A 204,016-nucleotide genomic window follows, 5' to 3' on the forward strand; every position below is an offset into this window, starting at 1 on the left:
CTGAAGTTTTCAAGCTTCCTCTTTTGCTGATGTGAGATGATGTACCATCACATTAGAAAAATGGGCTTACCTGTAGAAAGCTAATAAATGAGGCAGCTGTCGTGGAAAAAGTACCATTTCCAAGCACTGTTCAGGTGAAATCACTTAATCAGGTTTATTCATATAGTGTGCACAATACAGAGCTTGTAGGACAATCAGTAATGAAGCAGGTCTGGATGAAACGCTCTGCCAGGCAGAGACAACACATGAGTTTTGTACAAAGGGATAAGGGATCCAAAGCACGGGAAACAGACTGGTTCCCATGCAGCTGGGAAAATCAACATCCAACCTTGTGCATGTAACCCAAATAGCTTTAACTTGGTGGGAATATACTGGAACTTAGAATAAACATATAGCAATACAACCAACAGGTGTGACCTTATTGTAATTTGAATTGTAAACTACTGTAACTTCAATAAACATCAAAATTAGCAAATAAATAACCAAATTAAAGCGCTACAATAACAGGAAAATGTGGAAATATGAACCTAAAATTCAGAGCTAAGCATTTGTTCTGCTAATATGATCAAAAGGAAACAAACTGATCTAATAAAGAGGAATTGTAAGTGTAAGTGTAAAGTATTAGTGTTCTTTATTGATAACCTAGTCTTAAACAGTCGGTTAACCTTGATGTGTTCTGCGTTGTGTTCAGTTGAAGAAGGGAGAAAGAAAGTTTCCTACCTCTTCTCAGGCAGCCTAGCCCCAACTGAGGGTAGTACAGTACTGATGTCATAAGATGCTCTCTTAAAGTAACAGTACAGATACTAGTGTTTATCAAAATAAGTAAAATAATAAAACTCTTAAAATATAACAAAAAAATAGGATTCTTCAGTGTTAATCAGGATTTGGTTAAATTTCAAACATTATAATAAAAAATAAAAGCACATTTTCTAAAGTTGTTACATAAGCTCACTCACTAAACACACTGAGTGAGCTATAACTTACTTAGAGGTAGATGAGACGATTAGTAAATGAAACCAGACATTTGGGAGAAGCAGTAGACTTGAGTAAATGAAACAAGGGAACAAACAAGAGAATGAAGGCAGAAACATGACCCAAGCTGTAAATATTGATTAAAACAAACAAAACCGGAGGATGACATAATGATCAGCAAAAGTCTTAACTGCATCTTACATAAAACTAAGTGGAACTCATTAAGGATAAATGGCCCCCCGTCAGACATATGTGTACACAAGTTTTACATACATAGAAAATACTCCTGCAAGTATTTTCTGTGTATAGAAAATACGTTTCCCAAAATCCACATTTCCAATCCAGATTACAATACTGGCAAAACATTACAGCAATTTCACTCTGTGATTTTGCAATGTTGAATTTAAATGTACGAAACAAGTTACAGGTGCATGAATAATTCAAATTACTAAAATAAGCCTGCATTATTTATATACTGCTTTGGCATAAATAAAAAAATGTTTTAAAAAAATCACTGTTAAAAGAAAAGCAAATACCACAGCACAAAATGTGTCTCAATGTCTTTCCCGTTTGTACGTAGTAGTTTGTTTCTGATGACGGGAAGAATGATAAGGGAAGTAGTGGGCTACTTTGAGCTTGTAACTTGACTCATTTTCTCTCAAGTGACACATTATGCTACACTTGCAAAACTGTGCCTCGCTTGTGACGCATACTAATGCTTGTCATTTTATACAGCAGTGAACAGTGCTTTGTGTGAAGTCGTCTCGGAGGACAATCATGAATGAAAATTATGCGCCGAGAAAAAAAAACCCCAGAAAACCTCCATCTTCACTGTAGTGAATTCCAGTTAATAATGAAATAAAAACATGTTAAATGGGTCTATAAACAGTTTGAATTATTAAAGCTGCATAACATCTAATGTGCTCCGATCACCAAACTGATAACAGAATACAAAGCAGACCATCATTTAATGATTAAGCACGAGACTAACTAAATGCTAAAATGTGCCAGAAAGAAAATGTCTGCAAATGTATCCAAATATTTCTTCATAAGAAAGAAAAATAATGAGACAATATTTCACCAGTCAGTAGTAGCTTTTTAATAATGCATTTGAACTGTGTTTTTTTGTAGCTGATGAATGACGTAACTACTATTATTTGGTAACAAAAATGAAGTGTCAGTTTAAATTGTTGCAGATTTTATCAAACCTACTTAGGAGAAAAAAATTGACAAATGATATATTGGACGGTCAATCCACAAGCCTAATGTTAGCCTAGTTTATCCTTTACAAAACTAGTTGTGATATTCGTCTTGCGATAACTTTTCTTTTGAATTTGACCACATTTAGCAAACTGGTTAAGACAATGAGGCGTAGTCTAAGAACCATTAAGGAACACTGCAAATTTGTAAATTCACTTTTACATACGTGTATGCATATGTGATATGGTTTTGTATCATTTTGATCTGGTTTTTAAATTCTGTAAAGTATCTCCTATGATCAACCCACCTTGAAAAAGAAATGGTTGAAATGCAGAAGTAAAAAGGAATTCATTCACATAATGAGTTAAGAAGAAATTCTAGCTCAAATCATAATTCACTCTTTCCTCAGTGGCATTGGTGTTCAAATATGTCACTGTAACAAGGTAAACAGTATAAATCAACCTTAAATTTGTCTCATTTTAATGCAGCTTTTAAGGTTATCATTAAATATCTAGTTCATGGCATTGGTTGTAGTACAGCAAGAGGGGCTTGCACAACTGCATGCATATTTATATTTCAAACTAACAAAATTAGGCATAGTGATTAATCTAAATGCATTTTTTAAACAATTGACACCTCAGATAGAGATACCTGTCTATCTAGATAGACATATCTATCTATGTATACATAGATATACATAGACTTTGACATATCTACATAGATAGATAAACTCACCCTTTAAACTCACCCTAGGATGTGAATTTATTCTTTAATTGCCTCATCGAGGGACTTTCTTGGTAAATGAGGACATGAAATCACTTAATATAATTGTCTGGTTTAGCTATGAACCTTTCAAAGTTTCACTGTAATCACTGCTTTTATGTTGGCAGGGCATGTCAGTGGTAAATGTTGCTCTGAAAAGAGGAAAAAGGAAGAAGCATACACTTAAGATTAATTTTGCCTCTCCAGCAACCATTCATCTAAACACCCTAACGTACAAGAAAAAGGGAAATTATAAGAAATACAGATGTCAAAGCTTTCTATTTTATTCCACGAAACTCCTACGTGCGGCATTGAGGGTGTTTTTGAGAGAATGCACAGCATTGTAATGACAAAATTAAACAAATAAGACGCACAATTTAAACTCAAGGCAAGATTTTAGAAATTAAGAGGTTCTTTGGGATCAGGTTTGAAGGTCATTAAAAAAGGTCACAGTATTTTTTCTCTGACAAAAGAAAATTGAGATTATTGGAAGAATCAAAAGCTCAGTCAGATAAATCTGGACTTTGACTCTGAACATATGCACAAAGTACTTAATTTTCCTTCTATTTTATGTAGTGATTTATCACATAAAATCCGAGTAAAGAACATTGAAGGTGGTGGTTGTATGTGAATTATGTGTGCCTAAAGTCTGACTATATTTGGAATTTTCCTTTAACCGTGGTTGAAAACTTTAATTTGTTACTACCACAAGCATTTCTGAGTCTGAATCAAATAGTCATATATTTGATAGAGTTGCAGTAACTGAAATGTATGAGTAAAGCTAACAGGAGAGGAACAACAGTGAAAATTGGATCTGCTAGTATACAAGCTTCTCTTTGTAGATGGTCTCTGGCCACCAAGCTCCTTGTAAGATATGGATGGACAGGTGCATGCTGGGAGACTCTACAGCTTTCCATTGTGAAGAATGCTGTGAGCTTTGTCCCTGTGCTGGGACTCATACTGTTTGCCCTTGATACAAGAAGATCAGTTTGAGACTGCTGTGATTATTGTTTGAGAAAATAAGAAATACAAGAAAAAGTCTATTACCGACTCCCTTTACCTCAACCTTTAACATTGCCTCTGCTTTGATAAATCTGGACAAAATAGAGAAATACAAGCACAGAAAAACAGGATGAGAAACTGCAACTTTATATGGGCTGTTTTAAGTGAAACAGCTCAGTAATTTTTGATGTATTAAACTAAATGGTACTTCACATAAAAATGTAATCAAATCTAGATCGTGATTAATGTGGCTTTAAATGGTACTGGATTCGATGTTTGCTGCAATATTTTGTGAGAGTAAGGCTTTTGTAGAGCCACCTTAGTTTGTAACACTATTTCAGGATTTGAATTTTGCATTCCCAACATTTAATATGTTCCCTAAACGTTTTTTTTTTTTTTTTTCAGTTAACGAGCATCAAATTATATCAATCTTGTTGAAGACTCTGGTGTCTCTGATATACTGTGTTTTTTTGTTTTTTGGGGGGCGTTGGGGGGATTTGAATAAAAATGCCAAAGAAACTGCAAAGTTGAACACTGAATGGTTTAGATACAAAAACAAATAAAAAGAATGAGTGGTGTGGTAAAATTCCTACTGCTTTTGTTCTTTAAGTTAGGTAATTTATCAAGAACAAAAACGATGCTGTTTTGAGATGTTTCTTAACCCAAAAAGAAAAACAGAGGGGTAACTTCTGAGTAAAAAGAGAGAAGAACATGAGATAATGTCCCCCTTCTCAAGGTTTTAAATTGGTAATTAACAGAACACTGTTTAGCTTTAAATTTTATGTTTTTAGAAACTGCAGCACTTTTTTAAACATGCTCGGTCACAGCATTTCAGGCATGATTGCCTACATGTCAGGGTGTTTTGCTCTCCAAAAATGATATTTCAAGCAATCGCGCTTTACCTATGCTGCAAATTATTTTTTACCAAACTTTAGGGAAGAAATTACCTCTCAAAAAATAAAAACTATTATTAACCTATGGGATGGAGTGTTAGAAACTTTTCTTTGTGCTTTTGTGAGGCCCAAGTCTCCATTGACTTTGGGATCTCTTTTGTGGTGAGTAACTTCCATTAAAGTCTGTTCTTCTGTGGCTTGCCATCAACTTAAACGTATCCTCATACATCTGGGCCTAAAGAGGATGAAATTAAACTCAGTTCCATGCCAACTACGCTCCCAAATGAAGCTTCAAAACCTGGAACACTCCCCCATTCTTTTAGCATGACAATGCTGCAGTCAAATCTCTCAACACAAGAAAAAAGCTGCCACTAACAAAACCAGGGTTTCATGAGACCTCCAGTTCACTGATTCAGGTTTCAGTAACATTAGGTTCAGTCTCAAGTCTCACAATGCCAGCCCTAAAGCCCCAAACTCATCACATGCAGACAAGCAAGGTATTTACAATGAATTTCCAGACCCGAGTTGTCAGTATTTCAGCATTTTGACCCCTGGGTATTTTTAGACCAAGACAAATGACAGCAAACCAATACTGTCATAGACTTAGTTTAGTCCCTAAACATCTGCAGAAATAAAAATGCATAAACACACCTACTTTTAATTGATTTCAGCTCCTCGTTTATGTTTCTGTTGGATAAATTAATAGTGAACCTAGTAACCCTCTTTTAGATGTAACACTTCAACATGCCACACAAAATTAAGTGAGTTGTGCATTAGTAAATATCCCAGGAACTTTTTAAATTATACAGCCAAATGATAAATTATTCAGGTGCAATGAAATCACAACTCTTTACCAGTCTGCAACTAAACGTGTAAAACTGTTATGTGAACAATGTAATGTAATGCGGACAAATCTAAACAAATAATGATTTATCCAAGGTCTGTGTGTCAATCACAGTCTATTGGCCGTCTACAATATATCCAGCAATCAGGTTTACTTAGATATACAGTATCTAAAAACAAATACCAATAACTTTTTCTTAAGTTATTCAGGGTTGACATTTTTTACACTTTCAAAAATCTTTGCTCTAATACATCATTGAAGTTTGTCTTCTACTTTTAGACAAAGTGTACTTGCAAGTATAGATAATATCTAATATGGGTGATGCTATTCAGGCAAATGGAAATGGATGCCATTACCTACAACAACAAATCTAAACATCCCACTGAAGCATTCCCTTACATATTTCTTTTGCTTCTTCGTCACAGGTAAATTATTCAGATCGAAGAATAGACATTTATTAAGGAAGTCAGTCACCTTTGAGAGTTTCCATGCTTAAAAAAGCTGTTTAAGGGCATGTTGGATCATCTCACATAGATTTAAGTCTAGACCTTGAATGAGTCTCTCAAAAGCTTAAATTTAGTTACTTTAAATCCTTTAGTGGCAGACCTCCTGGTGTGCTTTGGATTGTTGTCAGGACACAGGCCTTCCAAAAAGTTTCACTTTGTCTCAGCAGTTTACAAAATATATTCCCCAATGTCTTATGAATCATAAAGATACTTTGCAATGACTTGACAGGTAAGAGCCTTTGACTGAAATGTTTGACACACCAATTCTAAACCTAACCAGACATAAAAAATATATATGTTCAGCTTTATTTAAATAATATTTTAGATTTGACAGGACATGAGGTCAGTTCTTATATGAGAAACATTCTTAACGAAGAAAAAAAAGCAAAATTATACAAAAGGAAATCTGAAAAAAATACTTTCAGTTGAGCAAAGAAGGTTGGTTATTTCACTTTTATGCTGAAACTTTTTTTTTACTTTTCAGAAATGCAAATGACTACTCCACTAAAAACATGAGTGTTTTTAACTTTATAATCACTCCTTACTCTTGAAACATTAGTGATGACCTTAAAGCTTCGCCTTGCTTTTCCCTGGAATCCATTAGGTAATTAACATAAATTCTGAGGCACATTTTAGGAAAAGGTTGTAATTTATTTCCAAATGTCTCTCTAATGTTAGATTTTTTTTTCCTTGTGTTTGGTCTCCCGAGAGTTTATAAGCAAATATATTCTTTGAATATATCAGAAAGGAGGACAATAACAAACCACAGAGAGATTCAGGCTGAATATATTACATTAAGCTTTATCAGTTGGAAACACAACAAATTGGAAAAATACACAAAAAATATATAAGCCTGAGATCAGTGATGTTGAAGTCAAAATCCACTCTGATGCATTCAATTTAAAATACAGAAGGGTTTTAGTCTGTTAATTAAAAGCTATCTGTACGGCTGTTAATGCTCTGGAATGCAGCCAAAGGTGGCTTACCTTTCTGGTATCATGGATGTTGTAATTTGCTTCTCCTTTTTAGAGTTTTCAAAAGCCACTTGAAAGTTCGTGCAAAATACAAATTACCGTGTATATATATATATATATTTTTTTTTTTTCTTTGAATTTTCATAAATGAACAGTCATTTTCAGGCTGCCTGGGCAAAACTTTGTCACAACTGAATTGCTAAGTTTGTCTTCAAACAGATGCTATCTGTAGGTACAAAGCATTCATGCTTTGAATGACTGAAGTCCAGCAGTTGGAAACTTACTTTATAAAAGAGTGTGACAGAAGGATGAATAACTAGAACTTTAGTCTTCAAACTGAACATTTTAGCACAAGTCAGGATGGATACATGTGTCATGTTTGCATATTTTGTACCTCTGAGGTTTGGTCAGATAATCATCTTCATTTTTTGTTTATACCAGCCTATTAGAGTGAGGTGGTTTTCTCATACTGATGCATTTGCTGTAACAACTTGCATTCTGGCAGGAGGAAAAACACAACCATTGAGAGGAGACCTCAATCTTTTCTGATGGATTCATTTTCTGTCTGAATTTGATTGTCAGCTCTCTACAACGTTTGAGTCAACTGATGATTCACACTTCTGAAAATTTTACAGAACTTTTATCAGGCTGTCACTGTTAAAGGCCATAATTAGAATTTGAGCCTGAAAACCTTAAAATCTTATAAATAAATAAATACATACATTTTAAAGTCTTTTTATTGTTCTTTTTAGCAGATGAGTGGTTAGATTTTTTTTCACTCAGAAAGAAACTCTGCGCCTTACTATTGTGAAAGAATTATGGGCAACTCAAAACTGAAGAGCATAAACACACAATATATGACACAGAAATGACAGATAATGTCCTCTATCAGAACAAGATGTTTGATTTTGTCCACAAATCACCAAAATACATAAACTTAGTCTGAAAACGCCTTCTTTAGCCAAATTAGCTTTCTGCATCTGTCCACAAAAAATGTAAAATGCTGGTCAGAACAGGAGCAGAAATAATGTCTACCTTTCAAAATCGCTGGTTTGTGAATTACAATTGTCACTATCTGTCTTTCATTGGTATCATGAACTGCAGTCAGACTGGGCTCAGCGCAAAATGTCATCAGGACTGTTAGGTCTCAAAGTTACTGTCTGTCAGACAACATTTCTCCTGAATTCCTATACCTCATTGGAAAAACTGCCAGAAAGATTATCACTTTATGAACTTAGGTTTGAACTGGAGGCTTTGGCATCACCACTTTTGTCTCCCGTGGTAACTTTGTTATGCATGGATACCAGAATTCGATGTAGCATACATTAACGTCATTCCCCGGGTGATGCCAATTTGTTCTGTACTGAAACATTGAACTCTTTCAGCACATCTCCCTCAGAGGAGTTGGCCCTTGAGCTCCCAAATGGCTCTTCATTTAATCTTTACTTAATTTTAAATTTTAATCTTTTTTCAAGTTTTGCAAAAATGCAAAATTTGGCAGTGTCTTGGTAGATGACAGGGTCAAGTTTGTTGTTGATCCTGCTATGACTGGTATCTTCATTTAACAAAGACTACACATGGCTTTGTAGCCAGCAATATCATAGAAAAACAATCGGAAGCTGCTTATTTTTGGTTTTTTGCTCATTACTTAACTTTCTCCCCCCCAGTGCTCCCAAACCTCACTCCTCATTTCTGTCGCTCTGTGTACTTCGCCTGTACCAGGCCTCGCTGTCCCAAATCGGTACCATCCTGAACTTCCAGCTAAGTTATAGGGTGCTTGCTTTTTTCTATATTGGTATAAATCTCCATTTCAGATATGAAAAATAATCTACGACAAACTGCAACAGAGAATACAAGTGCAAAGGAAAAGTTTTGTTATAATATACTATGACCTTTAGAAGACCTGACAGTGAAAAGTACCCGAGTCCACGCAGCTTAAAATGTTAGGTATGTCTCCTGTAATGCAAGGCAATTTAAAAAAGGTATATTACATTTTCTATTTCGGCAACTATAGTACTATGTCATCTACCCCATGCAGGATCCAAAGTGAGTAGATTCACTTTAATATCATCTCATCATGCTCTATATGTACATAAGTGTTTTTGCAACACTTGCTGCGACTGCAGAACATTCTCCCACCTTCTTCATGGTGAGTGTAGAGTAAGCGCATTTCATCTTGCAGTGGCACTGGGTCACCTTGCAGATGCAGCTGAGGTATTAAGAGATTAGGGACAGCAGCTAACCCTGTTGACGGTTCTGGTCCACAGTGTGCAGCTGCCTGCCCGGACTTTAATTGGCTCTGGTGGCAGCAAGTGCCCTGCCGTTACCGAGCCGATTGCTGGTTTCGGGTCAGCCCCAAACTGCTTCTTCTTGTCATCCTTCCTGTCAGCTTGAAGGTCAGCGTAGCAGGAAGACTGGGTCTCACCTGCTTACTACAGGGCATGAACAGGTGTACCACAGTGACATGTGGATGAGAGGGGAGCTTTCAAAGTAGAGGGGAGGACATAAAAAGAACATGTAAAAGTTTGGATGCGTAACACACATTTTTCTCATCCAAGAGTTTAGATCTGTTGGGGAGATCAATATATTTTAGGACTAGCAAAGTGTTTCCTCCAAGTTGCATAGATCATAAAGTTAAGAGACATAGTTACTGGTGAAATGAGCTGTAGCACACATCGTCAGAAATAAAACCACAAGACTTACCAATTAAAATATAAAAAAAGTTACTTTAAATCCATGTTAGAGTTTGAGCCTGAGGCAATGACAGAAGAAGGAAATGTGGGGGGGAAAAAAGAACATTTCAGATGATTCACACTTTTATAGGCAAGAGAATCTGTGAGATAATAGAGAAAAGGAAAGGGGAAGGACAAAACAGAGAGAGAGAGTGAGTAAGGGAGAGAACCATAGCAAAACGATTTAAGGGAACTTTTTTTTTTATTGCCGCTGAATAAAACTGTGCATCTTGTAAAGAAAAATAATTAAATTTTCCTTCAAGACATCTCTCGTCACTTACTGAACCTATCCAACTGTTCCTCTTGCCAGACATAGATAGGCAGTGAAGCTGGAGGGGTTTCGCCTAAATAAGATACAGTCTTTATTCTTCTAAGTCGAGGCCATTTCAAGCTGTGCTGATTAAAATGTTGTAGCATTATGCTGTGCTTGCATTCCCTGCTTTTACAGCTACTCTGATTTGAAAGCAAGGACAAACATGGTTCTTACAAATTAGCTCCCCCCCCCTATGTCTTGCCAACACTGAATATGCAATTGGTCCTTTTATTTCTGTTTTGATCTGTTCTAAAGCCGCACATATCGCTTGAATAATATGAATGAATAGCTTTGGAATATATTTTGGATTTGCCGCCATTCTTAAAAGATGCATTGTGTATGATGTTAACAGTTAAAATCGCTTGACTCCTTTGAAGGAATAGTTGTGTCTTGAAGCAAAGTCAAAATATGATATTAAAAAAATTAAAACTACACTTTGGAGAGAAAGTTGAGAATAATTTCTATTGAAGTTTGTTTGGTTTTTAAATAAACTAGTCACTCCATCACTCAATTTTGTTTATTTTACTTGGATTCTTTATTAACGACAAATGCAAAGGAAGAGATAATTGTTCAGTGAATGTACAATGTGTTGTGTGAACTTGTGTTCAGCCCCTTTGAGTAAATACATTTCAGAACCACCTTTAGCCATCGTTACAAAGTCTTTTGGGGACTGAAAGTTTTGCCCATTTTTCTATGTAAAATAGCAAAAGTTCCCTCAGACAGGATTAAAAATGTGAACAAACATAAACTCTAGTCTCATCTCTTTTACTTCATCCAAGTTTTTCTCCAGCTTAAGAACTCTGACCAGCTCCCATTCCCTGCTTGTCATTGCTGTTGAGAGTGAGACTCTTGTGTAGGCAACAACTACGGACACCAAGTCAAAACTGCAGTAATAATTAGAGATGCAACGTGACCAAGTAAATAGCTCGTGACTGGAATTAGTTGATGTCCTGTAAATTGCCAGTCAGAAACTAAAAATTTTTTTTACTTTATTAAATTGAAAACTCATCTTTTTTACATATCAAGATGTGTTTAAAAAAAAAAAGAATTAAGGAGATGCAAAAAGCTATTTAAAATGTTGTGGTATGTCTGGAATTTCTGTGTTAAAGTAATAATCTACAAGTAAGTTCAGAAAAAGATATAAACGCAGACCTCCATTATAGTAATTTTAGTTCAACTAATTGTGCTAATTGATTACATCAGTTGGTGAAAATTCTTCAAACTGTCAAAGATGTCATTATTTTCTGTGTTTTCAATTAACCGTAAAACTATTTTTCAGCAACTCTCACACAAAAGTACTGGTAATAATAAAAACACTGAATCCTCACTTCAGGAAGGACAAGGATGTAATTGCTGCTTCTTTGTCTTCTGAAACAGAGAAATCAAAATTGGCTAAAAAATTCTTTTTGTAATGTCAAGCTTAATAAAACAATCTAAAAAATAATCTAAAACTAATAAAAACCAATACGAGAGGTCATTACAACTGTTGCATTAAATAATTATTTACGTTGGGTTCTTTCCTTTTTCTGTGTAACTTTATATTCTCGTTAGTAGTTTAGAGATCACTGAAAGACTTCACATTTACAGAACAGTACATCTGTGAGAGGCCATGAATATGAGCCTGATAGTTGCTCCTCTTCTGATTTTTTAAAGTGCAGAAGATGTTTTTGATTGTGATGTGCTAAAACTTCAAACTGCTGACAACGTCTTTTTTTTAAGTATCTTTTGCTCTTTATCTTAACTGCATAACAATTGGTTTCTCTCTGTTAGGTTGAACATTATTCCAGTATTTCACATTTTAGTGTGCAACCTGAACAGGTAGCCAATATCATTAAAAACACTATTAAAAGAATTTTAACTAGATACTATTTCAATATAAAAAATGGACCTAAAAGAGGCGCTCCTTCATAGGCATCACAGTTTGTGAAATAATGTAGATTTGTCAGTTCTCTGCTTCTAACAAGCTTTGCAAGGCAGAGTAAAAGTATACAGGGGACGTTTTGAAGTTTGACACTCAGCCATCATCATATCACCCATCAACAGTTTAGGAAATGAATTAAACATTAACATGTTGAAACTGTCAATTTTTTGACACATTATTAAATTATTGAAATGAAAACTGACATTCCATGAGTATCTTAAGCAGTTTCAACGTAAACAACCTGTTCTACTTTAGATGTCCCTGAGCCCATTAAATTTCTCTTTCATTGCTGGGTACCTTTCATGAAAATAAATAAGCTCACTGCTGTCTACTGCATTTACTGAGTCAAGATAAATGTCTGATTTTACCCAGGAAGTGTCTTCATTACTAAAAATATCTCATCCTAAGCAGTGAGCATTAAAACCACTAATAAAAATATGATAATATGGCACATGCAACATCTGTACAACATGAAAAGTTTTAGACCAAGAGATTGCTATGTTACATTGAAGAAACTCACTTTTTTGATAAATATTTATTCTTCTTTGCGTATATTACATATGTGTACCACAGTTTAAACAAAGATTTCTTTTTGGTTAGCATAAAATATGAGCAAAATAACTTTTAATTAGTTAAATGATCCGAGTCTGACTGCAGGACATTAAGTCAGCTCCATGAATAGCAAGAGCCTTCCTCCTCGGTTTTTTTCCTCATTACTTACCCATCACAACAAGCTGTGCTTCACTTATCTTGTCCTATAGTGACAAGTTTTCTGATATTATGTTCTTTGCTTTCATGAGCAGCGCGCTTCAATCAGTGTTTTAAAAATCAGAAAATATTAAAACTTAACCCTCTAATCCGCTTACTAAAAGGTTTCCCAGTTTTGAGATATTACATCAGTTCCCCTAAGAGTTGTGAATGTATCTGATTTCCACATAAGCTGTCCACCACTGATTTAAGTTATAATTAGCCCTCTTTACTGTCTTTCCCCTTTTAATGTGAAGTTTTCTTCTTTGTAGATCAATTTGTCCTCTATATGACATAATTATCCCTACCTTCCCACAACAGTACAGGGGTTTCAGAAAACTGCTTTGGAAATCTGTTCACCCAGATTAAAATGCATATCTCCAAGCCACAATCCCTTACCAACAAATCCACACACCAGGACCCACCTACATATTCTGTTAATGTCAATAGAGGTGAGAGCTGTTTGAATGGTAAAATGGTGGCCTACTTGAAATAAAGGGGTCATATATGCTCATCAACAAAAAAGGTTAGGTAAGCAGTTAAACTCAGCGGACAGTCTCTAGGATTTCTCTGCTATAGTGGGGTAAGTGCACTCTAGAGGGATTATCAGTCAATGTCACACCTTCATTGCTCCAGCTACATATGCATTTTTCTACCAATTATAACCAAAATGGGAAGAAATTATTGGATTTAATTTGTCCTTTGCACATTTAACATAAATATCTTTTTTTGTTTGTTTTACAAAAAATTTACAGGAAATTTTTAGAAAACCCTATTCCGACGCCCTTTCCCAGCATGGATATGTTTGCCTTATTTAGAAGGACTCGGCGCATCTCATAAGAGCTGATGATCTTAGTATGAACAAAATTGCTTTAATATTCCAAGTAAGTGAAATCTAATGGCCAATGAAGTTTGAGCCGGGTTTTTTTTTTCGTCTTTTATCCACTCACCTGGATGCAACATGTTTGGGTCATTAATGCGTCTCCCTTTCACTAATGTTAGCTTGGTAGCATAAGTTATTTTATCCCGCTGTGGTAAACAATTGTACTATGCTGACAACTTGGTGACTAATTTTAAAACGGCAAGATAAATGCAGGTAACCATGGCAAACGGTGACAGTTTAAAGGCCAACCGGCTCTCTCTGCAGTCAAGTTGTGTTTACAAATTATCCCTCTATACAGCAGATTGTCCTGCATTTGCCAAGCATTTTTCTAAACTTGTGAACCTGCTTGTTGTCATTTAGTGAAGTAAGTTACCTAGATCAGCATACTCATAATAATGAAGACAACTTTACAACTCTCAAACAACCTGAACTTTATTAAAAAGGAGTTGAATGGTCTGCAATGTTTACTTTAGGCTTGCTGAAATTGGCATCCTGTTTTTTGCCTTCATCAATTCTGTATGTAAATTAGTCTTTATCCATCTATATATATAGACACGTATATGTTCTTCACCAAAATTAATGTTTAGTAACCTTTGATGAAGGTTTTCAAGTAAGTGATATTTCCTCATTTGCACCCCATACTAAGCCTTACCTCAGGCATAAATGACCTCGAGGTGTTCTTCTTGCCTCTAACATCACCTCATCATAGCCAGAAGTAAGAGATGTTACATGCTTCAAAGAGATTGCAATATCACCTGGCTGACTACCCCAGTCTTAAGTTGAACACATTAGCAAAGGAATCAATACATCCCTCTACAGATTTTCAAATTAAAGTCTGTAACTCTTGGGCTTGTTTTTCATTCGATAATTTGTAAATACAACCAGAATAATAATTAACTAAATCCAATTACATTTCATAACTTGGGTATGAATTAATTTAACTGATTTTAGGGATGCACAGTCAGAGGATGTGGAGCAATTGAATGGCTTTTTTTCCAACCCCAACTTCACTAAGTGGAATTATCCTCCCTCTGGCAAAAAATGAATAAAAAACACCTCCATGGATACCCAACCTGTACCAGTTTGATTGGATTTACCAGTCTTTCAGGAATTACCAATGAGTTTTCATGCAACTTTCTCTACTTGGATTTCACTGATGAACTTTTTTATACTCAAAAAGAAGAATTTAGACCATTTTTTTTCTACTTTTCAAGTAATACCTTTGCTTTCTAGATATTACTGTCTGAATGAAAACAGTATTTAAGTGATAATATAAAGTATTCTAAATTAAATCACTGACATTGCAGAAGTTATCAGTACTTTGTCTTTCGAATAGGTTCCAACTTATGTATACAAGCCTTGAAAACATTACTTTATCCAAGTAATGATGTTGTTTGCACTGCTAAAATCCACAAATAGCAATTACCTGAATGTAAAGGTTGAATTACTTTCATGGCATATCAGCAAGTTTTGTAATAGTCCTAATCATTAACCATTCGTTTGATTCAGGTGTTGGAGCAGGGATTCTTCCAAAAGTTGCAGAATAGTGGCACTCGAGGCCTGGGGTTGCATGTTAACTTTTCTCTCTGCCTTCAGTTCAATATGATTCATTTGGTGCAGTGATGCAGTGAAGAATCCTAAAGCAGAGATAAATGGCTTAGTTGGGCTTTAATATGTTGCTTATTTGTAGATGAAAGGACACAGAAATAGTAAAACTACAGCATACTCAGGGATATTAAATATTGGATCAATATGCGGTATTTATTATTCAGTTAAATTGTAGCTAATGATTAACTAATGAAATGTCATGTGAACGACTTAATATGAATGTCACAAGTGCACAAGAGATATACGCCCAGTATGTCAATAATAAACGGCCTTAGTAATTTTTAGGAATCAGTCATTACTTCCAGATCAAAAACATATTTTAGCAACATTCTTAATACTGATTTATCATGCAGAACAATATGTGTTCCTTCATTTTGAAATACTTTAGGAACAATAAGGTGCTACTATAAGACTGCACAGTGTTTGTTGGGTCATGTGTTTGGCTGGAGATGCAGTAATGGTTTTTCATTGTGGTTCATCTCTTTTAAAGAGGGTGTTCAGCTGCTTGGGGAATACCACCAGGGGTAGTTCCTGGCTCTGGCAGTGGCAAAGCCTCTCCTTTGCATATTTTTTTAGCTTATATTTAAATATTTTACTTTTAAATATATGTCGTTATTGATTTTTTGTTTGCCACCATTATTTTTATTATCTTTCATATTTACCTCACTCCTCCATCTTTGTAATGTTTGTTCAGCATCTACTTTGTGGGTCATTGTGGCATTTACTCAGTGAAGTCAATAATGCAACAAAAGAAATATACTACACTGTTGCCTTGGCTACCAGGACAGGAGACCATCTGTTAGACCTAACTTAATTTTTTTTTTTTTCACCGTCAGCAGACATGCAAGACGTTTTAATTATTGATTCTAAACTGACCATAGTTCAGTTTAGTTTAGAATCATAGAATCATAGATTAGAATCAATTCTTTCAACCATTATTATGGTTGAAAGACAACCATGATAAAGGTTGTCTTTCAGCGTTAGCTCCATGTTGGACTGATGATACGTCTTGTCAAGAAAACTGGCATGGGGTTGTGAGATCATTCCAGGTGCACGCAGAAAAGGTGCATGAAGGCCTGAGAAAAATACAGCAATCTTGTGATTTGATTATAATAATAATTAATTGTATATGTAGGATATAAGTAATCACTGAATAACATTCTGAAATGTATGTCTGAGTAATGATCTGTAACGACAACAATTTATATCTGATGATTTATAATAAGTGAAAGATGTGATTTATTGTTAATGAATATCAAAAGCTGTGATGATTTGAAATCAATTTCATAGTAATACAGGTTGAATGTGCCTAATGAATAGTAACAGATAATATAGTGAGTTAGAGAAAGAAGAGGAATTTAGGGGTGAGGTCCTGATAACAGGAAATGTCGCAAGCGGTTCTGACCAGATGGCCAGAGCACACAGGAAGGGTGGTACGGTGAAGTTGGCTAAGATCGACAAGGGTTGGGAAAGAACGGGACTTTCCACACTAGTCAGCAGACAGGAGGGGCCATTGGGGCTTTGCAGCAGATGTTCAGGAAGTCACGGAGACCGAACACTCCCCATACACACACATGGTGGAGAAGTGTATAAAAACGGGCTGAAAAGAGGAACCAACCGTTCCTAGTCCGGCGGCGTTGAAGGAGAGACAACACGAAGGAGCAGATTGAGCTACGGACCGCACTTCAGAACCACGGGGGAGCTCGGACTTCACACCGCTAAGAAAGGACTGGATCCCACCGCCTCAGCTCTGGTTCTCTATTCGATCGACGGTTTCGTCTCAACCCAACAATTTCAAACTCTGCAACAAGACTTGGAGGAAGGACAAAGATCCCTAAGGGACAAGGAACTGGGGTTTGCAAAAGGATTCGGACCCGTTCTGCTTTGTTTCCTTTCTAAGGAGGATTTTTCCACACAAGGCAAAGGCCTCGACCAAGGATGTTAGAAACTCCTGTTGTCAGAAGATCCACCATCGTCCGGGTATGAGTTGAATCTGCTTCCCAAAATGCCATCTTAGAACGTGCAACATGAGATAGGGAAAGGAGACAGGGTAGTATGATTGTACATGTAAATTTTATTACACTGTTTTGAATTATATACAATTGATTATTGATTTGTATGTCGCATATCCCTGCTTAAGCGTGCTTAATAAATTCATACTATAAAATTCTAATGAGGTTGGTGGACATTGGAATTAATTGAGTCATTTGACTATTTTTCAGTTCTTTTAATTAAGGTAAAACTAATGTACATGATTCCAGAAAGTAGGAGGCTTCATAATTTCCTTTGGTGAGAGTAAATAATGACCCTGGGACTTATATCCAAGTCACTAAATCTAATCTAGCCGGTTCCAAGAGCGAGTTATAATTTAGAAAGTGAGCTACCGTTAACAGAAGTGGTTATTGGAATTATGCAGCTGCAAAGGCTACTCAGCTGATTGTTTCTTAACTGCAAAGGGTCGTAACTTCTGGATTGGAGGTAGTCAGAGCTAGACGAATCGCTTTCGCCACCAGTTTAAACAGATTATCTCTCATAGAGCACTTTTAGGGTAATACCCGGGTCTCAGAGATTTTCCGGACCTGTTAGACAGAGAGCTGGTCAGTAGTCAGCCCAGGAGAGTTGTGAGGAAAGGGCGGGGCTGGCTATTGCGCAATAACAGACAGTCTATTTTATTTGTTTCTTAACAAATGCCAACTGGGACAAGCTACATCCTCAATCATCATTTTGCAAAATGAAACCATCATTGCTAATAGAAAAGATAGCCTATAAAAGTGACCACTGAGCACTTTGTTTTGTCCTTGTGGGACTTGGCTGCTCACACCAAGAAGGAGTTTTCAGAGATTTTAATTTGTTCAAAATGCTGTTAGGGTCTAAGTGATCAGGTAGTTGAAATTTGTCTTTTATGTCAAGGCTGTGCATTAGACAAAATACCTCTTATTCGCTACAACCATTTGCAAAACTAATTAAAGTTTATTGAGTCTCTCCCAAAGCTTACTGCGTGTTTCAGTGGAAAGTAGTCAATTCTGGCTGCATAAAGGTTGTATCGCAAATTAATAGTTTTGGTTTAACTGGGGCCACAGTAGCTTAGCTACATTAAGTTGATTAAACAACATGGCCTTCATTCCTCACAAACTTAGATGTTTGGCATGGTTACTTCTTGTCTGTGCTGCTTGAGTAATTACAGAAAAGAGAAGCATTCAGTGAAGAGAGGGAGGAACATTCTTTTCTGTAGTGTTGTTTCCAGTCTGCATCCTTCATTCGGAGGACTCTTCCATTTATGAGTGCTACACACATGTTCACTTTAAAACTTTTAATATAATTTTGTTAATCTGCAAATCTATGGTTCATGCATGAATAAGCAATTCATATACATGCATAAATAAGAGATCTAAGTTTGATTTTGTCACCATCATAATATTATATTGATGAATGCTATTAGTACTCCATTTTAAATCTGTGCTAGACAGAAAGAAGTTAATGTCAAAAACTAAACATGTTTCCATGACATTATGAACTTCAATTTCACATTCAACCTCGCAACAGCTGCCTAAGAAGAGGATGCTTCCACCCCGCTATCCCACCACCCTCCCCTTTGGAGTTTCATTTCAAGATTATGTTTAGGGTGCATAATTATGACACTCATTAAAAGCCTCTAGGCTGAAACAGCGTCAAATGGGGGAAAATATTCTTGGCTACAGTTCAAGTCATTAGAGTCTCTGATGGCGCTTTATGGGATCAGCATTTTTATTAGCAATTACTATTTACTATCCGGCAAAATGGAAATATTACTGTAATAACTTATAATTATGTGTGAGTCTAACTGTTAATTTGAGTTGGTAAAGGAAAGGCAGATTAAAAAGAGTTGTTTGCTGTGCCAATAGCTGCAGAGGTGAATGGGAAGGGTGGCAACTCCTCTGTGTCATCAACACAGTGCCCTGTCATTTTGGCTGAAAAAAAAAAAAATCAAAGAGCTGACTTTGAATGAACCAGTACAAAAAGCTCAAAGTTTGGCTAAAAACACAGCAAAGTAGACTTTCACATCTTCAGACTTGAGAGCTTTTGTGAGGCCATAGATAAGATTGTAGGTTAAAACTATAGTTTTAAAAAAGCAAATAGTATGTAACCCAGTGTTTAAAAACACAAGAAAAAATAATAGATGTTGATTCAATGTCTTATTCTACCAAAATAGCTAAAAGGTAATTACGTAAATCTTCAAAAAAATGTGAAATATGCTTTTAGTGTTAGCTTCTATTGACAGATTAGGCAGCCAATGGCTGGCGCGGTCTGGTTTCGTGTCGGCCAATGGGGTTGATCGTCCCGCCCCTTTTTAACAGCTGGCGGTTGTTTCTTCGGAGCGCGGCAGACAGGCTTGAAAGCTAACAGCTGATGGTTGCTTCGCTCAGAACGCTTGAGAACAGCTGACGGTTGCTTCGCTCAGAACGCTTGAGAACAGCTGACGGTTGTTTCGCTGCGAACGCTTGAGAGCTAACAGCTGACGGTCGTTTCCGTAAAGAGGTAGAAAGAAATTGACGAATCTGGAAATTGGTAAGGAAAACAATATTAATATAAATTCACTAAATATATAATTCAAAATACTACATTCGGTTTTATTAGATCTCGGAGGGTTTCCCCCGTGAACAGCTGAAGCCCGAAAAATAGCCGTTGACAGCTTGGAGCATCGGTGAGTCGTCGCACGCGCTCGGCAGTTGTTTAAGTAAATTTGGTGAAAATTGGCTAAAATACCTATTAAATTATAAAATTTAATATAAAATAAAATTGATTGTAAGATTTTGTATTGTTATTGTTGTGTATGTTGTATTTGTTTTATGTAGTTGCATTTATTTTAAGATTGAATGTATATTATATTCTTTTTTTTACCACATATAAGCTAATCTATTTAGTTTTACTAATATGTTGGAAAAATTGTGTTCTGTTAACGTGTTGTTATACAACATGAAAGAAAAAAATAAGAAGAACTTGAGAAATGATTAAATAGCATCTTATGTGCTAAAATGTTTTACTTTGGCCTTGTTATAGGTCAGGTTTTTTTTTGGAGTTTGTACAGTACACTTTTGGCTTGGAGGGCCAAAGATTCCAAGACCCTCTTCACCTGAAACTGGATGGCGAGCCCCAGCCCAGAGGACCAGGCGCACGGGTAGATAGTAACCCGACTGGTCACCAGCTGAGAGACTTTGAGACTGAAGAATGAATTCATTGGAGACTGAAGTATTCAATTTATTTATTTATTTTTTTTTTTTAAAAGCGCGCAGTATTTGTTTGTCTGTTTTAAATGTGGATCCACAATTGTTTATTATATTAAATATTTGCTCTTTTCTTGTAGACACTGTGTGTTCTGTTGTTGCTCACACCTGGGTTCCCTAGAATTTAATATCTTCTGATTAGGCCCAACTTCCTATATATATAGTATAAATTAATTAACCTGTTTTTGTGAGTTGCAGGTTACAAGTAGGACTTAAAATTTGGTTTTGGCATCACATGTTCTTTGTGACTGGGTTTGCGACACTGAATTACTAAACATGCTTAATGACTATGGGGGGGAGTGTTCCTGCGAACCACTGTATGATGCTCTGGGTTATACTGCAGCAATTGATGTCAAAAGAAATGCATTGCCATGTCTGATACACTTTCTACTGGTATCTGACATTGAGCTGCAAACTATATAACTCCTACAGCATAGGTAAGTAAAACAAGTTAAAATGTTTTATACATGAGATATTTTTTTAAATGCCAAAATGTACTGCTCTGTGGTAAACAGCACCGACTTGATAGAGCGCAGTCATGTTTTTATTACATCTCATTTTGTGAACATATTCATTACCTCTGAATAAACTCATTAACTTCTTGGAGTCTGTAATCTGATTACCAGGGATGGAACTGCAAAAGATACTAGCCTTGTCTGGGTTGAAGGGACTTAAAATCTCTAAATGCAGACATTAAGAATCAGTGCTACTTGGAATGGCACCGCTGTGGTTAACCCTTTTTAGTTGAGCTTTCAGTTGTCTCCATATAAAATAAAAATACATGTGAGATTTCAATGTAAAAGAAATCCATTAAACATGAAGGCATTTCCAGTTGTTCAAGAGGCCAAACCATATGAAAATTAATCTGGTTTCTCTCATGATCTTTCATTAAATATCAAAGGGACACTCAGTATCTGGGTGATGGGAAAACAATGTGAAATTCCAGAGGATTTCTTAAAATCCTTGAAGCTAGTCAGTCTACAGTAGCCTAACCCACTGGACTGGAAATAAAGTCCATCTACTATAATTTTTGCAATTGCTTAGTAGTCTGGACCATACAATCAATGTAAAACATTTACTGCATTAGACCTGTCCTTAAAAGTGTCAAACCATCATTTGCAATGAACCCCTTTGGAGTGAAACAGTCTTGTATTTCCTAGACTGAACAAAATGTTATTAGTTACAACAAACCTAATTCAACACACTCTTCAAATTAGCCCCAGGTGGTTTTTAGCAGTGTTTTGACATTTTCAATTATCTCAGTGGAGTCAAGCAGAAGTAGCCTGCTGTGGATATCCTTCATAATTCACCTCAAGTTTCAAAACTCTTGTATTTCAATAAATATAAAAAATATATAGTCTTTAAAAATGTATCAATCATCCAGAACTTTCCTTTAATGAGTGCTAGGAATACCAAATCCTCAATAGGGTATTTTAACATTACCACTCTTGAGTTAGGAGTTGCCCATTTTTGTCATGCTTCTTTAAAGCAAGAGAAACTGAAGGTCGCTATCCACATAAGTACCATTTAATCTTGCCAGACAAAAAAGAGAGTCTTTGTCTAGATAATGTGCAGTTGCCCCCAGGCCTGAGCTATTGTACCATCGTGATTATAGACCCAAAGCTTAGATGTTCTCTTTCCCTGTGGTGCTGAATTAAATCCACCACAGGTGAACTCTGTCTCACTCCTAATTAAGAGTGTGAGTCCATGTGTGATATTTCTTCTCATTTCTTACTTAGATTTACTCATAGTTGCTGAAAAGGAGATTGAAATTAACCTTCAAATCAAATTAAAAATCTTACTGTTATATTCAATTCAAATTTAGGTTTCCTAGCTTGCATTAAACATTTTACAAAGAGTGCATTTTAGTACCTGAAGGTTAATTTCTCTATCAGCTCAATGCAGAGACTTTAATGCACACTGTTATCACTTGCAGAATAGATTACTTCAATCCCCTGCTTTGTCAATGTGCTAAAAAGAATAGCACCTTTACAGTTACACCAAAACTCAGCAGCATGAATGATGAGGAAGATAAGAAAGACAGAAGTCTACATTGGTTACCTTTATAGGACTTAGAACAGGTGTAGAAAAGATTAAATGCTTTAAATTAGTTTTCAAATTATTAAAAAAGGTCAGTCTTCTTAGATATCCTTTTAACATAATATATCAATTACATCCCTCGGGTCTGGAAAATTTATTTTAATTTTTATGTTATGACCCTCACCCTTAAAATAGTTTTTTTTGATGTTCTGCTAGTAGTAAAGACTTGATTTCTTTAAAAGCCACCCAGGTATTTATCTTCTTGGTTTGGCTTAGCTGACATTTGATAATTAGGATTATTCCCAATTTATCTTTTATTAATAATATATGAAATATTATTGCATTTCTAGTTTGAGTTTAATTGAATTCACTGTGTATAGATGTGCAAAGGTGTACCTTTATATATAGTAGGACTGTTGTAAATTAATATTTTAGTAATCGAGTAATCTATCGGTTATTCTTATGATTAAGCAGATTAAAAAAAAAGATAAATAAAATAAAACATTGGTAAATCTAACAGCAGTATTACTATCACATATCAGCATCAGTCCAATTTTTCACATTTGAGCTGCCCTAACAATAACTTTTCTGTAGTTTAGAAAATTAACCTGTTACAATAATAGCTCACTTTCTAAGTTAACCTGAAGAAAAGTTATACAAAAATCTTAAATTATGTTCAAGTTAATGATAAAGAGGCAGGCTCACAAATACGCTTATAAAAAATGTCTATACTCCAACTTTTCAATTATGTATTCTTCTCCAGTCAATTTAATAGATGAACTCTCACCTTGCCTAGACATTTATAGCTTTTGTGTCCATGTTAGCGACGGGATTTGACACCTTTGTTCATCACACACAGAAAAATCTACCAGCTACGTGCCGCCACGATGCACTCCAAAACCTATTTGTTGAGACCGGGATGATATGAAATAAATTTTCCGGTTTGTCGATAAAGCTACACGTACGTTAATCATCTAATGCGCAGCCGCCCACCGTGTTCAGTCTATCCGCTCACCTGTATAAATGCACCTTCAGCGGTCTTCCCCGCCGTTCGCTCTGAACCGGCCACCAGGCAGCATCTCCGGGAGGAGAAAAGCTGCCGTACTCCAGGCATCGTGCCAGTCATTTTAAGGATGCTTATTGGGCCCCCGAAAAATGACAAAGACCCAGACATTATCACCAATCAATAAAATCCTCCCAGGCCGAACTCAAAAACTGGACGTTATGCTGCTAACACTAAAATTTTGTCAACAACTCAGGCGGAAGTGAGAGCACTGCGCAACGCAAGAAATAACCCGGCTGGAAAACGGTGCGCTAAATAAAATATAATTTAACGAAACTTTAAGCAGATACATTTTCCTTGAGGAATTTTAATAATCAAGGTACTCAAATCACTCGAGGAATCGTTTCAGCCCTAATATATAGTAAAACCTTTACAACGAACCCTGTATTGTATTTTGCCTTTTCTTGTATTTTTTAGATAAGTTGGTATTTCAACTCTCTAAATGTGTATTAAACATGCTCTCCAAATGAAGACAGATTGATTGATTCAAGTGTTTTATTTAGACTTTCAATTTGGGCAATTTCTTATATTTCAAAGTACTGTTTTCTGTTTTACTGCGTTGTACAGATTTTTTGTGCCCTCTTTAATAAACATTTTCAATCTTTAATTATAGTACTGTTAAATGGGAACAGCTTGTCTTCGTTGGTATCAATGTGCTGTTTTTCAAGCAATTATATTTTCTTCCACGACTGCTTAGAGGTCAAAACATAACGGTCTTGGATGTTCAGTCTTGTGTCCCACAGAGCCAGGAAAAGCAGAATCTGTTCATATTTTTAAGCACCAAGTAAGTAAGGCTGCTTTAAGTAAGGCTTTGCAGTATGCAAATTGTGTTAGTGATTGTTAAAAACACAAAACTCAAAAGCATTTGTTATGTTGTTTGTCTTTTCTATTATCGTCAGTGCTCGGCGGTTATGTTATTTCATTGGATTTTCTTTGGCAACAGATAAAAATTGTTTCACCATCAATTGTTTCTGGAGCAGGCACAAACTATTTCCATCAGTTAGATGCACTAACAACATATTGTCTCCTGGGTGATGTGATTTTCAGAGTTGGGTGTTAGAGATGGGGATTGGCAGCACCTCAAGACGGCTTTGAGGCTTTTCCATGCTTTATGTTTAAGCAGCCAGCAAATTGGGAAAGTGGCTTTATCTAATTAGAAAAAACATTCCTTTAGCAGCTGTCCCCTAGGCAGAACCATCATTATTTAAGCTGGCTGGCCTTGAGGAAAGCAGCAAGCAGCATTCAGATACATATCTAATACTCACCATGGAAATGACTCGCTGCACAAATCTGCTTGTGCTATAATCACAATTTTGTTTTTTCCTCTTTTTGTGGCCTCTCATCCTATGAATATAATACTCTAACAAAAAGCATGTTTCACATTAACAGAGTGAACAATAATAATACCTTATTTGACAATGCCCATGCTGTATATAAAGCCCTTCTGTAAATTGTCTCAGTATGTTGTCATGTTTATGCTACATGATTGGATCAATATGTGATGCAATTTTCTCTGCTACAAATAACCAGAGAGAGTTTCTCTGAAACCATTTAGAGTACAGCTAAGTAAACCAATAGGACCGATGTATTATTTTGAGCTACAATTAGCCGATATTTTCTGCAGCACATCAGTATCAAATTGTGAGTAGTCAGCAATGTGTGAATGTGGACAACAACGAAAGCACAAGGGGATTAAAATAAAATCTAATGAACAGAGTCAAGCTCCCACTGAGGTGTGCTCCATTGTCATAATGAGCTTTGACTACCTATATATAATGGACTTGCAGGGACTTTGCAATTGCATTTTTTTAATGCCCATGTACCTTTTTGTGTATAGTCAGTGCATGCATGTCATTGCAATGCTCATTTTGAAGCTGTTGTTTGTACAGTGACCACACTCTCAATATCTTAAGTTGTGTGGTCCTACGCACCAGCACTATTAATGAGGCCTCAGGGAATGGACGTGGAGTTGTGTGTCAACGCTCAGTCTTTAAAGTCTCACAAGTTTGCCTGTGTTAAAAAATAAAATAAAATACGGAGAGGACAATTTAACTGTCCCTTCTGAACATGATAATCAGTTTTCACATCTGCAGGTTTTTTTTTTGTTGTTTTTTTTTAAGTTTTGCTAACATACACATTTCCTTTTTCTGCTTCTTTCTTTGTTTCTTTGTTACTTCATTAAGGTAAATTCAACCATCAAGTGGAGCAGAAAATCATTTTGGAAGCTAAGAGATTAAATCAAAGATAAAATGCAAACTGACTTTACACACAGAGTCTGAAACTAACTTTAGATTAAATTGGGTTACATTTAAGAGTAAAAAGGGGACAAACTTATAAACTTAACATTATTTTGCATTTATGATGTCACTAAATTGAATTTAATTAAGTTTAAATAACTAAAATTAGCTGTGTTGGGCAAGCTTAATCATTCATTCAATAAAGTTCAAGCTCACTTGGAAAAAGGGCTGAAAATTATTCTAGATCAATAAAAGTCATATACAGTCCTATAAGGTAGTTAAAACACCACAATGTTCGTTTGAATAAACTATTGATACTTATTAAGCACAGTACACAGAGATGCAGTTATAGAAATAAAAGACATCTGTGCTCTCATTTCAGCTGCACTTATCAACTTCCTCTGCTCGTCTTTGCTGGATCTTGTCATGTTTGAGATTTAGTTTTGTGATTCCCTTCTAATCATGTCTGGGTTGTTTACTGTTGCTTATGGCTTTCCTTGTTCAGTTCATTCCTCTGTGTTGATCTTTATTGTGGTTAGTGTGTTTCCATAAAGTTCATTTCTATTAGTTTCTTGTTTTTTTCTTGTAATCTTTCCAAAATGAATTTTGGTTTATTCTCATTTGTTAGTTTCAGGGGTTTTGTTTTTTCCTTTTTTCTTTCTTGATTCTTTTGTGTTGTTTTTTGGTTCAGCTTTCTGTGTATTAAATAGTCTCCCTCCCTCAGTTTCCTTGCCCTTAGTCTGCCGCAGCTGTTTCACATCCCCTCCGATTATCTCACCTGGTTCTATTGTTATCGCCCATCTCTGCCTCAATATATAAAATTAATGTCATTTAAGGCTGCGGAGGGACAGCAAGCTACCGGCTTGTTTAGGGTTTAAATCTGAGTCTATTTTTTCCTTTGTGGAGATTACATGTTCTCTCTGTACATTCATGGGTTCTTTCTGGGTACTCTGTCTTACTTCTATGATCCAAAAACTTGCATGTTAGCCCAACTTGATGTGTGTCTGCATTGTCTGTTGTCATCTAGGCTGCAAGAATAAAATAATCTAGGTAATTTTTACCCTAATATTACTTGTTTGGGTTAATAACCTAGGTCTGTTGTGCTAAATTAAGCAGGGCTGCACCTGGTTATTCTAAAATCTATACAAATTTTTCATTAATGCGTAAATATCTAAGCAGATTTTTATAACAACTATACCTCTAAATCCCTGCATTTAAATCATCTCCATAAACAACTGATGAAGCCTCAGATTACCACATTTTACACCCTTTCCAAGGCATACATTGTGCTCTTTTTATGCATTTCTAGACTAGGTGCCCATAACTGAAGTGGAAGTACAATATTTAAAAAAAAGCTCTGAGGCAGCAATTGTGAAATGCCTATATATAACTACATTTACAGTAATACTTAAATTGCTATTAGAGAAAATTCTTTTGCAGTCACAAGCAAAATAAAATGATTTCCGATTAGGAATTCCATCATGGCATAATTATCTAAAGTAAAATAGCTTATGTACAATGAGCTATGGTGTCACTAAAATTACTTTTTGACTGCTGGCTGTCTAGATGATTCACCGTTCTCAAATCTAGATTTTCATAAAATAATTGATTAAAATCATTCTTGTCTGCCCATAATAGAATTAACATGCAAGCGAAATTAATTATGCATAGCAATGATTGAGTTTTTGCTTTCAATCACAACAATTTCAGGCTTGACGAAGCTCAGATTGCCCAATTTAAGACGAGGTTAATGGGTTCCATTGTGGTTAGATTTCTCATTGTACACTTAGTGTGTCTGAGCAACAATAAGGGCCTGAGTGGCCATCTATCTGATACAAAAGCACATTACATTACATTCCAGTAAAAACAAAAGTTGTAAATTATTTAAGACTGTAGGAGATAATTGAGAACATTTGAAGATAAACGTGCTGCCAATTTAAGCATACTGCCGGTACGATATAATGCACAATGTTCTCTCACAGAATAAAAATAAACAGTGATTTTTATTTGCATGGAAAATGAATTCAGAGATTTTGTGGTATAATAGTTTCATAAAAACAACAACGACACACAGCATGAACAAAACAAAACTATTCAGGGAACTTATGTAAAAAATAAATATTAGTAAGCTTCTCAGCAACAAATTTTAACACTCATCAAAAAGGAAGACAAACTGAAGGATAAATAATCAAGTGATCTGTGTGCCATTAAAAATACTTTTGAATTGGACTAGAATCATTATCCATACATACAAAACTTTCAACTGGATTAAAAAAAGGAAAAGAAAAAAACACTCAAAGTGGATTTATATTTCATAATTAACTATTTCATAAGTAAAATAACTAGTCTGTCAAGCAGTGACGGATACCTGCCAACATATAATATATTGCTCTTAAATGATCTTCAGGATTTTTTTTGTAGTCTTCAACCCATTTACATTTTCTTACATTTCAACAACAAACCCAGTTGTGTTTTTATTGAGGGTTTTATGTGGTAGACTAACACAACCTGTTAAGTGGTAAAAATAGGACATACACATTCACATAAAGTGACATGTTAGGCAAAGAGAGCATTAATCTGATTAGCAGCCAGTAGGGCTGTGAGCTCAGGTGTGAGAATCCAAGTACAAGACAAAGAAAAAAAAAAAACATGTACAACTTTTATTCCACATCACATTTATGAACTACATTTTGTTGGTCTGACTATAAGGCACTGTAAGAACCTCTGTTGTGTTTGCCTTATCTGTCAGTACTGAACATCTGCTATAAGCTGTGGTGTTTCACTTCATGCACTATCGCAGTGGTCTAAAATTCAAGCCTCCAGGGCATCCTGCAACTTTTAGATGTGTCCCTTGTCCAACACTCCTAATCTAAAAGGGTGAATTACCTTCCCAGTGCGCAGTCAAGTTCTGCAGAGTCCTGCTAATGACCTCGTTATTTGACTCAAGTCTGTTGAAGCAGATACACATCTAAAAAGTGCAGGAAACTGTCCCTTGGATTTGAAGACGCCTTCTCTATCATTTAGTCACCTCAACAAAGAGACATACATATTTTTAATGGACTTCAAAGTGTTTACTGTGTCAAGCTTGTTTAGCCAAACACACATTTAGCATAGCGTAATGTGAGTATGATGCATTTCATTAGCACAATTATGGGGGAGGGGGGGTCAAGTATAGTGTTTTCAAAACTTGTTGCTGTGAGCTTCACAACCCACACATCAAAACATCTACCCACATGAGGTGAAATGCTTCCTTTTAATAAATGGTAATTATTCCACTATAGTTATCAGCTTCTCAGAATTATTTTTTGAAACAATAAAAGAAATGCATAATCTCCCATAAAATAATGCAAGTCAGAACTTATAACTTTAAAATAACATTTCTGCAGTTTAAGTCTTTTGCTTAAACTGCAAATGAGCCAATGTGGCAGACATTGTTAGACATAAACTGATCTACTGAGCAAGAAAAATGATGTTGATGTTGTCAGCATAGATTTCTGCATAGAATAGGTTTATTCACATGAAGAACAAGTTTTGAACTACATGACCAGAGCACAAAAGACACAGGTAAAGAACTCTATTTCTAAGAATGCATATCATTAACCCAGTGGAATGATGTGCTTCTTGGAAGGAGGAATTTCCACACTGATAGATTCCTTGTAACATTAAAAAACTATAAAAATCTTGTGCTATGCAAATAAACTTGACTTAAATGCTAAGAGATTGTTGGTTTATTGAAAGAGGGCTCTGTGGCAAAGCAGGCTCACCAAATGCAAAGCTTACAATATTCAGCACAATCGTCCCCGGTTTGATTCCTGGCCCTGGGCCATTTGCTGTATGTCTTGCCCTCTCTGCCATTCTCCCTGACCTTCTCCCTGCCACTGCCCTTCTAACATTTGCTGAGCTGGTATCAGAGATTATCTAAACTATTTCCATTGCTGAAATTTGTTACCTCTTTCTCCAACTCTTCGGATTGAATCATCAATCCTGTTTGCTGCCTCTTTCTTCCCTCTTGTCTCCCATATCACTTCTCCGTCTCTGCTACATCTTAATCCATAAAAACTTCTGCAATAAAGTCACCAGGTTGAGTTTCCTTCCACAGTTTTTGCACTCGTTCTTCTTATATTGTATTTTTTGGGAGCAAGTTCCCCTTCAGCTGATGTAAAATTATATTTACATTTTAAACACCGGCCTACGCGTTGAGGACCTTACAGTTATCCAAAGCATTTACTCTGACAACTGCTGGTCGCTAGCAAGAGAGATACTACGATAGCAGAGGTAGAGTGTACCTTAAAGAGAGAAAGGGAGAGCGCACCAAATGTGTTGCGGTTTATGGCTCTAATGCAAATATCCATCATATCATACATCGCTGTAATTGTATAGAGGAGTTTTCTATAAGAGCTACATTTACAGAAATCAGTTGCAGAATATGCGACACTTGCAGTCCCACAGTGAATCTAATATGTTTCTGTGTTTTGGAGAGAAGCAGTTTGTGTTTATTTTGTGTAGCTTTGCTGTTTGTGAATGCCAGCAGTGTATCTATTGTTCTATCATACCACACCTCATTAGGCATGTGTTTATAATACAGTGGATGTCAGTTACCTTGGGGGTCCCTGTGCATTGAGGCTCACAGGCCCCCCTCTCAACAACACCCTTCAAAGGAGGATATGAAGTTATTGACAACCAACAAACTCTAAGCCCTTAGGACGTTTGCCAGACAGACTTCACACACAGATGATGAGGTCCACCTTAATTACCTCAGTTATCTGAATAACTGAGGTAACTGATGGCCAAAAGTTGAATGACTAGTCCAGCTGAAAATAACCCTTTCCAGTATGAGAAACCAAGTACTGCCATCTCACACACAAACGACATGACATCAATACAATGCACCAAGTCACCCCAAGCCAGGACATGACTCAAATTATGGCAATAAGGTGTTCACTGATAACCACCCAAGCAGAAAGCACACTAGTATAGCTCAAGATATAATCATGCAATTACACAACACAGCTGGATGCAGGTTGCATTAGAACAGTAACCAATGTGTGTGTGCAGTGTGAAACTTCACACAATGCAAAAGACACTTATTGCTTTTATGCTCTGTTCCAGTTGTACTTTGAACAAGAAAATTCCAACTTCCAGATCAAAAAAAAAAAGAACTGGAACACCAGCTGGGAAACTGGGAGCAACTGCAACTTCCCCCAGTTGCAGTTGCAACTTGTAGCTGGGGGAAGTTACAAGTTCCCCAGTTACAGACTTTGCGTTTCAATATGGCTGCTCCTCTCATCAACAGTGGTAAGATGTGTTGTAAAAATGTCTAATTTAAACACAAGTAAGGGTCAATGCTACCTGTAGCACAACTGAACCAATTTAAAGTTTGCTTATGGAAAGTAAAGTTTAAAATAATGTTTGAAATGTATTTCAAACAACGTTTATGGTCATGTTGAAATTCCGACTTCTTAACAAGGGCGCTCTGACGTCAAACCCTAGCTCTGAATTCCCACTTCCCAGGGAACTGGAACGCAGCATTAAGCTAACTCTCAGCACCGCACCATAATTATGCAGGATACATGTTATGCAAACAGCACATCAACTAAGCAAAATATATTCATTATCTGGTCGCACAATCACAACAGTTCAAATTAGTCTACTAAATTCACAGAAAGCGCAATGGCTCTTACCTTTAGAAGATGTCCTGTTTTTATCCTTGTAAAGTTAGCATATCAAGTCCTCAAAGTCCTGCTGCCTCACCAGCAAGAACTCGATGGCCATCAAGGACAATGCAAAAAGCCTCTTTTTCCGATTCATAGTTGTCCTGAGTTCATTTCATATTCGTTTCACTTCTGAAAAAGACATCTCTCCCTCACTTTTCTTAAAGGGTGAAATCATTTTGAGCAAAAAATGCAGGGTCTTCATGACGCTAATGAGCTCGAGGTGACGTCATTTCCTTGCTCTGTTTGCTAACCGGCGTCATATGTAGCTTTCTCGGATGTGTCGCTGAAGTTAGCCACTGTTAGCTCAGGCTAAGCTAACAAACGCCTCCAAAACGTTGGTAAGCTACTTATTGGTGGAACTTTTTTTTTTTTTTTTTTTTTTTTGAGAATGCTTCTTTCTCTTCCTTCTTTCTCTTGACAGATCCGTTAGGCTTTCAGTCTATTTTCTGCCAACACAATCATGATAGGTTTTTCCCACAGTAGGCTACCTCTCACAAACACAACCTGTCTTACCATGGATCAGTTACAAATTCATGCCACTGTTTCAATTTCAACTTGTTCTTAGAATAGCTGATCTTGGGTCAGTGATAACCACCTGCTCTATGCCTGCCCACCATTGATTTCTCCCAATCATTACCTGTCAAGTCAACAAACTTACATATAAAAGACAATAAAGCTAGTTCATTTCTTTTAACTTTTATTTTATTGTGACTGGAGGATCATGAAAATTTATGTTGCATTATCATTTAATTTATTCAATTCTTATTTTTATTTATTTATTTTTCCTCTTATTGAAGTCAGGCCGAACAAATATTACAAGGACACAGTACATTGTTAAATATATGCAGCTGAATCCTTGGTGCTTCTTCCTCTTTCATGTTTTTGTTTATTCTTTTCCCTTTATTTCCAGTTTTTTGAGCCTGACACCTCTTTCATTTTTCTCATGATCCTTTAGTCACAATTAAAGCACACACTACCGAATGTGTGATGAAGTTTTAGGCTTAAGTCAAGTTTTTTGATTCTTTTTTTTTCTTATGAAGACAAACAAGTACAATTAATTATAATTAACTGGATAGAAAATAAGAAAAGAAAAGTTTGCTAAAAACGAAAGAAAAACAATAATTCACATGAAAGATTGTACTTCAGTCTTGCATCTTATGAGAAGATTTAGCAATATTTAATTTTTCAATATTTTTTTTTTAAATGCACACATTTGGGCGTGGTGATGGCACAGGGGTAGACCGTGGGTCCCCTATTTTTGGAGGCCCTAGTGCTCCACTTGGTTGTCACTGGTTCAATTCCCGGCCTGCTCATCTTTGCTGCATGTCTTCCTCCTCTCTCACAACCACTGTGAGAGAGATCACTGTCAGATCACTGTCAATTAAAGACCACTGGAATTGAAAAAAATCTTTAAAAGAAAACAATGCAAACATTTCTCTTTTTGTTTCCCCAATGCTATTTTGCAGTGTAATGCTTTATCGATTGGCATTTTTTTTACTCTGTTTGTACTGATTTTTTCAAAAATGACAGGATCTTTTCAGAACAATGCAATAAGTCAAGCTGGTTAAACAAGCTGTTTAACTAAGCACCTGCTGATAGCCTGTGCTTCATACAGGGCTTTTACATGAATTCTTTTTAGAATAAAAAAAAAAACATATTCAAGCTATCAAAACAAGCCATAATCAAATACTTTTAGGTGACAAAGGATCCGCAGATGTTTGAATGCAGGACCTTAAGTCGTAAACCAGTGTTTTACACTGCACTCCTAACAGGAGAAGTCACAGAAACTTTGTCCTTATATTAAAAAAAAAACCTACTCACTGTAGCTCAGCGATCTCAGCTTCTGTCACATGAACATAGAGAATTATTGAATGAATGAATAAATTAATTTATTCATTCATTCAATAAATTATGACTTCCTTAGGTCTGTCTAACATCTTCATACATCTATTGCTGCATGGCATTATGAGGCTGTGTTGAACTCTAGATTTCCCTCTGGTTGATAAAATGGCACCGCTGTTTGAAATGGATCAAAAATTTCCTTCTTAGAAAATCTGGGGAAGTGAATGTAACTTAATTGCTGACAAGTTGTTTTAAAATTAGGAATTTATTTTTGTGTACTTTAGGAAATGCAAGAGACAAGGAGGTGTTAGCTACAAAGAAAGCAAGACTTGCAAAACTGTGGGGGCCTTCAGATGTCTGATTTTTGTTACACATACATTTTAATGTATCGTTTACTTTCATAACAAACTTAATAGGTTGGGAGGCTTTTCCTTGCCTCCCAACCTGGCAAGGAAAAGCAGGTATAGATAATGGTTCATTAATATGAACACCATCCATATATCGAATGTATGGTGGTGGCAGAATTATGATGCGTGAATGTTTTATATAGTTTTCAATTAATTGTTGTTGCTTGCTTTGAATAGGAAACTGCTTGCAGTGAAAAGAAAACAAAATACATTAAATAATTAGTTTTGCATGTTTATTTCAGTAATTAAAGTTCAGCAGGTTTATTTAAAACATTTAAAGCTGTATGTGTAGTTTCATTCAATTGTGAATCTGTGCTGTGGCTTGCTGTATATTATTCAAATTATTTGTTCATTTCACCCGTTTGGTCTGCTGTCTGCTCTCATAGGAATCTGGAAAGGCCTATGCTCTCTAAGTGGTGCAATTAAGGACTTTATTTTTAAAAGAAATAGTTGCTTTTGGAAAAAAGCATTCCCATTTAAAGCTATAAAAGCGTGTAACAACCTCCCTGCAGAGTTAAAAACATTCACAAATTATGTTTCTTTCCAGAGAAGCAAGAATATGGATCTTAAGTTGGCAAGTCAGTCAGAATGAAACACATAGATTTCACAAATGTCTTATTTATAACCTCGTACTCTCTAATATTATATGATTGATTTTTCTGCCTGACAGTTCATGTATGTAATTATTTCTTTAAATTTCTCATTTATTGTATTCTTTGTAGATTTTTCTTGTACCTGCCACTAAGACCTTAGATGAAAATCAGCTGGAACAACTATAATGTTGTACAGTACTGTACATCTATCTCTAGTGTTATTTGTACATGCTGCCATATAAAATGGAAAAATTAAATTTAAAAAACTGTATTGATTTTCTTTTTAATCTGTAAAATAAACCTACTAAACTTTACTTACATTTGCAGTCTTTGTTCAGTGGTGTGTGGCTTTTCTCTTTTTAGCCACAAATAAAGCAGATGCAGAAGCAATGCAAGATGGGGCAGGAATCATGTCACCATGGCATTTCTAAATCAGTACTTGATGCTGCAGATTATAAAAGACAGGAATGTTTAATTGCTAAGAATATCTTTGAAAAGCAAACAATTGAGATTAAAAATGTTTGAGATTATAGCATTGTTACATGTGGTCTATGCTTCTGTAACTTAATTACGTCAGTATAAAAAGAGACTTGGTGTGTGATTACATCCCTTTTAATTTAATGTAAGAAAAGACAAAATGGTGACTGGTTGAACTCTAATTTTTAGAACTCAATCAGACCATCACCCCACGCTCAGCGCAATTTGTTGATGGAGCTCTGTCTGTGAAAAAAAATGTTTGGTTCCAAAATTGCTTGGCTTGTATTTTATAGTTAAAAAGAAACTTTTTTGATAATTTATTTCATTTGAAAAATTACTCCCAAAACTAGCAGAAAGATTTCACTGGAAGAGAACAGGAAGTCTATCTTCCTTGGATTGTTTTTTTTTCTTGTAAAGTCTGAAGAACAAATTGTTGCTTTTTAATCATTTTCTTCTGTTGAATCATGATTACAACCAGTTTTCAGCAGATTGTATTTTTTCTAGGTACGTACATGTCATTGCAAAGAGCCGGGGTCTTTGAAACTGACAAGCTTATATATAAATATATGTAATTATAGGCAGATCTTCCAGGGAAAACATGCATGAATACATAATCAAAATATCAGGAAACTACATCAACACAGAAGCTTTTTGCTCTATGCCACTATTTTAGAAACACATTTGCTTTTATTTCTAGTTTCAGACTGCAGAGTATATGCCAGCTTTACTCACATTTACCACCTTTAAATAACTTCATTCATTTGTACATCAGTCTTGAGCAGTTATTTATGATAGCTCACTTTCCACAAGCCTACTATAATGGGATGCACACACTCCACTTATTACTTGAAATTACTTGTTAATCTTGGATTTAATCTTCACCCATCTAGGCTTGTGACAGCTTTTGTTGCAATCTCAGACCTGGCAGTGAGTAAATATATTAAATCAAAGTTTTAAGATTTCTCATAATGTAAAAATATTTTACACCTACTGCTCATTACTGCCCTAATATAACTCCCACCTCTGGTTGCTCAATGTTGTTTAACATTTATATTTTGTCATTGAAACGTAGAAGTCGGAGCGATAGAGGAGTCCTTGCCAAATGCAACTTAGAGTTTCTACTTCATACTTGATTTTTAAAGTGTAGGCTCAGCGTAAGGGCAGGTGTGACATGGTGGAAAGCTTTGGAAATGGAACTGTGCAGCATCCAGTAAGTAAATGTAAGTTCTTCACAGGGAGCATAATTTAAAGATCATCAATGTTTTTGCCCTCTTTTTTTAAAATAACCCTATAAGCTTGGCTCTTCATCAGCATGTATGAAGTCCAGTCTGTCTAACAGTGCTAAAGCCAAATTAGCTGATATGTTCTGGATGTAAATTAACTCAACATATTAGTTGTAGTGTTAACATTGAAAGGTAAAGGCTGCAGGAAGTAATATTATACCAACTGCAATTGAAACTTTTCAGGTAGCATAATCAGGTAATCATATGATGTGTATTATCAAGCATGATCAAAGCTTTCTTACACATAGGAGTAAATTATATTTTTAAAAAGTATCCAAGCCCCTGAATATTTTCACATTTGCACTGGATTTTATTTAGGAAGGTCTGGACACAGCGTTAGGTCACTATGAACAATTAATCACAACTTAATATTTTTATTATTCCATCACACAGCTACAATTAATTTGTTGGAATCTTTCATGAAAATGTATTTCAGTAAGTGAACACTCATTTTATTATTTTTTTGTTGATTTGTTTATTTTACAAACCGGATTTTTCTCATTGCAAGAAGAAAGTATGACTTACAAAGGAGTGTGAAGAGCTAAAGAGAAAACATTTATGGTTTCATTTTAAACTTTCTCATTAGAGAGAGCTAAAAGATATGGTTATGTCTTTATACTCTGAGACAGGGAGAGGTAGGATAGCAGCTATAAGCCTAATTTAAGGTTCATTATTGTTCAGACATGAACACAGCAGCACTTTAAAACTTGTAGGTGCAGTCATGGTCTAATTGGCAGTGAAGTGTTTTGTTTTCATTTGTTTATCTATTTATTTCCTGGCTTAGACTTTCAGGGCCAATGGAGCACAAAATTGCTGTGCAAATATATATTATTCGCTACATGGCAGATTCATTGTCTCCATAGAAACTCATCTCCAATTAGTATTGGGTCAAGAGAGAACGGTGGGTGAAAAAGAAAGTGGCACCAGTTGAGGACACAGAAGAAAAATAAAAAACAGGGTAGACAAAAATTATGTTCATAGATGAGAGAAGGTTTGTGGCAAATTTTAAATTTTTGTTTTTTGTAAAGATTTGAGCAGCTAGAACAGATTTGGATGATTTAATGATACAGGGCTAGCTTTAAAAAAATGTAGCCCTTCTGTTATGAACGTTTAATAATTATTTATACTAGGAACAGAGCTGACATTAAAGATCCAGTAGGTAACTTTTATGAAAAAAAATATATATATATGTATATATACAGTGTGTTTTTATCTACCCATATGTAATATATATACTTTTTATTATTGCCATCAGTTGTAGGATTTACATATGGTGCATTCATAGGTCAGAAAAAATTAATCAGCTGAAAATCGTCTGATTCTGGGAAACTGCATTTTTCTATTTAGGAGATAAACAATGGTGTATTTACTGCTAATTTCATATGAAGTTTCAAGTGCATGACAAGAGAAAACAGAAACCAATACTTGGCTTGGAGTTATTTTTCTGGCAATCACTACTTTTCTAAAACATGCTGTGGTTTCAAAGTAAAAGTCTCTGTATTTGTCACCTTTGGACAGAGTGGTTACACCACACCGACACACCCCACTGTTCTACAATATCACACAGATAATAAATGCATAAACAGATCAATAATATCATGTAATTAATTAATTCCACATTGGAAACCATGCAACACACAATTCTCCAATTACTATATACAAATTCAAGAAATGAACTGATTAATGAGGAATTAGCTGCCAAGCTTTGTATTCTTCTGGACATGTTCATCAATGTGTGTACAGTTAAAACCATCATCAACATATTTTTACACAATTTTAAATCAGTTTTTTCCACTATATTTAATAAACTTCATTACTTTACAAGCAAATGCTCTTACAACACTTACTATGCACAAGTGAACAGGAAGAAGGAAGAATAAAAATATTGTATATAAATAAGAAAATCCATTTTCAGGGCCATATATATTACATAAACATTCTCCTCATTGTTAACTCAAAAGTGTATGAGACTCAACCATTTTTTTCTTATAAATTGTTTAACTGATTCATAGTACAATGTACTGTATATTTTGAAGATTTTTTAATTGAATTAAAAATGTTATTAAATTAAAAACAAGCTAAAGCAACAAAGCACAAATGAAAATAATAAAATATTTTACTTTACAGTACAACTCACACACTAGGTTAGGGAATGACTTTTTATAAACTCTTTAAACCCAGCCTTTTGTCTTGGGGAGTACAAGCCATAAAATATGGATGAATGCAGAGCACAAGAAAAAGTGACAGGCAGGCAGTGAAGAAAACAGATGGACCAAGAAATAAAATAGTGAATGAGGACTGATGACAAAGACTGGTCAGGGAAATGTATCTGCGCACGAGCCATTCGCTTCCCAATCCTCCATCCTTCACATCTGCTCAATCTCCTTCCATTACAGACCAGCTGTATCCTCCTGTGTGTGCAGCGTTGGTGTCATTTCCATCCACTGCTTTGCTCTTATCTCTGGTGCCACTGGAAAATGACAAAACTGGAACCACGGCAGAACTTTCTGTTCCATGCTCCGCAGGAAGAAAATTGCCCTCTTTTCACTCTTTTTGGTCTATTTCGTGCAGCTGTAGTAGAGGCTCCATATTCATTTAGCGGGATCCATGCCACACATTGTCAGTTTTTTCCTGCACATATAAATAATTGTGCAATTTACCTTGACTATATAAAAGACGCAGGAATAATGACATCTCAAAGATGCATTTAAAATTCAGTAAGTAAATCAGCTTCTCTGTATCTGACTGGCATCTAAGAAGACTCTCTTTATTGAATCAGAATGATTTGTGGTAAAGGGAATGTGAAATACATTCCTGACTCTGCTTAAATTATCTCTAATCCCACTTAATTCAGTACCATCTTCACTACTCTCTGCTATACTTGTGTTGTTTATTTGGGTCTAGTTTTTCTCCAGATAAAGCTCCTGCCATCCCATAACACCCCCATGCATACGTAAACCCAGAAACCACACTCAGAACTACTTTCACCTGCTCCCTCTTTCATGCAAGAGATACTATTTATGGGTTTTGTCTTTCTGACTTTCAGATATCTGTGTGTGTATATTGTGTATACGAGCATTATTCTATTCTTGTGTGGAGTGAATCTATATATAAGCCATCATGTGTGACAATGAAATGAGAAAGGATTATTACTTGCATCTTTTCTTGCGAAAAATATTGCGACCTCTGAAAACTTTACAGGAGAGTCATTTACCATTCAGTCTGCTACGATGCTTAAAAAGGCTCATATTTAGATGAAATGTAGTCGCTATTAAAGTCACATGAATAATTTTATGTTCTTTCAGCGTAAAGAAAAAGACATTTTAGTTTGATCGTATTTCACTTAAAATGCTGAAGATGTTCTGTCTGGGGAACATTTGTCTAAGATCTGAATTTTCTGAAACATCATGTAGTGCAAGTGTATGCACACAGAATCAGACTTCAAATGTACATTTTCATTAACTGCATGATGCTCCCTGTATGTGGGTGTAGATTCTTTCTCAAAGTAATGACAATCCTAGACACTTAAATAGAAAATGACTACTTTTCCTATTTTGAATGGATGTTTCACCTTTTATTCAAAACAGTTCTGCATATCTGAACATGGGTTTGGAAAATAAGTCGAGATATCAGAATGAATTTCTGTTTTTGTTTAATTATTCTAAAGTATCTGATTTATAAGGTGAACTCTATAAATGTGAATTTTGCAGTGAAGGAAATCTTTCCTATTGGTCAAACCAAGTTTATGTTGCGATAGGATTATGTGAGACAAATGGGAAGTAAAGTTTTATCTGCTTTTTCAGTGTTTGAGAATTGTGAGGCTCTCTTTGGAGAGTGGAGTTGGTGCAGCTCCCAAAAAGGAGCCGACTGTTTTGGCTTCCAAACTGCTCTTATCTGTAGCCTCATTTTAGGTTAACTAGACAAATCTGAATGTTTTGTGTCTTAATAAATCCTCGTGTATTTAGTGTTTTTATGAGGATCCTTGTACTTACTTAATTTTATGTATTTGTTCTGTTATGTGCTACTGTGACAGCTCAGCTTTACTGTCTGGTAAGTAGTTGAATTTGTTGGTATTAGGCAATTCTCCAATCCTCTGTTGACACAGGCAGTACAGCAGCTTATTTTTGTGGTTACTGCTCCTCTTGCTCTTGCTCTTTTGGTTTTTTGTTTTCAGAAACATTCTTTTGTTGATTTGTAGCTCGGGGTCATCTTCTAGATGAACTGCAGGATGTTTGTTCTTTTCATGCTTAATTGTGTTTTTCACAAATATGAATCAGAAGTTCAACGATCCCCATTCCCGCTCCTTCCCAAGAGAAGGACTAAAGTGACATTTACACCAAAGGTATCTTCATTTGGTGCTGCACTTTGATTTATTAATCTAAATGCTATGTGATGCATATCAGTGAATTTGCACTAAAATAAGTCTTGAGCCTTATATCGGCTTGCTGTAAAATTAAATTTTGTTGAACTTTTACTGTGATGTACTGTGACACAGTCCCCCAAAAGACAGAGTTTCCAGTAAACTCCCACAAAGAGAGCAGAAAGTCTGCAGGTCAATGTGCAAACATCGCGCCTCAAGCCCCTCACTGCTTACTCTCACTGAATTTTCTCTCCCTTGTTTCTGTCCATCTGGGCCTAACCAATTAAGTTTCCATCCTTATTCTGCTTGTCTTAATTTGTTTATTTGGTGTACAGTTTTCTGTGTTTTCGTAATTCTGATTCTCATTTGATCAAGGTCTGCTCTTTGATTGGGCCATTATAACATGGACGTCTCATAAATATAATTTCATCTAAACCACATCACTGTAGCGCTCATTGTAAGTTTTTGGCCGTAAGGCTGAAAGGTGAATTTCGACTAAAGTCCTTAATATTACAGCTTTCCTTACAGTATTGCCTTATGTTTAGTTTTATATATGTTCTTTATCAACTTTCCCTGCTGAAGAACAATATCCCCCACTGCTGGAAACAACATGTTGCAAACTTTTGTGTTAGGGGAGGTTTCTTGGTTCACCACACATATTTTACATGTAGGATTCAGAATTCAGTTTAGTCTCATCTGACCTAAACACATTCTTTCTAGTATTTGTTGTGTTCGCCACATAGTTTGTGACGAGCTGCAACCAGAACGCCATCTGGGTTTCTTTTACCAACAACTTTTTTCTTGCTACATGGCTGACAGGATTCCCATCAGTAGATTTTCCCACCTGAGGTCAGGATGTTTGCAGTTCCTTCAAAATTAAAAGGGCCTCTTGGCTCCTTTCCTCATAAAGTTAGTTTTGGTAGACAGTAGACTTGCTGTTTGTGTAATGCTCTTTCTAATTAAAGTTGAATAGTGTTGAATGAGATATTCAATTTGTTGTCTAACCAAACTTTCCTTTAAACTTGTCCACAACCATATCCCTGATTTGTCTGCTGTGTTGCTGGGTTATCATGAAGCTGTTTATGCACCAACACTTTTGAGGCCTTCACTGAACTGTCAGGATTTAATACTGAGATTAAATTATTCATAGTTTGTTTTCCCAAAATAGGTACTTCTAAAGGGAATTAGCTGCACTGACTTTTTATTGAAGTCATAAGAGTAATGGTTGCTAAAATATATGCAGAATTTAAAAAACAAATTGTATGATTTTTCTTCATTGACTTAATTCCATTTTCATGATAGACCCATAATAAAGGTAACTTGGGAGAAAATTGGTTTATCAAATCAAACCTTATTCAAATTTGTTTTTGTAAGATGAAGAAATGTGGAAAGGTTCAAGGGGTAATAATACTTCTGCAAGGCACAGTGTATAAAATCTGTCTTCAAGTCAATCCTGAGTCTCACAAGCAATATGACCGCTGCACTATCTGAGGAGTCAGCAAAGCAGGTCCAGGCCAATCATTCCCTCCAGATATGAATGTTGTTATTTCTAGTTGAATCCTCCAGAATACCCAGATTACCACCACTGCAAACAAATAAACACAAGCAGCATATTTCTCAAAGTCCTCCTTCAAAATCCAGGCCTTATATCAACCCCAGGACAGAATTCAAACTTGCTGTCCTCATTTTTCAGTGTGTGCACAAAGAGGGGGGGAAAAAACATCATATCCCAGGGTATCTCTGCTCCCTCTAACACTTCATCTATACCCTCAAGTCAAACAAAATCCTGCTGCTCTGGGTCCTTGGGACAACCGATACAGACCACACTGGGGGATTTCCTTTTGTTTAGCTCAGCTTCCACTACAGAGCAAAATACCTGACCACCAGAGGACTTTTGAAAAACTAATCTTAATTAACAACTCTCATTTGAGCACTTTTTTTTTTAAATCTGGTATACATTTTTGAAAAAAGTATTATTTGTAATAAGTTATTATAAATAAATTATTTACTTTGGTGGCTCTCTGCAGCCCTAAAATTGCAATTTCAGTTGTTGATCTGTACATCAATTCCCATTTCTTTATGTGGTGTGAAAAAAGTTTGCAAATCAAATAAGATAGTAAATTATTTGGCTATCATCTAATATGCAAAGAATTTACTATTTAAAAACAAAACCATACACATAAAACCACCCTGAGAAAAACAAAAAAATGATTATCTAACCGAAACGTCATCTTCATTTCAAGCATTAAAATAAAGTATAAACTCAATGGTGATATTGAAAGAAACAACCAGATCTGTAAAAACAAGCTCAAAACAAGATCCTAAATAAAGATGGTGTGAATGTAAATGTCAACACTGACATTACAGACTGTTACCTGTTAGAAATAACCATCAGGTGGAAGAAGGATTCAGATTCATAAGGGATAAATTAATGTAAGTACAATGTGTGTTTTCTTAGTTTTCGTCTAAGCAATAAAATTCTTCACAGTCACAACACAATGAAAATAGTCATTAATTCTAAGCCTATTCATAAATATCTTCAAGGCATCATCACCAACAGGAGCAGAATGCATAGCTTTATTTACATTGGTTTACAAAATACTAATAAAAGACATAACCATCCATCAATCTTGAAGAGTGGTAGGGGTTTCTTATCTTATGTATCATTTTACTTCCACTTTGTCTTGTAAAATCCTAATAAAAACACACTAAAGTTACTGGTTATAAAGGGGGAAAAAATGTGATGCAATATATCAAATAGTTTTCCTGGACTCTCTATGGTGATATTTGCAAGCACCTTCTTTATGAAAAGGGAAAAAAGACCCTTACAATAAGACATTTTGCAGTGACCTTTAGACTGTTCATACATTTTTTGCTGACTAAACGCCACAAGCCAAGGGATAACAAATTAAAAGACAGATTATTTTACACTTTTTTAATGTCAGCAAAGAGCTTTAACAAGGAAATTTGGTTTAAAAACAAATTTTAATCAATCCATGAATCAGGACCTAAGAGCCTGAATGGCTTACAAGTAATGAACCGTTCATGTAAATATTTTCAGGAAACTCTAAATCCAATTTGGAACTACACTGCTCAAAAAAATAAAGGGAACACTTAAACAGGTGTTTAACACTTAAAGTGTTCCCTTTATTTTTTTGAGCAGTATATATATAAACTATGGCATACTATGCTGATGCAAAGCTATTTTTAACCAAAGAGTTGCCACCCTCTGATGATGTTCTTGTTGTTGGCGAACTCACCTGGAGCTACAGGGAGTTATCTCCCCCTGCTCCAATTTAAGCCTGCAGAAGTGAGAGTGGCTCAGAAAAGCGTGCAGTTTTTCGTTACGGCTAGGTCGGTAAAGGAAACTCAGCCTTCGGCTTGTACTGGATGCATGAGTTTTCTCATCAGACTGGAAAGCATGGTAAGATAGTTAATTCAGACAAACCTGGAGGGGCTGTGGTGAATGTTGGGTAATCAGAGAGATGGTGCTGGTGCTGAGGTCAGTTAAGGTTTCAGACAGAGATGTGAGCAGGGAGAATAAATGTTTTGCTGCAATGCTGAGTCTTCAGTGCAAGATGGAAACTAAGGCTGCTCCTCAGAGCCACACCCAGGAATTGTGCAACGGAGGCAACCGACAGACACCAAATGGGTCTAAATAAGTTTACATTTGGTTATGCTATTTAAAAAAAAAAAAAAGTAAAACTAGGTTTATGCCATAAAATGTAAAGAAGCCCTATCTTTTTCAGGAAGGAATGACACTTGTATACAGTCTATATATACAGTATATATATATATAGCGCTATAGACGTATTTTAGTGCTGTTTTAAACACACATTTATATTTTTTAAAAAGTTACAAAAGTACATTTATAGCCAATGACAGCAGTTTAGGATAAAATTCAGCAAAACTTGACTTTGTCACTTACAATAGATGCAGCAGTAATCTGTAATAATACTTGCTCTCAACTATTCCTGTTTAGTAAAAACTCCTCCTGACTCCATTTTTTGGTAAATGATTAGGAACCTTAAAGTCTTTTGAGTCAACACTCCACCATTGTGAACAATAACAAAAATAGTTTTGTGAATAAAAACTGTTGAAGTCTAAAGGAGTAAAAGAAAAGGCCACTCAGACACTGCTCTCAGTGCACACCGCAGATAATAAGAGGTCATTACATGGATTTTTCCTCCATCTATTTATTTTCTTCTTTCTTCATGTGAAGAAAATAGTAGCATTGCCAGGTGAAGTTCTCATGTCGAATGCTGTTATTTTTTGTCGCCGTTCTTTTTTTTTTTCCTTTTCAGCTCAGTTGTCTCCATGTGTAAGGATTTTCCAATTTCCTGTCTGAAGAATGCTCTTTTCTGAATTGTTTCGTGTGACATGCAGCTTGAATGAATATCACTCTTCCAAAATTAAATTCTTTCAAACAGAAGATGTGCCAAACAATTGTCTAGTTTCTATCAAAGCACAAGTAATGTGCACTAAACAACCAAATAACACATGATACTGTGAACACCAGTACTGCTTCATGTTTTAGATGAACCCCATTCCTGTTTGTATATATATCTATATTAATGCCCCAGTTTTATTATCAGTATTGTTTTTTTGAAGTTTTTATCATTGTCAGGTTTTTTTCTAGTTCAATCAACAGCTCTCAGCCTAATGTGGCAAAAAGACAGTTTGAGTGATCTGAGAGGGGCTTTTCGAGAAAAACGACTGCTGCCTTACCAAGTGTATCAGCCAGCCAAGCGTTGATAGCCTTATCAGAACACTCCACAGAGAGCTCACAGCCAAACTTTTCACATCGCTGTGCTTCTCCTTTCGTTTCTCTGTGCAGTCGAGAGACGTGTGCGTGTCTGAGCGAGCGAGAGGGGGAGACGGACAGGCAAAGATAGATACTATGTAATGAGTTTCCATAAAGCGCTCGCCGTGTGTGCCATCATTGTTGTAGTTTTATGAATTCATCATAAAAGGCTGAGTTTAATGTATGTCTCAGAATGTGGTGCCACGGAGGGGGGGCTGCAGTGAAAATGAAAGGCTAAAAGAATAAGGTGGCAAAAAAATAAGAAGGATATTGTAATGTCTCCTGTGATGATTCAGCTGATAACAAAAAGGTAGGGCTGGTGTTGAGTTCATGTGAACTGTCTTTACTCGGGGATTCAAAGAGTTGGGCAGGGGGGAGGGCGTCACTGAGAGCTGGCCATGTCTTTAAATAAAACACGACATTGATTTATGACTGTGAGCCCGCCACAATTTCACACACACACGCACACCCACCACACACACAGTCGCTGTGCAGTTAAACCACTGAAAACACTCTTGCACTGTAGATCTCAGCAAATCCACTTTACTTCTTCTAAAGGGACATAGCTCCGAGCAAAACCTTTTTTTTTGTCTTTTTTACTTTGACTATTTATTCCACAGCTGCTTTCCTCTCAACTTCCAATATGCTCTTTGGCCTGCATCATCACAGAGAAAAGTACTTCAAAGAAGAAAGATTATTCAATTATTGAAAACCAATCACTGTGTGAGAGAGTTTGGACATGAAAGAAACTCATCTGGTTGTATATAAAAAAATACATATATTTTAATGTTTCTGCCCCGCCACACTTTGTTTCAGCTCCATGAACTTTGACATTGCTGCTTTCTCATTCACAACAATATTCTTCTCCGAGTGACTGTTTTATGAGTTGTTGGTGCTTTATGAGGATGACTGTTAATGTTATGATTTCGATCAAAAAATTTTATTGGCAGAGTTATAGTTATAAAGAAAACTACCACACAAAGTAAGCAATGAACAGAGAGATAGAGACGCACTTAATTGATCAAAATGAATAGAAAGAAAAATGTATTTTAGAGCAGAGAGAACAGTGATTTAGTCAGGAAATAGAGATAAAATGAAAATGCACATATAAAATGTCTAATAAATATTTATAAAAAATAAAAAACCTAAAACGCAAAATCAAAGCACCAACTCTGTGGTATTTGTCTTACAATCAGAAGGTTGTAAGTTCGACTCCAGCTTTCTACACATGTTGATGTGCCTCTGAGGAAGGCATTTAACCACAAGTCCCCAACCGGCCTGCATATCTGTTTCTACATGTGTGGATTTGTGCTTTTAAGTAGCCAAGATTAACTGAAAAAGCTTTATTTAAATTCAGTCCATTTACCATTTAAAAATTAACAGTAAGCTAGTAAGGATAAGAATATTAAACTTAGATCTAAAATACTGGCATCTCACAGCATTGCAAGTTGATGATACTTAATAAAATATAGCTAACATTGAAATAAAATAGATCAGAACTGAAGAATTCAAAATTGTTACTGACTAAAATTGTAATAAAAAAAATGTAATACATGGAGATGGGTGTTCAAATTTTTGTCATTTAAAATTTGCACATGAAAACCATTTGAGCTGCCAAAGGTATATATATATATACAGTATATCTATATATATATATATATAATTTTTGTTTATTTATTTATTTCTTTATATGAATTAATTCAAACTGACAGTTGAATTAAAATGACAGTTCACTGTTATAATAAAACGTTAATTTCCTTTATCATATAACTTAAGTCATTACTGAGGGTTCAATAAAGAGTTAATATTCAACTAGCATGTTTATTATTGACAGCTAGTTGGTGATTGTAGCACAAAAAAAATATATACATTTTACATTTGACTTGTTTTATAATTTTAGTATCCCATGTAAAAGCAAAGTTCATTTTAAGGTGGAAAGTACAAGGTTAGAGAAATTAAACATAAATGGATGATCCAGTATTTTTAGTAGTAGCATTCCCATTCTGTGTGCTTTGTGTTTCCTAAATGCTGCACTGGATTTAAAAAAAATACTGCACTGTAAGGTAGTTGATGAGTTACTGAGAATATGGCAGAAAGCTGAGTGAAGTCAGTCTGTACAGTGTTTTGTTTGATGCTGTGTTGTGATGACACTCATTTAAGTTTCTTTAAACTTCAGGCTGCTCAAATGTCATCCTGGTGCAAAACTAACTCAAGATAAAGCAAACTTCTTGTGTGAAATATTTTTAGATTAATGATGTCAGATTAGTCTCAGTAATTTTCGTACCCAGCAGTCCTTTGAACATCTCTCTCTGCGATCCATTAAATTAACCAAAGACCTTTAAATGAGGCAAATCAAAGAGCGGGCTAACAATTAATACGGCTCTGAGAATAGCTCAGCTGAGCTGTCACAATGTCCAAACTGCAGTAAAGATTTGTGGTCCACAACAAAACAAAAAGTTTTTGGAAACAGAAAACTTTGGGGTTGTTTACTGCTGAGTGATGAATGAAATTTACCCTTGCAAGTTGTCGGCTGGGATTAAATCGATGTGAAGTGTGCTTTTATCACACAATTATTCTCCATGACAATTCTTTCTGTGCTTTGATTTCCGACCTGTTTGATTGAGGCTCAGGTCTCTCTTCACACAAATCAACAACACATAAAAGTTGTTTCTTGTCTCAGCGCTGCTGCATGTGAAGCTTTTCTTTTTAACATCCTTTTATCACCTACAACTAAGCAATCATGAGTCAGAGTTGTTTTAAACTTCTGATTAAAGTTAAAGTCTTCAGTTTAAAGAGAAAAAGTGCCTAAAGTGGATCCATGGTAAGAACGAAACAGCAGCAAAGTATAGAGCAGCAGTACGGGGGGCAAGGCAAGGTCTGTGCTTTTCTAGTTTAGGAAACTGAAACTGGTTTTGTACCTTCATTTCTCAGAATATCCAACACAAACAATATTTTTTTTTTCCTTTTCAGTTTCTGCATGCATGTGGTGCGAGGTTTGTTTAAATGAGTTTTATCTCTTCATGCGAGGCTTATCAGAACTTATTTCAACTTAACTGCAGCCACTCTTATAAAATGGCATCTAATAATATGTGATATTTACAAACAGGATCCAACAAAGGCTGTTATTATCCTGACAGTCTTTTCTTTTTGAAGCAGAAGAACATTGCAGGATTCACAAGGGAAAAAAAAAACACAATGGGATGCTGGACTGAAAGGTCTGCACAGCTGCAGACGCACAAAATGAATAGGTTGGAAAAAGTCACCAGCATCACCTTTGTACCTGAGCGCCCACCGCTAAACTATTCTGTTCCATTATACTCGATATACAAAGTATTTAGTTTTTACTAATTCCAGACAAATAAAACTCATAAAACTTTAATTTACTTACTTACTTCAAGCTGTGCTCCTTTTAGTTGGAACTTAAAAATATCTTATTCTGTTAAAAATATTTTGGATATCTTGTAGTTTGAAGTACTAAGAATCAACTTTATTAGCAGATCAAAATGTTTCAGCTTTTAGCTTTTGTGAGTATAATTATGGTGATTTATAATTACCCTGATGAAAGTTACAAGCTGAAACATGTTGCTTTGTTAATAAAGTTGAGTTTTCACCTCACCAGATCTTTAAACCTTCAGAATTGTTGAAGTTGTAACTCAAATTCAAAGTGAAATTGTGTGTGTGTTTGTTTCGGAGGGGTTTTGCGGAGAACTGGAAAAGTTTTCTATATATTTGTAATGTTACTGACCTTTTTAGTAACAAACAGTCCAGATGGCCAAATAAGGTTTGAATTATGTTAAAATGTCCCTCATGCTCACTGTTAGGTCTGGTGAAGAGTCCATGGTGCTGCGGGTCAGTTTTGGTTTTTTAAAGGCTCTAGGAACCTTGTTATGGTACATGATGTCTATGACTTCTGGGTAAAGAGATGGATGGATGAATTCCTAACACAGAAGCTAATGGTGATTTCCACAAGAAACTGAGATAGACAATAATGCATCTCCAATGACCATCTTGTTTAAAACCCACAGTTATCTACTGCAGTAAAGATATTAACTCATAATCTTTTAAACCTTACTTTAAAAGTCCTGAACCATCTCTTTAAATTTCAGGTAAATAGTAAAATGGAAGACACTCCTGGTGTAAAATCAGGTGTCTCAGTTTTTGACTGTCACTCTTCTTTTGTGGTAAAATACTGAATATTCCTAACATGTCAGAATCATCAACTTCATCCTGTAAACATAATCTCCTGGTTGCCCCACTGAACACAATATACCACTTAGAGACAATTTCAGCAGGCTCAGCGCAAACGGAGTCGGCCTACAACCAAATCATTCATTTGTAAAGGATTCTTATTCACACTTCTCTGCAGCCAACATTGCTCAGTCATGCACGCACTTCCAAACTTGCAGCCGAAAAAATATTAGATTAAAATGAACACAATAGAGAGAGTAGACCATGCAGATTTTTTTTTTTAGATGAAGAAAAAAAAACTACAAAAAAATATTGCAACGTTGAAGCTGAGTTGTAAACAATAAACTTGCATGATTTGACAGACCTTTAGTAAGATGAGAAGCTCAAGGTTATTTCTTCAATAGGTGCTTTTTGAAATGCCATCTATTGTCTCCATTGCACAAACTGGAAAAGTTTTATTATGTTCCTGGAGTATTTCATGAATGCATCTCCTGCCACCACCTCCTTGTACATCCCCTTGTCTTTTATGCACCTACCACTCAGTGAACACAGAGCACTGAGGGTCTACTGAAGCTTGCATCTAATAGACACAGTGATGCATACACAGCTCCACTTGACTGTAGAAATGTGGGATTTGAAATCAGATGAACTTGCATCTTAAAAAAAAAAAGAAAGAAAGAAAGATAAGGGGGAATGGTGTGCCAGGCAACGAACTACAGAAAGATAAACCAACCAACAAAGGGTTGCTTGGTAAGAGGAGAAAGATGCAACCTGCCAGAGTGAGAGGGTTGGCTGAGAAACTTTTCACCCTTTCAGCTCCAGCAACTTCCCATTTATATTGTAATGCAAATTCAAGGCCTGTTCCAGATGGTGCTTTTCCGGCATCGTGGGTGCATAAAAGTATGATTATTTATCCGAAGCACTTTACAAGTCCTTACTGCAGCCTCCATAGTCTGCTTCAACCCCCTTCTTCCATGTGTGGCAATTAAAAGTCAATGTGAGGAGTTCATTCTTAAAAGTCAACAATAGAAGAACAGATTAAACTAAAGTTTTGTCCATTGATGAGAAAAATATTACTGAATATCATGGAAAAGTGCAACAAACACAGATTCATAATTAGAGAGAAGTGGGAAAAACTGAGGTGGATCTTTTTCAGGCTTATCTGTAACACTTTGAGCCAAAAGCAGTAATTCTCCTGACTCAAACGTGTGTTTTAATCACCTCTGTGAGCAAAATATTCTCCACAAGCTCATCTTGAGTCTCTGCCTGGCTGTCACATCCAGGCAGCTTTTTTTTGTTGTCGTTGTTGCAGCACAAACTAAGCAGCTGAAAAAAATTTCAGATTTTATGATGCATCAACAAATAAGGAATCTATGATGCAGCTTCTGGATTTCAGAGGATTGAAATTTAATTAGAAGCTGGACAGGTAGCAGATGAGGATGTTTTAAACATGGATATAAGAAACAGAAACTCAGACACCCTGCTTGTGCACAGATGGGAGATAAAATCTTGCCGCTTTTAAAAATTGTTCCCATCCAACATAAACTCATCGAAACCTGCGTTTTCTGGCTGCTTTTTAATGTGGCAGCACTTTGTAGTCATTTTGAGGAGATCACCTGGGTGAAGTTGCGCACTATAGAGTAAACAGCATCGCTGTAGATTTCCGTGGGAGCCTTGCATATACAGAAGGGCGACATACACCGTAATCAAATCTGTGCTATAAGCCGCTCGATTATACTGTCAGCATTCCCACGCTTTCATCACGACACCTTCACTGGATTTTCTAACTGCCTCAGAAGTATTAAAGTAGCACTTGACATGTCGTGTGTGGAATAATTAAATCGCAATCTGGTGTCAAATCAAGTCTTTTAACCTTCACTGAAAAAAAAACAACCTGAGTGAAGCGCACAAAAGAGGCCTCTAAATTCAGAGGATTACTTTAAAAGGTGTTTAACGAAAACAGGGTGAAGATGCAGCAAAGATATTCGCTGACTGACTTGAATTGAAGGAAGAAGGAAATGATCTTGTTTTGTTGCCATTTTGCGCTGAAAGCCCAATGATTTGGTTATGCCCAGTTAGTCTGGTTTGTATCAAAATCTGTAACATGATTGATCTAATCGTTTTAAACAAAAACAAAAAAACACTTTAGAATGTGCATTTATGATTTTAGAAATGGTTATAGAAAGAACCAATAAATACTGTAAAAAAGATAAGAGGAAGCATAAGTGAATCATAGAATGTCAAAAGTATTCATAATAAATGTTTCCCCATTTTGTCATGCTAAACCCACAAACCTCAATGTATTTTATTGAGATTTTATCTGATGGACCAAAACAAAGTGGGGAATTAATGGAAGCAAAACCAGATATCTGAATCCAAGTAAAACTGCATTCATCTTCACCCCCCTTTACGCCAATACCCTGAAATAAAATCCAGTGTCTCCAAAGCGAGATATCCTGTGTCTACAGTAATTTAATCTCAGCTGTTCTGTGAAAGTTTCTGTGGTTTGTTAGAAACGATTAGTGAACAAATAATATCATGAAGATCGAGGAGAACAGCAGACAAATAGAAGTTGATAATAGCTGAGTTAAAAAGACAGCAGCTACACTGCAAAACGTAATTAGCTCTTACTTAAAAATAAATGCAAACTAGTCTCCATTTTTACAATTTTCATTCAATTAACTTGTGCAATTTTAGTGAGCAGAACTTCAGATAAAGTTATAAATCTGAGTATGTTGTAATTATTTAAATTGGAGCCAACATTTTTTTTGTATCTAAGTAAACTCCAAAGATTTTTGAAGGTACGTTTTTTACTTGAAACTCCTTTAAAAAAAACAAAAGTACTCGATTGCAACAGGAAAAAAGAAGATTGCTGAAAAAAGACTTATGAAAAGTATTGTTTTTAAATAAATAGTAAGTAAAATACTGTTTGTGGAGAAAACCTGTATATTACCCTGAACTTACTATTCTTGTGGTAAAACATGGCGGTGGCAGCAGCATGCTGTAGGAATGCTTTTCCTCTGCAGGAACTTGGACAAAAACAAATTGTCATAATTTTATTTGTAGTAATAAAAAAAAAAAAAGAAACCACATCCCAATTATACATGGTTGTCTTGGTCTGGTGTACAAAATTACAATAAAAGCAATAAGCATTGCCACAGTTTGTTATTAATGTGGCAAAATGTGAAAAGGTTTTTGGAAGCTCTGCAGCTGATAGCTCAATTAAATTTACAGCACATCTGAAGAAAAACCTTTCACAGCCTCGCAGTCTTCATGGTGTAACAAGAACATTTTGTGTTGTTGAGAAGGATTGATTTTTCATATGTTGATGTGAGACCAGGTAAGCCTTTGGGTGTAGCGCAAAGCTAACTATCCGCTTCTGTTTACGCCACAAAAATACCTGTATAATGTATTCTGATTATAGTTGAAGTAGGTTACATAACTAAATAATTTAACTGCGCGGTGATGAAAGGAAAAGCTCTCCTGGGTCTTTGAGATGCACTTTTGAGACACTTTTGATTTCATCAGTTTCCAGTCGACCGTCAACATAGTCTTGTGTCGGGAGGTAAACAGCACCTGCACAGCATTGGACGAGCTTTCTTACACTGCACAACAAACTAGGTAGAACTAATCCCTCCATATTAAACAAAGACCCCATCAGTGATTTAGACCATCTTTTGGATTCTTCTGTATTTTGCTGTTTTAGGGCTCATTTAAAAATTTTAAACCATGCTTCTTTTATATGACTACATAATGGCCTAATTTACATTTTTTTTGTATGCTTGGCACTGAGGTTTCTGATGTCAAACTTTGGTTTATTTGAACGAGAGTCATGTACAATAACATTTATAAAATAGAATTAATTAATTATCTGGTTTTATCAATTCCACGTGTTAAATCATCTGAGTTAAACCAAAATATATTCTCTTGGCTTCATACTGTGTTATTACTTAAAGTCAAGCGAATACTAAGCTCATATTTTCAATATTCCATTCAAATACCCAAAGTTAGTTATGCATCATTATTTTTCCTACATTTTCATTATGCATCTTGGCTTGGAAGAGGCATTGGATTCAAAAAAATAGCTCTATGTAACCTTTGCTGAAACTGCAGCTACTATGAAACCCAAGCAGGGTTTAGACACACTTAAATATATCCCAGTGTTTCCAAAGAGGCAGGAAATGAAGGCAAGCTGACGGTCACAATAACCCAAGCAGTCGACATGTGTGGCGAGCTATTTCATCATTTCACAATCAAATCCATTTCAGCCCCTTTTCACGTCTCTGTCTACAATGCAAATTGAGGAATAAAACACGGCAGAGTGCGCCAGCTCAAATCACCATCTCTCCAGCCTATTAGTTCTTCTTTGACTTTTTTAAATAATTGCTTGTTTTCAGCAGGAGGCAGGACAATAACAAACACCTAAATTCAATGATGCAGCCATAAGGAAATGATTGTGGCAATTATATCTTTTCTCTTGTCGTCCCCCATCACTCTGCTATTGGCTTACCTGTTCTCACAGAAAGCAGAACCTGGTCACAAGCCTGGATGGTCCCCAGAGTCTCATGATGCTCACCATCTGTGCCCAAGGCAAAAGCCCTCCGCAGTCGCTGCACTGTGGGGCCAATGAAAGAAATGAGCCTTGGGGTGACTGCGAGGTTAATGCAACCCCACTTTGCACTGAATAATCAGAAGGGATGATAAAAAATTAGTTTAGTGAAAAGGACTGTTGTACTGTATTTGTGCAGGCTGCGATGCAAAGCAGACATGTCCTTGTTTTCATGTCCTTTTGAATTACTTGAAATTGCACTGACAATTTTTAATTAAAATTTGGTTCACAGTTTTAGAAATAAATTAGCAAAATTTATCATAATAATCCTGACCGAAGCAGACTTCATCAGGCTGAGCTAACAAGAATGGGTAAAAATGTCTTTTGGAGCTTTTCGAGTACAAAACTCAGTTTACAATGAGAATCAGGATAAACAAACTAAAAGCCTGGTCTAAGACGTCGTTCAGATAAACAGCATCATGTGATACCATGATGACTTGCACCAAGAAGAACTGCCACGTCAATTAGAGTTAGCAGACATTTTGCTATGTAAATCAGATAGGTGAGAAGTTTTATGCATGCTGGCGCAGTAAAATAATCTTCCATCTTTATTTTTAAAACTAAAATCCTCTACAGTTCAACAACAAAACAGCACTCTTAAACTTTTACTTTGTTGAAGCATCTTTCAATTTAAAATTTACCATTATTTACCTCGACAAATCTTTACACCTCTTGACAGTTTCGTGCAAGCACAAGGAAGCATCATGGTTTGCAGAGAAGTTACAAAAGAATCTCAGTACAAAGATAACAGAGAGAAGACGTAACATGGGACAACTGGACGTACTTCACAGAAAACTGCTAAAAAAGAAAAAATGGTCAGGGGTGCTGCCAAGAAGCTGATCACAATCCTGCAGGAAGCTGTGATGATGTTCTACATGTGACAAGCTCTCCTGTATGACTAGTGAGCAGGGTAGCTCAGAAGCATTTTTTGCTAAATTAAACGTCCAGACCTTCCTAAAATCTCCCAAAACTTTGGGGGAACAACATGTTACCTTCTGATGAACAAACCAACATGAGCCTTTGGGCCAAAATTCAGAGGAGTAAATTTGGAACAAAAGCAGAATTTTACCAAAAGAATGTTTTAAACACTATAAAATAAAAATATGGTGGTGGAAGCAGAAATCTGTGGGGTCAGATTTAACTGTGTTTTGGTGAAGGTGGCTAAAATCCAAAAAACAATCACTTTTAACCAAACACCTGCAAGAAAACAAACACGAAGATGAAAAATTTCTGCTTTGCAGCGAGTCCAAAAATACATGAAAATAAACAAAATATGTCCTTACCAGAAAAAAAAAAAAAGATTTGGAATATGATAATCAGAGCGCAGAGCTAAAGGCAACAGAAAAACGAGGGGCTCAGCTGAGAAAGAGAAACATTCTCGTAATCTAATCACATAACTTTCACAAATTTGAGTGGACCAGTAGTCTGAGTACTGGTCCACTCAAATTTAAGTGGACCAAATTTAGTAGTCTCATGCTTCTTAAAGGAGAATCTGCTTTTATTATATCTGAATGTACCTCAACAAAGTATTAATTTAAGAGTCTGCACACTCAGATCAGGGTTTTGCAACTTTTTCATTTAACAAATTGTGTCCACCAATACGTTTGCTTATTTTTCAGTACATTTTTAATCAGATGAAAGTCACAATATAGGTGGACATAGTTAAAATTACACTTATTTTTATGTTTTGCATGTGCATACAAAACCCTTTATAGCTGCAGCTAAAGTCTTTACTTCTGCTGAAGGCATGGACAAAATCCATGTAGTTTTGTCAGAGAGCTTCAGAGTGACTAAATCGGACAACAAAATGTTGGACTTTATGAATATCTTATTAAGTATTGTCTTGAGCTTTATTGGACAATAAAATTGTATTAGGAGTTAAGAAAGTCCGGGTATTTCTTCAGCTCCAACTTATCTTATATGTTTTTCTTGTTGTTTGGGCTCACTGTAAATCACAGACCTGCCATGGGGTTTGTTGAACTGAAGCAGATGACAATCACTGCTCAGGGTCGGGTTAGTTTAAATAAGAGATATGTGGAGAGAAATGAAATCCCAGCATTACACCCTGCGACAGTTAGATATATAAGGAATGAGAGCAGGGATAAAAAATTGAGAGGTAGTGTGATGTTTTAGACAGCTGTGGAAACACACACCAAGATAGCATATTAATCCCCAAACACAACAAAACAAATCTTAATCCATATGAGGTGGACACTGGTGGGTTTTGCTCAGAGTTGCCTTTTTATTTAAGGAGGGATCATCACCTAAAGCTGTATCACACTGGATTCACTCGTCCAAACGGTGCAGCATCGCCATCTATAGGCCAAAGGTGCAACAACAGCTCTTTGTCGCGACAGCTGCCTTTTACACAGTGCACGCCTGCCTACCCTGTAGACACACATTGTGCCCGCAAATGCTGCTTTCAGAATCAATTACTCACACACCACAGGTCACAGAACAGTTCATTACTGTTCAATTACTTGTTAATGTTCAATAGCGAGCCCATTACTGGGAAAAAGTTTCTACCTCACTGCCAAGACAACAGGGAGACGAGTATGACATCCCAATGATACTATTATAGATAAGCAAGAGATTAGAGCAAACAAAGAAATTAGAGCAGAATATAATGAGCTGTGTGAAATGCAATCAAAAACAGAGTGGAAGCAAGTTTTTGACATCGGTTTTACTAATGAATGATTTATTTACGTAGCTGACTTCTAATTATTATCGATCAGCTGTATCCCATTTCCCTGAATTGCAATTAATCTCAGGAAGATCATTAATATTTTCATGATCGGTCTTAATGCTGCCTTTCAGGCACCGTGTTTTTAAACCACAGAACAAATGAAAAAGCTGCATGTTTTTCCTCTATCGACACACACAAGAGGTGTAGTTCTCCGATCCATTCGCCTGCAATTTGCTTAAGAGACAGTATGCAATGTTAAAAGTCTCTGCTCTAACTAATTAGGTCACTCTTGACACACAGTTTTTCTTTCTCCGGGCCAATTATTCTAACAGAACACACTCGTGGTAAAAGGAAGATTAACTCTTCAACTTCTACTCAGTGTGAAATTTATGGTTTCTTTTATATGATCTACCAAGACTTTTCTGCTCTTACTGATTTTCCAATTTCTTAGCTCCCAGTTTACCTGTTCTGTTCAATACAAACAAGAAAAAATTAAAATAATGCTGATGTCATTGATGAAAAATATATACAAAATAATCAACCAACTACAACAAAAAGTATCGAGACGTGAACTTTACTGGCTTCTTATAGCTCTGTAGAGGCTTTCCAAAAGGTAACGTAAATCCAATGAACAAAACCATTAGTGAGGTCAGACACTGATGTTGGATGAGATAGTTTGCTTTGTGAGCTTGAAATTAGAGGTCTGTGCAAGCAAGTCAAGTTCTTCAACACCAACTTTGTTCATCTATGCCTAGAAGAACCTAGTGTTGCCAAACTGTCCCCACAAAATTGTCCAAAATGTCAAGTAAAGGGGTGTTAAACTTGAACCCAAACCAAAATCCTTAACTGTCAGTGCATACCGTCAAGTATTATTCTCTAGACAACCGAAAAATAAAGATTCATCCAATGGTTTAACTGAGAAGCTTTGGACAAAAACTGTTTTGGAAAGTTTTATAGAAGTTGGACTTTTTGCCTTGCGAGTTTGACTGATGTTCTCCATTGTGTGACCAGGTTGTTTGAGATAATCTGAAGACAAGAATAAGTCTGGAGACCTTTGCTCACTATGCGCCTCATCATTCACTGGCCCTGGATTGTAGAAGCAGTTTGAATGCCTGTATAGTTTGAATTGGACATCTATGGCCATTAAAGTAATTGAAATGCCTGAATTTGATCACTTAAAAAGATATTTCAATACGTGTGGCATTTTAGAGTAATTACGAACATTAAACAGACATTGAAGTCCAAAAAGCAAGATCTACTTTCTTTGATTGTACCAGCACCGTTGGCAAAGGTAATTCCCACGTCTTTTATTACTACATTAAGGGAAAAAAACTACCTTGATAGCTTAGAGAAACATCTGGTGCCTTTAAGACGACAGCTTTTCCACAGAGCTCCATTCTTTTTGTCTAACAAGGCAATGCTGATCTGCATTCTGCACACGTCGCAAAGGTTTGGCTGAAGGAAAAAAAAAAGGTACATCATGGTTTGATTTTTAATTTCTAGTCTTTTTTTGATTTGGACAAATGGTTTTTAACTAATCAAATTATGTAAATAACGCCAAACAGAAAACATTCTGGTTCTACAGTTTAATTAATTTAGCAATTAATTATTCCCCTCTGCCCCCCAAACATTTCCTACGCTTTTCTGCTTTGGGGTGTCTCATTAGTCATACCTTTGTTTTGCTGAAAATTGAGCTCTGTTCAGAAAAGAAAGTACTGAATAAATTGGTTTGCAGCCACTAATAGCCCGCAACAAGTTTACATCTGCTAATCTGCCGGATAGCAAATTGGTAATTGATTTTAATGCCTAATTTCTGCTTCCATCTTTAACCGACACTTTCATGTGCATCAATAATACAGTGAGTGTAGGATGGAATCTATAAGCTTAAGCTCACAACACACCCAAAAACTGCCTGTAGGTGCTCCCAACTGCGACTAACTATGGGCATTTATTTATGCCAAGTTGTATGAGAAATTTAATAAAAAGGGAGATCCATGACTTTTAGACTTCAGTAAACAAAAGAAAAGGTTAATTTGTAGAGTCCCGTCATCTTTTAATGTTGGTCCTCAAGTTTTAATCTATATTTCAAGCATTGTGGAAATACTGATTTCATTTTCCTACAGGACTTGGCACCTTCCCCTGGTGCCAAAAGTTAGTTTAATGCTTGATTTGCCAGCAAACTCACCTCACTTACCACTTAGATTGAGAATCTAAGTGGCACCGTCAAGAGGAAAATGAGAAATAGACGCAACAATGCAGACAAGCTGAAATATGCAATTAAATCCATGTAAACTTTCTTAAAGGGGAGGTGTTATGCAATATTCCCATTTTGCACATCTTTGTTCTTCCATTTGAGTTTCTACTGCTTCCAGTCCAGGCGCTTAGAAATTTACCCAACCACTTTTTGCTGTTTTTTGGTGTCTGGAAAATTAATTGTTTCTAAAACCTTCCAAATATAACTTGTTAAATCAGCAGAGAGTGCTACTCACCTAGCAACCCCAGAGAAGCTCAGCCTGTTACCTAGCAACCCAGCTGGTTTAACCGCTGTATGAACTGCACAATGGCTGTTGGAAAAGACAACTGTTTTGTTGACTTACCATTCAGAAACCACTCTCTGCATTTTTGTTAATAATTTAGGAGGCTTCACTTCAGCTTTTCAAAGATGTATGATTGTATAATTACGCATCAGTTTGCCACCGTTTTCACGTATAAGTGTAAATGATGAGTTAGGGAGCGAGGCCAGCAGCAGGTAATTTGGATTTAAAGTGACAAGAGGCCCTAAGACAGCTCATTCTGAAAGGAGTTCAAAATAGACAGAACCGAGTAGACTAATATCATTATCTCAGAAGGATTTTGTGCAAAAAATTTAATTAATACATTTTGTACAGCTCATAGATCTATCCTAATCTGTTCATAGGTACCATGCCAATACTTCATGGAGCTCAGACCAAGTTTTGAGTTAATGTACTTTACAGATGTTGATATAATTTACACAGATTGATTTTCTGCTGTTTTTGTGGGAGAAATGTCCTGTAACTAAGGGGTGATGGAACAGCAAACTTTTTTTTCTGGACAGTTTTGTTTTCAGCCCCAAACACAAAAACAGTAACTTTCAGAAAGTTTGGCAGGAAGGCCAGGAGAAAACACCAGAGGGAAAGCAGAGCTCAAAATCCATAAAAACAAGGAACAGGAAGTCTCAAAACAATACAATAAGGATGGAGAGAGAGACCTAGTATGAACAGAGTATATACTGCAGGGTTACTTAGCTGAGAGAGGAATATACAAAAATTGAAAGTCTCAGAAGAAACCAAACATCATCTGAGAGGAACTGCAGATTCAGTGCCCAAATAAATTAAAAGCCTGATGGTAAATCCACAAGCAGCATCCAGAATGCGAAAAAAAAGCACAATTCTTTGTTCAGTATTAATATGAATATTTAATTCTTCTAACAAATCTTAATATTACATTGCACAGTAAAGCAAATTTCAAGAGCAGTAGCTTAACAGTTAACCTTTCATCAGTCTGATTAATGCAGTTATGATGTAAAAGAAAGGTCATGAATTTTATGTATTCAAAAAACCTTTTTAGACAGACATTTTGCATCAAAGATTTAAATCATATGTCCAAAACAAACTGCCACATGAATATAATATAAGGCGGAAAGTCATAAATCAAGCAGGAGACCAATTAAAGTGTCAAAAAGCTGAGTTACACTGCTTGTCTGATTACCTCTTTGAATCAACTCTTTGAATCCTCCATAAAAACCACTTTCCCCCCCCTCTTTCTTCAAATGCTCCCTGCAGAGAGCAGTCTCACTCTGAAAAATAAGAGAGGAAGAGCAACAAGAAAAAGTTGGCTGGCGAACACTGACTCCCTCGGCATCTCTTTCAGCACACAGCCAAAATGGCCATATTGTGTCTCTAAACAAATCGAATGCTTGGCACTGTGACAAGTCAGCCTCTGTGTGTTCCGATTCACAGAGTCAGCACGACTCTGTCCCAGGTCACTGCATGCAGCAGCTCGCAGGGAGCCTCAGTCGCATTTACTCTGCTGCTGGAAGGCAACTGTGTCATTAGCCTTTTGGCTGCAAGCTGAAGAAAGTAAAACAAGAAGCGCTGATTAGTTTTTTGGTAAGTTTAAAAACTAAGTGCGGTCCATATTTGTCTCTTTCCATTTCATCAAGACATATTGTGAGTGAAGATGGATTTGAGATTGAACTTTATTTACAGCTTAAAGAATAGTTTTACACATTTCATCCCCAACAGAACAAGTAGGTTCCTAAAAAAAGCTTTGGATAGTTAAAATAAATTTTAGAAAAATTAAAACCTCAACATATTTGCTTCCATTAATGACAAAACGTATTTGCCCCCTTGTGGAGTTCTTCTGTTTTTATTTCTGATTGTCATTTTAGGATGTCAAAGGTTAATCTGAGTAAATACAGAAATGAGAATAAAAATAATGACAACCTTTATTAATAAAAAAAACCCCAATCCAAACCAACCTGATCCTCACTATGAAAAACTATTTGGACTGGTTGTCCCACTCTGACAACCCCCCCCAAATCTCAGTAATCAAATTTATAGAGACTTTTACTAGGCCACTCAAACTTGCATTTTGTTTGAGCCTTTCAGAGTTTGATTTCCTGGTTTTCTTTTGATCACAAACTATTCTTTATTCTTCTAAACAATATTTTTAATTCATAATTTCTTCAGTTGTGTCAAGTCATCTAGTTCCTAAAGAAACAGAGATCCAAACCATCACAATACTACCACCATGTCTGACTTCAAGCATGACGCTCTTTCTCTTCAAGTTGCAGAGTTAGCTTTACACCAAAAAAGACAAGCATCTTCTTAAGAAATTCCAGGTTTGTCCAGCGTACATTTCTCTAAAGGTCTTTAGGATCAAGATGATTTTTGGCAAATGTGAGACAGGCTTTAATACCATTTTTGAAATTAGTCTGATACCATTTTTGTGCAGTCTTTGCTTAAAGTCATGAATACCAACCTTAAGCAAAGCATACAAGCAGTACTTTAGATATTCTAGGTTCTTACAAACTAAAGACTGTTGTTATACATGTCTAAGTATTTCAAATTCACTGAGAAAAAGTTTTAAATTTGATAGGTTTTGATAGATTGGTCACCATAAGCAGAAGACGAGAGTTAAACAGTATATTCATGAAAGCAGCACAGTATCATAAGTGAACATTTTGATGCTCATGCAGGCAAAAATTACAGACAAAAGGGAATGAGATAAGTTCATTGAACAGAGATGATTGTCTGCAGGGGGAGAAACACAAATTCAGGTCTGGCTGCAGTACACTGAACCATTTTGTTTTTTGGGGGGTTTTTTGCAGAGGAAGAAGACTAGGGTATCTTTACCGTTTGTGAAGATGATGATCCAGAACCAGTGTTGAAGTTGTGTAATTGCTGGTGGCAAAGGTTTGCTGTTGATTGTGTTTGTTTCCTTTACTGGTGGAAATCGAAAGTCGGAGGGAGGGCATGCGGGTGAACGGGAGCCACAAAGAATCAGCATGAAAGTGAAAGGCAGAGGACCAAGAACAATCCTTCAGAGAGGAACAGTCTCCAAAGAGGAAGAGACACAAGAGGTAAGAGTAGCAGAAGAGCTTCATCATACGACTACTAAGAACTCCGCAGTTACCACGAGTAGTAATTCAACCATCTGGCGTTTGTGTCAGAAAATCCACTCCTCTAAATACTGCTCCTTGATGAGGGCTGATGAGCACCAGCTGGAAGCTGCACCCATCGATCACACCCTGGAGAGGAGGAAGGCGGGAGAACAAAAAACAACACGGCACACAGGTCTGTGGCTCCAACACGCAGACTTTTAATGTCCATTTGTTTATGGAAATGCATTATTTCTATAAAATTCTCAACATCAGGGAAGAATTGATAAAGGTGACCAGAATTGTATCCACAATCGATCAGCTTTACTTACAAAGGTCTGATTACACTTTAGTGCGGCAATAGGTGAAGATCTAGAGACATTTCTTAAACAATGATCTTATCTGCTGGAGACAGCTTTCTTTAATATATTTAATAAAATAGATATACTCATTATTTAGCGTACAGTGTATTTAAATATATAAGGATAAAACAAAATTATGAACTATCATTGAGAATGCATCAAGCCAAACAAAAAAAACAAGACGTCCGTTTAGACATGAGAAAATTATGTGAGTGGAGGCTGCTTGTCTATTTTTTTGGCCATCAAGGTCAAATCTGACTCTGGACCTCCCTTCTACTAAATTTTCTTTAAGTGTTGTTGTCACTGACAGTCGAGTCCTACACAATGTCAACATGTGCACTGTTTTGGTTCCATATGTCAAGGTGTGAAACTGAGTGAAGGTTGCACTGAAGATGTTAGGCCACCTCCTCTGTTCAAGGTTGTTCTTTTATGTTTCAAATAAAAAATATCTCTCAAACAATCTGACTTCTCTGTGGACAAAAATGTGAACATTACTGTCCTTGTTTTCTTGAGATGTAGATGAATTCTGCTATTCTGCTATTCTGTGTTGCAACATCCTCTACGGTAGCTGCTGTTTTGCTCCTCCAATGTAGAGATATGAACATTCCTTGCTAAGGTGAACTGCACATACTACACCACAAAGTGTTTTGTCCTTGGGGTGAACTAGCTTTTGTCTGACAGTGTTTCCAGATTTAAAAAGGAATATTGTGTTCAGAAACCATCTTTCTTAGTTGCTCTGAAACTCCAGCCACATACGGGATGAGAATGAGCTTCCGCCTCCTCTCCTCTCCAGAGTAGGAGATATTTCCAGAAGACCTAAGGGAGCATAACAGACCAGCCTGTACTCAAATAGGATTCATGAGGAAATTTGTCTACAACTACAACAAACTACTGGAGGTTGTTATTCAAAATGGGTACATGATTAACCGTCAGGGGTGATTATAATTTTGACCCTTGATTGATTTAATTCCTGGTTAAAGGGGCAGTATTATTTATTATCCAGGTACATAATGTCATTATATAGCACAATCAAGCAATTATGCTATTTTTTTCAGTTGTTCTAAAGCTGCTGTATAAATTAAACATCCCTTAATAGAAATTTTACTTTGTGACTATTATTTTTTTGTAAGTTTTATTGGGTCTAGTAGCTTTTATGTGAGAGTGGTCAGGCAGGAAAGTGGGTTGTGCGCCCACTGACTTTGTAATTTAAAACCTTGAAAGTGGGCCTCTGTCTCTTTAAAAACTCCTACTCTTTCTGACACTCTGCCTTCAGGAAGTCACCTCAACATTGCTTCTCTATTAACCTTCAACATCATTTTTACCACCATTTCTCTGAGAAGCAGATGTGCTGTTCCACCAGGTGTTTGCTAATTGCTGCTGGCTAGTCTTAAGGAGCTGCATGCAGAAGCTTGGAAACTGCAGCTCCAAGGAGGAGCTTCGTCCTTGAAGGCGGGGCTAGGTCCGACCAGGCGTTTTTCACAGCTGAATGGTTGCCATGGAGATTTAAGGATTTCTCAAACATGCATGAAAGAATTAAGTCAACACTCCAGGTATGTTTTTGATGAGGGAATAACATTAAAACATGATTTAAAACTCAAAAAAGTCGATTTTACATAATACTGCCCTGTTAAAAAGTGAACAAGTGTCTAGAAATTTATAAGTCATTAAAAAGTTAAGAATTTTTATTTTGCTGTTTTCAGCATCTCTTAGAAAACAGTTTTGAACAAGAAATTTTTCACACAAAGCAATCACCTACTGAGGTTGTAAATCAGTGACGGCTCCTTTTTTTCTTTTTTTTAAATAAATCTCCTGAAGAAATGGCGCTGCTGCAATACAACATGTTCTCATGCAGAGGAACACACAGTCCTTCACACACACTCACGAGCAAAGGTCTGACAGCACGAGACGTGCACATCCATTTCTGAGTTCTCAACAACAGCCTTCTACAGGCAAATAAAGGGTATTAGTGTAAAAGCTGTCACACCTCCAGTTAAATGTGTCAGATAGTCAAGCTCTGATAAGGGAAAAAAAGAAACAAAATGTCCAATGGGGGATAGAAGAATCGATACAAGAAAAGGGGGGAAGTGAGAAGAGAGTGGGATTAGCCAAGTGTGTGCTTTCTACTGACTGGGATGCAAGCAGGCTAATTGCTCTGGGACCAACATGAGACACTGGGATGAGGAGATGAGGAATGCCAGCAGGTCAGATCGATTGTTTGGAGCTCTGGTGATATGCGCATGTGATTTACCCAAATGATCAGACGGCAAGCCAAAAATTCACAGAGGTGACCTTTTTGTGACGCTCCAAGCAAAAGAACAAAATTACAACGGAAATTGAGGCTCTTTGCTTAAAATCTTCAATTATTTGTTTGTTTAACTTGATATAAGATTGTATTAATTCAAATCTCTGGCTGATAAATAAATCACACCTGTAATATAAAACAGATCTCCTTATTAAAAGGGATTTATCACTACAGTCAATGGAACTTGTTTAGGTTTCTGGCTTATCTGCTGTCATTAGTTTTGGCTCCTTCCTTTAATTATCACCAGAGCTGCAACTGGAATTTAATTCTGCTTTAAAATCGTCTGTGTGATGCTACTGAGCAACAAACAACAGATGAACCCAGATCTGTAATCCCTGAACAGTAAATTGGCGCTTAGAAGCAGCCGCCAGAGGATTTACATTTGACAGGTGGTGAGAAAAATGAGTCATAGCCTGGCTCCGTACATGGAAAAGTTATTCTCTATATTAACATGTTTTAGCTAGTCTACCTTTTACTAACAGTGGACAGTTTTTAAAATTTCAGGGTTGGATTTGCAGCATCTTTAAATTGGGTCAAGCTGGTCCATGGGAATCAACATGCAGCTAGATTCATAAAAAATATCCATCTATGTCGCCCTGAACTGCAAGCTACTTGTACGTTTTTGATGTGACATTTATCAGATTAGGATTAGCTCTGCTTGGTTTAAAGTGGTGAAAGTCGCTAAAATCGTTTTGAAGACAAACATTTCATCTAGTGATTATTTGATTGCCATGCCGATTTGATGAGGAGCAAACAATTTACTGATGATGCCAGTTAATGTAGATTTCTATACAGTACATTTACACCATTATAAAATAATTTTTTAACAATTCCTACGTTTTTTGGGGTTTTTTTTTTTTTTTTTTGCTTTCTTTTGACCTATTTCTTTGCAAAACTCAGAAAGCCTTGGCATTGCTTGTCTTTGTAGCTCTATTTCTAGTCTTAGCTTTTACTCTTGAGCTTAGACTCGTTTCTGATCAGGTCTTTTTTGCTCAACTATTAATTTTTTCTTTGCAGTTTGCTCTGTGAGCTAGATGTCAAAAATAATTATAGGGAAAAGGTTTAACCAAAAAAAAAGTGTAATTTTTATTCATCAGTAAAAGAAATGGAAATGTTTTGAGTATAAAATTTCTGACTGAATGGTTAAGCACTGCTTCCATCAGAATTATTACAGCTAATTTAAAATGTTGGTTAGGCTCCGGTCCATTATTACCTATAAGATGTGAAAACAACAGTGTCTTTTGTGAAGCATTTTTTCTTTCAATGGTCTGGATTTAGAGGATGTCAAACAAGAAAAAATAACTTCTCCAAGCCGAAAGTAAAGTTTGGAGAAGCAAATCCAAATACTTTCTGGAGAAAACCTTTGTGATGGCTAAAGAAAAGATTGATGTGCTTGCCCCAATGACAAGACAAATATACTCAAACCTAAGAACATTGAGCAAAACGTTCATGGTAGAATCATGTTTTTCTGCCATTTACACTGATCCCTTATGCAAACTATGAAACTGAAGTATACTACCTCCAAATGCTTTCACTTTAGCTCAAACTAACAAATAAACTGTTAATGTTATAGTTCCAAAGCTGGATAAATCAGTGGTTTTCCAATGAAAAACCTTTAAATGATCTCTAGATTGCATGGTTGAGCCTGCATGTGTGAGCTGCACCCTGAGCAGGTTCAAGAAGATCAACAAAAATTTACACCTAAAACTAAGACCATTTGAATCATCACTGAAGTTGTTTGGTGTATACAACTTGACTTAATTAATTATTAAAACCACAAAATAAAAATAAAATTCATTCTGATGTTGAGTCCATTCTGAATGCCATTGTTACTGTTTGAACTGCGTAACACTAAATTGTGTCAAAGTCTTGAGATAAAAAGAAAACATTTCGCATAGAATAAAAAACTTTATGTTTCATAGACTTTCTCTGCATTCAGGGTTGATTTTTACAGTATTTAACAGTAAGTAAATATGTAATTTTTCCTAAGAAATGTGGAACAAATTAAAGCTTGCATAGAGCCACTCTTCAGATACATTCATACACCGGCATGCAGTGCGCTGACCTCCCCACTGGGAGCTTCTTGGACTTCAGTTTCTTGCTCAAGGACACTTTGAACGAAGGAGGTGTTGTCGTTTCCTTGAGGGCTCCGGCTCTGTGATTAATAGGTGACCTCCCGAGTCACAGCCAAGCAGTATTATGATGGAGTACGTGAGTAAATGTACTAAGTTACTCTCTGTAGCGGCTCCTTTTCAGACGGAAGCGAAGATTAAAAGATCATTTATCAGCCGCCGTATAGATAATGACTGATCATGCGTTTGTGAGAAGTTAAATATGGGCCATCACTTTGATTTGTTAAACATTCAGCAGTAGACAAAAAAACATCATTTACTACGCCACAATGAGCAATGAGTTTTGCCTGTAAAATATTCCACTTGTCATCCTCCTCCACTTAATTCCATTTCACACACAGATCCGTTGTATCACAGGCAGCTCGTCCTCATTTAAATCCATTAATGGCTTTCCTGCAGGGAATTTAGCAGAATGGATGTGCACACTTTGTCCGTCTTGCACGTGTGTTTGCACGCCGGTGACCAATTCAATCGCTCATGCATCAGTTTGAAAGGCTAGTATTAAATTAGGTTTAAGGACTCTTTTGCTATGCTCTCTGTTAGTATTTGCCCCTAAATAAATGGTGACAGGTGTGCTAGTAAATATCTGTTAATATGTTTGGCTTCTTCTTTTATAACCAGAGTATCATTTATAATTGCTCGACTCCCTCTCATACTTGGATAAGTGGGGGTTGTAAAAAATAAAAAAAAGAAGGTGAAGCAGGTTATTGTGAGAGCAACAGCTGTTAAAGTTTAGTGGCAGTGCAGCCTGCATAATTTTTCCCACTGCCCCTCATCAGAAGCTGTGAAAGCTGCATGCCCAAGAAACCCAGCACAAACCTTGTGTGCCTGAGAAAAGGCCACATAATCTTCTAACCTTTAAAATTCAAACGGAGAAACAATTCTGCACTTTTCTACTCTGCTTTGTAGTTCAGGGTCCTGATAACTAAATACTGAAAGGACAGCAGGAAAGATTATTGCTTCACTGACTGGTCTTTCAGGACGCAGTTCTGAAAAACTCTTTACTTAACCAACAAAACCTGAATCAAAGATAAACATTTTAGTGACAAGTATTTTGAAGGGTAATTCACATCCCTACTAAATTATTCATATTACATTGCTAGAAGCCTTATGCATTGACTTGCAGTATTGGAAGCTGAACATATTACCCTTCTTAGAAAAATAAATCAGCTTTTATGACTGTTTTCAGTCTGGTTTCCCTAAAATATAGCAGATTCTCATGTCCCTTCAGGGCTCTGTCTGGGATTTCTCCCATTGGGTTTGATTTCTCCAGTTGAATTTCAATGAGAGGACAAAAAGAGAAGTTTTGTATGTTTCTCGCGAATGTTTTAGAGGTGCATAGTTTGGCAGTGGCAGTGAATGGAGTCACTGCCAACCTACATCATTACATTGTTGTAATGTTAAACACATTAAACACTTAAACACTGAAATTCCACTGCAAAGGTTATGAATCTCTACTCCAGAATAATTCATATAGTTTTTGCTGCTCCTCATATCAGTCAGTTTTAGCATTTATTTAAAAATCTGGGTCCTAACCTTCAGGTTTCTGCTTCTGTTGCTGACTTGACTCAGTCATACACCTCATCATCTTTCGTCATTTAATAACCTGAAATGGTTTTGAAAATTCTTTCCACTAGGTGTGCTTGTGTCGCCTCTCTTCAGAAGCTGCAGGTTTACTAGTTGCGCTGCAGTCACGCTATCAACTCATCTACTTCTAAGCTCTTTAACCAACATTCAGAGCCTGACGGTCAACCACCATTAGGCAGGTCACTTAGCTCAGCATCCACCGAGCTAAGTGGATGCCCTTATCCACTGAACTAGTCCAGAATGATTCTTCCTTCAATCCTGACTCTCAGCTTCCCTAAGCTCCTCTGGAATCTTCATCTGCCTCCATCATCATCAGAAGCATTTCCATTCTCAGTCTGCACCTCATCTCCAAGCTGAACTAAACCTTTTCTCCTCAGAGCAACCTTCACCTACAAAGAAAATATCCAACCTACCTGCCTCTATCATTTATAAACCTCTCAAAATAAGCCCGATCTCTGAGTTTTCTCTGCATGCGGGTCAGAAACCTAAACATGGCTCAGTAGACACATTGACAGTTTTTACATCAATTGAGTCTTTTCTTATAGAGTTTCTATCTTTCCGATTCAGAATGCCTTCATATTTCTTCAGTTTGAACTCTGTGGATAATTTTACAAAACAGCTGAAGATGTTATCATTTCAGAAGCTTTTAGCAAAACATGACCTTAATTGCAGGGTTTTTTTCTGTTTCGTGCATTGTAACTTGTTGTACGCTCTATTGGGTTTGATTTTTTTGAGAACCACTTTGAGAGATTTGTTTATGCCACATAAACAGATTTTTATGCACTGACTTCTTTGCAAGCATCTATCCAAGGACTACCTTTGAAACAAATTTTGTAAATTTACAAAAGTTCTTAAAAATGTGCATCATACCTTTTAATAAGCTAAACTAAACAGAAAGCAATCTTCTCTTCTCTTCTCTTCTCTTCTCTTCTCTTCTCTTCTCTTCTCTTCTCTTCTCTTCTCTTCTCTTCTCTTCTCTTCTCTTCTCTTTCTTCTTGTCCATGTCCTTGTCTCTGATCATGTACCCAACCTTTTTTGTTTCTCCTGACCTCTCTGAGCCTCTGGTTCTGAAACCCACTTATGTCCTGGGATTCTGATTTCCATATGTCAGTCAGTGAAGCTGCTCAGAGCGTTTGAGGCCGCTTAACATGTTTCTGATTAATTTCCTGTCATCACTCCCAGCTCCCTTCATATAGAGTCTCTATATCTTTACAGTCCTGTGGGCGAAACAATCCCCAGTAAACAGAAAACCCTATCTTCTCTGTTCTCTTAGCAAAATCTCCTATACGTTTCCAAAGCTGATGTATTTTAAGTCTGTTGGCTCTAGCAACCCAACTCAACAGGGTGAAACCTTACTTCCTGTTTCAACATTATTATCCATCCATTTATTGTCAATAAACACCCTTTACTTCCTGTGTTGTGAACTGTTCTTTGGGTCAGAATTGACAAGAATCAGTTCAAACATCTTATCCTGGTCATCAGTGTCATATCTCATGCTCAATAACTAGGCAGGAGTATGCAGAATAATCGCCCATAAGGGTTTGATTTAAAGATTCTGATATGTAATAACATGCACTCCTCAGCATGTAAATGTGATGGACGTTTTAAATCTGACCCATAATCTTTATCACTAAAGATGACATTTAAAGAGAGTACAAGCTTCATCTTGAGACTCATTTTCTAAAATATAACATGGCAAAGACATCCCCCGCACCGGAGGATGATCACTGTGTTCCTGTTCTCTACCGGGAGAAGACAGACTGAAGGTGACTAAAAGGATGCATCGTGTTACTTTGCAACACACTACAATTTTAAATTTAAATCAATTTGCAGAAACCCTCAGAGGAGCTCAATTATCTCTCAACATGCTACAAGCACCATCTTACATTTTGTTTGATGAGTCTCTATTTGATTATCCCTTTCAAGATCATTCACTTTAGCCGTAGATGCTCAGTCGCACCTTACTTTGATCCGTGTCCTCAGGCACAGAGAGTCTAGCACAACCTGAAATTGTTTGGGCGGATCATAAAATAGCTGCAAAAGATGAAGGGAGTTTGGGGTCACTGAGGTAATTTTCCTGGGTTTATCTTATTCGCATGTTACAGGTTTGAGTGATAATTTTAAATCGCTTTCACTTGGCTTTAGTCAAGGTTACGTTTATTGTTTGAAAAAGAAGAAAATAAATAAATAAGTGAAGTAAATATGGGTTTAGAAAATTAATCAGCAGAGAGATCAGTAATATTAAAATTCATCCTACTTAACCTGGATCTCTTAACCAAGGACATCCAAATGAGATTAACATGTGAAGTGGCCACTCTATGTCTATGTTATTTTGAGACTGTTTTAGCTCTTATGTTCGAAAAGTTTGCTGGTATTTATCATCATAAAATAAATCATGTTCTGAATATCATGACAGTGCTTCTTTTTATATGATTTAGGCAGTTTGATCCTGATAATGTGATGCTTGGATCAATGTATTTAGTATAAACACTGGCGCCTAATTTTTATTAGAAATTATGTTTGCAAATGTTGATTTGACAGGTATTGATCCTCTAATCAAATTACAGCAACATGCCAGTAAATGAGAAATGCATTTTTCAGTAATTTTATCAGACAATCCATCAGTTCAGTGAGGCTAAATATGGACTTTCAATCACAGCTATGTAGTAGTTATTATAAAGGTGCTGTCAAACTGTTTTCGTGCTTTGGTTGCTCCAAAACACACGGTTGCTATTATTTGCGCTTTTCTTTTTTTTTTTAGCATCCTTTGTGTTGTTGTAACCTTGTGACCACTGTCAGCTCCCTCTGCTGAATAAACTTTAAAAGCGATCCACAGACGGTGGCTATGGGTTTTATTTTCGTGAACAGTGCGCTGCTGTGTGACGTCAACGGTTTGCTACTGCGCATGCGGATCTCTTTGGGGACATAAACCGTTCACATAGAAGTCTCATTACATTCGGGTTTAATTAGTTGTATGAACGACTTAAAAAAAAAGACTGAAATTAGACTGAAATTTAAATGCTTTATATGTAATCTATAAATAACCACAAGAGATCAAAGTATCATAAATAAACTTGGTTCATCAGAAAATACATTCGACTGTCCAGGTAGACAAGCCAGAAAAAACCTTTAGCATGCAGTCATGAAGCGTTGTGTAAGTAGCAGCATTTCCTTGTCCTTCCTAATTCTTTTTCCAAGTATTTGCATACATGTTTACGTATTGGGCTTTATGTGTAGAATGCCATAAGAAGTGAGGATTATGCAAAAGAATTTTTAAACATGTTGAAAAATATCTGTGGCCAACCAATCTTAGATGGAGCTCAAATTGTGTATGCAACAGTATCAGATGCAAAGAAGCCATGCTGGAATGTTATTCATTTAAAGCTGTATATATTTGAGCACCATGGAAACACAGTGTAACAGGGGTATTAGGATAACAGGCCTGAATTCTGTTTACCACCCAAAGTATCAGGTCTACCAAAGAGGCATTTTGAGTATTGATAAAAATGTCAGTTGTTAACATACCTCTGCATAACACTGAGCATAAAGCATTCCAGTCCTATTGAGATGGCTCCTGATGAATCCCATTACCATTGTGTATTTGTTGTGAAAGGATAACATTTGTACCTCTAATAGTAAAAAGGATTGTTGGACGTGAGCGGTAATGACTGAAAGCTTATTGAAAAAGTTGTCTATTCCTCTCATGAAAGCTTCGTGTTTTTTTCTTTTAATGTTTTTATAGGTCAGATATTTGCACTGACATCAGTCATGTTAGCACTTGTGATGCTTACCTCTAATGGGTTTCTCTTTTCTAACACTAGGTTTTTTCTTCTTCTTCAGGCTGCAGTGTTATTACCTTGTCTGTGTGAAAGATGTGTTTGTACAGTGTGACTTCGGTTTTCATCTTGCAAGCAAAGTGACCAATGCTGAGGCCTCATATGTTTAGCAGGGCATGACGGGGGTTTTTTTCTTCTTTTTTAAAAAAATCTCTATGAGACCCACATCGTTTGTGTTCAGTATCAGCATCTGAATTTCAGCATTTTGCTAATTTTTTACTCAAAGCTCTCAGCATCTGCTTGTGTGGAACAAAGGCTTACTCCTATGTTGCTCCACTGAAGGTGTCCATGATAAAAGAACATTTTTTAAAATTAAGAAATAAAGTTATATTGTTCACATTTTTACACGCCATTAATTTCTTAACTATCTTTTCTATCAGGATATGTTAGAAAAACATATTTTTCCTGTGTGTGTTTCAGCAAGCTGTTGCATGGCCGCAGTCTGCCCTCTAGAGGCCAAACCATTATTTGGTTTTAAAATTGGTTTTAGGAAAAAAGCATTTTTATCACCTACAGAGGGCCCTCTTGTCTAAGTTATTGAACTTTTCTTTTCCCTATAATGATAAAAAAAAAAGATTATAATCCCGTGTGCCTTGTAGTGAGAACAGGACAAAATGTAGCTCCATCTCACTTGAAGTTAAGGAAGATACACTAATGTGGCGAAGAGAGAGCGGAGTGAATTTCACCATGTGCACCCACATGCAGCCTCAGCAGATGGTATTTAATATCCAATCACCATTGCTGACGCTATTACCCAGTCATTTTTACATTTGTGTAAAGTAGATGGCTTTTCAAGCAAACCAGCAGATGGTTTGAAATGGATGCTTAGAGACAGTTGTGTAACCATTTTATTGCCATTTTTCCTTTCAAATTGCAACCAGCTATTAAAAGTAGCAAATGGAAGAAAGTAAATGTTACATTATGTTCTTCTGATTTAATACTTTATACAAAGGAATATACAAGATAGAATGATCTAGTCAAAGTACAGATCTCAATCTAGTTGAGAATGTGTGGCAAGACTTGAGAAAAAATGTTTAGAGTCTCTTTATCCAATCTGACTGACTTATTTTGCAAAAACAAAGGGTTACATTTTTTACACATAAACCTAAATACTTCCAGCTGTATTTGTGGCTAAGCGTGATTTTACAACATGCTTACTCAGATTAATCAGTCTGAGTAAGTTGAGATATAACTTAATTGTGCCAAAAGGCATAATCCTATTAATAAATAATAATAAACATCTTTTTTCTTTAGTTTAAGTATCATCTTGATATCAAATCTTGATACAAAAAGTACATTTAATGTATTAAAATGTTGTTATTCTGATGGTTTCTATTCTCCAGGGTCAATGAGCCAGAAACTGCACCATGTGAATAAACAGATACACACAGGACAAATGACCATGAAGACACACACACTCCTTAACTTAACTTTCATGTTGCTAGGTAACCAAAGAGTGAGTGAGTTAGTTGATTCCACCAACCTAGCTAGTTGGCTATGAGAGGTTGAATAGCTAAAGTCTTTTCTCTGCCTACATCCCCCAGGATGCTCAGTAATTTCAATAGTGAAATTATTGAATATTTTGTCACACTTATTTTAATATTGATATCGACCACATATCTATTGCAATATATATTGCTATTGATTTAATGTCCAGTCCTATTTCACCATCACCGGTAGATAAATTATTTTCTTGACAAATTTGCAGCACATCCAGGAGGTAATTTTTCATCTTCAGCTCTTAATGTCTAAACCAACTCATCCTTAACAATAACAGTCCAGATCAGCACTGATTGTACTCCTTCATAAGGCGTGAGTGATGCATCGCTTCAAAAAGAAATCTATTTTATCTGTCCATTTATCTTTCCAGAAACATCTTGGCTCAGTGTTGTCCTGTCAGTTTCTAAAACTTGTTCAGGCTAATGTCTGGAATAGTGTGTGCAATGTTTTCTGCCTTTGTCTCAGAGAATATTGTCCCTCATTGTGGTTCTTTTTTCTGTTCCACATCCTTTGTGTAATTGTTGCCTAGTTCAGAAAGCGCCCTATTGTATAATGGTCACGCATCAATAATTCAGCTAAGTGTGACATTTTTCAAAGTGTCATAATACAAATGTCGATTAGATCCCTTTATTGGCTTGTTTGTTTGCCTTAATAAAATTGTCTGTAACTTCCAATAGAGGCAATAATACTCAATCACAATTCAGAGTCTATAAAAACTATTTGCTCCCTCTGACATTTTACCCTTTCGTTGCTTTTACAACTCAATCAGGATCAACAAAATTTGACATTTTTCACCCAAAAGTTCTTTGATGTCAAAGTAAAAGCTGTGGCCTGCATAATTTTGAGTTTCAAATACCTGGATCAATTTAAGGCGATGTTTGGGGTGAAAAAAAAGAATGAACTCTAAGTGGGTCACATTTACTCCACCAGCTCTGGTCAACTTGAACCGAAAAAGGGCTTGGAAACCATATTTGGACCTCTGCACTTCCAGTTACTACACTCTGATGCTGTCAGAGGGGAACATCTTGAGACACAGCTGCTGTTTGACCAGAAAGGTCATCTTCAGACTGTCAGATGGTCTCCAAATGTTTTGGTCGGTTCTCAGTTGGACTTAATACTAAATTGTTAAAAGTTCTACAAACTATCTTGCAGAAAAAGTTGGATTCTGGTCTCTACCTCAGGTGCATGAAGGCGGAACAAACAAAGCTGCTAAAATTTAAAAATTAAATGGAGAATAAAACAAAAAAGTTAAGATAAATAAAACTTTGCGACTATTTTAACTCTAATTGATCCAGAACTTGTTAAATTACCAGACTGTTGTGTGTTTCTCTCGTGTATGTCCATCATTTTCTCACTGCTTCCTGCAGCATACATAAATCACTCCAAGACAAATACTAAACTGGGGAGTTTAGTATTTGTAGCGCATGTATCATTATCAAAGTTGAACATTACTAATTGTTCTTTCGACATTGATGCTTAGATTTTAGGAGAAAAGAAACTAGATTAAAAAATTACAGTGAAGGTTACACATATGAACTAGGATCATTTACTTTAACGAGTATTTCTTGACATCCATCCAAACAAAGGGTTTCTTATAGCTGCAATAAATCTTTTATTTTGTGACCCTCCCTGCTATTTTAGTTTAATTTAATGTCTTTTTGTCGATCTGGGTCATATTGGGGTATGTGTATCAGGTTTCTGACCATCTAAAACAAAGTATAACACAAAAGAACATTAAATACTTTTAAGAAATTGAAGTCAGTTCAACTGATGGTCAGACTAATGGTTACAAGGTTTTATTCTCTGAAAGTAAAAACACACATTTGAAGGGAAGACAAATGAATACAGAATCTTCAAAAAAAAATAAAAATAAAAATCATATAACAACGTACAATAAGAAAGAGGCTAAATAACAAACCACATTCAACGGTACGCTCATTTGGTTTAGTCAAACAATACTGGAAGAGAATAACTTCAGTCAGGACTACAATAACACCTTCAGTCGTGGGAAGATAAAAACTTCTGCAGACCTTAATAACCTGCTACATATATGTTACAAGCTACATCCATTTTAGTTCAACTACTAACATGAAGTTTTTTATTCATCGGAGTGTTCACCGCCTCACTCCAATGTCAGGTAATAAAATATTGTATTATTCTCATCGTGTAAAATAGTCACTTATCTGATGTGCTTGGTCAAACTTCTTTAAGGCTTTTTAAATATAAAACTAGAATTATGACATCATCTTTTTATGGCAGGAAAATTTAAGACTTTTCTTTAAGCAAGAGCCCTCTGGGGGGTTTGTAAGTCTCTTCATTGGTAAGCAAAATACCCATTCCTTTTATTAAACCTTTTACTAAAAAGATGTCCACAAGTCATTTTTTCCAAGTTCAAGTCAAGTCATGAGTTTCTAAGTACTCTGAACATTCTCACACTGGATGCATGGCGGAAACCACAGAGTTACTGTTATGGATATAACTCATTATTATGAGCCTTAATTGTGAGACACAAAATGTCTCCCCAATTAAAATATGAAATTGTTCAATGAAATATAGATTGCAACTAGTTTTTGATTCAATCAGTAAGGAAGTGTTTTCAATAAGAACAGGACAGTGCAAATCTTTTCAATAGAGGTGGGAATTTATCGTATCATTTATCATTCTCCTGATGAATTTCTTTTCATGATAAGGATTTTGATTTATCGCTGTCATGATAAATTAGAATTATTGATGCTTAAAAACCCAAACTGTCCTTATTGTCCAGATCAATAAACAATAATCAAATTGAAAATATGGTTAAACCAGTTACTGTGACCTTTATGTGACCAGCGTTCTTCAAGAGCAGTATTTGTGTTTGTGGAGCTACAATTGCTCTGTCATGCAGTCACAGCTATTAAGTTAAACTGAAGTAATAGTTCTTATTGTCATTTTTATTGATAAAAAAAATCACAATTGTGCAAAATATTGTGATAAAACTGCCCACCCCTACTTTTTATTTTAATGCTGTTACCAATCTAAAAAGACGTTGGAGTTAAATTGAGTGTGTCCTCAAATAACCCAGAGTCACAGTTGAAAATGAGAGACATCCATATAGTCATTATTATGATGCTACATTAGATATGAACCGGTAGCTCTGAGCCATTAATGGTCTGTGGTCCGCAAGCATCCCTGATTAATTAATCGAACGCAACCCTGTTGCATCAGAGCTCTGCTATCGTCTTACTTACTGAACTAAATGGTGATCAGTTTTAGCATGAAACCAAAACAGACTAACTTGAAACTTTACTAGGTAGCCTTATTGGTTATCTACTAAAATGAGCTACAGGTGAACTGTTCACCTGCATTACATGAGACTCGAGTCTCAAACTTAGAGTGTAAGTCGAGTCTGAAGTCATCGTTACATATTCTGCATAAACCAAGAAATTTGTTCTTGCTTCTGGAGCTGTGAGGAAAGGATGGCATGGTTGAGTTTTTGCAGCTTGTTCTCAACACATTGTGTGGAAATAATTAAATTTTTTTATCAGAAATTTGAGCTGGTTGTCATTAGTCACAACCAGGAAAAAGTGGAAATGTTGTGTTTTGTCAACATTTCATTTAAGAACAAAGTTCTGCTCTTGACTTTGCTGTGAAGTTTGAAATGTTCTGATTTGGTCTAAATTTGTTCTTTGAATAAACCAACAGATTCCTCAGTTATTGCAAAGAATGTAAAGTCTTTAAGTCAAAGATTTGAGTCTTCATCTCTGTGTTAAACGTGGCACAAAAAAAACTTTAAATGTAGCTCTCCTGCATTCACATAGAGTGCTTTACATTCTCCTTAGCATGCATTGCTACATGCAAGCAAAACAGCAGAACCCACAACATATATATATTTATACAGTAACAAGGAGCAAAGACATTCTTGCTTTATGGATAAAATCAGCTTCAGTAGCTACAAGAGACAGTTTATTCAACAAACAGAATTCTGTCATGCGCAAAAAAATTCTAACAAATAAATACAGCTAAATACAGCTTACTGTCGTTGCAAACTTTCCCCCCTTACAATAATGCCCTTTACACCGACTTCCTCCTTAAACTACTGAACTCCTGGAAGCTGTGCTCAGGCGACAGTGTGCTTCCAGGGGAGGAGAGTCCAGTATTGTCCTTGGATCTCGACGAGCAGCCCTCGATCCTATAGGAGACTGAGTTGTAGTAAACTGAGTTAACGTGGCCTCCGTGGTGTTTGCTGCGGTTCACCACAGGGTCGTCACAAACCTCTGAGCGGTAACACACGCAGGAGGAGCAGAGGGAGCTGACGCTCGTCTCCTCCCTCCGTCTTCCTGGCTTGATCCGAAAATGCAGCCTGTGCCTGCAGGGACGTTCCTGCCTCTCTGTGTCCTCAGCTGGGGAAGGGATGAGGTTGGTGCGACTGGTTCCCTCCTGCATGGGGAGGAAGAGTGTGCTGTGGCTGCGGCCGTGCACCATGCTGTCCCTGCTGGTCCTCTCCCTCTGTTCACCTACAACGCGGAGGCCGGTGGACCCCTCTAAAAGACCCTTGTCCCTCTTCAGCGAAGCTCTCTCCTGAGCATCCCGTCTTTCATCCTCGGTGTTCATGGTGAGGAAACGCAGGACCACCAAATTGAGAAAAGCTCCGATTACCGTCAGCCCCACCAGAATGTACATGAAGCTGAAGGCGACATAAGGCGTTTTCTCCTGGAGGTCCTCCTTCTTCTGCAGGGCCACAAAGTCCCCAAAGCCAATAGTGGTGAGAGTAATGAAGCAGTAGTAGTATGCATGGAAAAAGCTCCATCCCTCAAAGTGGGAAAAGGCTGCGGCTCCCACACACAGTGTTCCAATGCAGGACAGGAAGCCCACCAGGACCATGTTCTCCATGGACACCTCGGTGCGTCTGAAACCCAGACACTGCTTCATTTTGTGGAGGAGGTAGCGGACGAACGTGTTCATTCTCTCTCCGAGGCTCTGGAACATCACAAGAGTGAGAGGAATGCCGAGAACAGCGTAGAACATGCAGAAGACTTTTCCTGCATCTGTTCCTGGTGCAGCGTGTCCATACCCTTAATGCAGAGAGGTAAACAGAAGAAAGGGCAATATTGAAGCAACCCTTAGGAGGTACAACATGAGGTAAATATTTCTTTGAAATGCAGCTGAATGAAAGTAAAACATTCTTACTTCCAAAGAAAGGAGAAAAAAGCTGCGCCTCAACTTACCTATGGTCGTGATGACCGTAATGGCAAAATAAAAGGAGCCAGCAAATTTCCACTGCCTCCCGGCGCGGTGGGGCTCCGCTTGCAGCACCACTCGCTCGATTTCGCGGTAATCGTCCTCAGAGAAGCGGTACTTCCTCTTCATCTCACTGCGCTTCTGCTCCAAGATGCGCCTGCGGGAGTTCTCCGACTCGGACTCCAGCGCGTCAAACACCGCGGCGCCGACCAGCAGGTAGGAGAACATGCAGAGGATGAGCGAGAGGGTCCGGACGTTCTGCTTCTTCATCCTCGGTGTCGGCATGGGGAGTCCGGAGGATGAAGGAGAGGTGGGGAGGCTGCAGTTACATGTGGTGCGGCTTTTCAGCGTACAGACATCACATCGGTGCTGCAGCCTGTTGCGTTCAACAAAAGCAGCGGAGGCGGGCAGGCAGGCAGGAAAATAAAGCCTGCAAGTGCGGTTTGAGCTGTTTTCAGTGTATGTATAAAAATGCGTATGCAGCCTACCTGCTCTTGATGTGGCCATCTGTTTAAACAAGTGGCCCCGCATTACTTCATCGCATGCGCAAAGCAACCTCCAGTGAAAGGCTGTCTTTAATGTAGGTGTGTGTTTGGAGAGGCTTCAGCACCACGGACAGCAACCTGCGGATTTCAGTCAGTTGTAGACTTTGAAATATACAGTGCCACAATGTCCCACTAATTATAATAACAATGATAGTAAACATTTTATTTTTTCAGATAAATACGACAAGATTGTTGGCGAAACAAACCAGACGCAATGCTTTACATTAACTTAAACTGAAAACAATGGAAGCAAAGCATTAAAAACCGGAACAACCGTTTAATGATGCCTCCTGTTTTCTTCTTAATATTACAGTGAGTTGAGATTTCAGTGGCTCTATTTGAGTAACACATAAAGGTAGGTAAAATAGTAGCGGTGCAAAGTTTTGCATGTGTAAATTGTTTAATCAAGCATAATAAACTGTTTCTAACATCTCTAAAGAGACAACAGGAGCTTTCTAATAAATAATTTCTTTATTGTCAATGTGAGGTAAGACAGTGGCTGAAGCGGGGCGTTTTGTCATGCTAAATGAAAAATATGACATATTTGCATTACAGAAACTAATTAAGATGTTTTCTAAATTACTCACACTGGGGGTTTTCTGAGCTTGTATGTTCTCCTTGTGCATGTCATGGGATCTGTACTGGTACTCTGACTTCCTCCTTTAATCCAAACACATGACTTTTAGATTCATTGGTAACTCTGGATTGTCCTCAGGAGAGAGAGTTTGTGTCTGTGTGTGTGTCCACTCTGTACCCTGCCTCTCGTGGCCCAATGGCCGCTGGAGATAGCCACCCTATGGGTAGGTGAAGGGCACATTTAAATAGAACTTTATTATTACTTAATTTTTATTTAATTTTGTTACTTTTGGACTTCCATACAGATGTATGTAAAACCAAAATGCTAAGCCAGTTAAAGTTAAATCGAAAGCTAATATTTGGAGCCAATTATTTTAAAGCTTCAAAATAATACGCTTTTGACTTGTGACAAATAAAATTAAATTAAATGGTATTGCTGCTAGTTTTAATTATCAAATGACTAAATTAAAGCATTTTATACAAACAGATTTTAAATGAAAAATGGAAAAATAGCCAATAAAATTAATTCTTCACTGCAGTATACTAACAGTTTAACTATACTGATTTAAAAAAAGAAGTGATAAAACCTTTATTTAAAAATAGCATCACGTTCTTAAAAAACCGTCAGATCAGAGAAACATGCTGATGTTTTTTTTTCTCAATATTAAAATGCTGGCACAACATGTACAACGTGAGTGAAGAAAACAGGTTGGCTAGATGCTTCCTTACTGTAGGTGATGCCGGTTGCCATGGTGACTGCACTTGTATCCGAGGCACAGACTTTGGCCATCAGTTAGGATGAAGCTAATAGAAACGTAATGATCATGGCTCTTGGCTGGTAAATGATATCATCAGTGCATCACAGCTTTTGTCTTAGTCGAATGTGAGGAAGAAGAAGAAAGAAAAAGCAAAGAGAGAAAGACAGAAAGAAACAAAAATGAAGGAAGAAAGAAACAAAGAGACGAAGAAAAGAAGCTGCATCTGAATAATGCAGGTGGATTTTCACGTGTTCTTTTGTTCTCACAGAGCATCCTGCTCTATGTGCTCCTGTTTTTGTCTTAAGTGGTTAAATCAGCACACTTATGTCCTTGTTTGGATTCAACCAGCTCTCCATAAATCAATTATATCTCAGCTGATAAGAGAGAAACCTGATGCTCCAACAGTCACCAATCAATCCAGACGGCTTTGAGTCACATCCTTTTCTCTGCCGACAGACGTGGGACAAAGTGAGGGAGGCTACACTGACTCAAAGAGATAGATGCTTCACTTAATGAACTCTGCTATCTCTGTTCTCGCAAAGGTACATTGCATTAGGACACACACACACACACACCCGCACACACTGTATATTATCATCTAATACTGAAAGTTCACATGCATGCCTCACTGGTTTGAAATTTATGTTTATTTTTAGCTGTTGCTGCAACAACAACCTACAATTACTGTGTTTGGTGCAAAAGTTTTTGTCAATTTTATCTAATCCACATAAAGGAAAAGTATATCCACAGGGTTAAAGACATATATTCACTCCTCACTAATTTTAGCATGACTTTATTTTAGGAACTTGCAGAGAAACCACAAAATTTTTGGCTGACCATTCGTCTTTTCGCAATGAATTTAAATTAGTTGATGTCCTGTGACAAAACTGACTTATTGTCTATTTCTATTAAGGTTGAAAGTGAGATTTTCCAGAAGCCTGATGCTTGACTGCTCCATCCGTTCCCAAACCATCTTTAAGGAAATTTTATGATCACTGTCTCGTCAGAAAATCTTCTCTTAAGAAGATAGTTTGGGTGAGAGGGTAAAAACCTGTGAAAATAAAGTGTCTCCCATTAGGACACAAAAAAACTGACAATTATTTGATTTTCTTTGCCATGCTAAGAAGTAGGTAAAAAATATTCCTTGCAGAAATCTATTAAATATTAGCTGATACATCCATTTCGGCTATACTTTCTGAATGTCCACAGATTTTCTAAGACATTTTAAAGATACAAGAGACATTCAGTGTACAGCAGGTATTTTCTGTGTTGAAGAAATGAAATTTGTAATAAAATTTTAAAAAAAAAAACCTCTAACATTACATCTGGTGTAGAAGTAAATCTGACAGAGCGGATTTATAAATGAAGAAACCGCTTGTCGGTTTCTTCATTCTTCATGGTGAAAAGCCTGGTGTTGGCTTTTCACCAGGAGGCCCATGCAGAGATACTGATCTGCTAGTCGCCTCTGATTAAAGAGTGGACAGATTATGAATACCCGATAAGACTTTTTGGAGTAGAAATCTCATTATAAACTTCTCAAGAACTAATTTGGTTTCACTGACGAATTCATTTGCCTGGGAAGCTTAGCGGTGATTGGGAGGGAAGATGCTAAGAATCTGTTGTGGCGCTTCCCTTTGCCTTTTTCAGTTTCTAATTTCTGCCGTGTTCAATTAAATATGGAAATCTGTAAAATGGACAAATATAACACACACAACATGTCTTATTTATAAAAACTGGATGGAACGGGCTACTAATATACATGGTTTTCAGTTCTTATCAATAAAAAATAAAACAGATGAGCACTCACACAATCACTCCTATGTGAAATATAAATCTACATCATACTTTTTAGAGTTTGTTTTGCAAAACTATGTTTTCTTCCACCTCAGAAGTTTGCATTACAATCATGAAAAATATGTTGTTGTTTTTCTCTTAAAGCAGAAACTTTTTTAAGTGAAATGGTCATTCATATTTCAGAAAAGTGTTGTGGCATGTTAATTTAATTTTGATTATATTATTTTAACATTAATCTGAAGCAACTAAAACCTGCCTTTGGAAGATTGGTTGCTACAGTCAAGTTAAGCTGCGTTAATCAAATGATACACAAATAAAAGTTTTCCATTCCGCCTTACAATAAAGACATTTGTTGAAGTATTAAGTGGGTTGTTTATTTTTATATAGCATATTTTCGGTTCAAATGATTGTTACTTTACCAAAGTGTGGCCTTGATTTGGACTCTAAAATATCAGTAACACTCAACTCTTAGGAACGACGAACCTAAGAAAAGTAACTGTATTGCTTAAAATCTTTACTGAACTATTTAACCTTCAGTAAAATACACATTCAACACAAAATAGAAAGGCACTGCTGCCTGATCTGCTATTATAACATGTATTTTAGTGCCACTCAGTAATATTTCTCTTAAAAAGCAGCAAAGCATGGACCAGGTAAAAAATACACATAACCATAGGATAAATTTATTTGTTTGTGAGTTTCACAGCTCATATTTAGGGAAGCACCGGTTTCTAACACAGTGGAGTCTGACTGTGTTAGGAAGGATCCCTGCTGAAGAGCGTTCTCACTGATTATAGTCTCACTTGGTGGCGAGAAAATTGAGTTGCCGCAGAGTAACAAATCACCTCCTAAGTTTGCTGCAACTCAATTACAACTTTGCTTGGCACCTTTTTACCACATGCTCTACATAGACTAGTAGGAATAAAAATCTAACCTGCATTAAAATTGAGCAGCTAGGTGTAATATTATAATTTTGGCTTTTTGGGTATTTTTTTTACAGCTTACTGAATATATTTTCTGCAAGATGCTCCCATTAGTAGCTCATTTAGTTTTCACTGGAAATTGTCATCTATAATAATTGATTTTTTGATCTTTTTACTGTCAGCCTCATTATTATACTGCATTTGTGTATAAAGTTTTCTGCTCAGCAACATTAAACGGAAAAGGGAACATTTGTATTTCGGTGACTGAGACATTTTACATGTAACGTGAATCTGGGCGAATCGGAACCACTCACGTTTGCTGATCTCACACAGAGAAAGGTGACAGGGGTTTTATGAAGCAGAGGTACAAAATAACAACAGCAAACACTTGGATGCCTGCAGAGCCCCGCGGTTACCACAGTAACTGCGAGCAAAAATAGTAACCCACACCAGCATCTTTTCAACACCGAACCCCCAGTGATAACACAGGATTCTATTTATACCCTCTAATGGTGAAATAGGCCGGTGTATAAATGTATCAGTCCAATTACAGTCAAAAGATGAAGAACGTGGAACGATTACATGTTGCCACCTCTGATATCCCTGTTTCTGCTGCCGGCTCTTACAGCACAGCCTCTCATGGTGAATAGTAAGGTCAGATTTCAGACTAGAAATGTGTGTGTTATGTACAAATCATGTTTATGTTGAGGACATTGGATCAATGTCAGGAAAAACTACTCACATTCAATGATTTTACAGTGTGGACTTATACTGACACTGCAAAATATAGAAACAGAGCTATGTTACCATCCTTTATTAAGTACTTATTTGGATTGTATGCACAAGTATACACAGATATTTCTACAAATCAGGAATTATCCACCCTTAGGCATCTTCAACTTAATTTTAACACTTGCCCATAATTTCTTTAAAAAAATACATTAAAAAAAACATTTAAAAAAACACAAAGCTACAACATGTTAGTCATGCATGTCATACATCAGGCTGTGTGAGAGCTTTTGGCATTAACAAGTACTTTCAAATGTGACAATCAGGTGTGAACAAACACTCAACTGTAGTAAAGGAAAAAATGATCTATCATAATTTGACCTTCACAAACACACACACTATTTGATTAAGTATCCAAGTAAATAAAAGGAGGTACCTGAAGGATGACAAGAGAAAGAGGAACTGATATTGATCAGGTAAAAAAGAAAGAGATGGAAAATCATCTCCACCGAATTACATTCTGGTAAACAATATGTGAATACAGAGTATTTTCAGTCCCAGAAGAGGTTGACAAATGTATGGGGGAATTTTTCTGCCATAATCCAGGAGCACACATTTTCAGTCTGAAAAGCAAGATTCCATGTCTTTTGTTATCAAAACTTTTAATACTTTTGCTTACATTTTTATTTTAAAAAAAAATAATGAGTCACCCAGCCCCAGACTCTCAAACCTGTCTACCTTTGTGTGTGTAGCGTTCTCAACCAGTCCAGTCCGTTCTGTGACTGATGCAGATCTCTTCTCTTGCAGCTGGAATATTTCAATTGTTATCTCTTCAAATCTGAATTCCTTCCTGACTTTCTAGGTCAGAGCAGCTTAGTGCATTTGACACAGTGGATTTTCTGTGGAGAAAAACATGTCCAAATAACATAATTATTAACAAATAACATGGTTATTATTCTTACTCTCTCCCAGTCTCTTTCTAAATGCCCGCCTTAGTTGAGTTTAGTAATCTCTGCAATGCTTCAGATGTTGTTCTGTTTTTATGTGACCTCTTGGAAGAATCAGCCGAGTGCTGTTGATGTAATTTGGGCAGCCTGGGAAGGTCTACCCCTGTTTTATTTTTTCTCCATTTGCAGGTTCTCTGGGTTACTTTGAAAATGACTTTGTAACCTTTCCAAGAACATAAAAATTGGTTTCCGGAGAAACGGAAGAAAGTTGTGTGGTCTGATAGTTTAGATTTATCTTGTTCCAGAGAAAAGGGCACAACAGGGTACAAACCGAGCTGCATAAAGTGATAATTTACAATTTGTAAATTATGTGTATTCTACTATCGTTTGCACTGCAGCATCATGTACAGATTTTGATATTTGGACTGCTGCCTCTGCTGTTTACTAGTGTTTGTTCAAGTGATTACTGCAATAAGATACATTATTTATGATCTTCATAACAATATTCTACCTTGTCTGTCCTTATTAACAAACAGTTTTTTCCTCAAAGTCAAGGATTTAAAATCTCAACATAATTGAACCTCATTTTTGAGTTTCAGAGATAAAACAACAGAGATAGAATATTTAGAGTTAGAACTTTAACAATTAATCATACTATGAATATCTATTATCACTTCCATTTGGAGTTCCTCGTTAATCAGTTAGATTTTATGTTATTTGCTTATGTTGCATTTTGTAATTTACTATTAAATAAAATAAATTAGTTATTACTAATTGGTTTATTTGTATTATTTTTTCATTATTGCATTTTGTAATTAGATGTGTGAGAAGAAATATACATCTTAATCTTGTAATTAGATCATACTGATTGAGAGAAAGTATTTAGTCTTCTGCTTCAAATTTGATAGAGACCAATAAAAAAAAATTGCAACATTATTAATGAGACTGAGAAGACTTTTGATATGACTTGTTGACTTATAAATGAAAGTAATACACTTATTCAAATTTGAATTGAGACAGATATTATGAAAGTTGTGATTTTGTGTTCTGGCTTACAAATAGCCTGTACTAATATTTTTACGTTTTAATTAAAACATTCCTAAATTTATTTATAAAACAGATTACACATATTTTATTTATATAGACTTATTATGCACTTGACCTGCATGTTTTTGCTCTGCCGTTACATAACTGTCAGATGAAAAAATAGTTTTTTCTGTACTTAAAATAAGCTGTCTGACTCAGCTGATTTGCACTTTAACACTTAAAGCCAACGCAGAAATTATATTGCCTTCAAGTAGAATCGTAAATATAAAATGATTAATCCTTGGAAAACCACTATTAAAGTGCCAAATAGAATCACGTTGAAGTAAATTCCCTCTTTAATCATATGACAAGAAGAAGTGACTTACTCAAATAAATTGTTTTTGAAGGTAAACTTGAGGTGAATTTAGCTGTGTTGATTATTATTGTCAGTATCTCCAATTGTAGTTGCCTGACAATCATCAGAAAAGCGAGTTCGCATTGGAGACTCACTTTGTAAGAGTAGAGGTTTCTTTACGCTAATATAAAAAGTACCTAATATTTACGCACCCCTTTTTCTTAGTAAAGTTTTTTTGTTAATTGTCACATTTCCTACTCAGCGCAAGCACCTGAACGCAGCGTCATCACTGCAGCCTTTATACGACGGAAGGCAACAGAGACGGATGGTGAGGGCCGTCCCCGTCTCTTACCGGAACATGAAAGTAGAACTGATTAAAACCCGGTTATAGTACCGAACCAGGCTACCTTTTATATACTCTTAATTTTTTTTCAATTACAAAAAAAAAAAAAAAAAAAAATGGAAGACGACTATGTGTGTGAATACGACTCGACATGGGACACAGAGAGCGATGGAGACGACCCGGCCGGAGAGAGCCAGAGCCGTCGGTCAAATCAAGACAAAAACAAGTCTTCCTGGGCTATTGTAAGTGCTTTCATTGCAGGCCAGCTCAGTTTTAATGCGCAAAAACCCTGTCTTGCTATCATTCACTTCCGTTTAGGCACGTACTCTAGTGGAAAAGCTAATGTTAGCTAATGTTTCCTCACTGCTGCAACCTCGCTAACTAGCTTAGCTAGCCATTGTAACTTCCTTTTTTTTAAATATTTGGCTTACGGTTTTTTTTAATCTAAGCCTCCGTTTTATTATTTATTAAAGAGTTTTTCAGCTTCATTGTCTTACAGATCACATAACCAGAAGTAACGATATGTATCCTGCTTTTATTTGACTTGTATAGTCTTGATGCGCTAATTGGCTGCAATATTCGATTTTTTTATTTATTGCAGTGGCATCACACACCCAGAAATATGAGGGCAGCAAAAGACATGCAGAATTACAGAAGAGGATATCCTGTAAGTAATACGTGGCAATTAAAAAATAATTTCCGTTTAGAGCAAGTAATGAGCTTTTTTAATATTCACAGAATCTAACAGATGATGATTGCTCAGAAGACAAAATGAACAACCTACAGTTCTATCTAAACAAGTTTCCATCTGCTCCTGATGGTAACACAGTTATGTTTTTTTTAAAGATTGGTATTTATATTTTTAAAATGTTTTTGTTTTGTTCTAATTGTATTTTTTTTTAATTTTTGGTACAGATATCTATATTGAGTCCTTTCTTAAAGAATGGAAAAACGACTACAAAAAATTGGAGAGGGTTCACTCTTACATCCAGTGGTATGTATTATACGAGTGTTTAACATTATTCAAGTATACTGAAGATACACAATACTGGTTTCTATTTAATATTGCAATTGCAAAAGACTGTTTGGATGGAATGTTTCATAGGCTGCAGGATACAGTTTCAATACAACATAAAACAGAACTGGAAACAAAGCAGCTGCACGATTTTGTCACATTTGCCGTGTATCAGAGTTTCCCAATGCTGGTTCTTCGGCCACACTGCCCTGCAGGTTTTAGCTGTTTTCATGCTTTGCCACACCTTTTTAAATTTGAAGGGAAATGAAGCTTAAGCTTAAGATAAATTGACTTTCTCCAGATGTGTTGGAGCATTTAAGAGATGCTGCCTGAACGACAACGGCTGACCAATGCCGCTCAAGGTTTTTTGGGGTTGAACAATTTTAATTCTGATGACACCATGTCAAGAAGTAAAGCGTTTCCTGTGCGTGTAATGTCAGATCGTCCTCAATTATTAAGCTAAATCTGTAGATAAAAAGACAAAAACATATGTTTTTAAATAGATTTAAAGCTGTATGTTCACTATATATGTTTGGATTTGACATTTGCTGCATTGTTGTTTGCTTTCTGGGATAAAGAAATACTTAATTTTATTGCGTTTACAAAGATCAGCTTGTAGCATATCTGTAGAGCAGTTTCAATCATTACTGTTTTTTCTCTCTTCAATCATCTACAAGGTTGTTTCCACTGCGAGAACCAGGGGTTAATTATATGGCTTCAGAGCTCACCAAGAAGGAAATTGAGGTAAGTTACTACTACTGAACTATGACTTTAAACAGGTTTGTTGCTCTTTAAAATTTAGGACTGCCAAATTTTTTAAATAACCTAATTGTCTTTTACTTCCTGTATTTAAATATTTACTAAAAATCAGCCAATATATAAGCATTTACTTTTTCAGCATAAAATTTAGTCTATAACTTTAAAATTCTGTAACTGTTCATTTTCAACGTTGAGACATGACATTGGTGTTATTTCAAAGTTTTATTTTAAGCTGTTTCACAGAAAAGGGTTTATTTTAGTATTAAAATGTTGACAAAATTGCTAATATGAATAAATTCCCTACCAAATAGTTCATAATATATTGATATCTATTTGCAACCTCTTTTTTTTTTTTTTTGCACAACTTAATTCAACTACTAACTGACATCTGTGTAAAAAAAAAAAAAAAAGCAGCTGCTATCAACTGGGCTTTTTGGACTGCAGCGTAAAACAAGAGATGGTACAAAGTGAGGAAAAGATAGATCAAGAGTGTGTTAAGCTGGAGTGGAGGCGTTGGGAGGCTGCAGCCTGCTCTCTCAACAGTCCTGTAATAGCAAAACCACATCTATGCACATGGTGAAAGTGTTCACATTGACAATATTTTCTGTTTGTAAATATTGTGTGCTTGGAGTGCTAATTTATTGTTTGTAATAAAAGTGTTCTTATGGGTACTATATAAACTGTTTTCATGCAGTGCTTTCTACATTGCATGCTGGATATTATTTCATGCAATTGTTAAATTATTCAGTCATGTTACTCACCTATCCAACTACCTCTATTAGGTATTTTAATTTTTGTCTTGATGTACTTATTTCTGTGAATCTAAACTATTTGCTTATTGCTGAATCCTTCTTCTAGTTGTCATATTTCTAAAGCACAACATCATGTCATAAAGGGGGAAAAAAAAAAACGTGTAAATGATTTAGCTTTTACTGTGTGCTTAGTGAAGAATTAAACCACTAAAGAGGAAATACAAAAAATAGACTGAAATATTAAACAATCATTTGGCTCATTTTTACATTTGGTTCCCAAAATAAAGCAAGTGTGTCTTCAACCATCTGTGTTTTATTATTAGCAGCTATTGTGGCATTAGTTTGGTGCGGAGTGCTTTAGATAATAGGTTGCGGTTCATGTATTATTTTTTTTTGCCCTGGCACTTTACAAATAGCTATAATAATACATGAGTGAATCCTCTTCTGAATGAGAATGGAAATTCCCGCTGGTGTTGTTTATGTGGCTTATTTGACACAAACTGGTTGCAAAGTTTGCAGATGCGAACAAACAAATTAAGGCCTCAGTGTGAAACACTAAGTCAGTTGAAAATGTTCAAATTCACATTATGAAGCAGGTGAAAAACTAAGTGCCTCTGTCCTACATGGCGGTCTTGATGAAAAATCAACTAACTAATCACGCTCTGCCATTGTAACCTGTTATCTTATCTCCCTTCACTAAACTGTTGAACATGATTAAATCAAGTTAGGGAAGTAAACTAAATGTAGAAGACTTTTTATTTATTTAAAAATGTCAACTATTTTCTATTTTTTTACATTTGCTTTCCATTTTTCTAATATTTTAATTGTGAATTTATGTTTTTGAATTAAGTCTCTTATCTACCTACTTACCTCAACATTTGGATACATTTTTTCTTATCGGCACCAAGAAGCCAAATGTACGACCCAGAAAAGCCACAACACCTTACACATCAAAAGAGCAATGGGACACTAAAACAAAACAGCAGCGCTTCTATAATCCTTGTCTCTTTAAACCTTTTGAATTTATGCGCATTTTAAACTTATTCTATTTGCCCAAAAGGCTTTCAAGAAGAATGAGGATGCCAAAAGGAGGCTGGTGGAGGCATATGAACTCATGTTGGGTTTCTACGGCATACGTCTTGTCAACAAAGAGACGGGGGAAGTGAAGCGTGCAGAAAATTGGAAGGAACGTTTTGGAAACCTGGAGAGGTAAACACCAATTTCAGTAAATTCTCAGATCTTGATGGTTTTGTCAGTAATTCCAGCTTCATCTGTCTGTTGTGTTGCAGAAATATGCACAACAACCTCCGAATAACTCGCATCCTGAAAAGCCTCGGGGAGCTTGGCTTCAAGCACTACCAGGCTCCGCTTGTGCGCTTCTTCCTGGAAGAGACTCTGGTCAAGAAGACGCTGAGTAACGTTAAGCGCAGTGTGTTGGACTACTTCCTGTTCGCCGTGCTGGAAAAGCAGGAACGCCAGGATCTTGTGCGCTTCGCTTACCATCACTACGAGCCAAAGGACAAGTTTGTGTGGTGTCCCAGAAAGATCCAGAAACAATTGAGGAAGGGCTCCAGAAATTCTGACGTCGGGAATGGAGACGATGTCTTGCACAGTAAAAAAGACGGGGATGCAGCAGTGCAGCAGAAAGAAGATGGGATGAATAATGTTACTAAGACTCCGGAAGGAAGTGATAAAATTAAAGACAAGAGCAAACAGGCGGAGGAGTCTGATGAGCCACCAGCAGAAACAGAGACTGTCGGGAACGGAAACGTGGAAACGGGGTCTAATATTGAAAATATGAGCAATGGAAATGAATTTCCAAATGATGATGACGACGACATCGATGAAATGGATCAGTCCCCCAGTCTAGACTGCGACATCAGAAAGAATGAGGCCACTGCAGACAGTGAAGAGAAATCTACCAGCAACGCCAAGGATGGTCAAGATCTGGACGTCATGCTAACCGGTGCGGATGGAGAGCCCGAAAAACCTCCAAAAAAGAAAAGGGAAGACGACGAGGTTCCGCCTAACAACGATCCTGCAACTGCTGCCGCTGGCCTGGTGCAGGACAAGGTTGCTCCTAACAAATCTACAGGTCAAACAAGCTCTTCAGTTCACACTCCTCTTAAGAGCTCAAAACACTCACCCTCTCTGTCTTCTGAAAGGGAGGAAAAGATCCCAAGGACGGATTTTATTCAACCGTCAGATCAAAAAGAAGACGAGATGGAAAATAGTTCAGCTTCAAATGGAATGCAGAGCAGCAAAGACATAGAAGGACAGAGCAACGGGACGGAGTCAGAGGACGTTCCCATGGATTCAACCCCCTCAAGCTCCAATCACAATGAGGGAGCCTCATGAATAAGTAGTGACAGAAGGAAATTCATATAAACTTAGATTTTATGTATTATAAGGACCGAATATGACTGGACATTTTCTAGGCCTTATTTCTACTATATTTGATGTTAAGATATTATTCATTCTTTTCACTTTAAATGAATTATGGTATTCTACATTTGGGTTTCTTAAAACTTTCAAGACAAAAACTGAAAAGACCAAAAGCAGCAATATGTTAATCAGATGCCATAGTTTAAGATTTAATCACATGAAGTGGTTTCAAAACAGGAAAAAAGTTATCTGATGCTGAGATTTGCAGCTGTAATGAAAAGAAGTGATTTAATTGTTGTTTTATGTATATTTGTATCAGCTGAATAAGGCCTTGGTTTAACTAAAATAGATTTTTTTTCTTTGACAATGTAAACATCAGACAGATAATTTCTCTACATACAGGTGCATCTCAACAAATTTGAACATCATGGAGGAGTTTAATTTATTTCAGTAATTCAGTTCAGAGTTAAAAACATACCCTAGTTTCATATATTTCAATATTCTTATTTGGTTTTAATTTTGATGGTTTACATCTAATAAAAATCAAAAGTTCCGTTTCTTAGAAAATTAGAATAAAAAAATGATTTCAAACAGAAAACTAATCATACTAAAATGTAATGTATTCAGTTTTTTGTTTGAGTAAGGGTGAGAAATTTTGGCTATTACATAAGACCAAATAAAGCCTTTTTATGTACAGAAATGTTATTTTATGGTCTACAAAACCACAGGGAAGACTACTGACTTGATATTGATACATCCACAAAGAGGGTCAAAATGTATCCAAGCATATTAATTGAAAGTTTAGTGGAAGAAAAAAAATTAGATTATATAAAGCAGATCCGGTATCAATGTTAGCCCCAATTAGAGCAACCTGGGCTTCCTTAAAACATCAGCACAGGCTGATTATCTTCACTGATGCAGTAATTCATGTAAAAATATTCCTGACCAAGGATTGGAACGTATATATATATATATATATATACAATATATATATATGGATAGAATTTATTAAAAATACTTTTTTATTATTGGTTTTATGTAATCCCTATTTTTAAGCTGAATTTTGCATTTTTATTATCTGTAAGCCACAATATTTAAAATGTATATGTAATGAATCTAAATAATGTTTCAATTTCGAATTCAATTATTCAAATAAATTAACTTTGAAGTTTAAATTTATTTAGATGCACCTCTTTTATGTTTGGGGTAGAAATTAACTGCAGCAGAAATGTAATATCTCTGCATACAGTTTTAAATGTGGGTTGAAAGAGGTTTTTATTTTATTTTAGCCACATTTCTTGCACTGAGATTTAATTGATTTCTATGAACTTTTTTCTCTCTTTGGGCTGTTTTTGTGTTTGTAAAACTGTTTTTTTTTTTTTTTAAATCCTGCTGTTCAAATGAAGTTGAAGTTGTATTTCAGAAAATGCTGCATACTGTATGCTGTCATGCTGATTTGGGAAGTCGATTGCAGCTGAAAGCCTTGCCAAAAAAAAAAAAACAAATGTGATGAGACTGGTTGATTGTACAATGTGTTTGTCTTGAATGAAACGAGAAATGCTTTGGCTGCAATTTAAACTCTGTATGTTCCTTTGAAATCGATGCAGTCCTTGAAAATGGCAGATCCGGTGTGATCAGGCATCCTTTTATATTTGCACTGATTTCTGCTATGACTTGTTGAAGTTACTGTATAATTTTACCTGAATAGACCTTTATAATAATTTCCCAGTTACACACCTGGCTGTTATGAGATCTGAATAAAGTCATCCTATTTTCTGAAAATGATCTGTTTGAATTTAAGATTTGTTGAAGTCCAAAGAACCTTTAATGTTTAATTTGCTGCTTTATATTATATTTAGACTTATCTTGTTATTTGAATACAGGCTCTCTTGGGTAACAGCAGCCAGAAGGTCTTCAAGTTAAATACCTAAAATGACTGGAGTTTGATGCAAAAGTCCAAACATATCAGTTATAGTTATCTTGCTCAAGTTAAGTTTAATACTGTTCTTCTTTGTCTTCAGTTTATACAGGAAATTCATATTAATCAAACTGCAGAAATCATGAGAATACTCTTAAGTTAGTCATGTGGTTATTATATTGTGTTATGCCAACCTTACTGTAAATTTGCATTTATATTACTGAATTTTGTTTGCAATATAATCTCCTTTTCTCCATAAATACGATATGAAAATCTGAAGAGATTTGTGCTTGTGAATCATAATCAGGTATGAAGTTTAGCTAAAGGAAGAAACCAGAGTGAGAATAGTATAAAGGGTCACCCTCTGGATAGGTCAACAATCTATCACAGGACAAACAACAATGCACATTTACTCTTAAGTAAGGACAGTTTGGAGAGAAAATTAACCAAACAATCATGATCTTGGCCTGACAGGAAGCTGGAGTACCCAGAGAGAACCCACTCATGAACATGCAGACCCCATTCATAGAGACTCCAGCCAACTCTGCATCCCTCCTACGGCTCAAAACATAATGGTTTTTCACTCAAACCAGTTTATTTTTTTCCAATCCCTTCAGGATCTTTTACAAAATTAAAGTCTGACTTGTGCAGCTCTTCAAAGACATTCTTTTCCATCAGGAGGTCAGGACAGTGAATACCTAAGAGAAATTTATAAGAAAGCCAGATTTATTCAGAGATTTAGAGTTTTTAAAGGTGAACAGTCTTAATCTTGATCAGGTCAGGAACAACCTGACCTGAACTTTTTGCTTAATCTCTTTCCATTTTGATGTTCACCAACTTAAGCATGCATACTCTACTTTTTTACTCGACTTCTAAACGGCATGTTCTACTGTGGGTATCAGATTGTTGTTTGTAAATAATTTAAAATAAATTATTTTCCTTCATGTCATGAATTACATCTTGTTGCTCTATCACTCAGAAATCCAAACAAAGTAGCTTGAAGTTTGTGGTTGAAAGCTGACAAAATGAAATTTCCTTATTCCGTTTGTTTTTGGCCACTTTCGGATTGGTCAGTTGATGTTTTTAACATTTTTAGCTCAGCCCACTCCAAGCTGGGCGCCCCCCTCCTCTGCTTCCCTCACCCCTGTGTGCGGACGGCCGGAACTGGAGGCTCGGGTTTATCTGGGAGCAAAGAGAAAGCCATTCAGGAGTTGCGCGCCGTCAGGTGAAGGAAGGCTCCGCTGCTGGGGGGGGAAGGAGAGTCCGGAGGATTTGACCTCTTTTCCATTAAACTCTGGCTTGTGAGGACGGGCGCGGACGATGACGGTGTTCTCAGCTCTTTGGGTGCTCTTCCTGTGCCAGCTGCTGTCTTCCTCCTCAGCCCAGGTAAAGATCCTCAAGCAGATGCTGCAAGCACCTGCTGCATATCTTAGTGTGATGATGGTTTCCTCATGTTGTGAGGATGATTACTCAAAGGCCTTATATTTACATTTCTGCTTTCTTGTAACGATTATGTATTTTCCTGCACTTTCTGCATTCAATTAAATTCAAATCTCAATGAAAGTACAGTTACTATTCTGTTCGGTGTTCCGTGTATGAGCATTTTTGCAGTTTTAAACCATGTACCTGTTCATTTAATGAGTAAATGTGAACTGGTTGCTCGGTAGCTGCTGCAGTCAGAGGTAAATGTTTCCCCTGAACCTGTGGAATGTGCAGACTGGAGATCAGTGCACACAATGCAGCCTCTGTTCTTTCAGCAGCTCAGTTCTGCAAAGTCTTCAAAGAGGTCCATTTATTCAATAATCTGAGCAAAAGAAACACTGATATTTTATTGTAAAATACTATTAACGCAGGAGGTTTAAAGCATGATTTATTTGTATTCTCTGAATAATTTTCTCTGTGTTTTGTTGCTTTGCATTGGGATTTATTTGATTCTATATTCCTGGATTTGAATAAAACCTGTCTTGTTGAGAGCTTTGAAATGATAACATTTGCCTATCATATCTAGACTTTATTTTATTTTTTGTGGTTCTTAAAGTATTTCAGGCACAAGCGTCCAGCTATATTGTGTTTTATCTTGCAGAGGACTGGCCCCAGAGGAACCCAAGGGCCACAAGGACCGCCAGGACAACCAGGAAGGGACGGCACTGATGTGAGTTGACCAGATACTAGATGTGCTTTTGGAGTTTGTCTGGAACCTGGACTGTAAACCAGTACTGATCAGACTAACTGGCTCTCATTAAACTCTTATTAAACTATTGGAAAAACAGGAACAAACTTCTGCCTCAGAAAGACTCTGCAGTTCTTACATTACTTGTGATTCGGTGGCACAAGCAAAGGTATATTTGCTGTTCTCTCTATGACTCAAACTGGCTAACCACTCTCACACTTATAATTTTTTTGATAAACCTCAATGACCAATGTTTAGTTATTTATTTTGTATGCTGTATAACGACTGCAGGAGTTTGGATTTAGTGTGAAGCCCCCTCTTCGTTATCAGTGGCCTCCATCTACCTACAAATTAAAACATTTTCTCAGGGTGCATTTTTAATTTTAGATCCAAGTTGCTTGTGAAAGAAAAAGGAGTAAATGGAGTAAAATGTCTAAAAAATGAAACATTTCATCAGTCTGACTACTCCGCCTGTGTTTATTAAACGATTACCTGTTGGATTTAGGTAGGCAGGGCTTAAAGGTGTGTCTGCATTTATATGTGATTTTGCTTCCATTGTGTTTTTAACTATAAATTTTCAGTTTTGTTTAACACAGAAAAACCGTTTGCTTTTTAAATGTCACCTACATCAGAACATTTCATCCCATTTTAGCTCTGAATATTTTTATGTCTCCGGTAAACTTTGGGCACACAGAGGACCCATTCATACATTCCCCAGCCCTGTGAGAGCATCTAGGGTTTCAGCTCGCACCTCCTCCCTGCACCGTCTTCAAACCGCACTGAGGGTCTGAACATGTGACCAGCCCGCATCGATCCTGCTTGGAGCCGTTTGTTCTCCGCTGGTAGAGAAGTTAAACACTAAACAGTGCAGCAGTTGATGCTCCTAGCTTGGGTTATGGATGATTAAGAGGCAGCCAACCGCTGGAAAGCTGTACACCTGAGAGGAAGTCAACACTGAAAATGCTGTAAAAGAAATCTAACTTTCTTACCTTTTTTTTTCTTGTTGTCAGGGGAAACCAGGACCTCCTGGGTTGCCAGGGAAAGCTGTAAGTAATCCAGTCATTACGACAAACTGGAAGGACACAAAAGGTTTTATTTAGAGATGTAACATTTCCATGTTCCTTTGCAATAAGTTAAAATCATTTTTAAAAACTTTTTTCTTTTTTTTTTATCGCCCCGCAAGGGGTCTTTTTTGTGGGCTCTAGTGTCCCTTTTTCAAAGTAGGCTGACAGGAAAGGGGGAAGGAGAGGGGGGAAGACATGCGGTAAACGTCGTCGGGTCCGGGAGTCGAACCCGCGACAGCTGTGTCGAGGCCACGTTGCCTCTGAATGTGGGTCGCGCTAACCCCTCCGCCACCACGGCACGCCCCTTTAAAAACTATTTAAAGGCTTTTATTCAGATTTTCCTGAAATCTGAGCATTTTTACAGTTTTACACCATGAATCCTATTAATGCAGCCCTAATGTAAATATAAAAAAGTTATTGATTTTAAGGGTGTGTAGAGATTAGTCTTAATACAAAGAAAAGTTGCCATTTCTCCAAGAGATTATGTTAAGAAGGGCCAATTATATTATTATTTATTATTACTGGGAACAAATTTATCATGTGATTTATTGCACTAACAATAAACTTGAAGGTGAGGTGACAGAGTAAGTCAAAAAACTACTTAATATATTTTGCTAAAGTAAAAAGTTATCGAAACATGCAAGAGTAAAAAACATATTTGGTAAAAAGGTTGCAGAAGTACTGAGTGTTTGCTAATAGCATCTGATGCTACAATAATCAGGTATAATACAAACTAAAATAAAGAATAAATTATTACAAATGAACAAATTCAGGTCAAAGAAACGCACATTTTCTAATCTCACTTATCCACAACATAAAGCATCTGAAACCAATCATTACGATGTCGGTACGTCAGAATAATGCAAAGTACTACCAGTGACAATATACACCATTTACCTGATCTCCAAGTAGCAGAGGCTTATTAAATAGGAAATCAAATTAGAACAGTAAAGTTTGTGTAGAAACAAGAAACCCCACTTTGACATGAAATGGTGCATTTTTGGTTAAAGCCTCTTTGTCATTGAGTGAAGTTACTAGAGGTGAAGGACCAGTTGGAAACAGTACCTGAGTCGCAGACAGTACTTAAAGATATTATTAGACAAGGAGAAGTTAAAAGTACAGTGTAGTACAATTACTCTGACAGACTGATGGCATTTGTAAAACTCAAAAAAACGGACTGACGTCGCTGTTTGAAACTGTTTCTACCACAAATGGTTCAAGCATTTGCAAATATCATCCATTGTCTAGATCCGCTTGTTGTTGTAAGGTCACAAGGGGCTGGTGCCAGTTTTCAGCAGTAATTAGGACAGGCGGGTCCAACCTGGACAGTTCAAAGTTCATCGCAGGGCAGAACATGCAAACTCCATGCAGAAAGATCAAGAACCTTCCTGCTACAGGGCAACAGTGCTGAGTCACTGCAATCCATCAATAACATATGAAAACATGATTGGATGCAACAGCTGCCAACTGCTTAATGATGCAGTTGTACTCGGGTTGCCTCTCTAAAAGAGATTCTTTTAATTGTTATTGTATTAAATACTTCAAAATATAATAAATTTGATCTTTATATTGTTCATCTCTAAATTCTGCCTATGTTGCAGCAGTAAACTAAAACAGTGACAAAAAGCACTTTTTTTAAAGTTCTCAGGATTATTGCACACAAAAACACTTTATTTGTTTGCATTTTGAAAATGTACACATTAATCTGCCTGGAAAAGACTTTATTAAATTTCTCTTGGATCGTTTGCAGGGCCCAAAAGGGAAAGCAGGAATACCAGGAGGACCAGGAAAATCAGGTCTGCCAGGACTTCCAGGAATTGATGTAAGGGTCCAAAATCCTCAGGTCTTACAGAAATATCAACCTTACACAAGAAAGCTGTAGGTTGTTGAGGTTATCTTAAAGGAGGAACAAGTAATGATGCTGCTATACATCTCTAGGGCTTGACCGGTCCTGATGGTCCTGCTGGCAGAGACGGACCCCCAGGGGAAGCAGTGAGTGCATCTTCTGAACCTCTCACATGTTTTAAGGTTCCATTAAAAGATTTTACCCTTTCCTGCGTAAACCAGCTGAAGTCAGCAACCACCAGGATCCATCAGGACCCTGCAGGTTGTTCTGGTTCTGTTAAACCCAGAGGCCTTAACAGGCACAAGGCCTCTGCTCTCTGTCACCATAAATTTGTCTAATTGGCTCAACTTCTTGGTTAGGAATATTTTTAATGAGGGATCAGGATGAGGTTAAATTTTCTGCTTCTCCCTAATCCGGCCTGGAATCTGACCCATTTCTCGCAAAAAAAAAAAAAAAAGTAGAAGATATGAACTGCTTTTCTAAAGGAAACAACCCATAAACTCTGAATGGTCATTAAGACAACATCCTGTAATTTAACAAGACTTGTAGTTTTCACAATTCATCAGATTTATGAAATATCAGAGAATCAGTGACTACTGCCCCCTCCCAGCTAATTAGCAGACTTAATGAGGAAGCCAGCTTTAACTCATGTCGCTAATTACACAGATAACCACACTGTGACGGCTGGCTCTGAGTGATTAAGGGTAACGCAAAGTTTAGATGCAACACAGATTTATGAGGATTAGATACAAAATAAATGCTGTTGAACATTTGTTTTAAGTTTTCATCCAAAATGAAGAACAGAAAGGCCTTCAAAATATGGCAAGTTATTGGAAGTTAAGTTAGGTAATATGTTAATAAGTTTAACCAAGCAGTTTTTAAATTTCTAAACCTAATTGTAGAGGAAATGTTCAAATCAACAGCCACTAGGAAGTGTGATGAGTAGCTGCTCCAGCAACTGATGAGTTCATTGACTATTTCTACTTTCAACCAGAAATCCCCCTTTTTTTAACACACTACAATGACAATCATAGTTTTTTATAAACCTTTTCACAAATTTAAGTGGGCTGTGTTGACCTCAAGCTAAGCTAGGATACCGCTAACAAACTTGTATTTCAATAATTCCATCATTTTTCACCTAAAATTATTATTTTGTGACAACACTTACGTAGTCTATGTACATTTATGTAAAGTGCTGTGAAAAAGTATTTGCCTCCTTACATATTTCTTCTTCTTGTTTGCTTTTTTTGGTCACACTTTATTGTCTCATATTATCAAATACATGATATATGTGGTGAAAATAAAGTATCTGAACAGACATGTCAAAATGATTCCTTTCCCGTGGTTAAACTAAAAACTGATTGTTTTAATCACATTTCCTGGAGTTCAGTTTCACAAGCCACACAAAGTCAACATTTTTGCCACCTAAACAGAAACAGTCTGACATGAAGTAGGCTAGACATCTCAAAGAGCAACATATCATGTCTCAATCTACACAAATTCAAGACCAGAAACAAAATCATTGACATGTATGAGTCTGGAAAGGATTACAAAGTAATTTCTAAGGCTTTAGGTTTTAAAGTGAACCACTATGAGAACCATTATCCAAAATGGAGAACAATGGGACAGATGTGACACGTCCTCGGAGTGAACAGTCGACCAAAATGTCTCCAAGAGAGCTTCAACAGCTCATCCAGAGGGTCACAAAGACCCCAGATCACCGTCTAAAGCGCTGCAGGCTTCATTTGATTCAGTTAAAGTCAATGTTCATGATTCAACTATTAGAAAACACAAAGCATTTCAGGAAAAGAACATCAGACCTACAGTCAAACGTGATGGTTGTAGCGCGTTGGACTGGTTTGCAGCTTCAGGATCTGGAGGACATTGAGATCTGCTTCCTACCAGACATCAGGAAACCCTGCAGGAGAAAATCCAGCCATCAGTTTGGGACCTTAAGTTCAAATTCTCTCAGATTATTCAGCAGGACGATTTCCCAGATCACACCAGCATGTCTACTGCTGAATGGCTAAAAATGCATCATGTATTAAGAGGATGTATTGTACAGAAGGAGTAAAAAAATATTATATTTATAAAGCTACTCTAAAAGAAAGAAAAAATCCAAGGATCTACATTCAAAGATATAAACACACAAAAGCAGGGAATTCAACAATTAAAACCCTAAAATTCATTGGAGAAACCTGCAAAAAAAAGAAGCACAAATCCTGATAACAGGATGTTTTTTGGGGGGTTTTTGGAAGAGAAAAAATGGACTCAACCAAACATAACTGGATCCAGGTCCTGAAAAGGTTTTATTCCTTTAGTTATCAGTGTTATGCAGAAAATCACTAACAATTTTAGATTTTCAGAACCAACAGAGGAAAAGATTAGCTGCACCATACAATTCACTGCTTCATATGAGAACTAATGGTGCCAATTTTTGCAGTTTTCACTGTAAACCAAATGGATTTGTCAGTGATTTTCTCTTGTTGGCTACAGGGTGAAGCTGGACCTCCGGGGCCACCTGGACCTCCTGTAAGCAATCTCACACACTTCACACCTACAGCAGATGTTTCTCTTTGAGTAATCTTACATGAAGCTGCTTCAGGGAAACACTGGATATGTTCATGCTGTGAAAATCATCTCTAAACACACCACCAGATGAAGAGGACACACATGATGCTGTTTCCCCTTCAGTATCTGAAGCTGACATCTAATTTATAACAAAAAAACCCCACTGAAATTCAAAACGCTTTAGCTGCAGGGTAAAAGCTATATAACGGATGTTGTTTTTGTCAGTAAAATCCCGGTTCTTGGTGTGACTTAATTTGTCTTCTTGTGTCTTCCGTAGGGCAGGGGGAGACCAGGAGCCCCAGTGAGTGAACATTTCCTTTCAAACAATGTCATTACGTTTTCTGATTGCACCCTGGGAGCTTGTGTTTGTTGCACTCTGATGGCTTCAACACAAACACTTTTGTTTGTAGGGATTACCTGGGACCAATGGGTTGCCAGGCGGAGTCGGACCTCAGGGAGCAGCAGTGAGTCCGTCTCATATATATAGTTAAGGATATTTCAGAAGGTCATAATTACGCTTCATTCTCTGTGGAAGGATTTCTATTAAACAAGAGGCTATTTTCAGTGTAAAGGTGCAGAAAAGTGATCATTATAGTGATTTACAAAAGTATAAATCTGACCTTTTTCACACCATCAGTACGTTATAATTGGATTTTATGTAATAGACCAACATAAATCAATGCACAAATGTGAAAAGGATGGAAGAGGGTACATCGCTTACAGTTTTTTTGTAAATAGAAATCTGAGGTGTGATATGCATTCAACCCCCATTAATCTGATGCCTCTAAGCAGGAATCAGATAAGTAAGCAGAGTCCATGTCTGTATAAAGATATCTGTTCTGTGAAAGTCTTAGAGGTTTGTTAGGGAACATTAATCAATAGTCAGCTTCATTAAGGCAAAGAAGCACATCAAGTTGTGGAGAAGTTTAAAATAGGGTTAGGTCATCCCAAGCTTTAAACATATCAATCAATCTTAAAAAAAATCAAACTATGGCACAACTACAAGCCAACTAAAACATGTCTGTCCAAGAGCAAGAAGAGCATCAATCAGAACTTCTTGGTAACTCTGGAGGAGCTGCAGAGATTCACAGCTTAGGTTGAAGAATCACTGACAGGACAACTTTTAGGCTTTAACTTCACAACAACAGACAGAGAAGGAAAACAAACAAGCTGCCTCTGACAGAAAAACTTGCTAAAGGCTAAAGATCTGAATATTGGTAGAGATGCATAATATAACATTGGTAACGGTTGATATTAGTCATCACTTAACATATTGGTATCTGTTTGATAAATAAAACTGTGACGATATTAATAACCCATATTTATTTTTATCTCATTGCCATTTGCTTCTTAATGGGGGAAGGAGACTGGTCATGTGACATTGATAGTGATGGAGCTCAGGATTTTGGAGAAAAAGTACTGAAAGGCTAATAAAATTCATTAGCTGTATATAATGTTGGTAAATATCGGACATCGGCCCAAATTTTAATTTCGGTTAATGGTTAAAAATTGGTCGTAGGATTACCTCCAAGAAGGAGAGTGATCCTGAATATTCATCTGCAGCTGCAATGGAATGGTTTGAATACTTTTGCAAGGCACTGTAATCACCTTTATTGTGTCAAACTACCGAATGTTACTGTAAGATTTATTTTAGAGGTGGACCTTAAGCTTTGCACCAAAGTGAGATTAAATCAGGTTGAATTAAAGATAAAGAGTCAGGACTTTTATGTTTTAATCAGAGCTGCTGAAAACGTGCCTTTATAATCTGTTAGGGTCCAGAGGGTCTTCCAGGACTTCCAGGACCTTCTGGCCCTGATGGACCCCCGGTAAGTGCAGTTATTATCACATTATATCTGCTGCTGCTTCCAGCTGGTGGCTAAATGGGAACCAAACAATACAGTGATGCAGGAAATGAAATAGATGTGATCTGTGCATTTTTCCCTCCATCAGGGGCTTCCTGGCTCTCTTCAAGATCTTAATGGTGACCTTCTGGTAAGATGTCTGCAATGCACACCTCAAATTCTGTAATCTGAAAATATGCTTTTCAAACTGAGAATGCATCATGTCTCTGTCATCTTCAGTGTCCTGCTATCTGTCCTCCTGGTCCCCCCGGCCCACCCGGGATGCCAGGATTTAAGGTAAAAATGTCATTTAATCATTTATTTCAAATAGACAATAAAAAGTAAAAACAAGAACAAGACAAATAGTAATGCCAATTGACATGCAATTTGACACATGTTTTCAAAAAGGAGCAGGTAGAAGATAAAAGATGTTATTATTTTCTGCCCTTCTCATCCATAAACGTACCACACCAGTTAAACTCTTAAAGTATTTCCACATTAAATGACGCATAAACCTCACATTCCCATCATTGACTGTACAATTAATGCACATTATTAACATCAACAACAGCAATTTTGGCCTTTGAGACGCCCATCCTATACAACATATGCTCCAATCAGTTCATTTTTGCAGTTTTCTAAGCTTGTTTATATTTGTATTTTTATGTTTGAGCCCATAATTTAGTCCATTCCATAGAGTTACCTCACATACTGATATATGAAAATTCTTTTTGAACGTTTTAAAACTTCCATTTGTGTTTCTACTGCTTCTAAAAGCAGCCAAGGTGCTTAAAAAAACCTACCAACCCAGTTTTTGCCTATATGTTTATGTTTTTTTGGTGTCTGGAAAATGACCAGTTTCAAAAACAGCCAGAATGTAACGTCACAAATCAGCAGGTACTCACCTAGCAACCCCATCTGAGGCCAATGCGTTACCTAGCAGCCTTAGTGAAGCCCAGTGCATTACCTAACAACCCAAGCAGAGCTTCAAAATGTTTGGTCAGCTGGTTTTACTGCTGTATAATGGCTACTGGAAAAGCAAGTGTTTTGTTGATGACTTAGCATGCAGAAACCACTTGCTGCTTTCTTGTTTTTTGTGGAGGAGGCTCTACTGCTTTTCAAAGATGCACAGTTGTATATTTGCGCATCTGTTTGCAGCCATTTTCATGTGCAAGTGTAAACTCTGATTTGGGGGGCGTGGCCAGCAGCAGATTCTTTGGATTTAAAGTGACAAGAGGCTGTAAAACAGCTCATTCTGAAAGGAGCTACAAATAGGCGGATCTGAGCAAAATAGAATCTTATTGTGCACGAATAAATTTGTGCAAAAATGTAAAGAACATGCTTTGTTTCGATCTATCCAACCTGTATAAGGAAGCATAATAAGGACCTTTAAATTATAACTGCCCTCTTTGTGTCAACACATTTTTTTTATATTGTGGAAGTTGAAGGTTTCTTTCTTTGAACATACATTGTATAATTTTGAATTTTACAAGGTCGCATAATTTCAGTAGATTTAAAAAATAATGAAATTGCATGTTCCCAATTTCCCACTTTATGCATTACTCTGATTGCTTTTGTTTTGTGTGTTGCGTACAGCGGCTGTAAGTTTGCTTTGTATGAATTGTTCCAACAATTTATTTCTAGCTGTTTGGATTTAAACACTGCCGCTCCAAGTCAACTAACCTGCTTCTTCCTATTCATGCTTCACCACACAGGGACACACTGGACACAAAGGAGACAAAGGAGAGCCCGGAAAAAATGGAGAGAAGGTGAACTGAACATGTGAGACAAGTAAATCAGCTGTTATTTATGAGACTTACCTGACGGTGGTTTTAAGTGTTCGCTGTCGTCTCCAGGGGGATTCTGGTCCACCGGGACAGCCGGGTGTTCCAGGAACTGTTGGTCTGCAGGTGAGAATTTGTCTCATTACTGGAAATTATACAAAATTTTATCAACTATTTAATCCTCAATGCCTGTTTTCATGGTTCATTCATGGTGTGTTTCAGGGCCCTCGTGGTCTGAGGGGTCTACAGGGCTCAATGGGATCTGCAGGGGACAGAGTAAGCATCTTTAAAGCAGGATCCCTCCTTCCTGCCTCATTTTCACTTTCAGCCCCTCTACAAGAATCAGACAGGTCTGGAGGCTTTGTTTGACTTCAGCTTCCTCTGTTTGTCTCCAGGGCTTCCCGGGTTTCAGAGGCAAACCTGGCATAGCTGGAATCATCGGCAAGACAGTGAGTCACTCCTGGTTTGTTTCATTTTTTATCACAGTGACTGTGTTTGTTGGTAGTTCACAGTGAGAATGGATGGCTGGTCAAAGCATAGCTGGGTGTGTTTCATCTGATGTCTGCAGGGCGACGTTGGGGAGAAAGGACCGCAGGGGTTCAAGGGACCTAAAGGAGAGATTGTAAGTCAAGATACAAGAACTTTAATTTTCCATCTATATGACGCACAATCATTGTGTTGATGCTGTAAAGCACTTAAACTATCAGTTAGATCATGTTCTTTTTTGTCCTCAGAGTAGTTCTGCAATCTTTGTGCTGTTTCAACCATTCACATATGAAAACATTCAGCTCTTTTTTACCATGTAATTTCTACCATAACAGGTTTTAATTCCTAATATTAAATATTACAAAGTTTGAAACACTTTTAAACACATTTATTGAGCTTTAAACCTACAAAATGTTATTAAAGCACCATTTTAAAAGTAGAAATGTTCTTATAATACATCTGAATATGTACTGATCAGACTGTGTCTAATGTGCTATTATTCTTCAATGTATGCATTCTCTGCTAATATATTTTTAATTATTAGTTTTTTCAGCAGATCAACATTTAAATAAGAGACATATTCCTTCTAGTTAATAAAGTCCATGTTATGTATTTTTTATCAGGGCAAAATTGGTCCCAAAGGAGCAGTGGGTGGAGCAGGACCCAAAGGGGAGCCTGTAAGTTCACTTTAGGAGAAACTGAATGTGTGATGCACATTTGGATATCTGAGGGTCATATCTGATGATTTTTACAGGGTATACCTGGACGAGATGGGAAAGATGGAACGCCGGGGTTAGATGGCGAGAAGGTGAGCTGGACCTCCTCATCCGGGAATATTCTTCTGCATAAGCCGAGACCTGAGAGGTCAGAAGGTTTTTCTTTCTGCTCACAGGGTGATCCTGGACGCCATGGAGTAGTTGGAGAGAAAGGACCAAATGGACTTCCTGTAAATACATAATCAATTCATTATTCTCTGATTTATCACTTTATTCTCCATTCAGCGCCAGAGTTTGGTCGATTAAAATGTGCTGATATACTGTACAGCAGGACTCAATTTTTTGCTCACTTGAAATAATATTTACTAAAAAAACTATATATATATATATATATATATATATACAGTACAGACCAAACGTTTGGACACACCTTTTAATTCAATGAGTTTCCTTTATATTCATGACTATTGACGTTGTAGATTCACACTGAAGGCATCAAACTATGAATAACACATGTGGAAATATGCACTAAACAAGAAATGTGTAAAACAACTGAAAATACTCCTTATATTCTAGTTTCTTCAAAGTAGCAACCTTTTGCTGTGATTACTACTTTGCACACACTCTGCATTTTCTTGATGAGCTTCAAGAGGTAGTCACCTGAAATGGTTTTCACTTCATAGGTGTGCCCTGTCAGGTTAATAAGTGGGATTTCTTGCCTTATAAATAGTCATGAAAATAAAGAAAACCCATTTTAATTAGAAGGTGTGTCCAAACTTTTGGTCTGTACTGTATATATACTGTATATATATATATACTGTATATATATATATAGATAGATAGATAGATAGATAGATAGATAGATAGATAGATAGATAGATAGATAGATAGATAGATAGATAGATAGATAGATAGATAGATAGATAGATAGATAGATAGATAGATAGATAGATAGATAGATAGATAGATAGATAGATAGATAGATAGATAGATAGATAGATAGATAGATAGATATACATACTAAAATGTGGCAAGGAGAAGTTGTAAGTTGCATTCAATGATGTCTTTAAGAATCATCCTTAAGGCATTGTTATATGCAACTTGTAATTTCTAGTTAAACTACTAGAATGTATAATTTTTGTGGCATTTCTGAGAACCAGAGTTCTTGACGGATTAGAAACTGCTTTAAGTTTTAATATCCTCTCTTTTCTTCTCAAGGGTTTGCCTGGAAAAGCTGGAGCTAAGGGGTCAAAAGGACAAATCGTGAGTATTTTGACAAGAAAACTGTCAGAACCTCAAGTTCAGAAGTTTGAAGATGAGATGTTTATCCTCACTACTTTTTATCCCAGGGTGATCCAGGGAAGAATGGGGAGCAAGGACCCTCTGGCGAGCCAGGTATTCCTGTATGTATCTGATGGGATTGTTTGGGAGGGTCATCAACGCTCCGCAGAGTCACATGACCTCTAGATGCACACTGTCAGGCATCTTCTAACTTGTCCACAACCTGTTCTCTTCAGGGTGAAATTGGCGTTCCAGGAAACAGGGGGATAGAAGGTCCCAGAGGAGTGGCTGTAAGTTAAATACTCACTATAAACTGCTGACCAGCCAGATAGTAACACGATGAATTAATTCATCAAGACAACCATGAGACTAAACTGTTAAATATTTTCCAACATGTTAAAATAAACTGATCTCTACTCCAGTTTGCATGTCTGAGTGCTTGATAAGCGCAGATAATGGAAATAATATGAAGCACCAATGTTCAAATATCAGATCAACAATAAACAGTTGGCTTCTGCAGGTATTTACATGCTGCAAAAGCAATTTTAAAAAATTACAAATGTACCCGAGTAGAGTTAGTTAGAAATGGAGGAATACATGCAGGGACCAGAAAAGAAAATCACAACTTAGTAAGGCTTACACAGAAAAGCTTTTGTCTCAGGTTAGTCTTCAGGAAACAAAACAAACAAAAAAAAAAACATACAACATGCTGTGCTGCATAACAAATCTTTCACAGCGATGGCATCAGTTTGCTTAATTCCTGTTCTCTGAATTGAAATAGCCTCATAAATAGTCTAGTAGGATCACATGATTATGTCTCTTCCTAACAGGGAGGTATCGGACCAGTAGGCAATTCTGGGCCTCTGGGAGTAAAAGGCTTCCAGGTCAGCAACATGGAATCACAAATTATCATGTTTTTTTAAAGTTATTAATATGTTATGGTGAAGTTACTGATTCTGTGTGTGTGTGTGTGTGTGGGTGCGTGCGTGGGTGTGTGCGTGTGTGTGTGTGTGTGTGAAATCTGCTGCAGGGAGTCAAAGGAGCCTTGGGCGACCCAGGCCTTCCAGGGCCAACAGGACTCCGTGGGGAGTTTGGTGACAGAGTGAGTTCCTGCAGTAAAATGGGTCCAACTAAGCCTTGAATATGCATAGTTTTCTTTTAACAGATTGTTTGAAATTATTTAAATGAAAATAAGTTAAACAAGCCTTACGTGATATCCCTAGTGGTTCTGTTTGGTTGGAGTTAACAATCAAAATGTTTGAAGAAATTTAAAAGTTTGTAAACAATACCTTCACACAAACACTACATAGAAGTCTGTGATCATAGGAGGTAGTAACCAGGTCGTTCATCCTGATCAGTTAAAAGTCAGGCTGCAGCCAGGAGAACGTAGAGACACAAGGAGGCCTCCTGTTCAGAACCTGAAGACAGAACAAAGCCGCCCTTTATGTCCGTCCAGGTTCCCCTCAACCAGCCCACCTCGCTCCCCTCCCACTCTCGCAGCAACAAATTCTCTACATGTCTCTTATATATTGACTCCGTCTCTGTTTCCCACCTCTTTAGGGTCCAGTTGGAGCTTCTGGAGCAAAGGGAGACATAGTAGGTCACCCAAAACCTTCTCTGATTGTCATGTTACAATGTTTCTCTTGAGTGTTTTCTCTCCAGCTCTCAACAAACAATAGAACATGTTATTGTTCTTCCACGTTAATGAACATATGATGCTTTAAACAGCATTTAACCAACAAATTCTCCTTCTGTAGGGCGTGGCAGGAAGTGATGGTTTACCGGGAGAGAATGGAGAACCTGTGAGTATTTTGTCCTAATCTAACTAGTAAAATTAACTTTTTTTAGTACCAATCAGCTGCATGTTACAGCAAAACTCTGCTAAAACTAAAATAAAACTCTTAACTTATCAATACATTTTTATCTGAAGCATAAATCATAGCTTTCCATTGAACGTTGAGCAATTACACAATTAAAGATAACATTAAAATAATTATTTTTCAAGTTTTTACATTTACTTTTTAGAAAAATAAATATTAAATAAAATTAGTAAACTAATGAAACAAACTGCACACTACTCAATCAAACTTAGAAAAAAATGGGAGGCATTTTTCTACAAGATTTAAACTGATTAAAACCTTGAAGCTTCTCTAGTATCCATTTGATTTTCAGATACTAGAGAATAAAAAATAAAATTTCTAATTTTATGACCTAGCAGTAATTTTGAAGGAAAAAAAGGAAGAGTTTGGGAGAAGAAGAAGCTAATAGGTGAAATTCACAGACTTCCAGTGAGGTTTTCTGCATTCACTTCAGCCTCAGGACAAAGGAGAGTTAGTCGGTTTCAACTTCTGTGCTTTAGTATTACTTACTTTCAGGATAAACTGAACCTGGACTGATATGTGGCTCTCTCCTCGACCGTCCTTTGGTTGGCCCACGGTTATCACTTTCAAAAAGACAAAAACACTGATGTTCAATGGGGCAAAGTCCTCTCTGCATGCCATTTAGAAATCAACCTCACAGAGTCTGAAGAAAGAGAAGAGAGGAAAATGATTCAAGTTGTGTCAAGTCCAGTGTGAAGCTTTCACATTCAGTGACGATTTGGGGAACCATGTCTTCTGCTGGTCTTGGTCCATTCTGTTTTATCAAGTCCAAGGTCAGCAGTCTGCTTGGACATTTCAGAGCACTTACTGCTTCCCTCTACTGACAAAATACAGTTAAAAGTCTCCATCTTTTATTTATGGAGATGCTGATTTCATTTTCCAGCAGGCCTAGCACCAGCCCACACTGCCAAAAGTACCAATGATCATGGTATTTTTGTGATTGCTTTGGAGTATTGTCAACCTGGACTTCCTTAAATCATCCGCAGTGAGACAGGCTGATCACATACTCAATGCAGTAATTCAAGCAAAAGGAGCCCCTTTTGTTCCTGTTATCAAAAAAAAGTCTGGAAAAGCCTTTCAGTGGGATGGCATTTCTGAATTTAAATCCTTATTTTAATTGTCTTTTTATGTAATATTTTAGATATCTGAGAAACTGAATACTAGGTTTTCATTACCTGTAACCCAATGATCACCAAAACTAACAGAAATCTCTGAAAATATATAAATAAGTGAAATAAATGAACTTTTTGACAATATACTGAAATGCATCTGCCTTGTTCGTTTGACTCTGATCTGAAACTAAATGCTTGAACAACTAAGGTGTTAATCTATTTTCAGGGTCCGTTTGGGCCAGTTGGACAGAAAGGAGAGGTAAGATAATCAGTTTCCCCTGTCCTACATTTACAGAATCTCACCCTTCAAAGCGTCTCTCCAAATACAGTGTGTCTGCCAAACATACATCAGATGCTGTGTGGGTGTAATTAGCAGTGCAAGTTTGCTCCAAACTCCCTCTGCGTCTGTTCCTTCTCCAAACATTAAAAATGGCGCCTCACTCTGAGCAGTTTTTGCCCGCACGTCAAAGTCACGGCACATGACGGCACATTCCCAGTTTAATGGGATTATTTAGAGATAGGCACTGCAGCTTTAGCTTTATTGGCCTGTTTGCTGCTATCGCCATGAGGGAAAGACGAGTCACACTAAGCTGCAGCACAATTTGTGTAATTAGCGACAGCGCTGATGAGCTTCACTCCCTTAGTCTCACTTACTGTTTGCTGTGCTCTTTGGAGTAATTATCAGGCAAGAAGAGTCCATATGAACCCACCCCCGCATTGTCTCAACAGGCCCAGTTTGTTTTCCTGGTGGTGTTTAGTCAGCTATTAAATCTCAAGGAGGTTTTTAGGAGTTTGGATAAAAGATTACTTGTTTCAGCAAAACACACTGAGCAATTAAATTGATAAATCCTGCTAACCGCACGCAGTCAGGAGAGAGAGGTGAACTGGGGCCTAAAGGTGTGACAGGTCCACAAGGCGAGATCGGGGCCAGGGGGCCTCCAGGAAAACCAGGACTGATGGGCTTCCAAGGGGAACAGGGTCTGCCAGGAATCGCAGGAAAGACCGGTGTACCTGTGAGTAGGATTGTTTTAACAAACGGCTCTAATTTTATCGTCTGACTTTAAGTTACGTTTCATAAATGGCTTCTTGTGTTTCAGGGTAAATTAGCAAGTGAGCAGCACATCAGAGAGCTGTGTGGTTCCATGATTGATGGTGAGAAATCTTAAACCTGTTCTCCAGTCATGATCCACACATTTACCAGAACTTACCCTATCGTGTCCTCCGTCATCCAGGCCAGATTGCACAGCTAGCGGCCAACCTGCGGAGGCCCTTGACCCCAGGAACAGTGGGCCGGCCCGGCCCCGCGGGTCCTCCAGGAAAGCAAGGGGTTGCTGGTTCGGTCGGGCATCCAGGGACCCGTGGACCGCCAGGATACAGAGGTCTGCCAGGAGAACTTGGCGATCCAGGTCCCAGAGGTACGAGAAATTATACAGTTTCTAACAAAGTGCACAAAACGAATCCTCATATTGACTCCTCTCAACATGCCTCATCAATGTCGCCAAATAAATCAATCATTGTCTTGTCTGACCATAAATCTTTTCTCCAGAAGCATTTTGTGTCATCCATTATCGGCATCCAATAATGTTAAACTGTCTTTACCTTTTATGATGGGCTGGAATGTTTACGATTCCTGGACTGTTATTGAACATCATAACAAAGTGACAGCATGTCGGCAGCATCATGCTGCAGATCGTTTCGCTGCCAGTGGTGCTGCTACATTGGACAAATTGAGTGAAATATTTAAGACAGAAAACTACCTCCAAATATTTCAATTCCCCTTGTAACTGTCCAGCGAGAACATTATTATGCCTCAAAACTGCTTTGAAATGGATGAAACAGGCTGATTTTAAGATTTTAAAAAGGCCCTGACATCAACACTATAAAAAGCAGTCATATTGTTTGGAAATTCAAAGTTGAAGTTGTTTGTTGTATCACTAATTCAAAAAGAACAGTTCAAAAGCTGTTTTTACTTAACAATTTTTACCAGATTTTTACTTAACCTGGTAAAAACCACTTGTTTTATGCTTTCCTTTGTCTGGACTGAACAATTGTCGCCGGAGGCATGGACTCTGACGTTTTAAATTTTACCCAATTCCTAACGTTTGCCTGTGACTTGTATAATGTACGAGTTCGACGCTATGAAGCTTAGCGGAAAGTAGCTATGCTGTAAATAATCACCCTCAAGAGAGAAGTGCCGAGTCAAACAAGATGGCTGTTAATGTTTAGAAAGCATGGTCAATGTGGACTGAACTACTTCGTTTACTTTCACTGTTGCCATTGCTAAAACTACAGGCAGAATACAAATCTAAAGCAGAGCAAAAAATCAATATAATTGTTCACAATTTCTCCCTCTGTTCGCTGGGTTAAAATTCTACCAGAGAAATCCAAGTGAATGGGAGAAAGCCCAGACGGAACATTGAAGAGAGATTAGAATTGGGAGGAATTACTTAGGAAGGCAATATACTTATAGGTACAAAACTGGTATTACATGCAGCATAAGCGAATACAACTAGTTTTTGGGTTTTTTTCAGAGGTCACAAAGCTGGAAATAAATGTTTTGTTTTTAATAACAGGTGATGTTGGTGAAGCAGGTGATAAGGGACCTGTTGGTAAAGCCATTGATGGGCCTCCTGGAGACCAAGGACACCAAGGTATAAGGCGGATATTTTAAATCACCATATGGATAACTGCCTCTAACACTTACCTGACCTCGGAAACCTTTTCTCACCCTCATTAGGTCTTCCTGGAGTACGTGGGATTGTCAAAGATGGCCGTGATGGGTCTCCTGGAGATCCGGGTGAGCCTGGAGAGTCTGGCAGGGCAGGTAGGACTGGGCATCAGGGTCCTCCAGGGATCTGTGATACAACAGCCTGCCAGGGAACGTCACCAGCTGGGAAATCCTCAAACCCCAAAAACAATTAAACATGACTTCCTGCAGCCTTACCGCTCCGCTTTTAGGAGGGAAGGTTAACACGAGGAGGAGAGGAATGACAAGAGAGCGTTCACAACAAGTCCACTTTATTTAAATACATGCATCACAAGGGAGGAATAACATCTACAAGTGTGAATAGAGGAACATCCCAAGAGTGACAGGAACACCAAAGCAACCGAGAGACCCAAAAGATTACAGGTAACATCTTGAAATAAAGCAGATCAGGCAAGGAAAAGAAAACAAGAGAACAACTGTAGTGACTCAAAAGTGTCACATAACAACTGGCATAAGTTTGTAAATGTTTCGATGCTCCATTTGTTTCGATTATCATCAACGTGACAACTGTGACCGTCTCTGATCTGAACGCCCATTTGACACGGCTTATTGTGTGAATCACAGGTGTTACTTCAATATACAAACTGACAGTGTAAAATATGGACGAAGGTGCTGGAGCTGTATATGTACTGTAAAAGTAATAAAATAACAATTTCCCAGGTGCCCCGAAATTGTGTAGAATAATGCAAAAAAACAAAAACTGTTTGGGTTTTTTTTACAGCTTTTTTTTTGTTTACAGCTTGTTTTTTTTATATAACTTGTAAAAGTTATATATTTACCTTTAGTGAAGGTGATTCACTAAAGGAAAGAGAATAAACCAGATAAAACTTGTGGATGCATAAATCAGACCTGTATAATTCATAAAGAAATTAGAAAAAGTGTATTTTTATTTTTTGGTTTTTCAATCAGCAATGACCACATCCACTGTGTACCGCCGGTGCTGTAACTATTAAATATACATTACTTTAAATACTATTTATTATTGTGGGTGACTGTTGTATGTATAGTAAGATGCTACAGCGACATGTTGTAAGAACAAATAAAGCCACTTTTCAGGAAAACAATACTCTTCTCTACATATCAAATGAGCCCAACACGTCATTATAACTCCATTAATTCACTATTGTCCCAAGGTTATATATAAAAATGCATAAATATTAATACAAAAGACAATATACAGAGTATTGTAAGTTTAAGAACATCAGCTGTAAAAGTAACACAACGGAACATTTAAATAAAATACAAAAATGACACATTAATAAAACAAAATGGGTCGAGAGCAGTCTTATTCCCATATTCAATTTTTCAAAAGAAAACAGTGCCATCTAGTGTGAAATACAGTTTTTAAAGTTTAGCAGCTGAATGGAACTGGTTTTTGCAATTCTGATACTAAAGTGACACTTAGTGGTCTTACAATGCAACTGCAGAAAACCTGCTATCTTTGAGTGTCTCTCAATCAGACAAGGGAACTTTCCACTCTCTAAGGCAGAGTTAAATCATAAACTTTTCAAACACATAAAATAAACCTTTCAGTTAAGCCCTACAGACTCCCTCGGTTTACTGACTCAATTTAAAGTGCCGTCTTACATGTGGGTTAAACGTGTAGCAGATCATTGCTCAGCTGCAAGAGAAGTGCTCAGTGTCTTGTCTTTCTTTGGGTTGGATGGTTTACCTGGAGAGGGGCTGGACTTTAAAAACCTCTCTCTCTCATTATTGAAGACCTTCTGAAACTCCTGCCAAAGAAGAAATTTTAATTTCAGATATTTTCAGCCTACGTACAGTCATCAGAGAAAGGTCTCAGAAGTGGAAGATAACTTTTGGAGTTTTTTGTTTTTATACTAAACTGAACAATTAACAACATCTTATAAGTTGGGAATGCACACAATTTACAGATATAATTATTAATTGACAGCCGATCTTAATTATTCTGTGACTTGGTCACAATTTGTCAGCTTCTGCTTTCCTTTACTTCAGTTAAGTTTTGATTTAAAGATGTAATTTTTTTGTAATTCAATGTAATTTTAGTCCTGAAACATGGTTCTCCATAATGCTCAAAAATATAATGATCATCACCAAAAAGTACAGCCTGATGGAAGATTCTGTTTTCAGCTGTTTTCTTGACCATTTACTGGAAGCACCTTCACAGAGGGAGCTTATCAGGAAGCCTCATTGTTAGCACCGCCTGGGACTCAATAAAACATTCACCTATACTTCTTTGTTTTCCTACCTGAATAAACATGAAAAAATAGACTTAACTGGTTCTGAAAAGTTAAAATTAATAAAAAAGACGTAAACACGAATCAACTAGACATCTATTCTATTCCAGAGCTGTTATATTCCAGAAATGCAACCTGCATGGAGACCCGATAAATACAAAGTGTTCAGGTTCAACAGACAAGATCAAGAAAGATTGAAACCCGACCACCACTGCGTAGGACACACAAGGTGAAACTGGGCCAAGAAATATTACAAGAAAATCGGATCAGATGGACGGACCTGCGGCTGGATCAGTAACAGGTAACAGAGCTGCACTTCAACTCAGAAGCCAGAAAGGTGGAGGTGAGAAGACTCATTTTCTTCTGCTAGAAGATGATGAGTCTATCTTCATCTTCTAGTTGAAGATGGACTCAAAATCAACTCCTAAAACTACTGACAGTTTTTAGAAGTCACTTTTCTTCAAGCAAAAAAAATAAAACTTCATAATTGTGCACACAGGGTACATAACTGCAAGGAAAAAAGCTATTTACAGTAAAAAAAAATAATAAAAAAAAACAGGTCTACATACAGGCATATCTTGAAAACAGAAATAAATTCAAGACAAAAGAAAGTGCCTGAAAATGGCTTTATAAGTTGATGTTCTACACAGGCTTACCTCCTTGAAGCTGTCTCCATACATTTTCTTGATGTATCTTAGATAAGCTGTGGTCCACTGCAGCGTCGTGACTTTGTCTGTGTTCGAGTCACAGAATGGCACCATGGTGTTCAGCTCATCACAGCAGGAGCGGATCCTCTTCCTGTCCGTCACCAGACACATACAGTAAATCGAGTAGCATTGTATTGTTGTCTATTGAGTCATTTCCTAAGATTCACATACTACTTATGTTTATCTTTTAATAATTTATTCAAGTCCTATGATTTCTTTGTTTCAGCTATTTTGTTTCAACAGCTTTCAAGAGTTTCAGGAACCCCTGATCATTCATGTAACTTCATTGAAAAAAATTATTCTTTAGAAAAGTGAACTGAGGATGCTAACATTAGTGTTGGGGACGTCTGTGCTGCTGCAACACGTTTTGCTAACTCCGTTTTGCACAACTTGCACACAGTAACTGTCTTTTCCAGTGTCTCATCAAGAGTTTTTTGAATGGTAAATGGACTGAACTTATATAGCGCTTTTCCAACCATTTTGACCACTCAAAGCGCTTTACACTAGAGTCACATTCACCCATTTGCACTCACAAATGCTCAAACATTTATACACTGATATGCAGATCGGTAGGCAATTTGGGGCTAAGGAATCGAACCTACAACCTTCCTATCACAAGACAACTACTGTACCCACAGAGCCACAGTCGCCCCAGTTGAAGCAAAAATTATCCCCTGGTGTACCAAGAGAAACTATTCCAGCACGAACCTTTGTATGTCCAAAAACATTTAATTGTGTTAAAAATTTTAACATGTCAAAATCAATCCAATTAATTAATTTAAATTAATACATAATCCACGCGAGTTGTGGATTTTGTGAGCAATATCGGAGAAAGCAATGTTGAGTGTGCAGCCAACATTAAATCTAAAGAAAATACTTTATAAGATGAAATACGAGGTGGAAATTCAACTAACACAGTTTAAAATGGCTCACCTGCGCTCCCTCTCTTTGCTGTTGTGTTTCTCCTTGCGTTGGGTCAGTGACAATGAAGATCGGGCTCTTTTGCAGCCGCCCCTCCTGGACTTCTTGGATGGTTTTGGAGCAGTTTTAGCAGCTTTGGGAGGTTCAGGGCACAAGCTGCTGCAATGCCCTCTGTAAACAGCATGTGGCACCACATCCTCTGTGTAAAACAGCAATGGGACACAGACTTAAAAAATGCTGCTAGTTTAATAGACAAAGAAATTAACAGAGTTTCTACTTAGAGTAATGACTCGTACTTTCAGTGAACATCAACTCCTGCTCTTCTCTGGGGTTGCTGCTGTCAGCGTAGACGGTTTTTATCACAGAGGTCTCAGGGTGAAAGCTAAATGAAAAACTGGGGGGCATTATTAAACCCTGATGTATGTTGGGCTCAGCCATGTGTGCAATAACCTGCAATTGCAGCAGAAAACATTAAGGATTAAACTGATTGATTAAACGTGCTGCCTAAATCTATGAAATTGATTGGTGATGTTAATTTCTATCCCACCTGCCCAAAGACATTGGTTATCGGTTCGAAAACACCTCCGACATGAGAGCTAGAGAGCTTAAAAGAATTTGCTCGGTCAGCTTTCACCCACTTTTGTGTTTGAGGATGTGTGGATGCCTCTTGAGCCTCTGCTGAGTGTTCAAATACTGTCAAAAGACTGAAGAGAACAGAAAAGCAAAGGTTGCTGCACACAGTGCAAAAATAATAACACAACAGCGTTACACGTCTTAAAAAATTATTACATTATATAACTGAAACTAACTTGCTGAGAACAGCAGAGTGGCTATCTGGCTGCATTGTGGTGTCGGCACACATGCTGTTGAATCTTTTCTCCAGACACACTCTTGCAGCTGATATGGATCGGTTCTTGGAAAACTCCTCTTTGACGGTCACCTTGATTGGGCTTTCTTCACCTCTGATTCTGGCCAGCACAAAACTTGGAACCTCACCATAAAACACAGGAGTCTTTTCCCCTGGCATTACCAGATTGTGGTCATCATTTGAGGTTGAAGTTGACAAGTCAATGGCTTGACTAGACGTGTTGGGGGAAATCCCTGTAGAACAAGTGGCATTTTGAACTGCTACTATAGCTGAAGATGGACTGGTATCAGAGTCGTCTGAAAGCCCAGGCTCCACTTGCGACTGGTTGAGGTGCTGAAGGTGAGAGTAATCAAAATCTGACATCTCTGTTAGATCAAACTCTGAGCTAGTTGTCAGCCCCTGACTCTGGGTCCCGCATGCACCTTGGCTCCAAATCAAACCGATGACATCAGAGGTGTGTTCACTTGATGATGTATGAAGAGTTTTATAAACTGGGTGAAGGGATGACATGTTTCACTCTGAAGATAGAAATGAAATAAATAAAAATATGACTTATTTTAGAGGCCAAAGCCCACTTCAGGTTAATCACTGTTAAACATTTTGAATTAAATAAACATTACGCCAGTGTATTTTCTTAAGCACTTAAGTATAAAGTGGAAGTAAAATTATGCCATTTTCAAAACCTGCAAGTCTGGCATGCATCTGTAACAGCTCAACTTTACTCTGGCCCCCCTAAATAAAATGTCACTAAATTAGTAAATAGACTGCATCAGTTTATAATATAATTTTAGTATAAGTACGGATGTTCTGTGAATGCTTCAGAGGCCCAGGTGAGAGGAATCTTAAGCGGCCAAGAGGTCTATAGTAACTCTGGAGGGGCTGCAGAGAGTCACGGCTCAGGTGGGGAAATCATGCACAGACATATTAGTCATGCCACACTAGCCCCATGATGACACAAGGTGATGGCTGGCTCATGCAATTGGGATAATTGGATAGATGAGATTAAACATTTTTGGTCCTAATCTTGAGTTATTTTGCATAGAAGAACAGGCAAAAGAATAAATAAAATTGAACTCAAGACATGCTAAGCTAGTGAGGACCTAAATTCTGTTAGAAATTGACTCAAAAACGTACAAATAGACACCAGTCTTTTCAGATGTTATATTTAAAAGAACTATAGAAACTATTTTGTCTTCACTTAAGTATCGTGTGCTATTTTGTTAAAATAGCTGGTAAAACATTCATGATTGTGGTGGTTGCGTAAGAAAATGTGAACAAAAGTATAAATTCTTCAGCTATTTGACTTTTATAAGGTTAAGCTAAAAGTTTCGTACTAAGGAGCCCTACATTACGCTGCTGGTTGATCCAATTAAACAAAACGTCCTCTCATTAAGAAAGACAAAAAATGCGGAATTTATTAGTTTATTGGTTATACTGAGACAAAATATGCGTACATTAACACATACGTACTATAGCACGGCATATATTAAGTTAAATTTTTATTTACAAAAGCATAAAAATACGTATAGAGATTGCTTATGATGAGACAGTGAAAAACGGCTACCTTAAGAGTAAAAAACTATTTGATAAATTCTTAAACAAATGTACCTAAACATACCGATATCAATGAATAATTCTTACTCACGAGGCGGTTGTTGGAGGGATTTCTTTCCAAATGGACGAATTTTGTTTCTTCAGCATTTAAGCGTTGTTTACCATAATTAGCAGATAGCTGGTGAACGCTACATTAGCATTTTAGCTAAGCGACTACCACACTAACGTTCGGCTACATACACCGTCGCCATCTTTGAATGCACTACACAATACCCATACCTAAAATAATTAATTATAAAAGTTTACTTTATATATATGCATATATAAAAAAGTAAAAGTTCCTTGCAGCTAGATCTCTGTTGCTTACTTCAGCGATAACTTCTGAATTGATGGTCGGAAAAGTGATGTACGACGTCAATTATATTCCCCAATGTATCAGAATTTTAAAGAAAACCTAATTTCTAAAATATAACATACTCAATTTTAGAAAGAATATTAGATGTTAAGTTTTTGTTTATTTTGGCATTCACTTTTATAAATCAACATAAACGCATATGTACAAAAACCAGCTTTATCAAGTAAAGTATACTGAAAACATGACGGCACTAATTAACCCTAGAAAAGTGACAGAAAATATTCAGAATCACTGTGTGAGGAAAAGACAAGCACCAGTTCCCCTCATAACTCATCAAGGATAAGTGTGTTTATATATGAAATATTCATTCTTAAAGTAATGACATGTCAGGTGAAATATTGGAAAATGTGGGTTATGAGAGCAATTATTTCAGTAATATCAAACTGCTGCAAATAAAAAACATAACTATGCAAAAATGTGCAGCTGTAGAATGTTAGATGGAGTAACCTGTTATTACTAAAATGTCAGATTCCCCCAAAACCCCCAAAAAGAAATTGTGAAGGTCAAATCTGACCTTCTTGTCTTCAATCTGACATTGTTGATAATTTTTTTGATGCTTACCATTGAATGAAGCCTTTCAACAAAAACACATCTCTTCTAAATGTAAAATTAAAACACCCTCCTAAAAAAAGACAAAGAAAACCCTCCTTCCACCTTATCATAAATGTAAAACACACTTTTGGGGTAGATGACATAACATGAGAAGTTTTTACTCTTTTTGGAAATAAAAAAAGTTAATTTTCCAAACTAATAGCTTATTTTGTCAAATGATTTCAACATAAATGGATATCTGTACCGATGGACCTAATCAAAACAAAAATCCAGTGAAGAAGCACTGACAAGTTAAATTTTTTACAAGTTTTAAAATATCGCTTTATTGACTTGTAGCATTCTAAAAGAACACTGAAACAAGTTACATTTTTATGAGCATAAAAATGTAACAAACAAGACAACGTAATACAGTGATGTAATGACTCTTAAAAACAAACAAAAAAACTACTTTTGTACAAAGCTTTTTAAACTATTTCCTTCCAGAAATGCCCCTAGATGGTATAATATACAACAATTTACAAGGTGTAGGTCATAATCAAATAACTACTATGACTGGAAACAAAGTCGAACATAATTAACACAAAAACTCAGCATTTCTGTATCAGTTAACCATTACAGATTTTACCAATGGGCTTGCCTGTGGATCAAGTTGTAATATAAATGAAACTGCCTTTACAAAACCATACATTTCAGGAAGCAATATTAAAGTGTCTTATAGCCTTGGAATCCTAAAGAAAACATATATAATTTGAGAGTTTGAGAGATTTGCAAGTCTCAATACTAGATCAATACATTTTTAAGATCCAAGACTGTCCATACTTTGTTAATTTTTTATTGAAACTTTGCCGTGCTAAACCTCTGTTTTAGTAATTTAACGACATTCCATCTTCATACCCTACATTTTGTTAACGAGCAGGAGCTCCTCGTCCTGGCCCTCTTGCACGTCCTCTGAACCAATTATCCATTGCTCTGCCTCTACTTGTTCCCCTGTTCCTATTGAATGGGGAGCCAAACTGTGGTGTTTTCATAGAGGAGGCATCATGACTATTCATCACAGGATCTGAAACTGGTAATGGACCATCAGAAGGAGTGGGAAGTAAGGCACCTCTGTGTCTTTGAGGTTGCACAGCTTGTTGATTTTGTGGGCTGTCAATGTCATGGAATGAATGTTCTTCTCTCTTTGGACCGGGACCTAAAGGCCTATTAAATGGTGCTGGAGGTCCTTCATGAGGGCCATGGTTGCCTTGATGAGGACCTCTTCTCCCCCTGCTAGTTGTTTGACCTGGATGTCTTTGTTCCCTTTCCCTCCTATCTACATCTCTTCTATCATATTCTGGAAACTCTGAGTTTGAATCCCATCTACCAGGTCTAAAATCTGAATTATTGGGTGACACTCCCCTACATTCTGCGCTGCTAGGCCCTTGTCTCATTATTGGACCCCTTCTTACTCTCCTAAAGTTATGCTCAAATCCTTCAGGGTCTGCTCCTGCATCCATGTCTGTACTATGCCTTTCCGAGCAGGATTCCCCAAAATCTGAAACTCTCCTATCTGACTCGGGACCTTCATCATTGAAATTTCTGTAGGATGTTTCTGGGTATCTTAAATCTGGACCTCCTGGAGCCTCCATCTCAAATGGTCTCCTGTTTGGATGTTTGGCTCCCCTTTGAGGCCAGGGCGTCCCACGATCATGGCCTCTCATATCCCCCTCAAAGTCATGATGTCTCCTATCATCATCCATGTTTGCATGTCTTTGCTGAACCGAACCTCGTCCTCTACTTCGGACTCCACCCCAGCTTTGTCTTCTATTGCATGGACCCCCTCTCCTTCTGAAAAATGTCCCAGAATCTTCTCTATCAGGCTCAGTCCATTCATGTTCTTCTCTTTCTCTATTAGGGCCAGGACAATCCATGTCTGGGTTGTCATGAACAGGCTCTGGATGCCTAAAACCAGGCCCATCCCAGTCATCTCCAGAAACAGAAAACTGCACATTTTCTCCATCCTGTGTCCATTCACTATGATTATCATGGAAATTAAGGCCTTCACCCGGTTCATCAGGATGATCTCGGAAAGTCTCTAAATTTCTGTCGCTACTGTTATCCCAAATATCTCCAGAAGATTCACCTCCCTCCAGCTCTTCAAATCTTGGCCCTCTTCTGTCTAACCATTTCCCCTCAAAGGCACCACCCCTCCGACTTGGTGCAAAGCCACGGGCATTTGGTCCCGGTCTTCTGATGCTTCTTCTCATTACCCTTGAGGGTCTAAAATTTCGACCTCTCCTATCAGATTCTAAGACCTCAAAATCAGGAAATTCTTGAACAGGTTCAGCATCCCCCCAGTCATTTTGTCTGTCATATCCAAGATCCTCTGTATTTGCCCTTTCCTCCCTGGCACCTCGACCTCTACAATCACTTGATTCTCTCCAGTCAGGTCTTCGGCCATCCATGCTTGGACGTGGTCTTACAGGCATGGGTTCTCTAAAGCTTGGGCCCCCTGGATTTTGTTTGTCAGGGACTGGGCCCTCATAATCTGGTCTCCTACAAAATCTTGGTCCTATCCTTGGAGTCCCAGGACCTCCCACATTTCTGTTATGTTCCACTTCTTCAGGGTGCACCACGTTTCTATTAGGCTGCAGAACCTCCATATTTGAAATTGTTCTTCCTTGCTCTGGACACCTGAATTGTGAGTCTCTTGGAGGGCTTCTGTTTGCTTGTTTCACATTTGGAGCCACTCTTTCTGGCCACGGGTCTCTAATGTTTGGGCCTTCGGGACATTCAACTGGAGGACCTATTCTCCCAGTTCTTGGAACCCCTGGTCCTGTTCTATTTAATTCTGAACCCACCATATCTGAATTAGAACCTCTGAGATTTGGACTTCTCCCCCTGTGTTCTGAGCCTTCCAAATTTAGACATGCAACGTCTGTTACATTTCCCCTGAAGTGTGGTCCTCCCTGTACAGGCTTAGGACCTTCTAAACCCGGGAGAATTCTTGCTTGTCCTTGTTCTGTGCTATCAGGCCCAGCACGCCCCAAATATGTTCCTTTTCTTTCAGATCCTGGTCCCCAGTTTTCTGGTTCTTGTGATCCTCTCCTGTCAGAATTTTGGTTATCCATAGCAGGACTCCTCATTTCATTTACAGGCCTACTGAAATCTGGACCTCCAGTCATTCTCCTGTCGATTTTTGGGCCACCCAGGATGGCATTTGTATTATCAAACCCTTGCTCAATAAAATTTGGATGTTCAGATATTTTGTCTGGCCCAGGTCTTTGCGCAGTTAAGTATCTGCCTTTGGGACCTGGCCCTCGGAAAACTGGACCTCTACCTCCTCTACCTGGGGGACCAGTATTTTCAATAGGAAGACTTCCTTTATTGTAACCTCTAAATTCTCGATTTTCGGACCTGTGTTGCTCCATTGACAAGCCTCTTGTTTCAGGCCCTCCTCTGAAATTTGGACCTCCTCTTCCTCTCCATTCATTCCCAGGACCCTCCTTATTTGGACCCCTTTGATCAATCCCTGGACCAGGGGCATCTGGTCCTCTCCTTTCAGGCCAGTTTCTTTGTTCAAGTCTTTGTCCCACGAGATCTGGACGCCCTGGTCCTCTACTGTCATGCAAAGGGTTCTCATTCTTAGGACCTATCCATTCGGGTTCCTGTATCTTAAAATCTGGACCCACTGGTTCTCTCCTGCCATGCATTGAGGCTTCAATGTCAGGGCCTTTATTTTCTGACCATTTCCCCATCATATCTGAACACACAGGTTGACTAGTGTCATTCCTTGTGAAGTGCAACTCAGGATTTCTTATTTCAGTTCTAGGTCCTACAAAATCTGTCCCTCTTGGTCCCCTAAAATCATGCATGAAAGTTTGTCGGTCTGGACTTTGTTCTTTATTTCTTTGTCCATACTGAAAGTTTTGAATGCCTATTTTGCAAGGTCCCTGACTCTCCAAATTTTTCACTCTTTCACCAAACTGATGGGTACTCCAATCATTTTGTGTAAATGTTCCTGTTCTGACCAGATGTGTTAACTCCCTATTTAATCCTTTTTGAGCTTCTCCACTGTCTGACTGTGGGGGATTTGAACATAAAGGTCTTTCAGGTGGACAAAGGCCCTTATTTTGATTTATCTGAAATGACCCTGGACCTCTCCAGTCTGGATTTGAAACATCTGGCTTGTCTCCACATTCTAGACCATCACTGCAGTCTGGATCTCCTTTAATGGGTTGAGATTCCCTTTTCCCAAGTCCTCTTTCACCAACGGAAATACTTTCAGCATGTTTTGAATGTGTCTGATCTCCTCTGAATCCAAAAAAAGTTGGGTTGTGACCTGTTTTATTAACCATTCTAATATGAGAAGCCAAAGTCCCAGGATGTGAAATCCTTCCTTCAAACTGTGGACCCCCAAATGATGTGTCTATTTTCATAATGTCTGACTTGCTGTCTGACTTCTTTGGCTGTGATCTTAACTCATCTGTTTTCAAAAAAGGCAAAGGTTCTCTGTAATAGCCGACATTTTGGTCATTAATATTTGGGTTACGATGTTGAACAGCTGAGATACAATCTTTTGACACAGGCAGAGGTCTATCTGACAACTGGCTTCTAACAAATTGATTTTGGGTCTCAATTTGTGTTCTTAATACTGGAATTTCAGAATTTGATGCACTTTGCACAACATTTTGCATCACACCAGAGCATGGACGAGTTACGCGTTGGTTAATGACTTGGAAAGAAGAACTTTCTGTCCCTTGCATTTTATCTGTTATTTCTGAAACTCTTGGGATAATCTGTGAATCAGTTACATTGGGGTTATGATTTTTTATCAAATTTAACATTGAGCCCTGAAGGCATGTTGCTTGTTGCATTACACGTCTCTCTGAACCATCTGCAGGAGTGTTCTGAGTGCTTGGAGTAGGTCCCAAAGCATTTCTCATTATATGCTGCATGTCAAGCCCTTTTCTATCAGGCCCTGTAAACCCAATTTTCTTGTCCACTAGATCTGTTTGGGTCCTACTGTGTTCAGAATCTTTTATATTTGCTGTTGGATTTCCAGTACTTTGAAAACTTGGACCAGGTAGAACACTGTGTAAAATAGCATCCCTTTCTGGTCCTGAGTCCTGGATGTGTGGTCCTTTTTGAAGACTGGAGGTTGTTTGACGACTAACTGCCACAGAGTCATTTTCATCCTTAAGAAATGGTGCTGAAGCACTGTTTTGTTCCTCAGAATCTGCAGTTCTAGCACAGTCACCTTCAGTGCTGAAAGGTTTTGAAAACTGTGGTTCTGGATCTGGACTTTCAGGAGAATCTCGAAGAGGTGGATCAATTTCTCTCAGAGGAATTTTGCTTTCAATTTTGTCTTGAAACCATGTTTCCTGCAGAGACGGTTTGTTTTCTTGACTAGGAGAACTGTTAATTTGATTATCGCATTGACTGATTGACGGTTCTAAAATCTCAGTCTTCACATTTTGAATAAGTGCAACCGAGTGTTTAACAGGGTTCTCAACAAGATTACACTCAAGCTTAAGTTCACATGGCTCATTTTTAATTCCAACAACTGATGGTGTTGATTCTATTGATGTCTTTACGGTCTCAGAAAGATTGCATGGACCACTTCTGTGCTTTGTTTTATCAATGACTTGTAAAGGAGCTCCCCTGTGGCGTTTTGGTGAAAGAGAGGCAGACTGTTTTCTTCTTGGTGAAGATGAGGACCTTCTCAGCCCGTGAGAATGTCTGCCAGCAGCATGGTCTTTTCGATGGTGTCCTGGATAATCAGATGGATCTCTGGTTCTGTGCCTTGACCTCTCTCTTTCACTTCGGTGTCGATCCTTGTCTCTATGTCTCCTAGAATGTGACCGAGAACGCCTCCGTGACTTTCTTGAAGGGCTTCTGCGGTCCCTTTCTCGACGACTCCGTTTTTTAGGTGACAACCTTCGCCTTCTGCTGTGGTGTGAATTTGGAGAATCGCCTTTATTCCCAACACTATCCCCAGTCCTTGGTGAACCATCATTAGTCTTTGTACTCCCTCCCTTAAATACATCATCTTGGATTTCATCAAAAAGTGACTCATCTTCAGGGTCATAAGCTACATCAGAGTCTTCAATCTCTCCAGCAGATGAATATTTCTCACATTCCTTTGCATTTTCTTTCATTCCCATTTGTTCTGTCAGTGTATTTGTAGTATCTTTTAAATTATCACTGACATTTGTATGTTCTAGCTTAACAGTTTCTGACTTTACAGCAGAATTATCCTCCATCACTGTATTGTTGTTGACATTGTCAGATTTATCTGCAGGCTTTGAACCTGTTGGTATTACAGCACTCTGCACAGCTGACAGCTGACCAAGTGGGAAAGATTTTGTGGGAGGAGACATCAATGTATCAGAAACAGAAAAGTGAGCCATAAACATACCCACAGCTTCTCTCTGTTTACGCAGCACCTCTTCCTGCTCTTTTAGCTGTCGCTTTTGCTCTTCAATTTGCTTATTTAGTTCCTCAAGCATCCGCTGCTGTTCACTCAGTGTTGCAGCTGAGACAACTACAGCGCCTGTATGAAAAGTCGACACTACAGAAGTTGGGTTAGATTTAAGTGTAGTTGGAGTGGAATCAGAAACTGGTGTTGGTAATGTTGGTGCCTCTGCATTTTGGGTTGGAATGGGGAGCTTTGTTACGAGAGCATCACTTTGAAATACTTCAAAGATAGTTTCATCTTCTGGATCATAGGCCACATCGTCTTCCACCAAGCCTGATAATGTAGAGTCATCAGTCTTGTTACTGTCTGTGATTTGTGGAGTAAAAATTTTGTATCCCTTTGCAGGATCATATTCCTCTTCAGGGTCATAGGGTCTGTCAAAGTCATCTTCCTTTTCTTCTTCTTGTTCTACCCGTTTGACTTTTGATTTCTGTCCATACTGCTGGACTATTGGATCAACCATAGGTCCAGACACTTTAGGGAACACTGGTTTCTTCTTGGAACTTTCTGTTGCTTTGGGGGAACTCCCGTCAGAGGAGGTTGTTGGGTCTGACTCCTTTCCCCCAAACAATGTCTTCAAAATAGTCTGTAATGGGTTATTATTGCTGGATGATGGTGGAACATTCTTGACTGAGTTGCTAACAGATGTGGACTCAGTGGCAGCAATGGATGAGACTGAAGGAGTTGCTTTAATGGAACTTAAAAGGGAAGGTATGGTAATTGAGCCAGAAGAGGAAGAATCCGATGGCGAACCAGGAGGGGAGGAAGTAGCAGGAGTCTCTGGATCATATGGTTTGAACATGTCCAACTTGTCAGAACCATAGAGAACTGGTGGTTTTGGAATCCACATAGGGTCTTTGGACATGTTAACTTTGGGTTTTTTCTCTTCAATTTCCTGAGGCAAGCTTCCTGGACGCTTTAACTTCTGGACAATTGCTAGACCCAAAAGAAGATTGGGTCTGTTCTTTTCAAGGCCTGAAAAAACAAACAAAATCAATTAAACAAAGTATTCCAAATTATTTTACTTAAATACAACTTAAAAGCTCTGAAATATTCCTGACTGACAATTAGAAACAAAAACATTGACCTTTCTAACAAGTTTCTGTATGTATATCAACACTTTAGCTGAATTTAGGCTACATAAAAAAAACAAGTACTTTTCTATGCAAATGTAAACTCAGAAGATGTACCTATGAATTGTTACATTTTCCCTTTATTGGTCCTAATGAGTGATTAGCAGGTCAGAAAAATCTGATTTTTTTGTACTTCTTTAAAACTAATAACTCTCACTATTTTTTGTGTTTAAAAGAATCAAATTCATCAGTAAAAATTAAAGAAGGTTAGGGAAAGTCATATTTCTTTCATCTTCTGTTGGATTCTAAACGCCTATCTCTATCAACAAAACTGTTGCACTTTTTTCTTATTTATACGTCATATAGAAAGAAAAATCAAATGTTATCAAAATAGAATCAGCAGCAAAAATCTGAATTGGTCAGAGACAGACTGATCAGTGCATTTTTGGTCAAAATAAAATTCAAATAAAAGGACTTTTAAAGATAGGGTGAAGTTAAACGTCACTTGACATGACGTTAGCATGATAAAACATAAAAGTTAAATATTTTCATACCTGGACCTTCAAAAGGTTGTAGTATGGATGGGATCGACTCATTTGCGCCAAGAGGGACAAGATATACATCTTTGATGGAACGGCTTATGTTGGCAACGACACCAAAACGGCCTCTGCTGCTGAAGTAGGAAAACAGCGACACGTAGGCTACCTCTTCCTCCTCTGTTGCAGGGTGAAACCGGATCACACACAACTCCTAAACAAAACAGAAGAATGAGTAAAAATAACGGATACACCCTCAACACTATCTTGCAAGGTGAAAGCATAAACATAAAAAACATCTTGCTTGCCTTTGTAACCGAGGTCTTCAGTTTTACAACATAATCCCACACAGTCTCAGGTAAGATTCTCCCCCCGATTTGTATGGTATCAGGCAAATCCTGCACAACACACAAAAAAAGTAGTTTTATAATGATTTCCTCTATGAGAGAGGCAGATGTGCTCAGCTAGCATTAAGCATCATTGTGCATTACTATACCGCTTTAATATTTTCAGCCGGTCCTGAAACCAGATATCCCTTCGTCACAAACTTGGCCACCGTGAGCATGTTTACAAAGCCTTTCCACAGAATGCCCTGCTTAGCTAGGAACGGTGTAGTATCACCATCTGCTGGGGTCTTAGCGACTGTGGCTCTGAAACACAAGCAATGGCAGAATACAATTTACATCCCCGTATTTCTTCCCAAAAAGACTAAAACAAGATTTAGAATTTAAACTCTTTAAGTACCTGGAGGATGCACCACTAAGTCTTGGGTCAGAAGAGGAGGATGGCTTCATTAAGATTGATTTGGGTAATGCTTTTGGTGGTGGTACTGAGGGTGGTGGTGCTGAGCTTGGTGCCAGGCTACCTTTTATAGCAGCGTATGGAGCTGCTTGTTTGGAAACAATGTTACTAAGGCCAGAGTTGCCACCTGAGGAAGTAGCAAACCTGTTTGCTGCAGTTCGGGGGTCACGTCTTGTAATGGTTACAGTGGAGACAGTGGGAATCACAACTGGTGTATATGATCTCTTTAGTGCAGGCACTGTGGATCCCTCTGGAGTTGGAGAAGCAGGAGACTCCATGATGGGGGAAGCCGGAGACTCTAATGCTGGGGAGGCAGGAGAATCTATCGTTGAGGAAGCAGGAGATTCAACAATTGTCAATTTTGGAGAATCAATGTCAATTTGGGACGATGGTTCCATCAGTGAAGATGTAGGAGACTCCATTTCAGGTGTGTCAGGTGGTGCCAACAGAGGAGACTCATCTCCCCTAGGCTTCTTCCAAGATATCTTATCAGTCTTGTCTCTTAATGTAGAGACCTTTGCCTTTTTCTTAGCAGGTTCTTCACCTTCAATAGCTTGCATCTGGCCTTTGAGAATGAATACAACATTATTTTAACCAATACATTTTATGATAACTTTACATGCTCATCAATGATACATTATAAGTATTATTTAGATTACATAGATAATATTTTCAAGTATTCAAAAAGTTATTTTAAATGCACATAAACAAGTTTAGATAGTTTGTATACCAATCTCATTATCAAATATCATTTCTGACTTTCTTCTCCCTCTCTGTGTAAAATACTAAGCAGTGCAAAAATACAAAGCAGTTTCTATTGCTACAACACAGCATTAAAGTCAAAGAGCAAAGCAAACCTGAAGCTCATCAATTTTTACTGTATAATAGTAGTTGAATCAGTTGATAAAGTTGTTTTTTGTATTTACCTGTGCATATTTTGCATTTCAAGTCAAAGAGGTGAGCCTTGTGTTCTGATGTTGTATCCTTAAGCATGCATGAAAGTATATCTGGCATCTTTTTGTTCTTGCTTGGTTGCATAACTCTAGATTTGGAAACTTGAGGAGGAAGAACTTTCTTCTGTTCCTAAGAATCAAATGTAAAATATAAATACAAAATAAGTATAATAAACATTAAAAAGTTTCACCAGTAGTGACAATAGTACAGACCGTGCTCTCAGGCTTTCTTTCAGGTCTAGGAGGATTCAAACTGGGCAGATCGATCTTCACTGCTTCAGGCTTCGGGATATTTGTCCCCTTAGCAACTTCAACTTTAACCTTTACAATCAAAAACAGTCAAATCACTCAATTTTTTTTATTTGTTTTATATAATTCATTAAAATCTCTTTTTGTTTTCAGATATTCTTTACCTGAGTTGTTTCCTTAGTAGTTGGCTCAGGGGCTTTAGTAGCCTGCATGTCCTTTTGGGTCATTCTGACCAGTCTGAAAGGGCTTATTTCTCCATTTACAACCCGATACAACAAGCCCTAGAAAACAGTTAAAAAAAAGGCAACATTTGATTTCACAGTGGGAAAAAAGATCCCATTTGCAATATGAAGAATCAGATTTGAACATCGAGAGGTTAGAAAAATAATAATACAAAAAAAAAAGTTCACTAAGATGTCAACCAACCTTATTTTTTGGATCTTTTAGGTTGAACATTATAGTTCTATACTTGTTCATGTATTTGCTGTCTGTATTGCGGAATATGTCAAACATTTCCTTCTCAATGCCAGCAACAAGTTTTACAACTTCGCTCTCAGGCATCTCCAGATCTTCACAGTCACTTACCCTAAAGAAAGAAAAAATATATCTCCAGTCATTTTACACACCAACATGAAAATGTTATTCTTGAGATCCAGACAAAAAGGATGAATTTTCTTGGTCCCCAATACAAGTCATGTCAAAAACACATTATGCATCATTTCTTGATGTATAACGGAATATTAGAGCCAAGCTAAGAGAATTTTTTTTTTCAAGAATAAAGTCATAATAGTTGCAGAAAAAGATGCAATATCTACAGAAGAAAGTCATAAAATTATGAGGGGAAAATATTATTTTAATGAGAAAAAAGCTTGGATAGTCATGAAGATCTGACGTGATCAGAAACCAAAACCGTGGGGTTCTTTCTTCAAAACAATCATTTGCACAATTGTTTTAAAGTTCTGCTACTGATAATAATTTGATGCTGATGTGTAAAATTAAGTATTTTCTTATTTGTAAAACCGATACCAAAGTACAACTTCACAAGATGCTCAACATTAATTATTATATTATGACTTTATTCTGTGATTTTTTTTCTTATCTGGGCCATGGTACTGAAGAGGTTCAAAAGGACATAATGAAAATGGCCTTTCTTTCTAATAATCCAGCTAAATTGGGTAAACTTGATATAATCAAAAGTTTCTTATACATGTTGGTAAAAAAAACAAAACAAAAACGCTAAAAGACAGAAGCACTGTGTAAAAAACTGACAAATAATATTTTAGAGGTTGTACATCCACCAATAGTGTGAATAACTACAGGTGTATCAAGAAATCAAACCATTATTTATTAATGGTTTTGAAAAAGTTAATCCCTTTAAGTTAATGACACAGAGTAACACATTTAAAATGTTTTCGTACTAGTCTCAATTATTGCTAATGAAAACCCCAGTCCAATACCTACAACCAATAAATTAAAAAAAAACTTTATCCCGTTATATTATTGGAAAATTGGGTGGAAGGAAAAAGTGTAGTAATAAAAAGACTGCACAGCTTTGAGAGAATGTGGAAGCAACGCCAATTAAGAAGCAATGGGGCAGATTCACAAGGCTTGGATCGGTGAGTTTCATCACTGAAATAAATGTAGTTTTGCATGATTTTCTAATTTCGTCTTTTAAAGCATTACTGAGGAATTTTGGCTCCATCTTCTTTACAACAGCGAACCTTGTTTAATTAAAGTTGTATTCACCCAATTTCATCAGAAAAACAATTAAAATGAAATTAGTTAATTATATGCTTCAGAGGCTTTAATGTGAGTCTCTAAAGTGGTTCTCACCTCTTAAACAAGATGGCGGTAAGGGAGCGCTGGATGCTCTGTCGGACCTGGTTATTGGGCTGAGAGGGTCTGGAGGACGGAGCGCTGGGTGCTGGAGGCACCAGCAGATTTCGAGTTTCGCTCAGCAGAGCGGGGACTGCAGACGCTTTCTGGGCCGGCTGGCTGCATGAAGACTGAGGTACAGGCTGTTTCTTTGGTATAACATACGTCGTCTTTTTGACGATCAGGGCGCCCATCTCTAGATGTTGAACAGTTGAAATGGGCGGAGCTTGTGTGGCAGCAGGTTGATCAGATTTCTCAGATGTTGGTGATGGTGAGACACCTTCTGCAGCTTTTTGCTGATCGGACACATCAGTACTTTCAGGTTCCTTTTCCTGAGACGGATTCTGTAATGGGGGTTCCTCGGCAACAGGCTGGGGGAGTAGAGGAGCGTCTGCTGTGGGCCCCTCTTGACATTGTTTCAATGATATGGCCTCAGTGTTGGGCTCAGGCTTGTCACTGGTCTCATCAGCTGCTAAAAATGAGGACAAAAGAAAAAAAATGTGGCGTTTTATAAATAAGAGAAAAACGCGCACAAATTGGTCACTGATTACTACTTATTTATCTCTCTAGTTTTCTCTAGTATATTTATTCTGTATACATGAATATTTGATTAAGATGCACATGAAGTGAACATAATTTTGTTTTCTAATTCCAGCGTTTCACACTTATGAATGAACCAGAATATGAATTATGGTCAGGAGAAGGGATCAGGTCTCCAAGATGTTGGTAAAAAAAACTGTTCTTATCTAAAAGACAATCTTTTTTACTTGCATTTGTGCATACAACTTTCATTTTTTTTATTTCTGGACTGGTGTGTACAAGAAAATCATGTCTAGTTTCAGTGCAGTAACTCTTAGAGGTAATTTCTGCTGTTATGTAACCAAGAAAAAAAATATCATACTGAACTTATATAACTAAATAAGTTATATCATTGAATTAACTTATCAGTCTACATGATTTATGTTAAGATCTTCAGCTAGGTAGCATTTCACTTTCTATGAAAGTAAAAGCTGTGAAATAAAAGAAAAAGAAATAAAATAATTTAAAATTCTTAAAAAAAAAAATACAATAATGTGAAGACACAAAGACTAGATCCAGAAGTTTCTAATCATGTGAACTTTACAGATAAAACATTTTTGCTAGAGTGGGAGGAAAGAATAAATTCATATTCGCTGCTGAATAAATAATAAGAAAAACCTTATGAATTAGCAGCAAAAAACAATGGATATATTGCTTGAGATTTTTTCCGTACTGTGACATTTTTTCCCTTGAATAAATTCTACACATTTTTCAGTTCATCTTTTTGTCATTTTGCTTATATTTCAAAGCTGTCTTTGAAAAAGTGTACTTTTCCATTCATGCTAAACAGTTTAACAATGTTTTAACTTCAGTTTTTTTATTTTCAATGTTTTCTAATTACTTTTCACTTTCAGCACTTGCAATAAAATTTGCAACTAAATTAGCTCTTTGAACAGAAAACAGCCTTATGAAACAATAAATTTGTAAAACTGATTTTAAAAACTGTACTACTTGACATAGGGTTTTTGTCTTTTGCACATATCCACAATTTTAAGCGGGTACTTAGTATTTGCAAACTTCTACATTTTTCATTCATTTCTGTTAATGAATGTAGACATCATGAAATCATTGGTATCTGTTTTGTGTGGTAAATTCACACCTTAATGGCACCTAAATGTAATTTGTGTAGTGCAGAGACACACTGAGATAATGTTTAATGTATTTGAGAGATGAAGCATCTTTCTGAGAATATTTATATCAACAGTGTCTGTGTAGCTAACTGATTTCTTCTGTCCAACTAAAATGTAACAAAGGAAAGCACTTCTTAATTATTTGGTGTCATTGGTCAGTAAATTCAACAGGATTATTTGTAGATATAACACACTAGAACGTGGCACAAAGACTTTGCACAAAAAAAATTTGTTTGCTGATTGATGTTTTTTTATGTATGTTCTTGAGCTATAAAAACAAATATCATGATGTATGTTGATGTGTTTACACACTGAAAAAAGTGACTTCTCAATTTTTGTGCATTTAATGAACAAAGATAATCCCATTATCATTGGCTATTTGATTTTCGCATCGTTAAGACAAACTACTGCAGATCCTACCTCTCAAAACAAAGAGTATATAATAATATTAATATTATTAGCTCTCTAAAAAGCAGATGTTTCATTGGATTAAACGAATGTCCAAAAAATGTTGCCACTTCTCAATTCAGAGATCAATACCCTGTTGCTTAGAAAAAGCATTCTGAATCTCTGTTGTGGCCAGTTTGATATTTAAACAGTTCTCCTCTGCTGAATTGGAACAAATCATCTAAGTATTACACAAACCAATTCTCCCTCTTCACAGCAGGTGGGTTATAGTTTAGAGACATCAACGTGCAAAGATCTCCATACCCTTTGAAATTTTCCACATTGCCTATAGGTAAAGCCACAGGTTTTAATACCTTTTATTGGGATTTTCTTGAATAGACCAAAACAAAGCAGTGCGCAATTGCAAAATACAAGGAACTGGATTAATGGTTTTCTAAAAAAACTCTGGACTTTAACTAGACCATTCTAAACTATGAATATGTTTTGATCTAAACTGTCCCACTGTTACTCTGGCTGTATGTTTTAGGTTTATTGTCTTGCTGTAAGCAAATCTTGAGTCTCAACAGGTTTTCTTCCAGCACTGCCCTGCATTTAGCATTTCTTGGTACTTTCTCAAAAAGGCCAGGATTTGTTGGAAGTTCGCCTCCCAACAAATTCGGCCACACCCTGACAGCTTAGGTGGATGGCCAAGTCTTGCTAGATTTACAGTTATGATAAACGCTTTCCATCTTCTGATAGTATAGCATGTGGAGATGTTCAAAACCTGGGAAATTGTTTTATAACTTAAACTTGCTTTAAAGCACATCACAAATATACTGTATTTTCCGCACCATAAGGCGCACCGAAAAACCTTCAATTTTCTCAAAAGCCAAGAGTGCGCCTTATAATCTGGTGCGCCTTATATATGGACCAATATTGAGCCACAACAGGTCTCACAACTACGGTAAGCAGCCGCCGACTTCATTTTCCCCCGTAGAAGAAGAAGCGCGCGGTGAACGCTGGGTTTTGTGTAAAGACCCCAAAATGGCTCCTATTAAGAGACACGCTTATGACGCAGAGTTTAAGCTCAAGGCGATCAGTCACGCAGTAGAACACAGGAATAGAGCAGCAGCGAGAGAAGTTAACATGAACAAATCAATGGTGCGGAAGTGGATATACGGTACAGCCCAAAAGTTTGGACACACCTTTCTAATTCAAGGGTTTTCTTTATTTTCATGACTATTTATAAGGCAAGAAATCCCACTTATTAACCTGACAGGGCACACCTATGAAGTGAAAACCATTTCAGGTGACTACCTCTTGAAGCTCATCAAGAAAATGCAGAGTGTGTGCAAGGCAGTAATCACAGCAAAAGGTTGCTACTTTGAAGAAACTAGAATATAAGGGGTATTTTCAGTTGTTTTACACTTTTTTGTTTAGTGCATATTTCCACATGTGTTATTCATAGTTTTGATGCCTTCAGTGTGAATCTACAATGTCAATAGTCATGAAAATAAAGGAAACTCATTTAATTAAAAGGTGTGTCCAAACTTTTGGTCTGTACTGTATATTGTGATTGCACTAACGTTTGATTTACAGTAACAGTATCAGACTGTTTTTTTTTTGTTTTTTTCTTCGAAGAGTTTTTGCGGCGCTAGTGGCTTGTATTTTTTCGACAGTAGGCAGACAGGAAGGAGGGTGAGAAGAGAGGGGAAGACATGCGGCAAAGGTCGTTGGGACCGGGAGTCGAACCCGCGATGTCCGCATCGAGGACTAAGGCCTCCAAACGTGGGGCGTGCTAACCCCCTGCGCCACCACAGCACGCCCCCAGACTGTTTTTTATGTGTTTATTGAATCAAGGAAAAGTTCCCCTCCACTATATGTTACACCTTGCTGTTGTTAAAAGATAAACTGTGTCACGAAAATACCACGTCACTTACTTTACCTAGGGGAAAATAATAAAACAGCTGTTTTGGGAATGAACGGAGTTTTCAGAACGCTGGTTTGTAATCTATTAATAAAGTTTGACTGACCTATCTCACTATTTTGTTAACATTCCCTTTAGCGCAGTTCCATCTAATGGATGCATAACGTAACCCCAGCCTCTACTGTAGCGTTTATTCTATGCGCCTTATAATGCGGTGCGCCTTATATATGAAAAAAGTTTTAAAATAGGCCGTTCATTGAAGGTGCGCCTTATAATGTGGTGCGCCTTATAGTGCGGAAAATACGGTACTCCTGCTCTTTCTCTATTCCTTGTTTTTCATTCTGTTTTCTGACAAAAGGGCCATTTTCACCAAACCAGTTCCAGTTCTGTGTTTCCACTGAAAAAGTTAAACCTCTGGCCCCAACAATTTAAATGTTGACAAGATCCAGTTTGATGCTGGACCAGAGGAAACTATCACTTTCATCAGGACATAAAAGGCGAACAAATGGCAAACGGACAATCAAAAATGCCATGGTGGTTCAAAGCCACCATGTTTATGAGGTGGCTTTAGGGTGGTAGAAAAACAAACCGGTCCTTTGACCTGTTTTAAATTTGACTAATCATCTTTGATTGGTCAAATTTAAAACATAAATCCTTAACAGCACAGCACTTTACAATAATGAAATGTCAGTTTAGCAGAATATCACAAGCTAACTGTCTCTTATCTTGTGGAGTTTAGGGAAATGGGTCTTATAAGCTGCCCTTATTATCAACATTGGTAGTGTTGAGAAAACTTCCTATTAAGTTGTGTTTAACCATCTTTTCAGCATTTATGGAGCATGGTGTGTATGAAACGTCAGCTGCTTAAGATTGTGCATTATTCACAACCATCACTTTTTGTATAAAATGGTGTTGTTAACTTAAGGCAACAGTTTGTGAAACTGGGGTAAACAATATATGTATTTTTGAAATGTTTCCATCCACAGTGATCCACCGCACACACACAAAAAAAGACAACTAGGATCAAATATCAACTGGATGAGATGTTTATGACGTTGCTCTTGGGTGGTAGAGAATCAAGCCGGTTCTTTGATAGAATCAGACCTGGCTAACACCAGTTCCAGTGAAGGACTAGAACCTCTAACAAATTTTATCATTTTTTGTAAACTTAAGAACAAGTTACATGTACAGCATTTCTATAAAAAAAACATTTTAGCATTTTGGGCACCGATTACACCCCTAAGTCTTCCTGGTGATATCTCTGCAAGCTTGGAAAAGCAGCTTTCTAGCATTTCCCACTTGTTATCGGCATATCCTTCTTGACCTCTGTCAGGTAGTTTGGAAATGCAGGTGAAGAGATTTTTGGGTCTTTCCAAAGACTCAAATTGCTCCTGAAGCCACTCCCTTGTAATCTATGATATGTGCTTTGGGTCATTATCATGTTAGATAAGAAATTGTTGCAAAATTTTGTATAATATGCATTAACTGCATATATGCATGACATTCTTTCTCTTCTGTTGTCTTTACTGAACATCCCTTCCAAAAATAAATCAACAATGACTTTGGAAATGAGGTTATTTTCTTAAGAAAGTCGTCTTTATGCGTTTCTTTAGGATCATACAAATCAAATGTTCCACCATCAGTTCCTCAGGCTTATTCTTATTCAGGATTTATTACCAAATATCACAGTCCAGGAAAGCCACACATAAGCCAACCCTACCCTTATTTTCTCCTGTTTAGTTATTTATGTTGTGTATTTGCATACTTTTTGCTTTGTAATGTTTTCTGTCATGATGTCTTTATGTATTCTTGAACTAACTGTAATATTTGCGTTTACAACCTTCTAATTTTGTTTTGAATTGATCAAAATTGTCTTTTGCTATACACATATGTTTTACCTTAATGAAGGTAAAATGAAGGAGTGAAGGAATTTTTCTTTAAAATATTTCAACTCTTATCTTGTTAGATTCATACTTCCTGTCAATCACCCATGTAAATGGCTCATGAAAGTCTTCAGGCTCTCTTGTTCAGACTAAAAGCCAATACATACAACAGAGAAACGTTGTCTTTCTGTTCTTGCTTGTTCTTGATGCATATTCTGGGCAGGACATTTTTTTCTTGTGTGGTGTTTGGAGTTCTCCACTTTACCTCTTCAAAATTATGACTTGTCTTTGCTGACAAGAACTTTATTTATGTAGCCTTGAGCTGTTCTTTTGGAGAATGTTCAGGCCTTAATTTGCATAATCAGGTTTGTGCAGGTAGTTTCAGGAATATAAATTACAAGATTATTCAGTATTTTATTTTGCTACTTGACTTGATCCAAACAAAGATGCATCATTAATGGTAACAATGTCATTTAGTTTTTAAGTGTATGGCACAAAGTCAGAAAATTCAGCTGTTAAACCCTTATTTCCAATCGATATAATTATGGGTTTACGGTACAGTGGACTCATGGTTTATTATACACACGATTATAGCTAAAGAATATATACTCTTAAGAAAATCTTGACAGCAACTTAACATGCAACACTTAGTATGCATTCAATAAATCTTAGGAGATATTTGAGCAGAAGGTCTGGTGAAAGTTAATCCCCAAAAGGATTTAAAATTTTGCCCAAAAAGCTGTGGACAAAATTCTTATCTTATCTTAGGTGACTTTGGAATCACCTGTACACTTAGACATCTTTGGTGAGTCTCTGACTTTATCCAGGTTGTTGTTAGTTTTAAAGCTGTCCTAAATGTCAACAAGAATCCCTGTTATCTGTTGAAATCAAACAAATTAATCTAAACTAACTAAAGTGGTTTCCTGTTTGCCTCTGTGGTCAGAGTCTAATAAAATATTGTAGTTAGCATATGTTAACCCTGCTGTGTTTTGTTTATTTGCTTCTGAGCAGATCAGAAGGTATGTTTACGAAACTTTTGCAGCATGTTAACTGTGTGAAAACATTGTTTAAATCTTTGCAAAATATGTCCCGACAACTCCAGTCTTTGATTTAAAAAGTCCTTTTATCTTAAGGTATCTTGTCTAACTACCGGTAGTTAGAGCAGAAGAGTGGCTACCTTGCGTCTGCAGTGGGATAAAAAGAGGCAATTTATACCAAAACATTTTCAGAATGTGTTTTGAGCAACAGAGTAGTTTAGGGCCAGTTATTCGTGTTTCAAACAATGTCAGAAATGATCGAGGTTACCAGGTTGTAGTCAGACCAATTCTTTACTTATCCAAAACAAAAACCAAGTTCATTATAAGCCAGGGTTCAAGCAGGCCAATGAAACAGTCTTCAGTGTCATGTTTTTTTAAAAATTCCCAAGCCTGCATAGCCTGACCTGTTTAACCTATGAATGAACCTATGCATGAACGTCTGCCTCAATTTTCTGGTATCTGGTGTTTTAATTTTGCATCTACAAAACTGTAGTCACCTTTTTAAATAATAGGTGATATAAACATCTTGGAGATCCTCTATGTAGTCATCTATAGTCACTAGTTTGCATTTTAAAAAAGCACAAAAACTGCTACCATTTATCTAAACCATAATATTCCACAAAATATCAGACTATTTTTGATGATGCTTAAGCAAATTACTGTAAAAATACTTGGTAACAATAAAGTAATAAAAATTAAATATGGTTCTAAAGTAGCTCTATCGGGTGAAAATCATTCAGTTTGCAGGTTTGAAAGCCACCAAGAAAAAAATATGAAACGCACGAGTTTGTTGTAGTTTTCCTTAAAAAGAAAAAGAAAGATGAATGTCAATGAATTTATAATTTCAACAACTTCTAATATACTTCAAAGGTATATGAATGGTGCTTATGTGAATTTGATGAGGTAAATTTTCATTTATACAATTAACATTTTGGCAAAAATTGTATTGAATATTTAGCTATGTGCTATGTGTTTGAATGTATAGACAGGTTGAACCTATGCTGCAAAGTTGCACGTCGTGCAAAACAGTAGTTATATGTGTGGCAGCTCATGGAACAGCCTGAGTAAAAAAGAAAGTTCATTTGTGAATAGATGACATTGCTGCTGAAAATGTGTGCATACGTTTGTTACAAAGTATCTTATATAAGATTTATAAGATACTAAATCTTATAATTATTAAAACAGCACACCCAATAATCAAGATCCAAGCCTTTAAGTGCTTAGTTATTCTGTTTAAGTATAATTTTTACTCCCAGACCTAGAACTATTACCTACCAGTTGGCTAATTACAATCTTACAAAATGTTAAAATCATTTCATTTGAATATTAGCTTGTTCTAATTCATATTTTCTCACCTTCCAAACATGGAAAACACTCACACATAAATCCAGCTATTTTTAAGATAATTATTTTAAGTATGTAAAGTACTTTTTTAAACTCCTCATTACTATGAAATTATATTTTTATAATACATTTCTCCACAGAGGTTCCCAGAATTCTTTTAATCTTCTCTCGCGCAGACATTATAAATTTTGAAATACTACAAATATTAAATTTGGTCTACTCTATGGATGTTTTTCTTTTGGCCAGTAGAGGGTGCTTGTGTGTTACCATCAGCTGATCTAGACATCTGCTGTGGAGTGATTAAATTATCAAACAATTACTTGGAATATTGATTTCAAGATATGTACGCCATGAAAGCATGTAAAAGTAGAACACTTTACAATCCAACCAATCTAAACAATCTAAATCTAACATATTCTAGAAATGTGCTCTGTAAAATAAACAAAATGCTGTCAACACTGACCCTCATCAACAAAAGCCATACTTTTCCCATTACAACTGCTTGGGACTAATTTTCTCAAATTACACATAGGAAAAGCAAAACAAAGTGTCAGCTTATACTTCAGGAAGTACAATGAAAGAAAAACTCATTCAAGTGCCCTTTCTGTACAGAAAATCTACAAGCTACTCTAGTTAATTTCACAGCACATAATGGAGACTGGATATGTAGGCATGTGTACAACTGAACTACATCACCCTCAAACCTTTTTACAGCTTGTGATAAGATAACTCAAGATGATGTGAATTAAAAAGAAAACTAACTGCACTTATTGTTTAGACTGAAGTACATGGACCTAAACTTGACAAGAGAGGTAAGGTAATGATTTACCCAAACAATCATTAAAATCACAAACCGATCATTTGTTCTTGCTCTTTTATAACTGACCTATAATTATGGTCTATAGCAATTTTTAATATTTAACATTTTCTGGCACAGACAATGCATCCTGTCCCTGTCAGTGATTTAATACAAGTTACAAGTATACAAAAACTTTTCTTTCAGGGTTTACGTTGCGTTTTGCTCGGCAGAACGTGGTTTAGCACAGTCAGGAGAGGGAGCAAAGCCAACTAAGACTTAAACTCAATGGAAAAATTAACAAAACAGAAACACGTCTGTTTATAAAGCCACAGTGACTATATAGATGAAAATGAATCGTCTTTTAAAACTTTTACATGCTAAGCTTTGTCGCAGTGGTATAACCAGAGAGTAGGCTACAAATATAACTTCTGACAAAGTATTACACACATGCTATCGCAAATAGCACGTGTGTAACAGTATAGTTCTTCCATATTACTTAATTTATCAGATTTATCATGTCTATGTAAAAAATGTGTAAATACAATAAAATAAATTGATACATCTTTCCTGTGATTAACAATTTGATATATGTTTAATTCTAAAACCTGTTGGTGTTTTAATAATATAAGCAGAAAAGCAGCAATTATTCTGTTTTAACACAATAATCATAACAGAATGCTTATGTAATATATATCCATTATTTTTATATACTCAGACTTTAGCAAAAACAAAACGAATAAGTTTTTAGGTTCTTAACAAAGGCAGTTTTACATTTTTGTTTTACTTTTAGTAGAACAGTGACAAGCTGCTATTAGTCAGCCAACCCTTTTAATCCTACCAGCAACAATTGTTGCCTTACATCTTTTTTAAAAAACCTCTGAAAAAAAGTGTTGCTCTAGCTTTGTGCAGCTAATTGAGGTGTTATTTATATATAGTTATGTAATTTATTCTAATCAATATGAACTTTATGTAGCGAGTGTGAATGGTCACATGGTCAGACCCTTTTATTTCCTTTTACTGCTGAAGGTAAAAGTCCGCCTCAAACGTGTACAAGAGGAAATGAGTAAAATACTTTAACTGATTTACCTGAAATGTTTTGTACATATATTCTCTAAAAGATCTAATATTAATATACAAATGAGAAGTTTATGTCTGCATGCATCTTTTGAGCATAAGAAAAGAAGTCTAAAAATGGCGATATTTGTTGTCGCTAGCATACCACATTGCTATGCTAGGTGCCAAGAGTTCGGCTGTTAATTTTATTTATCTTGTGGATTTTTCCACACAGCTTGAAACTACCAGATGTTTTGGATCTTCTACACCTTAAAGAACTCCAAATTGATGTGTGCTACATTACAATCATTTCTGAAGTTAAAAAAGATGCAACTGAAAGTGACAGTTATAGCAACTGCTCAGATAGAGAGTTCCAAGCCGAAGCAGGCCATTTGCCTGCTAAACTGTTGTATGGTGAAGCAGAAATGACTTTACCGAATAATAATGATATTAATATTATAAATCTGGACCTACCCACAAACGTCCTCCGCTCCCACCCCATCCACCCAGTTCCCCCCGTCCCTCATCTCTCACTCCTGCAACATTTTGTGTTGGAAGAAAACCATTGCCACTACTTGGTGAGTCTCCCACAGCATCAATGCAAATAAAAGAAGGTTCCCTGTGATAAATGAGACCACACGACCAAGAAAAAGATGCCGAGATCAATGATACCCCAAAAAGGTCATAAAAAAACTGAAGATGACCCGTGATGATGAGTCTCCCACAGCGCCAAGCCGAAAAAGAAGGTGCCTAAAAGATACCGATGCCCTACAAGAAAATGCGCAGATAAAAATGAAACTTTGCAACCCAATAAAAAAAATATAAAAAACGTAAAAAAAAACCCTTCAAAACTGAGTTTTTAAAAAGTCACAATTACCAGCCACATCCAATATACCAGAATTTGTGACCTATGGCCCAACGCAGATTTCATTAAAGAAACTAAACACAACCCCGTTGATTTGTTCGTGTTGACATATCCTCCTATTCGGAGGGAGCTCTCAGTTGAAATGTTAAATGCCTATTCAATACAAACCAAAGGGAAGGTACTTGATCTGGACATGGATGTGATTCTGCCCACTTCTGGCTTCAATGGAGAAACATGTATTGGTCATATGTCTGTCATGTCTAAAGTGAAACCATCGCAAATGCAACAAGCAACCGCTTTCATGAAATAATGGCCCCAACTCATCTGGTGGATAAGTTAAAGGCAGCAGACAACCCTTTCTACAAAATGTTGCCCATCTTCAGTCCACTGAAAGATTCCTGCAGAAATGACGACATACACAAGACTGCATCCATTGTTGATACTCTTATTACAGCAAACAAGGCTGCAAACAGTTTATTTGGAAATTTGGGTAGAGGTCATGGAGCCTTGTTTTACCCACAGTGTCCATGTTTCACATGGAGCCCTATTGTGAAGTCCACACACATCTTCTTAATGTGAGTGTAGTGCTTGGTCTGGCAGAACAGGCAGAAGTTCCTCCAGGATGCTCATTTGTGCATGGTAACCTTTTTACTTCACTTATCCTCACTGAGGAAATGACCAAACAAGGTTTTGGGTCCCTTGAGACACTGATGTCTGCATGATGTGCCATAATATGTTTACGTATCTAAAGTAGTTCTGAACATACTTGTAACCATGTCTTGTTATTATAGATTATGCATGTTATTATTACTCTCATTTTAAATGTGTGTAAAAGGGGCAAATTAAAGTTACAAAACGATGTAGTTACCCACTGGTAACCACTGCTGCTGAGTGTAAAACCTACACTTTCACTAACAATACTAACATAAATTTAAAAAAAAAAAAAATGTAATATGTGTTAGAGATTTTTAAGGATTTAATGAATGCACTTATTTTGCCAAGGAAAATGTAGAATTAAACGTGTAAATTAGTCAGGGTATCTACTCAGGTTGCCAGTCAGTAGCTTGCAAACTATAGTTTTAATACTGTGATGGATGGCAATCCTTTATTTTTCAAGTCATGAAGGGCATTATTTTTTGTGACTCAATAGTTGGAAGCAGTTGATTATTTTTTGCCTTGTGGGAATGGAAAACGTGTAGTAGTTATCTCGTGTGGCTATACTTACCCATACGCGTGTGGGTAAGTACAGCACTACTGCTGTGCCTCATGTAGCTCATAATATACTGATAGTCAGTCCATCTCTATTGAGTATATTAACTTACTAACTTCATATAAACATATACAGCTATGGCTTTTGTATTTTACCGATTTCTGACAGATTCTTCCTTGTATAATAATTTTTTACTGTATTTTGAAAAAAAAAAAAAACATTACGATATTGTGTATTGTGTGACTACTAGTATTGTTGCCTTTAATTGTGTTTGAGACAATTAACAAGCAAAATCTAGGAACTCCTCAAATCTTTGACCTCAACTTATAACAGATGAAAAACTTCAAATGATCTCAGTTCTTCTTGGGTCCTCAGGAATCTCCAACAAACGACATGCAAAGCTCTACAGATCTTTTCGCAAAACAAATGCACTGACATTGAAGAAAAACAGTGAAGTTTCTCTTCTGATTTTATTCATTTTTAATTTTTTAATTTAAGCCCTACTGAGGTGTGGGATCTAAAATTAAGAGCGGAAATTCACCTTTTTAGATTTAGATAACTTCTCACTTTTGATATTGTAACAAGCTCAAAATCTGAGATGTTTAACTGATAGTAATATTTAAAATGGCTGGGTATTTAGGCTGAAAATATTTTGGGGATACTGAGCATTTGATGATATTTATAATCCAGTCTGTATACTTTTATAAATTCCATATAAATGTCTGATTAACCTGTTGACATGATGTTAGTGCCCTACGTTGTGGGTGTTGGAAACCAAAAACTCCTTAATGCATTATTAAATAAGCGAATCTACTCTTACAAAAGAATAGCAAATTACCACGTCTGGATGAACAGGCTGTATTCTGTAAAATGAGTAGGGTTGTATTGCTTTTTGCTGTATATACTGATGGAAAAGAAACATATAGTTGGAATAAGGACCATAAAGCAATATTTGTGATCAACTAAAAAGATCACATGGAGTGCTTTGATTCATCAGGACAAAACTTCTGCTCTCAGCCCCTGTGATCACATTTGTTCAGGGAAGATCATGGAGTGAAGACGCTGTCTCAGGTTGTCTCATCCCTTGATGTCCACCCCAGCGAGAAATTGTGCGCTGTGTTGCTGTACCACAGCTGGAGACTTGACCGATTCCTGCCAGGGACCAGATGTTCAGTCGGGATCCTCTTCAGGAATGTGCCAGCACTTCACAGCTGCACACCCAGAGGCTCAGTGGTTCCACGAGGTGCTGAGCAGAGAACAGGTTGTCCCTTGGTTATGATACACTGCAGGACAACTGATGTTGTGGGGAACGTTTTCTTTTTGCCATCAGTATATATCAAGACTCGGCCAAGAATATTAGGATCCAAGGCAGGACCCTGATATTATTGTAATTAATCCATTTATTTTACAAAGGGATTGAAACAGAAAGGCATCAACAGCCCTCCACTCCCATCAAATATTAAACAGATGTGCAATTCTGGCAATTTTATCAGCTGTCTGTACAAACATCAACAGTAGGTACCTCAGTACCCACTTGAGTTTGAGGAGTGATCATTTAAAAAAAAAAATCAAAAAGAAAAAATATCAAAAGCTGACCCTGGAAAAATAAAAAATAAAAATCTCAAAAAACGTCAGAAAAAGTAGTTTGCAGCAGTCCGTGTGTATATGTAAGAAATGTGTATGCTGTCATGTATTTGAGTAGAAAATACTCAAAGTACTTTGACACAGCCAACATTGCTGTATTCACGTCATCACTTGAGAGCAAAGTTGGCTTATTGTCATCCAACTTTAGTTTTGGAGATATATTCTTTTATCTCTCCACAACGAGACAAAAATGGTGCTCTGCTCAGTGGAGGCTTGAATGTATAAACGAATTGTTACTCATCCCTGAGGCTAAGCAGGAAGACAGTCTTTCACTGATGCAGACAAACCTTCCCTCCACTGTCACAAAACTCTAATTCAAACAGTGTATACCAGATTTATGTACCATGTGTAGAAACTCTTCCTGCTCGAAAGCAGCTGCCCTCTCAATAGTCAGCCGAAGACTTTTTCCATCCATTTTGCAGAAAGCAAGATGTCTACTAAGGTTACTGGAAGCGTTACCAGCATAATGTGAGATTTTCTGTATCAAGAAAGCTACTTTAAGACGGCATGAACATGGGGAGTTTTAAAATGCAGAAGCTACGTGTATGCAGGGAAGCATCTAATGCAACAAAAGGCTTCAGTTGCACTCAGATTGTGCTTAAATGTAACCTCAAAATATCTCAGGAAAATGTTGCCTGTTGGTGGCATCAGGTTGCTAACCAGTAAATACCTTCATCAAAAGAAGCAACTCTGAAGAAGAACAGAGAATGGCCATCAGTGAATTTTATAGCATAAAGAGGGAGTTTAAATTGCAGTTTAAAATTATATGTCATTAACTAAACATTTATTTAACCTTTTGGAAGCTGGACAGGAAATGTGTCGCCCTAATATGAAGCCTTAAAATGTAAAATATCTTCCAAAAGCATTTATAGTCCTCAAAACTTTTCACATAACTTGGTTTTTAAAGTTTTTCACACATAAAATCTAAAAAATGTGGCATGAATTAGTCTTTTTAGTCCTCATGTCAATAATTTGTAGAATATTCTTATTGTGGTATGTCACAATCATTTTTGAACGCCTAGAAATAACATTTATTTTCCTAATTTGAAAAATAGCTCAAACTCAAGTCTGACTGGATGGACGAGGTCTGGATTTAAGTCTGGACTTTGACAAATTCATTCAAACACCTGGATGTGTTTTGATCTAAAACGTTCAGCCGTACATCAGGCTGTGGTTATCCTAATTTAATACCCTAACCCTGCTGAAAATGTTTTTCCCGCAGCATGATGCCTTCACCACGTTTCACCTCCAAAGTTATGCAAGATGTTCAAAGCTTAGGAAATTGTTTTATAACCTAACCCTGCTTTATATTTCTCCAAAAACTCCATCCCTGGCTTGTTCTTCTGTATCCTCAAATCAAGGGCCTCCACTGAACACCAGTATTTCTACTTGGAGTAAATTAAACACAACTGGACTGTATATATTAAATAATTAAGTGACTTTTGAATGTAAATGATTGCACTGAAATTGTGAGGTATATCAGAGTAAAATATATTTGCCTGTCATATTTTTTGGGATCATTCTTCTTCCATTTTACAATTCTGATCTATTTTTGGTCAGTTTATGGTTGTAATGCAACAAATATTGAAATGTTTAAAGAATAAAATTCTCCTTATAGACAAGAATAACAATGCTTTAAATCAAGTATTCTTATTTTTGACTGCTAAAATAGAAAATCATTTGACTTGTTGATTTGCTCTGATGCAACATTCATTTAGTAGTATTATGTATTGTAAAACTGGTGATAAATTGTGCAAAAAAAAAATCATACTGTAAATATTTGTGTTTAATTTACTTTGAGAGTTTTCCTAAGCTTTTTGTATGAGGTGTGAGCTTCATAAATACACAAAAACCGTACAATCACAAAAAAAAACCATTGTCACAATCAAGAACTAGGAAAATTGAAGCAAATTCTGGCTGAAAGTGATTAGTGAGGTATGTTTAACATGCAGATTTTGTGGATAGATTCATCCCTAGGGCTTCCAACAAGCCAGCAGAAATGTGTCAGGGATCTGACCCACCCTTTATGTTGTGAGAGCATGTCTACGTTTTAAACTGAAAACGAAGCAAGAGAGTAGCAATGTTTCTCATGAAGCAGCCATAGAAATGGATTATTGAGATATTGTAAGAGTAAAAGTGAAACACTGTCACTGAGGAACGTTTTTGATTGAAACGCAGACAGCAGGCCTGAGCAGCCTGTCTGCACTTTTCTCTTGAATGAAAGTTAAACATGGGTGCATAATATAAAGATTAAATATAAAATCCTATTGCAAAACTTTAGGAAAAGATCTTGATAGTTTTACTGGTTATACGATGAGTAATGCTTCCCCGACCCCCCAAAAAAGTTGTTTCCAACATGTGAGGTTTAGTTCATCGTTCAAATGATCCTTCAAAGTTGAGATTTATAGCGAGCTTGGGAGTTTAAAAGTGAAATGAAGTTGTATTAACACAGAAATTCAGAAGTACCCAGGCGTTTTGTTTTAGGCTTTACCTAATATGATGCATTAAGACTCTCTCAACACAACATTTTTGGTATTTAAATCCAAGAGCAACAATAAAATTGAACATACTTACCCAGAGCTGACCCCTGCTACTTGTCAGTCATCCATGAGAGTAAATGTATATGTACAGGGAGTGTGTGTTTGTTTTATGTAGCCATTTAAAGGGAAGGACAGCTCTATAGTATCTGAGGAGGTGCTTTGTGCATGGTGAATAAACTACCTGAATGTGTACGAGTACTGAGTGGTACATACACGTGTTTATGTTAGATGACGGTATGGAAGTGGACTGAACATCTGTGAGATTGGGGTCACAGGTTTTAGGAGAAGCGGACGGCTCCTCCCGCTCTGCCTGATCTTCCTCCGCCTCCACTTCAGCATCTTCCACAGCTTTTCTTGCCAACCTCTTAGATGTTCGACAAGAGTTTTCAGCCTGCATGGAATATTTTAAAACATATCAGCATCAAAGATCTCACCCATAATCTACAAAACAACTCTTTCTTAACTCTAAAACGCTTCACGTAGTCTAGGTGTTTACTCACCTTTGCAGCAGATTTTCTCTGAGGTCGTCCTTTGGATTTAGGCACCTTAGGGCTGGAAAGAGTCTTCATGGTGATAGCAGCATGCTGAAGGATGCAGTCGGTGCCACAGTAAACGGAGTCCGGCAGCGCTGGTTTTGCGCAGCCAGGCCCAGTGCAGAGAGGGAACGAATCATCTGCCTCCATCTCACACTGAGGGTCAGCTTCTGCTTCAGCTTTTGTTTCCACCTCAGCTTCCGCTTCAGCTTTTGTTTCCACCTCAGCTTCAACTTCTGTTTCCACCTCAGCTTTTGTTTCCCCCTCAGGTTCAGCTTCAACTTGAGGCTTTATCACAAGAGCCTCCCTCTCTTCTTCCTCCTTTTCCTCTACTAAATCAGCCTCCTAAACACAGATCACCAACTTAAATGCAGACTCATTCAAATTTGTCATACTTATGCTAAATCTTAAAATAAACCAGAGCAAAATTCAAAAACATCTATCATTTTCATTTAACTTCACTCTGAACCTTTTGTTGAATGGATAACAATCCAAACTTAATTCAAACCTTGACAACTTGCTGCTGCTCCTCTTGTGGCTCCGTTTCCACAGCAGGAGGACTCAGCGTCAGACATTCAGGAAAGCTAAGGTCTGGCTCAAGATGCGACTCTAGATGGATGATGCTCTGCCTCGTTGTAGTGCAGGTTAAACACATGTAGTCTTGGTCTCTCTCCTCTATCTTCCCATCCCGCGTTTCACTGATACCGACACATGCGCTATGAAACCACTCCTGGCAGCTGCTACAGCAGATCATGAACCTGAAAAACGGACGTTTTCAGGAAGTGAAACAGGCATAAAAAAACAGGAATGCAAATCTCTCAGCTAAGAGACTTTGTTACCTCTTAATGTGCGTTTGGCTGCAGACGAAGCACATGGCGTTGGAGTCCTGTCCCTCACTCCCTGTTTTGCTGGGAATCTCTGCTATAATCTCCCCCTGACTCTTGTCTTCCTCTCCTTCCACCTCATCTGGTGCATCATCAAACTGGCCATGAGTTACAGCGCCACTTTGGTTAAAATCGCCATCTAGGATTACACAGCCTGTGCTGACAGACTGCAGCGCAGCATTCAGAGTTATACCAAAGTGTGCAGATGTTGATTCCATCTCAGGAGGGATCTGTGGGTTATTCTGGATGTGATCTTTGGGTAAATCCTGCTGCTCATCTGCGTTAACAAGCACCACTTCATCGTCTGTGTCTTCGTTGACTGCAACGATGGACTGAAGCACCGCTGCCCTGCCTCGGCCTCTTCCCTTACCTTTCCCCCTTCCTCTGCCTCTTCCCCTGCCTCTCCCTCTGCCCCTGGCTCTTCCTCTTCCACCGTTCCCACCTTTTGAGTCTCCCTGTCTGCTGCTTCTGGCCAGCTGCTCTTTAATTTGCATCAGAGTCTTTTCATCACTGTCCTCTTCCTGACTGGAGATCACAACAACATAATTGCTCTCTCTTTCTCCGACATTGGCAGGAGCAACAGGCTGTGTGACCTCCATGTCATCCGGGTTATCAGGGGTCTCGTTTTCTTCTACAGGCTGTGGATCAGTGGGCTCAATTTCATTAGCAGGCTCAAAGAAACTAGGAACTGCCAGGGCATCTGTCAACGACAGGCCTTCGTTGCCACCAAGCAGGGAGAACGCTGTGTGGAAAGCAGATCCAAAGTCCTGCCATAAGTTGGGATCAAAGCTCCCTCCAGCAGAGGTCTCTGGTGGACCCTTGCTGTCCTCTGACGCAGGGGAAGAAGGGGCAGACCACTGCAGGTCTTCTATCACACTCCTAGCTGATCGAGTAGTTTTCTGCTTGGTGTCTTCTTCTGTGTTCATCTCTGGCGCCTGGTTGGTTCTTCGGCTTCTGCCCCTTCGAAGCGGCGGGGGATTGTTGGTCAGGTCTCCAACCTCCTCCATAAACTCCCGTTTAGCAATGGTTGTCCTTCTGAAGCCCCAGGACTTTTTAACCTGCGACAAGGACGGCCTGGCACCGGAGTCCACCCCACCTGATTGGCTCTGTTCATCTGCAGGGAAAATGAATGATCAAAAATAGAACCAACACTGTGATATTTTAGCCATTTGCTTAAGAAACTCGTCCATGTACCTGTTGTACCTGAGTTACCATCGTCTCTAACTGCATTGGTCTTTTCTATTGAGTCCATGCTGACATCAGTAGCCAGCAGTCCTGTTCACAAACAATTTAAGTTAAAACAAATTGTGAGATTCGTCTCAGTAGCAGCATCAATTTGTATTCACTTCAACAACAACCCTAAGGCACCTTAGGGCTGGAAAGAGTCCTAAGTCCTAAAAAACCATTGTTTTTTTTATCTACTATAAGGAAACGGGGTTCTAGTAGTCCATAAATATCTACAAAGAGGATGTAAATTTAAAGTTATTTGGGTTTGACCCGGGATCTTACTCTCATATTTCCTGAGTTAATTATGCCTAAGAGGATAAAAATATAAAGACGTTGAAAAAGGCCAAATGAAAACAAAATAAATCAAGCTACATTACAGGCCTGATTTGAGAATTTCTATCAAAAATATTGCTATAAATTATGAAAAACACTCCACTACAACATTAATGATGTGATAATGAAGTGAATTGGAATGAAGCAATTTGTGGAAGTAGGAAGAATAAAATGGCAAGACATGCATACAAAATGAGAAGAATTGACCTGGGCCAGGTTTCCTTTTGGTGTAGTTACTGTGACAAAAAGTTTATTTTATTTAAGTAAAATATTGAGAAAACAAGAATCTGAAAGTAATACTTATGAAAATGGATTATTATAAACAAAAAAAATTCTAAATAAAATCTACTTACACATGCCTAATGTTTTTAAGATAGCTTTTCTTTTTCAGGGAAAGTTTTTTTAAAACCGTTTACATCAGATGAATCATCTGAGCTCTATTTTACAGGGAAGTGGTGTTCTTAATTTACCCCTGCAAAAATATTAGCAAAAGTAAGTAAAGATGTTAAATTGTATCTGGTAAACTTTCAGCTGTAAGTAGGCAAAGAATCTGCATGTTGCAATAATCTGTGCGAGGCTGGCCTTTCAGGTTTAACACCAAATGTGGATTCGGCATAAAACTACACATAATGATTCATTTTGTAGTCTGTACTTTGAATATATGTCATAACCTCGATGTTAATGTTAATTAAACGTTTGACCCTTGTGTCTGGACTAGATTTTATCATGTTATTTACCAGAGCAGAAACAGTGTGGTGCTAGTATTTGTTCATACTCCTTAACAACATTAAAATGCATTTTGACCGTCGATAACACTAGTTAGATAAGTAGTAATGAAACTAGTCTTCTAAATTTAAATAATAGATCTCAACCAGCGTGAAACCACGAAAACAAAACGATTTATCTGCTCTCTCGACAACACAATAGAGTTATTCCGTTAGGCCACAGCGGATAATGGCTACTAGTTAAAAGCGTCCGACATTGTTGTCTGTAGCTAACTTAGCTAGCCGTGACGGTGAACTGGTAACAAAGGACTACATTTTAAAGCTAACTGTATTTAACAATGCAGTCTGCGAACACCAGTAGCAGACAAGAATACCATACCTTGAAGTATATGATACTGTTTTCCAGTAGTTGTTAGATTCGTTCAGCTACCATGCTAGCATGGGATTCCATTTTCTTTGCCCTACTATTTGGAATCTCGCGAGATTTCGCCAGAGGCGGAAGCAATGTTGACGCTGCATCCATCTCATTATTTCGAGTGGAAAGTTTACTTTTGAAATTGATTGTTTGCTAACTTAGTTTTTCGAATTAAATAATCTCTAATATGCATGTTCTACTTAGGTTTATAGATGTTAAAAAAAAATTATGCAATGCAATGTCCATTTTATTCGTAACAAAAATAGCAATGTGACATTATTACTAAAAGAGAAAATCACATTTAAAAAAATTATTTGAAAGCCTGGAATTTAGAAATTAAATCCTACATTATACAACCAACCCTGATTAAGCATACGTTACTTGTAATAAGTTCTACCTTGCTTTGTAAAAACCCTAATGTGAAACAGTTTATGTATTTTTGATGTAAAATATTTCCTTTTTCAACAGATCTGCACATCAGCATTTAATCTAGCTTCTTAAAGATCTACGTGAGCTCAAAGGGAAAGAACTTTAATGGCCTACTTAAAGCCATAACATCAATTCAGTGAACATCTTTGAAATGAATTAAAACTGCGGGCCATGGCTTTTAATCACAAGTGTCTGACCCCACAATAGCGCTTCAGGAAAAATGGTCAAAATTCTATAAAACGTCCATTTCACCTTGTGAGATAACCAGCAAGAAATATTTCTTTTTTTTAGACCATTTTTTTTACATGTACATAGGTCTAAAGAGTGAGCCAGCATCATATTAGATCATATGGCTTAAGAATGGCATGCCAGTCAAATTCATATATTTAAAGATAGGTGGACAAATATTTTTGGTAATATCCAGCATCTTCTCTGCCAAAACTTCTATTTTTCTTACAGCAGCAGAAGGACACTCAAGGTAAATCAGCATGTCATACTGCAAATAAAATTTTTTGTTGTGCCTTAGTACATAATTATCAAAACCCCTCCTGTGTGACTGACTTAAATAACTTCTGCAAAGAAGAGTGGCTCATAATTGATGCATGATATATATTTAAAAAAACATCACCAGTTTTAACAAACAGTTGTTTGTTGCAGCCAAATATGGCTCAATCTTTAATTTGAGGTAATCATCTGTCCTATATATGGTTCTCTTCTTTTGCAAACTGCTTTTAGAATTTACTGTTTGGTAAGCTGAAAAATTGAAGCATGACGGGGGGAAAAGAAGAAAATACATTTGTACTTTTTTACATTTTCATTCTTCATATTGTAAAATAGAGGAGTCCTGTGTTGTTATGCCATCAGATCACCACAGCAGATCCAACAGTCATCAAATTACCTGAAAATTTGCCATGTAAATTCCTCGCAGTTTGCTTTTGTTCTCACAAAAATAAAATGCTTTTGTAAAATGCAGCAACGGCGATGCCAGGGTGCTCAGGCAGCTTCTTTGCTTCTTGGTCTTATCACCAATTTACAATTGGATGATCAATAACTTATATATTTGCAACACTGCAATAGAAAGAAAATGTGTTTTTATGTCTGTTCAGATCAAATAAGTTGAGAAACTTCTTCACAAGTCCATTTATTCTTTTTACAATATGTAAACAGTAACAAGACAAAGCTCTACACAAACATGCTCACAGGAAATATATGGCTGAAAAAGCAATATATATTTATGTCTACTCAGATGGGCACATTTTTGATTGGATTTACATCTGCTTTGGGTAACTGGCTACACAAAGACTTCACTAGGAGCTGACATTCATGTGAAGAAGTTTCATTTCAAATAACTTTTCTCAACACATAGAAATGTGATTGCAATAAACATACTATAAAAACATGTAACACTATAAATATTGTTCAGGTATCTTCTTACAAAAGCTGTACAGTTTAAATTGTTTAGGCTTTTTAATAAATCAGATTTTTTTTCCCCCATTTTAAATGTGTGGCTATATAACACAGAACTACAATACAAAACTGGTATGAAACCAAAACGCCACCACTGACATGAAGCAAACATGTTGGACTGAAATGTGTTGTTTAAACCTGCACTACTCGACATTAAGCAAGTGTGGTTTAAACCAAAAGAAAAGAAAAAATAAATCATTTTAAGTATTTGTGATGGCACCATAATCATTGTGTATAATTGTTGAAGGCTGTTTCAAATGTTTTGTCTCACAATATGGAGAGCAATCAAACAGCAGCAAAGTCCTATGGAGCAGCAATGAAAGAGAAATGAAGAGATTATCCTGTGGGTTGATATAATCTGAGCAACAATGCAAAACTGTAGAATGAAAAACATTTCACATCTCGAGACAGACTATTTTCACATGATTAACTGACTTAAACGCAGATGTGGAAACTGAAAATGAGAAGTGAACCGAAAACAGTCCAGTGACCACATATACAAATGGGAATGAAAGAGAGAGAGAAAAAAAAAGTGATTTGTCGTCAAGGTGCAGGGCTTGAAGCACCAACTTCGAGGCCACCTGCCTCACATTCACTCCACCGATGTGTCTGTAGTGTATCAGTTAGGTCACAGTGACACCAGAACTGTCCTTGTTTTTGTCAGTGTAGGTGGGAGAGTTGCTTTTGTCCGATATCGAGCCTGCGGCTGAGGGAATGGACTGCACAGCGGGAGAGTGGCCCGATGGTTTGACCAACGGCTCCGAGCCGGGCTCTGCCTCTGCTTCCTGCTGGGATGCTGTGGCTGGGAAAGAGCAAAAACCAACATGAGAGAGAAGACACTTTTTATGTTTGACAGTGACTTTTTAACTTTTTGTGCAACACAAAATCAAATCAGGCTACAAAATTGATATTAAACAATTCAATTTTCTTCAGTTGTCAAAGGGACCATGCCAATGCACACAAAAATGCTTTACAAGAAACAATCATAGCTTTTGAAATTTGTCATCATGTCAGGTTACGACTAGGCCTGTCGTGATAAACAATAAATCAATTAATCACATGATAAATGAAAGTTATAGACCTCATTTTAATTTATCGGCTTTATTGTTTCTTCCTGCCTTTCTCTCTTTCTATTGATGGGTAATGGGTCTCCCATTTTCAAAACCTGAGAGACACAGTAGTAGACAAAAAAAACGTAGGTATAACGGGTTCGATCGTGCAGTTTGTCCAGCCACACTGCAAGAGCAACACACCACACACGAACCGATTTCTCTCACCGACATTCAGATTTCAGACAGAAAATCCCGTAAAAGCCACTATATCACACGTGAATTTAGTGTAAACAAACACGGCCGATGACATAGAGGCAATAGCAATAGTTTGTGAGTTTATTTTAAGCGATAAAAGATGTAACAAAAAGAAAAGGCGTTGGATAAAAGAGTGGAGAACGGGTTTTACTTGCTGCACTATGATGTGGAGGTGAGTTATTCTGTTTTTTCGTCTTTACCATTTGTGTGTTTAAGCTTCATCGGTTAATTTGTATTTACCGTTTTAATGTTTAAAATTACATTGAGAACAATGGGCACAAAATAACGGCTACAAGTCTAGATAACTAATTTTAAAACCAGGCATTAATCAATGTTTTTCTAGAATCTACCTGCAATGCATGTGGCTAGTGTCAGTCCTGACTGAATGAATAGCATTATAACCTACAGTAGTTATGTCACGTTAACGATGAACAGCTGAAAAGTTACCGGGTTTATCAACTGCGGTAGCAATTTCACTCCAACTCCTCTCCTTGTCATTTCTGTGGATATTCTTTGCACGAAATGTTGAATAAACATTAATGTTGTTTCCACATATCATTCCCGATGTCCGCTGAACTTTGGGTTGCGCCGTGTTAGCTGTTTGGGATTCCCCTCCGTGCCTCAGAAAGCACGAATTGGAATCCGTGCTTTCTGATTGGCTACCTGTCACATTCAACAGGCTGCGTTCTCACTCCCAGTCTGGGAAAACTCCACACACTGCAATAAACTGGCCAAGACAATCCAACATGTTGAATATGCCTGTTTTAGATCGGAGCGGCCACGACGTTCTAACGACTGGACCCGATCAGTCCTAACACACAATACAGGATGATCGGTTACAATTATCGCAAGCGACAATCTAATAATGTTGGTCGTTCAAAGATTGTCGTAAGGGGAAAATCAGGGCAACAAATCGTGTAGTGTGAACTGGGCTTAAGGGAGGACTGAACTATGGCATCAGGTAGTCGGATATGCCCATCTTCTCTATCTAAATCTAATGATTATTGAAGGGCAATATAGTATACAGACTTTATAATCTGCACTCTTTTGGTTGAATGTAGTTTTTATTTCCACTTTGATTTTATGTTGTTTGGATTTTATTCAAGTGCATTTTTGTTAATGGAGACTGAGAGTCAATTTTAGTTTTGTTTTTGGTTGTTTTCTTTATTTTGTTTACAAATTTCAGTGTTAAATGTTCTTTTGAAAATAACGTGTACCTATTTTTGGCAGGATATCGCTTGGATTATTATGTCATTACCATTACATCAGTTTAAAAAGGTCTTCAAACAATATTATCAATTATCGCAATAATTTTTGAGACAGAGACAATTAATTGCTCAGCAAAATTTGTTATCGTGACTGATCTAGTTACGACCAAACTTGTATATGTGATTAACCCCTTTATCTCAACTGATGCCTCTAAAATATAATCCACTGCAACCAGCTGCCTTTAAGTCACCTAATTTGTTTTGTAACGACCTCAGGGGTTCATTAGAGAAACACAACTGAGTAAGTGAGTCAGGAGTAAAGGTAAGATTCGGTTATAAAATAATAACCCATGTGCTAAACGACCGAGAGAGCTCAACAAGTCCATCATCCTAAAATGGATAAGGAATCATAACTGCAAACCTGCAGAGAAATGTTTTTTCATCAATCTGAAGAGCATTAATCACAGACACAGCTAAGAGATCCATGGCAACTTTGAAAGAGCTGCAGAGATCCACAGATTATGCATGAATATTTGAAGTTTAACACAAGAAACATTGGAGCACAACTGAACTCGTTGGTCGACGTACATAACAGCAACAAAATTCTGGTGGCAACCTTATGTTGTGGAAATAATTTGCTTCATCGCATGGAAATTTGTGATCGCAATGTGACAAAGGGTACGAATATTTTTGCAGACATTAGACATTAACTTTTTAAACAAGCTAAGGTTGCTTGAAAGCTGCAGTAGCAACAGATGCTACGTTTTAAAGCAGATTGAAAAACAGTACAATAACTTAAAACTGAGAGAATTCTTGTTTTACCCGACTGTGTGCAGGACTTCATGTGCTCAGGCCAGTGTGCTTGCTGACAGGGGTAATCACAGTAGCTGGTATTCCAGCAGCAGTAGAAGATGGCCTCCTTCCTGCAGTTGGCGCACCACTGTTTCTTTTTGGTCTCATCCACCGCCTGCTGCTTCTCCAGCTCCATCTGTTTTTTCACCTCAGCAACCAAACGTTCCCGTTCCTGCTCAAGACTCTGCCTCATCTCCGCCATCGTCAGCTCTGCGTTCAAGTGGCAAGTTCAACATGAAGCCATGCTAACCGTCTTTGAAAATAAAAGGTAATCGCATGATATCCATGCAGCCCTGGAAGCAAAAACCTACCCAGATTATGCTTCATCTCTGATAACTCCTGCTGATGAAGCCACTGGAGTTTTTCGATCTCTATCCTCAGACGTCGAATCTGTAGCAAAAAATAAAAACGATCAAGAAATCAGTTGTGGTTAAAATAAAAGTACAACCTGTTGAAATAGGCATAAGCAAACAATATTTAGTTTTTTAAAGATCTTCAAAGTGCATAGGTAAAACATTTATTTTTATAAAAACACAGAAGCAGCCATTAAACAAAACTGTTAAACCCTATAATTAACTGAGGCGCAGAAATACACTGAAACCATTTTCTTCTAAATTATATAATCCAGCTGGGACATTTGGTCTTCTTTCCTTCACTACATTGCTTCACTTATTTGATGAGATTTACTAGCATTCCTTCCTGCTATGGTCCCACCACAGACTTTCAGATTTGGACTTTGACTGGGACATTTCAACAACTCAGAATTAACTTAATCAGTCATTTTAATCTGCCGTGTTTTTACATATCCCGGCAAGTTTTTGCTGTATAAAAAAAAAAAAAAATCTTAATGTTTTCACTCTAGAAATACTTTTATATACAGAGTTTATTATAGTAGAGACAGGGACAGACAGATGTACTTCTTGTCTTTCAGTTTATAAAGCCCCAGTTTCAAAACTCAACATAAACTTTTCAAAGCACTTTATTGTTTTTGTGGCATTAGTGGTTTTCGGGGGCAGAGAAGGAAGAATAAATGACATATTTTCTTCCCACCACTAAACACGGTAGACCTCCAAGCTGCTTTGTTATTACTACAAGTTTCTTAAACAACTTTTGAAGAGGCATCAATATGAGAGGGAGGGATTACCTCAGCAATCGTGTTTCCTGATGTACTTTTAGAGAGGTCGTTGTAGATTTCAGTCATTGTCCCTTTTATTGTGTCCATAATCTGTGAGAAAAATAATGAAGTTATACATTTTAAATACTTACAAAGCAAATCCAGAGAACAGAGCAGTAACTTTATCTAGGTTTTAATATTTGTCTTTAAATATTAGAAAATCTATGTGAAGGTTTCTAAACCTATTAGTAATATTATTAATGGGAATTGTGACTTACTTTGTTGGTGTATTTGGCGATATCTGCTGCTACATCTGCTGAAACTGTGGGGATCTGCAAGTCTGCTGACACCAGAGACGACGCAGCAGATGTGATCTGTCCCGCTGTTGATGAGGAGCTTTGAGCAGGGTCTTTTTGTTGCACTGCAGTTGACAAAGATGGAGAAATGTTAAGAGAAATTAAACAACCTGAAATAGTTATATAAGTTTTTTGGTGCATAATCCCAGTGGTGTTTTTATATTACCTTTCGCTGCTTGTCTGGTCTGATAGCGAGTGCTGGAGGAGTTCTGCTGTGACTGCAGCTGCTGGCTGCGCGTCTGACTCTGACCCTGGACACCCGACTGCTCTTCGTTCTGCTGCCTCTGGAGCTTCTGCACTTGCCATTTTTGCGACGACGTCTGTAACTTGGTGGGATTCCAGACCACCGCCTGCTGCACATGCTGAGCCGTCTCTTTAGGAAGAAGCGGCCGCTGTTTTTTTACAGTTGTGGGTGCTGTGGACGTCGTGGAGCCAGAAGGTGGCGCAGTGGTAGATCCACTGGTGGTTGTGGAGGTGCTGGGCTGACCAGATGCTGCACTGGAAACAAGGTTGAGCGCTGCTGTGATGGACGGCTGCAGAGAGTCCTTAAGGTTGGAGGCAGCTTCTCGTGTCGGTGTAGCTGACGCAGCAGATGAAGACAGCTTACCTAAACAAAAAGCAGGAAAGAATAACTAGGACTGCTTAATAATCCACCGCACAATCTGGATTTATAACATCAGCATTTTAAACCCAAACGATGTGAAAAAGCATTACAATTAAACCCCATTTGTAGAATGTAAGATGTATATTTTCTTTTTAATTGAGGGAGAAAGAGATCATTTTAAAAAAGGAACCAAAGAGTGAGCTTGAAGTCAGACTGTTGCATTAATCTGGTTTGCATTGTGTAAATCACTTGACCAGCATGTCTACACATTTCAAGGATTCTTCCGAAGTTTAATACGCAACAATAAATATTTTATGCAAATTTACGATGCAGACAGGCAACATTTGTAGAAGAAAATTACACTTTCCTGTTTTTCCTCCTGAGTATAATCACAGGGTTTGAGTCTTCTTCCAACTTTCTCCAAGTTCTGCCAAATCTAAGACCATTCTGATTTAAAAGTTAAGACCCAAGTGGAGTATGAAAAATGATGATATCTGGCATTATAGCAAGCTTCAATGTATTCCTTCTGTTCGTCGTTTTATTTAAGCCAGTTAGTGCCGACAGAATTCAGCCCACAATTAAAATTCCAGTTTTAAGCCAAGCCACAATAAAAAATAATCATGCCCATAAGCTGATTGTAGATAATGAAACGTTAAACTGCTTAAACATGGACTGAGACAGCTGCAGGAGCAATATTCCTTTGCAGGATTACTGCAGAGGCTGAATGACTGAGGAGAAACATTCCACTGACCTTGTTGCATCTGTGCATCATGGGGTTTGTTGCTTTGGCACAGTGTAATAACATAGTAAATAATAATTACTAAACTAAGGCTAAAAAAATCTAGTCTTTAACAACAAATGAAATTAAATTTTGAAAACTATGGGAAAGAGAGTAAAAATAGGAAAAGTTGTTCATAAGTTAGGGTTGTGGCTTAAAGGTTTGTCTTAAAAACAGAAAATGGTTTGAATGTTTTAAATTAAATAAAATCTGCCATGTTAAGGAAAACTATGGAAATTGTCGCTTCTTGCGATCATACAAGTGCAAAAAGCGGTAATGGTAGTCTCTTGAAAATGTTGTCAGAGAATTACCTGAAAATCATATCTACAAATCCAAATGTACTTATTCTACCAAAAATAGTTTTATACCAACATATCCAATCAAGACATTCCAGCATCACTATGACAATAAAAAAAACAAGAACCATGAGCAGCAGAGCAGACATGGCATGATCCTACCAGTACTTGAGTTTAGGCTTATTTTTAACTTATATTTTGTCTTAAAATGTGATGGAAACAGAGCACAACCATAAAGTGGACAAAGCCTCACCTTCCACCTTGGCAGCGTTGGACTCTTTAGTATTTTTGGCAGCGGCGGAGCTCGGGTCTCTTCTCTGCCTCTTTGCGTCCCGTCCTCCATGTTCGTCGCCCAGATCAATGACAAGCTCTCTCTCAGAATCAGAGTCCTGTTCAGCGGATGCAGAAGCTGTCTTGCCCTCTTCTGGTGGTTTAGGCTTTTCAGTGACGGGTTGAGACTGAGGTGTCCTGGGCTTTTCCTGCAGATCCCTGTCTGGACCGTTGCAGCCCGGCTTCTCTTTGAGCAAAGGCTCGGGGACAGCGGTTTTATCCCCCGTCGCTGTAACTCCCTCCTTACCCTCTCCCTCCGCACTCGCCTTTGACCTTTTTCTTTCTGCTTTCTCCTTGTCCTCGTGTGTAGAGTTCTTGGACCGGTGTTCTTCATCGCTGGGATATTCGCTGTCGCTGGAGTCAGATTTCTCAGAGTCCTCAGAGTCGCTGTGGTCCACATCTTTATACACATCTTCAGATATCTCATTAATACCTGTGTAGGCAAATGTAAAGGTCACAATTATTGTAGTAAATCACACAAATACAGAATCTCTGGACTGAATTGGACTACATGTAATTGTCTGATTTAAACTGTACCCATTCCTATTGTGAAGTAGCTTGACATGATTGTTTTACATCGGCACAAGATACAAAGATACAGTGTCAGACTACTCAAAACTGTTGGCCAAAGATGATCAAATTAATTATTTTTATATATTTAACAAATCCAAATCCATGTTTCAAACGGTTATAAAGTATATCTATATTTACCCAGCTGTGCTTTGCAGCTTTCAATGGTCTTGTCCAGACTCCTGATGGGTCTCTTTGGAGTGGTGACGGTAGTGGGGGCTGCTTGTTGTTGCTGCTGCTGTTGCTGCACGGTCTCACTTAGTTCCTTCAGGTCCATTTCAGCCTTCACTCGATCTGAGTTAAACATAAATTACAGGACAACAGTCACGGTTATCATATGTCAACTATGTACACCCTTCCAATTCAGTCAACAAGATGTTTACTGTATTCCGATGGGATTTTGTGCAATAAATCCACATAAGACACGTGCATAATTGTGATGTAGGAAGAAAAGTTTTCATGGGTTTCAAGATTTTATTTAATAATTTTTTTTTTTTACAAACAAAAATCTTACAAGTGATGCCTACATGCAATCAGCCTCCCAGAGTTCCAGCAGTTGGTCTTATGGGGGATGCGTCTATTAGCTTTCCACAAGTAGACACCGGCATATTTGCTCATTCTTCTTTGTAAAATTACTTAGTCAGTCAGACTGGATGGAGAATGTGTGTAGACAAGTCAAGTCCTGTCACAGTTTCCCAATTGGGTACGATGTGTATTGCGGCTGTGCCATTCTAAACTTATTCAGCTAAAACAAAGCCTCATGACCACAACAAAAAAGACAGAAAACAAGTAATGACCATATTTTAATAAAATATTGTGATGGCATGACCAACTTTTCCATTTTTCAACAGACTGAATGTTATTAGCACACATGTTAATAACACATGGAATGTATCATATATCTTTGTACTTAGAATTACACACAGCTTTACCACTTCTACTATTTCAGTAATAAATTAGATGACTTCTGAATGCAGGTGGTTGCACTGGATTTCATTTGGCCGTATCAAAGTAAAAGGAATGGAAAGCAAGTTTTTTTTAATTTTTAAAAACATGCACTACTTTGCATTGTTATTAAAATCCCAATTGAATACACTAATGTTTCTGGTTGAGATATGATAAAAACTTAAAGGGACCTATATATTGTTACTGGGTTATCCATCATAAATACTATTTTATGTGTTACTGACCAAGGTTAAGGTTGAGGATGCCTCCAGTTCCTGCTGTCCTGTCCTGCTTAGGAACCAGTGCAGAGTTTATGGGTTTTGGACTGCTGCTCACACTAGCAGTTGGACCAGGCTTCCCCGAAACAGGAGATGCTGTAATTACAAGATTTTGCTAAGTATTTCAAAAGCACTAAGATCGTCATCACGGCCGCCAAAGAAAAGAAAACTTGAAATATGATCTACCAGTGCAGTCCATCGATTCCTCTCCAGTGCTGTAGTGTAAGGCAGGGTTCCTGCTCGGCTTCTCGGTTTCTTGCTCCCCATCAGACCCCGTGTGAACCGAGGAGTTGGTGCTCATTGGAGACCGAGGCATTTCCATCATTGAGGCCCGCCGGCTCATCCCGCTGGGCGTAGAACTTTTGCTGAGGATCATCTTGGGAGAGGAAGTCATGTCAAAGTTGAAGCGGAGCTTGTCTGGCTTCTCTGTTTTCACCGTCCCGGCATTGGGGTTGTTGGGATCCGCCAGCATCTGCAGCTGGTTGTTGGGTGTGTAGGGAGTGCGGAAGGGTGCGTAGTTAAAAATGCCAAATTTTTTGCGGATGTTTTCCACGTAGACCTCCATCTCTTGCATGGCGCTGTTGAAAATGCTCTTTGTTTTCTTCACAGAGAAAGGGATTTCTTTGGACATCAGGTAGCAGTTGTTGATAGGAACCCAGGCACTGAATGGACGACGGCAAAAAGAATATGAAAATCAGCAACTTAGAAAAATGTATTAAACGATTCGCAACAAGAGCTGTTTCCCTTACCGATCATGTTGCCCAAAGAAGCGTGCGTCTACTTGACCATCCTTTTCTCTGAGTGCTTTTGCCGGCCAAAAAGGAAAACCCTTCAGCTTAGCCCAAACCAGAGGGTGAGGCTGACTCTATTGAAAACAAGGAAAAGTAATTCAATATGCTTCAAATATGTAAACACTCTGTAAATATGGTACTCAAGATAAAGCAAAGACCTACACATGGCTCACAAAACCAGTTATCCCTTTTTTGGCAAGAAGACAAATAGCACTCAGGACACACCTCAATCTCATTCATCTAAAAATGAATTTTAAAACAACATTAATGACGCACTACTTATTTTTATTCTGTCCATAACAATTTAGAAGAGAACTTTTACCTCATGTTCACAGATCTTGACAATGACCTTTGCAGTTGCTGTTAATTTATGATTACCTGAAAAAGAAATTGTAGTAATTTTATTTTTCTTTGGGGGTTTGCACAGTAAAAGGAGTAGGTATAAATATTTATAAATGACAAATTGCCAAACCTCCATTATAGATAATGCAGTTGTGTAAGATCCACTTCATATCAGCAAGAAAAGCCTCGGTGCAGCCATACATTTTCTTTTTCACATTCTATCAAGAGGGAAAAAATATATATTTACATATTCAAGGACAATAAAACATTTTAGTGGAAAAAAGTAGCATTTGGTAAAGCTGTCCCTTGCTTTGGGTGCTTAAAAATGTTAGTACCTTTTCTATAGTACTTAGGTCCATAGGGTGGAAGATGTACTCTGCATAATCCGGATGCTGTTCTAGTGACACGGGTTTCTGAAATGGCTCTGTCTGCTCATTAAAGACAAGCATGGGACAATTGTTAAAGCCTGAACTTTGAAAGACTAATCTCCTGAAGCCACAGCACCCTTTGCATCCATGTCCAAGACGCAGTTAAAATAAATTCTGATTTTATTGCAGTAGCATAATCCCACACTGAAAATTTTGTTGCAAGATTTTGAAGATTTTTTTTAAAACCTCCCTGTTCCAGACTCTTACTGGTGGGCAGCAGATAAGAGAAATGTATCAGTTTGTCACATTAAGTAATGGATTATTTATTGAAAGATTCTTGATATGTTGACCAAATTAAACTTAAATTCAAAGTGTACAATTTAAACTTTTTGTGGTCCGGACACAGTTTTATAGGAATTTTGTTTTAAAGAGAACTAAAACTTTAGTTTTACTGTGAGATTTTCTGCTCTATAGAGCGAGTGCACTCCAACAAAAGATTGGACTTGGATTGGTTTCAAAATCTTTCAGTATGAGATCATGCAACTGCAATGAAAAAATAAAAAAACTGTATTTAAAAATTGTAGGAATTTTTTAAAGCATAGTTTTCAAAGGTTGCTGTTTGTTGCAGGATTTTAGAATATTATTTCAAAAATCTGTGTACAATACAATACAACAAATAAAATGGCTTCCTTACCCCAGGCTGTTTGATTTTTTGGAGTGCAAATTTCAGTAAGTAGGAGAGTTGGTCTATCGTTAGCATTGTCATTGCTTTGCTCTGGGTTTCAATGCACTCAGCAACTGTTATTTTCTGAAAGAAGATAAAATGAAGACAAGAATTATTGTATAATCATAATAATAATAATAAACAAGCAAAGTTAAACTTTGTAAAGTTTATCCCACAGGTCATTTTAGCTATACATCTTAAAAAATAAACCAGGTTTTTTTCTGTAAAGCCCCAGTTCATGGTATTCTTATAGCATCAGGTTGAAAGCCCCAATGCTATAAGAAAATCAGAACTTGCACAAACTGAGTCACAAATGCAGAGTGTAGCCAGGGGCATCACTGACTCCCATTCCCAAAGGTTAAAAAATAGAAACAGCTTTAGAGAAATGCAAAACAAATTATTTAACAGATTACTTTCAAATAAATAATTCAAATTAAACAGGAATCATCAAATATGGAAGTGGTAAAAAAGATTAGAGAGGAGACATAAGATTATAATTTTTATATTCATATTTCATTACTTAACATTACAGCTTTATCGTTTTGTAAATATGCAAGCTGTAGTCATAATATCAATCAGATATTAAGTATTTGTCCATTAATTTGTCATTTTGAATTTTATTAAACAGGTGACCAAGTTTTAGGGAAACTAAGAAATTGATCTAAATTTAAAAAATTAAAAAACTACTTTCATTCAAATCAAGCACCTGCTTTAGCAATTCTTTGCATGCAGAGCAATTGCATCTACATTTATACTGGGCCCTGCTCAAGGTTCTTTACTTGAGTTGCACCTGTACATCAATTAGAATATAGTTAAATATATATTAGTAACTCCATTCAAAAACCAAAACCCATTACAGACGTTACACACAGTGATATATTTCCAGTGTTTATTTCAGGTAATTCTGTTGATTATGGCTTAGAGGGAATAAAAAACTCTCACAATCCTCTCGAGGCTGTGGGATTCCCACCACACCTCTTTCTTCCACTCAGTTTTTCATTCAAATTTTTCGATCAAGAAGTGTTTCCCCAGACTGGTCTGCATGTTTTAGACGTTTCTCTGCTTTAAACACACCTGATTCAGATGACTGCAGTTCAGCAAAATCCCGATAATAAGCCTAAACTGAAATTAAGGGAGCTGAAGCGGGGAAACATGCAGGGCAGTTCGCCTTTGAAAAACCTGGGCCGCAGTACAGCTACTGTCTGCAGGACTACAGGATAACTTTTAAGTGAGTCATCTTCCTCGTGTTTATGAAGGCCACCCTCATTAGCTATAATCATTCAAATAACATCTGAAAATATCAGTGTGTGTATAATGAATTCATGTAATTACAAGTTTTTACTTTATGATGATTATTTATTGAGCTGCACCTGAGCCCACGTTCGTCACATTTTGTTATTTTGTGCAGATTTTCATCTCCTGTAGTGACAGGATGATGTACCATGGTGGGTCATTTGTCTCCATGTTTCGGCCTGTACCACAGGCTGAAGCAGGTCATTACACTGACTTATGTCTTCACTGGGACACCTCATTTTTGTCAGCTGAGCCATGCTGAATTTAACAAGCATCTGCCTACGCCCACACCCACACACAAACACACGTCGTCCGTGCGATACCTCACACTCTGGACAGAACCAGTCGCCCTCGGGCTCGGCTGGTAGTTTGAGGCACTTGGCGTGGTACACCCTGGGGCAGAGCTCACAGCAGAGCACCTGACCCTCGCGGTGGCACAGCCAGCAGTAGAAGTCATTCCTGCCGTCCTGCGGTACAACATCAACAGGGTCTGTGGTGAGTGCTGGCTGCTTCATATAGTAAAAGGGACCATGTCTTAGCTCTGACTGAAATGCAGGCAAGAGAAACAGGGGGCAGGTTTCAAAAACACGCAGGAACACAAAAAAAGGTGCAGTGCAACAGAAACAAGGTAGTATTAAGGTGAGGCAAGCAGGGTAAGCAGCACAAGGGACAATAAAGGCAACAAAACCTACACAATGGTGCTTTTTGCAAATAGGAGAACAATAAATCAATTCCACTAAAATTGGGCTTCCCTTTTTAAAAGATACATAAATGGTTTGATTGTGCTCATGGTGAATACAAGTGATAAAATTTAACAGAGTCAAACCATAAACTATTTTGCCAAAAGTATTCATTCATGCATCCAAATTATTGCTATCATGGCCACAGGTGTTTAAAATCCCGCATCTTTTCAGGCAGACTGCTTATACAAATTTTTGTGAAAGAATGGGCCCTCTCAGGAGCTCTGCGAATTGCAGCAAAGTTCAATAACAGGATGCCACCTGCGCAATTGTAAAAATTTCCAAACAACACGGTTAACTTGTAGTGGTATTATAACAAAATGGAAGAGATCAGGAATGACAGCAACTAAGCCAATAAGTGGTAGGACATGTAAAAATCACATAACAGTGAGATGGTGAAGCATTCAGGGGATAAAGGTCAAATTTTCGGAAGAGACACTTGAGTACAGAGCACCAAATTTCATGTGGCCTTCTAATTAGCTGAAAACCTGTGTGTAGAGAGCTTCATGGAACTGGATTCCCCATGATGAGAAGCTGTGTCCTAACCTTACATAACCAACTGACAGACGGAGAGTCAGTTCCTTTCACTGGACAATGCTTGTATTGCATAAACCTCCAAACTTTGTGGGGAAAATTCTGGGGATAGGGCCTTTCTGTTCCAACATTACTGTACAAAGCAATGTCCAAAAATGAGTGAGTTCATGGAGGACAATCAAGGAGTTCCTGACCTCAACCTGATAAAGCTTCTCAAGCTAGTGCAAGCCGTAGAAGTTGGGCCGGCATCGTGTTAAACTCTGTGGATTAGAATTGGGATACCACTCAATGCCATGCGTGTCAAGGCATCTGAACAAATACTTTTGGCAGCGTAGTGAATTTAATGACAATCATATTAAGACAAAATATGCTCATGTCAGAGTAAAAACCAAAATATAAATAAATAGATGCACTTATCAAAACAAACTCAGTGTCTGAAATACATGGTTATGTTTAAAATGCACTTAAGTCAAAGCTCAATATGCACAATAAGTGACTTTTTATGCATTGCTATCAGCAGAGTATTTTTATTTCTCTCAGTTCTGCTGGTTGAATCTGTTTACATGATGCTTATATTGATGTTTTTTCATGCCAAACAGCTCTGCTGACTCTTTTAGGAAAATGAGGGACTGGACTACATTTCTTCAGTGACTCATTTCTCTTTGCATACCTTCCGCTATTTGTAGCACTAAAGCAAGTATAGAGAAGTCTGATTCATTACTGTCAGGAAACCTATTCACCTCTGTGGGCCTTTCAACCAATCTTAAGTGCGAAGAAAGTACCGCATAGCTCAAACAGTTCAACTGGATAAATATTAGCATGAAAGTTGCAAGTTCATTAGCCAGCAATTATTACACTCCAAACAGTCCTTTGCAGTACGAGTATTGCACACACTGATATTGTTATTATGATATATGTTGCAGGCTTAATCAGCACATTGGACAACTACAAGTGAATTGAAAATAATTTGGATTTAATCAAGATTATGTGTTTGGTTTTGCTCTGAGAGAAAAAGGACTAGTGGCAGGGACTGGTCTAACAATATTTATGTTTTAAAATGTTACACAACACAAAGACACTTCCAAATTAATGAAGAGAAGTGTGTGTGTTAAAGGGACCCCTGACGATCTCTTACAATCCGATAAAAGCAGCAGGCCAGGCCTGAGTTTGCGATGAGCCTCCAGGAGCCTTACCTGGTCTTTGTTGTTACAATTCACAGCTCCTGGCTTTTTCTTTTTCTTAAGGGGACTGGGAGAAGTGTCTGAAGGAGAGTGTCCATTGGAGGAATGGGTGGGACTTGACACCTTTCGCTTCTGTGGTGCTGCTGATCGTTCCGCTGAACCTGGTGCATCAGGTGCTGAGATGAAAAGGCTTGTGTCATTCGAACTGTACCACTTGTTGTATAAAAGTAGACAAGTTAGACCAAAAATAAATTAATAAATGCTCCAATAGATAATTTCCATTACCAAGAAAATATGTTAAGCAGAGCAGTATGCTAAATTGTTTCATTAAGCAACACACCATGTCCTGCTCTAAAGAAACATAACACCACATTAGAAACAAAGTCATTGATATCAGTTAAGAGGTTAAGGGGGTTAAAACGGCATATTAAGAATCAGAAACTCCAGGAAACATAAACCAAAACCCTAACAGGACTACTCCAAGAGCACAGCAACTATTCATCCAAGTCACAAAAAGAGCCCAGAACAATATCAAAAATACTACAAGCAACAGCTTCCTCAGTTAAAACATTGGTGCTTATGATTCAACAATGTAAATGAGACTGGGAAAAATGACATCCCTGGGAAAGGCCAAAACCACTGCTGATTTTGTTGAAAAAATAAAAATCCATCCAAATCTAACTAAGATGTTGATGCAAGACCCATTCGTGCTTGAAAATCCTCCAATCTGCTACTCCTACTAAATTAAGAAAATTCTGCAAAGAAAAGTGGAATAAAAGTCTTCCACAGTGTTTGCAGGTAATCTCTAAGCTTAGAGAGCAGTGGTTATTTCACATAGGGCCAGTTTAGTTTGGATAGTTAAGGTGAAATCATTTTGAAACTGCATTTTGTATTTACTTGGGTAAATCTCTCTGATATAACTCATTTGATGATTTATTACATCCAAGTACAACTAACAAGGCAATTAAGGGGAAATAAAATCATAGAGATTTATATCCTAACAAGAGCCTAGCAATATTTTAGTTTGCTTCCTTCATTGACCTAAGGATTTACTTCAACACCATTTACATCACTGCAAAAGCAACCAAACATTTTAAATATAGCTAAATAAAGGAATGCCTGAAATCTTTGAGTACATAAATTAAAACATTAAAACAAATCCCTAAAAGGCTTCATCTAAGGTGAAGGGTGTGTGCTGATTCCTGATGGAAAAAGCCATACAGTCATAACATATCACTGTTGCAGATCTAATGCCCATTAGCATGCATTAACCTCTCAAAATCCAATAGGAAAATCCTGTTGTGTTCTCCGACACCATCATGTTTGACTTCTGATAGGACATGCACGGCCTTAAGAGACTTACCTTTCGATCGCAGAGAAGCGTCCATCCCCTCTACCACATCCGGCTCTTTCTTTATCTCCTCCTCAGCCAGACTGCACAGCAACGAACACGAGCACACAGGAACACAGGAAGAGGGGCAAACACAGAGTCAGAGAGGGTGTTCAGAAACCACATCAGCGTTATCTGTAAACAAGTAGAACACCACCTAAGGCACTGGGTCCCAGAGGACCTGTCAACAGGGATTCTACCGGTTTCCATTGTTTTTTTATATCTCATCAGACTTGAACGCATCTTTGACTTTTAATGTGACGTTCAAACGCTTTCCACATTTTCAGCTACTATCAAGTCGGAAAATGTTCTTTATACTCCAACAGAGAGACCAGTAACAATCACCATGGCAACATTAATTTGACAAATGAATGATCACAACAACACATAGGACCTTTTAGCCAACATTACCGAGTATCCGCGCTCGTCAGAAGATGTCACAGACGAAGTAAAATTGTGGCTCAACTGGGCCACGGCCTGTTTTGTTTATGACAATCGGCGAAAAGACCTAGACTAACAAGAAATCCAAAGAGAGCTGCCCCATGCGAAGAGGACAGCCTCTCGTTGTAATTAACAGTACACACTTCTACCACCTTCCAAGCCCCTTCAGTAACAACAGCAGACTCTCTGGAGGATTTAGGCCTTTTCTTGGAGACCATTCAGGTCATCTCAATATTCTTGAACAAAATCTTTACCAAATAATCTGTTTGGAATCCACCAACTATAGAGATTCGCTTTCACAAAGCCTGCTCAACATAGAAGTCAAACCATTAACCTCTGACAAAAAATAAATAATAAAAATAAATAATCCTCACTCCCCCCCCCCGTCTTTGCTCCTGCAAAGCATCTCGTTCCCTCTGTGGTTACAAAAAGCAGAATAAAAAGAGGGTTTGGCAATAAATGAGGGTCTTTGGCTCTTCTTTTGTCCAAGCAACACAGGGCCTCGTTCCAAGGATGTGCCCTTTATTCAAAAGACCAGGGAAAGAAGCCCTCCAGAGAACCCCTGACAGGTCACACACTCGATCAGTTAATAGCTCTGGCTGCTGCAGCTCTGGTTTCCAGCTGAATGATAGGGTTTCAGTCTGCAACTCGAATGCCCACAGTTGTGGGATGGTTTTATTTTCACTTGGAAAACTAAAACAATCCTCTTTACGCCTCCAGACTCCATTTTTACAGAGAAACTCCAGACAAAGTTGGTTAATTTGCAGCCAAGCTGTGGATATACGATGGATAAAATGTAAGCCCAAAAGTCTGAATGTGAACAGATGATCCAAAAGATAAGATTTGATACAAACAATGAAACCCAGATATAATGCAATCAGCCAGTAGTTACTTAAATTCCTCTTTGTGGTTCTTCTACAACCCAAAGACCTAAACAAAATGACCATTACTCAAACCAGGAGAGACTTTAAAAATGAAGCAATTCGAGAAAGTTTATCAAACTGAAATAAAAACATTAAACAAAGTTTAAGCTATGACACATGGAGATCTTGTTTCAGCTAGACCAGCTTTCTCACAAGCGCACACACACCCCTTCAGGGCCTTCCTGTTCCGGACTGAGTGAACAAACGAGGCCCACATGAAAATAAGAGACGTTAGCCGAGTCTCCACCACAGCCCTGAAAAGGAGAGAATGTTCGCCATTCTTCAGCAGAGCTGCACAACAACCTCGTTTTCAAAACCTTCTTAGAAACATTGTCAAGAAATTTCTGCAGCCACCAAAAAGACAAGATGAGCTGGAGTAAAAAGGTATCCAAAAGGGCTTTTTTTCATATCCATCAAGCAGCAAGCAGACTTAAAGGCAAATAAATCCCCAGCAGAGAGTCAGATATATTCCAGAAAGAGCAAATAAAAAAAATTACACACACACATTTCTCTTCTGCAAGTACTGTAGTACCTGATGGACAAAAAGGAAACAACACTGAGTCACTGCCTTCAGATTCCACTCCTGTGAGAGACGAGCAGGGTTCTCTCGTCACAGAAAATGGAGGCCACAGCTTGCTACCCTCCCCCCCACTCTCCCCCATCCCCCACTCCAAGGCTGAGACTCGGGCACGGGCACATCCACGCAGGAGGACCGGCGAGAGATCTGTGGAGATTACAGTCCAACATTTCTGAAAAAATAAAGACGGTTGTGTCAGGACGAACCTTCATGAACCAATCACAGAAACAAGAGGGAAAACAACAGCGAGGAGACACGGGAAAATCCAGCAGGACGAGAAGCACCGGTCTGGATTCTCCCACCCCCCACCTCTCCACCTCTTTCAGTATGTCTTCGATCCTCTTCCTTCTCTCCTCTATGAACACCACTGTCGCAGAATAATTAGATGTCATTTTTAAGGAAGGAGAGACCCAGAATGTGAAACCAGAGTCAGATCCTGACGAGCCCATTTCTATGCGTGTCATAAGAGGCTTGTTAAATTCCTAAATATCTGATACAAAGCAATTTCAGAGTACAGAGACAATCTATCATGTGCAAAACAATATGTTGGACTGAAACTCCAAATGAAAGCAACTTAGATTGGTTCCACTGGCTAAAAAAGGAGCAACAAATAAGCATACGGAGCAGAATGCAACATAAAAGTAACAAGAAAATCATTTTTCAGCTATACAACACAACTCAGAAGGTCCAAAGCCACCAAAGAGACTCAGTTTTCCAACCCAGTAGTCACTAAATAACTAAATAGTTCCTACATTTGATAAAATAATGCATTTATCTGCAATAGAAAAACTTATCACAACAATATTCATTGCTATCATACACAATAAATCCTGTAGAAGAGAAAAATATTAGACCTGGATTTTTATATAAGGCTGTACAGGATGAACCAAAGATGGCTGTGGAATTTTCCAGAAGGCCCTTGCTCTCCCTGCCGTGCTCCCTCCGATTGTCAATCTTTAACCTCAGCTCTGGCTGCAATTGGCTGGAAGGCCAACAGGCTGGAACGCCATTGGTCGGCTGCACTGTGCCATACAGATCAGTGTGCGGGCTCCCCTCTTCCTCTTTAAAAAGCCTTTTTTGCTGCAATGCAGAGATTTTCCTTCTGCATTAGTCGGTTTTATTTTTCTCCTCTCAGTTTAGCTTATTCCCCATCTTAATAATGGCAGCATAAAATTCTAAAAAAGGGGGATTTTAATCAAGGATTTATGGGCGATTACATTTGTGCATATACAACTGTGATTTATGGCTCTACTATTCAACATCTGTCACCCTGTTGCCTCAGAAGGAGGCCCAGATTGGTTCCCCGACTTATCTCACTACCAGTGAGAAAATTACACGGCATGCTTTTGATACCTAATAATCAAGCCAGTAAAAGTTTGACTTTTGGTTTTGATTTTACAACTTGAATTAGTTGCAGGCCAAAAAACCCTCTCTGATTGTAATGTTCCTATTTTCAGGGTTTATGTAGATCAAAACTGCCTCATGTCAGCCCACAAGAGAAAGAGATCCCTCTTTGTTTCCCCCACGCAGCTGAGATTGCTATAAGGGTGCTACGTGACGTAACATGGTGTTCTGCCTATGTTCTGATAAATAGAGCATGACACAACGAAGCATTTGCTTACATTTTGAGTAATCTGTTTCATTTTTTTTTACATAAAATCTTTTTTTAAAAGAAGTCATTTTGAGATGTTTGAATATAAAATAACCTGTCTTACCTTTGTCCGACTTCCTACATTGAATTTCTAGTTGAAGACAAACCTAGCTGGCTTTTTTGTTTATGTGTTCAAAGATACGAAAAAAATAGAAAGCAGCAAGAGTAGGTCGAGAAAAACAACCTAACAAAGATTAGATCCAATCACTGAAATTCTTCCTAAATCCTGTTCAGATGTTTAAATATTACATAATACAAAGATCCTCTTAAATCTTGTGTTGTTTCTTTGTCCTGGTGTCTGATCTGTAAAAGGGAGGGTAAAGTTCTTTCAACATGAGCTCTCTGAACACAAAATGGCCACTGTGTGTATGCGTGTGTGTGTGTGTGTGTGTGTGTCTGAGAGTGGAGGAAGCAGCTTCACAGTACAGTTGAAGAAGTCAGGGGCGGAAACCTCAGGCCCATGACTCTAATAAGTCCCGTCTAGTGTTTTTCAGCTTTAAAGATTAGACTGGCGGGAAAGAGGGGTTCAAAAACAGGTTTGAAGCTGCAGTCATTCTTTGAGGAGTGTGAAGAATAGAAACTCCTGTGTCAACAAACAGAAAGTCATGCAGATTTCAGTTTCAAAATGTTTCAAACTGCTCTAAGTTTTGCCCTGAACTACCTTCACTTCTTCCAAACACGCATGTTGCCACTTGCTCTTCCTCCCTGGGCCTGGCATGAGATAAGAAGCCAGAGCAGAGCAAGTATACTTGCACAGGGTACATAGTACCCCCAACCTGCCCATCCCCCTTGTTTCTCTGCCAGGCTACAACACGAGAGCAGCAGCAGAAGCAAGGAGATGAGAGCACAACTTTTAGATCAAGCTCTCTTTTGCCTTGTACACAGGAAAAAGTAAAAGGATTTGAAATGGTGGGATCTGCCTGCTGTATGGCAGCCTGGCTGTCTGGGGCACACATGTGACCCTGAGACACAGAGAGAGAGCAAGGGTGATTGTCGTTACCCAACCCACCAACCCCCCAACCCTAAAAAACCCCGGTGGAAGGCGCAGAGGCCTGACGAGGCCTCCAATCCAGCCCAGCTCCTCCTCCTCTTCCTCCTGCTGCACACTAAGCTGACTTTAAAGGTGTGCATATTCATCATGAGAAACCCCACAAGTCAGCACGACAACAAGAAAGGAAGCCATGTTGCTATCAGAAGGCTGAGATAAAAAAGACAGAGCTTACCTCTGTGGATGCATGGCTGCCTGACACAATGTTATGTCAACACTTATAAAACATGGAGGACACTCTCAGCCCTCAGCCGGGGAAGGCTCCGCTCTTCAGGCAAGGCGATCAGGCCCCGGCGATGTTAGCCAGATCCTGACTGGTCGCCTCCCTCGCAGGCGAGATACAAAGCTGCGCCTGATTGGCCGAAATGTTTCCTGAGTAATTATCTTTGTTCAGTGCAGGCAGGGGCAGCTCTGTGAGAGTCAGAGGCAGGGGAAGAAAAATGAGCACAGAGCTAGGTCTAAATCCACACAAATATATGATTAAGAGGAGCATTTTTGACATACAAACCCTTTGTGAGAGTGTTCTGAAGCGTCCAGGAGGAGAATCTGTCGGCAGCTCTCTCAGTGGAGGATTAAAAGAGTGAAACTGTCAGCCTGTGGAGTGTTAGGAGCAGGACACCATGGCTTCCCTGAACAAGCCTCCATTTTTTATGTGGAGAGGGCCTTTGTTTAAACTCCTCCCTCCCACTCTGCTTCCTCTAGACTTGGAGGGGGGGGGAAGAAGCCACTGCTCTGCACCTATTAAGAATGCAAAAAGGGAGAATTACGTTGCAAGTGATAAATGATCTACACTGGCTTACACTACAGCTTGTTGTGAAGGGAATCAAATAAACTAACATGACATTTAAACATAATTCAATATAGTTACTGAAGTCATAATCTTGGCAACTAAAAAGGTCACCCAGAGGTAGACAACCAAACAAAAATGTATTTATCCAACATCTGAATTATGTTTAGCATTTCAGTTGCTAATGGTTGAATAATTAGGTTTTCCCATACCTTATTTTTGTTGCCTCTTTGGGACTTCAGGACATTTTCACACAGCTGTAATGTTTTTTTAATGATGACATAGCCAAAAAAAAGCATTTTAATGGGGGTGGGATCAAACACATTGTAGATATAAATCCCAATAAAAACCTCACTCTAAGCTGACAGCATATTTTGTGACAATATTATGCTCTGGAAGGGATTGGAGCAAATATAGGTAAATCTCAATAAATAGAAAATCATTGAAAACTCCTTGTATTTCAGCAATTTAATTCAAAAATCAGCAAACTAATTACACAGAGTGATATATTTCAAACAGTCATTTAATTTAATTTTGATTACTATAGTCTACAACTAATAAAACCCTCAAATGAAGTCTCTTACAACAACACATGAGAACATCCATCCATTGTCTACACCCACTTATCATTTCAGGGTTGGGGGGGGGATGGTGCCTCTCTCTAGCTGTCATTGGGCAAGAGGTGAGGTACTCTCTCTGAATATGTCACTAATCCATCACAAGTACACACAGAATTAACCACCTATAACTCTCTGCTCATTTAGAGAGATTAATTTACATGCATGCATGTTTTTAGACTGTGGAAGGAACCTGAAGAAGCCAGAGGGAACACTCAAACTTCATGCAAAAGGAGGCCGGGATTTGAACCAAACACATTATTGCAACATTTTAGTGTTAACTGTTCTACCAAGCAGCCATACATACGACCCATAAAAAAGGGTGTTACTGAGAAGCATGTCCATATATTGTAAAGTATATGTAAAGTATATTCATTCAGATATATATATATATATTTTTAATATACTTTAAGTGACAACTAACATTTATTTTATTTATGTATTTGCTAATATATTTATTATTCAAAACTTTTCAATGTCCAATGTTTATATATATGGGTACTATATATTGTTTTCAATGTATTTGCCATTATTTTAAGTTTTAATCACCGTTTGGATGTTAAACATTAAGTAGTTATTGTTTGTCTTAGATTTTTCAAACATTTCCTATTTATTTTTTATTTGCTTATAGCACAATTGTGTTTCCTCATCCCCCATAACTGTTTGACTTGATTGTCTTATCAGTTATTCTTTTATTAAATATTTGTAGTGCTTTTTTTAGTTCATAAGTTTTCAACCTGAGAAAATAAAGACTTGTGTTATTGGAAAAGAAGGAATAATTGTTTGACAGATACCCCCAGAATTGTTGCCAGGTATTTAAATAACATGAAACATTAAAGAAATGAAAGATTGCTTCATAAATAACAGGTTTAATCATGCCTGGTCAATCATATTTTTGTACTAAGTTTTCTTCGTATCTACACTAAGACAACTGATGCCTGCATTTAAAATTCTAGGAAATAAAAAATTTGATCGCCCAACGTGGGGCTCGAACCCACGACCCTGAGATTAAGAGTCTCATGCTCTACCGACTGAGCTAGCCGGGCTGCGAAACTCAGAAAAACAGGCGCCATTTTTCCGTCACATACCAGCAAGTGTAGCATGCATTTTGTCTAATACTGCCCTCTACTGTTTACAAGCGATTCCTTCGAGTGAAATACCTTTATATCAGAAATAAAATATAGTATATGTGCTTTATGTTCGGCTGTATGTTTAATTTCAAGACAAAGTACGAAAGACAAATTAATAATCTTGTATTTTGTTGGTAAATAGTGGCTCTTTTTTTTTTTACAATAAATTAAGTAACGGTTGGTTAAAAATAGTTTTAGGTGCTTGGTAGCTAAATGTGCTACGTACGTCTATTCCGTAACATTACATTGACAACTTTGGACAGTAATGGACTTAAAAATAATACATCTAAACTGATTAAAACATGTAAGTTCATAAGTACTGAAATATTTGCAGAAAAACGGTTTGGAATTGTAAATGGACATACCTCTCAGGCGACACCAAGGTAATGCCAACCCAAGTGCAACTTCCGGTCACTGTAACAAAGGACAAAAAAGGCGGAGTGACTAAAAGATAAGCTATGAAAAGAAGCGAAAAACTGTTCTAAGATAAGATAAGTAATACATCAATATATTTTTACTCAAATAGGAATAAAACATTATAATCCAAAACAGTATTCAATAATTGTGAAATGGAATGGGAAAAAATACATTTTCCGCATTTACAACCAAAATCTGAAAAATCTTCCTGCAATGCCAATTCACAACATAGGACATCTCAGGCTACTACAGATGGCAAACAGGTCTAGTCCAAATCCATCCAATTTGGTCCTAAGTGTATTCAGTCCAATTCATACAAGTTCTATTTAAACTACAAAAGGCAGATTTAAACTGATATTGTGTGCAAACTGTTAAATATCATCAAACTGCATATTCATGCAATATAATTACATTTAGTAAATAAAAAAAGATAAATGCCAATGATGTATCCATCTAAGCAAAGAAACATGTTTTATCAATTAGGCTCTTTGATACAATCTCCCCTCCTGAGGATTGTAGGTGACATTTGAGTTGAAAAATACCATTTGAAGATGTGAAAAACCTCACAGGACCACCAGATCAGACTACTTTAACAAGTTGAGGTCATAAACAAATATGCACCAGGCTAGGCATACTTGTTTATGTGAAATAATTCTAAAGGAAGAATATGAAACTTCCTTTCATATCCAGCAGTAATTCAAAATAATACAGTGACAGTCAGTTTGTGCTTCAGCAACAAAAAAAACTCTGTTTTAAAGGAAAACTGCATCAAGATGACGAAAAACTACTGCAATCTTAAAATGATACAATAGAGCGTTTTCAGTCAGAGGCTATTTCAGATTTGCTGTGATACCTACTGCTACATTATATAATTCTTGCACAGCAGCTAAGACAACTTTGAAGAAACTTCATTTATTACATTTAATTTCCCTTTGGGGTGAACAAAGTATTTATGAATTGAATTGACAACTATTCTCTTTAGAAGGGTAGTCCCTGTTATTTTTACATAGAGTATGATGTCAAGACTATAGAAGATGATTAGTCAGAATTCAGATTTCTTTCCGGGTATTCGGACATTAATAGGTCACGTAAAATGTAATTTCAAACCATTATGACCCTCCCGATTCTCCTCCTTATACAACTCACAGCTCTCTCATTAAAGATGGTTGCTCCTAGGTGCCATTTGAATTAAAATCTGAATTCTGAGAGGGGAGGAAAAAAAATCAGGATTCTGAGATTAAATAAAGTTTTAAAAAAAAATCAGTAGCTCTAATTCTCTTTCGTACTAATCTGACCGTTATCTCTTCACTTTCAAAAACATTAGAACGCAGAACGCGTACGTGAAGTACGTGATGACATCACGGCGTAGGGTTCTCCTTCTACGTCGACTACGCTGGGCGGTTCATGAATGGGGCTCTGAAGTGGGAGGGCCCCTCATCTGACTTTAGCAGGCAGGAGGAAGAAAGTGGGTGATGTGCTTTGCTGCGATGCTCCTTCATGACTGTTTTTAAACAGCCCAGCAGCGAGCGGTTGTCTGTGTTTGCGGATTGTAGCGGAGGGATCTTCACCCCACAGGGACAGCATCCTTCGGCTGAGACGAACAGGCCAGCGGCCACAGCAGCAGCAGCAGCAGCGGAACCAGAGGGAGGCAGAGTCGTGTCGATGAGCCATGGGGTTCCGCAAGAAAAACAAGAGCCCACCGGTGCTGAGCCACGAGTTTGTGATCCAGAATCACGCCGACATGGTTTCCTGTTTGGCCATGATCATCCTCCTCGGCCTAATGTTTGAGGTACTCGGTGTGTGAGTGGAGCTGTTAGCCGCTGCTAGCTGGCGTTAGCTCACATGACAGCAGTACTCAGCGGCAGGGCGCTAGCGTGTCTTCTTCCCTTCTCATGTGTCTCTGATTGCCAAAGAAGATGTGCAGGAGGCCCGCTGGCTCTCTCTGCTGATTCACCGCCTTCCACTGTAGCTAACCAATGCTTTGGTCAGCAAGTTGATCAGACTGAATGTCTGTCTGGAGGCTGCAACTAAAGCTGACAAGTACTCCGCCACGGTTGAATAAAACCAAATAGCTTTTCTCTCACTAACCTGTCCCCACCCCAGATGCATCATTCAGACTTCTACGATCCATTTTTAAATTAAACTATTCTCATTGTAACTGTCATTTTTACATACTTAATTTAAAGTGCGACGCACACAACCCACAAGATGTAACTGTGGTAGGAGTGATGTACCTCCTCACTTATTTACCCCTCCAGGCAGCTCCTGGATATCTCTATAGGTCCCAATTATGATAATTTGTGAATTCAGGCTCTTTCAGAGCTGCTTAAATCACACACATGCTGCTAAATGAGCAGGCAGGTATGCTTTGACAGTTTCACTCGGTTGAGGGTAATCTTGACTATATGGTACAGTGGATTTATTGGATCTTACCACCTATTCCCATTCAAACTCCATTTTTTAATTGGTCTCCAATCTTTCAAATGTTATGTTTTATTATTTCCCACTATATATATATATATATATATATATATATATTTATAATGTGCAGTTAATCTAGTAATTTGAGTAATTGGGATGGTGGAAATGGGACAGAGAAGAAAATAATTGTGATGGATTTTGAGTAACTTTAAACACACAAAACCCCTAAAATGATCAGAATCAGGCTTCCTTCCAGGCTGGGTTAATACCATAAAGAAAAAATATCCACGTTGCACATATAGATGGGGTAAACTTAAGCCTTTCTGTGTTTGTTTTTTGATCACCAAGGCTGAAATTTAAGGAGCTAAGATTGTGGAAATATAAGAAAAGTGTTTTTATTTCATTGTCTGCTATTTTAGTTTTGCTATTACTTTTATTATCAAAAATTCCAGTTTGCATATATGGGATTGGAAGGAAAGCTTTTTTTTTTTTCTTAAAAGTGACATCAATAACTAAAACCCACATTTAACAAGCTAAAAGCTCAGAAAACTGTTGAATATTTATGTTTAGCGAGAACTGATGTTACTGATGTCTTTCAAAGCAAATAGAGCACTTTGTTTTCAAGGAACATCAGTGGAGGATTGTATTAAAGCAGCTACACAGAATCTTGTGTAATTATAGTGATCTAAATCTGTCATGGTGCCAATTTGCATTCATAGGGAAAAAACATGGATACATTTAATGATACATGGCAATCTTTAAAAAAAAAACAATTTGGTTTGTATCCAAGAATGCTAAGTAGAGCACAAAGTGATCTTAAAAAACATCAGCGATGAAAACTGAAGCGATAAAATTAATTCCGATTATTTCTTATCACTCCAGGTCACGGCAAAGTTTGCCATCATGTTCATCACAGTCCAGTACAATGTAACTCAAGTTCTCGGTAAGATTGTTTGCTGCATTTCTGCTCATTCCTGTTTCTTAATTCCGCTTTAATTCTCATACCTTTAGGTTATGTTTTAATAATCTAATTTCCTTCTCTCTGCAGATGAGAAAAGCGAGCCAGTAAACCTTTACCAGTACGGCCCTAAAGATGTGGCTACAGTGTTTTTCTACCTGCTCATAGCAGTCATCCTTCACGCCTTGATTCAAGAATATATTCTCGATGTGAGTACAGTTAGACACCACTTTTCTCATGAGTTGTTTATCAAAAATGTATGCCTGAGGAAAAATGTCACATATATTTATATTTTTAAGTAACTCATAAGGACTGATGGAAGCTTTATTTGCCTAAAAACATTTTTTTTCTTCTTTTCCCTTTATCCAAAATGATCAAAGCATGACAGGCTGTTTTTATTCAAATATTATAATACAAAAAAAATTGAACATGCTTTAAAGCGTACCTTCTCTCTTCATAAGACTGTTTTCTGTGTATTTATTAAAACGGCCAGCAGATGAACCTGTTCACACTGCAGTAATCCAGCTCCTGTTTGAAAGAACCCTTCTCAAAACACTTCACTTCAAAGGGCCGATTCATGAGCTTTGTGATTGGATTTTTCTATTTGTATTTGCTTGCAATCATGCATATGCCTCCTTTCCACACAGAAATATCCAATGTACTTTGTTTGCAATGGAATGTTTTAAGATTGTTTTTTAATGTCACACTATTGTTATTAATTTTGGTTGTACTGCTCTTGTTCTGAAAAACATGTTTTTTTTTATCAGAAAAAAAAATGTCCTCAGGCAGCTTTTGCTTATTTTGTTTCTTTATTAATTTGTGCTTCTACTATAACAAATGCAGTTGTTTCAAAAAGAGGTAAAATAAACTACAGACTATTACATTTTAAAGATCATGCATTATTAAAATTAAGAAAGTAAAAGAACTAACGACAACTTAGATTTTATTGGGGGTTTTTTAAACTGGGTTTTGTAAAGTACTTAGGAGACATTTTATTACCTACAGTAGAGAAGCTTCAGGCTTATCTTATTTTCTTATTAAGGAACCATGCTTTTGGCTTTGTGGACTAATGCAAATTCAAGTGAGTCTACTCAACTTGAAACAAATGAAGCCCAAAACCTTCCTATTACAATCATTTTTGTTTATTTTTTGTTTTGAAGAAAGAGTGTACATGTTGCTCACAAAGTCTACCAGGAGCGAATTTTTATTTATTAATCTCTGTGTAAAAAAAAAATGTATTTGGTAAGTTTGAGTTGATTTAGGTTATGGAAATTTTCATTTTAACCAGGCCACCACTAGAAGCTGTTAGTTTATTGATTCCAAGTGAATTTCTCTTGAACTTCCCATGCACTGTTCACTCATAGCTGCTGCCCACAGCCGTATAATGATCTGCACTCTGTGTAATTATGTTCATATTGTGTGTTTATTCTCCATTTCAGAAAATTAATAGGAGGTTGCACCTGTCGAAGACCAAACACAGCAAGTTTAATGAGTCTGGCCAGCTAGCAGCGTTCTACCTGTTCTCCTTTATCTGGGGCTGCAGCATCCTAACAGCGGTACAAGGCTCAGGAGTCACAAAAACATTATTGCATGTCGTACGAGGCTTCATCTTTATGGGGGTTTAACTTTGTCCTTTGACAGGAGGAGTTTGCAACAAATCCCACTTTCTTATGGGAGGGGTACCCACACACTAATATGGTGTAAGTAAAGATGCCTTTGAGACCTGTGTGGTATAAGGTCACACTGTGGAATGATGTTAAAAGTTTATTTAAAAGTAACTCTGATGAAGCACAGTTTGAAATAGCTTTCTTCCAGAGTTTTTCCTTTTGTTAAGCAAAGTGTTCTGTTTTTTTTTTTTTTTTTTCAAAATTTGCTTATTCATCTCTGAGCTTGTCTCTGCATTTCTCTGAATTTTAGTTAGTAGTAACAAAACTCTTCTCCATGTATAAAATAAAACTAACGTGTCTTAGTCTCTTGTTTTTTTGCTCAACCTATTTTCTGTTTAGTTTTCAGGTTAAATTCTTCTACATTTGCCAAATTGCCTATTGGCTTCATGCACTTCCTGAGCTGTACTTTCAAAAAGTACGAAAGGTGAGGTTGGCCTGTGCTTATTTTTTATTTTATTTATTTTTAATAACAGCATTTCATCATTATACAATAATAAAAAGATTATTTTTAAGTTTACTTTTATCAAGTTTGTTTAGATTGATCTTTTTGCTTTTTTAAAAATCTCTTTTAAACATATAATATATCAAAATAAGTTGGGACCAAATAAATGTCTTGGTTTTATTTTTAAATATTTTAATCACCCAGTCATATTGTTTAGACGTGGATATCCCATAAAGCCTTAAAAATAAATGTAATTTTGCCACTTGGTTAATTACGGTAAAACAATCTTTTGACAAAATAAAACACAAACTCAAATGTGCTTTTGTTTCCAGCTTAGCTGTGTTTACCTACCTTTATGCTCATGTGAAATTCTGCTTATACTGACAGTAACTCTCCTTGTCTGTTTAATTTCCATAGGAGGACATCCCCCGCCAGCTTTATTACATTTGCCTTTATGTTGTCCACATCTCTGGTGCCTACATCTTAAAGTAAGTCAGAGGGGTAATTATTTGCTTTGAGACTTTTACAAGAAGAATAATATCTTCATTAAATCAATTCTATGATCTCTACGCAGCTTCTAAAGAGATAGTTTGAACGATTTTAGTCATTAAAGCTTAACATCCGGAAAACTGCTGACTGACACTAATCTGCTCTCTGTAATTAATTACTTATGAAGTTGTAATAGTTGCTGCGTTACTGCAGTATCCTCTTCTCTGTACATGCACTCATATTATGTTCTTCATTTTTAAAGTCAGGTCAGCCACCTTTTCCTGGCCTGTAGATTTCAACACCAGAAGCTTTCTAAAATCTTTTTGACCTCAGCCCTCACTGTTTCAGTCTTTGGAGTCTCTTCTATTTGTTCATCTTCTTTCCTTCAGCATTATTGATCTCGGATGCAGGGATGCTGCCGAGCCCACAGGCGTGTTCTGTTGTTAGTGCTTATGGAAGGTGGTACATTTTAATGCTTCACTTTAGTTGACAGGGTATCCATTCGTCCGTCAGTTCAATCAACCTTCCTTTGAACAATCTATTGATTTGTTCATCCAGCAGTTTGACCATTCAACCATTCATCCTTTTACCAATTTGCCCTCCTGTTCATTCATTCATTCACGTGTCCATCCATTTATCCATCTTCTCAAGCAAGGCAAGTTTATTTATTTAGCAGTACTTAAGTACTTAAAAAGCAACAAACCTTACATTTTTCCATTGTTATCATTAGAATCATCACAAAATGTTGGAATAAGGACTAAAATTGAATTTGTTTAATAACCAACTTTCCCTTTCTGTTTATCCATCAAAACATCCATCTACCCCTTTGACACTCCATGTGCCAATCATCTTTCCATTCATTATCAAATTATCCATATCTTGATCTCTCCATCTATCTTTTTCCATCCATGTATCGATGAACCAGAGACTCTTCCAACTCCAGCCTTTGAGGACTGGAGTTGAATACATCTGCTTTAGTCCGTCCACGCATTCCTTCCAACGCATCTGTCCATCTAGTCTATATTTAATTTGACCATTATCCATCTGTTTACCCCTTCATTCTCAGGTTTTTACAGATTCTGTATTCAAAGCAGGACTTCAATAAAAGGGTCTTATTTAACTTTTGTATCGGTGTCTTAAAAATGTATCAGAAAAATTCAAGTACAGAAAAGTGTGAAACTTGAGTCTAAAAAATGTGTTGGAACCTGGAAGTTGAGTTTTCCGTTTGTAGCTGATTCTTCCTGTTTGTTTTTCAGCCTCCACCGACTGGGCCTGGTGCTGCTGGTCCCTCACTACCTGGTCGAACTTTTGTTCCACGCTTCACGCCTTTTCTACTTCAGTGACGAGAACAAGCAAAAAGGGTACTTCTTTTATTCTCATTCATTTTTAAAAAAATATGGGGTAATGGTATTTGACAGTACCTTTTACTTTTGGTTCCAGCTTCACCTTGTGGGCGCTGCTTTTTGTCATTGCCCGCCTCCTCACCCTCACGCTGTCAGTGCTGACATTTGGTTTTGGTCTGCCCCGTACGGAAAACCACGGTTTTTCCTTGGCAGAAGGCAATTTTAATGTGCTCACCGTCAGGTATGCCCAAGAAAAAGCTCTCAGTGCTTCAGTGTATACTCATCAAACATCCAGATGGGAGTAAAATAAAGTAAACTGTATCCTCTCAGGATGACCTGCCTAGCAGCCATCTGTCTGACGCAGGCCTGGATGATGTGGAAGTTCATTAATTTCCAGTTAAAAAAATGGAGAGAGCACAGCCAAATCCAAGCATCAAAGAAGAAGACAGTGAGCCCAAAGAGCAAGCCTCATAAAAGAGAAACTACCAAGGGTAAGTCTGCACAGATGCAGTGTTTCCTGCTTGCTGCAGCTCAGCTTACCTGCTATAATTACTAATTCTTCACTCAACTCGTCTTGCTAGGAGGAGCTGCCAATGGAGTTGTCAAGTCTGAGGATAAAATGTCACCACGATCAAGAAAAGCCAAAGCTTCATAAAATCGGACAAGCTTGGAGAGATGAGAAAATAATTTCTGATAATGTGACATTACAGGTTGTTTCAGGCTGCAAGGAACCTTTTTAAAAGTTCTCATAACAGTTTAAGGCGGATTCCTCTCTTTGTTTATATTTGCGCTGCAGGAACCATGGCCTCTTTGCAGAGCTGCTTTTAACGAGTGTTTTTAAGATCCTGCTTCACAATATTAGCCCTCCGTCTGCAATCGGGGACGTAGGTGGCCCAGTTGCATATAGATTGGTAGAGTCAGTTGTTCACTTGGTCATTGTCTAGGTTTTAGAAACGCACCCAAACTGTACACAACAGATTTGAGAACATTCACCAAAATGAAGCGAAACAGAAGTTAAGTCCATTCTTACCTGACTGAGAGGACTTCTAAATAAAATATGCAGGAAATTCAGAATTTCAGAAAAAAAATCCAAGATTACACTCATGATGGTGTGTCAGGTAGAGAAGCAAGTGGTAAAAATAGATTCAACATTTTAAGTATTTAATTTAGATAGAAGTTTAGAAACCTTAAACTTCCAGGGTTTTTTAAAGACGCTCCAGGCCACTTCATTGCTTCATCAATCCTCACTCCCATTTCTTCTCCATCCACCTCAGTTATCAGGTAGATTGTAATATACGTCCAGGAAACACGACATTCCCTTTAGGAAGTGGTACAACATCAATTCTGTCCTGACATGGTTTTTAATGCTCTTATATTGTGTAAACAGACATCAGTCCTGAATCGCACATTCTTTTTATGGGTTGTAAAGGAGGAGTTAAAATTTTAAATTTAATCTTGTATTGCTAATTTAATAAACATAAAATATTTAACATATCTAAATGCTCATTCATAGCAGAGTTTAACGATACCAATATTTTGAGGACAAATTAGCACCATATAAAATTGTGTTACTTTGTAATTAATCATTCAGGCTAATATTTATCAACCACTCAATGTTTTTATCAGTGTGATGTGACTTGGTTCTACCTTGAATTTAAAAGAACGATGTTTTTATTTAGTTTAGGAAACTACTTATTTAACAGATTTATTTTTTCAGGTTCTTTTAGTTTGATTTTTCACTAACTCAAAACGAGAAGATTTCCAGCTCTTTCTGGAAATCTGTCTCTCTTTGACATGGGCCAGTAACATTAGTTCTTACCTTTGTTAGCGGTCCAAAAAGGGTGGAGTGGGATTCAGGCGAAAATGTCTGGTGGAGCTCACAAATGGTGGATCTTCAAAAATAATCTGAATAGCGAATTTTCTCACACCAGGTCAACTTGGCTCAACTTGGTCAAGTTGACCTGGTATGATGGGTCAATTCAAAGTCTCAGTCATGTTGAAGATGTAAAACAATCACTAAGTGACATCGTACAATTTAAGTTTCAGGCAACTTTACAAAACCGGAGCCATGTTTGTCATGGAAGATCCAGGAAAAATTCTCTACTCACTAAAACAATTGAATCTTCTCATAAATCCTCTAACAGGAACTTCTCAATCACACCCAAAAAAGTCTGGTTTGGCCAAAATGGAGAAGGGATGAAATGACCAGCAATTTCAGAAAACTGATGTTTTTTTTTCTTCTTCCTCCCAACTCTGCCTAAGTTATTTAACGCAACATACACACAGAGACTCGGCTCTGATTGTGGGGGTCCTTTTGTTGTGGCTTTAATTTGGTGAATGTTGCAAGCATAACTAACATTGCCACAATGATCATCTGGCAACTGCTATGCAATCACTTTTTTTCTGGCAGTGCAAATGCAAAAAAAAAAAATAAAAAAAAAGTTGTAGTATTTCTTATTACTTTGCTGTATGGGGGATTCCTATAACTAAAGGTTCTCCAAGAGTTCTTAGAAAAGTTTGGTCAGAAGAAACATTACTTCTTATAAAATCTAAAAATGCATCTGCTGTTCTTTTGGGGAAAATGAAACATTTTTGCGCACTAAGAAACCTTTATATGAATCCCCCTTTGGGGTTGAAAAACCCCCTTTCTGAAAATGTCAGTGTTACTGTGAGCTGCAAGTGTTCGTTGTTCATTCGGGTTTGCTGAATGGGGATGTTGCCTGGACACTGCTGGTTTTGACGCTTTAACATGATGGATTTAGCTATTTGAAGTGTCCTTTTTGTGTAAAACAGCGATCACTCCTTGGAAAAAATTTAAAAACTGAGTACTTCTTCAGTAATTTCACATGGAATCCCTTCATAATTCCTTACAAAGCCAATACTTTACTTCAGGGGAACATAAAGTGTTCAGTGCACAGATTAACAGCACAGGGTGTCATTTTAACTGTTGGCCTTGTTGTTAAACATTCTGCTGTTTTCCAGGAAAAGATGCAAAATGAAATAAGAGAGGCAAATATTTGTGAACAACAAAGCCTGTGCTGAACTCTCAGAACATTTACTGCAATTATCTGACAGCCTCTGCCATTGAAGTCCGACAAGTTTCAGGATTGAGGCACTTAAATATTTCAGTCACTACTCTGGTATTCAAACCTGGATTGGGGGTTCATCCGGGATGGGAGACCCATCAAGAGTAATCCGTAATCTAACTTGTGATGCTGTATTGTTTGTATACAGTTAAATCTTTATATTGGCATGATGGAAATTATGTTTGCTAGGGATGCATTTTGGTCTTTTCTATGGCAATGCATGATGGTTTCAGGCTAAAGGTTTTTACGGCTAGTTCCTTGTGCTGTTGAGTTTGCATCTTTTACATACTACTACAAACACACAAACATTAAGTGACCTTTTTTAACAACTGCTGCAAGATGTTTCAGTTATTTATTTTTGTCATAAACAACAGAGTTATTATTTTATATGCTTTTAAAAGCTATAACCAGCAAACACAGTGGTACATAGCAACTGCATTTAATCAATCCAAACGAAACAATCTTTCTTCAAGTGTCCTTACAAATGCTGAGGGTTTATATCACTCCTTCTGTTTGCGTTTTTTGCAACCCTTTGGTATCAGGGGACAAGCTATTTACCGCTCACACCATAACTTGCGTCCCATGGTTCAATGGGAGGTGTGTTTGTGAGGGACTGTGTTTTGTATGCGTGTGGGGGTGTTCTCGTGCGTGTACAGTGTTGTTTAGCTCGTAAATTATAACTGGGAATGATGGTTTATTGCTTGTCTTGTTTAAAGGAAAAAAAAACATGCCTGTGTGCGGAGCATGGAAAAGTGACAATCTGTTCAATGACTCCTGCCTTTTGTTGGATATTTTTTATTATTTTTTCTTTTCACCACCGGTATTATACTTTTGTTCTGTTCTGGTATGACCTGCCTAAGGCTCCCAAAATGCTTCTGTGTGTAAAAACACTGAATTGTGGATTCTTTTTTGTTTTTGTTTGTTTTGTTTTTTTGGTTGGTGCGATACTAAATGCTTCTGTGTTTAATGTGTCTGCCCTGCAACTTGGGGCATGCTCTTGTCTCCCTGCTTCGCCTTTTCAATGATCCTGGCATTGCCCATGCACTCTTTACGATCGTGGACGAAGTTTCTGTGCACAAGATGTCCCTTCCCAGGAAAGTCTGAACTAAATGGCTGCTAACAGTTTAGAGACTGAGATCGATTGCTTATAATAGCCATAAATATTCCATGGTTTCAAAATATTAACACACATATTAAACATGCTCTATATGCTTTTATTTTAAAAACAAAAGCAACAATTACTCCTACTAATTGTAAAATAATAATCATATATATTGCATCTATAATTGGGGATGTCCCAGTCCCGATGAAAGGTACGTTTGTATGGGTGTTTCTATGATTAGGTTTTATTTATTTTTTTAATAATCAACTTTTTGAGTCCTTAATACAACATCTTGATATCTAGTGTCGAGCTACTGTCTGCAATTGCACTGTTTGATTTCCATGCCATTTTAAAAAAATTAAGCCTATTTAGTTGAACAAAACTTGAGAAACGATGCTAGTTTGCATGAAGTTATTTGTTGATAATTTCTGTTTAGCTTCGAAGCCTTTTTCGCCCAAATGGTGTTCTGCTCACAATGGGGAACAATGGCATTACGTTTTACAACTCCAAAAACAATATTTCTGAATAAATATTGAAAAAACGTCGAACTTTTTTCTAAGTTTGTCTTTTAACAATTCGCAGGAAACCCAACGAAATGTTGTGGCAAGTCATTTCGAAACGAAGCGTAAAGATGCTAGTAGCTTAGCATTTAGCTAAGTACGCCAGAAAAAAACACGTCAGTAACAACCATTATGTTGAGTCAAAAACGATAAAATTGCTTATTCAACGTGATGCTTTGTTAGTCGCATAGCTTTCTTGGTCAGTTGTGTTATCACTGACCTACAGTCACTGGTTGTGACAAAAATAATTGTCGCTAATCAGAAATGGGAGAATTGGAAGAACAGCAGAAACTAAAGCATCCATACTGGGTTTGCAAACATGTATTAATTTGATAAAGCCTGAAGCAGGGACTAAATTTCTTTAGTTTCTAAGTTTCTTATTGAGATTACCATAATTTTTTCAGCAGGTTTGAATTAGTTTGTCAACCTTCTGACTAGTAAACTTGATTTTGATCACAACTTGGTAAATTTGTCAGTTATATTTTACATTTCAGTTAACACATTTTACTATATACATACATCTTTAAGAAAATTATTTACAGTTTAAATATTTCTCCTTGAGGAGTATACAACTACAGCTATTTCTTTTTAAACAAATTAACTTTTATTTTTTTATTTTCAACTGCTTTAAGCAGCATGTCCTCTAATTGTCTCCCAGATGCATGCCTTTTTTTTTTAAACAAAAATACCAAATTTCATTATAGTTATTCTGGAAGCAAAGGGTTGAAACAATTTTTGTCAAAATTATCAGCAATCAGGACATCTCTAATTATTAGGTATGTTTATGTTATCTATCATATTTATTTTAATTTTACACTAACCTATGTGAAAATATGGGATAAACACTTGTAGCATATGGAGTATAACAAGATGGTAAATTTGTCAAGGTCTTTGCTCCAGTAGCAAACCAACTGTAGTTTCCCCAACATGGCTGAGAAACTACAAATGGCTACCTAAGGGAAAGTAAAACTGGAACACAACAATATGTTGTGCTATAAACAGCCACTGAAAACTCCAGTAACTCCAGACATTCATCTGGCATCTTAATGAAAGGTCTTTAAATCTTAGGAAGAGTATGATGGAAACTTGTGTGGTTTTGAAACTGTGACTTTTTAAAACCTTGGTTTACTTTGATTCCCGAAAACGGCGTACAAGGAAGAACACGAGGATCCAAGCTTTAGCAACTTGGGGATTTTTTTTTTTTTTTTGCCTTTAAGAGCAATTTGTGTAACATTTGTGTGGCATTGTCAAGGGAGAAAAGGAAGAGCAGTGGAGTAATATACCAGCCTCTTATTGAACTATTTTAGAAGCAAAATATTTAAAATACAGAGAAATGTACACTGTACTTAATTATGTGTCAGATTTTTAAGCTATTTTTATAAGGGGAGGAAAACTGTTCAAATTGACTGTTTAGTATACACGTGTGAATATTTGTTTTGCATCCATGTTATGAGTTGTTTGGAATATTATTTTTAAATAGAATGACGCTTGCTGAATTGTTAAGTGTATAAACATTGTGGTATGAGTGTAAACTTTATATAACCTATTGGTTTATGTAAAATCATGGCCTTATTAGAGCAAGTTGTACTCTGTTGTATAACACTAAGCTGCAGATGTACATTGCAGCTTTCACAACTACACATTTTTTATAGTTACAATGAGGTGTTTTGTTTTTTTGGAGCAGGAGTTTTAGTATGTGGATTTTTCCCTGTGAAAATGTATAACTTCCCCCCCTCACTCTGACACAAAACATTAAGTTTAATCTAAGTTGTTGATTGTTTTTGTTTCTTTTTGCGTTGTGTGCATTACGCACCACAACACTGCTATTGGTGAAATACATACTGGACTGCATTTTCATGATTGCTGAAAACTGAAACAGAAAGCAGCAAGGAAATAAATGTATGTGGAGCCTCTCAGTCCTCAACACTCCTAATATATATATACAGTATATATATATATAGTACAGACCAAAAGTTTGGACACAACTGTGTGTCCAAACTTTTGGTCTGTACTGTATATATATATATTTAAAAAACACTAAACATTAAAGAGGCACATTTATTGTACTTTCTGAACTGTACCTAATTGTACCAGTTTTTTTTTTAATTTGCAGCTTCTTTATAATGTTTTTTGTATATTTTCCTTTTGAAATATGTCACTTCTGACCTTCTCTGAAAATATATATAGATAGATATAAATATATATTTATGCAAATTGTTGCTTATTAGTTTTTTTTTTCTGTCACTTTTTTTATTTCATGTTTGAATAAAGCTTTTGTTCACTATCCAAAACTTGAACATATGTTTTTAGCATATTTTTGTCTGATCTCTTCATCGGTCTCCATGGAAACTTGATGGAACAACACACAAAGTGCACAGAAAATTATGATGGCTGTGAACAATCCTGTTTTTAAAAAGGACCATTGAGGAAAATATATTTTATGCAGGAGACACTCTTGGTGCATTTGCTGTGAAGCCCTCTGTTATTTACAGGTTCACTTTGATAAACTAGAAAACATTTGAAAAGTACATATATTTTTGCTTTTTGAGTTACACAGTTTGATATGTTTAAAGTGTTCATTCCTGCTAATTTTTATGTACATTTTAAAATGTGAATCTAAGCATAAGAACAAAACAAAAATTGTTCACTCAAAAGTTTCGCCCTACCAAAAAGCATGTATGCGTACTGTAGCATATGTATTCAGATTGGTTTGGGTTCCTTTTGCATAAATTAATGTATTGCGTCTTTGATGTAATAACTCTGTTGTTAAAGCCCAGCTTGCTCTGAAAGTGGACTTCAGCTCATCTTCATTGTTGAGTCTGGTGTCTCTCCTTTAAAAAAAATAAATACTCCATAGACTATCTGTGGTATTTAGGTCTGGTGCGTTTGCTTGGAAATCAATCAAAAGGCGTTGGTACCTTTGGAAACACTGGTAGGTGCCAAGTCCTGCTGGAAAATGAAATCAGCAGTTTTATAAAGTTGTGAACAGATGGAAGTATGAGGTGCATTGGACCAAGTCCAGCATAATGACACACCACCCTAAATTATTACTGACTGCAGAACGTCCCACTGAATCCTGAATAACTTGTGAATATGTCATTTCATTACTGATTCTTTCCCAAAGTATCAAAACGACTTTGTTTCACAGTCCTCCCCAGGCTGCGGTTATCCCTTGTCGCTTGTGTACTTTTTTCTTCCACTCAATTGTCCCTTTAATACATTTTGATTCATCCCTCTGGGAACATCTGCTGCTTTGGCAATGACCTTCTGTGACCTCTTTGTTGGACAACTGTCAAGTTAGCAATCATCCTCATGACTTTGTGGGGCTTAATTTACATAATGAAATTTCTCATTTATTCATTTTAGGCAATGTTTATGTTTTCAGAGTAGCTAAATATTTGGTTTTTATTAACTAAGCCATAAATAACAGCTATTTATCTTCAACACTGCAAAAACATAACATTTTACCAAGTTTTTTTATTCTAGTTTCTAGTGCAAATATCTTGGAACACTTGAAATAAGGCAAAACTAACTTATACACAACTTTTCAGTAAGCCACAGAAGATTGTTTTAAGTAAATAATTCCCTAATATTTTAAGAAGTACTAATTTGATTACTTCACTTACAAGACATGTTTCCCATGTTATAGGTGAAATAACTAGGCATTTTTAATCAATATTAAGAAATTATTCATGTAAACCAAGCTTCAATATATTTTGAAAAAGTATTTGTAAGTTAGTTTCTTTTATTTCATGTGTACTAGACTAGTGTTATTATGTTACCATATACAAATATGGTTGTATTTACAAGTTTCACATTTTCAGTAGATTCGCTGAAATATTTTTTTGATGCAGCTGTATTCCAGGATGTGTCGACCTTTGCCTAGTATGTGGGATGGGTTTAAAAGGTCAGTAATTGAGAAGGAAAAGTGGACAGCCGTCTGTTTGTTTTACCTAAATACCACCAGGGGGCAACGCGGAGCTGCTTGCCTGAGGGACAGAGGCAGTCTTAGGGCATAGCTGCAAACAAACCTGCATTAATAAATCAGTACTCAGTGGCAGAAAGACAGAAACGTTGTTTTATGAAGAAATATTTTGCACATCACCCTCACACAGACAGAAGGGCCAAAGAAGCAACAACAATGGTCTGAAAAATATCTTAATCTGGATATAATCCTGTTTTCCAGGCAGAAAACCTACGCCTTCCTGCTTTTTGACAGCTGGAGCATTGGAAATCTGACATCCATGAAGGCTGAAGAAGAATCACAGCACAGACAAGAGACACCTGCAGCTCCCAGCCCATGCATTGTGTTGTTTCAGACTAATGGCTTTTCTCCAGCCGATCAGACAGCTTGATGGATCAGAGGGAACCAGAGAGGCAGGCCGAAGCTCTGCAGGGTTAGCGCAAGGACAGGAGTTCACTAACATGCTCTCCATCACTGCACAGGCGCTTGCTGATGGCTGCATCCTAAACCCAAACATACAGTGTTGGAATATTCTCGAGGTGGTCCCAAAACGCAGGGGAAAAAAAGTTTAAAAGCAGGGACCGAGTGAGACATTCTTCGTTTACCCCCCTCCGTCCAATGAGGATAAATGTCCCGCTGAATCGTCAGTATTATGTGTAATTTCCATATAAATTAGCTTCATTAAACTGGGAGTACTTTCTTGTTTAACGAAGCTCATTTGGAATTCTGTATTTAATAAGACATGTAATCCCAGACTTGCAGACTAATAGCCAACAATTAGCAGGACAGGAGCTTGTGTGTGTGAGAGTAGGGAGAGAAAGGGAGAGAGCGTTTAATCTCTCAGAAGTATTGTAACCCTTCAGTGTTATTATCATTGATTGTCCCAAATAGGAAAATTGGACAGCAGCTGCTTTCCCAGTCTGGTTTATTTATGGTGATCCACCTAGCTTGAAGACATAAAAATGCTCAGAACCCTCCTGGTCATTTAAGGGGGAGCAGAAAAGGGAAGTGTGTGAGTGAGGTGTGCTGTAGAGCAGGTGCAGACTGATGAAAGGGGAGGGCATAGATGGGATGAAAACATCTGGAAGGATCTAATGAGCATTAATGAAGAGTGGCCAAAATGATTTTTAAAGACGAAATATTAAGCCAATGCTTAATTCAGTCTGTTGCTGAATAACAGACTGGGTGATGAGAGTTTTTAAACCCGTGTTTGTTGGATCCAGGAAATAAAACTGGTACATAACAGGTAAGAAGCTGAAAGGTGACAAAAGAGGCAATGTTTAGAGTCAAGGATATAAACAAGGCCATAGTAAGAAAGTAAAAGACAGTCTTCAAATAAAAGATATAAATACCTGTGTCCCACTAGTAGTTTACATCTCTGCACCATTTGGAGTTTGCATTGTCTACAGTGCATTGTAAAGAATTCTTACCCTGGAAATTGTTCAGATTATGTCACTTTGCAAAAAAGTTTTCATCGGGTAGCTCAACGCAAACATGTGCATTAATTGTGCAGTGTAGGGAAAAGGAAACATGGTTTTCTTTTTTTTTAAATTACAATTATTTTTATGAACGAAAATTTCAAATGATAAGCATGAATATCTATTTGTTGTAACTCACCTACAGCAGTAAACTTTTTCTGTACGTCAGCTTTGTACATCTGGAAAGTGATTTCTTGTATATTCTTGTATCTCTGGTTGTGTATTTAAGATTGTTTGGACGGCAAAACTCCAGCTACTGGAAATATCCTGAATTCATCATGGAGAACTAGTTTTCCACTACAAATAGCTTTTAGGCTTTCAGCCGGTAAGTCTAAAAGTTACTATTTTGTCTCATTTAATCAAAACACCTTCTTTGTTGGTTCCTTCATTTTTTTAAAGCAAATTGCAGACAGGATTCTTTATGATTTTCTTTCATTGCTGACCTTCTTCTGACCGCTTTGAGCTGTTTAGTTTATCCAATCTAAAACAATCAGGCACACATTATAGTTGGTACAGACAAAACTCCAAGTACAAATCAAAGAAATTCAAAACAAAGTCAATTAAAAAATAATTCATAGGTGTTGTATAAATCAAAAAGGTGGAGGCTGAAACTACTCAGATTATATGTGTTTATGTGTTAGTTAAATATACAATTTTGACTCTTCATAGCTTTAGTTTATAAGAAAAATTAACAGAATACATCAACAATTAAATCCAGACTAAAGAAGAACCTCCATGCCCCCAAAAAACAGAAATATTTCAATTATATTTCCAATATTCAAGTCCCTTTACAGTTTTCAGTCATTTTATATTTAAATTCCCAATACAGACAAATTTGTGGAGTGCATAACTTCAAAAATATTTGTTGGCATAATTGTTAAAAGTTTACCAATTGTGACTTTTGAAGGTTGTTGTTCAGTTTGGAAAGTATATTAAAGTTAAGAGGGGACTAATTTCAAATTTACACCACACTTTTCAACATGGTTCGTAAAAAACATGTTGAAAACCATCAATTTCCTGTTATTTTACAGTGCCACCCTACTTAATGTTCTATCAAATAAAATGCTAATAAAAGGTAATAAACCTGTCATTTCAATTTGACTAAAAATGTGAAAAAGTAAAAAATGTCAAGGGATATGAAGGAGAACAATAGAGAGGAGAATAATAGACAAAAATAATTAAAGATTGTAAATTTAAACAGCACTGCTTTTGTACAAAAGTTCATTTATTGCAAAATAACTGGAAATGACTCATTAAAATGCTAATTTAAATGTTTTCAGAGCTGGGTTTATGTGATGGGAAAGAAACATTAGCACAGTTTTGTAAATATTCTTTATATAATGTGCTGAATAATTGTGAAGCAGAAGGAAAAAAAATGCAGTTAAATTTATTTGTGAACCTCTGGAGGCTGAAATTTTCCCCATTTTTCTTTGCAAAATAGCTCAAACGGAGCTCAATTTCCACTTGTTCAAACCATTTTCATACAGCAATTTGTTCTTAACTCAATACTTGGCCATCTCATTTGAATTTTTATTGAATAACACCTTTAAAAACAATCGTGCCCCAAAACAGGCACAGAATGAATATATATTGAATGCCAGCAGATAAAAACAGATCAGATTATGCAAATGCACGATGCTGTTTTGTTAATCAGATCACCAAGAGGTTTTCATTGGCCTTTTCAATCTGATTTAACAATAAATCTTATAAAGCCAGATCAGCTCAGTCTGTTCTCATGCAGCTGGTTACAACCTGTTTTAAATTGTTGTTGAATAACACACAGAGCTAATATTGGCCTGGAAGGAACGAAGATACTCCTGTCTTTCTGGTGTTTTTGGGGTTGTTTTTTAATAATACTCCTGTTTAAAGGACATTTCCTCTCTGGAATTGGACAAAATTACTTCTTTTACTATTTCAGTGTTTTGAAACTGATCCATTGTCTCTAGCATTTGATAAACAGTTATTTTAAATACGTCTCTGTTAATTCATAATTAACTTACAAAACATCAGCAGCATGTACATCCCAACTCTGATGGGTTTCTATATTCTGCTACATGCATAACTAATATGTTTGTCATGTAGAAATATAATGTCCACTAAAGCAGTTATTAATCTGGTAGGTGATGCTGAACTGCTATCATTTTGGGCACAACATAGAAATATGAAATACAACTCCATGATTATCTGAAGCTAACTATGATGAGCTAGCGATGCTCTTTCTATACCAGCAGGAAGCGGTGCAACAACAGGCTGTGGATCTGGAAGGTGAGCACTTAACAAGCACACACACATGTACGACAGCACGGTTCAGTCAGTAAATGGGACAGCTGACAGCACCAGGTCACATGAATTACAGTCTCATCAATCTTTTTGTTGCCTAAACCCTCTTGGCACCCAGTTTGTGCATTGAGATGGTAAACACACAGTCCCAGACGCCATCTTCCTTTGTCAGTCGTTGCATTTCCATTCTTTTTTTTTTTTCACAAATAGCAACTTTATGGCCCCCTGAGGCTATCAGGCCAACAATTTAACAACTGCACCCATTTCTGCTTTAACTGCTCAATCATGTTGTATTGATTTTGCATTGCAGGATGCTGAGAGAAAAACAGAAATGAAGTTTGTCTGTAATTCGAACCCCTCCAGACTTCACGTCCACTGGGAGGGACATGCCTTTAAATCTCTGAGTGCCTTTAAATCTCGAGTAAGAACACACCTCTTTAGAGTTGTTTATGAAACATAATCAGTGAAACATTAATCAATATTTTGATGTCTAATGATTGACAATTGTTGACTATGTGTTCTACAACTTTGTATTTTTTGTGTGTGTTTTTATGATTTTTTAAAATTGTGCTATGCAAATAAATTTGATTCATTAATTGTTGATTTAAGCTGCATTTTGCATTTGAACAATGCTTGCTATTGATCGGTTTCTTATTGACCAATTAATCGCACAAGGCAAGAATAGAAGTAAGCATTCATTTACAACCAAAAATATCAATTTAAATTCATGGTATATTTTAAATTTAAATTCATGGTTCAAAAATATTTTTGAATGTCCATCCAAATGGACACCAGGAGTTGGAATATATTAGTCATAGTGTTACCATCTATAAGCATTTTAATGCTTTTTCCTGATTTCACAATAAGTTTTACTTTTTAAGTTTTTTAGAGCATAAAATCTCAGACTTTATTGAACTGCTTGTAAAAAAATATTATTATTTTCACTTTAACTTCATGCTGAAGAGGAGTAAAACTCAGTTGGCTAAACAGCTGAAAAGAAATTAAGTTTGAATGGGTTAAAATGGGAGCTGAGCAATAACCTTAGTCATTAGTTGAGACATTGCAATTATTATTTTCCCATTTCTCCTACATTCATTCTGTGTATATTTTTATCCATGTTACCATTAAAAATGGGGCTTCAAATGATAATTTTAATAACAAACAGCTTAATTAAAAAAAAAACCCAACAACAACTGTGGACTGATTTGTCAGGATATTTGAGAAAAAAAAAAGAAGTAATAAAACAGAAAACAACATGAAGTTCTGTTCAAAAATGTCATCTTAGGTTCGGTTTTGTTATGTTTTCACCTGAGGGCCACTTGAGAAACGCCTTGGGCTGGAGACAGTTTTCTACAGGCCAAGCTGATGTTTTGAAATGTTGTGTTTTATCTTATTAGCAGCACAAAGCCAACCTGCTCTATGTCCTGTCTCATTATGAGAATAATTAGGCCTATATTTAGTCACACAGCTGACCATTCAAATTAACTCCACATACAAATCTGCCAGTGCGCTCTGCATATGTTTCTGCACACATCCAAGCGTGAATGTGCGTGCGTGTGTGTGTGTGTGTATCCGTGCATGTTGGGAGGTGTTCCACCTCCTTCCTGAAGGCTCGTCACTACCTGTTTCGAATTTTAAACAGCTTCCTCGTTCCTCTCACCTTCCCGCAGCTCTCTCTGCAGTCCTCTAGATTCTCACGGAAAAAAATGTCTCCATAATAAAATATTTTCCACCTAACAAAACACTGCCACACTGAATCCAACCTTAGCATCTAAAGAAATGAAAACAAACTGGATCAAATCAACTTTATTTTCACATTCAAGATGAAATATCTGACCATAGTGCTATTAACCATCCAAAATAAGCAAATGGAAACATTAGAATAAAGAAAACTGCAGAATGGCTCAAATATGAATGATTAAAAATATACAAAGAGAAACATTTATTTTGAGTTGTTTTTAAAAGCATCTGTAAATGAAGCACTTTTTACAGACATTTGGAGGCTGAAAATTTATGAGGATGAATCTAAATATAACTGCGCAGATGACCTAACAACTCTAGTGCACACAAAAAACTTCAGATTTGACCTTTCAACTGCAAAACTGCTTTCCCTTCAAATGTCCTTTATGAATGATCTTTTTTTCTTTATTTAAATCATCATTTGAAAACGGCATTTTGTATTTACTCAAGTTAAAACAAAAATTTGTTCAAGGATCTGAAACACAAGGTTGACAGAAAAGAAAAAAAAGATAGAAAAATGAAGCGCTGATAAGAAATTTAGGTCTCTGTTCTATTAATGATTAGCTTTAGATGCCTCTGGGTTTTTGACTGAAATGTTCATTTTTTTCCCCCTGTGAAATAATCCTGACAAACAAATGTTGCTTCTTTTTATGTGGAAGTTCAAAGGAAAGCGTCCTGACCTGACAGAAATAATCCTTCAGACTGATTTCTGATAGGTCATGATTGATTAGTACTTAATTTAACGCAGCTTGAAAATGCTCCACAAGGAGTCAAAATAAGGAAAAGACCATCAGAAATATTTCTGTGGGGAGGCCTAAAATAAGCTCGCAGAGTTGTTTTTTTCTTAAAATCAAAAGTTATAAGTGAAATACTCTGTGAAAAATGAATCAGTTTTTTTAATATTAACATCAATGAATAATTTACTTAAATAAAACTCTTATATCTTGAAATGTTCCTTGTAGGTTAGTTTTGTCGAATTTTAAGTGTGCTAAAATATTTGTAATAGAAACTCGAGCAAAAATACTTTTTAAGTTATTGTGTTTTTTTTCAGTGTACTCTGGTGTGTTCTAATTTATTCCTCTCCAGAAATTAGATTTTGTTTCAATGTTCATTTCTAATATATTTTCTTCCTTTTTTGTTATTTATTTCTCAGTCTAGTTAAAATGTAGATATTAAATACTAATTCATCCAAACATCTTAGAAAAACACAGATTGTCCAAAATGTTTCAAGTGGCTGTAAATCTGTCATCTACATTGTAACAAAACTAAATGTTGTTCTTTATGGAAAACTCAACTATAATAAGCATGTAATGAAATGTAATGTAATAAAAATGTAATTAGTCAGTTTGCATGTGGGCTTTGAGGTTTATTATATACTGTATATATTTCAACCTTGTCAAAATCTGTTGAGGTGACAGAAAGATTTTAGAGAAAATCACCCAACAAGTAATATTAGCAAATACTATTGTTGAAAGCACTCAACCGTTCAGTAAATACTTATCAGTGAAATTAGTTAAAACAACAGGTTTGAGAAATGTCCCAGAAGAACCTTATTTTAACGTTGCAATCAGGACTTCAGAGCTAGATCAAAGCGAGCTAAATGTCCATTTGAAAGAATTAAACCATTTAGGTGTTTTGTATTTATAAACATCTTTGTCAAAAATGTTCCTCTTAAAATTGTTTCGCCATAAAATAAAACCCAAAAGAAACAAAAAAAGTAAAAAAAACTAAATAAAGCAGTAAGATGCATAGTTATTAGAAATAAAAAAAATCAGATTTTGTATAAGCCACTGCAGCACTGCTCTAGATGAAGAAACTTTATTTTCTTTTTTGTTGCATGACAGAAATTGTTCAACAGGATGGCAAATAACTCACTTCAGCATGATAAATAGAAAGATTGGCTATTTAATTATGCAATGGTGTAATTGAATTTAGCACCAGATTCACTTCTTTCCACAGGTGATGGATTGACAGATCAGCAGTAATGCAAGCCAGAGGGGGTGAAAAAAGAGCTCAACCTAACAGTGAACATCTCAGATTAGCAGTTCACCTATTTTTCTAAGCTCGCCTACAGTTCAGACATATTTATTGAGACAGAAACAAAAACAAATACAAGCAGCTGAACAGTACTTCTTCCTCTAGTGTGGCGGTGCTCAGACTCAGAGATAAGAGCTGCTGCTTCTCTGCATTCACAGGGTCAGTCAAGCTGGTTCAGAGTTTGATTACAATGCCACTGACCCTTGGCGGGTGGGTTTTTTTCCCCCACTGGGAGGCGACCCCAAACCAGACCCAGAGCTCAACTTGAATAACTTTTCTGACTGTAACTCCTCCAGTCAGATGTTGTTCTAAATGTTTCTAAAACTGCTTCCTCGGGGCAGGAGTCAGAATCCTCAATTAATTAAAGGAATAATTCAAAATAAAACAATGTTTCTCTATCTCTTTGACAACTTGGCTGAGTCTACGGTGGCTGTGGCTGAACAGAGGAGAACTGCAACCCAATGGAAAAAAAAATTTGCAAATGGATTTAAGGTTTGCAACCTGCATGTATTTAGTGCAACTCGCTTTGGGAATTTTGAAGAAATTCAGTAAGTAGCAAATGCAAAACAGTATTTTTACATGAGATTTGTGTAGAGGAGGAATAGAGCCACTGAAAAAAAAGAAATTCAGACTTTTTCTCATAAATGTATTAGGGTCATTGTAGATAGAAGAAAAAGAGGAGTGAATTTGTGCCAAAACATGAAAATTTCAGCAATTTCCAAAATTTCCAAAAGTTAAATACTTTTTTAGTTTTTTTATGGAAATCTTCTCTTTGTTTTTTCCTATCTATTATAGGAAAATAGATAATGCACCATCGTAAAAGTTTTACTTTTTTCTCAAAATGTAAATTTTTGATCTCAAAATATTAAAGTCAAAATTCTGAGAAAAAAGTCTTTTTTTCCAGTAATCAACTAAATCTCTGCTTCTATTCTTCACCTCTTCTCAGGTCTTACTTATGTCATATAGAATAATAGCTTATGTCGTTATTCTATTTTAATACTGTCCAGAATATTTCAACATAAATTTTTCTCATCAGTGTTTTATGCCGCCCAATGCACCACGAGACTCATACTTTACTTTTTCAAATGTAAAGTACATTCGTCCTCCTTGCCACACTTCAAGCTTTTTTCATTTCTTTACCTATTCATTCGTCTTTAGCACTTTTATATTTTCCTCTTTTAGGCAACAGACACGATTTCTTTTAATCTGTGTTCATGTTCCTGCATCTTTTAAGACTTCTTCTAACTGTACTCCACAATCCCATCATCTTGTCTCACCTCTCTCTCTGCATCCTCCTCTTGCTCAGTCTCAGTGTTATTGACACAGCAGGATCCCTTTCTGTATCTGTCACTTTCTTTTTCTTTTCTTTTTTTTTATCTGTCTGTGTATCTGTGCTGTTGTCTGTCTGGCGTCACCATGGCGACGGATTTCAGAGCTCTCCAT

At 37.1% G+C, this 204,016-nt stretch overlaps 7 protein-coding genes, 1 long non-coding RNA gene and 1 other non-coding gene across 16 annotated transcripts; 4 read left to right on the forward strand and 5 right to left on the reverse strand.

Moving 5' to 3' along the window:
* Positions 1–76,043: 76,043 nt before the first annotated feature.
* kcnk15 (potassium channel, subfamily K, member 15) lies at positions 76,044–81,807 on the reverse strand. Its single transcript, XM_032568443.1, has 2 exons — positions 79,468–81,807; positions 76,044–79,314 (listed from the first exon to the last, which is right to left on the reverse strand). The coding sequence occupies exons 1-2, from the start codon at positions 80,009–80,011 to the stop codon at positions 78,314–78,316; spliced, it is 1,545 nt and encodes a 514-aa protein (XP_032424334.1). The 5' UTR covers positions 80,012–81,807; the 3' UTR covers positions 76,044–78,313.
* LOC116723600 (uncharacterized) lies at positions 79,587–82,681 on the forward strand. The gene is made up of 3 exons (XR_004340019.1): positions 79,587–79,696; positions 81,816–81,901; positions 82,273–82,681. It is a non-coding gene; the product is annotated as an uncharacterized LOC116723600 (long non-coding RNA).
* A 4,163-nt stretch (positions 82,682–86,844) lies between these two features.
* Positions 86,845–94,172, forward strand: ogfr (opioid growth factor receptor). Its single transcript, XM_032568300.1, has 7 exons — positions 86,845–87,718; positions 88,078–88,143; positions 88,215–88,296; positions 88,392–88,470; positions 89,169–89,235; positions 91,063–91,211; positions 91,292–94,172. Exons 1-7 carry the CDS (start codon positions 87,593–87,595, stop codon positions 92,358–92,360), a joined length of 1,638 nt encoding a protein of 545 aa, XP_032424191.1. The 5' UTR covers positions 86,845–87,592; the 3' UTR covers positions 92,361–94,172.
* Positions 94,173–95,351: 1,179 nt separating this feature from the next.
* Positions 95,352–114,798, forward strand: col9a3 (collagen, type IX, alpha 3). 2 transcript variants are annotated; one of them, XM_032568104.1, is made up of 32 exons: positions 95,352–95,691; positions 96,389–96,457; positions 97,486–97,521; positions 99,290–99,361; positions 99,478–99,531; positions 101,882–101,917; positions 102,234–102,257; positions 102,367–102,420; positions 103,729–103,782; positions 103,907–103,948; positions 104,038–104,094; positions 105,513–105,566; positions 105,654–105,707; positions 105,804–105,857; positions 105,977–106,030; positions 106,150–106,203; positions 106,691–106,744; positions 106,822–106,875; positions 106,960–107,013; positions 108,002–108,046; positions 108,133–108,186; positions 108,301–108,354; positions 108,895–108,948; positions 109,095–109,166; positions 109,625–109,660; positions 109,822–109,866; positions 111,283–111,315; positions 111,923–112,069; positions 112,154–112,208; positions 112,289–112,471; positions 113,630–113,707; positions 113,794–114,798. In XM_032568104.1, the coding sequence occupies exons 1-32, from the start codon at positions 95,626–95,628 to the stop codon at positions 113,976–113,978; spliced, it is 2,037 nt and encodes a 678-aa protein (XP_032423995.1). In that variant the 5' UTR covers positions 95,352–95,625; the 3' UTR covers positions 113,979–114,798. The 2 variants fall into 2 exon arrangements, with proteins under 2 accessions (XP_032423995.1, XP_032424071.1); XM_032568180.1 differs by lacking the exons at positions 95,352–95,691; positions 96,389–96,457 and having other exon boundaries at positions 102,239–102,257.
* Positions 114,651–121,199, reverse strand: LOC116723515 (transcription factor-like 5 protein). The gene is made up of 6 exons (XM_032568560.1): positions 118,477–121,199; positions 118,215–118,371; positions 117,964–118,117; positions 117,680–117,866; positions 116,696–116,837; positions 114,651–115,556 (listed from the first exon to the last, which is right to left on the reverse strand). The coding sequence occupies exons 1-6, from the start codon at positions 119,043–119,045 to the stop codon at positions 115,434–115,436; spliced, it is 1,332 nt and encodes a 443-aa protein (XP_032424451.1). The 5' UTR covers positions 119,046–121,199; the 3' UTR covers positions 114,651–115,433.
* A 683-nt stretch (positions 121,200–121,882) lies between these two features.
* Positions 121,883–153,583, reverse strand: LOC116723173 (uncharacterized). Of its 2 annotated transcripts, none has more exons than XM_032567985.1 (16): positions 153,483–153,583; positions 152,013–152,093; positions 150,774–151,932; positions 150,443–150,692; positions 149,902–150,279; positions 149,615–149,792; positions 132,962–133,472; positions 131,555–131,714; positions 131,293–131,409; positions 131,093–131,200; positions 130,853–131,009; positions 129,870–130,491; positions 129,622–129,775; positions 129,434–129,523; positions 129,144–129,339; positions 121,883–128,491 (listed from the first exon to the last, which is right to left on the reverse strand). In XM_032567985.1, exons 2-16 carry the CDS (start codon positions 152,068–152,070, stop codon positions 121,962–121,964), a joined length of 10,668 nt encoding a protein of 3,555 aa, XP_032423876.1. In that variant the 5' UTR covers positions 152,071–152,093; positions 153,483–153,583; the 3' UTR covers positions 121,883–121,961. The 2 variants fall into 2 exon arrangements, with proteins under 2 accessions (XP_032423876.1, XP_032423799.1); XM_032567908.1 differs by having other exon boundaries at positions 132,962–133,475.
* Positions 153,584–155,072: 1,489 nt separating this feature from the next.
* On the reverse strand, positions 155,073–176,702 carry LOC116723649 (protein kinase C-binding protein 1). 6 transcript variants are annotated; one of them, XM_032569149.1, is made up of 21 exons: positions 176,564–176,702; positions 176,231–176,466; positions 171,389–171,459; positions 170,038–170,201; positions 167,894–168,037; positions 166,248–166,361; positions 165,521–165,613; positions 165,316–165,403; positions 165,166–165,221; positions 165,006–165,083; positions 164,802–164,917; positions 164,239–164,714; positions 164,020–164,148; positions 162,971–163,123; positions 162,183–162,692; positions 160,418–160,858; positions 160,174–160,316; positions 159,926–160,006; positions 159,093–159,171; positions 158,752–158,991; positions 155,073–156,216 (listed from the first exon to the last, which is right to left on the reverse strand). In XM_032569149.1, exons 2-21 carry the CDS (start codon positions 176,242–176,244, stop codon positions 156,038–156,040), a joined length of 3,369 nt encoding a protein of 1,122 aa, XP_032425040.1. In that variant the 5' UTR covers positions 176,245–176,466; positions 176,564–176,702; the 3' UTR covers positions 155,073–156,037. The 6 variants fall into 6 exon arrangements, with proteins under 6 accessions (XP_032425040.1, XP_032424641.1, XP_032424722.1 ...); XM_032568750.1 differs by having other exon boundaries at positions 167,894–168,115; XM_032568831.1 differs by having other exon boundaries at positions 167,894–168,115; positions 176,560–176,702.
* Positions 176,703–178,432: 1,730 nt separating this feature from the next.
* On the reverse strand, positions 178,433–178,505 carry trnak-cuu (transfer RNA lysine (anticodon CUU)). The gene has a single exon. It is a non-coding gene; the product is annotated as a tRNA-Lys (tRNA).
* Positions 178,506–180,393: 1,888 nt separating this feature from the next.
* LOC116723972 (translocating chain-associated membrane protein 1-like 1) lies at positions 180,394–191,748 on the forward strand. Its single transcript, XM_032569258.1, has 11 exons — positions 180,394–180,795; positions 182,310–182,370; positions 182,476–182,594; positions 183,825–183,941; positions 184,027–184,085; positions 184,392–184,476; positions 184,912–184,982; positions 186,240–186,344; positions 186,424–186,567; positions 186,657–186,817; positions 186,908–191,748. Exons 1-11 carry the CDS (start codon positions 180,676–180,678, stop codon positions 186,979–186,981), a joined length of 1,116 nt encoding a protein of 371 aa, XP_032425149.1. The 5' UTR covers positions 180,394–180,675; the 3' UTR covers positions 186,982–191,748.
* Positions 191,749–204,016: the final 12,268 nt, after the last annotated feature.

Source organism: Xiphophorus hellerii, chromosome 1 (assembly GCF_003331165.1).
Source record: "Xiphophorus hellerii strain 12219 chromosome 1, Xiphophorus_hellerii-4.1, whole genome shotgun sequence".
Classification (NCBI taxonomy): Eukaryota; Metazoa; Chordata; class Actinopteri; order Cyprinodontiformes; family Poeciliidae; genus Xiphophorus; species Xiphophorus hellerii.

Excerpts from the sequence above, each read along its gene's own strand:
- kcnk15 (XM_032568443.1), bottom strand. The coding sequence starts at position 80,011 with ATGCGGGGCCACTTGTTTAAACAGATGGCCACATCAAGAGCAGGTAGG. Across the intron at positions 79,315-79,467 it reads TACGGTCATCACGACCATAG|GGTATGGACACGCTGCACCA; the intron begins GTAAGTTGAGGC and ends CTCTGCATTAAG.
- ogfr (XM_032568300.1), top strand. The coding sequence starts at position 87,593 with ATGGAAGACGACTATGTGTGTGAATACGACTCGACATGGGACACAGAG. Across the intron at positions 87,719-88,077 it reads ACAAGTCTTCCTGGGCTATT|TGGCATCACACACCCAGAAA; the intron begins GTAAGTGCTTTC and ends TATTTATTGCAG. Across the intron at positions 89,236-91,062 it reads TCACCAAGAAGGAAATTGAG|GCTTTCAAGAAGAATGAGGA; the intron begins GTAAGTTACTAC and ends TTTGCCCAAAAG.
- col9a3 (XM_032568104.1), top strand. The coding sequence starts at position 95,626 with ATGACGGTGTTCTCAGCTCTTTGGGTGCTCTTCCTGTGCCAGCTGCTG. Across the intron at positions 104,095-105,512 it reads CCGGGATGCCAGGATTTAAG|GGACACACTGGACACAAAGG; the intron begins GTAAAAATGTCA and ends TTCACCACACAG. Across the intron at positions 106,031-106,149 it reads CTGGAATCATCGGCAAGACA|GGCGACGTTGGGGAGAAAGG; the intron begins GTGAGTCACTCC and ends TGATGTCTGCAG.
- LOC116723515 (XM_032568560.1), bottom strand. The coding sequence starts at position 119,045 with ATGTCATCCCTTCACCCAGTTTATAAAACTCTTCATACATCATCAAGT. Across the intron at positions 117,867-117,963 it reads GGAGTTGATGTTCACTGAAA|AGGATGTGGTGCCACATGCT; the intron begins GTACGAGTCATT and ends TGTTTTACACAG. Across the intron at positions 115,557-116,695 it reads ATGGAGACAGCTTCAAGGAG|GAGTTTCAGAAGGTCTTCAA; the intron begins GTAAGCCTGTGT and ends CTTCTTTGGCAG.
- LOC116723173 (XM_032567908.1), bottom strand. The coding sequence starts at position 152,070 with ATGGACTCAATAGAAAAGACCAATGCAGTTAGAGACGATGGTAACTCA. Across the intron at positions 151,933-152,012 it reads TGGTAACTCAGGTACAACAG|ATGAACAGAGCCAATCAGGT; the intron begins GTACATGGACGA and ends TTTTCCCTGCAG. Across the intron at positions 131,010-131,092 it reads AAAGAAAGCCTGAGAGCACG|GAACAGAAGAAAGTTCTTCC; the intron begins GTCTGTACTATT and ends TTTGATTCTTAG.
- LOC116723649 (XM_032568750.1), bottom strand. Across the intron at positions 164,149-164,238 it reads GGAATCGATGGACTGCACTG|CATCTCCTGTTTCGGGGAAG; the intron begins GTAGATCATATT and ends TTGTAATTACAG. Across the intron at positions 160,007-160,173 it reads TCGCCAAATACACCAACAAA|ATTATGGACACAATAAAAGG; the intron begins GTAAGTCACAAT and ends TTTTTCTCACAG.
- LOC116723972 (XM_032569258.1), top strand. The coding sequence starts at position 180,676 with ATGGGGTTCCGCAAGAAAAACAAGAGCCCACCGGTGCTGAGCCACGAG. Across the intron at positions 183,942-184,026 it reads GCTGCAGCATCCTAACAGCG|GAGGAGTTTGCAACAAATCC; the intron begins GTACAAGGCTCA and ends GTCCTTTGACAG. Across the intron at positions 186,345-186,423 it reads GACGAGAACAAGCAAAAAGG|CTTCACCTTGTGGGCGCTGC; the intron begins GTACTTCTTTTA and ends TTTTGGTTCCAG.